General features: G+C 36.2%; 2 protein-coding genes and 1 pseudogene across 8 annotated transcripts; 2 read left to right on the plus strand and 1 right to left on the minus strand.

Annotated features, from left to right (window-relative positions):
* Positions 1-4,804: 4,804 nt before the first annotated feature.
* LOC311629348 (TIP41-like protein) lies at positions 4,805-6,999 on the plus strand (annotated as a pseudogene). Its single transcript has 2 exons — positions 4,805-4,825; positions 6,496-6,999. The product of its transcript is annotated as a TIP41-like protein (transcript).
* Positions 7,000-75,112: 68,113 nt separating this feature from the next.
* NDUFA4 (NDUFA4 mitochondrial complex associated) lies at positions 75,113-81,604 on the minus strand. Its single transcript, XM_084897592.1, has 4 exons — positions 81,371-81,604; positions 80,329-80,417; positions 79,551-79,611; positions 75,113-75,332 (listed from the first exon to the last, which is right to left on the minus strand). The coding sequence occupies exons 1-4, from the start codon at positions 81,410-81,412 to the stop codon at positions 75,276-75,278; spliced, it is 249 nt and encodes an 82-aa protein (XP_084753718.1). The 5' UTR covers positions 81,413-81,604; the 3' UTR covers positions 75,113-75,275.
* Positions 81,605-96,282: 14,678 nt separating this feature from the next.
* PHF14 (PHD finger protein 14) lies at positions 96,283-242,075 on the plus strand. Of its 6 annotated transcripts, none has more exons than XM_084897095.1 (18): positions 96,284-96,795; positions 97,287-97,397; positions 106,921-107,714; positions 114,932-115,076; positions 123,409-123,568; positions 126,881-126,992; positions 127,488-127,625; positions 130,031-130,177; positions 130,834-131,104; positions 131,403-131,509; positions 132,582-132,677; positions 135,416-135,519; positions 138,169-138,300; positions 140,575-140,743; positions 159,438-159,488; positions 159,613-159,734; positions 188,620-188,737; positions 241,525-242,075. In XM_084897095.1, coding segments are annotated over exons 1-18 (2,802 nt in total). In that variant the 5' UTR covers positions 96,284-96,794; the 3' UTR covers positions 241,549-242,075. The 6 variants fall into 6 exon arrangements, with proteins under 6 accessions (XP_084753223.1, XP_084753224.1, XP_084753221.1 ...); XM_084897094.1 differs by lacking the exon at positions 241,525-242,075 and adding an exon at positions 225,666-225,871; XM_084897096.1 differs by lacking the exon at positions 241,525-242,075 and adding an exon at positions 207,330-207,356.
* Positions 242,076-243,793: the final 1,718 nt, after the last annotated feature.

Here is a 243,793-nt window from a genome sequence, read left to right on the forward strand (position 1 = left end):
ATCACTATCCCTGAGTTAATAACTTTAGAATATTCTGATTCTCAATAAAATATTAATATTCTTATATACAAAGATATAAAACACATAATGCCCCACTTACCCTACGTCCTTTTTCCCTTGAAGTAAAAACTACCCTAACATCTGTGCTAACCTTCCTATGAATATTGTAATACTTTTACCACAAATGTACATGTGGTATTTTAAAATATTTTGCATATATTTTTTTATTTTTTTCATAATCCTCACCCAAGATATTTTTCCACTGATTTTTAGAGAGAGTGGAAGGAAGAAAGACACACAGAGAGAAACATCAATGTGAGAAAGAGACATGGATTGGTTGCCTCCTGCACGCAGAGGCAGTGATTGAGCCTGTATTAGTTTGCTAAGGCTACCATATCAAAGTACCACAAAATGAGTGGCTTAAACAATAGAAATTTGTTTTCTCACCATTTTGGAAGCCAGACAGCCAAAATCTATGTTGGCCAACTTAGTTTCTTCTGAGGTCTCTCCTTGGCTTATAGATGGTCATCTCCCTTGTGTCTTTGCCTGGTTTTCCTTATGTGTATGTCTATTTCCTAATTTCCCCTTCTTATAAGGACACCAGTCATATTGCATTAGAGCACACCCTAATGACCTCATTTTAACTTAATTACCTCTTTAAGTTAAAGATGGCCTCCAGACACAGTCACCTTCTAAGGTTCAGAAGATTAAGACTTCAAATTGTGAATTTTGAGAAAACACAAGTCAGTCCATAATACCATCATTGTCAAGTTTTTAAAAAGAAATACCATAAATTTTTGCTTTCCCTTTTCAAGCTCCTTTTCAGTCCTTATTCATTTGCTCACATACGTATTTCACAATTTATACATAGTGTTGTATTCTGCATTTCCCTCCTAAATATTTCATTGGAAAGGGCTGCTACCAGATTTTCATCTGTGTTCACATCTAACATTTTCAGTTCAATTTGGTGAATTGAAATTGTATATATACATATAAATATCAGTTATCAATATTCCAATTTAGATTTTTTCAAATATTACTCTAAAAAATGAAGAAGAAATAGTAGCGACTCATATCTTGTAGACACTCAATAAATATTATTTAAAAGAGTGAGTGCATGGCCAAAACCGGTTTGGCTCAGTGGATAGAGCGTCATCATTGATGTTTCTATCTCTCTGTCCCTCTCACTTCCTCTCTGAAATCAATAAAATATACATATTTTTAAAAAGTATCTTCTCCAAAGTCACAGAGCTAATAAATGCATAGCCAGAATTTGAATATAAAAATTTTAACTCCAAAGTCCATACTCGTCACTACATATCACCTCTCAGTGTCAGCACCCTGTGGTGTGATTTCTATAACCTTCTCCATGCCAAAAGAATACTATACAAAGATAGCCACCCATGTGTTTGGTCAGTGTTTGTTTCCTAAAAGTGAGACAATTATACCCTCTCCCTTACACTGTCTTGCTCTTCTCACTTGAAAATCTTCCCAAGTTCATATGCAAAGACCTAATCTACACTTTTCAATAAAACACAATATTTTTGACTCTCTACCTTCTCAGTAGGTGTTTGCAACCAGTCAGAAAAAAATGATTTAGCCATTAAGATGTTTTTTTCGCTTGCTCTTTTGGTCTCTACGGAATAGCTTACATTCTACTTCCGAAGATCTTTTTAGATGTTTGAAATACTATGATACGTAAAGGATTTTTTTTTTTTATCCTTGTGGATTTGAAGTTGTTTTGTAATTGCCATCACCATTATTATTATTTTAGCACTGCTATCTTGAAATAATACTTTGTTTAAGGTAAAGTTATATGAACATTAATTAAAATACCTATACTACTGGAATTCTGGTGTATTTAACTCACCTATAATCATCCTATAACATCTTGTCAATGCCAACTTTATTTAAGTAAAGCTTTTCCAGAAATAAGGATAAGTACCTTTACTCCATAGTATGGTTCATTAGCAATGTGGAGAAGAGTGGAATAATAGACATTGCTGTCATTCCTCAACATCTAGTCCTGCTTTCAGTTGGAGATTAAATTGCCTGATGTCCTCACTTTAATAATTGCTGAGGCTGACTTTTATGAGGTTATCATGAAGAATGCTTCAAGTTCTCAAGGGAATGTCATTTAAAAGACAGAAAGTTAGAAGCTGATATGCCCAAGTAATTGCTGATAATTAATTAAAATGAGTTTCAATTAGTGAGTTCTTTAACATTCCACCCTTTCTTTAAAAATGTTAATAAAGTAATCAATAGGCATTATTTGGGGAATTATATATTATACATATACAAGTAATGATCAACACTATATGCTTCTTGGTCTATGATTAGCTTTAAAAAAATATCAAAGTGTCTACTTCATGCAGAGGAGATGCTGTACTTCTATCGCCCTAATGGTGTGAAAATGTAATGATGTTTTCCTACAAAGGAAAACCTCTTTTCTTTGATGTTGGAGCTTGGCTTCCATTACCACAGCCTTGGCAAGCTGAGAAGAAAACACACATTACCCACACTTTCAAAGATGCTGCTGACAAGCATATAAATAATTGCAGGATTTAAAATGATGCCTCTTCTTTTATTTTCATGCTGATAACTCTTTACTAAAACAATATAAGCAGTACTGCCTAAAAATAATAGATGTAATGTCCTATTACTATCACGAGGTATCTACCAGAATAAAGTAGAAATCATAAAGATAGTCTAATGAACCCCTGTACTCTGTCATCTTTGTGTTTACTTCACTCTAAAATATTTAATTTGACATAAACATCTTATGCTTGTGGCATAAATATAAAACTCCCATTATTCCGAGAATCACAAATTAAGCAGAGTCTAAATTATTACAGGCTAAAAGCACAAGATATTCTAATAGATGTACTTTTTTAGTACAATTCAAATTTATTCCAAATTAAAAAGTAGTCTGTGAAAATCACTCCTAAACATGGAGAGGGGGGGAAGGAGGGAGTGATGGAGGGAAGAAAGAAGGGAGGGAGGAGGGATGTCATTGCTTGACAAAATAGAGGATAGCTCATTTGTAAGGTTTTTGTGAGGATTAAATTAGATAACACATTGCAAAGTACCTAGTTCAGTAAAGTATTATAAGTTTTTTCAGCTTCAGAGTTAATAAAATATAAAAAAGTATAAATCTTATGGTTTGTAGTATTTTATGGAAAAGGTGGGAGAAATAAAAGGAGGACAGAGAAAGAGGAGAGAAATAAAATCCAGGAAAGAGATAAACAGCTAAATGTGGGAGAAGAGGATTGGGTTGGGTCACTGGGGATCCACTTTAGTGAAAGCCATTTGAGCTTCTTTGATGAGGAATGTTTGCGCCCCAGGGAGGTCTTAGTGTTGTAACAGAGCTACCTGTCTGGACCTTCCTGAAGTGACAAAAATATATTTCTTTTGTCAAAGAAGCTGAATAAGTTTCCACAGGAGCTTGACCACTGATACAATCAGTGTGCCTTTCTATCAGGATTCTGAGCATCCTAAGTGAATTATTAAGTGAATTCTGGCTATAGAAGTCCACATGGCATGAATTCTGATTGGGGTAGCGGGCAGGAATAGAGAAATGTCATCCACTCTCTCAGACAGATATCATATATTAGATCCTTAGGAGATGGATATGTTGGCTTGATTCTGGGAGTTTGAGCTGGAATGTTCTTCTCTCCTATAGACAAACCTTTTCTCTCATAACAACATAAATTCCCTAAGGCTTCTCAAAATAAAGCCAATCCATTAACTGGAGTAGCTATCATCTAAATCAGGCATGCCCATTACTTCATGGTCCAAATCTATTCCTATTGTATTTACCAAGAAATCTGATACATTGCTAACACATATGACTATAAGGAATAAAGTTCTTGCATGCACCAAAGAGCCATAATTTCAACAGCACACAGAATGAAATGGCCTACCATTTTTCAAACTGATATCATCCCTGACCTCTAAAATAACCAAAAGTTCACACTGGCTAGCCTACACATGTCTAGCCTTTCTTTTTTTTTTTAATATATTTTATTGATTTTGTACAGAGAGGAAGGGAGAGAGAGAGTTAGAAACATCGATGAGAGAGAGTCATCGATCAGCTGCCTCTTGCACACCCCCTACTGGGGATATGCCCACAACCAAGGTACATGCCCTTGACCGGAATCGAACCCAGGTCCCTTCAGTCCCCAAGCCGACGCTCTATCCATTGAGCCAAACCGGTTTCGGCTAGCCTTTCTTTATGGATATCCCTGATGGCCAGTTAATTGGCAAGTTTTCCTAAGTAATAAACACCAAGTGAAGCATACAAAAATATGGGCTTCTGGATATCTGGACATATGGCAAAGCAGTAGGAGAATTTTAGCACATGTTGCCTTCATAATGTAGTCTACTTTGAGAGTCAGCTGTAGTATTCACACAATTTGTCCACAAAAGCAAGGTGTTACTCTAATGCTGCAAAACACATACTCCACAAAATATATAGTCCACTGCTGCTTCCATTATCTAATACACGTGAAAAAATGCGTGAAGTGTGGAGTAGGTTGTTGAGGCCTGGGACTCAGAAAGGTCCTAGAATCCAGTGGCTTTCTATCAACAAACTAACTAGAGTAAGAAGAAAAGATAGAGGCATATAATAGAATGAAAGGCCACTATCCATAAAGAAGAATATTATGAAATGGGGGAAGAAAATACTAGAATACTGGCTTGTGCCAACAGAGAATAGCTACTTCCAAAAGGTTAACAAGGGAATGCATTTGGCAGAGTTCTATGATCCCAGAAAAGCTTCGCAGCCTGGATTTCAAAGTAGGGCATGATTGCAGATGCCTACTGGGTAGGGTTTTCTAAGCTTATTATCTGCATATCATCTATTTGCAATGTTTTTACACTTAATAGTGGATACATAATATAGTAGATATGTGATATGTATAGAATCTGTTCTATTAAATAAATTTACTAATGAACTCTGTGGTGAGTAAATCTGCCTTGGATTTTAGGTATTTCCTAAAGTCCTCAGAAGGGAGGAAATAAGTTACACAATTGTATTCCATGAAATGAAATGAGGCAAAATTCTCAAAAATTAGCAAAGAAGTACTGTTACACAATAAAATATAAATAAAGCAACAGAGAAGTATCCTAATTCATTATTGTGATTATAAATTACTGATAAATGTTTAGAAATCTACATTCACCAAATTAAGGACAGATGCTTACAGGTTCAGTTTACAGTTGAGGCAAATTTGGTTACAATGTTCATATTCACTCCTAAATATGTAGGGTAATAATACATAATTTGAGTGTTAGCTATTGCAAATATTTCAGGACAAGGATTGGCTAGGTTCTTTGACTAAATTAGCCAATTATTTTCATATAAAGCTTAGATTCTGAAATTATACAACTGTTTGAACCAAAGTTACCAATAAACTTCACAATCCCCGCAAAGGCATGAAATTATAAGAAAAGAATATTCAGAGAACAAAAAAAAATGGCTCTTGGAGGTTAAAAATAGAAAACAGAACTCCAAAACTCCATAGAATAAGCCACTCAGAAAAAGGAACAAAAAGACAAAGATAGAAATATAACAAAATAAAGAAACAACCCCTATGAATCTGTGGTAATAGGAATTTCAGAGATGTTACCAAAAATGAAAGACAGAAATCATCAACAAAATAACTTGAGAAAATCCCCAGAACAAGTATTTATACTGAAAACGGCCACTAAGGCAGCGAGGCAGGGGAACCAGTGTCCACCGCTGCTACTGCTGCAACCGGTTCCTGCAGCCCACACAGGCCCTGCCTGACCCACAGGATCCACAGCTTCCAGAGCAGCCACCGGACTTCTCCTCAGGCCCTGGAAGCTGACAGTGGCTAAGACCCACATCATGAAGTCAGCGGACATGCAGAAGTTTGCTGGTGAATTGCATATGTCATCCGTCCCCAAAATGATGTTTGAAGACATTTTTAAGAATCCAGCATGGTTCTGACCTTGGGATTGAGTTCAATGCTACAGATGCATAAACAGCTACCAAGAATGCTTTAAGTGGCCTGTGTGTAAGAGTGGCAGGAAAGCAGGTCAGAGGGTAGACACTCCAAAAATGTTATTGAACCACTAGACACCTGGTGCATGAAAATTCTTGCACTAAGGAAGGGGGAGGGGGGGTCCCTCAGCCCGGCCTCCCACAGTCCAGGAGCCCTCAGGGATGTCCAACTGACATCTTAGGCCTGCTGCAGCTGCCACCATCACCACCGGTGGCCTACCTCTGCGGGAGGCCACGGGCGGACCGATCAGGGGATGGCACCAGCCAGCAAGCAGCCAGCCCTTCCTCCCCCTCATCGCCTCTCCACCACCACTGGTCATCACTGCCCCCCGATCTCTGTCCCCTCTCTCTGCCCACTGGCACACACCTTAGCTGGCCTGGTGTTGCCAGCTGCCATCCCTACCCACCCCCGCCAACCAGTCATTCTGCCATTTGGTTGATTTGCATAGTATGCTTTTATTATGTAGGATTATGTAGGATATGATTACACCTATACAATAGATTATAAGGGAGAATTACCTGGAGAATCACTTAAGTTAAAGGTTGTACCTGCAACAGGTCATAAGATGCAGAGAAATGGAAAGCCAGAGAACAGATTACGATTTTTGAAATTCTGTTTGAGGATGAACTTCATGATCATGGAGTTTCAAGCCTAAGTGTGAAAATTAGAGTAATGCCTTCTGGTGTTTTCCTGCTGTTGGCCATTTTTCTTGAGAATTTATGGAATGCTTATCAGAATGAATGACAGGAGACTTTATTACAAGGCCAACAAGACCTTTTTGTTATGAGAATATACAACACAAGAGAGCAAAATTGCTAATTTAATGCATGTTTCACTTTCCCCCTTTTTTTTTTCACCTTCCCTCTTCATGGAACCTAATAAAATATCACAGTATTTATTGATCAAGAAGACAGTATGAGAAAAGCTAATACTTCCAGGAAGAATTGATCATAACCCTGCAGTCTCATAAAAAAATTCACCTCAGGTATCGAATTGAAGTACCATAAACTCACCATGAAATCTGATAGAGTCCTTGGCTATGTGGATAGGGGTATTTTTTATTGTGAGAATTAATTGCCTTGTCTATGTACAGATTTCTGGTAGCCATGAGGGGCCCAGAATAATGGGTAGAAAGGACAGTGTCTAAGAAAGAGCATGGAGCATTTAGAAATTTTACAACACTGGAAACAGAGATTATCCCTTGAGCTGACAGGGACACTATATATACACATATATGTGTGTGTGTGTGTGTGTGTGTGTGTGTGTGTGTGTGAATACAGTGGTGGGCAAAAGTAGGTTAACAGTCATAATAGAAATAAATAATAAGACAAGAACAAACTTTCACATACTCACAAATGTAAACCTACTTTTGCCTACCCTCCTGTACATATACACTTGTGCGTGCACGGACAAACACACACACACACACACACACACACACACACACACACACTCTAAACCAGAACACTATTCCCTCCCAAATAAATCACTACTCAACTGTTAAGGTAGAAAAAATATACTTCTGATCTGAAAAAGTTCCTACCATACTACTTTTAAGTAAGGCACTAGCAGAAACACTCCACCAAAAAGAAAAAGTAGCTGAGACAGGTTTGGCTCAGTGGATAGAGCCTCGGCCTGGGGACTGAAGGGTCCCGGGTTTGATTCTGGTCAAGGGCATGTACCTTGGTTGTGGGCACATCCCCAGTAGGGGGTGTGCAGGAGGTAGCTGATAAATGATTCTCTCTCATTGATGTTTCAAACTCTCTATCCCTCTCTCTTCCTCTCTGTAAAAAGTCAATAAAATATATTTAAAAAAAAAAAAAAAGTATCTCCAGAAAGCAGGGTATCCAAACAAGAGAGGCAAATGAAATCCACATTCATAAAAGGAGATCCAAGAATGATATTGTACATCAGGTCTCAATACTATGGCATCCAGACACAGCACAAAAGATTCCAAGTAAGAAGTCTCTAATAAGTTTCAATATACTGAAAGAAGATTTACACATTTGGAAAAGAATTTAGGGTAGAATTAGTGATACATACAAAGAAAAATAAGCATATGGAAAACCAAAGCAATTATTAGTTCCAGGAAAACATAAAATTGTGTAAACTATAATAGAAAAGTAAGGTTATACGATATGGCTTACCTGTATGTACTGGTAAATACCAATTACTTATCATTGGTCTGAACAAAATATAAAGCTACACTGAAAAGATGCTTGTATATGATGAGGTCAGTGGTGGTTCTGTGAGAATGAGTTGAATCTACATCTTCTAAAGTTACTCATTACTTAGAAAAATTACAGTAAACTTTAAAATATTTTAAAACTTGAAACTACTTCTAAGAGCAAGAAACAAAGGAAGGTAATGTAGGAAGAAATTGCTGTCATTTATAACAAGCTAAATTTGACTTTTATATAGTTTTACATATAACACTTATATCAACAACAAAAATTCTGGAAGCAAGTCTACAATTTACAGCCAAGCAAGAAATATAATGGAAAAATCATAGAAAAATCCTGAGATAATCTGCCCAGGCGTTTCAACCAACAATTAAACTCAGGATCCATAAACTGAACTTTTCTGGGAACTATATGTTAGATTATTTAGATATTAAAGTACATTTTTTCTTATAGTGTAGCCATCTTTTGACTACATAAATTTGGAAATGACTTGAAAAAATGACTAAAATTAGATGGGGAAAAAAACTATCTTCACATTATAGAATAGGTATCACTTTGATATGTTTTGTGAAATAATACCTTGAAATACATGCTATTTTACTTAACTTTGTTTACCAAAAGAGGGGTAAGAATAATAATTGATAAATTATAGTTTGCTTCAATACAAAAGCCCTGATATTTGTTATTCTAATAAATCTCAGCAGAAAATGAACATACACTCGCTCTGAGAGCCTATTTTGTAAATAGGCTGGTCTGATATTATGATATGCAGACATAGAATGTTTTTTTCCCCTTGCATAACATATTAGTTGGCTTTTTTCATTCCTTTTATGTGAGATTTGACCTAAATTTGCTTTCTTATTTGTATAAAACTCTTTTGATATCTAACTTGAAAGAAAGAAGATAATGATATAGTAAAGTAGAATTCCTTTCCACAATAAACAAACTAGAGACTAGCATCTTTTGATTATGTTTTATTATGTGCACAGAAATAAAATATAATTATTTAGTCTGTATATTGACTCAAATAGAAAATATACGCTACTATTCCTTACATAAGTAGTATGAAATGCTTTGAAAAAAGAAAAGAAATATAACTAATTGGCCAGGATTTAATAGTAATTCCTCTAAGGCAACAAAGAGGAGATAATGATCCCTACACGCATAGCTTTAGAATGCTTAAAATTTAAACCATTGAGGGTACCATTCCTGCCTCACTTGAAAAGTGTTCTTAAAACATTTCCTTTTCATTTGCTAAGATATGATACTAGTTATATGTCCTTCAAATTGGATTCATTAAAATCCATTTGCTCAAAGGTGATTCAATATAAAGAATCTATTAATATACTATACCACATTAATAGGCTGAAAGAGAGAAAATATGTCTATTTCAATAGATGTCAATTGAAACTACTTGAAAAACTTCACCATTCACAAGAGAAGGTCCATCTTTTATATTATTTAGATTTTCTATGGAAGTATCATTCAATGAAAGAAAAGAAAAGAAATAAATGTATATTGAAAAGAAAATAATTTGAAGATAATTTTTATACCTAAAAAAACCAAAAAATCAATATAAATCTATAATAAATAATAATAAATTCAATAAAGTCTGCTGACTAAACCAATTCTAAAACTTAATCATTTTACTATGTATAATCAATGATCATCTAGAAAATATAATGGAAGAAAAAAATCTCATTTACAATAGCAAAAAGATAAAATATTTAAAATAAACTTTTTTAAAATGTGAAAAACTTATATGAAGAAAATATTATAAGTGTACTGAACTGTTAAAGCATTTTATTCTTGGGTAGTAATATTCAAAATAGAAAATACTGAATATACACTAACAGAATTATTATTGAAACTTTACAAAAAGTATTAAAGTTTACCTAGAAAAATAATATGAACATATCCAGGGGGGAAAAAAAAACACATTGAATAACAAGATCAATAAGGAATAATTAATGCAATGAGATTTTAAAATATATAATGAAGCTATAATAATTAAATTGTTTTGGCACTAGAGAAATATTTTAAACAAATAAATTAATCAAAATCGATATCAGAAGTAATATGAATAATACTAGAGGCCTGGTGCATGAAATTCATGCATGGGGGCCAGGGGTTCCTCAGCTCAGCCTGCATCCTCTTGCAATCTGGGACTGTTGGCTCCTAACCTCTCACCTGCCTGCCTGATCACCCTAACCACTCGCCTGCATCCCTGATTGTCCCTAACTGCTTGCCTGCCTGCCTGATCTCCCCTAACTGCCTCTGCCTCAGCCCCCATGCCCAGGACCCAGGCTCCCCTCCCTTTGGCCAGCCACAGTCATCTGGGACCAGGCGGCTTCACTCGGGCTGGCCAAAGGCACCTGGGACTCAATACAATCCCCAGCAAAATTCCAAGGACAATTGGGATGCTGGAGGCATCCCACTCCCTGATTCCAAACTACTAGTATATTACAAAGCTACAGTTATTAAAACAGTATAGTATTGCCATAAAAACAGTCACAGAGATCAGTGAAACAGAATCGAGAGCCCAGAAATAAGCTCATGTATATATGGTCAATTTATTTATAACAAAGAAAGCAAAAATACATAATGAGGAAAGAACAGTCTCTTTAATAAATAGTGTAGAGAAAACTAAACAGTCACATGCAGATTTCCTAAGGAGAAAGTTGCTTACAGATGTCCCATCTCCTACTTCAACTCATCACATCATTCCAATACAACTTTTAAAATAAATAAAAGAAAAAAATTAATACTGTTCTTACTTTCTAGATTTTATAACTCATCAAAAAAAGTTTAACAAAAAGTAAAAAAGTTTCACCATAGATGAAAACATTACAGCCAATTTTATTTCTACATAGTAAAAATTTTCAGGAAAAAAAATTATTTTCAGCTCCACTAACCCCACATCATTTTAGAATTTTTCTAAAAATATTTCCATTCATCTAGCTCTAAGAGTTCCTATTAATTCAACCTTACAAAGGAAAGGCAAAGGAAATATCCAAATAAGAATGAAATTTACTTAATTTCTGTTATTCTCAGGTTCAGTTTTCCATTTCCTCTACCTAATTTTAACAGAAACGTCTACTTTCTGAAAATTTTCAAGTTATTAAAAAAAAAAAAAAAAAAAAAGGAAAAAAGCCAATAAATAAAGAGCATTTTAAATAACTACTGTGGGGGACTGATACGGCAGGGAGAAACATTTGAAAACAGGAAAAATGGAAATGCTCCCCACGTCAGCACCATTGGCAAAAGTCAAGGATCTGCAGTTTCCTTTGATAAAAAGTTGCTGTACCGAGATTCTGTGAGATTCCGTGACCCGCAAAGACCAGCAGGGAGCCAAGTCCAATGCAATTAACAAGAGAGCCTCTTCCATGTTAACATGGGCTCTATCCCACACACGCCGAGAGCATGGCAGACAGGAGTGCCAATTTTGCCAAGCCTGGCGGGAGAGGGGGGGGTGGGGGGGGGCGGGAGTGTGATGTCACTGCTTTGGCTGACCCTGATTGGTTGGGTGAGGTCTAGGGTCCAGTTACACAAAATGAAGGATAACTCCGCCCTGCCCCACAGTGGAATCAGGGTTCTAGTCAGAAGTTCGCCTCGCCCTGCCCTGCCCTGCTCTCTCAAGTACAAATTCAGTGTTTTACTTCATACTTGAAAAAGCAAAATAAAATCATGCATCTGTCTACAGCATCAACATTAAGCTTCAATGTTCTTTGATGCTGGCTCTCTTAATTATGCCTTAGGTTGCATTTCCCTTCACTTTCTAGGCCCAGGCCTCCCAGGGACTAAAGGCTTATCCTAGTATTTGCACACATCAACAGTGCTAACTCCTACCCAAATAAAGACTTAGAGGGATTCAATAGTCATTTTTTAAGACTGGCTCTTTGGGAGCTCTAATTCTGGAAAGCTGAGTTGTAAATAACATTTAAGATAGTATTAATAAACATGTATTTCACTGATTACTAATGCGACCATGGCACTTGTCCAAAGTCGATGCTCTCCTGGTGTAAATGGAGCCCTTCTTCTCTCTCGATAATGTTCCCACTGACTCAGTCTACCTTGGCTGTCTTCCTTAAATACTCCCAACCCAACCGTAATTGTTATTGCTACTTCCTTTTTGTCCTGTCTCATCATTTCATAATCAACTCAGAAAAGATTCACCAAATATGACTTGACTTATCCTCAAAGAGCCAAATGCATTTTTTTGCATGCTAGTCTTTTCATGTGTCATAACAATAGTTCAATTCATAAAAAATTAAATTTAAGAAATCACTTCTGGGTTGCCAAAAATATTATTAGAGGGAAATATATAAAAATGAGTGAGACAAAATCTTCTCCTTGTAGAGTTGAGTGTAGGTTAAACAAAATCAAAAAGAATAATTATAAAACAAAATTTAAAATATAATAATTGTGTTATTTATAATAGGGACCAAAGAGAATGTAGCTATGAATTTTGATGTGGAGAGAAAGAGGATGCTATGGGTGATACAGCTGAAAGGAAGATTGGACCCTGCCCTTCAATGTGTTGCATACATGCAAGAGGGATTATCAGATTCAAGTTATCAGATCCCACTTCTATTTTTCAAAGATTGTTCTAAAGCAGACAGGAGAAATGAGGAATAGACTAGATGAAGACATTCTAGAGTCAAATGCTGTTTAGGTCAGGGGAGAAATGGGGCTGTGATGACGTTAATGGGCCTGCAGTTTTGATGTGATAACATCACATTAAACCCAGTATAGGCAGAATGGGTTGTTATTCTATTTAAGAGTTTTAAAAAGGAATAACAGCCCGGATGGTGTGGATCGGCAGTTGAGCATGGACCTATGAACCAGGTCACTGTTCCGCATGCCAGGGTTGCAGGCTCAGTCTCCAGTGGGGAACCTGCAGGAAGCAGCCAAATGATGACTCTCTATCAGCATTGATGTTTCTCTCTCCCTCTCCTTCCTCTCTGAAATCAATAAAAACATTAAAAAAAAAAAATAGCAACAATGGCTCTCGTTGGCTGTAAAGTTTGGGGATTTTTTTTTTTATTATTTATTTTTCTTTTTTGAGCTAGCTAAAATTCCACCAATTAGAGATTTTATGTGTATTAAAAAGTTTAAAATATAAACACTCCTGGTATGATTGAAGGTTATTGGTATTTCATAATTAAATATGAACTAGCTCAAACAGATTGTCTTCCCATTAATATACGAGGGGAAAATGGGAAATTTCTGAGAGGAAAGAAATTATAAAATGATAAAGAAAGAACCAAGTCTAGCATGAATAAGCTGGATGGCATCCTAAAGTAGTGTTTTAGGGCTACAAAAGAGCAGTTTGAGGAAACTGAGAACCAGAGTTGTAGGGATAGGGTCATTCTAAGCAAAGAACAATTTATGCAAATCATTCCATTAATGTGCAATGTAAACTGATTCTATTTTATGAATAAGAATATCAAGAGCAATTTTGAAGGAAAAGATAACCTTTAAAACAAAGTTTGCAGCCTCAGAAAAATACTATGGGAAAATGGGAAGAGTTGTATCTTCATGTTTTTAGAAGAAATGCTGACATATTTTTGTATAAATAGATTGCAGAGTGATCTTTTTCATTGTTGCTCTTTAAGCAATATGTAGATGGCAGAATTACCTTTACTCCACATTGGACAACATCCTGGAATCTCTATTGAACATAAATAGTGATGAGTCTAGGGAAATGGTCAAAATTCACAATCTCCCAAGAATGGCTCAGTCCAAATTTACAAAAGCAATTTTAAAACATTTCTAATGTCCATCTCTGAGTACCACTCATTTTTAAACTTTTTAGTTTTAAGAATAAAGAAACCAATACAGATAATCCCCTAAAATATTTTGTGAAACCATGATGAGCTGTAATTAGCAGCTATTTGAATAGTATTAGCAATCTCTTTGGCACTAAAGAATCATTACCATGATTTCAGGGCCTTACAGTCAGCAAAATCTCAATACTACTTACATTTATGGAGTTTTTCTTCCTATTTTCCCCCTTCATCTAAATTCTTACAGAGGAGCTAAAGACTTACAGAGAAAAATTTTTTAAAAAAATTATAAATTGTAAATTTAGGGGGAATTAGATGTATCCTATTGAATATTTATTTCCCCTTCTATATAATGTCTTTAAGTAAAACTTGACTCTTTTCCATTGGTACTGTGGTATTAACTAACTGGAAGTTTAAACATTGGAAGGATGATTATAAAAATAATTTCTGGCTTAAACTTCTAAGACTGAAAAGATAAAAAATCTGTGTGTCATGTGTTAACCAATGGGCCATATCCTCGATGCTCTGGATATAAAGTCAATGGGTCCTTATGACAAAAGCTAGTTTCCCGACACTGGTCTCTGCTCCTCCCCATCTACCAAAAATTAGTCTGTCCTTCAAAGTCATGATCAGTACTTTTCCTTCTATTAATCCTTCTCTGAGATCTCTAGCCTCTTCCAAGTTTGTCTATGTCAAGTAATTTTCTTAATCAATATTTATAAAGTAATCTGACTGTACATAATTTTAGATGTTTATGGGGTGTTTCCTTAATTGAATTATAAGCACAATGCCAAACAAGTACTAGATATTTAGCAAATGTTTATTTCTTTGATTTGTTCTCTACCTATTATTGTTTCTTCCTTATCAAGCCTAGTGTAATCCAAATCTGCTGGGCCATTTAGCTATATTGATGATTTTCAAACTGTGCTTCAAAAGAACCCCTCAGAAGTTGAAAGGGGGGAAAAAAGAGGCCAGCTTATTGGGAAACTCTCCCTGGCTTTGGGAAAATATATATGGTGTATAGAGTAATGAAAGTGAACCAAACCAATTAGCAAAGATGCATAGAATTCTACAAATAAATCATTGGAAATAGTTAACAATAATCTTTAATTACCTTTAAACTTGAAGATTTCACTTAAGTAAAATATCAATAGTACTTGTTAACTGATGATACACTTTTCTCCAGTCTAGAAATCTCTGACTATACTCTTCTATAACCATCACTTTAGAGTGTTTTTTTTTTCCTTTTTTTAAATTTTATTGATTTTAGAAAAGGAGGAAGGAAGAGGGAGAAAGAGACAGAGACAGAATTATCAGTGAGAGAGAAACATCAATCAGCTGCCTCCTGCACACCACGTACTGGGGATTGAGCCGGCAAACCAAGCATGTTCCCTGACCTGGTATCCAACTGGCGACCACTTGGCACATGGGTCAACTCACAACTACTGAGCAACACCAACTGAGCCAGAGTTGTTGTTTTTTCTTTTATGAAATCCATAGACTTGCCTAATAAAGGAAATTAAAATCTGGCTTTGATATCATTTAGTAATTAAATCTCAGTCTGTTTAAATTAAAATAAACAAATCAGAGATTACGACCTATAGAATTCTTAAGTTCTTATCTAGTAATTGTAATTATTTAAAATTACTATTCCTTTAGGTCTAACAATTATCATCGACTCTCTTATGCCTTTTCTTGATAAAGAAATTTTGTTAGACAGCTTCTGATTATAGGTAGTATTACTGCTGAAAATTGTAACTGTAGCTATTCTGTTCCATATAGAGCTTAAAACAGTGTCTTATATATAACGTTCAATAAAGGTGGGTTGTTGAATAGATACAAATTTTAATAAATTAAGATCAGGAAATGATTTTCACTAATGTTAATAGCTCCCAACTACAGATTAGTCATATCCAAATTGCCTCTTTTTAAGTACTCTCTCATTATAGACTCCATCACATCTCAGACACCCATACTAGTACTTCTTCAAGGAAGGAAGAATAATATGCTGTAAAACAGCAAGATTTCACAGTCACGCTGAGTGCACATCTGGACTCTAAAACGTGGACTCCAGCAAAGTATCTAATGTCTCTAATTCATAGGCATAGTCTCCTTACTTGCCTTTCAGGGTTGCTGTTCATATTAAATAGATAATATATGGAAATTCACGTTCCAGAGCTCAGCACATAAGGCATCAAAGAGTGTTCCATTCCCCCCCCCCCCCCTTCAATGCAATATACTTTTCTGTATATCCAGCTTCGCTGGGGTCTGGTACCTATAAAACGATTGCTCTAGAATTTCAGCCCAAAGGACTCTGCTTCTAAAATGCTCTACTCCTTCACCCCAGCCAACAGCCAGGTACCATGCCCTGGACACAAACCCCAACCAGCATTAGCTCTCCTTCAATACACCATCAAAGGAATTTAAAACTCTTTAAGTTACAAAAATCAGAGAATTCCAATCTCTCTGTTTCTTTTATTTACTCAAAACTCCTCAAGGAAAAGCCAAGCATGACAGCACCAGGCTTTAAGTTCTTTGTATTTAATCGAGGTATGCACTTCCAGGAGTAATAGAAATTTTGATCTAATTAACACTCATAACTCTCTAAAACAGACTTTAGAGTTAGTGGCTGGAATTCCCTTCTTTAAGGTTTATTACCTACAAATCAGAGTAATTTGAAAGCTGAGTACCCATAACTATTTCATTGAACATTTCTTCAAAATCCTAAGTAACTTAATTTCAACTAAAGTATTAATTAGCAATTTATACTTTCTCAATGTCATAAGTGACCTTTACTCAGAGGTTGTTAAGGTAATTTTGTGATGTAACCAAATTAAATTTCAACCTTAGATACAGGCAATTATTTTAAATCAGATATTTTAATAGTGGCTAAATAGACACTTGCATTACTTACATTATAACTTACTAGAGGCCTGGTGCACAAAAATTTGTGCACTTGAGAGGGGTTAGGTCCCTCAGCCCTACCTGTGCCTCTCGTAGTCCAGGACCCCTTGGGGGATGTCCACATGCTAACTTAGGCCTGCTCCCCAAGGGATTGGGCCTAAACTGGCAGTCAGACATCCCTTGGGCAGCCTGGGAGCCCTTGGGGAATGTCCCTCTAATGGGTCTAAGCTGTTAATCAGACATCTTTGGCACTGTGGTGGAGGCGGCAGAGGCTCCTGCCACCACTGCTGCACTGGTCATCCATGAACTGGCTGAACGATGCTCCCCCTGTGGAAGCACACTCACAACCAGGGGCAGTTCCTGCATTGAGCGTCTGCCCGGGGGTGGTCAGTGTACTTCATAGTGACCTTTCATTCTGCCATTTGGGTCAGTTTGCATATTATCCTTTTATTATATAGGATTTCCCCCAGAGAGTTTATAACTATTGTTTCTCGTTTAGCTATCATGCCTAAAGTTTTCAATAAAGCCAAGACAATTGTATGTTCATCCTCTAGCACAGAGTGTGGAGATATCGGCTGCTCCTACGACATAACATTTAATTTGTTTTGAAAATAGTTTCTATTTGCCGAAACCGGTTTGGCTCAGTGGTAGAGCGTCGGTCTGGGGACTGAAAGGTCCCAGGTTCGATTCCGGTCAAGGGCATGTACCTTGGTTGCGGGCATATCCCCAGTAGGGGGTGTGCAAGAGGCAGCTGGTCGATGTTTCTCTCTCATCAAAGTTTCTAGCTCTCTATCTCTCTCCCTTCCTCTCTGTAAAAAATCAATAAAAAATAATAAAATTATAAAAAAAAAAAAAAAGAAAATAGTTTCTATTTGACCCAATGAAATCCTCCAGACAGCTGTCTTTGTTCTCTGTCTTTGCCTGCCTCCCTTCCCTTTGCCTTAGCTGCTTTTATTCTCCAACTCATACTCCATTACTAATGTATACACTGATCCCTTAATTTCATTCACTTCACTACTGAGACTATTCAAAAAAGATTTTCTCTAGCTCTGTGACTGGTGATTTTGACTAAATTACTTTGTTTTTCTAAAAAGGAAACACAGGAATAATTTTTACCAAACTTGAACTCCCTTGTGATTACATTGTAGTTTATAGAATCTCATGCTAGATGCTTTACAGAAAGAAGTTAAACCACTAAAAATTGTATAATATTATTTATTGATGTAGGTGTGTGGTTTTTCCTCAAAAAGTGTGTAATATTTTTAACATTTCAATGAAAATATTTCCAGATTCTCCTTCAAGCATCTAACCCAGAAAACAATGAAAGTCCTTCCGATTCAATAAAACTAGGATGACTTCACATTCCATTTTTACTTAGCTAGATTTATAATTATTTTTAAAAACCATGACTCCAAAATAACTGCATAAACAGAGTGCAAAAATTTTTTTCTTGCTGCTTAATATGTCTCAGTCCCTTAAGGATGTGAAGTTGATAGTAGCTTCAAATGCTATCTCACACAGTTGGATTTTATTCTACTTATTCACTTGAAAAATATTTATTGAACATGTACTATGTTATGGACACTGTATAAGATTGAACAATACACTGGCAAAGAATCAGATATATTTTTCCCACATCAATATTTCTCTTCATCTTTCCCTCTCTCTTCTATTCTCTCTAAACATCAATGGAAAAACATTCTTAGGTAAGAATTAAAAAAATAATACACATTAAACCAAATTACATTACAAAACCAACTGCTGTCAATTGCATTGTCTCACGCATGTTAAAAGTTCCTTGAGGTTTCTAAGAAACCAGTAACCTTACTTTTCATTTCCTTTTCACAAACTAGTTTACCCTTTCAGTCTTTCTAAGTTCATACAATGAATAGCCTACCTTCTTCGACTGAATTCTGAAAAACTTTTTACCATTTCTTTTCCTTGCTTGTGTAGGACTTTGCCTTATTTTATTTTAATTTCTTATCCTTAGTAAAGCATGACCAAACAGAGGACAAAATAAGGGCAATGAAACAATCGTGGGATGCCTTTTATTTCACAGCTCTGCTCATCTGCTGCACAAATAGCACAGCCCATGGTTAATCACTGCGCACGCCTGTTCCCAGGGCACTCGTGGAGCTTCCCATATGGTCTGTTCAAAATGAGGACTCAGACATATATCAAATACAAATTATCCAAAGAAATGTGATCACACAGTGGAACCGAGTCATAAGAGAAAAATACCTGTTCTACAAAAACAGAAACCTACTTAATAAACACTCCACATTTCTGGTTCCCAAGGCAAAGCAGTCATGTGCACACTCTATAAATCTTCATCCTAGCATTAACTCAGATAATCTCTCAGACATACTCAACCAGAAGAAGCCTTTGTTTCACTCATTCAATCAAGAGGAAAAAAATCCCATTGATTATTTCCCTTTTCTTCTTCCTTCATGTTGTAGACTTTTCGGATCTCGCTGCCTACTCTGGGTGGGCTTAATTCCTCTATGAAAAAATCTTTAAATGTCCCCCCACCAAAAAAAATGTCATGTTTCAGCTCCATTCTGCCCTTTCCTACTGGCTTAGGCAATTTTCAGCCTTAGGTAGGGTAATCATATAATTATGGTTTAAACTGGGCCATTTTTGAAAGTAAAAAGATACACAAAGCAGGAAGGACAGTGCAACAGCCAACAAAACAGTTTTCTCTCTGGGAAAACTGAGATAGAGTGACCTTGACTTAGGGTTTGCTTTTTGGTCAACAGAAAGCTTTTCCCAAAATTTTAAAGGTTAGTCCAAAGAGTCACTTACATACTAACCAGAAACTATTTGACTGTAGGTTGATCCTATTCCCCATGCATCTCACATTCCTAAGGGCAGGCAACTGGAAAAGGCAATGAAAATCATCAGTTTTCATGAGAGACTTCTAGTAACAAGAAAGCATAGAGAATAAAGGAATAAGGGAGAGCTTTTTGGTGCAACTATGTGCCAGATATATCTAAGGGAAGCAACAGATTAATTGCATCTTCTTGATTAATTGCATCTTCTTAACAACTCCATAACTTAAGTATTAAACCATTCCCATTTTAAGAAATAGGCAGTCCATATATTGATAGTGAGCATGTCAATTACTATAACATTTTTGGAAATTAATCTGACAATATCTATTGAAAACTTTAAAGTGCCTTTAGATTCAGCAAATCTCCTTATGGATGTATCTTCTATAAAAGGGAAGCACCTGTATATAATGATGTATGTATAAAGAAGTTTATTACAGTATTTTTTTAGTAGCAAATAATGACCCAATTAGAAATCACGTCAATAAAAGTATATTATAGAATAATGTGTATAGTGTGATCTTGTTTGGGGTAACAAGAGATGCTTTCTTATTTTTATCAATTTAGTCCTGGTTTTCCTAATTTCATAAGCTATCTAAAATATAGTCTAGCTGGCTGGTGTTGCTCAGTGGTTGAGCATTGACCCATGAATCAGGAGGTCATGGTTCAATTCTCTTTCATCATTGATGTTTTTATATCTCTCTCTGAAATCAATAAAAATATTTTTTAAAGTAAAAAATATATATATTCTACAACAGACTTTAATAACTCAATAACTGTGCAAAGGGTTAATAAACACAGTTTCCTTAGAGCTTCAAAATCACTGTGAGCTCTAGAGGAGTGATGCTTCTTAACTGAATGGTGACAATTAAGACATGATTTTTAAAGGAAGACATATGTTTATTTCTTCTGTTAAAGTCTAGATTTAATATTTGGCATGTTTCAATCAAATAATTAACATGGATTTACAAACTTCATTCTCTTTCCACAGTTATCAAAGTTATATTGGGAGACTCCAGAGAAAGTCAGGTTGAGAACTCAGCAAAATATAGAGCAGAGGTTGCTTGAGTCAAAGATCTTAGAGTCAAAGTCACACAAAAGGTGGGAGAGGTAGACAGTCAGGAAGAAGCCATGAGCTCTTAATCCAAGAATAAAATAAAAAATGTGGCCAGATTTCAGGCAAACAGGAGCTAGGAATTGGAAAATCTTGCACCAAGACTATGTGACCCGTCCCTCAGCAGCCCCATGGTCTCCTGTCTGTACTTGTCTCTGGGATTGTGCCTGTACCATCCACTTCTCTATTAGCAGCCCCCTCAGAAAACACAACTTGTGGAGAGCCTCTGATGGCTGCCAGCTTCAACTCTTTGTCATTGTCCTCAGCTCTAATAAACTCCACTGATTAATAACAGCTGCTTAGTTCAAATTTTTATAGAAAGATTCAGGCTAGCTATCCCAGCTAGTTTGTTTTATTTTTTTTTAATATTTTTTTATTGATTTGAGAGAGAGAGAGGAAGGGACAAGATAGATTGCAACATCACTTATTGGCTGCCTCCTGCACATCCCTATTATATCAGATCTTATATAATAAAATCCTAATATACAAATTGACCGAACAGCAGAATGACTGGTCGCTATGATGTGCACAGACCACTAGATGGCAGATGCTCAACTGGAGCTTCCCCCTGGCAGTCAGGGCACTCCCACAGAAGGAGCACTGCTCAGTTAGAAGCTGGACTCACGGCTGGCAAGCACAGCGGCGGTGGCAGGCGCCTCTCCCTCTCTGCAGCAGGCGTACATCCCCCAAAGGGTCCAAGACTGCAAGAAGCCAGGCTGAGAGTAACCCCCACACACACACCCATGCACAAATTTCATGCACCACGCCTCTAGTAGTTTAATAGAAGCCTTTACTAGTGCAGTGTGTCAATCCCTGGTCAGCCTATGGAATAGATGTCTGAGAACTGATGGCTCTCTCCTGGTTTCACATGGACCATACACACTCAGTGGGCATGATGGATACTGAAAGACCTAACATTTATGTCTGACACCTTTCAAAGGTTTGAGAGTCACTCACTTGAAATTTATACAACTTTTTCTCACAGGAAAAAAATCAAAAGCAAGCCGAGACCGGTTTGGCTCAATGGATAGAGCATTGGCTTGGGAACTGAGGGGTCCCGGGTTCGATTCCGGTCAAGGGCATGTACATTGGTTGCGGGCATGTCCCCAGTGAGGGGTGTGCAAGAGGCAGCTGATCGATGACTCTCTCATCGATGTTTCTAACTCTCTATCTCTCTTCCTTCCTCTCTGTACAAAATCAATAAAATATATTTTTTTAAAAAATCAAAAGCAAGATAAATAATCTTTTAAAAAAATCAATTGTCTACTACAATTAAGAACAGGGATGAGAACTTTTTATTCACTTTCTAATTTCATTTCATTGATACACTAATTGTCAAAGCAAGTTCTAGTTCATGAAGTGGTTTATACATTGTAGTTAGCTGCCAAAAATAATTATCAATATATTATTATAATATGTGTTAAATAGCATCCAAAATAGGAAAAATGATAACCATCATCCAAAATGGTTTCTCCAGAAAACATATGTATATTTCATATTTCAGCTTGAAATATATAGGCTTTTAAAAGCACATTTTCCCCAGTTTGGGCAAGAATTACACCCCCTTCCTCTCCAGGCTGTCTGTCTGGCAGTCAGGCACATCACCTCCAGACCACAAGTAATGTAGTGCCCATGGCCGGAGAGAGAGTCTCTAGGTGAGACACAGATATGAGAAGCAGGCAATTGGCAATGGTGACTACACTATTTCAAGTTGTTGTTGTTGTTGTTGTTGTTAAAAAGCACTATAAGGAAAAGCGCAAGGCAGTAAGAAAAAGAGTCAAAGTGAAGTTTGCCTTTTTTCCCTAAAAGTTTCTGCTTCCTTTTCCTACTTATTGCTACTTCTAATGTTAGTATTAAGAAATTGTAAGGTGAGCTGAAACTGGTTTGGCTCAGTGAATTGAGCATCAGCCTGCAGACTGAAGGGTCCTGGGTTCGATTCCGGTCAAGGGCATGTACCTTGGTTGCGGGCACATCCCCAGTAGAGGGCGTGCAAGAGGCAGCTGATCAATTACTCGTTGATGTTTCTAACTCTCTATCTCTCTCCCTTCTTCTCTGTAAAAAATCAATAAAATATATATTTTAAAATTGTAAGGTGAAGTGAGAGACTTTGCCACAGCTTTGAAATGCTCAACCTATGAATGAGGGAAAAGAAAAAGGGGTGAGAGAATGAGGGAATTCTGCTGACCCTCTCTAGGGAACCTATTTGTAATTGCAAGGACATTCATAAGTCAGGCATATGCAAGTCAGGGGCTGTGTGTAATTGGGTCGTATAATATGACATTCATCCCTGACTTTTTTCCCCTCACCTAGTCTCCTGGTTTTATATCCTCCTTTGATGTAAGATAATATGGTTGTACATGAGTGACTGGAGTTAAAAAATAGACACATAAAATTCTCTCAAGCTAGATACTCAGCATCCTAAATTGTGAGGCACTCTTTAGCCAGAGACAATTTCACAGAGAAGAGAAATGTGGCACTGTATTACACAAATGGAAAACAGCCTTTATTCCCTTATTAAATTTTCAAGAAGTTGCATGGAGATTTAACCACAAAGCCCACATTATTTAGGGGATTTAATTATTGTTTGTTTCTTTCTTTCATTTTCTATCTCCAAATAAAGCATATTTCATTACATGGTGAGCAGAAAGGGGAAAAAATCAGCTTTTTACAAAAGCAAAACCATAGTCCTTATTATCTACACAAATTAAGAAAAGCCGTGCTGCTCCAGGATCGGGAAGAAAAGAGGAAAAATGGTTCTAGTGATGCCTTCTTGGTTTCTCTTTAGTAGCAGATCTTTCTAAATTTTGGAATTTGGGTCGACCAAGGTCTAGCCTCACAGAGGAAGAATAAGCCTTAGTATAGTATCAACCAGGGGCCCAAAATCAACCAGGGAGAACCCAAAAAGCACAGGTTTCTGGATTCCAATTCAGACACTGTGGAAGCCAACTCCCCAAAAAATGTTAACTTGAATAAGGTCTTCCTCTGAATCTCTGATAGCCTACAGGCACATGTCATATATATTTTTCAAACCATTACCTTTGAGTTTTTTAAATATATTTTTATTATTGATTTCAAAGAGAGAGAGGGAGAGATAGAAACACTGATGAGAGAGAAACATGGATTGGCTGCCTCCTGCACTGGAAATCCAGCTTGCAACAAGGCCAATGTGCTCCCACCAGAATCAAACTGGCAACCTCCTAGTCAATGGGACAACACTCAACCAGCTGAGCCACACCACAGGGCCAGAGCCTGTTTTAGTGTGATACTTCTTTTATCTTCAAGCAAAATTCATTACCTTGTAGCTTAACATGCAGATTTCCAGACTGAACTTCAGATCAACTGGATCGGATTCTCCGTGGGGTGTAATCCAGGACTCCTCCCCTTGAATTAGCACCCTTGCTTACTCTTATACCTCCTAACTTTTGAGAATTACTGCCTTAAGTTTTTTCCAGTAAGCATTCATCCCTTGTCTATTTTTTTTCCATTCCATAGTTAATTTCTTTATTAATACACAATTTTCTCTTCATATTTTTACTAAATTCGAAGTAAAGAAAAAAAAATTTTCAATATGTTTTCACATGACTGAGGTTTTCCTAAGTATCAGGAAACCTTGAGACATGTTATACTTGTAAGCAATGACTCTTGGCCATTTTCCAAGTGATACTCCTTCCTTCATGTGAGGAAATGGGCTATACAGATGGTCATCAGTGGGTAGACCTTTGGCTTGCAAGATCTTGATGTGAGCCCTTAGGATAATGTATATAAGTCACAACACACTGAATACTGCTGCTCAGTATCCCCAGTTAGGAAACTGCAGCTCTTGCCATCGCTGTCGATTATAAATGAGGGAGTGTTGGACTAAGTGATGTCCGTGGAGTGTAAGCGTGGGTGAATTTCACCTTGCTCATCCTATTAAGAAAACTGTGGGAGCCATTGAAGACAATTCTCTTCTTATCAACTGTTCATAATGTCAAAAGAAGCCTCACCCACAAAGAGCTGAAAAACCAGTACAGGAAATACTTGATTCTCACTTAGTATTTTCTTAAGTAGAATATACAAGGACTTTTTGAAAATAATTTTTACCTGACCTAGGTCACTTCGAATCCTAAATCTGTCATTCAGGGCATTATAAAAAGAAACAATCCACTTTTTAAGTGCCAGCAGGTTCTTGGTTAGTTAGATTTGACAGTGCAGATCTGTTTTTTATGTGGACTTTAAATCCACAGGAATGTTATTTATATGTTGACACTATGATTCTTTTAGTGCTCTTTTTCACTTTAACTGTAATGCTTAATACTAACAGTTTGTGGCCAGTACCACAATCTGCGCTTGGTCTTGTTTTGGCAAAGAGAAAATAGCTTCTCCATCTCCTACTCCCAATTACAAAGTCTATTTGATTTCTCTAGTGGCTACCTGTACATGTGGATGCCCATATACACAGTTGTCTTTCGGCTATTTGAACCATGTGTTTACCATACGCTAGTTGTTGGCTTCACAGAAATCAGTGAAGAGATTTCATGTTTCATTCTGACCCCCAGTCCAAATTTTCCAATGATATTTCATTCTGCTTTATTTCCTACTTTTGCATTCCAATCACCAATAGTCATCAGCATGTCTTAATTTCTTCTTCGAAATTTTGCATAAAACTTTCAATTGGATCTTCTCCTGCTTCTGGAGTTGGAGCATAGAGTTGAATGATGGTTATGATAATAGGTTTTCCTAGAAGTCTGAGTGACATTACTCAGTCAGACCTTGCAGCGTAGCTTCCAACTGCCTGTGGTCCGTTTGGCCTCAGGATGAAAGCCACTCAGTTTTGTCTAAGTTTGTCATGTTCAGAGTAGAATACTCTGCAATTGCCTGACTGAAAATCTCCCATTCTTGTCCATTTCAGTTCACTAATACCAAGCACTGCAATTATATATTCCCTTATTTCCTGGTTAATTTTTCCAAATTTTAAGTCTCAGAAACTTCACACCCTTTTAAATTTAGTGAATGCCTTAAGTAACTGATTTACTATCTGAAAAGGGATTTACTATCGGGAAAAGGGAGGGAGGAAGAGACTGAACATAAACTGCACCTATGGATGAGGACAATGGGGGATGGGGAGGGGGCGGAGGGTGGAGTGGGAACCTGGTGGAGGGGGGAAGAAATGAGGAACCTTTGTAATAATATGAACAATAAAGATTGATTAAAAATAAATAAATAAATAAATAAATAAATAAATAAATAAATAAATAAATAAATAAATAAATAAATTTATATAGTGAATGCCTTGATGGTAATGTTACGTTTTCCCTACCCGGATTACCAGGGCTCATCAAATACTTGTGCATATACTTTATAGCACGAATCTGTTCCTGGGAGGCAGTTACCTTACCAGGGTCTACATTTCAAAGTAGATTGGTTTTCTAATGTTAAATAACAAATTTAGTGGCTTAAAATAACATGCATTTATTAGCTCACAGTCTGGGATTTCTACTTAGGATCTCTCAAAGTTTAATTCAGGCTGTTGGCAGAATCCAGTTCCAAAAGTGGTGGGAAGAAGGTTCCATTTCACTGTCTGCCAGCCGAAGTCTCTCTCAGCTTCTAGAAGCTGGCATCGTTCCTTCTCGGGTGACCCCTCCCTATGCAAGCAAACCAGCTGTCATATTCCCCTCCTACCCCGTTATGCTCCAAATCTCTCTGACTTCCTCTTCAAATCATTAGCTGGAGAAAGCACTCTGCTTTTAAGTGTTCATGTGTCAGATCAGAACCACCTATATGATTTCCACCTTAAGGTCAACTGTGACATTTAGCATAACATGATCATGGGAGTAATGTCACTTTGTATTCACGTGTTCCATAGAGTGATACATCTGTGGTAAGCCATCCAAACATTCTGCCTACCCCACTCAGCCTCTCTTATATTCTGGTGTGTTGACTCATTATCACCAATAGATTATCAGCAAAAATGGTGTGTGTTTCCTCCAGGTTGGGATTGTAAAAATCAGATGTTTCTTTTCTAGTATGTCTCTCACCATCTGCCTGATAAATGCTAAGGACTTTGAGGCCTTAATGGATAGTTGAGCCACAAATAAAAGGGTCATAAGTCCCTGAATCACCAAGTAGAATAAAGCTGCTCACAGACAAAGAAGATTCACAGTGAACTCTTAATAAAAAATAAATATATTTTTATTGAATCAAGTGACTAAAAATTTGGCATTGATTTGCTACAGCAAATGTTATCTTACCAGATATTTTGTTTCTTGTATTTCTAAATACAGAGTAAGCAAAATTAACTCAAAATATGCATTTTCTGATTAGAACTAGACAACTCTCAGTTTGAAATCCAATTCCAATTCCTTCAAGTAATAGTTCAATGCTTTACAAAAGCTGTTTCACCTCTTTGACTGTTATCAAGTATTAACGAACTTCTGGTGCCTGACTAATTAGAATAGGAGGACTAAGATTTCACTTCTCTTTTTAGCAAATATCATACTTTATATTAATAGTTACCACCTATTAAATTTAATTAATCATGTTCTTTATGTACATATTCTTTGGCATTAGAAATGCTGGCCCAAACAATTGAAAAAAGGACTTTAGACTCCGTATAAGCACTTCAGTCATGCTGCAAGAGATTATGCTCCTGTTTGGTGCCTTAAAACATATATTCTACGTACCTACAGGTACTATTTATCTTCTTCAATAAGCAAAAACAGATGTTTCATTAAATTGCTGAAATAAATAAAAATATACACTAGCAAATCGCAAAAAAATGGGAATTACCTCTTCAGTAGTGCCCCTAAAATGGATAATATTCAGTCCTTGGACTGGGAAACCAGCCAATACTCTAAAAATGACAATTTTAAAATAAAATTTTCATCTCATGTATAGGAAGCGTTTTCCCCCCTTCGGCAAATCAACTTTTAGTCTGTAAAACACGATGCTCGCTCATAATGTCATGCATCTTACCCACAATAATTCTTTCTTATTAACTGCATGGGTACAATTTATTTTCCTCTCAGGCTATGAAGGTGCATGCAAGTGCGGTGACTCTGGCTGCAGCTGATAAGCCAGCCCACAGCAGCAGCACTGCTGGCCTGATGAGATTTGTAAGAAGACAATATTCCATTGGCTCAGAAAACTATGCTGTATATCAAACCCATCAAAAATAATATCTACAAACAATGCCTTGATGCATTTGCCAACTCTCACAGAAACCTCTCTGCTGTGCTTCTGAAAACATAGTTTGATTTTTTTTCTGTTGCAATGAAGAAATACAGACATTTTTTTTTAAAGAAAATTCTTGTTTTTGTTTATATTGTTTTCACTGAGTATGGTAGTCTAAAAGAATATTTTTAAATGTTTGCTTTCAAACAGACATTGCTATAATTCAAGAAAAGGATGGATTACCCCTCCTGAGGGTTAGGGTCATTTATTTCATAGAACAGTTAAAAAAAAAAAAAAAAAGAAAAAAGAAAAAAAGAAAGAAATCAAGGAATGGTCAGAAGAGAAGCATGTCACAGTCTCACAAACTAAAATCCCATTATAAGTTTTCCAATGAAATTCTTACCATTGAGGATGGCAAGCACCCTCAAAAAAGGTGCTGCTTCTTCTGCTTAGAATAATTATTTATTATTTATACTATTTTAGCATCACATAATTATTTGTCCCAAAGGTACATATAATATTTTAATCTAGTATATTTTTTATGTCTTTGTTTTCCACAAAAATAATGCTACTATGAAAAATATCTTAACAACAAACCACTGTGAGGCATTTATTGTAAATAGTGGGTGCACTAGATTTATTCACTTTATGTATGTTTTACACAAATTAAAAGGAAAATAAGTTACAAAGATGGCGTCATATTCAGAAAATGCTTTACAGTTTACAACGTAATGACATATACTTCCCACAATGCTATATATGAAAATGGCTAGAACTAGAATTAGCTTTGAATGCAAATTGACTCTCATTTTTTAATTTAAAAAATATTATTGATTTTAGAGAGGATTAGAAAGGTAGAGAGAGAAACATAATAATGAGAGAAAGTCATGACCTCCTGGTTCATAGGCTGACACTCAACCATTGAGCCACACTAGCCAGGCAACTATCATTTTTTGAGAGTTTATTGTATACTCTATGCTATGTAAAAATCCCTGCTACACATCAAACCTATCCAAAAAACTCTAAACATGCTTTAATGAATTTTCCAACTTATACAACAACATGCACACACTGTCTTATTTTTTCAATTAAAAAAATAATAAGCTGAGACTCAGGGGTAACTTAGCTGAAAGCAAAAGTATGAAGACAACTATTTGCGTTGAGCACCATTTCTGGATGGGCTGCACTCACACAATCACATGATCTCAGTTAATCTTACCAACTGCTCCATGAGCCTAGTATTACTATATCTTCTCTTTTTTCCTCTAATGAATTTTAATTTTAAATTTTGTTTCCTAAGTAGTCATGAGGCAGAGTGGTTAGGAGAGATTGGGCAGGCAGGCAGGCAGGCAGGCAGGTAAGTTGTTAGAAGCCAGTGGTTCTAGATTGCAAGAGGGGTGTCTGACTGCCCCAGGGTGGGATTGGGCATAACTGGTAGTCAGACATCCCTCAAGGGGTCCCAGATTGCAAGAGGGTGCAGGCTGGGCTGAGGGACACACACCCTCCACCCAGTGTATGAATTTTGTGCACGAGGCCTCTAGTAAACAATAATAGGGTTCTAAGAATCAGAAGATTGTGTTGCAAGTTCCATCCTTCAGAATGAAGATGAGATACTTCTGTGAGAACTAAAAAAAAAGTATGATTTATATGAATTTTGTTTTAAATATATATATTTTTTATTTTAGAGAGGAAAGGAGAGGGAAAGAGAGATTAAAAAAAAAATCAATGATGAGACAGAATCATAGACTGCCTTTTGCATGCCCCACACTGGGATCGAGCCCGCAACATGGCCATGTTCCCTGACCAGGAATTGAACCATAAGTTCCAGGTTCATAGGTCAACACTCAACCACTGAACCACACTGGCAGGTGATTTATGTAGATTCTTAAACTGTGTGTAACTTGCTACAAATTAACTTGTTTTGTGTTATTAAAATATGTCTATTGATATTTACATAAAAGAAAAATAATCCACAAACTATAACTACATTTAGTTTGGCTCAGTGGATACAGTGTGGGCCTGTGAACCAAAGGGTCCTGGATTCAAATCTGGTCAAGGGCATGTGCCTCTGTTGCAGGCTCCTCCTCGGGAGGAGCAAACACATTGATTGGTTGCCTCCTGAAGGAGCCCAGGTCCTGGTTGGAACTCATGCAGGAGGCAATCAATCAGTGTGTTTCTCTCACATCAATGTTTCTCTCTGTCTTTCCCTCTCTCTTCCACTCTCTCTAAAAATCAGTGGGAAAGTATCCTAAGGTGGGGATTAAAAATATAATAATAAAAGATTAAACTAAAGATTAAACCCAAGTAGTCACACAGGCAGTAAGTGGCGGAGCCATGTCTGCTTGATACCCAAGTCCGAGATCTTTCCATCTCCATATGCTGCCTCTGCCATACAAGGCAAAGGAAAATCAGAAATGCTTGCAAATCATTAGCCACCTCTTAATTGTAAATTTGTTTCAAAAACTTAAAAACCCAACAGCAAAACAGCAAAAAAAATTTGTGTGTAAACAAGGCTTCTTATTTCACTACATTGTGCGCCAGACCATATTGCCAGTAAAACAATGTGTTATAGGCTCATTTATATTCAAAGCAAGAAAACTCTTTGGGAAAAAAATTACTTTAAGCTGCACTTTTAATTCCCTAAATGGAAGCTTTCTTTTTTTTTTTTGCTTTAATTTTCAAAGTAGGCCTAGATGTAAGCATCATTTTGCCAATACATCTACACAGAAAGGATGCTCCTTAGGTACAAAAAGAGGATATGCTATATTCTTCATTGCTTCCTATGCTAATTTTGGCCTTTCACATAAAAGGCTTTCCTGAACAGTGGTGCCAAATGTGTGGATAATTCTGTGTGATATAACCTCTAGGCCATGTAAAACCAAGCCAAAGTTACCAAAATAATTTCATTCAAGAGAATTTGGATCTAGTCCTTCATAAATGAAGAAAACCTAAGAAAAATGAACATATTCTTTTAAGTAAGGAAAAAATGCCCAACAAAAAGTAGCCAATGTCTAATTTTATAACATCCGTGAAAGTAAGGTTTGCACTGTGAGCTTCAATACCACAAAAAGCTTTCTAACTATGGGTACGATGGGATAGAATTAATCTATATTGTGTCCTGGGCCCTCCTTTCTCCTTTTGCCTTAGCCTGTATGTTTTGGTGACCATCTGTCAGCTCAATGCAAATAATCCACAGATCTACATTTGAATGTTTTAGATATCTTAACCAGTTCATCCTAGCAGCACTTCAAAGGCAGAACTATTGTCTAAAGTGAGTTATTATTTTCCTTTCTAAACCTATTTCTATTCTTCTTCCCATTTTTTGTTGTTGTTGCTTATTGCACCACAAATAAGCCAGGCTCACACCTTTGGATTATTGTGACTGTTTTGTTTTTTACTGTTTACTCACCATAAACAAACGTTCTGCTGCAGCAAATACTGTAGAGCAGCGTTTTTCAACCGCTGTTCCGCGGCACACTAGTGTGCCGCGAGATGTTGCCTGGTGTGCCGTAGGTGCAGACAAGACAAGAATTTTATAATTTTTCACTATTTTGTTTACTTAATATTTCATAATAAAGTAGTTATAAAATACTTTCTTTGTGTTTATTTGATTCCTATTCAAGAGAATTACTTTATATATAGTCAATATAGGCACAGAGTTAAATTTTTTAACATTTTCTAATGGTGGTGTGCCTCGTGATTTTTTTCATGAAACAAGTGTGCCTTTGCCCAAAAAAGGTTGAAAAACACTGCTGTAGAGTGCCTGGGAAGGTACATGGGCATTTCTTTAAATTGTCAGCTGAATTCAGGGCTACTAGCAAAGCCACACCCTGGAAACACATTCTGCCAAAAGGCAGAAGTGTTATCAGCTTGACCTTCATTTCAGCCCAGGTGCCAGAGGGTAGGTTTTATTATGTAAATCCAGCCAAGCACCAGGAATGAATAGGAAAACTTCCTGGTATTTGAGAGTATAAAATAAACATGCTGCATCTGGATCACTCTCCATTAGAAGAGGGCAGTGGTCCCACCCTGTCCCAGCTTTTTCTTTCTATCTCTGTGTCTTATCTCTTTCTTTCATTTTTCTCAATCCCCAGCCGCCCCTACTCAGGAAATGGACCTCTCTCTAGTCTCACTGGATGTGGAAAAGAGAGAAATATTTACAAAAATACTAAGAATCTGAATATTTTAATACCTCCACAGCTGCCATCTGGTCTAAACTACTGTCTCTTTCACTTGAGTCATTAAAATGATCTCGTAAATAGGCCCTATTGCTTCCTTACTTCCTCCCATATTGGTTAGAATTAGATATTGGAATACATGACAGAACACCTAAAATAACAGGACCTTAAACAAGACAGGAGCTTATTTTTCTCACACATGTATAGTCTAGGCAGAGATAGTTCAAGGCTAGTATGCTGTTCTATGATATCAGTGACCAAGGCCCTTTCTGTCTTGTTGCTTCGCAGTGAAGAAGATTCCCTTCATTATCTTAGATGCTAATGAGAGGGCAGGGCGGGGCAAGGATGAGCTCCCAACTCCGCCCCGCAGGGCGGAGTTATCCCTAGCCCTCAAAACCCCTGGACTGGGAGAAATTCGCTCTCTTCCGCCATTCTGCCGGCATGAGTTGGGGGGCCCATGCTAGCATGGAGAAGGCTCTTTTGTTTATTGCATCGGACTCGGCTCCCTGGTGGTCCTTGGGGATCATGAAGTCTGGGCGTAACATAGCTCACTAACTCAAGCTTCAGCCATAAAGTTCATATCCGATTCAACATAAAGAAAGAAAGGTTAAAAGAAGGAAGGTTCCTTCTTAAAAATCAGTGTCTGAAAACTGCACTTAAATTTCCAGTTTCCATTCCTAGGATGAAACTTGGTTTCATTGCCATCTATTACTGCAAGGAAGGCTGGAAAATGAAGTTTTATCCCTATAGTAGGTTGTCTGCAAGGTGAATTCTCATTGCCACCACATTAGCAAATATTTTTAAAAAATGAGAATATCAAAGGATCATAAGTCTTAGTAGATACAAATTATGTATGAAGATCATATTTTAGAAGGGGCAAGCTGGATACATAAGAGACAGAAAGCCTGAAATTAATATTTAAAAAGGAAAGCTGTCATTGGTAGTAACAAAGACACGAGTGCAACCATGAAGATAAATAGCTGAAGTAGGAGGGAGACAAGATCATAAGAGAATGAAAACTGAAGAACATAAAGGCACTAAAGAGATATTCTGCTTGGGATGCTGAGCCTAACCAAAATTGTGAATAGAGTAATCTAGAGAGAAGACAGCAATCCATATATTGACATCTTCAGTGAATTAAGAAAAGTAACTTGGAGCTTCCAGATGACTATGCAAGGGGGGAAGGAGGGGATTTGTTTGACCCGATGGCATGAATTTTAAAGCTATGGCTATTGAGAAAAATTTGAAAGCAACAATAAGGAGAATACTATTTCCCAGCCCAGGGGATCAAAAAGTATGGAAAGAAAGTAGTCACTCATCTAGATGGACAGGGGCAATATATTATCTTTAGTATTTGACTTCAGCTATGGAAAAAGAAAAAAGAAAAGAGGCAGAGAAGATGCTGAGGTTTAACGTTGAGGTGCATTTGTTTGTGACAAATACATTCTAGGAGATAGAAAAGTTGAGTTTTAAAAATGGGGTAAAAAAGGGGGATGAGATCCACCTTAGGGGGATGAGATTCACAGAAGCACATGGGAATGAGAATCTAAGTATGAGTTCACGTGGGTTTTGGGCTTCTTGTGATAAGTAATGTAAACAGGATGCAAGAATTGATGCAGTTGCTACTGTACATGAATATATGTATCTATATATATAAAGCCTAAGCAACCGTTAAGACCAAATGACTAGAACAACCAGAATGACCAGTTGGCAGATTTCAGTAGTGAAGCCCTCCTCTAAACAGTCTAATGAGATTAGAGCACCAAAAGCTACATATTTAGACTGTATTCTTTAAGCCTAATTAAATCATCTTTTTAAATCTTGTTTGACTTTTTATATAAATATTGTTACAGGAAACTACATAAAATCCACTTTTACATGTGTTATAAAACTTTAAGTATAAAAAGTTAAAGATTATTACAGCAAACACTAAAAAAAGACAATGATAGGTGGCTGAAATAAATAATAAAAAGGTATACCTAAATCGGATCAAATAAAAATTGCAAGCATTCTACTTAAAAAGCAGAAATTGTCAGAGTGAATAACAAAAGCAATACCTAATTATATGTTTTCTATAAGAGATGTACTTTAAATGTAAAGATACTAGATTAAAAATAGATCTGCAATGATATACCAGGTAAACAGCAAGCATAAGAAGACTGAAGTTGCTATAGTATTATCAGATAAAGTAGACCTTAAGACAGAGAATATTACCAGAGATAATGACAGATGATTCATAATGATAGAAAAAAGTAATTTAATTAATTAAGTTTCTACTTAAGACCCTTGCCTTTGAAGGAAGCCCATTCCCAGCCATAGTCTGATTGAGGCACAATGAAATTGAGAGGAATCAGGTTTATCTAAATTACAAAGCTGTTATATTTTCTTTAATTCTTCCCTTCCTTTCATGCACCTGTCCATTAGCCCTAATCAAACACTATTTAATGCATCATGCCTTATTACTCATTTTACTTAATTAATACTACATTTTGTAGCAGACTGGGAATCTAATCTCAGGAATCAGCTCTCCCCTGGGGACCCCATCAGTTAATCTATAACCTTTCACTACACTGTTAGACCCATTTTATACCTGACCACTTTATGGGACAACTAATATAAGAAGTTTTGCAAGTTCTTTGTACAACTCCTAATATTCTAGAATTATCTTGAATATTCTAGTTGGAATACCAGGATTCCCTAAATCTACTCTTCTATATTTTCCCTAAATCTATCCTTCTATATTTTCACAGAAAAGAAATATTGTATATCTCTATATTGCATAGACATAGACTTAATAAGAGGAACAGCATACCTAAATATGTCTATACAAATGATATCACATCAAGATCCCAGAGGGAGTTGCACACTAAATGCGGGATTCCTTTTCTTGGAGAGTGAGAAATGCTTTTATAAATGTGTTTCTCAGATTTTTTTTTTTTTTTTTCAGCTACAAATCGCTAGCTACAAATCTATTTACTGTTTTGTAAATAGATTCACCTTAAAAGAAAAATATGGCAAGTTGCTTTCTGCTGTATCCAACAAAAATGCTGCTAAAAGAGAACGATATGCCCTGGGAGGAAGGAAAAAAATGCATCACTAAATTCTTATTATGAGTCATAACAAATTGTAACAAACTATTTTGAAAAGGAGAAAAACATCAAAGAGAGGTTATCAGAATAGAATACTGTCAGATGTTATATCTAGATTAGAAGATATCCACAGAAGATAGATAATTTTCTTTTCTGTTTGTTACAATTTAAAAGAAGTGAATTTTGCAGTATTATAGACCTCAAATGAAAACTTATCTTTGCCGCATCACTAGTTTCAAGTCAATGTTATTTTTAGACCACCCTGTGTGTCTATATGTATATATATATATATATATATACAAATATATGTATTTATATGTACATGCACATGTATATCTATAAATATAAAAGCCAAAGTGACTATTAAGACCAAATGACTGGAACAACCAGAATGACCAGTTGACCAGTTACTATGACATGCACTGACCATCAGGGGCAAATGCTCAATGCAGGAGCTGTCCCCTGGTGGTCAGTGCATTCCCACAGCCAACCTCCCACAATCCCTCCCCCTGGCTGGTCCCTCCCCGGCCAGCTGGCCCTAATCCACCCCAATGGGGGCTGGCCAGCCAAACTCCCTCAGTCCCTCCCCTGGCTGGCCAACCTCCTGCAGTGCCCTCCCCAAAATCCTTCTGATTGCTGGCCAGGCCTAAGGACCCCACCTGTGTACGAATTCATACGCCAGGCCTCATATATAAACACTCACATGCATGCATTTCTCCCCTTAAAAGCATAAATGTACACAATTAATCTGTGTACATTCTCCATTATACATTTTCTACTTTCTCTGTCGCACAGTTTTCCACAAGGGACAGTGAAAATAAAACATGAAATTTTCAAGAGCTGTTTTCTGCTAAAGCTTTGTTGGATTTCTTTTACATTCATATCAGTCTCAATGTTTCTAGCTTTATTTCAGGGAATCAAAAGTTTAAAACAATAACCCATCCTGTTTTGCACACAAAAAGATAATGAGAATTGCCTGGCCTGTGTGACTCAGTAGTTGTCTCGGCCTATGAACCAGGTCATGGTTCCATTCCCAATCTGGGCACATCCCCAGGTTGTGGGCTTGATTCCCAGTGGGAGGCATGCAGGAAGCAACCATTAATGATTCTCTCTCATCATTGATGTTTCTACCTCTCTCCCTATCCCTTCCTCTCTGAAAGCAATAAAAATGTATTTTTAAAAAAGACAATTAGATTTAAGTGAAAGTGTCTATAAAAATAAGAAAAAAGACTTTCCCTTTACAATTATGCACTTCATTGTCAAATCTATTATTTAAAACAAAGATAGCCCAAGCCAGTTAGGCTCAGGGGATAGAGTGTTGGCCTGTGGGCTGAAAGGTCCCAGGTTCATTTGCACCAGGCCTCATGTGTGTGTGTGTGTGTGTGTGTGTGTGTCTATGCACACACACACATACACACACACACACACGCATGCATTTCTCCCCTTAAAAGCATAAACGTACACAATTTATCTGTGTACATTCTCCATCATACTGTGGGCTGGATCTCCAGTAGGTGGCATGTAGAAGGAAGCCCATCAATGATTCTATCTCATCATTAATGTTTATCTCTCTCTCTCTCTCTCTCTCTTTCTCCCTCTCTCCCTCCCTCCCTTTCTCTCTGAAATCAATAAAAATATATTAATCTTAAAAATAAAAAAATAAAAAAGCACACACAACCGGTTTGGCTCAGTAGATACAGCATCAGCCTGCAGACTGAAGGGTTCCAGGTTAGATTCCGGTCAAGGACATGTATCTTGGTTGTGGGCACATCCCCAGTAAGGAGCGTGCAAGAGGCAGCTGATCGATGTTTCTCTCTCATCGATGTTTCTAACTCTCTATCTCTCTCCCTTCCTCTCTGAAAAAAAAGAAATTAAAAAAAAAAAAAAAAAAAAAAAAACAACCTGTGGTAAGGTGGACGATGCAGATTTGGCTATTCAAAACACATTCATTAATGGTCACCTTCTCCAACAATTTAACTAGTCCTGCAGCAATCCACATGGATCAGGGTTAAATTAATGAATCAAGAAGGTTCCAATCTATTTACTTAATCAATATAGCCAAAAGAAGTATGAATTAAAAAAAATTTAAAAGGACCAAAATAATAGTCTCTGTTTTACTTCTTTTTGTTTCTTTAATTTCTAAGAAGAAACTTAGCTTGCTTAACAAAAAAAAAAAAAAACAGTTGTGAGTCACAATTCCTTCATGTTCCTCAAAGGAAAGCAATCTACTAAAAACCAAGATACAGTCTAAATGGGTTATTATGCTGCTTCTTTGTTTTTTGTTTTTGTTTTTGTTTTTTTGTTTTTTTAACCTTTTTATTTTTTTTAATTAAGGTATTATATGTGTACATATCTTTCCACTGTATGCTGCTTCTTTGTAACCAAAGACATCCACTGTAACTCATCACCACATCCAGAGTAAAACAGGTCCCTCCAACAGGAAAGAGAAGAATGTTCTTAAGGAACCAAATAGAAACTATTAATGTTAGAAGTTCAAATATAAGTGTACTGACTTGCTAGTTTTATGTTTAAACCACAAAAAGTGCATTTTCTTGCAGTACCTACACACGTGATCCTTAAAACACACACACACACACACACACACACACACACACAGGTGCACTCTTTAAGCATTTCACTTGCTCAGAGTGAGCAAGGATACATTTCTATTCCCACACACTGAGGAGAGTTTCAGGAAGTAGACTCTCAGCAGGTGTTCTCTCCAGCTTACTTCTTTTCCCCCATTCATTCTAAAATATAAAAAATGGTTCAACAACTATTTCTTGAATATCTATACATGTCCGGCATTGGAAAAGGCATTAGAGCTCCTAGATCAATGTTTTCTGGGTGCCTTCTCTTTCCTGTGCTCATGAAGGGTGGATAGTCAGCATTCCCCCCTTCTCTTTGCCATGTAAAATTATGTAAATATGAGCAGCATGTCCATTTCAGCTATCACCCTGTGCACTCCTGAATCCCATCTCAGTGCATAATACTCCCAATATTATAAATATAAATATATTATAAAATAGATAAAACTCAAACTCAAAATTGGAATCTTTTAATCAAATTCTCCTCAGAGCCGCAGCAATCCCTGCTGGCTCTATTCCCCTCACCACCCTAACTGACGCACTCAAAATCTCCTACCCGGTACTCTCTACTCAGCAAAACAAGAGCCCAACAGCACACAAAGCCTCAGTGGTTAGCCCGACTCTAAGAAAGTGGTATTTCCCTTCCCCTAAAAAAACGTCAATTATCTATACTTGTATATCTGTATCATATATATCTATAGCTGTACCACATTTCTTTTAACGCAGGCCACTGAATTAATGGCTCATGCGGTCTTTCAGCCTGTCATTTACTTGAGTAAATGTAGACATGGTCAGAATCCTTAATTTAGAAAGAAAATCTCTTCTTGAAAGCATAGAGTGTGTCCAAGCAACATACAGTCTTGGTTCTGCTTTCCTGTTCAGCCTTAAACCATTCCAAAGCAGTAGTCCAAATCGAGGCACCAAAGTCAAAATTGTTTAGCACCATTACCCAAACACACTGGGACTGCAAACAGACAAGTCCATGGGTGTCTGTGGAGCCTCTGGTCCACATAAGCCAGGGGTCTTCAAACTTTTTAAAGTGGGGGCCAGATCACGGTCCCTCAGAGAGCTGGAGGGCTGGACTATATGAACTACTAATTCCTACTGTAACACCTCGGCTGCGCTCACTGCCCAAAAAACCTGGCGGGCCGGATCAGACTCCTCTGCGGGCCGCATGTGGCCTGTGGGCCGTGGTTTGAAGACCCCTGACATAAGCCCTCCTAAATCCACCCATCCTTCCTCCAACAACTCTTTCCTCAGTCCAAAACCCAATCGGACTTTCCCAGCTGCAGGTTCAGGGCTCTCTCTGAAGGACCCTGTTCTTAGGTGCAGGATTCGGAGAAATAGAAGCTGAACAAGTAAGTGAAGTGGGGCATACTGCTTACTTGTCTACAGAAGCAATTTCACCTCATTTTTTTTTAATATATTAAGTTGATAAACAGCAGATAAGTCCTCAGTAAGTATTCATTACTGTTACAGTTGTTGTTGCAAAAATTATTTCTATTTGTTCCTCTGTCAACCCTGGGGAAAGATAGCCAAATCAAGTTACTCTTAAAAAAAAAAAAAAAAAAAAAAAAAAAAAAAAAAAAAAACAGACACTTGCACTACAAACAAACTGGAGGGAAGAGGGACTATCCTTGCCAAGGACAAGTTTTAATTGATGACGGCTGCAGCACTAATGAGGCTGCCTCCCATTGATATGGCTCCTGCTCCCAAGTACCCCTCTGAGGGGCAGCCACGGAGACACAGAAACAACCCACTCTGTTGCCAGAGCCTCCGTGTGGCAACATCAATAATCATAGCAGCACTGATCCTCCTCCTTAAACCTGTGTTGTCAGCTCAGACCGTGCCTAGGAAATCAGACTGTCCAGGAAAATACCAGTAAAAAAAAAAAAAAGGAGAGAGAGAGAGAGAGAGAGAGAGAGAGAGAGAGAGAGAGAGAGAGAGAAAGAGTGTATGTGTGTGTGTGTAATATGTTATTACTAGAAAGACTAGGGACATGTAAAACTTTTTTTTTCTAATATTCAATGTAAATTTAGCGGTTTAAATAAAAGCATTTCTGTGTAGTGTTCATGTTCATGAAAGCAAGATATTTTAAAGGCAGATACTCATTTGGAAAAAATATATGAATAACTAAAAGTTTTGAACTTGAGTAGAATAAAATTAAGGCAACAGCACAGCCCAACAGCACACAATTCACCCCCAGGAAAACTCAAATATCCAGATACCGGAAATGATCTTTTCTTGTTACTTTACTATCTAGTTGGTTTTTTGAAACTCCCCATTTTAGTAAGAGCATTTGAGATCTTGCTCAGTTTGGCTCAAATAAACTTTTCTAAGAAATAAAACAATAAAAAAAATTATTTAGAGAATAATAGCTGTAATAGGTGAATTGCCTCACTTATTAGTCACATCTTTCTTGACAGGTACAATTGCAAATGAGGAAGTTGAGAGATAGAAAAGAGAAGCAATTTTTCAAAGTAACATAACTAGCATGTGATTGAACTAAGATTCAATCTATGCAGTCTAGTTTCTAAACTTGCTCTTATAGCCACTAACTTTGCTGCGTTCTTTTAATTTATATAATCAAAATAGAATTTACCAGATGAGTTCATATCTAATTAAAGTAGAAAGTCCAACACTTAGAGACTAACTTTTTTCTATCTTTTTCATATTTTTAAATTAAATCTAGACAATGTACGTTTCAATATCACATAATTTTATTGCATTTTTATATCATAGTTCTCTAGGCAAAATAAAAATTAGATAAGATAATGCTTTCTAAAACTCATAAATTTAGCCCAATAATCTCATTTTATAAATAATTTTTTGAAAACTTTATTTTTTTATCTTTATTGATTAAGGTATCACATATGTGTCCTTATTCTCCCATTGCCCCTTCCGTGCCCCCCCCCCCCTTCTTATGCCCTCACCACTCTGGCATCTGTGTCCATTGGTTAGGCTTATATGCATGCATACAAGTCCTTTGGTTGATTTCTCCTCCTTGGGTTAATCTCAGCCTTCCCTGCCTTCCCTCTGAGGTTTGACATTCTGTTCGATGCTTCACTGTCTCTAGATCTGTTTTTGTTCATCAATTTATGTTGTTCATTATATTCCACAAATGAATGAGATCATGTGATATTTATCTTTCTCCAACTGGCTTATTTTGCTTAGCATAATGCTCTCCAGGTCCATCCATGCTGTTGTAAATGGTAGGAGTTCCTTACTTTTTACAGTGGTGCAGTATTCCATTGTGTATGTACCACAGTTTTTTAATCCACTCATCTGCTGATGGACACAGGCTGTTTCCAAATCTTAGCTATTGTAAATTGTGCTGCTATGAACATAGGGGTGCATATATCCTTTCTGATTGGTGTTTCTAGTTTCTTGGGATATGTTCCTAGAAGTGAGATCACTGGGTCAAATGGGAGTTCCATTTTTAGTTTTTGAGGAAACTCCATACTGTTCTCCACAGTGGCTGCACGAGTCTGCATTCCCACCAGCAGTGCATGAGGGTTCCTTTTTCTCTGCATTCTCCCCATCACTTGTCATTTGTTGATTTGTTGATGATAGCCATTCTGACAAGTGTGAGATGGAACCTCATTGTTGTTTTGATTTGCATCTCTCAGATGATTAGTGACTGTAAATATGTTTTCATATATGTCTTGGCCTTCTGTGTGTCCTCTTTCAAAAAGAATCTATTTAGGACCATTGCTCATTTTTTGATTGGGTTGTTCATCTTCCTTTTGCTAAGTTATATGCATTCCCTATAAATGTTAGAGATTAAACTCTTATCAGAGATAACATTGGCAAATATGTTATCCCATACAGTGGGGCTTTCTTGTTGTTTTGTTGATGGTTTCTTTTGCTATGCAGAAGCTTTTTATTTTGATATAGTCCATTTGTTTATTTTCTCTTTAGTTTCCATTGCCCTAAAAGCTATATCGATGAATATTTTGCTCTGGCATATGTCTGAGATTTTGCTGCCTGTGGATTCTTCTAAGATTTTTATGGTTTCTCATCTTACTTTTAAGTCCTTTATCCATTTTGAGTTTATTTTTGTGTATGGTGTTAAGTTGGTGGCCTAATCTACCTCTGCTCTTCAAAAACACAAAATAATAGATGTAGAGAATCACAAATTCCACTTACTGGTAGTTCTCATACCACTTAAAAAAAACAACTTTTCACCACCTCAGTAAAAAGGGCATAAAATTCTCAACAAATTACAATCAAGAAGATGTTTACAGGATAGGTTAAACATTGTATACATCTTTGGTTAACTGTGTCAGCAAATTTTTCATTGCCTAGTGGGCAAATTCCTTGGCCAAGGGTAAAGATAAAGAATATGCTAAAGCATGAAATATAATAGGAAGAGAGCTCAATGAGAAATGTAAAGCAAACTAGTCAAAGTGATACCCAAATTTCAAGGACTAGAGAATCTCCTGTTTAGAACAATCAGATGTATATTTCTGCCTAAGTTTTTATTGCCTGAAATCTAAGACTCTTCCAGGTTTTACTTAATGCAACATTTCTTGATGCCCTACTATGTGTAAAGTGATACATGTGATTGGACGTTGAATAATGCTGAACTATGGTCCCTAATCTTTAACTGATTATAGTCAACCAAATTATATACACTTATAAACAACTCTTAGCTCCAATATGTCTTCCTCAAAGGTGGAAGTTTCCCAACTAACTTTAACGATCTCATGCATCAAGAATTTCTTCACCGTGGTGCTCTATTTCTAGTATCCTTTGACAACAGAAAAAATTACTGTAATTAATTTATTGTATCTTTCTGTACATTGCAACTTATTTTAGATATAATGCAGTGCCCTATGTGACATGAACAATATTAGTTTACTAGTATATACTGAAGCATGTAAAGTAAAAGCAAGTCATCCAGACCTAATTCTAAGGTCTTGGCTCAGCCAAAACTCTGAGACCTGTGTACAAGTGTAAATGATAGACTCATGCCCTCAGGAAATTAGAGTATTTCAAACTGCTAAATCCATCTAGCAGTTGCAATATCACCCATTGCTTATCTATTGCATTACCTGATTTCATGAGATTAATTTAAACAGTTTAGCTTTAACATAGATTTAATGGAAAACTGAATAATAAATATCTTTAAACCACTAATGTTGAAAATACTAGAAGAATAAAAATTACTTTTACTAATTAAGGAACATATTGAATGTCTACTGCATACCTTGCTGGTATGAGACACCCTGACTCCTTTTTCTTTAATTAGACAACATTTGAAACCCTTTACTTAAGAATTCCCATACAGTTAAAATATATCAAAAATAATTGTGAATTATAATAATATTTGCTTAATAAAAGTTTTATTAAGCAAATAATATTTGCTTAATAAAAGCACTTTACAAAGAATAGTTTCACCTGCCTTTTCTCTTATTTAATAAAAAATCTGCTACATTCAGTGGATTACAGCAAAGGGGAGACACCAAGTTCTTTTTTAAACGTAAGAAAATATGGTGTCTGTTACCTTTGCCTTTTGTAAGTTGCCTGCTATCCTGTATTTGGCAAGACAAATAGAATTACATACTGTGAGTGACTCACAACAGAACTTCACTATCAATCATTTGTCTGGCTCTGCACAAATTCTGTAGGGCATTCAGGACATTTTGCTGCCTATGAATATTTTAGACAAGAAGGATCCCTGAAAGCTTCCTGATGGATTAATATAAGAAAGGAGGACATTTTCATGCTTTATAGCTATTTGTTAAAGTAATATGCCATTACTACACTCCAATGAAAAGATGCCTCTTTAAACAAAAGAAACAGCTCTATGGAAGAGTTCTGGCTCCCTTTATCATAAACTGATTTCAGGGTAATGAGATATAATATATAAATATTGCATGTACTCCTCTGCAGGAAATGAAGTGGTGTACTGGTGTCAACACCTCTACATCTAACAATAATTGTGGGGAAAAGAAAAGACGAAAGAAAATGTATAAAAGCCATTGAAGAAAATAAGTTTGGTCATGTACCTCTTTAGTATTGCCAATAAAATAAAAACTATTTATTACCTTCTCTATCATTGTAGTGTGGGATTCACACCCATGAATAAACAGCAGGTACCATTCTCAATAGCACTTCACAACTTCTCAAATACTCTTATACTTTATTTTAAAGGTAACAGAAAATCTGGAAACCACAAGAAAATAAAACAACAACAAAAAAAGTGTTGCTTGTGGCTCAACACTATTAACATTTTAAAGTTTCCTTTCAGTTTTTAAATATATTTTATATGTATTATTCTGTGTCTTAACTTGTCCACTAATTTTTCAACATTTCCCCATGTTATTATAAAGTTATCATAAATGTTTTAATGGCTACATATCATCTCCTTAAGAATACATAAGAAAGTTGATTTAACATTTGTCTATGTCAGATATGTAGAAGGCACCCAATATTTACTCTTATAAATATCACTGTTGCTCATTTTTTACTACTTAAACTTCTTTTGTCTAAATTAAGCAATATCTCTTCCAAGCAATATCTGTACCATAGAGATGGTAATGCACCCAACTCCCCAATCATGTAACAGTTTGTTTTTTTTTTAACAGCTTTTATATTACTAAGGATAGTATATAGAAAGTATATGTCTAGAGAATACATTAATTATTACCAATTATAATGTGCTTTACAATTTATTAACATTCTCATAACTACCTTGAGATGTGTAATTATCTCACTTTTTCAAATTAATAAATTGTAGACAAAGGAGTTTAATTGCCCTACTCAAGTGCAAAGTAATTAGTAAGCCACAGGGCTAATATTTTACTCCAGGCTTTTCCAACTTCAGTGGCTACTCTCTTCTCAACATATTTGCTGGGAAGGAAGCTGGGAGGATGAACTCTGTAGTTGTTACAAGCATGAGCACTCAAGTCCAACAACCTTGGCCCAGAACCCACTTCTGTCATTTATTCTCTATGTGATCTTGTATAAATTACTTATCTCCTCTGTGCCTTAGGTTTTCAATCCTTTAAACTCTGATAGTTATAAAAATATCAAAGCTAGCAAATATTTAAGAATTAAGTGAGAAAATTCAGTTTATTAAGCACATAATTAAAACCTGCATTAGTTTCTTACCTGTTAGATTAAGCTTCCCATACCCTTAATTAGGAAATAATGAACAACATAAACAGACCCAGAGAAAGAGAACCAGCAATCAGACTCTTAAACCTCAGAGGGAAAGTAAGGGAGGATGGGGGTAAGGGGAAGAGATCAACCAAAGTACTTGTGTGCATGCATATGGGCCTAGCCAGTGGCCATGGACAACGGGGGTTTGGGGAGGGGGCATAATTAGGGAGGGGTTTGGGATGGGAATGGGAGAATAAGGACAATTATATAAGACCATAATCAATCAATCAATCAATAAATAAATAAATAGAATTTAATTTGACACATCACCCATATTTCCACACTTTCAAATAAACAACATACACTTTACCTCCATTAATTAAAAATAAACATGAGAGAAAGCAAGATGGCAGCATAGATAAACAATTGAAATTGCTGCCTCACACAACCACTTCAAACCTACAACTAAAAGACAAAACGGACATCATCCAGAAACACAGGAAGGCTGGCTGAGTGGAAATTCTACAACTACCCTGTTTCCCCGAAAATAAGACAGTGTCTTATATTAATTTTTTCTCCCAAAGTTGCGCTAGGTCTTATTTTCAGGGGATGTCTTATCTTTCCATGTGCTAGGTCTTATTTTCGGAGGGTGTCTTATTTTTGGGGAACCACGGTAGAAGGAAAGTGAAAAGCACATAGAGACTCAGAGGAGCTGCGGAAGTAAAGTGCAGAAGTATGGAGGCACATGCGCTCTGAAAAGGGCTAGTAACTGAATTCACAGTTGTCTTTTTCAGTTGGGAGGGAGACACAAGCTCCCGACTACTCTGAACTCCAGTTCTGAGCAAGACTCTGTGGACCAAGACACATACGGGGAGAAACTGGACTGTCTGACTTCGGACTGAACTCAAGGGTGGCTTTCTCTTAGAGGTGCTTGCAGTGATTACTGCACGACACTGAGACCCAGCGGCCTCTTAGGTGTCTTCTCTGCACTGTTGATTCCTTGAGACCCTGCCCTACCCAAGTTGAGCACAGAGGTTTTGCATATTTATGTCTTGGCCCTTTGCAATCTAAAATTACCTAACAAACTGCAGCTGGGTCAGAGAGCCCCAGAACATCCAAAAGAAGGCCCAAGGCTAAGGTGACCTGATTTTTGGAAAGAATCTTTCCAATGTTTTCAATCTTTCAAAAAATCGGGACTTTCTAAAAACGTCGCGGGACGTGGGAAAAATTGTTAGAAATCAGGACTGTCCCCCCAATACCTGGACGATCTGGTCACCTTACCCAAGGCCCCAACGCAGCTTGCATTGCTTCACAGCTGGGCCTCATTTGGGCACCTTCAAACCCTAAACAAAAGAAAGGAATCTGCAGATCTCTCTGTAGCTCCTGCTGGGTGGCCTCAGGCAGAGGCTAAATTAGCACCTCCATGGAGATACAAGAGCCAGTGTACCCAGGGGTCAGAGTGAGACCATCCAGGTTACAACTCTTCAGATCCATAAGGGACACACTCAAGGGGCAGACTCAGTGAGCACCAAAGCCCCACTGAATCAAATCTTGCCTCATAAGAGTGTCTCCAGCATATAAAGTCTCCCATTGTAGACACAGCTGATCCTCACAGCCAATTGGCCTGAAGGTCAATTCCTCCCAGTGATACCAACAACAATAAAGGCTTAACTACAACAAGATTGTACACACAGCCCACAAAGGGGTGCACCAAGAGTGTCCACCTCAGGTACAGTGGTGCCTCGTATAACGAACGCCTCGCACAGCGAACTTTGGACAGGTTTTTCATGAAACCATCGGCCAAAAAGCAGAAAATGGATGAAGATGTGCAAGATTCGGTAGACTCTACTTAGTCTGTCTTAAAATTAAAAAAATGTGTGTTTTTTTAAAAAAAAAATTATGTTTTTAGATGTATCTAAATAAAAATATGTCATCTTAGCATATTTTTTTTATGTCATCTTAGCATATTTTATGCTACAGAACGAATTATTTTTTTTAACGTATTGTTATGGGAAAACGATTTTCACATAACGAACTTTTCGCATAACAAGCTTGCTCCTGGAACGAATTAAGTTCATTGTGTGAGGCACCACTGTAATTAGGGAGACTGAGCCAGTGGGCCCTATAGAATACCTAGAATACAAAGCCACTCAATCAACACAGGGAAGCAGCCAAAATGCGGAGACAAAGAAACAGGTCACACAGAGCCGGGCAAGTAAAAAAACTTTTTTTTTAAAGTATATGTGTAGGCTATATTTGGACCATAAGACGCAGGGACTTTTCCCCCCCACTTCTGGGGGAAAAAAGTGCGTCTTATGGTCCGAAAAATACGGTAATTGGAGTTAGCAACTGCTGCCTCAAAATAAAACTTTGAGTGATATAATATATATCCTAGCCTGCAAAAGTCCACAGTCTATAAAGAGATATTAAATGATAACACAATATAAAGGCATAACCATGGTATATCTAATTAACAATCAGCATCTTCACTGGGAAGTCTCAAAAGTGCTTTAAACTTAGAATGTCCAAAACTAGAACTCCAACTGGGCCTCCTGTCGTTTTTCTGTCATTGGTTGGTACCACTCTTCTAGTTGTTCATCACAGGAACCAGTAAGAAGGACATCTTGCAACCACCCTCTTCCTTATTCCCAGTTTCCAGTATATCACCAGTCTTATCAATCTTGCCTCCCAAATATCTCTCTAATCATTCACTTCTCTGCAGTATCACCCCCAATTTTATTAATTTATATTTTATATATCCTATATTTAAAACAAAGACTGGCCGAAACCGGTTTGGCTCAATGGATAGAGCGTCGGCTTGGGGACTGAGGAGTCCCGGGTTCGATTCCGGTCTAGGGCATGTACCTTGGTTGCGGGCATATCCCCAGTAGGGGGTGTGCAAGAGGCAGCTGATCGATGACTCTCATCGATGTTTCTAACTCTCTATCTCTCTCCCTTCCTCTCTGTACAAAATCAATAAAATATATTTTTTTAAAAATAAATAAATAAATAAATAAAATAAAATAAAACAAAGACTGGCTTACTATGTACTAACATTGATACCATAATAACTCATAAATTACCATTATATTCCAGGAAAATATAATCAAACAATAATCACTGAAATCTTTTACTATTTAATGTGTGCTGGTAACAAAAAATTCAGTGACAAAAAAAAAAAAATCATCATATTTCATATATCAGGACAACTTCCAACATATAAAATTTCAACTACCAGGTGTAAATGTAAAATGATTCCCTATTTTCTAAAATTCCTATTGATCCATTGTATAATATATCATGCTTCATGCTGTTTTGCATTATGTAAAATAAACAATGAATACAGACCCTGGGTTTTAATGCCTGAGGTGTGAAATTAGTTCTCTGCCAAGTGCGTTTTTGATGGTTAGAGATTTAAAACATTCCAAAGTGTGTCAGTCTAAGACAACATTTCTTCAGTTCACTTAAAAGAAATGGAAAAGTAATCTAGATAAATTAAAAGAAGAGAATGAGACTGTGTTATAGCGTGTGCTGAATTGTGATTTGTACACAGTCTTTGGTATGCATTAGATTTTATGCATACTACTATTTCGGGCAATAATAGGTCAGAGATTCAGTTTCCCTAATTTTTCCCCTGAGACTCTTTTACATTGCAGTTATCACAAATCCTCCATTAGTACAAGATCATCTTGTTTACAAAAGTATAATCTCAAAAAACATTTGCATATCTAATGTAATTAAGTACTTGTTCACATGATAATGTGTTCTACCTAATCGTCTCTTTGAAATTTTCATATCTGCACAATGAATAAAAATACATTGTCTGGTTAATAAAAACCTTGGAGGACTTTTGAACTAAGATGGTAGAATAAAACAGCTGCACAAAATTTCCTTTCCCATTATCCACGTCAATGAAATAAAAATAAAACCCAGGAAAAAATCAGCAATAACAACTAAGTAATCCAATGCCGGGAAGCTCAAGAAGTGGCAACCAAGAGAGGTGGAAGAGAGCAGAGTGGGAGGTATTTTCTCATGAGGCACTCAATCTCTCACTTAGCCCTCTTCCTCAAAAGCCAAATAGTGCCAAAACCAGTTTGGCTCAGTGGATAGAGCATCTGCCTGTGTATTGAAGGGTCCCAGGTACAAGGGCACATGTCTGGGTTGTGGGCTCCATCCCTATTAGGAGGTGTGCAGGAGGCAGCCAATCAATGATTTGCTCTCATCATTGATGTTTCTATCTCTCTCCCTCTGCCTTCCTCTCTGAAATAAAAAAAAATAAAAAAGTGAGGTTTTTTTTAAAGCAAGTAAACAAGTGTTAGCAAGGATGTGGAAAATTGGAACCCTTGCTCAGTTAGTGGAAATGCACTAAAGGTGCAGCCACTATGAAAAATAATATGAATTATTCAATTCAAAAAACGGAAAATAGAACTACTATATGATCCATCAATGCCACTTCTGGGTAATTATTCAAAAGAATTGAAATGAAGATCTTGAAAAGTTTTAGCCAAAATGTGGAAACAACTTAAATATTTGTTGACAGGTGAATGAATAAAGAAATTGTGCCACACGCATGCGTGCGTGCACACACACACACACACACACACACACACACACTGGACTAAATATTTTTCAGCCTGAAAAACATTTATGCAATATGTGACAACATGAATGAACCTTCAGGACCCTATGCAAAGGGCAAAAAGCCAATCACCGAAGGGCAAATATTGCCTGAGTTTACTTCACAAGGTATCTAAAATAGTCAAATTCATGGAATCAAAGAGTAGAATGGTGGTTGGCAGAGGCTAGGAAACCTGCTCAAGTGCTATTCAATTCACTGTAGATGCTGACAACTTCCTTATGATGGGATGATGCATATTAGAAGAATAAAAAATTCTCTATAAGGGAAGTATATACATAAACAATTTCTCTTTGAGTTGAAAGAGGAATGCATACTAAGAAATAAATATTTAAATAAAATAGTTGGTTAATTATGCCCTGTTAATTCCTATTTTGACTTTAAAAATGGGAATAGCATAAACTGACATTCTGATATTTTTCATTAATTTGAAACTGAGAAGAATAGAAGGGAAAAGCAAATATCCTTCATGTTTCCTCCACTTTGGACTTGGAACCTGATTTTATAGACAGTACTCTAGGGTTCAGGCCCAGAAGAATTATGAGGAAAAGAGAGCAGTTGCCCAGGGCAGATCTCTGTCATGGACTCCTCAATAGATAAGGGCCAAGTCACAAAGGGAACAGCTTTGTCCTCAGCCTAAATATTCTCTTAAAGAGAGCAGAACTTTTTTTTTTTTCTTAATGAATTCATGAAACAGAGGCATAGTGAGTCATTTGAGTAAAGGTGGGGCTATTCTCCAAAAATGGGGATATGTCAGCAAGGCCATTAAGAAAATTACTACAAAGAAATATAGCTGGAGTAATTGATCTGGACCACTAAAAGCATCAAGTTGAACATATTTTGTAATCCTATTAGTCAGTCAAAGATAAACACAGCACTTTAATCAAGGGTAATTGATTTATAGCTGTAAGTCCAAGTGTTAATACCATAACAAAATACCAGTTGTACCACAAAAGTTCCCCTAAATATTTAGAACATTTTTAAAGCCATTCTGTAAATTAAATGAAATTATTTTCATGTTTATTCATAAATGCATGTCAAAGTACTTGTGTGTATGGTATATACCATAGAGAGGCTGAAAAATAATGTATGGATATTTATAAAGATAATATATGCATGATTTAGAAAAAAAATAGTCTGAAATTTTTATTTATAAAAATGCACAGACAGTCTGAAAAATTGTTTCCTCATTGTCAACATAACAGAATTCCTTACTTTATGCTTTATAATTATGCTTATTTCAAATTTTTACAAATAGAAAACTTTACTGTAAAACAACTTAGTTTTCCTTTGTTTTTTAATTGAAGGTAAACAATAAAAAAAATCCATAAAAAAAAATAAATTTTAATGAGTTATTTTATGTACACAACATATTTACATCTGTATATCTCCTGGGTAAGTTTTAGAAGCCATTCACCATCCTATAGTGCATGTAACACAATGAAGATAAAACATGGGTTACAGGTGTTATTGTAATGTCACTTTCTCTTTTATGTTTCCCGTTGTCTGTCTTTCTTTCTCATAATACCTTTCTAGCAATTATTAGCTGCTAATTATAAATTTCAAAAACTCCCAATCATCCAAATAGACATGTAGACACTGATTTGTATTAAAATAGAATTTGTGCACTTTAGGCTTTAATAATATAAATGCATAAACATGATTGCTAGTCTATTAATGTTTAAATTGTGTAGATTAATATGCTCTTGCTGTTACAACTCATGGGTGTTTTGAAAGCTAACCAAATTGAATACACCATTCCTGCCAATGCAAGGATATTTTTATTACTGATGCTAAACCAGACTTCTCTCTAAATATAAATAACGCAATAATTTGAAAGAGTTAAACTTCTTTGAAAAATGCAATAATTCATACTACACAAATGACTTTCTAAATCTTTTTCTAAGCAATGTTCAACTGTTTCTAAGATAGTGGAAATCAAGATATAAAAAAATGAACCTGCAAAACGGAACAACCTCACTCAAATTTGTGGATTACATCTCCTTCCTGATCTGTACCAACAGATTATTTTTAAAGAGCTCATCATTCATAGGGAAAAAAAGCATGCATTGAGATGAAATTGTGTATAAGAAAACCATCTTCATAAAATGAGAGAAGCATTGGCTTGCTAAAGAATGACACAGAATCTATCAGTAAAATAAAATACCTGTCTCAGAGAACAAAGATAAAAGCTGAATGCCTTCATAATGAAAAAAAAAAAGATGAAAACCTTGCAAACTCATGAGTCCTGGAGACAAAAGAAAGGTCATTGGCAGATACATCAGCTGTGGTGTAGGGAGGTACCCATACTGAACACTGAGGTCCATGGAGTCAACATTGTTCTGAATGGTTTCAGTCCAAATGGCACCTGCTCCAGAGATCTTTCCTGGCCACCCTCTCAACTCATTCACCCCACCCAGCAGCAGCATCCTCTATCCTTACATCCTGTTAATTTCCTTCCATACACTTAGAACTTTATCATTTCCCCCACATGTCCAGGAGAGAAGATTTCGCTTCAAATTTGTTTATCGCTATATTCCCTGTATCTACTATAACGCCTAGCACGAAGTAGCCATGCAAAAAAAAAAAAAAAAAAATGGTTACTAAATCAATTTACAAATGTCCTACTGCCACAGAGGCAATGCCTAGGCCTGACTGGCCCTAAAAAGTTAAGGTTGAATTCCCTAAGGACAGATTCTTGATCTTTCACCTCAGTCCACAGTGCTCGTCTCAACTGACTGCACAGTATCACTGAACTCAACATTGAGGAAAACGTTAACAGATTTTTAACAGACTCACAAAATTAAAGTCAATCGTTCTCCAAAAAGAAAAAGCTGGCCTCAAATTACAAGGAGAATCTACGATTCTGTGAGACAGGTTTTCTGTGTCATGGATATGCTAACGATATTATATTGTTATGGAAAGAAACATTTCTTTACTGAAGAACTTCAGCATTTTATACTTAGTGCAAAAACAAAAAGAAAATGGGCTGCCATTTGTACTTCAAATACAGGTGTAATATTTTTAAACTATTAATAATTACCTAAGCCCTAATTAAATGTGATTAATTTATCCAAAAAAAAATCTGAAGAGAGACATGAATTAATGTACTGTCTCATTAAACTGTTTTATGCCTTTAGTAGTCAAAATTCCAACAATCCTACTTGAAATACTATGTCTTAATATATTAATCTCCAGTGGTCGGCAAACTCATTAGTCAACAGAGCCAAATATCAACAGTACAACGATTGAAATTTCTTATGAGAGCCACATTTTTTAAACAACTTCTTCAAAATAGTCTTGCCCAGGCCAAGATATTTTGCAGAAAAGCCACACTCAAGAGGCCAAAGAGCCACATGTGGCTCACGAGCCGCAGTTTGCTGACCACAGGTCTAGACCATAAGTAGTAATAATTATTATAAAATAAGAACATACTATCCACTAGTCATATAAATGTATACACATATATTATGTCATTAGAGTCTCATAATTTCATGAGATGACTGTTTAGAGCCCTGTTTGACATTTAAGAAACTAGACTCTGATGAGTTAAGAAAAAAAAAAGAAAGAAAGAAAACTTTGTCTAATGCCAAGTGGCTTATAAATGGTACCTTGCAGTTAAGCATGACTCTATGGAACACACCACAATGAAATGCTTTGATCAGCCAAGCAATAGTCTAATGTCAGAAAAAAATATATATAGCCAGAAAAAATAAGGAAGAAAAATCATCAGTCATTTTTAGATACTGGACATATAGGTTCCACAAAGCAAAAAACATAATTCCTCCACACCCTGTGCCTCTGATAGCTTTGTTAAACTCAGCCAGAAACCTATCCCATGCCTCTTTTCTTAGAAAAAAAAAAAATCTTTTCTAAGTTACAGACATCCTATCTTAAAATGTGGCATTAAAAAATGTGAAAGGAGATTGTGATTTTATTATTACCAATAAAACTCCAAATCCCACAGGTGCACTGTGGACTGCCCTGTTGTTGGAAGGTTGGCTGCACAGCCTATTAAGGCTATTACATCCCACAGATAACCAGTATTCTGAAGGCAGATCCTAGAAAGTGGGAACAACAATTCATACAACATTTAATTTATTTTCTTTGTCCTGCTTGGATTGAATGAAGGGTTTTTGTTGGTTTCTTTTTTCTTTTCTTTTTTTCTTTTTTTCTTTTTTTTTTTGTGTGTGTGTGTGTGTGCCAGTTTCATTGCTCTTTTAAACACATCAGCAAATAGACGCTTCATATCCTGCAACCATTATACATTCATCGAAGCAGCTTTTTCTTGAGTCCAACAAAATGGTCTTTTTTTTTTTTTTTTATTGTTTACGATCTTACTTGTCTTGAATGAACATTGACTTTGTGTCCTTCCTAACAGATGACCATGAAGCCTGACACAGGTTGCTTAGCAACTGCCTTAAAGCCAGAAGTAGAAATAACTCTTTGATATACTCACTATGTGTATTTCTCCTGATTTATTTCATTTGTGTTTAACATGGTAGATCAAACAGACTCATTAGAATTCTACGGAACACCCCCAAGGGTAGCAGAGTTCCTGGTACACTTTAAACTAAAGTACCCAGAGATCAAAACATCTTACAAGTCATCACAGAATGGCACTGCAGAGCAAAAGAACAATAAAACACACTGTGCCCATTACCGGGGCCGAGGTGCATACATTCTCATCAGTGCTAGCACCATGATATTCTTTGAGACTTGAAAAGAATTCTCAAGACTGTGATTGTAACTCTCACTTTTTTGCAAAATGATAAAGGACTCTGTAGTTCCCATTATGTTCTTTGCCAAAACGTCTTTGATATTCTGAAGGACAACCCATTGTTCTAAAGCATGACGTAGTGCAATTCATCATGCAGCGAGAACAATACTAATCACCCCTCTGGTTTGCATCAGCCATCCCTCTTCGGCCCTCATTCTATCTGATCCGATCTAAACTCATTTATAGTATCCGTGACTTGTTTACACAGCAAGAAGTCGACCAAATGTGCAGCGTACTGTCATCCCTCGGAACAATAATCCATGCACAAGGGCCCTAGATCTAAAATGCAAAAATTAAGAACTGAAAAGGTGGGTTCAAGTCGAATATGTTGGCCCCACGGCTCCTACCTTTGCAAGCTGCTCATCACTGGGGCATGCACTTCGGCCTGGACGCCAACAGCATGGCTACAGCTCCCGGTGCGCCTTCCTCTCTCTGGGGCCAAACCCGAAGCCGCTGGGGCCTCCCCTGGCCCCTCGTCCTCAGCCTCGAGGCTGCCTTGGCCCGTGGTCCTTCTGGGCACCGTGCTCCTGCGGCTCTGCCAGGCCCGGAAGGAGCCGTGCGCGCCTGTCCCCGCGCCCTCGGTGCCCGCACACCGAACACCGAACACCAAACACCAAACACCTGGGGCCTCCAGACCCCGCGCAGGAACCAGGACCTGCCCCACTCACCGGCCCCCGCATCGCCACCCGCGTGGGGCTGTGTGCAGAGTTCGCGCCCCGGCGGCCCTCCAGCGCCTGCTGGGCCCTAGCTCAGCCGCCGGCCCCAAGCTTTACCCCGAACCAAACTCTACACCAGTGTTTCCCAAACTTCTCTCATGATGAGAATCACCTGGTGGAGTTGTTAAAACACAGATTCCTGAATCCCAACTAAGAAGTGCTAAACTAGAATTTTTGAGAACACATAGGTAAAATTGCATACCTAACTTAGTGCTCTGTATATAAAATCTGTCTTAGAGCACTAGTTAAGTATACAATTTTACCTATATGTTCCCAAAAATCCTAGTTTAGCACTTCTTAGTTGGGATTCAGGAATCTGTGTTTTAACAACTCCACCAGGTGATTCTCATCATGAGAGAAGTTTGGGAAACACTGCTCTACACGGACGCACGTGCGCGCAGCTCACGCACAAGCTCAAGTACTCGCACGTGGAGGGCAAGGAGGGCCCACTGGCCCGGGAGGTCCACTCTCAGAGCCAGACGGTGCTGCTCTCAGGGGCCCCCACAGGCAGCTCCTGGGGGTGAGGCCAGGCCGGCAGGCAGGCTGAGTGCAGAGGGCTGCGGGGCGCCTTTGTGAGGCACACACGCACATGACACATGCCTACACACACACACACACACACACACACACACACACACACACTGACATCGCACAGTCACACTTACACACCTGCGTCTGTAGCACACGGCGCGTGCACAGCTGGGTGCTTGATAAGGCCAGCCCTTGGCCTGTGAGGAGGGTTTCCCGGGGGCCCCATTCACCACCCAACCTGTCTGTCCCCTCTTTCCACTCACACACCCCCCACACACACACACACACACACACACACCCATTAGCAAATCCTAAACTCCCCACCTCTGCCCTGCCTGCCCACCTGTCTCCCTGCTCTGCAGGCCGGTTGGCTGTCCAGGAGTCCACCAGTGGTACCTGGGCCGGGCGTCGGGCATAGCAGGCCCAGGCCCTGTGCCGAGAGGTTGGAGCCCAGCTGGGAGTGATTCTGGTCATACCTGGCCTCCCTGCAGGAGAGAAGGAGGTCTGATATTTATATTTAAGAAATTACGATAATAACAATAATGATGAAAGGAGGGCTGGGCCTCTCCTGGAGCCTAGGACCCACCAGGCTTGTGGCCATGCTGGGCGTCCACCTGGGGACGGGGCACCCCTCGCCTCACTGCCTGATGTGGCCCCAGACCTCTGTAATCTTAAATAGGGTTTGAGCTGAAGCTTCAAAAAAAGGATATTTATCCTTTTTCTCTAAAAATATTAATATTTTGATTCAAATATGTAATTAGTATTAGAATGTAATGAATATTAAAACTTAAAATATCAGTAAAAATTAGAACTTTTATGAAGGAAATTGGATTTTTATAAGCCTTCTGTTTTTAGCACAAGTTTAAAAATTTCAGTGTCCTGGAAAGCTTTTCATTACCAAAGTAAATAACAAGTGAAAAATCTTTTCAAATTATAAAAAGTCAATTTAGAAACTATAAGGTTTTAAAAATAGAAATATTGAGGCAAAAATTTCTCCCAGTCACAAGAAAATATTTAAAGGGCTATTTCATTTTAGACAATGAAATCACCCAAATATTTATGTAGACTAAATAAATATAGCTTGATTAATTTAACAGTTATATAGCAGAATATTCTGCAGGAGTTTTGGGGTGTTTTTTTTTTTTTTCTTTTGTTAATGATGTAGATCTCTACTAATTGATGTGAAGCCATTCCCAAAATGAACAGCAAAGTGAATTAAGTGGGGGTAGAACATTGTGCTATTATATGTTACATTTGTGTTCAAAAGGGTAAGTGTATGTTAGTGCAATTATGTATATGTATATTATCATATGCATATGATATACTATATGTATAATATAATATCTCCAGGATATATACATAATCTATACATATAAAGCCCTAAGCCACTGGACTACCAGACAACCAGAGGACCAGCTGGTAGCTGTGATGCGCACTGACCACCAGGGGGCAGATGATCGACACAGGAGCTGCCCCTTGGTGGTCAGTGTGCTCCCACAGCAGCACAGTCGCTCAGCTGACCAACAGGAGCCAGATGCCAGGCTCACAGCTGGTGAGCGCAGCTGCTGCAACACAGCCTCCCCTGCTTGCCCCTCCGCCCTCCCACAAGCTAGCAGGTAAGGCCGAGTTGAGGCCTCACAGAGGTACACTGATCCCCACAGGCCAGGCCAAAGGACCTCACCAGTGCATGAATCTGTGCACCAGGCCTCTAGTAATAACATAATATCTCTAGAAGAATATACAAGAGACTGGTAACAATTTTTGCCTTTGGGAACTAGAAACATGAATAAGAGAAAAATTTATTTTGCACTATTCATTCAGGGAAAACGTTATTCCTCTTTTTGTTATGGTCATGTGAGATGTCAAAGACAAAAAGGTGTACAATTTATTTTATTTATTGACATAGAAACAGTACATAATACATAATGCCTACTAGATCCCAAGAAATGCAGAGGTTTATCAAGAAAAAACAGATTCACAATAATAAAGCAAGGAGCCGAGGGGAAAAAAATAGATTATGTCCTTTCCATTCCAATCTCCTACTCACTAACCCAAATGCCAGCAAGCAGAATTAATGAGATTTCAGAATATTAAAGAATAGTACTTCCCTATGAATTGTTATTTCTCTTGCAACTGAAACTTGGCTTTTTAGAACTCTAAGAAAGGAGGGCTTAATAAGGAATTATTCTAAATCAATGCAAAAGATCAAAATTTATTTTCAGTGAGCTAATTATCACATGTGGTTTGACCAGGAACTGAACTGTGACCTCCTGGCTCATAGGTAGACACTCAACCACTGAGCCGTGCTAGCCAGCCTTAACATTTATTCTTGAAGGATTCTATAAAGAAAACAACATAAAAAAAACATTACCTTGGAACTTATTTTCCAGGAAATATACAGAACTTAGTTCCTTGAATCTGTGACCTGAGGTGCCACCTAAAGTTAGATTTGTTCAGTTAAATGTCATCTAAGAAAAAACAAAAGAAGAATCAACCCAAATTCCTAGGTTAATTCTTTGGATAAGTATTAACTTTATTCATTATCATAAGCTGTAATGGTTTCTAACTCTCTATCCCTCTCCTTTCTTCTCCGTAAAAATAAAATAAAATAAAATAAAATAAAATAAAATAAAATAAAATATTTTTAAAATCTATTTTTAAAAAAGCTATAATAGAATTAATGTATGTGTACATAGTGAGACTCCACTAAACACTAGGATTTTTTTTTATTTGGTAGAAATTTATCAACTCAAGATGGTGTTTCTGCTGAACTCATGCTGAAGAGAATAGCAGTTGTATGTGTTTCTCATTAATTTTAAATAAAAAATTCAATTATAACTTTTTTAATCCTCTTCTGAGGATATGTTTTAGAGAGAGTGGAAGGGATAGGGAGAGACAGAAAAAGAGGCACATTAATTGGTTGCCTCCTGTACATACCCTGACTGGGGCCAGGGATTGAGCCTGCAACCAAGGTACATCCCCTGACCGGGAATCAAACCTGAGCTTTATCCACTGATAGAGGTAGGACTAAATCTAATTATAATTTAAGGAATACTTTTGTTGGGGAAAATTAGACAAACTAATTCAAAATATTGAATCACTAGAGAAAAAATAAAAGAGCTCTTGGCAGTATACCAAACAATGTTGATGATACATTTCCACTTTAAAAATCAGTTTAGCGCTGAAACCGGTTTGGCTCAGTGGTAGAGCGTCGGTCTGTGGACTGAAAGGTCCTGGGTTCGATTCCGGTCAAGGGCATGTACGTTGGTTGCGGGCACATCCCCAGTGGGAGGTGTGCAGGAGGCAGCTGGTCGATGATTCTCTCTCATCGATGTTTCTAACTCTCTATCCCTCTCTCTTCCTCTCTGTAAAAAATCAATAAAATATATTAAAAAATAATAATAATAAAAAAATAAAAATCAGTTTAGCTATGCATCATTTTTAATATTTTTAAATTTTTGTATAAAATTAGATGAAAAGCAGATCAGATTTTATTTCTAAGCTGCTTTAAAGTTGCTTGATGATTTTTTTTTAAAGATGCTCTAGTTGATAAGTGTGTAGGAATGAGAGCATTTTTTTTAATATATTTTATTGATTTTTTTACAGAGAAGAGGAGAAAGGGATAAAGAGCTAGAAACATCAATGAGAGAGAAACATGGACCAGCTGCCTCTTGCACACCCTCTACCAGGAATGTGCCCGCAGCCAATGTACTTGCCCTTGACCAGAATCGAACCTGGGACCTGTCAGTCCGCAGACCGATGCTCTACCACTGGGCCAAACCGGTTTCGGCTGCTTGATGATTTTAAACATCTACATTTTACTTTCTCCTTAGTCTACTCACAAGAGAGTAGGTTTTTAAAAATGCTTGTATTCTAATAACTATAAACACCCTCCTTAGATTTATCTACTTACTAAATTTCAAATTATTTGAAAGGTATAAAATTCAAATAAGAGTAACTCCTAATTTAGAACAGATTTAAAAGAAATTTGAGCCTTAGCCAATTTGACTCAGTGGATAGAGTTTTGGCCTGTGGACTAAAGGGTCCTGGGTTCATTTCCATTCCAATGCACTTACCTGGGCTGCAGGCTACTCCCCTGCCCAGACCTTTGTCAGGGCTCATGCTAGAGGCAACAAATCTGTGTTTCTCTCATTTTGATGTTTCTCTCTGTCTTTCCCTCTCTTTTCCATTCTCTCTAAAAATTAATGGAAAAATATCCTGGGGTGGAGGATTAAAAAAAAAAAATTGGGGGAAAAAAAGTTTGTAATCATACAGTGATAGGGAAAAGGAGATGATAAACATTTTTATAATGTGTTTACCATTATCTAATAATGCTTTAGAATTCAAAACTACAAGCTAATTTTAAAAATCTAAAATATTCCAAAGATCCTTTAAAATTTTCCTAACCCTATGACCCCAAGTATCAACATCTGAAGAGTGAACTTCTTTCTTTTTTTTTAATATATATGTTATTGACTTTTTTACAGAGAGGAAGGGAGAGGGAGATAGAGCCAGAAACACCGATGAGAGAGAAACATCAATCAGCTGCCTCCAGCACAGCCCCCACTGGGGATGTGCCCGCAACCAAGACACATGCCCTTGACCGGAATCAAACCTGGCCGATGGCCGATGCTCTATCCACTGAGCCAAACCGGTCAGGGCTGTGTGTGCATTCTTTTACAATTTCTTTAAAGATTTCACAAACATACATACCAGTTTACTTAAAACAGATCAGTGATTCCTGGGAAACCTTGCTACTTCTTTTTTTTTTTTTTTTTTACATGAATGTGCAGTATGAAACATCCAATAGTCTAGCTTCTGTTCCTCTCAATACAAACAAGAAATGGTAGGATTAGAACACTCTCTGGCTAGCAAATTATGCAATTCATTAAGACCAAGGAAAGGAAAGACTGATGCTAGGCTGTTCTCTCTATCTACAAAGTATAACTGGGTGACGGTTTTGATTAAACTAATCACTAATTACTGCAGCCCTAGTATTGCAGATATTTTAGGTATCTTAGAATTCATCCAGCCCAAACCCTGCCTCCACAACTTATGCATGAGAAATCAGAAGCCCAACAAACGAAAGTGATCTGCTCACCAGTTAGTGTCTACATTTAAATCTAGCTCTCAAGGTACCTGCAGAATGTTTTTTCTTCCTCCATAAGTTAGAAACAGTCTTACTAACATGTTACCTTTTCCTATAGGTTCTTATGCCCCAACATCTATTCATGTGTTGCCCTCATATGTGGCCTTTTCCAATGGACCGTCTGCTCAGATGAAGTTGGAGCCACGTTGTCATGGCCCTCTGAAATCCTTCGCTCACATACAGACATCTTGCTTCCCTGATACCTACACTTCAAACTTTACCACAACTTTAATTCTACCTTCTCCTTCAAATGGATAACCTGGTAACCCATGGTTTTTGGCTGAAACTTGGCAATTCTTCCTAGTCTTCATTTGTTTGTTTCAATCCTCCAAAAGGTAAGTGCCTGTTGAGTACGTAAGCCTTTTAGCACTCTTGTAACTTCTTTATTTTGTTGGCCTCTCGAGTTACTTAAACAGACCTGTGTTACAGACTTCTGAACCTAATCTTCTGCTCAGTCCTGAACAGATGGCTCCTCAGGCCTGGGAAGAACCTCTTCAGCCTGTTCAAGCTATTGCTTTTCTTGCCAGCTCCTGGCTTCTGCTGCCCTCTGGCAGCCATTAGTAGCATGGCAGAATTTGAAACAATAAAGTTATGGTTTTACTGAATTTAAATTGCTCCATGTGTTGTTTCAGCAGCAAATAAGTAAAAAAATAAAAACAAAAAAAGACATATAATTGGTGCCACTGTTCTATGATGTCCCGCACCTAGGCCTGAATAAGAACCCAGGCTATAACAGGGCTAATGACAATGTCTGCACATGCAGTAGATTCTTTCACACCTCGATTTATTTGCCCACATCTGATGCCTTTCAAGAATCCAATTCTTTAATCCGTTCACCTGCTCAATCAACATCCTGACACAAAAGAGCTTCAAAGGAAGAAGTGACAAAAAAAAAACCTTAAAGTTCAAGAGTAAGGTATAACTTAAATAAATTTTGGGAACTCTTACAATGGTATGTTTGTGAATATAAAAAATTATTTTTATAAAAACCCAAAACCATGGAATTTCTCAAATATGTTAACAAATAATAGGTTAAATGCAATAGCAAAACATTAAAAAATAGTTATACTAAGATCCCAATAATAGAGAAAGAAAAGAAGAGTGGTCTGAAATGCTAGTTGGTTTTTGTATTATCCAATATGCCTGTGTAACATTTTATAACCATAAAAGCTACATCATGAGTGCTAAGCTGAAGATCACTCATGCCTGGATGTAAGGCTGAATAAACCTCTGAAAATAACTGTGGCCTGCGCAGGCTGCCAGAGAGGTGATAGTGGATAGTATTAGTTACCTCTTTTTTGAGTCTAGATTTTAAAACTGGGGGTGGGGTGGGGAAGGATGGAGCTACTAGATTTGAATGGACAATTTTTTAAAACCCTTTTCTATCAAACTTACCAAAGTTTTCAACATTGCTAGGGAAAATTTAAGTCAAAACATCTTGTTAAATCATCTACTGAGATTTTTAAATGTACTCCGGAAAAAAAAAAATCATATGAAATTTCCATTTGAAAGAATAGAATTAATCTAAAATTGTATTTTCTTTATTAGTCATATAGTTCCCCAAAATGTTGTTAAATTAATTTGAGAATATTATGGGAGGCAGCAGGAATATAATAGCATAAGAATATGAGTCATATAGTCAGAAACACAGGGACTCCCTCCAGCTTCACCAATATGCAATAAACCTAAATGAAGGAAAATATACAAACTTGTGGCTTTTTCCTTCTAAGTTTCATTCTGGTAAAGTTATACAACTTGAATCTCATTTTCTGTAACTCACATTAACATATCCTTGAAAATGATATCATAGTGTGAGATAAATATAAATATATTTTCATATAAATATAAAAATGACTTTGCATTGTTAATATTTATGGGAAGCTCAAATTGTATTTCAGGTTGAAATTGATTTGTATAATATGACATTTCATTTTCATTTGCACACATTTTGTCTCTCACTGATTAAATAATTTCCCAAATCAGCTTGAATTTCTCATATCTGTTTATAGCTGAAGGTAACAACCAAATTGTTTTGGGACTAATTTACATAATAAGTATAGTTGAATTTTCATCCTATATAAAGTATCAGATACAAACATAGTTTGTATAGCCTAATAAAAGCCTAAAGAATTTAATAAAGTAAATTAATGACATGATCTATATACATCTATATTAAAATCTCATTGGAATGTTAAAATAATAAAAAAACATAAATGTTACATGAGCCGCTCTTTTCTCCTTTCCAATTAACATAGTTTTATAACAGATCCCTAGTCTCATATTGAATATGGTTTTATAAAGTTAGTCCCAATGTCTGCTAATTAACTTAACTAACTATAAAGTTAGGTAGCAGATATTTGCCCACATTCTCAAAAAAAAAAAAAAAAACTGGAAAAAAAAACAAATAAATAAAATAAAACAAAAATGTTAAGTAGCAAAATACTTCCAATTCTCAGATCTAGTCTTGAGACTCAATCCTTCCTTGAAGAGAATTTTGTTTTCCAACAAAATATTTCTTGGTGCCAGTATACAAAAAATAAAAGGGGGGGGGGGGGAAGAGTTGAATGATCCTCTCGTCTAAATAAATTTTGCGTTTTTGAGTTTTTATATGGCAAAAGGTTGTCTTGTAGGCATAAATCAATGTGAAGAGAGATGGTTAGCTTTGAGGAAATTTTGTTCCACCAGCAGTAAGATGTGAAGAATCCTAGCTCTTGTCAGTCAGCTCTGTGATAACAACAGTTCTCCCTCCAGGTTCACTGTCACACTCCCTTTGATACTGTTGGATTACTAGATTCCTGGGCTTAGTGTCTCCTTATAGGTCCTATGCTCACTATCACCTTTGGTTAATTTCGATCTAGAGACAAGTAATATGATTATAAACTGGTAAATTTTCTATTTAATCTGGTATATTAAGCTGCAATTTAATTATGTCACAGCTGCTTATAATTAATCTGATTAGCTTGTGCCTGGAGATCTTCATCTGCACTCCCTGTCTCCATTTCCTCATTTTCCTCTCATTCCTCAACCTGCTCCATAGAGATTGCTCTTGTTTCAGTCTACAAGTTGCCAAATTGGGTGGCTATTTTCGGTCCTTTACTTATTGAACTTTCCAACAGCAATAGCTCATTAACCACCACCACCACCACTTCTTGGAACAGCCTCCTCACATCATGTCCATTCTACTACATTATGTCTCTCTGAGCCGCATCTTCTCAGTCTTCTTTCTTGTTCTGCCTCCTCAACAAAATCTCTAAATGTTGAAGTGCCGCCAGATCTATCTAAACCTTCTTCTGTATTTTCACCTCCTCCCTATATGTACTTTTTTTAAAAAAAAAATCTTTATTGCTCAGATTATTACAGATGTCCCTCTTTTCCCCCCCATCGCTCCCCTCCACCTGATTCTCACCCCACCCCAGGCCCTCGCCATCCCACTATCCTGGTCCATAGGTACTGTTTACATGCATATAAAATCTTCGTTCAATCTCTTCCTGAACATCACACATGCCCTTCCCCCTGAGAATTGTCAGTCAGCTCCATTTCCATGACCCTGATTCTGTTATATTCACCAGTTCATTCTGTTCATCAGATTTTTTATTCATTTGATTTTTAGATTCACTTGTTGATAGATATGTATTTGTTGTCACTTTGTTGTTCATAATTTATATTTACCTTTTTGTTCTTCTTCTTCTTAAAGAATACCCTTCAGTATTTCATATAATGCTGATTTAGTTGTGATGAACTCCTTTAGCTTTCTCTTATCTGTGAAGCTCTTTATCTGACCTTCAATTTTAAATGATAGCTTTGGTGGGTAGAGTAATGTTGGTTGTAGGTTCTTGCTATTCATCACTTTGAATATTTCTTGCTACTCCCTTCTGGCCTGAATAGTTTCTGTTGAGAAATCAGCTAACAGTCATATGGATACTCCCTTGTAGGTAACTAACTGCCTTTCTCTTGCTGCTTTTAAGATTCTCTCTTTGTCTTTTGCTCTTGGCATTTTAATTATGATGTGTCTTGGTGTGGTCCTCTTTTGATAACATCCAACCAGAAGAGCAAAAAGAAAAAAGAATCCAAAAATATGAAGTTAGTGTAAGGAGCCTCTAGGACAACTTCACACATACCAACATCCAAATTATGAGGGTGCCAGAAGAAGAGAGAGAGCAAGATATTGAAAACCTATTTGAAGACATGACATAAAACTTCCCCTACCTGGTGAAAAAAATAGACTTACAAGTCCAGGAAGTGCAGAGAACCTCAAACAAGAGGAATCCCTATATGTCCTTAACCACCACTCTACCTTTAACTACCATCAATACGCTGATAACCAGAAATATATATCTCCAGCCCAACCTTTTCTCCAGGTATCCAGACTCACACCTGTCCAAGTGCTTTTTTATACAAACACTTGGATGTCCAACAAGTATATCAGACTATCCAACCAGAAATCTTTATTTTCCCACAGATCTTATTTCTTTACAAGTTTTCCATAGGTCAGTAAAGGGTACATACACTCAAGTTGCTCAAGTAAAAAACTATAGAGTTCTTCCTTAATCCTTCTCTCTTTCCCCCTTGCATCCATCATCAAGTCCTATTGCTGCTACTTCCATGTTATATCTAAAATCCATTCTCTTCTCTCCAACTCCATTGCCACTAACTAATCCAAGATTCATTGTGTCTCACCAAAATTGTTAGAAGTGGTCCCAACTAGGCTCCTTGTCTTTGCTCTTGTCTCTTCATACATTCTCCATAGAGCAATCAGATTGTTCTTTGTAAAAATAAATAAACAAACAAACAAACAAACAAACACACACAGATATTATAACTTAATGAATAAAAATATTTATATTACCAGAATAAAGTAAAGGTCAGGGTACATATATAGTGGTGGATGTGACTCCCAGTTGGAGCATGTATTGGAAGCAACCAATCAATATTTCTTTCTTACATCAACGTTTCTCTCTCTCTCCCTTTGTTTTTTATTTTATTTTTTTTTTATTTTATTTTATTTATTTTTTTTAAATAAATTTTTATTGTTCATATTATTACAAGTGTTCCTTTCCCCCCCCACCCCACCCTCTACCCTTTCCCCAACCCCCATTGTCCTCATCCATAGGTGCACAGTTTATGTTCAGTCTCTTCCCACATTCCCCTGTCCCCTTTTCCCCAAGAATCATTAGTTCACTCCCCTTCCATACCTCTGATTCTATTATATTCAACAGTTACTATTGTTCATCAGATTTTTTTTTTTAATTTCCTTGGTTTTTAGATTCACTTGTTGATAGTTACGTATTTGTTGTTCATAATTTTTATCTTTATTTACTTTCTCTTCTGAAAGAACCCCCTTCAGCAATTCATATAATTCTGGTTTGGTGGTGATGAACTCCTTTAGTTTTTTTTATTAGTGAAGCTCTTTATCTGACCTTCGATTCTGAGTGATAGCTTTGCTGGGTAGAGTATTTTTGGCTGTAGGTTCTTGCTATTCATCACCTTGAATATTTCTTGCCATTCCCGTCTGGCCTGCATGGTTTCTGTTGAGAAATCAGCTGACAATCGTATAGGAGCTCCTTTATAGGTAACCACCTGCTTAGCTCTAGCTGCTTTTAATATTCTCTCTTTGTCCTTTGCTCTTGGAATCTTTATTATGATTTGTCTTGGTGTGGTCTTCTTTGGATTCCTCTTATTTGGAGTTCTGTGTGCTTCCTGGACTTGTAAGTCCAATTCTTTCCCCAGGTGGGGGAAGTTTTCTGTCACTATTTCTTTCAGTATGTTTTCGATATCTTGCTCTCTCTCATCTTCTGGGACCCCCATGATTCTGATGTTGTATCGTTTGAAGTTGTCCCAGAGGTTTCTTACATTATCTTCAATTTTCTGGATTCTCTTGCCTTCTAGCTTCTGCAGAGGAATGTCTTCTGGCTCTTTATATTCCAAATCTTTGACTTGATTCTTGCGATCTTCTATTCTGTTTTTAGGACTCTGTATAATATTTTTTATTTCAGACAATGTATTCTTTATTTCTTGTTGATCCCTTTTCATATCCTCATAGGTCTCATTTATTTTATCGGCCTTTTCTAGGATTCTCTTGAAAAACCTTATAAGTGTGGTTTTGAACTCTATATCCAGTCGCTTTTTGTCCTCCATTTCTTTCGTTTGTGATCTATTTGGTTTAGGCATTTTCGCAGGCAGCTTTTCTGATGGGGCGGAGTTTCAGGGTGGAGCCTACAGCCTTGGCTTCCGTCAGCCCCGCCCTATGCAACTCCTGAGACTCAGGGTCCTTCAGTACTTGTTGCAAGCGCCTCTGAGAGAAAGGTGCCCTCGAGTTTCGCCTGCTACCAAACAATGTAGGCTCTCCCGCAATGGGCCGGAAACTGGGGTTCAGTTCAGTTGGAAGTGGAGCTGGAGACGGAGTTCAGAGCAGTCTGGAGCCCCTGTCTCCTTCCCGCCAGGGCAGTCCTACGGCACAGCCGGCCGGCCCTTCTCTGCGCGCACGCAGTGTGCTCGCCGCTGGGACCTCCTCTCGCCACTTCCCCCGGGTTCCGCCTTTCAGCTCAGCTCCCCATGGATGAGCCTGGGTCCCCGGGGCCTGGCGTAGAACGGGGGTTCAGAGCAGTTGGGGGCCCAGCACAGTTGGAGTTTTATCTCCTTTCCGCTAGGGAACGCCCGCCAGGCACTCGGCCTCCCTCCTCTCCGGCTCCGTCCTCTCCGCGCGCGCCGCGTGTCTCCGTACCTTGGGCTTTTACAGCTCCTCCGCGCTTCCTTCTGGTTTTCTCCTTGCTTCTCGTTGTAGAATTTCCAGTCAGTCGACTTTCCTGTAGTTCTGGGTAATGTCCATTTTATATTTTAGTTGTATTTTATTGAAATTGTTGCGCGCGGCTGCGGCTAGGTGCCTACCCGAGCAGCCATCTTGGATCTCTCAACATCTACCTCTCTCTCCCTTTGTATCAATGTAAACATAACCTCAGGTGAGGATTAAAAAAAAAAAAAAATACCATAGACTGGGTGGCTTAATCAACAGAAGTTTATTTTCTCACAGTTCTGGAGGCTGGATGTTTGAGATTAATGTGCCTGTGTAGCTGTTTCTGGTGAGAACACTTTTCCTAACTTGTAAGCTTCTTTCTATGTTATCAAATGACAGAGAGAGAGAGAGAGAGAGAGAGAGAGGGAGAGAGAAAGAGAAAGAAACTCTCATATCTCACTTTAGGAGCACACTAATGCTTCAAACAACTGAGCCACACAGTCAGGGCAGTCTATGCCATTTTGTTATGGGAGCTCAAACTGACTAAGATATGAGGATTTATCTACTTTAATAATTAATATTTCCCTATAAATATACCATAGACTGGGTGGTATATTTATAGGGAATTATTTTTAAATGGTCTTTAGTTGAAGTTTCTGATTTCAATGTCTCCTCTCTCTTATACAGTTATACCAGATTGATATTTCAAAAGCAAACCTCTGATTATGTCTATCATAAATACTCCTCTTCAACTACCATATAAAATTTAATCTTATCTTTTCTTTCTTTCTTGGTCTGTCCTCAAGACACATTTTCAGCCTTATCTCTTACTACCAGCTTACATACACTATGCTATAAACCTTATACCTTATATCCCTATTTATCACTACTCAAATATATTTCTTCTTTTCCTCCCTCACATAACATATACCAAGAGCAAGTATAAGCCATTAAACAGAAGGGAACTTAAAAACTTGCATTTAAGTTTTATCCTTTATCCCCAGGCACCTGTCCACAGTATAAATCACCAGGAGGTAATGAAACCTGTAGTAGGGAGGAAGGATTTTGTAGTTCCTTCTCCGTGGGGCCTGGCATTTTAGCACAGTGGTTAAAATCGTGTGCTCTGGAGTTACCCTGCCAGCTTTTCAAATCCCATTTCAGCAATTTGTGTTCTGTGTAACCAGAGGTAATCTACTTAACCTCAATACTCCAGATTCTTCATCTGTTAAAATAACCCAAAGGCAAAGAAAAGAGCTACCGTAGCTAGCTACAGTTAAAGCAAGGTTAAGCCACTCCCACTGGCTTTACAGGTTTGTAAAGACAGATCATTTTGTAAATGGCTTTAGGACTCAAAATTACTGGCACTTTTCATGAGCTGCCCTGAGAAACATAGTTGCAAGTAGAATCTTGTCCTGACAACAGACATGGTATTATTGCAAAGAAAATGAACTTTCGAGCCATGTAGATTTGAATTCAAATACCTGCTCTAATAAGATAGTAGTGTGGTTTTGGATCACTTATTCAACCAGCCTCTTTGCACTTTGTTTTTCCTATATGGAAATGAGTTAAATAATAGCAGCCCAATAGCATTAATTCTATATATATTTAAAACAACAACAACAACAACAGCAACAACAACAACAACAAACAACCTAATATGCTAAGTGTCTGGTTGTCCAGTTGGCAGTTCAATCAATCAAAGTGTAATATGCTATGATATGCTAAGACTGCTCAACCACTCACTATGACATGCACTGACTACCAGGGGAGCAGATGCTCCAACTGGTAGGTTAGCTTGGGATTTGGCCAATTGGGACTGAGCAATATGGGCCAAACACACCCTGGAGCCCACCCATTGTCCCTCCCGACTGCTCAACTTCTTGTGTCCCTCCCCGGCCCCAATTATGCACTGGTGGGGTCCCTCAGCCTGTGCCCTCTTGTAATCTGGAACCCCTTGGGGGATGTCGGACAGCCGGTTTAGGCTGATGGCAGAACAGCTGGTCGCTATGATGTGCACTGACCACCAGCAGATGCTCAATGTAGGAGCTGTCCCCTAGAGGTCAGTGAGCTCCCACAGGGGAAGCACCACTTGGCCATAAGCCAGGCTCATGACCAGTGAGTGCAGTTGTGGTGATGTGCCTAAGCTGCCAGTTGGACATCCCCCAAGGGCTCCTGGACTGGGAAAGGATGCAGGCCAGGATGAGGGAATCCCTTCCCCAGAGTGCAAGAATTTCGTGCACCGGGCCTCTACTGAGAGGATAAAAAGTGATATAACCCATATAAATAGCCTTGTACATTGAAACAAGAGCTCCCTTCTCTCCCTTTCATATCCATTACAGAAGCACAAGCAAAATTAATCCTCTTAATTCCTGAAACATTATTTTTTTTTATCCCTAGCAGACCGAGTATTTAATGTATTTCCATGTTCTTTGCTTTCCAAGCATTTCTTTCCTAACATCATGTGTGTACTCTTAAGAAGCAATATAAATTAGCTCAAATGTCTTTCCGTTTTCTTTCTGGTGAACTAATTCTCACTGCATCCTAATAAATAAATAACACTGTATTTCTTGCAACTATTTATGATCTTTGATCAAGTTTATATATTGATAGCCAAAAAATACTATGCTCATTTTCTTCTACTGAAAACAATATTTATTTGAACCCCCATATTATATTTATTTGAAAGTTAAATTCAAAACTAGAATTAAAATGATTTTTGTAACAATACTGACCAAGTAATATGATCTAATATTCTTATTTGTTTATGGACCTAAAAATTAATAATAGGCATCTAGTTGTTATTTCTCCATGGAGTAATTTATTCTCATTAATTATTAGGCCTGTATTTTTTGTCTGCAGTAAGGAAACTTGAAGAGGGCACTGTCCTAGGAGGTTTGGCTCAGTGAATAGAGCATCAGCCCATGGACTGAACACTGCTAGATTCGATGCTGGTTAAAGGCACGTACCTCAGCCTCAGGCTGGATGCCCAGCTAGTAGAGGCACATGCGGAAGGCAATCAATCAATGTGTCTCTCTCACATCGATGTTTCTCTCTCTGTGTCTCTATCTCTCCCTTCCACTCTTTCTAAAAATCAATAGTAAAAATATCTCCAGATGAGAATTAACAAAACAAAAAAAGAAGAGGGCATCTCATGCTCATAGTCATTTTGCTTCAATATGAAAAGTAAGTTTATAAATTTACTCATGACTGTTAAGCACTGTAGGATAATAAAAAAGTGGGGGTATATCACCATACTATAATGATAAACTACAAATGCCTATATACATTATTTTTCTAGAGTAATTCAAATTAATAGTTTCAATCCAGAAATGTCATATAAGCTGTCAACATGGTAAACAATTGCCACTAATTAGGATTTTTCAACAGTTATTTTAACACTGTTTTATATATGATCTCTTCAGTGTTTATAAAAAAACATTTCACTGAATTTTATTTTCATTTTAATAACCTGTAAGCATTTGCATTTTTTATTCTAAACATTTATTCAAAACTCAGCTACCATCTATAAATTAAATTATACTGAGAAAGTGTCTATAAATCAAAATCCTCTGCAATCACATTATGTTCTAAGTATTGAATCAATGAATACTTGTGGGCCTATTAATTGTAGACACTTTCAGGCCCTAGAGATATATAATAATGAGCAAACCAGACATAGGTAGGCCCTGTTCTCATAGATACACAGAAAACTTCAGTGCTGTCCTCAATACATGTGAAATGAGGAAGTAGATTTATGCATAAAGCTTTTGTAGCCATCATAAATATTAAAGCTACTAGAGGCCCAATGCACTAAATTTGTGTAAGAGTAGGCCTTCCTTCCCCTGGCTGCCAGCACCAGCTTTTCTCTGGCACCCAGGACCCGGGCTTCCCTCACAGCCCCAGCTTCATCGGGTCTAATTAGCATATTAAGCTTTTATTATTATAGATGGCAATGCGTTATTAGAGTTCCAAGGGAGAAAAGAATTGCCGGTTGTCTGTAATTCACATTCTAAACAATTTTTAACCTTCTCTTCTACTATGATTTTATTTTTTACTCAACCCTGTGCCACTCAGTCCCCAACTGACAACCACTGAACTTTTCACTGTCTCCATAATTTTGCCTTTTCCAGAATGTCAGATAGTCAGAACCATATGGTATGAAGCCTTTTCAAATTGGATTCTTCCACTTAGTAATATGTCTTCAAGGTTCCTCCAAGTCTTTTCATGGCTTGATAGTGCTGAATAGTATTCAATTGTCTGGATGAACCACCATTTATTTGTCCATTCACCTACTGAAAGACATCTTGCTGGCTTCCAGTTTTGAAAATTAAGAATAAAGCTGCAATAAGCAGCCATGTAAAGTTTTGTGGGGGGCACAAGTTTTCAGCACCTCTGTGTAAATACCACGAAGCACAATTGCTTGATTCTATGTAAGAGTATGTTTAGTTTTATAAGAAATCCATTATGCTGTTTTTCAACAGCGTGCAACTTTTGGGGGGGCTCTCTAGTCTGTTCCATTAATCTATTTATTTGCTAATATTTTGCCAGTACCACACTGTCTTGATTACTGTAGCTTATAGTAAGTACTGAAGATGGATAGTGTTAGTGTTCCAACTTTGTTCTTCTCTTTCAATATTGTGTTGGCTTTTCTGGGTCTTTTTCCATCTCCATATAAATTTTAGAATCAGTTTGTCGATATTCACAGAATGATTCATCAAGATTTTGATGGATGGTAGTAAGTACTAAGGTGAAAAAACAAAGAAGGGAAAGCAGATAAAAAGTAATGAGGGTGAAGTAGGATGTGCACTTTTGGACGTGGAAGGCACCATCGGAGCAAAGACTGGAAAAATACTTATGAGAGAATGAGCCGTGCCAACAATACTCGGGGAAGAGAAGTCCAAGCCAGGCAAGGGCAAAGCCGTGAGACATGCATACGCTCCTGTTTGTGAAAGATTAAGGAAATCCAGTCAGTTGAGGTGTGTGACCAAGTAGAGGACAGTACAAAGTGGAGTCAGAACGTTTATTGATTCAAAGGGGGAAATGTTGGTGCTCTCCCTCCTGGAACACAACACCTTTCCTGTTCTCCTCCTCTTCCCTGTAGGCGGGTTACCTTTACCCTCTCTCTCCTAAGCTCCAAGGGCCTCTTCTTTTGCCTCTGTAATTTGTTTTCTAAACCTGTTTCTTCTAGGGATCACTTCAATCTCTGTGGCTTTCTAAATAAAACTTTCTCACCCTGGCTGGTTTGGTTCAGTGGATAGAGCGTTGGCCTATGGACTGAAGGGTCCCAATTGGCTTCTGGTCAAGGGCACATGCCAGGGTTGCAGTTCAATCCCCAGTGTGGGGCGGGCAAGAGGCAGCAGACAGCAGATCAATGATTATCTTTCATCATTGATGTTTCTCTCTCTCTCTCTCTCTCTCTCTCTCTCTCTCTCTCTCTCTCTCTCTCTCTTTTTCCCTACTCTCCGAAATCAATAAAAATTAAAATAAAAAAATAAAAACTTTATCTTATAGTTTGAAAAATAAAATGTAATGGAGAAATGTTGGTGGGTTTTAAGGAAAGAAATGTCATATTGGGACTTATGTATTAAAGATCATTTTGGCTACTGTATTGATAGCATATTGTATACAGGGACATCAGCTAACAGATTGTTTTAATAATCCTGGTTAATAGCTTAAGACCAAGGTGAATGATAGAGAAATTGTGTGTTAAAAACTGAGATTCTAGATATATTTTGGACATAGAGAAAACATGAACTGATTTAATAAGCAAGGTTGAGAAACTATGTTCTAGGGGCTGAAATTGTGCAAGAGACATAGGAGCTTAAATTAACTGAAATGTACTCTACACTGTAGATTCAAGACAACCTAGGTTCATATATCCACATTTGAATGAGAAGCAATTTAATTCACCCACATCCTAATTTTCTTAACTTTAAAAATAAGTGTATTTGAGATAATCCATGTTAATTCAAACATTTAGTTAGTTCCTGACATATACAATGTGCTTTCACTAACAAAATATCCTATATAATAAAGATGTAATATGAAAATGGTCGTTACTCCAATCGCATAAGACCAGATCACAGATCAGCAAGAAGGTGGGGCAGCAAGCTACAAGCTGGCAGCAGAGAGCTACAGGAGGCAGAGGAGCAAACTAAGGGGGGAAAGGTAAAAGGGAGGGGTTGGGGGGAGCTACAGGAGGGTGGGACAGTGGGCGGAGTTACTGGAAGGTGGCCGTGAGCAACAGGTGTACAGATTAGTGCGCAGGGCTACTAGTTTATATAGTAAAATCCAAAGATGTTCTATGATATAATGACTCACAAACACACACCTATTTGAAAATTTCATATATAAAATATGGTTAATTCTTGAATAGCCACCATTGAAATGTCCTGCTCATTGGATAATTTCAGACTTGGCTAAAAGGTCTAAGCCACATAACAGGTAATGTCAATATACATAGTAACATTTTCTTCAACTGAATTCCGATCCGCCCAATTTGAAAAAGTTTAACTCTTGTACATTTTCCCCACCTGAAAATTACTACTAATACACTTCCTGGCTTTTGAAAACCTTCCAAGAGTCAACAGAAATTCCCAGGATCTGTTCTTGGCCACTAGCTCCATGGTTAGCAGTGATAGTCTCAGATACAACTAAAATCCCGTTAGACTACAGTGACTGATAACCTTGAAAATCTTCAGCAGAGAATGCTATGGTAAACATTAACAATTGCACAGCTTTGCCGGGACCGGTTTGGCTCAATGGATAGAGCGTCAGCTTGGGGACTGAAGGGTCCCGGGTTCGATTCCGGTCAAGGGCATGTACCTTGGTTGCAGGCATATCCACAGTAGGGGGTGTGCAAGAGGCAGCTGATCGATGACTCTCTCATCGATGTTTCTAACTCTCTATCTCTCTCCCTTCCTCTCTGTATAAAATCAATAAATATATATATATATATATATATATATATAAAAAACAAAAAAAACACAATTGCACAGCTTAGATATCAGCTGGTACAGATGTTCAGAAGTTTCCACTTTGCCAAAGAAATGTAAATATTTTTCTTGATCTGCCTTAGTATAACTTCCAGTTGCAGTTATTATGCTCTAGTGAAGTTATGGCCTATACACAAAATAAAAATGTTTTATTGAGCAACTTAAAGTCTTATTTTCAAATTATACACATACTAGAGGCTCAAGGCACAAAATTCATAAAAGGGGCTTGCCCTGGCCCTTGCAGCCCCGGCTTCGTCCAATCATCTGGACAGTCCTTCTGTTTAATCTAATTAGCATATTAGCTCTTTATTATATAGGATATACAAACTCAAGAAATCCCTTCAATTCTAATATTTATTTCCCATACCCTAGTAATAAAATTCAGAGAACATTTTCAGCATTAAATAGTGAGACAGCCCTAGCCAGTTGCTCAGTGGTTAGCATTGGCCCATGAACTGGAGGATACCTTGGTTGTGGGCTCGATCCCCTGCCCTAATCAGGATGTGTGTAGAAGGCAACCAATTGATGTTTCTCTCTCTCTCCAATCTCTCTAAAAATCAATGGAAAAAAATATCGTTGGGTGAGGATTAACAATAAAATAGTGAGACTTATCAAGTTTCAAATATTTATTGATCAGTGTAAACCCCAACACAATACACCAACATGATTTTGTGCATTTGGAGGGGGAAATATTTCCTGATTAAGTGGAAAATTGTGCGGATGGCTCTGGAAGACCTTCATTTTAAGCAGCTTTATAGTGAAACATTTCATTTAGAAGTCTGGACCTTCTTTCTTCAGTTTGCTGTAATCTACATTCACTGCGTAGAACTTGAAAAAGAAAAAAGATATTTTACATAATCTATCAAATACACAGAGATGGTACAGAAGTTTTAGAATTATTCTTATTCAGCTTTCTGTAGTAAAGATAACATACATGATTTTTTTCTTAAGAATGTTTTTAAATTTAACTTTATTGTTCAAAGTATTACAGATCTCCTCCCCCCAACTGACCACTCTACCCCGTTCCCTGCTCCCATCCCATCCCCTCCTCAGGCCTTTAATAATGTGAAAGTCATTCAAAGACACCAAAACTCCAGTTCTTTAATAACGATTTTGTAAGGTCAAAATATTCAGTCTACCACAGAAGAGCAGTATTAGTATAATCTGTTATTCAGACGCCATAAGAAATTGTTCTTAGGAGATAAGAATTCCTTATGATACATACTTCCAATTCTTAAATTTTTACTTCCTTATCCATGAAGTATACAGATGAATCTCCAACAGAAGGATACTAAGCATCATCATCCCTACTTTGGTTAGCAAAGTAGGTTTGTAAGTTAAGGTAGGAGAGAGTCATAGCAACCAAGATAAACTAGTCATATGGTAATGTTTTGTTGTATGGTTTACATAACTTTTTCAACAGAAATTGATTTGCCTTGATGGCTTTTTTTTCTATTAGTTTCCTAACCCAGATGCATCAATATCAAACAGACCCCTGACCACCTCTGGTATAAAAACTTTTAAATAGGTCTGTGTTTTTTCTTTTAAATAATACTGTATTTAAATAATATTGTATACTTGAAAATTTTATATTCAATTAATTTTAGAAATCTTACTATGACTGCTTAAAAAAAACCTGCTTCTCAGTAACTTCTCTTTTTAATGGTTCTAGTTGTCAACTGCTCCACACTGAGTAAACATTAGAATTTGTAATAAGCCAAAATTAGGCTATAACCTTGAGTTTACTCATTCTTGTGCCAAAAACACTGAAGAGTTGTGCTATAATTACTTGAAGACTACATAAATCCCAGGAAAACCAAAATTACAAAATTACTAACATATTCTTCAGGGATTTTAAGCAAGAAGCTCATGAATCTGTATCCGTTATTCCTTCAAGCTCTTTGCTTTGTTTCTCCAAACATATCCTAACTTTTTTTAATCTAACTGAAATATTCTTATTTGACTTCTTTAAATAAAAAAATCCCATGTAGTAAAGCTTTTTCTTGAGATACATAAAAGTATGAATGAGCCCTAACAAGTTTTCTTTATTTTGACATATTCTCTTATAAAGCAATTTAACTGAAATAATGAGTTAAACAAAGATGTGCTATCCCTAACAAAATATTACAGAATATTTATAAAAGGAACTGCAGGATATATATTAAGCAGGATCAAGCTCCCATACCCATGCAGAGTGGAAAGTTGATGGTAGTGTTGCCAATTTCCTCAAAACTAAGCAGGCTTTTATTTGATTCCATATGCCAGTATCAAAATTTTGTTGAAGTAAGTCTTCAAGTCTGCTTATTTTTCTGTTTCCATGTCGCCATTCTTTTTCTCAATTTAATGGTGGCTACCTTGAAGGTCTTTGAAACAGTTGGGAAGGCACAATGTAGTCTGATCTCGGTTTTGGCTGTTTTATTCAACTGAAGCGTTGCTGGGCCTTTGATGCTTAAATCCCATTTTAGTACCCTCTCTGGTTTGTATTGTTAGCTTTTGCTAGATTGTAAAGTGGAACAAATAACTGGTGGTTTGTAACAATATGGTTTATTTTAAATCCTCACATTTCATCACTTACAAACTGACTGCCCCAATGTTCTTCTCATTTAAATCCTAGTAATCTTAGCTGTCAACTGTGGTTTCATGATAAATGGAAAATAACAATGGGAGCAACCACACACTGGTTCAGAAGTGGCAGATATCACACTGCCCCTCACTTACGATTTGCCAAAGCAAGTCATGTTGCCAACCCTAATGTAGGTGCACCAGAAAAACAAATTCTCTTAGGTGAAGGGCAGTGAATAACAAATAATCTAGTCTACCTCACTGTTTGGGTTTAGAAACAGTAGTAGGCTTTGTTCATTCTCAGCTCACCAGTTTCTGGACTGGTTCCCTTTTATTTATTCTTGCAAATCATTCTATTCTTCTACATGCTCATCTCTTGGCAAATATACTTAGCAATTGTGGACCACTAATATCCTGTTTTCCAAAATTTCTTTCTATTGCTGCTCTTCAGGTATGTGGTCCACCTTCCAAGTACAGCAGGTGACACTTTACCAAATATTTTGCCATTATATGACTCATCTTTCAAGTTTCTAGTATCAGTGTCACAGCTACTCACAGCCCATCTATGCTACACACATTAGCTTTCTGTTGTAGCAACATTCCACTTCCAAACTTACATGGCCTCATAGTGGCATGTGTTATCGTGTCCCAGAACGTTGGCAACTGGCTTCATTATCAGAATCACCTGGGGAGCTTCATGAACTACACATACCCAGAGACTCCAATATATTCTTTGGTGGAAGGATCAATACCTGAGTTTTTTTGTTTTCTTTTTTAAATTTTATTGAGTGTGACACAATTTCCTCTAGAATGGACTTGATTTAAACAATTTGTAAGAGAGAAAAATAAAACATGATGCCTGTTTATCATTTTATTGAGGCAAAATGTAACACACAGATCAGAAGGCTCACTTCAGCTCCATGGATGCAATTCTTATTTGTTCCTTGAAGGGAAATCTTTTTAAGAGATTTGGAAGCCAAATTACAATCTGAAGGCTGAGTACAAAACTTAGAATCAGCAAAGGGTGATAATTAGCGTAAAGGTTGCTGCTATCAGTAATGACAGTGTCACCTCCATAGGGAGGTTTATCTCCTAAGGGGTTTTAGACACACACTGGTCAAGAGTACCTCTTCTTAAAAATGCTTAAGTAAACTGCTATTTCTCTTTTGATGAAGCAGTCTGATATAGCAGAAAGTGCATGGTAAGTTATATACTTTAAATAGGTAAATTGTATGGTATTAAAATTATACCCTAATAAAGCTATTGGGCTTTCCGTTTTGTTATTTTGACATTGCAAGGATTTGTTTTTATATACAAAAATTTTACACATAAGGAAGATTATGTTTGGGGAAACAATAAATAGTCTAAGATTTGCAAGGACATATGGACCCTGAGGGCATTATACTGAGATAAGTCAGAGAAAAACAAATACTATATGATATCATTTATATGTGAGACCTAAAAAACTGAACATATAAAAACAGAGTAGAATGGTGGTCTCTAAAAGGTGGAAGATCTAAAAGATGTTTAAGAGTATAAACTTGAAACTAGTAGTAAGTTCTGGAGACCTAAGGTTCAAAATAGTGATTACAGTCAACTACATTATAAGTTTCAAAGTTGCTAGGAAACTAGATCTTAATTGTTCTCAACGCAAAAGAAAAAATGATAATTTCATGATGTCATAAAAGAGTTAACGCTACTGTAGTAATCATATTGCAATATATCAATGCATCAAGTTAACACGTACAAACTTACACGATATTATGTCAATTATATCTCAAAAAACTAAGTAAATGGTCTCAGTCCATGAAATCATTCTTTAGACCACTCTTCAGAAAAAATGTTAAGTTTATCTAGAAGGTTCATGGTAAAATTTCAGTTTCAACTGACTTCCAAAAATTCCTACTAATCTTCACATGAAATATTTCAACCACACCAACAAGGAAGAAAAGCTAATGAAAATTTCCACTAGATTAGTGCTACTCAAAGTGTGGTTCATGGATTAGCAGTGTCAGCATCAACAGAAACCTTGTTAGAAATGAATATTCTCCTTCACCACAACAGAGCAGCTGAATCAGAATCTCTGGAGGGGTAGGGGGGAATAGGAGAGGTGGAGCTAAAGAATCTGTTTTCACAAATTCTCCAGAGGGTACCTATGTACACTGAAACTTGAGAAAAACTACACTAGACGAAGATATGAAAATGGTGAACAAGAGCTATACTATCTCTTCTTTCTTCATCAAATCAGTAGAATTGAGACATTATTTTAATTTCACATCCAGAGTCCAGTCTGTGAATAAAATCCTTAGCAAAAAATACTTATTAGAAAAACATGCCATTTTAATTTCACAGAACAATCTAGCAGCTCTTCAAAGTTCTTTATAATTAAATTTTGTTGCACATCCAATGTCAAAAACAACTACTCCATGAGAAAATTTACTAAAACACACTTTCCAGGAATTCTGAAACAATTTTGTAGCTTACCTTGTATTGCTCATTGGGAGCCACTTTGTTCCAGGGTTCTGGGTTATTCTTTCTGTCCCAACTAAAAAATAAGACATTATAATCGTTACAGCATTAAAAACTACTTAAAATGTTTTCCTACTTCTTTAAAATCTAATGTTTTGAATAGATCTCATTTATTATTAGGTGGAGTATGGTGTTGTTTTCATTGCAAAGTTGAAATAGTGATTGGATCTGTGATAAACAATTCCACATTATCAATTAGATATAAGGTAACACAGAGCCTCTTGGGACAGTTGTCCTTCTCCCTATCCCTGGCACATGAAACTTTATACTTGGATGTTCCCTATTTCATCAATGAAGTGTTATATAGCAAAATGCATAAAATAGCAATTAACCCATCTTTTTTTCCTTGCCTGTTGTTTTCCAACTTCAACAAACCAACCAAAAAACAAAAACAAACACCATGTTATTGTGGGAAAGTAGGCAAAAAAGCATTTACATGTACCAGCAACTCTGATGAAGCATCTTACAGAAACAATTATCTCAATCTTTACATTACAAAACAGGTATTAGCAATTCTCCTCTACGAATGAGAAAATGAGACTCAGAGAAATTTAGATGATCTCATGAAGCAAAAAAATTACAACTGCGGAACTGGGATCTGAACTTACTGTATGGCTACAAAACTCAGTTTCTTTCTATTACTTCAGGCTGCCTCCCCAGAAAGACTGTGGCTCCTAAACCAGATGAATAAACCACCCAAGTTCCAAACTTTTTTAAGTTTTTAAGTTCTTACCAGACATCTGGATTGAACAATGCCAGCCGTGTGACATACAGCGCTGCGCCAGTACCCCCAGCTCCGATAAATACGAAGAGGGGGATCAACTAGAATCAAACACAAAAGAGACAAGAATTAACAGTCATCTTCAAATACCTGGACACGGATAATGGAAAGGCTACCGTTGATTCTACATGTCCATTCCCAGATTTCAAATGGCTACTTTTCAATTCTGTCTTCAAAAATATGGGGTCTACGTCACCTCTTTATACATCATCATTCCTAATAAATTTCCCCGCTTGAAAAACAAGCTCTTGACAGGTTACTTAAGCTTGCCTCGATATATACGTTATGAAAGACTCACTAAACAGCCGGAATGAGCAAGCAGCAACACACCCATACAAACATTAGTTTTTAAGGCATAGCCTCTGAAAACATACTGCTACCAACTGGATTTAGGGTCACGATGAAAAGACAGCGTAGTAACTGAGTTTTTAAATCACAGTACGTTAATGTGCGGGGGGATGGGGCGGGGAATGAGATGCAAAATAACTGAACTGCAATTAAACTCTGTCGTCACCCAACTCCCCCAAACGTCAAGGCGCCCAGACAAACTGAGGATTCCAAGATCCCAGGCCCACAAGGCCTGGTGGCGGCGCAATGTAGTGTGTACAAGCTCCTTCACAGAATGCACAAAACAGCGGGTGACAACCTGAGCTTCACTGGCCTCTAATGCACACCGCACACTCCATCCCTTTCGGTCCCTGCCACCTGCCAGAGGGCGGGGCCGCCAGCTCATTCCAGCACTCACTCCTTTACCTTCCTCCAAGGTATCCGTCACCTTCAGCCGGCCAGCACCCCCCAAAAAAACAACCCACAATGCAAAGCGTGGAAGGTCAGAGACCAAGGGCCCGGAGTGACCAGCAGGACAGGGCAAAGGGAGGCCAGGTCCAGCCTCCGGGAGCGAAGGGGGCCATCGGGGCAGAAGCTGCCAGGGACGGAGCAGCCGCAGCCGCAGCCCCACACAGGGCAGGCCACGAGGAAGGGGTCGCGAACTTACGCTGGGATGCTTCTTGGCCTGGTTGAGGATCTGGCGGAGCATGGTGGCGGCGGAGGGCTCGGAAGCAGGGAGAACACAAACGCGCAGCGCCGGCAGCCGGGACTCAGTGCACCTAGGAGGAGCGGACGCCCAAAGTCACCCAGGACCTCCTACCTGAAGGACCCCTGGCTCGGAGGGCACCCTGCGGCAGGAGGCCCGGATGCGGCTGTCCAGAACAGTGCCTGACTCCCCCCCGCAGCGCTCCTCGCGGCTGCCGTAAACGGAACAGACCTTCAGCGTCCGCTCAAAGGGAAGCATTCTTATCCCTGTGCCAGGTATGTTCCCGAAGAGTGATTGCTTTCCGTAAAAAACTGGAACACTTGTATCGACTAGACAGGCACTTTCTCAGGAAGCCGCTCGTGAAGAGAAGGTGGAGGCCCGGGACGGACCGGCGCGCGCCCAGGCCGCGGGGTCCTCTCGCGCGCGGCGCCCGCCGTCGGGTCCGCGCGCCGAAGCTCTGGGGACGCGCGTGCCGGGCGCGCGCCGGGAGGCCGCGGCGGCCGCCGAGGGAGCGACGCGGCGCCTGTAGCCGCTGAGCGCCGGGCGCCTGCAGGGCAGGTCGCGTCTCTTGCGGCTGAGGTCACGGACTGCGGTTTAAAGACACTGCAGCTGCTTCCTGTCAATTTCGGGCAGAGGTTAAACGCTGGGAAGGCCGTGAAGATCGTCCTGTCAGTGGGAGCTCTCAACCCGCAGGTCCCGGACGGACCTCAATGAATGGTCAACACCACGGGGACCTTTGACACTGCCCTCTCCCTGGGCCCAACATCATATTCTTAAATGTGTTTTCAGTGATCGTGCCCTACACATCCTTTCCTACCATCCCAGTGCAATTTCGTTTATCTCTCTATTTTATTTGTTTTAAATATATTTTATTGATTTTTTTACAGAGAGGAAGGGAGAGAGCAAGAGAGCTAGAAACCTCGATGAGAGAGAAACATCGATCAGCTGCCTCTTGCACACCCCCTACCGGGTATGTGCCCGCAACCAAGTTACATGCCCTTGACCGGAATCGAACCTGGGACCTTTCAGTCCGCAGACGGACGCTCTACTGCTGAGTCAAACTGGTTTCGGCCCTCTCTTTATTTTTTTTAACCCAAAAGCCTTCCTTGGGTCAGATTTTAGGGATGCTAGGGATCCATCTGAAGTAAACCATGAAGGAAACGATCGCACAAGTAATTGGGTGTGGAAAGAATAGGAAAATGTTCCTCCGAAAAGGTAACGTTAGACCTGAAGGAGAAGTAGATGTTAAATCGACTGGAAACAAGGATGCAGGTGGACAGAACAGAGATCCTAGACCAGTGGTCGGCAAACTCATTAGTACACAGAGCCAACTATCAACAGTACGACGATTGAAATTTCTTTTTTGAGAACCAATTTTTTTAATCGTAAACTTCTTCTAACGCCACTTCTTCAAAATAGACTCGCCCAGGCCGTGGTAGTTTGTGGAAGAGCCACACTCCAGGGGCCAAAGAGCCGCACGTGGCTCCCTAGTCACAGTTTGCCGACCACATTCCTAGGTTGTTAAGGGTCTGAAGCTAGAGAGGACTTTTGAGTAGCTGAGGGTAGTGGTAGCGGGAAGGTCCAAAAATGTTGGAAAGCCCATTACAATCCATGTTCCTGATGAACTTCTAGTTTTCAGTGAAATGGCAGGCCCCCTAGGGGGTATGTTAGCAGCATGTGTAGAGCTACTAGCAATAGTTGAGAAAAGATATGGATTCCAAATAATTGTCAGTTTGCAAGCTGTACTGACAGAGCACCTGGTGCTTTGTAGACTTGCCTACCGTGGTTGAAGGGTGGATTCTCATCTCTAGCTGCTTAAGATAAAAGTGAAAAGGTGTTTGGCCAAAAAGGTCAATTCCAACCTCAAGGTCATGATTCACTCAAGAATGTAGCCATCACACCTTTGTGGAAACAGGTCAGTAAGTTAAGGTGTCTCAGTAAATTCTCTCAACGGAACAATGTGAAAGTCATAGATAAAGGTGTAGCTCTCTCACCAAAGCCTGATGGGATCAAAGTGACTGGAATTAAATCTAGAGGAAGAAAGAGGTACTAGAATCTCCAAAAAGAATTGTATGGCCTTTGATGGATGGAGTTTCCTGGAATCGAAAGAGAAGTGGTGTTTCTGCTAAAGGAACATCAGCCTTGGAATAAAGAGCCTCTGACTGTTATGGATGTGTAAAGACACGTGGACTCCTCAATCTCCTGGAGATGAGAAGCAGGTTGAGAGATGTGCTTATCTCCCATGAAAGTGCTATTCTGTAATTTCCTCTTTAGTGGATCTAAGACAAGACTTCCCAGAGAGGGAGACAGGAGCCACAGGGAAGAGTGGATTAGAACAAATCCCCAGATGGCAGAATTGGGGCCTAAGCAAAGAATGTTCTCCATCTCCAGTCAGCAGCAACTTCTGCCTTGCAAGATTTCAGGACCAGTGTATGCCTCTCCGTATTTCTCTTTGTGAACAGGATCACTCATTGTATGGTTTTCCAATCTCTGTTCCACCATTGCATGTTGCATGTTCTGAGGGCAATTAACTTGACTTTGTTACTTCATAGCTCTCCAGATCAAGAGAAGGCATACCCAAAACAAACACGGAGACTACAGCATGGCTCAGAGATCATAGGACTTGAGCTGGCAATAATGATAAACAATACTTTTTGGTTATCTCTCTTCATGAGGAGGGGGATGATATTTTGACACAGGAAGAGAAAAGATTGGAATGATTGCAATCAGGAAGAGCAGACTGTGGTAGATTGTCTTTTTGTTTATAAATATTTAACATCCTAATCGAGAGATTATATTTGTACCTCATTTATATCAAGCTTAGCCAGATGACTTGATTTGGGCAATAAGGGTATAAAAGTGAAAATATTGATAATATAGAAAGAAAGAAAACTTTGGAGCACATGAAGAACTTAATGAAGACTAGGATCTTTGCAGAATGATCAGGCCAGAAAAGAGGAAAATTTGCACTTCATAAAGATGAAATACCCTGAATAAAGCAGAAGAAATGAAAGTACATAGTGTAAGTACATAATGTGTAGAAAGAACTGAGATGAGGTTAATGTAATAAGAGATTATGTTGAATAGGAAGGTGTTATAAGAAATTAACTGAAGAAGATTTATCCAGTTTTTAAAGAATTTTATTTTTAATGCATTTATTGGTGTGACAGTGGGATTTTTTCTTAAAAATGTTTTATTGAATTTGATTTTAAAGAATTTTAGATTTAGAACTATTCTTTAAGCAGTGAGGACTCATAAAAAGTTTTGTACCCAAGCATGGGCTAATTCTATCTAAGAAAGAGGGGATATGCAAATTGACCATCACGCCATCACAAAGATGGTGCGCCCATAGCCACAAACTGGCAGTGCCCAGTTACTTCAGCCCCACAAGAGTCCTACAGTCCTTTCACAGGAAATGGGTTGCCTCAAAAGTTGGTTAAGCTTCTTAGGACAAAAAGCATTCAAAATCTTTGAAAAAGGAATTTCAATATTTATAAAAGCTTGGACAAGACAATTCAAGGTTATTTCCACTACAGTCTTCTATGACTTTGTGATATTAACATTCTGAATTCACATGGTATCAGCTGTATTGTATGTAAGCAGATATTTAAATGAATGGTCATTATTATTAAAACAGCTCATAAAACCACACTGTTTTTATGTCAGGGACATTTTGTGTTATTTTCCTAATGGCTGGAGTTAATTCCCCTAAAACCTGGCAGTCAGACAACCCCTGAGGGGTCCCAGATTGAAGAGGATGCAGCCCAGGCAAAGGGACACCCTCCCCCCATGCATGAATTTTGTCCACCGGGCCTCTAGTATCTTAATAAATGAATTGGAACTGCTTTTTTATCAGCCCACTCTGAGACTTGTGCTCTCTGGAGTTCTTATACTTTTGCTTGATTTAATTTTGTGGACAATTTTAAAATCCAAAAGAAAGTATAAATATTGTATTAGTTGTCCAAATTAAATATTAGTTGTACAGTGAATAGCTCTAAAAAAAAAAATCTATACAGCCGGGACCGGTTTAGCTCAATGGATAGAGCGTCGGCTTGGGGACTGAAGGGTCCCGGGTTCGATTCCGGTCAAGGGCATGTACCTTGGTTGCGGGCATATCCCCAGTAGGGGGTGTGCAAGAGGCAGCTGATCGATGACTCTCTCTCATCGATGTTTCTAACTCTCTATCTCTCTCCCTTCCTCTCTGTATAAAATCAATAAAATATATTTAAAAAAAAAAAAAATAATAAAAAAAAAAATAAAATAAAAAAAATCTATACAGTATATCAATAGGACTCCTCCTCCCCCCCTAAACAATGAGTTCTCTTACATAGTTTCTCTGAATATTAAAGCCTAGAAATTTTTGGAAGGTATAGTGATTATGTGCTGTTATTAATGTGTGACAGTAAAGAGGAATAATTTGATAAGTGAGCCATGGAGTACAATTATATTAATGCAAATTAAAGGCAGAATCTTTATTTTTTTTTTTTTTTACTTTATTGCATTTAGGCATTTAATTATTTTCCTAGTAGGTAAATTGATAACTGGAGTTGTTTTTCTGATAATACAAATACAAATTATACCTTCACTTGTTAATAAAGATTCTGCAGCTATCCTTAATCTAAAAACAAATATGTTCTCCCATTAGTATCATAGTTACTTAGCATAAACTGTATTTAATTACAAAATTTCTATTAGAAAAGTGAAAACATATTTGGTCTGTGAAAGTTTACTCCCACGATTACAAATCTCAAATTCTCATCATTTTAAATACCTGAAGCACTTTATGTGCAAAATTCAATGAATACTAAAAAATAAAGAAACTCTAGCAATTTAAAATAAGTGATACTTCTTGTCACTAGAATCTTAGATTTAAATAACATTTTAGAATAATTCTATTTGAAGTTTTTAGAATATTATACCATACTATAGGCCCAGTGCACAAATTTGTACACCTTGAGAGGAACTATGAACCACGAGACTGTGGTGGGCACAGAGGTGGGTCTCGGCCCATCTTTTGCTCCCCAGTCTGGCCGCTCCTGCCATAGCCCTGGAACCCTGTTTGCCAGCAGTCCTGCTCCTGCCACTGCCACTTCCACATGTTGACAGTGCCAGCCATGCTCGCACCCGCTGACAGTGTGGAGTGATTGGGGCTGGCCCCATCTGTGGGTGTGAGTGGCAGCTGCTGCCCCCATCACCTCTCAGATCAGGGGGGGGGGTGGAGAAACCCTCAGGGGAGATCTGGGCTGGCAGCTGCCACTGGCATCCGCTGATGGTGCCAAGCGATCAGGACCATCACTGGACGCTGACAGCGGTGCAAGAGGGTTCAGTGCTGGGAGTAGGTGTGAGTGCCTGGTGGGACCATGGCACGTGGAAGCAAAGAATTTTCAGTAACCACCAGAGGCTTGCCCCAATGACAGCAACCAATGTCCCGCCTTGGTCTGGTGCCCCCACTCACCTGCTTCACCACCCCGCCACGCCTGATGCCTGCCATGTTCCATGCTCTGCCACCAGCTGTCAACACCTGCCATGTTCTGTGCGTGCCCCCTGGTGGTCAGTGCACACCATAGTGACCTGTTGTTCAGTTGTTCATTTCTTCAGTTGTTTCCCTGTTTAGTCTATTTGCATATTAGGGTTTTGTATATAGAGATGAGAGGCCTGGCATGCAAAATTTGTGCCCAAGAGAGTGGGGTCCCTCAGCCCAGCCTGCATGCTCTCCAATCTGGGACCCCTTAGGGGATGTCCAACTAGCAGACATCCCTCTTGCAATCCAGGACTGCTGGCTCCTAACTGCTTGCCTGCCTGCTGGCCTGATCACCACTAACCACCCTCCCCTGCTGGCCTGATTGTCCCTAACCACCTCTGCCTTGGCTCCTGCCACCGTGGCTTTGTCTGGAAGGATGTCCGGAAGATGTTTGGTCTAAGTAGCATATTACCCCTTTATTAGTATAGATACCTAAGTTGTCAGTTTATAGCTTTTTTAGAACTAAGCTCTACTATATTACTCGTTTATATTGCCATTTATTATCTCTCTGAAATTTCTATCTTTTCTGTAAATCCATCCATTCAGTCAATTTGTTTGTTTATTAATGTATTCATTTATTAAATATGTATTAAGTGCCTACTATGTATTGTTCAGCATACTGAATGCTTAGGATAAGAAGAATGACACACTAGTGTCTTTCTTCAACACCTGGTAGGCTAAAGGGCCTGGGGGATAATTACAAAGCTTTGTTGTAAGTACTAAATAGAATTTTTATATAGCTTAGGTTACCTACTGGGTTTATAGTGTCCATACCAAGATCAAGAACATGAATTTATTTTTGGAATTTTAAGTCTAGGATACTTATGAAATATCCCATTAGAAATATGCTGAGTACTGGCAGAAAATACCACTAAAGGGTTAAGTTTGGTCTGGGGGTACTGTTTAAAAAGAAAAGCCATATTGGTGAGCTTGTCTAGAAAGAATGTTTAAACAGGAAAGTGTAAAGGGAAAAGAGAATCAATGTTAAAACCTAGAAAACATGAATAAAATGAGGACCAGGCTAGTCAGGAGGAGACAGAACAGAAAAGTTATAATAAGTCAGAAATGTGGGAAGATATATCAGTCAGGGTTTATATAATAAAGGATTTATTATAAGGAATTGACCTTCTGCAATTGCAGAACAGTGTTTTTTATTGCAGTCCTGATGTCAGCAGGGGAGGCAGAAGGGAAGTGGGAACATGAAGTGTAGAAGCAAAGACACATTAGAACTTATGAGAATAGGTGAAACCCATGAGGTAAGAAAGACCCCACTGGATCTTCTGTTACCTCCAAACTCTCAAATTCAATGATGTAGGTGTCCTGCAGAAGACATGAGAGCCGTTTTTCACAGAATTATAAATGGAATATAGTTCAGAAATAAAGAAACTAAAGGAGTAGTTTGGCAAGAACAGGAATATAAAGGGGCACCCCAAGGAATCTCATGCATTCATATTCCTCCTTACCCTCATTGAGTTTTAATGTCCCAATTTTCCCATTGTAATCAAAATCAATCAATCATGCATGTTACTAGGGTAACCCCTCTTATATGCCTGTTGATAGATTGACATGAGGAGTCCAAGTGACCAGCCAGCAGACTCAGCTTCAAGTGTGATGGAATCATTGCCCTATCTCGTGATAGAAGCATTCTTCCCTGGAAAGAGACTTCTAGACCAGCAAAGACACAGTCACAGAGATGGTAAGTTAAAATTTCATTAGCAGATCACTAGGGGAAATAGTAAGAAGAACCACTCCTTTCACTACTGTCCTTCAGGGTCAATCCAGAGTGAGACTATGGTAATACAGTTGTCTTCTTTAGCATATTGACAGCTTATCATACAGAGCCATCTGTAAACCAGGTTCAAACATTTCTTCCTCAGTTAACTTGTCATAGGGAATGCTTCATATAACTATAGGTGCAGGTTGAGAGGGACGGAAGCCTAGAATAATGGCATCTGTGACACTTGCTCATGTATAATAGCTTACCTATGCCTTCAGGACCTGCTCAAACCCACCTAGTTTCCATTTGTTTTTGGACTGCTGCTGTGCATATTCAATATTATGACTTTGTCAGATGTGACCCAGTTCATGATACATAACTCAGGTAGCATGGTAATCTGCTTCAAGCACTAACAGACCTGCTAGATTATATATCACAGTTGAAGACTGGTTATAGGGCCTTGCCCCAAACTGTCATCTTCTCATTTTGTTCAGTAAATAGGTCAGAGTAGCACAAGCAGATGTGGTTAATGTTGTGTATCAAATTCAGAGGCCCACATAGTATTCCACATATTCATGATAAGGTTTATCTTGACACTAGGGGCTTCGTGCATGAATTCATGCACTTTGAAAGGAACTGTGAGCTGCGAAGCTGTGGGCACAGGGGAGGGTCTCAGTCCATCCTCTGCACCCCTGCCAGCCCCTCCCTCTGCAGCCCTGCTAGGTGCCAGCAGCAGGTGCAAGCGGGGCTGGCACTGTTAGCAGGTGTGAGCGGCAGCTGCTGCCTTGATCGCCCCTCAGGAGCAGGGGAGGTGGAGAAGCCCTCAGGGGTGATCTGGGCTGGCAGCCACCTCTTTTACCTGCTGACAGCGGGTGCAAGTGACAGGTGGGACCATGGCACCTGGGAGCAAAGAATTTTCAGTAACCACCAGAGGCTTGCCCCACTGACAGCGACCAGTGCCCCACCTTGGTCTGGCGCCCCCGCTCATGTTCTGTGCTCTGCTGCCTGCTGCTGATGCCTGCTATGTTCCACACACCCCCCCTGGTGGTCAGCACACATCATAGTGACCGGTTATTTGGTTATTCCACTATTTGTTCTATTTGCATATTAGGGTTTTGTATACATAGATGTCCCAGATCACTGGAATCCTATAAATATCACTGAGGTCACAGAAACATGATTTTTTTTTTTTTTTTTTTTTTTTAATAAGAGATTATCAGCAACAACCTTTTTGACCCACCTATATGGCAGGGCAAACTATTGTTTATTAAACATCTGCTTTTCTTTCTTTCTTTCTTTCTTTCTTTCTTTCTTTTTTTTAAAATATATTTTATTGATTTTTTTACAGAGAGGAAGGGAGAGAGATAAAGAGCTAGAAACGTCGATGAGAGAGAAACATCGACCAGCTGCCTCTTGCACACCCCCTACTGGGAATGTGCCCCCAACCAATGTATTGTACATGCCCCTGACCGGAATCGAACCTGGGACCTTTCAGTCCGCAGACCGACGCTCTACCACTGAGCCAAACCGGTTTCCAGAAACATGATTTTTTAAAATTAGATTTAGGTCCTACCATCTGGCCTACAATTATCTTATCAATATGTTAAGAGTACTGATTACTTCTTTCCTACTAGGTCCAATCAACATGACACCATCAATGTAACAGATCATCATGATTTTCTGTGGAATTTAAGAGATGATTGAGGACCCTGCAGGAAGGCTCCAGAGTTAATGTACCCAGGTATGACAGTCAAAGTATGTTCCTAGTCAACAGAAAGCAAACTACTTTGGATGGTCTTTCATAACAGCTGTAGATACAAAAGCATTCATCAAGATCAAGATCAAGGTGCCCTCAGTTTGGTTCCTGCTGAGAACCTTCTTTTTGCATTGCAGATGAAAGCCTTGTCACTGTCCTCACATGGTTTTCTCTCTTCCACTTATAAGGACACTAATCCAATAATATGTGCTCCACCCTCGTGATCTCATCTAAATCTAATTACCTCTAAAAGGCTCCATACCCAAATACTATCACATTGGGGGTTAGAGCATAATGTATGAATTTTTGCAGAATAAAAACATTCAATTCATAACATCTATGGAGGTTTCAAGGTATAGATAATTCTGATGCTATTAATTTGTCCCATAACATTAAAAAAGGAGTCTTCCAAATTCACATTAAAATCCAAGTATTAACCTCATAATAAAACTTGACATGAATAGTCCACTTATGTTTTCTTTAATCCCAGGCTAATGAGAGCAGTTTATCAAATAAATGTCAGATCCCTCAAACTGTGGAGCTCTAGTAAAATATTGATTTAAAATTACTTGATTTTAAAACTGTTCATAGACTTTCACTCCAAGATTGGCATTCTAGATTACTTAGATAATGCAGACTGTTTTTCTGTTTCAAGACGTTGAAGAGTATAGTGGGCGGAACAGTGTCCCCTGAAACTTCATGAACACCTAGAACCTCAGAATTTGAATTTATTTGGAAGTAGGGTCTTTGCAGAGTTAATTGGTTAAGATAATGTCATACTGGATTAGGGTGGGCTCTAAATCCAATGACTGGTATCCTTATAAGAAGAGGAGTGGACACACAGACAAACACACAGGAAGAAGGTCATGTAAAGGACCCAGAGATTGGAATTAAGCTGCCAAAACCCCAGGAACACCAGGAGTCACTAGGAACTGGAAGAGGCAGGGAACAATTCTCCATAGAGCCTTTGGAGGAAGTGTGCCCTGTTGATACATTTCTGACCTCCAGAACTGTGAGGAAAATAAATTCCTATTGTTTTAAGCCACCGAATTTTTAAAGTAGTTTTTGTGGCAGTCCTTGAAATATAATACAGATTTTGGTACAAGAAGTGAGGTACTGCTGTAATAAATACTTAAATATGGGGCCATGTCTTTGGAATTGGGCAATGGTTAGAGGTTGGAAGAATTCTGAAGCACAAGTTAGAAAAAGAGCCAAAATGTTGATCAAGGGTAAATGAGTAAATAAATTGTGGTACATTCAAGCATGTGTTTCCATAATACAAATGAACTACAGCCACACACAGTGACAAAGATGATCCTCACAAGAAAAGATTAATCAAAGAAACCAGAAACAAACAAAAAATAAAACCCATATTAGTACTGTATGAATCCCATTTATATAAAATTTTAAAATAGTGTTATACCCAGGATAATGGCCATCTTTATGGTCCACCAAGGGAGTATTAATTGAGGGGGCTTAAGAGAGGCTTGTTGGGTCTTGGTATAGATAGTATTTATAAGGGTGTTTGCTTCTGGATGATCCTTTGATCCAAACATTTACTTATTTTTCACTTTTCTCCATTTGCCCATATATTTTTTTTAAACGAAGTTATCTAGATTTAGAACAATGTTAGGGAGTTTACTTATGATTTGTCATTAAAGATCTGATGGGTTAAAAAGAATATAAGGTATAATTTATGCATTTTTGTTTATTTGAAAGCTTTTCCACCTTTTGAGTTGATGACATGAAACCTCCTGTCTCTAACCAACCTTATGTGTCTGTCTGACATAAGATATTGTAAACATGATGATGTTGTGTCACTGCTGCTGTCTTTGCCCATCTGCTTTGCTTCTTTGGGACTTGCCCTTTGTGAAGCTCAGCCCCTAAGACTGCCATTCATATGCACTGAAACATGATGAAATGCCTTGGCTTGTCTAAGATATCTGTCAAATAAACAGCTACTGTGGCAAACATTGAGGTACTCACCTGTCATTTTTGTTTTTTCTTCATGCAGAACAAATATTGATCACATTTTACAGTACAATGTTAATTTAAAAATAAGCTATATTACAATATGGATGAACCATGAAACCACTACGCTAGCAAAAAGAAGCCATACACATAAGACAACACATTTTTTATTCTATTTATATGAAACTAGGTGCATGAAATTCATGGATTTGTGGGGGGGAGGGAGGGGAGAAGGTGTCCCTCAGCCTATCCTGCACCCTCTCCAATCTGGGACCCCTTGAAGGATGTCTGACTAAACGAGCAGTCGAATATACCTCTCACAATCCAGGACTGCTGGCTTCCAACTGCTTGCCTGCCTCCTTACCTAAAAACTCCCCTGCCAACCTGATTGCCCCTAACTGATCTGCCCAGCTGGTCTGTTCACCCCTAACTGTCTTCCCCTGCAGGCCTGGTCACTCCCAAGTGCCCTTCTCTGCAGGCCTGGTTGCCCCTAACTGCCCTTCCCTACAAACCTGCCCCTCCCCAACCGCCCTCCCCTGATGGCCATCTTGTGACAGCCATCTTATGTCCACATGGGGGCAGCCTTCTTTGACCACATGAGGGTGGCCATCTGTGTGTTGGAGCAATGGTCAATTTGCATATTACCTCTTTATTATGTAGGATGTCTAAAATAGACAAATTCACAGACACAGCAAGTAGATTAGTGATTGTCAAAGGCCAGGAATAGGGGAAATGAGGAGTTACTGCTAATGGGTATGGTGTTTCTTTCTGGGGTGATATAAATGTTCTAAAATTAAATAGTTGTGATAAAAAATACGAATATGCTAAAAACCACTAAATTTTACAACATGGAAGGGTGAGTTGTTTTTTTTTTTTAAATTTATTTTATTGATTTTTCACAGAGAGGAAGAGAGAGGGAAAGAGAGTCAGAAACATCGATGAGAGAGAATCATCGATCAGCTGCCTCTTGCACACCCCCCACTGGGAATGTGTCTGCAACCAAGGTACATGCCCTTGACTGGAATCGAACCTGGGACCTTTCAGTCCGAAGGCCGACGCTCTATCCACTGAGCCAAACTGGTCCTGGCTGGAAGGGTGAGTTTTAAGTTATGTAAATTAAATATCAATAAAGCTGTTATAAAAACTCAGCCCTGAGCTAAGTAACTGTTTTTTTAAAAGTTACCCTTATGTCTAAAGAGATGACTGACTGGCTAGGGCACAAAGATAAGATGAAAATATATTTTCATGATATTCGTTTGTGTAATATATAGCTATGAAAAACTTAATTGATTAAATTTTTTAAAGTATAATTCTTTTGTAATACATATGAAAAGTTTTTACTTATGTAATACTAGAGTAGATCCTTACTGCCTAAATCCTTGAAGAAAATTCTGTAGTCAGTATATTTTATTTAACTTGAAAATGGTGATTACCAGTAAGCCCATTATTTAAAAAAAAAAAAAAAAAATATATATATATATATATAATAAAAGCATAATATGCTAATTAGACTGAATAGCTGAAGGTCTTTCCAAACATCCTTCTGGATAAAGCTCGGCAGTGGGGGCCAAGGCAGAGGCAGTTATGGACAATGAGGCAGATAAGCAGAGTGGTTAGGGGTGATCAGACAGGCAGACGAGCAGTTGGGGGTTATGAGGCAGGCAGGCAGAGGTGGTTAGAGGCAATGAGGCAGGCAGGCAAGCAGTTAGAGAAGATGAGGCAAGCAAGCAAGTGGTTAGGGGCAATCAGGCAGGTAGGCAGGTGGTTAGGAGCCAGTGGTCCCAGATTGCAGAGGGCACAGGCTGAGCTGAAGACCACCCTCTTCTGTGCACAGATTTCATGCACCTGGCTTCTAGTTTAATAATGTTTTTAATAATGTTTGGTTGGCTGAATTTCCCAACCATCTGAAGTTGCAGTTAGGAATTCTTATTTGAACCTGATTCTTATTCCTTTGTAGATACCCTGTCTTTTCTCTATGGGAACATTTGAGATTGTCATGAAGTTCATAAATTTCAGCACAACCTTTTCTTACTTCATCAATAGTGTTTTCTCTTGAAAATTTTAATTACAGTGAGATCAAATGAGTGATGGACTTTCTGCAAAAGATATCTTTAGGGATCATAAAAGACAGCTGTTTGGCTAACTACTGGCTCTAGCCCTGCTCAGTATTTCTTATTTCCAGCTTAATATCTGTCAAACACTTGACAAAGGCTTGCTTTTAATAGGCACCTCATTCCAGGTGATTACATGTGACTATATAAGTAATTGTTTTACCATTGTATGCCTTCAACTACCAATATCTTATTTTCCACTGATAATGAAATTATTACTCTTTGACCAACACCAAATCAAATAATAAATCTTAAATTCCTATCATTAAGGTTTTATTTTATGAACACATTTCTGTACCAAATACTGTATCAGAAAATATTTAATAGAGGAAATAGAAACTACTCTGGATAGTTTATACTGAAAATAAATTTTGGTGCATACAAGAGTGTCTGAAAGGTTGGGGGAGTGAAAGCCAAGGATATAATGAGACTTTGAGTTTTCAGAGGAACTGAACTGCCTGCCTGCATAGTGTTCCTGCCATGTGAGCCAGCCCTGATGAAGGAGTTCCTGAAATAGTTTTTCAATCTATAGGACTGAGGCTCCACATCCAACTCAGCTGTACATCTATATCCCCCATCAGATTCTTCACTGACCAATCAGAGAAGCTTCATCTTGACCAACCAGGACAATGCTTTTTGGGCCAAACTGTGAAGATTTGGCACCCTCATTTGCAAAAGTCCCAGGAGTGGGAACTTCTGTCTATATGTCAGCAGCTCTCCTCTCACTGAGAAAGTACAATTTCCCTTTCCACTGGAGACTGAAGGCAGTGCTTCCCTGGCTGAGCTCAAACACCAAAGATGTCACGAAGATGTCTCACTGGAGCAGAGAGGAGCAAACCAGGAGCAGAGCTGTCTTGCCAGAGATGGGCCTGGCACTAGGGGCTGCCTCCCAGCTGTGCTGCGCTGTGCTGCGCTGTGCTGCTTGGTAATTGAGCTGTACACTATCCGGCAGTTTCACAGCTGTGCTGTATCACATTTGAGCTGTTTGCACTAAATAAAATGTCTTTCTTCACTGCACCCCAAACTGGGGATTCCTGTTGGGAATGAATTGGCACCAATGACCATCCTTTGACAGAAGACTGCTTTGTCTGGTTGCACATACTGTCCTCATGTTTTTATACTAGTAGTGAATTTACTAGTATTAAAATTTCACTTTAATAAATTCTCTAACTGGATGTAAGGCACTATTTTACATTCATTGGACATACATCATAAGTTAATGCATAATATACTTGTGAGAGGGACTATTTCCCCTAGGTCTATTACCTCTTTTTCTTGGCAGAATTAAATACTCTGTATATTTTATCTAATGAGAAAATGTCTGTCCGAAGCACAATCGTTCTCACAATAGTCAATATAATTAAATGAATGCTTTCCCCTCTGTTAGAGTTGTAATTATCAAAGCAGCAAACAAGGCCCAATGCTATTCTCACATCACCCGCTTCCAGGAAATAAAATTTCCCCATGTACCAAGATATCTTAAGGGATGCAAATCTATGGAAGAAGCAGTGGAAGAGATGGTATTTTTTTTTATTTATTTTTTTTTTTTAGAGTAACTTAAGTTAGCAAACGTCCCTTTGTGGAAACCGTATAAATCCTTTTAAAAAAAAATTGGCCCCTACAGATTTGGACTGAAGGTGGAGCCTCGGGGATTTTGGGCGGGGCCACTCCGGATCTGGGTGGCACTCCCGCAGGGCGCTCGGCCTCTCTGGACTCGGTTCGGCTCCGCTCGGCTCCGCTCGGCTCCGCTCGGGGAGGAAGAGCGGGCCGGGATTGGCGCAGGCGCTCTCGGCTCCCGCTGCATTAAGGACCTGCTCTGCCTCGCGCTTCTACTTCCTTGTCTTCCGAGCTGTATCCGGGTCGTTGCTTTCCCTATTGTCTCAGGCAGTCGGGTCTCGGATTGTGCAAATTCTGGGTCTTTTGTTGCTTCTGGTGCAGGCTAATAAAGTTTTTCTTTCTTTCCTTTTTTTTTTTTTCCTCTAACGGTTTTAACGAGGGAGCTCGCTCCGCAGGGCTGCCAGGTTGGCGGCGCTGCCCGGACCGGAGGGCGCCCGCGCCCGGGGAGCGAGCGCCTGGGAAGCCCGAGCTCCTGGGGCCGGTTCTGCGAGGACGGAGGGGCGGGCCAGGGGGTGGGGTGCGGGCAGGGACCGCGGGGCTGCGCCGGGGACGCCCCATCCGCCCGGCGGCACCGCCGATTTTTAAATAGCATCTTCCGACTGGTTCCCGCGGTCTCCGCGCCCGACCTCGGCGCTGCCTGGGCTCTCGCAGCCTCTCGCTAGGTCTCCCAACGACCGCCTCACGGATTCCTTAGTAAGTGTCGGAGGCCTCCGCGGGGAGCGAGGTCCCTGTCAGCCCGTGTAGGTCGGAGTCCGAGCCGGTGGGACCGCAGGGCGGGGGTGGGGTGGAAGCCTCCCCATCGCGATCCGCGGGAACGATCGTGAGACTTCTTCTATTTCCCGGGCCTTGTGTGTTCTTTCTGTGGACCGTCACGGTGTCCAAATGAGGGATTGGGACCCACTCGCAGAAACATCCCAAGCTGTGCAAGAGGGTCAGCTTCAGTGCCTCCTGCCAGCCTGGGTTCGCCTTCGCCGACCGGTGGCTGGAGCTGCCCACTTTACATCCCGGCCCTCCCCAGCCCGCGTTCCCACCCCAACCTGCCCCGACACCTTCTGCCCAGAACGGAGTCCAATAAAGATCCCGAGCAGGTCTTCTGCACCTTCCCTCAGCACCACCGCTCTCCCCTGTGCTTCGTGTGGTTTTTGAATGACGCTGTAATTTTTTCTTTCTTTCTTTCTTAACAGTGGATCGCAGCTCCAAGAGGAGGCAGGTGAAGCCTTTGGCAGCTTCTCTGCTAGAAGCTCTCGATTATGATAGTTCAGATGACAGTGATTTTAAAGTTGGAGATGCTTCAGGTAAATGTTTCTCCCCTTTCCCAGCTTTCTGAAGTTGGTTTATTTTCAGCTTCTTCTTCCTCTTCTTCTTCTTCTTCTTCTTCTTCTTCTTCTTCTTCTTCTTCTTCTTCTTCTTCTTCTTCTTCTTTCTTCATAATTGGTTTTGATGACAATGCCAATTTAAAGTTAAAGCACATAAACTTCATTTATGTTGTACATTTGATTTCCCACATTTCTCTTAAGATCCTATCACGAGGTCCTATCATTGTGTCCCTTTCTGTTGATACTTAGATAATGAACCTGCCAAAGGATTCTTTTACAAAGATGCAAAAACATTTTCTCTATTCTTTACTTGAAAATATATTTATGCTTATTTTATGGATATAGGGGGAAAATGAGAGATATTACGAGGTAGAGTCATATCTTTTTTTTTTTTTACAACTGAGTTTTTTTTTTTTAAATATATATTTTATTGATTTTTTACAGAGAGGAGGAGAGAGGGATAGAGAGCTAGAAACATCAACAAGCTGCCTCTTGCACACCCCCTTCCGGGGATGTGCCAGCAACCAATGTACATGCCCTTGACCGGAATTGAACCTGGGACCTTTCAGTCTGCAGGCAGCCGCTCTATCCACTGAGCCAAACCGGTTTCGGCAAGAGTCATGTCTTAAGAGTAATGTAAGTCATGAACTGTTCATGAGTAGGGTTCTTCTCTTTTCAAAACATTTGGCGCACCCTCTGAGGGGAGTTTTACTAAAGCTGACCAGAGGGGGGGAAAAAATTGTGTTTCATAGTAGCCACTGGACCTTGTGGTTTAGGCCTTTCAAAAATCTGAGATATAAAGCATGCATGCTTGCTCTATGGTTTGTGATTTTTAGAAAACAAACTTTTTAAAAATGTCATATATTCACATTGCACAAAATTGGAAACCATAGAAAGAAGAGTATGGTTTACTTTGTTTCTTCAGTTCATTGTAGCTCATGTAAAGATACATATAAAATTTTAATTGTAGGAATCTGAGAAATGGATAAATTATGTTTCAATATGTGAAAAATACCAAGACAATACCAAACATTACTTATTATTCTGCCCCCTTTGAGTGGAAATTTAAAGAAAGTGAGAAGTGAAAGCCCTTATGGTTTCATCCTTTTTAACAGGTTTTAAAAATACTTTGAAGATTTATTTATTGATTTGAGAAAGGGTGGGAGAGAGACATCAATTTGTTGTTCCACCTATTTATGCATCTGTTGGTTGCTTCTTGTATGTGCCCTGACCAGAGATGGAACCTGAAAACAACTGAACTAACCTGCCAGGGCGCATTCCTCTAACAGATTTTAAGTATTCTTCCATAGAATTTCCTATGCTTACTCTTTCTACTTTCTGTTGTTTTGTTTTTTTTTCCTGCTAAGGATGATAAGGAAAGGATGAAGTTAGGTTATGTTATTAGTATTACTTTTAATAGCATCAACAATCAGAATTCACTTGTGATTTACTGAGAACTTTCCTTTCCATAATCTCATTTAATGTTTAAAGTAATTTAGGAGAGGAGATATTTTCTGATGATAGGGGACCTGAATTTAAAGAACTTGCATGAGGTCACTCAGGCCATAATGGATTCTCATCCATGTCTTTTGATTCCAAAATTGACAGTCTTTTTCTCTGCTTAGATATTAAACAGAGATAGGATATAATCTTAAACCAAAACTACTTGGATGTTGTGGTGACTAATTCAGGTCACTCCCAGTAATCAAAAGTTGTTAAATTTATCTTGATTTTTGTTTTGTTTGTTGTATGACCTTCTCAGCTCTTTTACCTTCCAGTTGATTCACTGATGCTTGGTATTTCCAAAGAAAGGAAAGAAAAGGAAGGGCAAGGGGGTAAAATCCAAATCTACTTTGGTTCTCTTGGTGAAACCTTGGCAGATAGGATATTCTTGACTAGAATGTTATTTTGATTTGTTATAGTTCAGATTGTAAACTGATAAAAAGAGTTGGGTCTCAGAGATTATTACTTATTTGAATACCATTATGGGAAAAACTCCAAAGCTTAATTTCTTTAAATATTCCATAATTATTTTTTGGCAATAAATTCTGATTTTGGAATTTTTTTCTTTTTGCTTATTAAGTTGTAGTCATTCAAGGTATCACTTCTCTTTTATAACATTTAAAACAATTTATTTTTATTTTATTTTTTTAATACATTTTATTGATTTTTTACAGAGAGGAAGAGAGAGGGATAGAGAGTTAGAAACATTGATGAGAGAGGATCATCAATCAGCTGCCTCTTGCACACCCCCTACTAGGGATATGCCCACAACCAAGGTACATGCCCTTGACCGGAATCGAACCTGGGACCTTTGAGTCTGCAAGCCAACACTCTATCCACTGAGCCAAACCGGTTTCGGCTATAACATTTAAAACAATTTAATGGCACAAACTACTTTCTCAAAATATTTTATGGTATCACGCTAAGTAGAGATTCCTGATCTTGTTAAATTTTAAACAGAGTTAATGGGAATTATCTGTTTGTAGTAAGTGGAAGGATGAGTTTTATTAGCTGGTAATTAAAAAAAATTCTAAGAGCACTAAAAACCTGTATACTTTCTGTTCCCTCTTGTCATAATACCCTGTTTCCCTGAAAATAAGACAGTGTCTTATATTAATTTTTGCTCCCAAAGATGCGCTAGGTCTTATTTTCAGGGGATGTCTTATTTTTCCATGAAGAAGACTATGGTACACATTTATTGTTAAATGAAAATAAAGGAAATTTATTACCTGTATACGGTACGGTAGTACGGTAGTTGTCAACACAAACCAGACAAACTGAATCCTACAGTATCAAGAATTTACTCATTTATTCAATGACAATCATGTCATCATCTTCTGTAACATCATCATAACAATCCAATTCCTGAATTTCCTGGTGAATTTCTTGTGACTCCATTTCTTTCAGAATCAGTGGACTAAATTTCTCATGTTTAGCAATAGCACTGTCTTTAAATGAGTACTTCTTGTCAAGGTAGCCTGCTCTCAGTGCATTTGCAATGCAACTGTCAGTGATTTTCTCCCATGAATTCTTCACCCAAGTCACAACTTCTTGCAGTTTAGGTTTCACAATGTTTCCACGTTGATTTCTCTCCATTCTATTTTCAATGTAATAATTAATTTCCATGCGCAAATTGTCTTTGAATGGCTTGTTTATTGCAATATCAAGAGTCTGGAGATAGGCCTTCATTCCTGCGGAAATCATTATCTGATCTATTTTTCTTTTGTGAAGAAATGTCTTCATGTCTTTATGTGGTGAGTGCTGGCTGCATCCCAGACTAGCAGACCTCTTTGGCTTCCTCGCATAACAAGGGGCAGCATTAAATCGACCCACTTCCTTATAACTGCTTGTGTGGCCCAGGCTTTTTCAGTTTCAAGAATAAAAACGCCCAAAGCACGTTCAATCTTTTCCTTCTTGCCCTTAGAAATGATTAAAGGTGGGATTTTAGTGCCATCCAGGCGAATTGCCAAAATACAGAAAACACGTGCACTTTCGTAAGCAGTAGAGGGAATGTACACTAAGGAGGCACCCCACTGTTCAATTGCTGTTTGAGATGATTGGCCCATAATCACTGCAGTTTCATCCATAGCAATCATGTTGGAAAGATTGTATTTAGAGAAGTAAGAGCCTAGGGGGGGCCTTATTTTCGGGGGGATGCCTTATATTTCACTCAGAAGGAAACCTGTAAGTAGGTCTTATTTTTGGAGGATGTTTTATTTTCGGGGAAACACGGTACCTACTTTTTTGACCTCTGGGGAGATTAAATTGTGACCCAAAGTCAACATTTATCTGTGTAGTTCTTGATGTTATTGTGAATGAGAGTTAATAGAAAATGATTTTCTTTAAAATAGTTCATAGTCAGTAGAAATTGAATGATTTTTTCTGCTCTTGGATTATGTGCATTGGTGTCTCGTGGCTGAGATGTGGGCTTATTCTAGATTACCAGTGATTCCTATTTGCATCTTTTCTCTTCTCTGTCTGAGGTAGTTGAACTCTTACAGGAACTAAGACATTAAACTTACCACTGCTTTTTAAACATTGTGACGTTGTGGAATCCCAACCTTACCTATGAATAGATTAAACTGAAAGTGGAGAAACAAAAACTATCTCTTTCAAAACAATTTCTAGACATGACTCCTGACTTTCTTAGAACTTAATGTTAAAATGCTTAGATAGATTGGCTTCAATTTTTATCTGATTCTCCGCATCAGTTTCTTCTGATCTTCGTTTTGAAATCTGAATTCTGACTACAAAACTTCATATTTCTGTTTGGCTTTAAGAATAAATATAGAAAATTCTATAGACAAAGGTTATTATATTTAAGACTCCTGCAGATAAACATAATTTTATTCATGTGTTTCTCAGATGATAAAATCTAAAAAGATAAAAAAAATTATTAAATTTGTTAAAAAATTATCTGACAGTGATTATTAACAATAATTATAAGCCTCTTCCATTCAAAATAATGAACTGAATATAGATTACCTTTTATCCTAAAGGTGAAAATAGAGCTAAATTTTTCACTTGTTTTTTTTTTTTTTAAATTATTTTATTTCTTTCTCTATTTTTTAAAATATATTTTTTATTGATTTTAGAGTGGAAGGGAGAGAAAGAGAGTGATAGAAACATCAATGATGAGAGAATCATTGATCAGCTGCCTCCTGCACACCCCTTACTGGGGATCAAGCCAGAAACCCAGGCATATGCCCTTGGCTGGAAACAAACCTGGGACCCTTCAGTCTGCTCTATCCACTGAGCCAAACTGGCTAGGACTCTTATCTATTTTTTAATCTTTATTGCCGAGTGTATTACAAATGCACTCCCTTTTCTCCCCCTTCTCCCTACCACCTGGCCCTCCCCGCCCCCCAGGCTTTTACCCTTTCCATGTGTTCATGGGTAGTAAATATACACATATAAATTCTTTGGTTAATCTCTCCCCTCCACCCCTCACCTAAATTTTTCACTTTTGATTGAGAGCCAATAAATAAATTTTAAAATTAGTAAATCCTAAAATGGGATGTAAGTGTATTATAATTATGGTGATACCACCAGAAAAACCATATGTAGAAATGTTAGGTGAAGCTATATAAAATGACTAGTTTTATAGGAATAAAACTGTCAAATATGATCAATTTCATGTTTTGGCCTAGTTAAAGTGGTCATATTTGACACTTGGACCTAAGATTAGGGCTAGGATAGATTCAATGAGTAATCTGCTATATAAATGAAATATTTTTGAAGAAAAGTATATGTATTACCTTTGTTAAATAAGATAATAAACCAATGCCATGTCCCTAACCTTCTGGCCAAAGTAAGAAGGTTAACTTTATATTCTGTCATAGCTTAAGTTAGGTGAAATTGAGAGTAATTCAGCTGCAAGAGTTAGGCTGGGGCTTTGGTTTAGTAATAGCTTGTGCTTAATTTGACGTTAGCTTTAAGTGGATCAAAATACGTTCATTGATCATCTACAGTTTTGTTTCAAAGCACTTTTCTGGATGTTATGGTGAATTTTACTAAGCAATAGTGATAATATTAGAATAATTAGATAAAATGATGAATAGATGATACAAATCGTGCTTGATTACTTATGCAGTTTAAGTCTCTCCAAGGATACAGGACTACTTTAGAGGGAATGATCTAGGAGAAGGCATTGAGATAAGGATTAAATTAGAAACTGAAATCTAGATGGAGAAACATTAAGTGTTAAAAGCATAGAGGTTGGAAAATGTTGATTAATCCTGGATCGTGACTGAATAAAAGAATAGAAGAGATGAGCCTGGGAAAGTAGAATGAGGTAACATTGACGCCTTATATGCTAGACCAGGGTTTCTTAAACTCAGCACTATGGACATCTTATGTTGAATAATTCTTAGTTGTGGAGGCCTGTCCTGTGTATTATGGTATGCATCCCTGTCTTCTGCTTAAATGCTAGTAGCATCTTTCCTACCTACCACCCCCTTCCCCTGAACCTTCCATGGCCACCATTCTCTCTAGACACCGCCAGGGACCAAATTGTCACAGCTAGAAATAGAGGGTGAGTTGTGTTGACTGATTGGCTTTTAAAAAAATGCTTTACAGGATTTATCAAAATGGTCACAAGATGATAACAATAACCAGTAGACTGGTGATCTGTTGTCTGATGTGTATATTTATAATACTAATCACTGTTGGACTGCATCAATGAACAGAATAAATACTTAGATTTGATGCACAAAGATGATTCTTTATATTGTAAAGCTAACATAAAATTCTGATTTAAATCATACTGTTTCATTTTTGGTTTTATTGTTTGATATTTATCTTGGGGAAAACTTAAGCATTGAAAATTGTGAAGGGATTCTTGAAGAATTTTTAAAAAAAAATTCTGTAACTGCAAAAAATATGTCTATAAGTTGAAATAGCAATTAATTGGAGAGATTTTGATAGAGTGTGTTTGAGAAAGGTTACTCTTTGTTTAACTGAGTAGGGAGTATGGATTTCAATTTTAAAACTTTTTTCTAGTGTAAAATTTTTATTATAGAGTTAGAATTATCTGGTTCGTATGCCTAAGATTAGCTGTATTTGAAGTATTTGGATTATTTCTCTAGTCTGTTTTTTTTTCTTTGAAGAGTGTAAGAGTGATAGATTTGGAATATAGCACAGAGTCTTTATTTGAATTCATAGTAACATGAAATATTTCTTTGCAGACTAAAAAAATAGAAGCAGCCAAGAACTCTGATTTTGTCATTCTCATTATCGCCAAGCTATACTGTAACTAAATATTTTTTATCTCCATCCCTCAAGTGCATATGTACCAAAAAGAAGTGATGACTAATCAGATGAAGATGTTATTTTTCAGAGATCAAAGAAAAATAAAATTTGATATATTCTTGATGGCTGCAGTTGGAGTATGGCTAATATGTTATATTCGGAGAATGATGGGTTGGGTAAGCTATTAGGATTTGTATTTGTGGAAAAAACTCACATTTAAATGTAAAGCATTTAAGTTTTTCAAAATTGCTTTCTATTCAGGTATGATTATGGAATAAAATCAGAACCAAAGTATCACTTTCCCTCTACTTTGAAAAACAATTAATTGATTGGTATTGGCAACAACAACCAAATCAAAATTGTAAACATTCTTTATGTTTTGTAAAATTTACTAATATCAAAGTTAAATTCCTCTCATTTTGATCAGATACCCACTTTGTGCCTCAGATAATCTTACATTTGAATCTATTGTTATTTTATTTATTTATTAAAATATTTTTATTTATTTCAGAGAGGATGGGAGAGAGAGAGATAGAAACATCAATGATCAGAGAGAATCATTCAGTGATCAGCTGCCTCCTTCATGCTGCACACTGGGGATTGAGCCCACAATCTGAGCATGTGCCTGACCAGGAGTCAAACTGTGACCTGGTTCACAGGTCGATGCTCAACCACTGAGCCACACCGGTTGGGATCTATTGTTATTTTTCATTGGTAAAAATAACTAAGGAATGCTTTCTAAGTATTTCTAAAATGGCTTCTAGAAGATTAACCCAAGGGAAAGTACCTTTTGTCCACCTGCCAGCTCTCTTAATTATTGGCTTGCTTGCAAGATGTTCCAATTTTCTTTAGTCAGCCTGCATAGAGATTCTTTTTTGCCAGAGGTTTTTTTTGTTTGTTTTGTTTTGTTTTTGTTTTGTAAGTTGGGTTTAATTGTGAGTGATCTAAAAAAAGTATATTTCCTTAATGATTTGTAGAGCTACTGGACTGAAAGAAGTCCCCTTTTTGTGAGTGAAAATTGGGTCCACACACTTTTTTGAAATCTGAGGAGCTCACAAATCCAGAGGTGTTTCCTAAGTTTGACACAAACTGTTTGATGGTAAAACCTGATTGGTACTGGCAGTTTATTTGTAGTATATATATTTATCAAAATCATAACTATTCATACATTTTATTGCAAAATTATGTGTTTGACTATAGGGCAGGTGCTAGTGTGATATATTGTGCATGTACTGCGCTACCCCTTCTAAAATCTAAAAAACAAAGTCTAACTTCTGAAACATCTGTCTCCAAAAATCTCAGACAAGGGATTGTTAACCTACATGATTTTATGTCCCATGCAAGAATTTTTAGGATGAGAGTGTTTTTCCACAACAGTCCTGACTAAGCTGTGAGTACTTGCAGGATAACCTAAGGACTGACAATGATTTTATAAAGTCAGTCAACATCTGCTAAATGTTAGTCTTTTTAAAAAAATGTGATTTAATTAGCATGATTTAAATTTTATCAACTATTTGTAAAGCATTTTGAGCTATTGTAGATACTAGATACTTATTATAGACAACTTCTTTACATCTAATGCCCGATTAATTATAGAGGCTGAGGCTGGTTGAGTTAGCAGAAATTAAAATGATGTAGAAACATAAAGCTTTTTCATAATGTATTATTACCCTTTTCTTGGTTATAGGTGCAAAATATTCATCACCCTACAGGTGTTACTGTTGCTGGCTATGATCTAACTATGACTGCTTTGTTTCCCACTTTCTTTTTTTCCCCCCCTGAGTCCCTTTCTATAGATATTTTAGAGTTTTATTTCATCAGGCATAAAAACGATTAGAAGGTTGGCTTAAGAGTGCCTGGACTGTGCTAAGCAGGAACAGAAGAAACTTGCTAGAAGCCTTATAGTTCTTTGTGAACTATTTGATGTCCTTTGCCTATCTTTTTAGTGACTACTGTGGTTGCTCATTTCCAAAATGACTTAGTTTTTAAAAAATTTATTAATTTATTCATTCTAAGAGATATAGCAGTTACTGCCTAGAATTTTTGAAAGTTTAGGTGATTCTTTTATTGATATCCTAATAAGCAGGAAAATTGATAACCTCTCTTGCAACTTCCATTTTCTGTGCCATTGCTATTGTCTTTTCTCATCTACTGTATGTACTTGGTGCTCCTAAACTTGATGACTGTAGTAGGAATGTGGTACAAGTTGACTACCATAAATATCTATGCTTAATTTTGCTGGGTAAAGCATGAAACAATGAAACAAAGTTTTTTTGGGCCAGGATTTTCTTGTTCTGAATGTGACTCAATGTTTATAAGTCCATATAGTTTATGAAAGGAGGATTTAAGGGGAGAAGACTATGATGCATATTCTATTATCATTAAAGTTAAAACCACATGCCCAATTTATAAAGAATGACATTTACTTTTAGAAAAAATTGCCTTTAGGGTGCCAAATAAAGCATGTGCTATATGACAAAACAGTGCTCCTCTTTTTAAAGCATATTTTAATTTAGAGTTACATATATTCATCTTCATTAATGCTATATTGAACTAAAACCATTACACCAACTTCATTGATTTATTATTTAATCAGGTTAGTAATGTCTACCATCATTTGACTTAAATTTGTTTATATTGTTTTACAAGTTACTCACAGATTTTGGTGGTTTCATTTGTGTCAGCGTTGTGTGTGTGTGTGTGTATGTATATACATATGTGTGGTTTTTTTTTCTCATATTTTCAACAGATTCTGAAGGGAGTGGTAATGGAAGTGAAGACCCCTCAAAGGACAGTGGAGAAGGTTCCTGTAGTGATTCTGAAGAAAATATTTTAGAGGAAGAACTAAATGAAGATATTAAAGTAAAAGAAGAACCACTTAAAAATTCTGCAGAGGAGGAAATACTGCCATCAGAAAAACAATTAATTAAAATAGAAAAGAAGGAAGAAGAAAATGGAGAAAGACCTAAAAAGAAAAAGGACAAAGAGAAGGAAAAAGAAAAGGAAAAAGAGAAGGAGAAAGAAAAAGAGAAGGAGAGAGAGAGGGAGAAAGAAAAAGCAACAGTATCTGATAATGTGGCTGCTTCTGCTGCTGCCACATCACCAACCACAAGTCCTCCTGCTGTTAACGCATCTCCTTCAGTCCCTACTACAACTACTATGGAGGAACAAGTGAGTGAGCCAAAAAAGTGGAACCTTCGTCGAAATCGACCGCTTTTGGATTTTGTATCCATGGAAGAATTGAATGACATGGATGACTATGACAGTGAAGATGACAATGATTGGCGACCTACTGCAGTAAAGAGAAAGGGAAGATCTGCATCTCAGAAAGAAGGAAGTGATGGAGATAATGAGGATGATGAAGATGAGGGGAGTGGGAGTGATGAGGATGACAATGATGAAGGCAATGAAGAAGATCATAGCAGCCCTGCCAGTGAAGTGGTTTGCAAGAAGAAGAAGAGTAAAGTTCTTAGCAGAAACAGTGCTGATGATGAGGAACTGACCAATGATAGCCTGACACTATCTCAAAGCAAGAGTAATGAGGTAGATCAACCCAATTTTTATGGTATCTGTCTGTTTGGGGAGAGGGAATTCTCTAAACTAGTATATTCCTTATATTAAGTGGCTTCCTTGAAATCCTATTTATAGACAGTTGTAGGAGTGAATGAACTCCCTATATATAGCATTTTTTTTCATTTGGCCAACCAATCTTTATTGAGTAACTGCTCTGTGTCACCATTCTCAAGGAGCTTACAATCATCGTCCTCAAGAGCTCACAGTCTCTCTATGTAGAGGAATATTTTTATATCCATAGACTTGGGAAGTGGGAGGGATTTTCTTTCAGCTTTCTATCCTCTCACCCCATTGTTCATAGGACTACTAAATTGTGCTAGTTGGATTATGAGAAAAGTCACCTTTCTTTAAACTTAGTTATATTCAGATCTACATAAAAGTTTAGGCTTTTAGAATACTTCAGCAGGGCAACACAGCTTAACGATTGCCTCAGACTTTTAGAGATTCATTTTCAAGATTAATTCCTTTACCAGTTGTAGCACCATCATTTGAATGGTCACCAAATCTTTGTTTTAGATGTATGGAAGTAAAACTAAACTATATGTTTATATGATATGTATTTAGAGAATAAATTCTCTCTACAAAGAAATGAAAACAAACGTTTTTATCATAAAACTACAGTAATGATTCAGTTCTACCACTTGAAGTTCAACTGAAAGTTAGGTTTATATCCATTGGGCCCAAGATGCAACATTCAAGACTCTTCAGTCAAATACATTTGTGTCTTTTTGTCTGTGTGTTTATGTACATGTTTTTCTTCAAAAGAAAGATTGAGTTGTCTTTTCACATGTAGATGTATTTGTTGCATCACATGTAGAACTAGAATAGTTAAGTCTGTCATTTTGTTAGTGTGTTTATAGTCTTGAAAATTCACTTCATTCACTTTATCAAGCACTTATTTTTTGTTGTTTTTTCATACCATTGACAGGTTAAACTGGTAGAATATTTTTCCTTTTATGCTTTATTTGTTTTTTTACATTTCTTTTGCTTACAAATTTTACATACCAGTGATTTTCCATCCTAACTTAAGTATCATTTATAATTTTGGTGATTTTATTAACCAAATAATATAGAGTAGTTGATAAGGGCTATGTGTCAGTAGAGGTGAAACAAAGTTTATATTTTAGATTATAAACATTTTTTAACTTCCAGTGTGACCACTTTCATAGGAAGATGTTGCTTACTTCAAGTGCTATCTTAATTCTTAAGTAAAGAAAAATTGTCATTTGCAGTATAATACTGTATAATCTTGTAGCACAGGCAATTCCATATTTTCAATGCCAATTTATGGGGATAGATGTATGGAAAATCCAATTATTTATATTTGTTTTTTAGGTACGTATCCAGTTTATTTTATATCACTTAGTATTCCATCTGTATTTACTGAATAAGTTTGCTTTTGGCAGCATCACTTCATTTTTATTGGCCTGACATTCACAAAAGTAGGCTGGCTGATGATAGAGGCAGTGTGGAGATACCATATGTTTAGAAATTTGCTACATTATCAATTTGTTAATAATCTGTAATAAATAATATATTGCTTAAGAGGTTGTAGGCTATTTTTAGGATGCACTTAAAGGCCACATGCACTGTTTTTTTTCTTATCCAGAAAACTTGAGTAAATAATTTACATATTTAGATTAATAGTTCCAAAGAAATAAGATTCCAGAACATTTCTTGGAAAAGTGCCTTGTTTTTCTGAAGTAAATAAATTAATTCCTCTTCTATTGTTTTATGTTAATTTTCCCTTTGCTCTACCCTATGCAGAAATGTAGAACTTATAAAAAGTTAATTTCTCCTCAATAATATTCTATCTGAAAACTTGATAACTGTTTTTCCCAAGACTATTACTCAAATTAGATATTAAATTTTAATAAAAATGAATCAATTGAGATTATTATTTTATCCTATGCTTCTAAATTTCCTATTTATATGATTTTGCTTTTGTAAAAAGGTGACTAAAGGTAATCCTTGTTGCCTTATGGCCAATGTTTGTATCTTCCTGGCTATTTTAGGTAGTTAGTTATATCTTGCCAAGTAGGCATTAGTTAATCTATACAAGTAAAAGGGTAATATGTAAATTGGTCACGACACCCTCACAGTAACAACTGAGCAGCAGGCTGCTTGGGGCGACAAGGCTGGCAGGGGAAGGAGTGTGAGGGGCGACCAGGCCAGCAGAGGGGGGCTGTTGACTAGGCCAGCGGGGAAGAGGGCAGTTAGGGGTGATGATCAGGCTGGCAGTCAGAGGCGGTTAGGAGTGATCAGGAAGGCAGTCAGGTGAGCAGTTGGGAGTCAGCAGTTCTGGATTGTGAGAGGGATGTCTGACTGCCAGATCCCAAGGATTGGGCTGAAATAGGCAGTGGGACATCCCCAAAGTGGTCACAGATTGGAAAGGATACAGACTGGGCTGAGGGGGAAACTGGGCCTCTAGTAAGTATATATTTGGTTATAGTTGATGTTTTATTTTTCTCTGCTTTTACTTTAAGTTTTCAAATACTACTTGGTAGTAGAGATAGCTAAAATGTTTAGAAATGCCTAACAGAATTATATTTCATTTATAAACATGTAGAATTTTTTTCTTGGATTTGTCAAGTGCTTTGTAGGGAAAGATGCTGTATGTCATGGAAATGATACCCAGGAACTTTAATAATTTTGACATTTCTTTGAGCAGGGAACTTTTATAACTATTGGCTGTTAATGGCCTGAACGTATCTACAATATATAAGTTAGGGGAGCGGTTCTCAAACATTTTGAAGTACTCTAGAGCAGTGGGTTTCAAACATTTTGGTCTTAGGACCACTTTACACTCTTAAAAAATTTAATTGAGGATACCAGTTTTTATTTATGTAGTTATATGTAGATGTTAACAGAAGAACATAAGTTGTCAGATCAATAATGCCATCCCCTATCATGTAGCTTGTGAAAAAATTTTACCTTGCACCCATGATAGAGAGTGAAAAAGGCACATAACCTTGGTATTATCATGAAAATAGCCTTTACCTAGTGGACCTCCCTAAAGGAGAGTCCATAGACCACATTTTGAGAACCACTGTTGTAGAATTGGGCATTTTCTGCAAAGGGGCACTTGCCTTTGTTACTGGTATTATGGCATTTTGGAATTTGGTGCTATTTGAACAATCCCGGCAGAATATGGTTTTGTCTTTTCAAATGTTATCTTGAAGCTTTGAGATTTACTAAGGTTATCTTGCCTTTTAGTTTTCTAAAGTTTACTTTTGGGGGAGGGCTGTGTAGTCTTTTCAGAGCCTGGTTTCCATTTTTAGGACTTTTAAGACTAGAGCTTTGGGTAAATATGTGACAGAAAATTATATTAATAGAAATTTTCAGATGGAAGTTATTCTTTTTGTTTTTTGTTTTAAAATAAAGACTCATGTTAAATGGATGTTAGTGTCTTGCCATGTGAGGAAATGGCAATTATTATCTGATTTGCTAATTAAAATGTAAAAGTTTTGCTGCAATTTATAAATAGCCACTATGTTTAGGGCTCTTTAGTTATTAATCAATTGCCTTTGTACACATTTCAAAATAAAACAAATTTCTCCAAGGCCTAAAAATTCAATTTATAACACTGTACAAAAGTACTTCAGATTCTTAAGAATTTAACCTTCTTTAAAAACACAGAGGAAGAACTACTGGTCAAACTTTTTGGTATACTACCGTGTTTCCCCGAAAATAAGACATCCTCCGAAAATAAGACCTAGCGCATGGAAAGATAAGACATCCTCTGAAAATAAGACCTAGCGCAACTTTGGGAGAAAAAATTAATATAAGACACTGTCTTATTTTTGGGGAAACGGTATTTTTTTTTTCTTTTTCAAGGCAATAGATTCCTTAAATTCTGTTTTACATGTAGTGTGCTGGAATTTCCATCTATTAAAAATACATATAACTTAGAATTTACCATTTTTATATATTGTTAATAATCATCTATGTGGAATATACACATAAATGAACACTAAACATATTTTAGACCATTGGGAAATATTAACATTTTTTGGAATAAATTTTAAATCTCAAGGGGAAAATGAAATGATTTACTGTAATGTCCCATTTATTCTTAAAGTTACCATTAGAATCCTTTAAATTATTCTATAATATTAAAGTTATACTCTAGGTGATATTCTTGTGGTACTCAAAACAACCTTCCCAATTTCTATTTTAATGTAAAAATTGTATTTTCAAATGATATATTTTGTGGTGAAAACTCTAGCTTAATTATTTTGTCCCAAAACTTAAAAAATGATATACATCTTTATTTTAGAAATATGCCGATAAAAATTGATATTAAATTGGCTTTAATATTCTGATTATAAGTGTGCTTAAATCCATGTTTTATATATTAAGGACAACTTGGAGCATAATTTTTATGAGACTGTTACTCAGATTTTTCCATTGAAGTATTGCCTGCCATCGACCATTGGATTTGGTAGTATTATCTTAGGGTGCTAATTCCCCCTATTTTTCTCTCATTTTTTCATTACATTGCTAGTAAGACTTTCTATGGATGGAGAACAGAGAGCCAGAGATACCAATTAACTTTGTTATATCTGGCCTAAACGATAATATATATAGAGAGAAATTGGTGCAGAGATATAAATTAGCCAGTTACTATTTTCCTAAGCAAAATAGAAAAATAGGAAGGTAATGGAATTAGAACTACCTGTTGATAATTTTTCTTATCCATAGAAATTTACTTGTTTCCCACAAGGATACATCTTTTTCAAGGCCTGATTAGTTATAATTCCATGAGAGAAATATTGTCACAGCCCATAAACTTGAGTATCCTTTCAGTTATCAAACTGGTTGTTAGGTCTTTTCTTAATCTGTGATTTTTAAAACCTAGTCCGTTCAACCAATCAAAGCATAATATGCTAATAATATGCTAAGGCTGCTCAGCCGCTCGCTATGATGTGCACTGAACACCCTGGGGCAGACAGTCGATTGGTCGACCAGTCACTATGATGTACATTGACCACCAGGGGGCAGATGCTTCAACCGGTAGGTTAGCTTGCTGCTGGGGTCCAGCCAATTGGGACTGAGTGAGATAGGCTGGACACGCCCTGGAGCCCTCCCACAGTCCCTCCCCGCTGGCCAAGCTCCTGTATCCCTTCCTGGTCCCCATTGTACACCGGCAGGGTCCCTCAGCTTTGCCTGTGCCCTCTTGCAATCCAGGCTGAGGGACCACCCCACCCCACTGAGTGCATGAATTTTGTGCACAGGGCCTCTAGTATATATAGAAGCTTATAACTTTTCCCCTGTGTAATAAAAGGTCATCTCAATGTTTCTCTTTTGACCCACCTACAAGAAATACAGGGGAAAGAAGAATGGGAATGAATGAACATTTATTGAGTACCTAGTATGTCTTGGGAACATTTTAACATACATTATGTTATTAATTCTCACAACACCCTCATGAGGTAGGTATTATTTTTATCATCCTATTTTACAGGTGAGAAAACTGCAGCTTCAGGTTCAACAGCTATTGAATAAGAGATGAAAGTGAAACCAAACAACATTTGACTCTAAGTCAAATGCTGTTATATTTGAATTATGGCTAATGGGATGGAATCTGGGCATATTTTTATTTTGCTCACTGTACCAAAGCACCGTAAAACATGTTTTCTTTTTCGGAAGGTTTTGGCTGTACTTGCTTGCCATGTCCAAAGCCCCTAAGCCACTTTGGTTTTATAACAAAAATAATAAAAATATAAACTTGTAAAGTACTAGAATTCTCAGATAAGGCATACCTTTTTTGGCACTATTTTCTTGATGTGTTTACATATCTATTGCAAGTTTACATGTATTACACAAATATATTGAAAGATTATTATAAATTGTGACATTCAAGTGTCATTCAAATGTTAAAATTCCTATTGAAATGATACCTAGATGTTACCTTTCAATATTAGTTTAAAAGAATATAAAAATATTAATGAATGTAGAATATGGAAATATGGATTTTATTTCTTAATATGGTTAGGTTCTTACGTGAAAATATATAGATTCAAATGCCACCTTTTATTATGTAACACTTAAGCCCAATCTGTGAAATATGACAAGAATTATTATCTTGTTAACTTATCCTTTAAAGTTTAAATCCATAATGTAGAAGGTTTAAATTAAAAGAAACAAACCATTTCTTAAAATTTTATCGTTTTGTATTTATTAATATCTGTCTCCTTTTACATTACAATTATCTAGGTATCTTTCTTACCAGTTTACACTAAATATTTCTTGACATAAAACTAATATGAGTGCTCTGCCTCTTCTAGCAATTAGTCAACCTGAATCTTTTTTTTAGATGGTTTTCTGTACTTGTAAATGCAGATATACCTAGGTAGGTACTCATGTATCTGTCATCCAGTAGTTGGATGAGCTTGGAGCTTCTGAATTCCCCTTATACACATAAGGATTATATACAGGATATTCCCCTGTAACTATGCCATCACATACATAGTTGCTTAGATGTTATCTTGAATTGGTTTATTCCTGTTTGATATATGTGTGTCTTGTCTTCCCTAGCTAGGATTATAAGTTTCCAAAGAGTAAGAGCTTAATGTGGTATACTTTTTAAAAATATATATTTTTATTTATTTATTTATTTATTTATTTATTTATTTATTTATTACAGAGAGGAAGGGAGAGGAGAAGGATACAGAGTTAGAAATATAGATCAGCTGCCTCCTACACAACCCCTACTGGGGATGTGCCCACAACCAAGGTACATGCCCTTGACCGGAATCAAACCTGGGACCCTTCAGTCTGCAGGCCAAACTGAGCCAAACCGGTTTTGGCTGTTGTATACTTTTTAAACCAATGTTTAGGATGAATAAATACTTATGGGTTAATTTTTCCTTCTAGTTTAAGGGATTAGACTATAATTCAGAATGGAAAAGCAATTGTAGATTTTGTTAGTTGCATGCTTGTTTTTTCATTTCCTAAGAAGAAAGTATATGGGACTTGAAGAGAAGTGAAAAAATAGAGGGTACTTATAGGGTTCTTTGTCAAAGAGGTGTACTTCTCAAATGTAGCATACCTTGAAATTACTAAAAGAATGGAGAATGCAGCATAATTATGGAAATGCATAAAATAATTTAAGTGAGGATTCCATTTATTAAAATTATCTTTTAATTTAAATATGTGATTTTCTGATATATTTTAATAATTAGGACTCGCTGATTCTTGAGAAGAGTCAAAACTGGAGTTCTCAAAAAATGGACCATATTATGATCTGCTGTGTTTGTCTTGGAGATAATAGCGAAGATGCTGATGAAATAATCCAGTGCGACAATTGTGGCATTACAGTTCATGAAGGTAATTTTGCTTTGTTTTTTTTCTCTCTCTTTTTTTTTTTTAGAAATGGCTGATTGACACTGCATTTAAAAAAGTATAATTAGCTCTTTGACATTTGTACTATTTTAAAGATTTTTCTGTATTTCATGATGATTCAATTGTTGTAAGACATACTTAAAGTATGATGGTATTATTTTTCAGGTTATGTTAACTTTAAACATTTTTAAAAATATTTATTACTGGAGTGAAACTGGTTAATAAGATTATGTAAGCTTCAAGTGTATAATACTATAATACATCATATATATGTTATATTATGTGCTCATCACACAAAGCTTAGTCTTTCTATCATCACATATTGGACCTTCTTTACCCCCTTCAATTTCTCACCACTCTAAATGTATTTTTAAATAATTAAAACAGAAATGTTACAGTATTTCTTTGATGGTCAGTGTTATATTTTTTCTTCATGGCATTTTTTATTTCTAGTTTTTAAATAAAATTCAGAAAAAGTCTAATAAGTTAGTCTAGTAGAATGCATTGCAGTGTTTAAAAAGTTACATTCTAAGTCTAGCAATTAATATGCTTTCTTCTTTCATAGTTATTTTTAACTTTAAATTTGAAAGGAAAATAAAGTATTTTTCCTGATTATAATTTTTGAAACTTCTTTGTTATATATATATTTTTACTTAACATTTTTATTTTAATGTAATTTCTGACTCAGAAAAGTTGTAATACAAAGAATTCCCATAGTTATTTCACTCAGATTTTATAGATGTAATATTTTACTATACTTGTTTTATCTTCTCTCTCATATAACATTTTTTTCTAATATCAAAGGGAGTAAACTATAGCCATATTTTTTATTTCTTAAGAAAAAGGGCATTCTCTTCTTACATAAGCACATAAGTATCAGTCAGCAAATTTGCCCTGATAGAATACTATTATCTAATCTAAGGACTGTATTTACATTTTAGCAATCATCCCGATAATGTCAGCTCTAGCAAAACAACTGGATTCAGTTGTTTTGACTATTTAGGCACCTTTAATCTAGAACATATCCTGCGTTTTTGTGTTCCATGCCATTGGCATTTTTGAAGAATACAGGTCAATTCTTTTTTAGAATATCTTTTATTATGGGTTTTTAACATTTATTTTATGTTTTCTCATGATTAGTTTCAGCTTATGTGCTTCTGGCAGGATTCTCAGGGTATCATATACTGTTTTTTTGTCTAGTGGCTGGTGATGTTACTTTACTTAGTTGAGAAGTTGTCTTCTAGGTCCCTCTGTGGTAAAATTATTATTTTTTCCTGCCAGTTAAAAATTATTACTTTTTTCTATCAGGGCCATGGTTTCCATGAAACAGTATTTCTCCGGCCTTGCCCTTAGCTGTCTTTCTGGTATTACAGCTGTCACAGCCCTCCTCCCAGATAGTCCTGGGAGTCTGCTGGGCCTGTGGGGCCTGCTGGGCCTGTGGGGCCTGTGGGGCCTGTGCTGTTAACCCATCCTCTTGCCTTTATATGAAGCTGCCCTTTCTTGCTGCTAAGGCTCACTGTTAGAATATTTTCTCTTTCTGTTATTTATTCTCCCCCCCCCCTCCCTCAGTAATGTTTGTTAAGTACCTATCATGTACTAGGCTTTCTTAGGTTTTGCACATGGAAAATAAACAGGATATAAAAATTGTTGACTTCATGGAGCTTAAAGTTTGGTGAGAGAGACAAACAATGAAAGAAATAAAATAATGACTAAATCTATATTAGGTGGTGATCTGGAGGACAATAAAGCAAGACAAGGAGTGTTTGGAATGCTATGGGTGCAGGAGGCTGAGTAGACACGTAGAAGGTGGGAATCAAGGGGACAGTTTAGAGGGACCATTTCAGTGATCCCGGAGAGGAACAGGTTTTCAGGTAGATAGTACAACTATGGTTTTTAAACTGTCTTGGTATAGGTAAGATGTTGGGACTAGAGATATAAATTTGGGACTCATCAGCTGCAGATGTTCTTTAAAGCTATGAGACTGGCTGTGCTTTCTAGGGTGTAGAGAAGTGGTCCTAGCACCTCAGTGGTTGGGGAACACAGGGCTGCCTAATAAGGTAGAAGAACCATCCCTGTGAAATCTGAAACTGACCCCTTCAGCTGGAGGACAGGAAGCCGCTGAAGAAACAGGCAGATCACCGCAGATTGTAAGCTGGCGGGTTTACTAAATCAAGGAAAATAGGAGGCTTGTCATGGGGAGCCCCAAGACTGGTAGTTTTCTGTACCTGCTGTCCAGAACCTTAAAAGTTTACATAAAAGCCTTAGCTGGGGTCAGTCACATGCCAAGTCCAGATCATCTCATCAGCACATTTTTACCTGTGTCCTTGGGCAGCTTCTAGGGCAAGGAAACACACATTCCAAATACAGGGGAGGGAGTGGGAAGCCCCCACTTGCCCAGGTCCTGTTCCTGAGTCAAACCTGTGAAAACCCTCCCCAACTGGCCTTTGCATGTTAATTTGTTACTTGCTTTACACTTCCGTTTTCATTTTTGAATAGGTTATACTTGTCTTTTCCTCATTGTTTATTAGAATTCTTTTTTTAAGTGTTAATCCTTTGCCTGCTGTATGTTACAATTATTTTCCATCTTTGCAAATATTTTTTTCCACTCTGTCCTGTATTTTTTCACTTTTCACTTGTGGTATTTTTCACTGTTTAGAATGTTCTTTTTTATCCAGTCACATTTGTAGATCTTTCTCCACTAGCTTTTAAGTCCTTAAATGAATTTTCTTTTTTTCTTTTTTTTTTTTTTTTTTAAAGAAGATCAATTTTTTTATTTTATTTTATTTTAATATATTTTATTGATTTTGTACAGAAAGGAAGGGAGAGAGATAGAGAGCTAGAAACATCGATGAGAGGGAGTCATCGATCAGTTGCCTCTTGCACACCCCCTACTGAGGATATGCCCGCAACCAAGGTACATGCCCTTGACCGGAATCGAACCCGGGTCCCTTCAGTCCCCAAGCCAACGCTCTATCCATTGAGCTAAACCGGTCCCGGCCCTTAAATGAATTTTCATCTAAAATTAATTAATCCAGAGAAAGGGAAATTTTCTAAAGCACAATAAGAAGCTAGTGTTGCTAAGGTTTGTTTGCTTTTTAAAAATTCAAGTGCTTAAATGACAGATTTTCATATTGTAATTCATCCATGCAACTCTCCCTTAAACATCCCATGGTTAAAAATGAACACTTGAATGAATGCTTTATTTCAGAGAGAAACAAATTATCCATCCTATATAATAAAAGCCCAATATGCAAATCAATCAAGTGGCAGAACAATCGATCACTATGATTTGGGTATAGTGATGATTGGGAGAGGGGAATGTCATTAAACTATCTCTCTCATATGGACACTACACAAAATATAAAACTCTACATTTTAAATTAAAATAACTGTAAACCTAAAAATATAAACTAAAATATACATTTTATATTATAGGTAGTCCTGTAAAACGCTTCTCACAGATAATGGTATATTCAAAATAAATAAAATCCTAAAGCTTTGCTAACCTTTATTCTCTTTATTCCATACTCCTGGCAAAATTTTTGTGGTGGAACTGGTCCATACTTAACTCACTTTGGCTCACTTGGAAGAGATTCATTGTGGGTGTTATGGAATCTTATTTGGAACCCAAAGGCTTCAATTGTGTTTTTTGCCTCTTGGAAATCCATAATTTTTCTATATTTCCAGGAGTATGGAATAAAGAGAATAAAGGATAGCAAAGCTTTAGGATTTTATTTATTTTGAATATACCATTATCTGTGAGAAGGGTTTTACAGCACTACCTTATTATATAAAATGTATATTTTAGTTTATGTTTTTAGGTTTACAGTTGTTTTAATTTAAAATGTTAACCCAACTGGTCATGATTTTCTTTTGCTTCTTCCATGTATTTTCCTAACCCTGTTAATATGAATCAGATTAGATAAAAATAAACCCTACAGCCAATGGATAAGAAGGGAAAACACTCCCTTACAGTGCTCACTACTCCATCTGTAGTAACTTTTCATCTGTTATACAAGTGCGCACTGAGCACCAGGGGACAGACAGTCAGTGCAAGAGTTGCTCCCCAAGAAGGAGGCGACTGGGAGTGACCATCAGGGGTTGGGGTGGGGTTGGCCGGTGAGCAGTGCCAGGCCACCAGCCAAGACAGGTGCTAGTGTGGGGGCACTGATTGCCCCACCCACCGGTTGCCCTGCAGGGGGAGGCGACCGATGATGGGGGCAGGGCCGGCCAGTGAGTGATGCCCGGCTGCCAGCCATGGGGGGGTGCCAGCAGGGGCCCCCCCCAATCGCCTTACCCACAGATAACCCCACAGATCTGCCCTGATCACCAGCCAGGTCTAGGGACTCTACCCTATCTAAGAACAGTCTCTTAGATTTAAAAATTAAAACCCGGCAAGGCTACTCTTAACACTGAAAAAACAGGATGATGCAGCGATGACATGCACGGACTCTGGCATGCACATTTTGTGGTCAGCCCTGATTCTGACACTTATAAGTATATGACAAAGCCAATTACTTAACTTCTCTCTGCTTCAGTTTTTCCACCCATAACGGGAAAATGGTACTACTGCCTAAGAAGGATCATGTTATGAACTACGCTTTATAATCGGGGCAAAAAACGTAGTTGCCCATACAACAGCAAGATGCCTTTCACCCGTATGAAAAATATGGTCACTGGTGCTTGCAGCGTAGTGGATTGTGAGATGGATGTCTGACTGCTTGTTTAGGCCCAATACCCAGGAATGAGGCCTAAACTGGCAGTTGGACATCGCCGAGGGTACAGGATGGGCTGAGGGACCCCCCTCCCATGCAAAAATTTTGTGCACTATAATATACTAGAGGCCCATGCATGAAGTTCTGAAATTCATGCCTGGCAGGGGGGGCTGGGGAGGGGTAATGGTGGGGAATGAGTGTCCCTCAGCCTGGCTGGTGCCCTCTGGCAGTCCAGGACCTTTAGCTCCGTCTGTCTGCTTGCTCCTTACTGCTTGGCTCACTGCTCCTTACCACCCACCTGCTCACTCCTAACTGCCTGCCTGCTTGCTCCTTACCACCTGCCTCCTCGCTCCTTACCACTTGGCTCGCAACTCCTTAGCACTATCACCGCTGTGCTCGCCAGCTGTGAGCCCGGCTTCTGGCTGAGCGGTGCTCCCCTGTGGGAGCGCACTGATCACCAGGGGGCAGCTCCTGTGTTGAGCATTTGCCCCCTGGTGGTCAATGTGCATCATAGTGACTGGTCATTCTGGTCGTTCTGCCATAATGGTTGCTTAGGCTTTTTTATATATAGATGAGCATTAAATAAATGTGGGAAATAGAGAACAGAGAGAAGAAAAAAACATTTCTAATAGTCTTAATATCCAGACAACTATAGTTAGTGTTTTGATGTATTTCCTTTCTCTTACCCCCCCCCACTTCTTTTCCTCCTTCTCCTTCTTTTTAAAAACACTCCTAATTAACCATAATTAAGAGGGACTTTTTAAGTTGAAGTTTTTGCTAAAAGATAGTACTCCAAATGTTGCTTTTAAATGTATGATTGTCTAATTAGTTTTCAGAGGACTCACTTCATCTAAATGTAGATAAATCTCTTTTCTTTTTGAAATAGAAGAGTTCCAAACTGTCAGTGTAAACACCTTTGTGACATGATCTTGTAACTGACTTGTAATACTAGGGTACCCCTGACTGTGTTGTCAGTCATCATGATACACTGATTACACCATGTCTGGAGAAAAATGTCAGGTCTGTGTCAGTGGATGACAGAGCATTAGGTAGTGCACTTACCAGCAATTACTCTTCAGTTCAGTAGCTGTGCATTAAATCACATCAGGTCTGCTGAGAGATATTTTCCTCCCTTTTGTTTAGTTTTCATTCTGCTGTTAGCTTAGCCCTAGACCATTTTTATTTCTTAGTGTGTGCAGAGTGTTTGCGGGGTAGGAAAGTTGGTTATTTTATGCTTTAGGATATACTACTTTTTTTTTTTTATGCTAAGCCCTGTTTTTCTTTCATAAAGAAAAATTTAATGTATTTTACAACCCTAATGAATTGCATTACATAATAATACAAGAATTTTTAAACTGTATTAAAAATGATTCTAAATAATTCCTCCCATAGAAGTTAGGATCTATTTCTGACAAGTATCATGTATTAGTTCCTTTTTCATAAATAACAATATACAATGTCCCCAAAAATGTATACACACACTTTGAACAAAGGCAATGCTTATTAAAATGCACTTCATTTTCAAAATTGAGCTATCAGCTGTTAAAGTGTCTATACATGCTTTGGGGCATCCTGTATTACTGACTTTAAAATCTTTCAGTGGATTTTCTAATCAGATGTTTAGTGATAGGGTGTTAAATAACTAAGAATTGTTTTAAGTTTTTAAATGGAAATTTTGTGTTTCTATATGTTTTCTCTCTCTATGCTGAGGAATAATTAGGATAGATATAATTAAATATATATTGCAGATGAGGTGATCCAGTCTCAGAGATGCAGTTTTCCCAGTTATATAACCAGAAGGTAGAAGACTGCAGATATTTTGGTCCCTTGTGACACATTGAGTGGGGAAAATTTCCACTTATTTGGACTGTTTATTTGCTTCCATAATTCAAAACAATAGAAACCACAGTTTATGTAATTTTTCCTAAATTATGATTTGTGTAGATTGTGTGTGTTACTTAGATGTTGATCCTAATTAGATAGCCATAGAAATATGTATTCTATGTTTTTGTGTTAAAACACGATTGATCCATCTGAAATGTATTTTATGTCTATAATTTTTTTTATGTTTACCTATATAAAACAAACTTTTTCCATGATCATACTGGAGATGCACTTTTTGCATATTCTTAGAATTAGATAGGTAAAAGAGAATGAACATTTTTTTTAATGTCAGTTTAAACTCTATTTTGTATGGAAGAAAGAACAAATATTTAAAAATATATTTAGTTACTAATTAACATGTGTTAGAGCATATGTTAAGACCTGTAACTTTGGTCTAGAGCTGAGTAATCTCAACAGGTATGGCAAAGAAATATGGGAAAGTGGCATGTGAAAGTCAAGGGAAAAACTCTGTAAAGGTGATTACACAGTGTGGGTTATTTTTCAGGGGCAGTGAAGATGAAGAAATACTGATCCACTTGCTGATAGTTTTTTGAGCTTACAAGATACCAATCTTCTAACTTACAATTAGAAATTTTCTAGGAAAGGCTCTCAGAATTCATTCTGGAGGTTGTTCCTAGGAGGTTAAATCTCTGTGCAAATGTTTGCTGTGTGTGAGGTATATTCTTCAAAAACAGAATTGAAATTTTGCTTTATTCCAAAAAAGAGAACTGCTGTGATTTTGGTGAATAAAAAGAATAAAATGGATAGTCCCTTCAGAGCTTTATTATTTTGCTAACGAAAGGCCTGGTACATGAATTCCCGCACAAGTGGGGTCCCTTAACCTAGCCGGATATCAGGGCCATTGGGGGCCTGTTGGCCGGGTCGGGTCTGCAAGCGGGCTCCATGTGTACCCGGCCCATCTCACCCAGTTTAGATCCACTAGACCCAGCAGCAAGCTAACCTACTGGTCAGAGTGTCTGCTCCCTCGTGGTCAGTGTGCATCATAGCAACTGTTGAGCGGTCCACAGAATGGTTGACCGATTGTTTGGACATTTAGTATATTATGCTTTTATATATAGAGATATATATAGATTGGTAATTGCCTTTTTTTGTGTGAATACAGATGAAAGAATTGGCTTCATAGAGAACATTATTTTGTAAAGAAAATAGATTCTCCCTTTGGATTATTGCACAACCCTTTGAGAAAGCAAATTGGCTATTTTTATTTTGTCTTATGATTTTTCTTTATATACAATATTTTGCTTACTGTTGCCTTTACTGAAAACGTGTATTTTATTAATGACAATCAATAATAACTGCTTCCGAGAAGGAAATTGTATTTCCTTTTAATTTTATGATTTTTCATTTTAAAAATTTATATCTCAACAGAAGTGATGAGGATGATGATTACCAATTACAATTTAATGATGTTAAAGAAGTTAATGAATTTTTATTACTTTGCTTATTTTGAATACTGGTGTCTAGTCTCTTTAAAATCTTTTTTTGGCATTTTATGACTTTTTTATTGCATATACTATGGTAGGTGAAAAAGTATTTTTTTAAAATGATTTCATCTTTGCATTTTGACATAAATGTCATTATTATGTAAACTATTTTTCAGAATGTTCTTTATTTCCCTTCCTCTTTTTCTTTTGTGAATTTATAAATATAAATTTAAAAAGTAAATTATTAATCATCTTTTATTTTTATTTTTTTAGGTTGCTATGGAGTTGATGGAGAGAGTGACTCTATTATGAGTTCAGCTTCTGAAAACTCCACTGAACCTTGGTTTTGCGATGCCTGTAAATGTGGTGTTTCCCCTAGCTGTGAACTGTGTCCTAATCAGGATGGAATTTTCAAGGAGACAGATGCTGGAAGGTTGATGTCATAATTATCTTGGATCAATATGTATGCTTTGTAATGTGGCAGCTTCTAACTATTCTTTTACTCTGGTTTTCTAAGTTACATACACCCTTTCATTTGATCACTTTTTTGTAGCTTGTTGGCAAAGAGTAAATGAACAATAGACTAAGGGTCAGTGGGGAGATGGGGGAAGACCAAGTTTTGGATATCTACATTTGCCTTTATACCCTTTATTCTATTTAATGTTAATATTAACTTTATGATGAGACAAGTTATAGTTTCTGACTTAGTACCTAAGGCTCGGATCATTTAAATAATTTTAATTTTCTCAAAACCACGAGCTGGTGAATATTCAAGTTTGAACTCATGTCTTCTTTATTCCAAGAATATATCACAAAACCCATATAGGGATTTAAAAGAATTTTAATTTAAAGAATTGTTCAGCTATGATAAATACTATTGGATATAAAAGAACTCTTAAAAATTAGGAGGATAACTCCTTCTCCCAGGCTGGGGTTCAGACCTTGGGGAAAGAGAAGGTGTAGTTGCGGCTTACTGGATGACAGAGTGCTCTGTTCCTGGTAGATACTTAGTAGTTGATTAGTGAATGAATAGATGAAGGACTGAAAAGAACATATTAAAAGTGGATTTCCTGTGTTGTAAAGGCACTACAAGTTCAAGGCATTTAAGAATCAAATTTGATTGATTAATATAGTTTCTATTCTAAAAGAAAGCATCTTTCTACTTAGTTTAATGTATTAAACTAAGTGAATTTAAAAGAATCTAGTGACCATTTCTATACTAGAATGACAATCCTGACTCTTTGTTTTTTGGTGGTTTTACGTGGTGCTTGTTTTCTGCTCCTTTCCCCAATCGACATCTGCCAGCATAGCTCCAAGAAAAATGGATGGTAAAGTAACACAGAAGATTATTCCTTTTTGATTTCTCTACTTACCTTAATTACAAAGTTCTAAAGTATGTGCAGCTAAACAAGTGAACAAATAATTATTCACAGCAGGTATTAATAAGGACCAACATTGCCTCAGCTCGTTGATATGCATTTTAATGAAGACTCATGTTAGTGTCCTCTCATGAGTGGTTGGGGAAAATGATACACTTGTGTGCCAATCATACTGAAATGGCAGCTTGTATCTGTAGTACTTGTGTGACTTGTACTAAGACATTTTAAGAAGGTCAGTCTGAAGCAAGCAGCCAGCTGTTAGGTTTATCAAAAGATAAACTCCTGTAGAGTACAGCAGCATTTAACACATCAGTGGAGCATGAAAGAACTGTGCAAATTAAATTGAGAAAGCTGCTTGTCGAAGATGTGTATCTTTATATTGAACTCCACAGGATGCATTTGGGAGGTTGGATTAAAATACTGTATCAAGAAAAATCTCCAAACTTTGGATTTTTTCCCACTAAAAAAGATAATTTTTAAAGATTCGTAGCTACTTTCCCCAAACCTCTATAAAATGATTCTTAGTCTTATTTCTTTAACACTCATAGTGCATCACAAAACAGAACCATGTAGCAATCATAGCCTCTTATGCTGTGATAAAGCGGAATTTATTGTTAATATATTCACAAGGGTAAGAGAGATTTGCCATCTCATTTTTACTCTCTTTCTTACAGAAGTGATATAAATCTTTTTAAATTTGAAAATCCATTGATCCATCTTTTGTTAATCATAAGCAAACAGAAATGGAGCGTCATTTAATTTAAAAAGTTCAGAGCAATTCAACCAGTGTCACTCAGTGATTGAGCTTCTACCTATGAACCAGGAGGTCACAGTTCGATTCCCGGTCAGGGCACATGCCTGGGCTGTGGGCTCAATCCCTAGTAGGGGTGTGCAGGGAGAAGGCGATCAATAATTGCCTCTCATCATTGATGTTTCTATTTCTCCCTCTCTTCTTTGAAATAAAAAAAAGTATATATTTTTTAAAAAGGCTCAGAGCAGTTAAAAAACACACAACAGAATTAGAATCAACTTGTGTTTATTTGTTATTTTTAGTGTATTAAAACTTTGAGCATTCTTAATTTAGTGTTGCAGCATCATTCAGACTTAAAAAAATTTGTATGTGGGGGGATATAAATTTTAATACATAGGTTGTATGGTGAAGAGATGAATGAGAGAGATACTACTTCCTTATCTTTTTTTTTTTTTTTTTTTTTTTTAAAAGGCGATTGTTACATGATCTTAGAGCAGTTAATGCTACTATGCATACCATGGGAGCTTTACAACCTGGACTTCCAGCACCTTCACAAATCCCTTTATTTATTTATTTATTTATCTATCTATTTATTTATTTTTAATATATTTTATTGATTTTTTACAGAGAGGAGGAGAGAGGGATAGAGAGCTAGAAACGTCGATGAGAGAGAAACATCGACCAGCTGCCTCCTGCACACCCCACATTGGGGATGTGCCTGCAACCAATGCACATGCCCTTGACTGGAATCGAACCCGGGACCTCTCAGTCTGCAGACCAATGCTCTACCACTGAGCCAAACCGGTTTCGGCACGACTTCCTTATCTTTTTTTTTTTTTTTTTTTTTTAATATATTTTATTGATTTTTTTATAGAGAGGAGGAGCGAGGAATAGAGAGCTAGAAACATCGATGAGAGAGAAACATCTACCAGCTGCCTCTTGAGGGATGTTCCCGCAACCAATGTACACGCCCTTGACCGGAATCGAACCCGGACCCTTCAGTCCGCAGACCGACGGTCTACCACTGGGCCAGAGACTTCCTTATCTTATTGTAACTGCTCTGTACAGTTTACTGGGAAGAGAGTCAAGATGCATATCAAAAATTGTTTTAAAATATGTCCTCAGAGGATTTTCCAACAGCCTTCAGAAAAAAATAACAAGAATAATTTTACCTAATTATTGCATAGGAACTTCACAGTTCTTCAATTAGTACCCTTAATTCTCAAAGTACTTACAATAATGAATGTGAATACTTTTTCACACATATGAAAATGATGTTTTGTTTCATTTGAGTAATGGTTTTGTGCAGATATTTAAAACTAACAGGTAAGTGGTAAATATAGTGAATTTTAAGTGCAAGGCAATCATAGTTGTTAACTCTCAGCTTTGGCTGAGCGGCTGGACAAGTCGTGCTTGTTGTAGTCACTCTTTCTGTAACTAAATATCATTCTATACATGTTCCATATTCTTCAGATGTATGTCTGAGATTTTGAAATCTGACCATAGAATTCTTTCAGTAGTTATTCGAAATGGTATATATATTTTATGTCTACTTTCCACGTGGACATTTTATAAAAAGGGTTTGATAGAAAAATCTTATGTTTTCTCCTTATAGATGGGTTCACATTGTTTGTGCCCTTTATGTTCCTGGAGTAGCATTTGGAGATATTGACAAATTACGACCAGTAACACTAACTGAAATGAATTATTCCAAATATGGTGCCAAGGTGAGACAATGTTTTTGATGGTCTAAAATAGAAAGTTTTTTCTTACTAGTTTACACGGCTTTTTACTTGCATTGTTGACTATGGAGATGCTTGTTAGTAATCATACTGTTTGTATAGCAGTTAAATCTAAATCATTTATTATTTATAGTAAAGTTTTCTCATATCTAAAATGGAAATACTATAGTACCTCATTCACATATTAATATGTGCAATGTGCTTAGAATAATGATATTCTATGTGCAAAGTGCTTAGAATAATGCCTACCACATAGTAAGCCCTCAAATAATATTATCATCATTATTATGTTGGTGGAATTATGGTTTATTTGAATCACATAGAGACTTTTTTTTTTTCCATATATACCCTTGGCTTGCCTACTGTTGTTTATATTAATATAGTATTGATTCACTACTTGTATTTTGTGGATGCTTTTAAGAGAATGCTATCTCCTAGAAATATTTGTTTTCTGAGCTATTTCCTGTTATCCCATTGTAGGAGTGTAGCTTCTGTGAAGACCCTCGTTTTGCTAGAACTGGAGTTTGCATTAGCTGTGATGCAGGTATGTGCAGGGCCTATTTCCACGTGACTTGCGCCCAGAAGGAAGGCCTGCTTTCGGAGGCAGCAGCAGAAGAGGTAGGTTTATTTAAACCTATAGTTGATGAATACTTTCATGAAGCTTCTCACGACTGCTATATCCTACATCAGGTATCATCAGAAATTTAACTTAAAAGTTTATTTGCCTAGATCACTGGTCTAAAACTTAAAGAGTTAACAATATACCAGTATATGAGTTTTTTCCAGTTTTACAGCAAGTCAGATGCTTGGAAGACTTGTTAAAATTTTGGTAGTGAGATCTAATAGATGAAGTGAAACATAATCCAAAGTGTTTTAAAGCATTAAAATGTCAGCATATCCTACATAATAAAAGGCTAATATGTAAATGACAAGATGGTGGAATGACCGGTCACTATGATGTGCGTTTACATCAGGGAGCAGACACTCAACACAGGAGCTGCCCCTGGTTGTCAGTGTGCTTCCACAGGGGGAGCACTGCTCAGCCAGAAGCTGGGCTCATGGCTGGAGAGCACACAGCAGTGGTGGGAGCCTCTCCCACCTTTGTGGCAATGCTAAGGATGTAGACTGACAGCTTACTAAGCCTTCAGTCAGACATCCTTCCAGGGCTCCCAGACTACTTGAGGGTACAGGCCATGATGAGGGACCTCCCCCCACCAACTGCATGAATTTCGTGCACCGGGCCTCTAGTTTTATATGAGAGTCTGAAATTGTATTTGGGTAATACTCTTGCTCTGTTACTCTCTAAATAAAACCACTACCTTGTCTTTAGAATCTACATTTCTATCTCTTTACAGTTATTTTTAATTCTATAATTTTCCTTCTAAGTTTATTGTCTTTAGATTAAGCAATCAGTTGTTTTAAAAGCATGTTTTGGTATATACTATTTTTATTCTTAATTCTCTCACAAGCAACAGTGGCGATATCCAGAGATAATATAACATAATATGATCAGCATAGTTTATCCCCATTTTGACTGGGTTCCACTCCATTGGAAGGAGGAACAAGGAGAGTAAGAGTAGGCAGTTTTCTTTGAAGGGCATGGAAATTTCACACCTCATTGGCTGGATCTTATCACATGGTTATATCTATCTGCAAGGAGGCTGGAGCAGAGCATTTCCAACCAGATAGCCATGGATGCAGTAAAAACTCAGAGGGTTGTAGTACTAACTGAAGAAAAGGGGAGAATAGGTAGTAGAAGGCAGTGGTTTTTATAGTCGTTAATATTTGCTTTATATATCTGTTTCATTCTCTTTGCTTAGAGAATATTCAGTCATCCGAGCTTTAAAATTAGGGTTTATTGCCTCTCAATCCAAAATAAACTGATTAAAACAGAACAAAAATTATTTGGACTACTTACTCATTTTCAGATATCTTTTAGAACAGAAAAGACTGATCTTTTTCCTAAGTCAGGCTTGGTCCTAATGCTTAACTCACCCATACAAACATGAATCCACCTGATAATTCAATTTCAACCTTCCCTACTTTAAAAACAATAGAATAATACTTTAGGCCATGTGGCTAAGGTTCAATATAATCTTTATTTCCACATAGCATTTTCTGTCACCAGGATTTAAAGCATGTTATGAAAAAGGGGTGTGTGTGTGTGTGTGTGTGTGTGTGTGTTTGAATGCACTCTTGTAGCTACATTTTTGTATTTTATTTATGTAGCCATTTGAAGTAGTTATTATTAAGTCCATTTTACTAATGAATTGTTTAGCAACTTGTTTGAAGCTGCAAAACCAGTAAATGATAGAGCTAAAATTTGTATGTAGGGCTTTATATTTCTAATTCTGTGACCATATTCACAGCATTATAGTATGACATCTGTGGATACCACCCTACAGAATGACATTGTATGTTTTTTTTCTATGTTAACGACACCTTACATTCTTTTAAAATTATTATTTCTCTTTCTATTCTTACTTGTGTGTGTGTGTTTTTTTTTTGTTTTGTTTTTAGTATTATCATTTTTCTTTGGGTTGTAAAACCCCATCTCACTAATAGGCCTTTTTAATATAACTTAGATAAAAACTTTATGGGTAGCTTATCTTTATTTCTCCTCCTTACAACTTCTTAATATATTGTTGTTTTATCATCTTAACCTATATATGCATAACTTTGATATTTAGTGATAATTTCTACTTAAGGTTATTAAAATTCTATTTATTTTAAACAGAACTTTTAATATTTAATTTATGGATTAAATATACAACATAAGAGTTGACTTAAGTATTTTTAAAATCCATAAGGCACTTTTAAGAAAAAAATTATTAATTTGACATTGACATGCAGAATTAAGTTTCTAAAGAAGTAGTTTTTATCTCTATGTGTATAAATTACTTTTATAATTTATTTTAGAAATAATACTGTTGGAGAGATTTTAAAAATTAGATCTTGTGTTGGGTTTCCTATAACCTTCTGAAGTAAAAATGTTTATTTCTTTCCCTGTTTTTTTGATATAGGATATAGCAGATCCATTTTTTGCTTATTGCAAGCAACATGCAGATAGGTTAGATAGAAAGTGGAAGAGAAAAAACTACTTGGCTCTACAATCCTACTGTAAAATGTCTTTACAAGAAAGAGAGAAGCAGCTATCACCAGAAGCACAGGTATGGAATTTACGCCAAACTCACGTTTATTTGAGGTTATATATTTCAGATCTCACGTGTGTTTGCCAATGTCATATGAAATATAGTGATGAAATTTGGTTAGTTACTTAGGAAATGGGTTGTCATTAAGTTAAATGGCGAGTAAAGTTTGTGGCTAAATACATTGCTTCTCATCTAGTCAACAGAGCAACCATTTATAAAGCATGTTTCCAAATACACTGAGAACCATGGCTTAGAAGGAATTATTCTATCCATGCAATATGTCAACCACACCTTTTTCAGTCTCTTCTGATGTTTATGCAAAGTATTTGATCAGTTTGCCCATCATTTAAAATGTATTTCTGTGTAAATTAGATAAATTTATGGACACTACTGCAGTTATTAAGAAGAGAAAACTTCAGCTTAATGAAATTAATTTATGACAACTCTGATCATAGAGTAGGACAGTTATTACAAGGGGTGACATAATTTATTGTAACCCAAGAATTATACAGCATATCTTAAGGACCAGTATACCTCAAAGACCATGGATAGTTATTACTTGCTTTGACATAGGGAATTCAAGTATCTTTACTTTCTCTAAGCATGGAAGTAAAAATTTTAAAGAGTACATTCCATTTTAATATCTCTTAAAATTTGTATGCATATTTTTATAGGCAAGGATCAATGCCCGGCTTCAGCAGTATCGTGCCAAAGCAGAACTAGCTCGATCCACCAGACCCCAGGCCTGGGTTCCAAGGGAAAAATTGCCCAGACCACTTACTAGCAGTGCTTCAGCCATTCGGAAACTGATGCGGAAAGCAGAATTAATGGGGATCAGCACAGATATCTTCCCAGTGGACAATTCAGATACTAGTTCTAGTGTGGATGGAAGGAGAAAGCATAAGCAACCTGCTCTCACTGCTGATTTTGTGAATTATTATTTTGGTCAGTATAGACACGGATGCATGCACATTTTCAATGAGAACAATTTGCTAATGAAAATATTTGATATGCCGTAAATTTTTAATTTATCAGTCATGATGCATGTATCAAGCATGTTTATTTTCCTAAACATGGGTTGTTATAAAATGCTGGGTTCATATCTTTGTGAATAGAGTTAAAAGTGTTTTAAACAATGTAGGTTTATCCATGTGACATTTCTATGGCTAGCTTCTTCCTTTGTGTATTTTGCATATCAGCTTTTATTTTCTATTAAGTAAAATTTGATATTTAATTTAAATAGAGAGAAATATGCGCATGATTCAAATTCAGGAAAACATGGCTGAACAAAAGAATATAAAGGATAAATTAGAGAATGAACAAGAAAAGCTTCATGTGGAATATAATAAGGTAAGTTGGCTGCAGGACAATGATATAATAGATCTTATTGATGATTTTTTGGTGATTTTTACAGCATTACTACTTATCTTTCATTTTGAAGTTCTTCTTGAGTTTTTAGGCCCTTCCCTACAACTCCCATCCCTCATTATCTTCTCTAACACTTATTGGGCACTTGCTATGCTATGTGCCAGTCACAATTTTGAGAACTTAACTTGTATTCATTCATTTAATTCTTACGCAACTGTATAATGTGGATTATGCTCATTTTCAGAGAAGGAAACTCCTAAGCAGGTGAAGTAATTTGCATAGGCTCATGTAGGCCTTCAAGTCATAAAGTGGTGTCTCAGACCAAGCAGTCTGATTCCATTCTTTATTCCTAATCCCTGAACTGTGGAACTTCTCTTAAGTCTGTAGAAAACTTGGAAACTTACTATTAAATTACTATTTTTATCTTGAATTGTAAATGTTATTTTTGATTAAAAAACAAAACTTCTCGGTTAAAATTTGCATTCTACCTCCTCATTCTAATGACGAGGGAGCTCAAAAAGAAAGGTCATATAAAAGCATCATATAAAATGTTAGGTAGTAAGTAACATTAACATTTGGTTTGACTTATTGTTAGATAACATTTTAAGTGATAAAAAATGAGTAAGAAGAAATATCCCATAATTAGCCACATAATAGTGAAAGAATACTGGATTAGATTCAGGAGTCCTGGGGGTTCTTGCTATTTCTATGATCATTTCCAAGTCAACAAAACACTGTTTCTTAGTTTTCTCATTGGGATAGAGTAGAAATGCTTTTTGATAGTCACAAGAATTAATTAGCAAAATGTGTGTGAAATTATATAGTAAACTACAGAAATATATAAATGTAGGTATCATTGTCATTAGGAAAAATGCTTACATTTTGTTGAGTCTTCCCAACTAATTAGATACATCTCTCAGTGATATGTGACTTGAATGTATTAAAACTATATGGAATATGAATATAAATATTTTTATATCGACAAATAATTTACATTGTTGCATATTTTACTATCCATTTTAATGGTTTGTTAATTTGAATTATTGCATTGTAGCTATGTGAATCTTTAGAAGAACTACAAAACCTGAATGGGAAACTTCGAAGTGAAGGACAAGGAATATGGGCCTTACTGGGCAGAATCACAGGGCAGGTTAGTTTCTTTCCATTTGCTATCTTCTATTCTCATTCTCCATTTTATTTTCAAAAATCAGATCTCTGATATAGCTGCTACTTTGCTAACTGAAGAATTCTATTTAATTAGAGCCAACTAATCCTCTTGGATAATGATTTTTTGCCTGAAATATATATAGAGCATTAAAATCTGCCTCCATAGAATCTGTAGCTTAATTTTGGTTGTTTTAACAGCTGTTTTATTTGCAAAATTTTTTTCATTTGTTCTTACTGAGTGACTTGTGATTATGATGAAGATTTGAAGCATGAGTTAACTCCTACCACATTCCTCACCCCCACCCTCAATTTAGCAGTTTTAAATTCTTTGTCATATTTTCTTCTGACTTATTCTTATATTTAGTTATTTTGTGTTTTTAATATATATATATATATATATATATATATATATATATATATATATTTTTTTTTTAGAGAGAGAGAGAGAGGAAGGGAGAGAGAGAGAGAGAGAGAGAGAGAAAGAAACATAGATGTGAGAATTTTTTAAATGTAAAATTTAAAAGGCTAATGGAGAGATGAGATTCATTTTCATATTGATTTGCTTTTGTAAGAAATGATTTGTGAAACTTTATAGTTTTTCCCTTCAGCAGGTATTAAAGTTACTTTACCCTTGACCATTTTTAGCCTGTGCTTTTGTTGAAAAGAAGAAGCATTGCCAAATGGTTTTCTTTGAATGTTCTTTTTTTTTTTTAAGTACGTGTATATAATTCATATATTTAGAATTCATTCAAGTATTTTCAGATATATTTTTTAAGGATGATGGAGACTCACTGTGGTCCTTTCATTTTGAAAGTAGTTTTGTTTGTGAACAATGATTTTCAAAGAAAAGATATTTTTCATTATACTCATTTCACAGGTTTACAAAGACTCAAATTCATCGTACAGTGTGTGTAGACATATTTCAGGAAGCAATACACACTGATATGTATTGTGACATGCTAGTTTTGAGGAAAGCATTTGTGAATAGGATATATGTGGCTTATCTATATTGTATATAAGACTAAGCGACTGCTATGACCAAATGACCAGAACAATAGGAAAAGCCAGTTGATCAGTCGCTATGACATACACTAATCACCAAGGGGCATATGCTCAAAACAGGAGCTGCCTCCTGGTGGTCAGTATGCTCCCACAGCGAACCTCCCACTGCTGGCCAACCTCCATGGTCCCTCTCCCTGACCAGCCTGCCAACCTCCTTTGGCCCTTCCCCCACCCCTCCCACTGGCCGGCAGACTCCAATCAGCTCAGCCCCAATCAGGATTGGGTGAGATAGCCCTGTTTGGCTCTGATTGCCAGACAGGCCTAGGGACCCTACTTGTGCACAATTTTGTGCACTTGGCCTCTAGTAATGAATAATACAGTTTAAAAGCTGAGAATGAATACTTGCTTATGCAGAACTTACCTTTGTTTCTATCGATAGGTTGTTGATGGATTTTTAGAAGATTATGGTGTTTTATATATATACTAGAGGCCTGGTGCATGAAAATCGTACACTTAGGGGCGTCCCTCAGCTCTTCCTGCATCCTCTCGCAGTCTGGAAGCCCTTCGGGGATGTCCAACTGACGGATATCCTTAGTGCTGCCACGGAGGTGGGAGAGGCTCCTATCACCACTAATGTGTTTGCCAGGCGTGAGCCCAGCTTCTAGCTGAGTGGCGCTTCTCCTGTGGGAGCACACTGACCACCATGGGGCTGCTCCTGTGTTGAGCGTCTGCTCCCTGGTGGTCAGTGTGTGTCATAGTGACCGGTCATTCTGCTGTTCGGTTGATTTGCATATTAGCCTTTTATTATATAGGAAATTTATTGATTGAGAGAGAGAGAGAGAGAGAGAGAAACATTGATTTTTGTTGTTCCACTTATTCATGCATGCATTTCTTGTATGTGTCCTGACTGGGGATAGAACCCATAATCTTGGTGTATCGGGATGGGATGACGCTCTAACCAACTGAGCTACCTGGCCAGAGCTGGTGTTTTGTATTTTATATTTTATATTTAGAGAACTTAATGTTGAGTACAAGTTAGTTTATTTGCCAAGCTAGCATTATCTTTTGGCTTGATTTGCAAGTTAGTCTCGTAAGAATCTGCTATAAAAGGGCATTTCCATTTATTAAATGACTTTTAACAGAAGCTCTGATTTTCTTGTGCAAATATAAAATGCACAGCAGAGGTAGAATTCATTTGTACTGCTTGCATGACACTTTTTTTCCAGTTGGTTGAACAGATGCCGGCCCACTGGGCCACTGAGAAATGACTTTGATAGATGATTGCTGTCTGAAAAGCCAGCATACTACAGATTAGTAGAAACCCAAAGAGATTCTCATTCGCTTTGTGGAGAGTTTGGTCCAATAAGATAATTTTTCTAATTAACCTAGGGAGCACCAGTGTAGTTGGGATATTGAGGAAAATAAATGGCTTCAATATTCTTTTCGTCAATGTATGGTGTGTAGTGTTTTTTTTTTTAATGTTCTTAAATGCTTGTCCTTGTCTTTCACTTTTTAAAGCTAAAGTAGTTTAATTTTCATGATGTTTTAGTGTTCCCCTGAAAATGATGGAAGTAGGTGTGAAACAAAAACTCATTTTAATTCTTTTTCCTGTGTAATAGCTGGTAAAACATTTCCCCTCACAGTCCTAGCACTTTCAGTTGACTTGAGTGGCATAGAGGGAAAAATGTTGAAATAAACTGTATTTGTTCAAACCAATAGAAGTTGAACATACCGGCAATTTTGAGGACACCCAAGGAGCGAAAACCAAGTAAAAAAGAAGGAGGTGCACAAAAGACATCTATTCTTCCTACAGTACTTTATAGGCAAGTAATGAAATTATGGCAGATTAATATTGTGTGTTTTCAAGCTAATACTTTTTAGTGACAAAATACTTCAATGTATTTGAGAATGAATTATGTCCACACCAGAATTTAAGTTAAATGCATTTAAAATTATTTTTATTAATACCTTAATAAAAAGTGTTTTCAAGTGTAATGATAGAAGAGATTTTTATTCCTCGTTTAATAAGATAAATGAAATGACTCTTTGTATCTTTTAAATAACTGAGGATATATGTGCATAAGCTTTATGGAAATGAACGGTCTTCTTTGGGGAATAGGAAAGTGACTTTAAATAATGTAGATGATTATTTTTATAAATAATTACACAGTACATTAGATAAATAGGCATTTTTATTTTACTTGAATAAGTTTTAGAGTTCTGCATGTGTTTTTAGGTTCTGATGGTTATCATATATATGTGTGCATATCTATATCTATATCTATATCGATATATATATATATATCTTGAATTATTGCCTTTGTACAGTGGTAGGTAATGAAGATAGGTTTTAAATTGAACCTGTCTACATTTTTTTCTCTCTATGCTAAGCTTTAATAATTCTGATAATTTTGTTTCCAGATGTATTTTTGTTCTTTTTTTTTTTTTGGCTTAATATTTTACATTGTCACCATTATAGTAATTTTACATAGTCAAGACTTCTTACCATACCTTAATAGGTTACAGTATTTTCCCCTTCCTTCCTTACTCCCTCTTTCTCTCCTTCCCTTCCTTCCTTTCATTTCCCCCTTTTTATTGGGGTGACACTGGTTAAGAAAATTACCTAGGTGCACAATTCCACAACATGTCATCTGTACACTGTGTTTGTGTTCCCCACCTCAAATGATCTTTTTTATTGTTAATCCTCAATCAAGGATACTTTTTCAGAGCAGTGGAGGGAGGGGAAGAGAGAAAGAGAGAGAAACATTGATATGAGAGAGACACATGGATTGGTTGCCTCCTGCACATGCCTTGACCGGTGTCTGGGATTGAACCTGCAACCCAGGTATATGCTCTTGACTGAAAATATTTACCCTCAACCCTTTGGGGCTCTATACTCTTATCCACTGAGCTACACTGGCCAGAGCTCAAAGGATATTTTTTAATAAAGTATTTTTATTGATTTCGGAAAGGAAGGGAGAGGGAGAGAGTTAGAAACATCAAGGTTGAGAGAGAATCATTGATTGGCTGGCCACTGCACACTCTCTACTGGGAATGGAGCCCACAACCCAGGCATGTACCCTGATCAGGAATGTAACTGTGACCTCCTGGTTCACAGGTTGATTAATGCTCAACCACTGAGCAACACAGGCTGGGATTTTTTTTTTTGTAACTGATTAAATGAGAAAAGTTTAGAAGATGTTAGATTCATTTGTGTGTATATATACATTGTGTATACAAATGTAAATATTCATGTAACCTGCATATATGCTTATGTAATACATAACATGACTACAGTCTTTTCCTTTTATAGAAGTAGTAGCTACAGTCACAGTATCAATCTTTATAATTATTTTCCATTCCTGTTTGAAGGCTCCCTCCATAGGTAATAGCAAATAACTTCCTTGAAATGTGGAAAAAGCCCCATTAGTGTCTTAGTGTACTGTGTGAAGACTAACACGTTCTCAATTCAACTTTTTTCCAAACAAAACTAGTTCATTTAGAAGTATTCTTCTAAGTTTTATCTCTACAGTTAATTTTTACTTTTGACTATATTGTAGGTGATTTTTTTTTCTTTTTTCTTTTTTTTCCACTCAGAATAATTTTGAGACCAAATACTGGTGGTGGTGGTGGTGGTAGTGGTGGTGTTGGTTGTTGTTGTTGTGTGTGTATGACTTTTTTTTTCCTAGGATCATTTTAAAAATTCAAGAATCATTGCTGTTTCTGCACATGGATAGCTCTTTTAGATTCTCTTCCCTTAGTCTTTACATTCCCAGTATTAATAAATATACTCTAGATTTTCAGGACATGGTGCATGTGCTCTCAGTAGTTGCCTTTTTGCACAAGAAAAGTTAGATTCCTTAAAAACTATCAAAAATCCAAAATAACAGTAACACCAATAGTAAAACTCCCCATTCTCTGCAGTAAATGTATATAGTATATTTTTAAGATGCAAAGTCTGATTTTGAAAAGAGATATGTATATATAAACCTTATTTACATGTTGGAGGCTCTTTGAAAGATTTATAATTAATAGTAGGAAAGAAACTGAATTTTGTTTGTAACGTTACTTTTTTTGTAGTTTTAGAGAGGTAGAAAATTTAAATTTTTATTTAATAATGTATATTTTTACAGGAAAATATAGCTAATGTTAAATGGGTTTTAAGTGATAAAATTAAGATAAAGATGTTGAGAATAAATATTACCTATATTTCCTTCTCCAAAAGGTTTGTCTCTAGCACTATTTAAATTTATACTAGATTCATGTTATTTTTCTATATCCTCAAAAGTATTTAGAGTTAATAATTACTTATTGACATTACAAAAAATTTTATTTTGAAAAAATATTTGACTTCAACAAAAATACAAAAAAAAATCAGTACAAAATTTTGAAATTTTAAAAAATTACTATCAATTAACCGTTCTACTATGATAATTATTATTCTAATACTTCATTTGCTGCCTTATTCAAAGTTGTGGAATTTGTAAGAAGAACCATGATCAGCATCTTCTTTTGCTATGTGATACCTGTAAACTCCATTACCATCTTGGATGTCTGGACCCTCCTCTTACAAGGATGCCAAGAAAGACCAAAAACAGTTATTGGTGAGTACAACGGAGAGGATTGAGATGTTGGAATTGGGTTGGCTTCATTTCAACAGTGTAAGATGACGTGTTATATTGCTTCATAATAAAGTGTGTGGCACATTTTAAAGTTGATACTTTCATAAGTATTTTATTCAATTCTATTGAGGTATATCGACAAAAATGGAATATATAATTTAAGGTGTACAACTCAATGATTTGAATGTAAAATAATCATCACAACCAAGTTAATTAATATAGTCATAACCTCACATTGTTACTGTTTTCTGTTTTTTAGATAAAAATGCTTCTGATATACATGTTTGTAATAGTATTATATGAATAACACAGTAATAGATTGTTTTTTTTTTTAGAAATAAATTTTAAGTTAATGGAGGCTGTTTTGGTATTTTAGTGGATTCTTAAAGCCTGAATTCTATCTAGTGTGTTTATAATTCTCTTTTACTTTATTATAAGAATTTCTCAAATGCTTTATTTGTTTTGCAATGCAATTAATTTATCAAAAGTTTGCCTCCATATTCATGCTTTTATTTGTAATTTACTATTTTATTTCTAAATTAGTGTTACTGAAGGCTTTACATCTGGTAGTTGTCATTTGTGCTAGTTATATACAAAACTATTCTTTGCAAATATAGAAACATTTGACAAGTTTCTTAATTATTTTTTTTTCTTTAACCTGGGCATATTGAATCATTACAGATATATGATAAAAGTTTATGATACCTATGTTGAGTTCTATTCTTTTCTTAATTTTAGTCCAAGGGAGAGACAGATGTTCAGATTTAAACAGGTTGATTCTATATAGGAAGAATATGGGACAAAAAAATTTTGGAATGGACATGATATTTTTTTTTAATACAAATTACCTTTCTAGTTTTAGAATGAACTAAATGAACCCCAAATTTTTAAATGGTAGTCTATACAAAAAGTCGTGTGTGTTTCTCAAACATATTAAACATGTTTTTTTTTTTATCTCACTGTTGTATCTCATGAAGCTACCCCTGTTCATTGTATTAGGAATCTTACATTTTTTCTCACCACTATACAGGATTGATTTTCATAATGATCTTTTGTCAGTTTGTCATGAGACACTCATACTTGTCTGCTCTTCTTGAATATAGTGGACTATATTTCTTTTGATATTTATGTGCTTTTGAAACCAGAATTTAAGAAGATACTGCTATATCTTATCGGAATGCCAGCAGTATTAATAAGTATCCTAAATGAAGGTGGAGGGATAAAAGATGCCAATCTTTTAAGTTCCGAAAGTCACATCAGACTGAGGGGGAGTATCTTGTAATAATAGAGGGAGGTCACCCACCTTTTTGTCCATGCTCCTATGATCAAAAGTACAGAGCACAGAACCCAGTATTTGAAGTCAGGGTTTATTTTGCCCACCTTGGATTTTAACTACTGTGTGCAAGCTAGTGCAGGAATATGTGCACAACTGCCTGTCATGTGACTTGGGATGGGCATTGGGCTAGCTGCTGTTTGGTAAGAGCTGAAGTTGACTGAAGTTAACAGTGGTTTGCCTGCACAAGCCTTTCCCTGAAAGTTGCAAGTCTTCTATAGACTCCAGAGTTCCAAAGTAGTTACATCAGATAGATTTGGCTAGTGCAGTTATATTCCAGTTAGAGAAACAGATTCCTGTTGCATGCTACTCTGCCATCTTCTCCCCATCCCCATGTTTTTAAAAAATGATTCATTAAATTATTTTCATGAGTAAGTTTATATTTCCTCTTCCATAAATGGTAAAAAAAAAAAAGACCCATTCATCTTTTCAACACTTTTTAGAAATGATATTTACAGTTTTTTAGTTGGTGTACTATCATGGCTTATCATTAAGAATAAAGGATATGATTGCTATAATGGAAGTAGAGACAGGATTAATAAAAGACTGATTTTCAGGTATCACAGTACATGTCACTTAAGACAGTAATGATTTCCAAAGGGAAATATTTTTTATTAATGTTGAATTTTCTTATGTTATTTACTTCACTTAAACATGCAGCATTATTACATATGTACACTTATAGGGGTACATGGAATTACCTTTAAAAATTATATATATACTGTTGCCATTCTTATTGGTAGGTATATACCTTTCTGTATGTATAGCCACTGTATATCCTGTAGTCACAGATACTAATGTATATTTTATATATTCTTCACAATGTATGTTTTTATGTATTCTGAATTTTATATTTATAGAAACCAATGCTAACACTAGGAGGTAAAAATAAATGTATGAACTTATATTTTTCCTTTATATAGGCAGTGCTCAGAATGTGACCAGGCTGGGAGCAGTGACATGGAAGCAGAGATGGCCATGGAAACTTTACCAGATGGGACTAAACGATCAAGGAGGCAGATTAAAGAACCAGTGAAATTTGTTCCACAGGATATGACTCCAGAACCCAAGAAGATTCCAATAAGAAACACGGTAATTTATTCCCTAATTATTGTAATCATCACAAATTCTGAGGCCAAAACTGAAAAGGTGAAAAAGACAAAGGATGAATATATATGTAGGAGGCAAAAAAAGAAATATGTATATTGCTATTGGTCATTCTTAGGACCATATTGTTTTACATTATGAAATATACCATACATACCTGAGAATTTATAGTTTATATATCCTACCTAAAGCATAATAATTAACACCTATTATTAATATAATGAACATACCAACTACCAACTAATGTGTGATTTTTTTTTTTTTGAAAGAATAGGTAATTATTTATTTTATCTTCTGTAGATTTGGCAATCTACAGAAGAAAAGATAAAATAAATAATTTTGCTGTTTGTATTTTTTTTTCTTTTATAAACAGCAAAAAGTATTTAAGTATTTTTGTAAATGTCTCCTGCAGCATGGTCACAAGGAGTTAGAGTATATCCTGGGATGTGGCTTTGTTTAACTAAAGGATATTTGCCCCTTCAGTTTTGCAAGATAATTCCAACGTTTCCCAAACCAGTTTACACTCATACCAGCCATATATAATGTTACTGTTGCTCTCAAACTTGGTTTGTCCACTGCGTTAGTGCTCTTCAATGTTATATATATAAAATAGCATATCATCACTTTATTTTGTATTTCCATCAATGCTAATGCACATCTATTTATATATAATATGTGTTATAAGTATACATATTTATATAATTCGGCTGCTTCCCTGCGTTTGTTTCTATGGTTAGGGAGAACACTATGTTTCCTGGAATTGGTAGAGTGGCCTTGTGCAGTAGGTGACCTGTGGGCTGTGCTCATAATCTTGTAGTTGAGCCTGGATTGCTATTGTCTTCTTGGGGAGGAGTTGACCTGATAACCAGCTGCGACTACAGTGGGAAAGTTGCTGTGCAGGAGGCCAGGCCCAGTCTGAGGCAAGACAGGCTGGTGCTAGTGCAGGGTCTTGGGTCTTTTATTGATAGGTTTGGGACATGCTGTCACCAGCTGTTTGAGAGATTTCAGCAGAGTCTGAAGCCTGAGCCAGGACAGGCCATTATATGGAAAAACTGCCACAAATACCTTGGTGGGCTGCAAATTGGATGGAGTGGGGTCTCAGGGAATCTCCAGTTGTGAATAAATAGTATGTTCCAGAGTGTTATGGCTGCCAGTCAACCCTGGGAGAGGGGAGTTTCTAGCTCAGGAACAATGACCCTTCCAAGCACCTCTGTCTGGGAGAAAGCTGTCCCTGAGTTCCTGCCCTGGTGCAAGACAATCCAGTTACCCCCAGTATGTCTGGGTCCCCTGAGCTGGAGCTTGGAAAAAGCTGGTCCGTGTAAATTCGTGCACTGGCCCTTTAAGAGGGACACCTGGGATTCCAGCAGCCTCTGTGTCACTGAGCCAAAACACTGAGCTGGTTTTTAAGGCCAGAAGTTATGGGGACTTCTCTTCCCAGCTCTGAGTTGGGGGTGTGGTGTGGGTCTGGGACCCCTTGTTCCTCATAGGCAGCCTCCACAGGGACGATCTCCTTCCAGATTAAAAAAAAAAAAAACACATTTGGGTGATGGACCAGTGCATTCTGCACCTCCCTGCCTCCTGCCAGTCTCAATGTGCTTTCTTCTACTTCTCTGGTTGTAGGGCTTCCATTCAGCCAGTGTGTAGGTAGTTCTGAACGATGGTTGTTTTCTATTTTAATTGTAATTTTGATGTAATTATGGGAGGCGGACAGTATAAGCATTTATCTATGTCATCATCTTGGTTCCTTGTTCTAGTCCCTTTTAAAAAATAAGTTCATATTTAACTATTACAACCTCTATTTTACTCAAAATCATACTAAGGATAGAAAGCCTGTAATCTTATAGAGAGTAAGCAAATAGGAATAGAATCCAGATAGCCCGATTAAGAACGCATGTCTTTACTGAGGTCTGTAGAACATTGAGGTGAGGTACAAATAGAGTTGTAAAATATTTGGTTATTATGTAGCATAGTTGGGAATGTGGTGTTATAATCTGACAGCAGAATGTTCATGTGTATTTCCACAGTATAGTGTCATAGGAATTCAGGCACATATCAAACTTATTGTCTCGTATATCTGAGTTCATTCACATTAAATATAGATTCAACACTCTTTTTCTTTGTACTCTTAATTGCATATGAGGAGTTTTCCTTTTCAAGCTTGCTCAAGAGCATCAGCATCACTCCTGTCAATCTTAGTGCAATAGTGTTGAAGTTAATAAAATGCATGAAGGTATTCTACCTTGAGGAAACTGACATTAAAAAAAAATCAAACAAAAGAAAACATTTAGAAGCAGCAAATCAGTAAGTACACTGACAGCATGCATATGAATGAGCCACAAGTATGTGTGTGTGTGTGTGTGTGTGTATATATATATATATATATATATATATATATATATATATTTTTTTTTTTTTTTTTTTTTTTCCCTGTTGTTCTATGTTGGTTTTCTTTGCTTTCTTGAAATTGTGAATACTATGAAACCTGCTTGGCGGCGGGTGGGGGGGAGGGGGGGGGGTGTGGTGGTGGTGGTGGTGGTGGAAGGTATACGGGAGGGGGAGAGTGTGAGCACTATTGTATTGAGTGAAATTGAAAAAGTTCATGGTTTTCTGTCCTATTTTTTTTCTTTCCTAAGTAGTCACTCCAATTTATCTAAAACATTTAGCTTATTGAATTTCAGCCTTTTGATTAAGCAATGAATATCTTTTTGATTTGATCATGTGCTTTGATCATTGTTAAGAGAGATGAGCCCAAAGAGTCAGTCTTTGTGCTCCAATGCCTCCTTTGTGTCAAACAAGGCTGCTACCAAAAGAATGGCATCCACTTTTGCCTGCTGACAGGCAGTTTCCATTTATCATGGCCAGAGAGTACAATGGGCAACTTCAGTAAGCCTTACTATATTTTTATTATTCGGATACAGAGGAAAGTCAATTTTCATTTCATTTTACTCTGGTTTCCTTAGTAAGGATTTATAGAAACCAGAATGAATACAGTGTATTTTGAGACATCCAATTTCCTAAGATGTAGGTGCTCTTCAAAGTGAGAAGTCCCAGAATTACATTTTTCTCTAAGATTTTTTTCTACTTGAAGGTGATAAAAAGATTAGCCAGAAAAAGTTACTTGAAAAAAAATTATAGCACTAAAGATTAGATGTTTAAAAATAATGGGTCAAAAGACCTATTTCTAAGGGTAAAAATGAAAACACTATACTTTCAGAAAATATCTTTCTTTTTTTTGGTTAATCCTCATCTGAGGATATTTTTTCCTTAGATTTTTTGAGAGCTTTGTAAGGAGGTAGTGAAGGGGAGAGAGAGAAATAAAAAACATTGATGCAAAAAAGACATATCGGTTGGTTGATTCCTGCACATGCCCTGACCAGAATCTGGGATTGAACCTGCAACCCAGATGTGTGCCTTGACCCCTCAGTGCCTGGATCTGTACTCCAACCACTGAGCAACATCAGCCAGGGCAGAAAATACTCTTTTTATACAAACATGGAGATAATATTTGATCATATTTTATTTTTATTTTTTTAATAAATCTTTATTGTTCAGATTATTACAGATGTTCCTCTTTTTTCCTCTCTTAGCTCCCCTCTACCTGATTCCTCTCCCTCCTCCCCCATGCTCTTACCCCCTGCCACTGTCCTCATCCAAAGGTGTAAGATTTTTGTCCAAACTCTTCCAGCACCCTTCATGTCCCTTTCTCCCCAAGAATTGTCAGTCCACTCCCTTTCCAGGCCCCTGATTCTATTATATTCACCAGTTTATTCTGTTCATCAGATTTTTTTATTCACTTGATTTTTATTTATTTTTATTTATTTATTTTTTTTTTTTAAATAAGTTTTTATTTTTCATATTATTACAAATGTTCCTTCCCCCCCCCCCCCACCATTGCTCTCCTCCACCAGGTTCCCACCCCACCCTCTGCCCTTTCCCCTCTCCCCATTGTCCTCATCCATAGGTGCACAGTTTATGTTCAGTCTCTTCCCACGCCCCCCTCTCCCCTTTTCCCCAAGAATCGTCAGTTCACTCCCCTTCCATACCTCTGATTCTATTATATTCAACAGTTAATATTGTTCATCAGATTTTTTTAATTTCCTTGGTTTTTAGATTCACTTGTTGATAATTACGTATTTGTTGTTCATAATTTTTATCTTTGTTTACTTTCTCTTCTGAAAGAACCCCCTTCAGCAATTCATATAATTCTGGTTTGGTGGTGATGAACTCCTTTAGCTTTTTTTTTATTAGTGAAGCTCTTTATCTGGCCTTCGATTCTGAGTGATAGCTTCGCCGGGTAGCTTATTTTTGGCTGTAGGTTCTTGCTATTCATCACCTTGTATATTTCTTGCCATTCCCTTCTGGCCTGCATGGTTTCTGTTGAGAAGTCAGCTGACAATCGTATAGGTGCTCCTTTATAAGTTACTACCTTCTTTGCTCTTGCTTCTTTTAATATTCTCTCTTTATCTTTTGCTCTTGGAATTTTAATAATGATGTGTCTCGGTGTGGTCCTCTTTGGATTCCTTTTGTTTGGAGTTCTGTGCACTTCCTGGACTTGTAAGTCAAATTCTGTCACCAGGTGGGGGAAGTTTTCTGTCACTATTTCTTTCAGTATGTTTTCGATATCTTGCTCTCTCTCATCTTCTGGAACCCCCATAATTCTGATGTTGGTTCGCTTGAAGTTGTCCCAGAGGTTTCTTACATTATCTTCAATTTTCTGGATTCTCTTGCCTTCTAGCTTCTGTGGAGGAGTGTCTTCTGGCTCTTTATGTTCCAAATCTTTGACTTGATTCTTGCGATCTTCCCTTCTGTTTTTAGGACTCTGTAGAATATTTTTTATTTCAGACAATGTATTCTTTATTTCTTGTTGTTCCCTTATCATTTCTTGATGGTCTCTTTTCATATCCTCATAGGCCTTATCCATCTTTTCTAGGAAATTCTTGAAAAACCTTATAAGCGTAGATTTGAACTCTATATCCAGACGCTTTTTGTCCTCCATTTCTTTCGTTTGTGATCTATTTTGTTGTCGCATTTCGCAGTTACAGATGGGACGGGATTTCAGGGTGGAGCCTGCAGCTTTGGCTTCCGTCAGCCCCGCCCTATGCGGGTCCTTCAGTGCTCGCTGCCGGCGCCTCTGAGAGAAAGGTGCCCTCGATTTTCGCCTGCTGCCAAACAGTCTATGCTCTCCCACAATGAGCCCGGTATTGGGGTTCAGTTCAGTTGGAAGTGGAGTTGGAGGTGGCGTTCACAGCAGTCTGGAGCCCCAGTCTCCTTCCCGTCAGGGCAATCCCGCGGCACAGCCGACCGTCCCTTCTCTGGGGGCAGTGTGCGCGCCTCCGGGACCTCCTTTCTCCGCTACCCCGGGGTTCCAACTTACAGCTCAACTCCCTATGGCTGAGCCTGAGTCCCCGGGGTCTGGCCCAGAACGGGGGTTCAGAGCAGTCAGGGGCCCAGCACAGTCGGAGTTTTATCTCCTTTCCGCTAGGGAACGCCCGCCAGGCACTTGGCCTCCCTCCTCTCCGGCTCCGTCCTCTTCTCGCGCGCCGCGTGTCTCCGTACCTTGGGCTTTTACAGCTCCTCCGTGCTTCCTTCTGGTTTTCTCCTTGCTTCTTGTTGTAGGATTTCCAGTCAGTCGACTTCCCTGAAGTTCTGGGTAATGTCCATTTTATATTTTAGTTGTATTTTATTAAAATTGTTGTGTGCGGCTGCGGCTAGTTGCCTACCCGAGCAGCCATCTTGGATTCTCTATTCACTTGATTTTTAAATTCACTTACTGATAGATATGTATTTGTTGATAATAATTTTTATCTTTACCTTTTTCTTCTTCTTTCTCTTCTTAAAGAATACCTTTCAGCCTTTCACATAATACTGGTTTGGCGGTGATGAACTCCTTTAGCTTTTTCTTGTCTGTGAAGCTCTTTATCTGACCTTCAGTTCTGAATAATAGCTTTGCTGGGTAGAATAATCTTGGTTGTAGGTTCTTGCTATTCATCACTTTGAATATTTCTTGCCACTCCCTTCTGGCCTGCATAGTTTCTGTTGAGAAATCAGCTGACAGTTGTATGGGTACTCCCTTGTAGGTAACTAACTGTTTTTCTCTTGCTGCTTTTAATATTCTCTCTTTGTCTTTTGCCCTTGGCATTTTAATTATGATGTGTCTTGGTGTGGTCCTCTTTGGATTCCTTTTGTTTGGGGTTCTCTGCACTTCCTGGACTTGTCTTTTCACCAGGTAGGGGGATTTTTCTGTCATTATTTCTTCAAATAGGTTTTCAATATCTTGCTCTCTCTCTTCTTCTGGCATCCCCATAATTCAGATGTTGGTATGCTTGAAGTTGTCCCAGAGGCTCCTTACATTATCTTCATATTTTTTGGATTCTTTTTTCTTTTTGTTTTTCTAGTTGGGTGTTTTTTGCTTCCTTATATTTTAAATCTTGGGTTTGATTCTTGAGGTCCTCTAGTCTACTGTTGGATTTCTATATATTATTCTTTATTTCAGACAGTGTATGCTTAATTTCTGACTGGTCCTTTTCCATTTTTTTTTTTTTTTTTTTTCATTCTCATTAAGATCCTTGAAGGTCTCATTAAGTTCCTCGGAGGTCTCACTAAGTTTCTTGGCAGTTTCTAGAAGATTCTCGAGTAATCTTATAACCAGTAGTTGCTTTTCTCCATTTCTTTCAATTGGTATATTTGTCTCTGCATTTTGGCTGCTTCCCTGTGTTGAAGGAGTGGCTTTGTGTTGTAGGTGACCTATAGGGCCCAGTGGCTCAGCCTCCCCAATCACCTGAGGTGGATACTCTTGGTGCACCCCTTTGTGCACAGTCTTGTTATAGTTAAGCCTTGATTGTCATTGGTACGCTGGAATTGACCTCCAAGCCATTTGGCTGTGAGGATCAGTTGTGTCTATCATGGAAGAACAGCTGTGCTGGGTACACCCTAATGGGGCAGGACTTGCTTCAGTGGGGCTGTGGTGCTCACTGAGTCTGCCTCTTGAGTGTGCCGCTTATGGATGTTAAGAGTTGAAATCTGGTGTCATCTCACACTGACCACTAGGTACACTGGCTCCTGGATCTTCAAGGAGATGCAAGTCAGTTACTCTCTGAGGCCACTAAGCAGGAACTATAGTGAAATCTGCAAAATTTTCCTCTTTGTTTGGGGTTTGGAAGTTTTGGAGTTGTCTGACTCAGCTGCAAATTTGTTAGGTTAAACTGCGAAAGGGAAGGCCATTCATATGCAAAAGATGCTGCACACAGCTCTGGTAGGTTTGTAAATTGGGCTGTGCAGGGTTTTAGGGAATCACTAGGGTGTGGCAATCAGTGATGGCTGCCACTCAGCCTTCTCCACTTCTCTGCATTTCCATGTCCCCAGGTCCCACGCCCCAGCGCAGTAAACAATGATTCCTGTGTGCATCTCTGTGAGAAAACCATCCTCATTTTCTGACCCAATGCCAGACAGTCCAGTTTCTCCCCATAGGAGTCTGGGTACCCAGAGTCTCGCCAGAAACGAGTTCAGAGCAGTTTGGAGCTTGTGTCTCCCTCCCACTTGAAAAAGTCAGCCACATCCTCAGTTGCCAGCCCTCTCTGCGCGCATCCATACCTCTGCTTTTCTGGGGCTCTGCATGCCCTACACAGTCTCAATGTGCTTTTTTCTTTCCTTCTAGTTGTAGAACTTCCACTCAGCCAGCTTTCCCATGGTTCTTGGTGATAGTCATTTTGTCTTTTAGTTGTAGTTTTGATGTGGTTTTGAGAGGCAGCATGTACAGGTGTACACCTTATGCCACCATCTTGGTGGTTATTTTAATCTCTGATTATATTTTAATATTATATTTAATTATTTGGCAATAATAATTAATTGCCAATTTTTGGCAGTTTATTATTCCAAATGTTAGAATTATTTTTAAAGTTTTTACTATAAAAGTACTTTTTAGTTTTAAAAATTTTAAAACAAAATTAAATCTCATTTGAATTTCCTATGAGCATTCCCCTCTCCCAATCCAAATTCACATGTTTCAAATCTACCTTTAATGCAAGGGTACATATTAGTATTTTGAACTTTAATGATCTGATATTTTTGTTGGTATATTTATCAAAAAAATAAGAAAGAAATAATCAATGAACCATATGGAAAAGTAGAGCAGGAATAATTAAAGAAACAGAAATATTCAAATATTAATAAGTAAAAGAGGAATGATCTGGTTTCAGAAACTTTTTCACATATTGTTTCCTGCTCTGGAGACATGACTCTGTATCATCTACTTAGATTGGCTCAAAAGTACCCCATTTCCAGTATTTCAGTACCAATTATTCTCTATTTTTATTAATGGATATAAATAGGAGGACTGAGTCTAAAGATGGATAAGAATGAAAAGCATATTTTATTTAGTATTAATCCATTGGTCATAAGTACCCCATGAAGTAGTTACTAATATCAATTCCTTATTGCTGAGAAACTGAGACTTTAAATAAATGTCTAAAAACATGCAGCTTCTTAGTCATAAGCAAACTTAGTTTTAACTACTTATTGTGCTGCCTTTCTAGATAAAATGACTAGCTCTTCTCCTGGGCCAGAATCAGAGGCTCCTCACACTTCCAGCAGCGTAGTGACTAAGGGTTTGGTCAGGAAAATGAAAAGTCATGTGGAGAATTAGGGGCTAATGTGGATGTTAAGAAAGCTATCACTATAGTTGGGGGAACTCTGCTGAACATCAGAGAAATCATTGATGAAATATTTATCCTGAAGCATTGAGCGAGTGGTGGGAGCTGGCATTAGGTCAGAGAACTTGACAGTGAAGATCTCAGCCTGAAGAGCCCTGGCGAGCTGATGGAAAATGAATCTGTGGGGAAGTCTGCAAAGCTGGCCAGGACTGTGATGTGGAAGTTAATGGAAAGGTCCACAGGCTGCAGCATCTGAGAAAGCCAACCATCAGAGAGCCCCATGACCTACTGAGAAAAGTGACCTTCACTTTCTTTATCTGTTTCAAATCTGAGGTTACTAACATGGGACTACACAAGAAAGGGAGTCCCGGGAAATGGGATTTCCAGGCTCAGAGTAAGTAAGATGGCTGTGGTCGTGGTGGAGATGTGTGTCAGACTGACCACAGGCAATCTGGCCTAGTACCCAACTTCTGTTTTCAGCAGTCGCTAATGTAGTGCTTACTTGTCATCACATGGGTAAGTACCCTCATCAGTGACATTTCCAGACTCCTTTCCTCCGCCCCTTCTCTTTCCTCTTTGAGGACTGCAATATTGTCTTTTTCATCCATATTGTCCTAGCTCTGAGCATTGTGCAAGGCAAGCAGTGAGTTCTTGATAAAGTGGTTAAATGAATCACTGACAGCATGAATGCAGACAGTGAATTGAAGAGTGATGAAATAGCAAGAGGATGTTACCTGAGTGTAAGCCAAAGGAAGTGAACCTGGGCTTTTTACAGGCCCAGCTGTATTTAAAATGGAGAGAGGGTTCCAGCTGAGCCTTCACAATGTTTGCCATTCATTTATGACTGAATCACAGGATTTCTCTCCCTCATTTTTCTTCTTAAAAAAGTTAATTAAAAGGGAGTAACGTGAATGAGGTAAAAAAATCTTTAAAAATAAAGGTTCTTGTGATAGATGGTACGTCAGCTTCTGTTACCCCAGTGACTTTCTTTCTCTCTTCCTCTTTATTTATAGAAGCTACATAAATGAGTTTAGGATTTTTCTCATTAGAGACTTTGGCAGAGAGAGTCCCTTTTATTTTGACTGCATTAAGCAATGCCTTTACAATTCCTTTAACTTATACTTTCGGTTGCCAGTGTTTATTTAAAAAAATTGGCTTTGGTATAATTTATTTTTAGCGGTTGAGCTGATACTTTGAATCTACATCAGTTGATATAGTAATATCACTTTATAAAATAATAAATTTCATATGTCTAATTATACATCCTGGAGAAAAGTAGTAGTTTTCTTTAGTAGTTTTAACTTCTGCATTGATAGCCATTGATAACAATTGGGGATGATTTTTTAAAACGTTTTTCATTTATTATAGAAACGAAAATGTTTAGTCTTTGGGACTAGAATCTCATTTATCATAATACGATTCAACTTCTTTTGTACTGGAAGAATTGCTTTTCTACTCCCGCATGAGAGCTTTTATAGGACAGTGAATTAATTTATATACCTAGCCCACCTTCAAATATAAAATCACCATACTTCAACAATTATCAACCAGTGTGCCACAAGAATTTTTAAAACATACAGTACCTAACTATTTAGTCAGGGACACTGACCTCTTTTCCTTTAGATTGTAAAATAAAAAAATAAAAACAGCCAATACAACAATAGCCATGCAGTGTGAATGAGTCACAATTATATTTATTTCTTTTGTCAGATTGGCAAAAAGTATATTTTTCGGTGTGCCACAGAATTTTGGTAACTAGTTTATGTGTACCATGAGATGGAAAAAGTTGAAAATCACTGCCATACTTCATATATTACTTCGATTAAGAAAAACTTTTTCACCGAAACCAGTTTGGCTCAGTAGTAGAACGTCGGTCTGCGGGTTCGATTCCGGTCAAGGACATGTACCTTGGTTGTGGGCACATTCCCGGTGGGGTATGTGCAAGAGGCAGCTGATCGATGTTTCTCTCTCATCGACGTTTCTAGCTCTCTATCTCTCTCCCTTCCTCTCTGTAAAATAATCAATAAAAAATATATTTAAAAAAAAAAGAGACAAAAAAAAAGAAAAACTTTTTCTTGAAATTATTAAAATGTTATGTGGTTCTCATCTTTCAACTATGAATTTTCATTCTAGTACTTCCATTCCACTAGTTTCAAGTGGTGTATTTTTCCTTCCCCCTTTCCAGGTTGCTTCTTTGGCATTCAGCCAAAACAACTGTAACCTCATTGATCTTGTAGGTAGCTGTTTATCTGAATTGTGAAGCATTCACTGTCTAGTATCACATAGTTCATTTTATGATTTTATAATATTCTAGTTTTAATACTTAATTGTTTTATATTTCACATCTTTGGAGATCCCAGCAGTTTTACAGTTATTTCATGTACTTTGCTTTTGCAAATTTTCAGCTTTATCTCACAGTAGTTAGAGGGTAGATGCATGCAGCATAATTCTTCTTCTTCTAATGCATGCAGCATAATTCTTAGCTTTATTATTTGATCGTTAGTGTATTTTGTCCTCTTGGTTAAATCTTCAGAGTCCAGTAAAGGGAAGACAGTACTTGAAGGTGAACTTTTGTTTATAATAGATAGAAACATAGATTTATATTATGTTTTCTTCACAATTGTCAAAATTGTAGGCAATTACCTTTTGTCTGGGTGCTTTGGTCATATTTATTTCTGAATTGAATAATAGTTCTTTATGTTAAGTAGTAAAAATTGGATGCTTGAGAATACAGATCATTATATAGACTCTGTAATCTTTGCTTGTGACTGCTTGTCCTACTCTTGGAACATGATCAAGTTAATTTTTTTCAATATATTTCTGCTAAGGAACTATAATAATGTAAGGCATGATACAACAGATGATGTATAGAATACCAAAATGAAGACATGCTCTACACCTTCTAGAAAATAGAAAGTTGATAGGAAGTTGACTGTAAATATAATGTAAATTAGAAAGTACAGTGTCCATATGAGAGATATAGTTAAATTCTTTAATGGGTAACATGATAGTACTGAAATTGAAGCAAAAAGAAGATTGAGTTGAAACACAAATACTACTAGTTGAAGGTTATCATTGCCCAAAGCCTGGGTATTAGTAAGCTGAAATTTTTAAAGTTATAACAAGCCAGACACCTATAAAAGCATTGGAAACTTGAGCATAAAATTTAGTGTAAAAATTCTGAATCTGTAGCTATCTTTCTTACACTGTTTTTATGATAGGCATTTTGATGGCATCAGCCTCTCACATTACTACCATGGCAAAAATTTGAAGATGTTAATGGGATTAAATCTTAATAATTTAGCCTTGGTTTGTGTGGCTCACTTGGCTGGGTATCCTCCCCTACACCAAAGGGTTGCTGGTTAAATTCCCAGTTAGGGCACAGGCCTAGGTTTTAGGCTCGATCCCCAGTAGGGAGCATGCAGGAGGCAGCCCATCTTTATTACATGAATGCTAGGATAAATTCAGACAGTAAAACTGGGCCCAACAATTAGAACTATCTTATAGTGGAACATGCTGCCTGTTCCTTGAAATAGTTAAAACAATATGACTATAAGGGATATTTTTTGAAGGGTTTTCTGCATTGGGAAGAGAAGATTGGATGAAATAATTTTTAAAATTTTAATTTTAAGGTGTACGTGAAATAACCTTGGTAGAAATCAAGATTCCTTTGAGCTCAGGATGTTGTGGGTTCTTCTTCACATTTCTAGTCCAATAGCCATCTTTGTTCTCATAGTTACCCAGCAACCTGTTTACTCTGGTACCTCCTGCTATCACTTAAAATTCTACTATCTTATATGATCCTCTGTATAGTCATTTTAATAATGCTTTTGCTACCATCCTTGATTCTTTTGTATTCTTGCTCATCCAAACTCATTCTTTTTTCATTCCTACTTGAGGACACTGAAATGTGTTCCTTTGAGATGTATTTTATTAGGCATATTTTCTATATCCATCTTTAAGATGAATGTTGAGTTTTATGTTTGATAAAAATGTAAAGGGTATTAAAATTTGATTCTTAAATTTTAGAACAATTTTTATTGTAGTTGTGATTTTGAAAGATCTGAGCAGTATGATTTTATTTCACCTTAGTTATGTTTATGATATTTATAAGTAATTATACATGTAATTATTTGTTTGGTATCTGTTAGACTCATAGATCTGAAACTCCATGGACAGGAGCTGTCCTGTTTACCACTTTGTATGCATGAACTACCACAAGGTTTGCTTCACAGCAGATACTTAGTATTTCACAAATAAATTCTTCCATCTTCCACGTTGGCTATGCGTTTGAAGCCACTGTACTATGGAAGACTTTTTTTCTAGCCCTTTATTGTTAGGAGGAAATTGGTCCCTTTCTTGTATGTTAATCATATTTCATTGGTAAAACTAGAGAATTACTGAAAACGCAGTCTGGGATACTTCCTTCCGATTAAGTACCCATTATTTAGACATTTTCTCTGTATTTTTTATTTGGAAGCTTTTCACTTGCTTTTAGGCAAGTAAATTACTTTTGAAGAAAATACGAATTAGCTTACACATGTCCCCTTTGAAGTTACTTTAAAATTGATGTTTGTACTTTTGGGCATATTTTCTAACAACTTTAATGTAACTTGAAAGCTTTCAGGTTTCTTTTCATTTTCTTTGCATTCTGTGTCATGTGGTAACTTTTCATCTTTTATACAAGTGCCAAAGGACTTATTGGGACCTATCTTTCCATAGTCTTTTACACACATGCATCATCTTCTGCTATCTTTGAAGTTGTCAGATCTTTCTTCCTGTCTCATATATTTTGTCTCTTGTTTCATATGTGTCCTTTTTTGGAAAATAAATACAATAAAAAGTCAAAAAACTTTTTAGCAGTTTTGACTGAAACCATGTTGTTTTCCAAGACATACCCTTTCTTATAGATCCTTATTTTGGAGATAGACTTGAACACTTGGTTAATTTATTTTCCATCTTACTTAACAGTATAAGTCAATAGCCTGTTCCAAATAGCAGTCTTCACTTGAGAATCTAAAATCGTAGAGTCTACTCTTACTACATTTGTTGCTAAATTAGTTTTAAAGATTCACAGTGGCATCTTATTTAATAAGGTTAGAGCTTAAGTCCTAAGAATTTGAAAATCTGGAATATGTTTATTATATATTTTTTAAATTTAATTTTTACTTAATTATACATACAATTTTTATGGATTCATCCCTACTGAAATGACTAAAGGTTACTATGTCTTATGTCCTTTTCTTAATTTACTTATTATTTTATACTGTTTTAATTAAATTATTATAGTTCTATGAGGAAAGTTTTATTTGGAGGCTTTACATATCAGTTATTATTGAGTCTATTGTGAGACTCAAAGTGACTATTGAGTCACTAAACAGATTATATATAACCTCTGTCTTTCATTCTTAGAAGAAACCCTGGCAAAATTTTTGTGGTGGAACTGGTCCATACTTAACTCACTTTGGCTCACTTGGAAGAGATTCATTGTGGGTGTTTTGGAATCTTATTTGGAACCCAAAGGCTTCAATTGTGTTTTTTGCCTCTTGGAAATCCATAATTTTTCTTTATCTCCAGGAGTATGGAATAAAGAGAATAAAGGATAGCAAAGCTTTAGGATTTTATTTATTTTGAATATACCATTATCTGTGAGAAGGGTTTTACAGGACTACCTATTATATAAAATGTATATTTTAGTTTATATTTTTAGGTTTACAGTTGTTTTAATTTAAAATGTAAACCCAACTGGTCATGATTTTCTTTTGCTTCTTTCATGTATTTTCCTAACCCTGTTAATATAAATCAGATTAGATAAAAATAAACCCTACAGCCAATGGATAAGAAGGGAAAACACTCCCTTACAGTGCTCACTACTCCATCTGTTGGATGCGAGCAGCCAACAGAGACAGATGGTACTTTGTTCAATCTGATTTATATATGTAACTAACATTTTTCTATTGCTTATTTCATGAGTTTTATACAATGTGTGATTGTTTTCAATATATTGTTCTATAATTGGAAAACATACTTATTTTTAAGAATATATATGTAAACTTTATATATATGTGTATATACATATACACACACACATATATAATTTATATAGAAGCATTTTGAACAGCTGCTAGATAGCTACTGGCATTTAGTCCTTAGTATAAATATGAAGATATTTGGCTTTATCTAGTTTTTCAAGGTTTGAGTTACTTGTCCTAATTAACATTGAATTTGAAATTTTGCTCAAGAATAAGCATATATATATATATATATATATATATGAATAAGCATATATATATATATATATATATATAAATTAAGATAGTGAGTCATTCCTTCTATTTTATCTGGCTGCATCATAATTTATTTATTAAAATATATTTTTATTGATTTCAGAGAGAGGGAGATGGAGAGGGAGAGATGGAAACATCAATGATGATAGAGAATCATTGATCTGCTGCCTCCTGTATGCCCACACTGGGGATTGAGCCTGTAACCTGGGCATGTGCCCTGACTGGGAATTGAACCATGACCTCCTCCTGGTTCATAGATCGACGCTCAACCAGTGAGTCATACTGGCCAGGCTCATGGCTTACCTATTAATTGTTGTTTGTGTAAATGTTGATTTGTCATAAAAAAGGTAAATATTGTATTTAACTACAGAGAAAACTGAACATATGAATGTGTAAAACTCATCCTATGATATTAAAGATAAAGATATGGAGGTACTGTCTTCTAGCTTTAAAATTAGTTCATTTGTCAAATGAATCATTTTAACCTTGTGAAAATCATCATGCATAAAACAATTGCATATTAAAATAACCTCAGTTCTAAAGAACTAATTTAAATTTGTTACATATCTTCTAGTCCAAATGAAGTTATTGAAACATTTAATTGTTTGTTCTTGATGAATAAGCTACTAAAATATTTTATTATTTTCTAATACCATTTCATTCTCTTTGTGGATGTTTTTATCACCTCTTGTTTTCAAGTAAATGTACCACACACAGTTAAAGAGCCAGGTGATCTAAGCAGCTCAGGTTGAATTGTTCTTTAGGCAAATAAAGTTCTTAAAATATAACAAACCAAAAAAATAGTAATGTGTCAAGATTTGGAGTGATTTTCAAACTTTCCATTTGCTTTTAATAGCTTAATAATTTGCAAAAGGAACCACAATTTGGAATTGAACCTTCAGTTGATCATTTGGAACTTCTAGATAATGTGTCTGTATTAAGTTCTAAAGCACATAATTGTTAAACAAAATTCTATTTACACCCCATTACTTTATTTTGTTTATAAAATAGTATCAGCCCCAATGTATATCATAAAATTTCCACCTGGTTTTGAATACTTCCATATATCTAAGATGCGGCAAGCTCTTTGATAATTGAAATTTGTTGGATGAGCCAAACACGTTTTTGTTTTTCTTTCCTTTTACTTTTTTGCATAATTTCTCCCACTTTTTCACTGCCCTAACATTTTCTAATTCATTCAGGAGCACTATGTGTAAGATATGTTCTGTTGTGATCATAGGCAATTATGAGTTGTCATGAGTATTTCATTGAAACTAGAAAGAAACCAATAGCTCTTGGCATTTTCTTAGAGGAGTTGGTATTGTCAAGAGTTGTGTTTGGAATAAATTACCTTATATATTTGTGTGTGAATATTAGTTATGTGATAAATGATGAAGCTTGCTATAATTTACTTTGGTAATGGATCATGGTAGTCACTATACTGTGTAGGATAGCAAATATGGTAGAATACAGTGTTAATTTGAGATATGAAGGTCTTCTCTTCATTGGGTACAATTCTCTAACTTATTTGTTTCAAAAGGTAAGAATTCATTTAGGCATTATGATGTTACAGCTTAAGTATTCAAGTGAGAGTTAGATATTTCTTTTCTCATGATTTTTTGCTTATCTCTATTTGGGATTAAATTTATTAATTTGGATTTGGCATGCAAAAAAAAATTACTGAATTGGGAGTTGAGACACCTGGGTTGGAAGTTTAGCTCTGTTAATTATCAGCTGTGTGATCATTAAGTCACTTCCCTAGACTGCTTTTTCAAAGCTCTAAGACAATTTCATTTCATATTCTTACAATAATATTTTTCTGACTAGAAATTGTTTCTCTTACGGCTAGTTATTTAAAATTACTACAGGAATACAGCAGTGATTATTATTTAGTAATAAATGCACTTAATGTAAAATAACTGTTTTAGATACTTATAAATACACTTACTCATTTTTAAAATAGCGTTTAATTAAATATAATATATGCATATTTATATAAGAAGGAAGTTATAAATATAGAGAAGTGTAACTATGCCATCACTTGTTATGATTATTTATTGGCATTATGGTGCCTTTTGACACTAATTGTAGTGTATGAAAAACTTCCAATTGATGGAGTCATTCCAGATGCTTGAAGATTAAAAGTATTAATTATAAATTGTAAATAATTGTATGTCTTCTAAAGAATTGAAAACATGAACTTGGAGTTTTCACCTATATATTTCAAAAATCATTTCACTGATTAGATGATTCAAAAACTAAATGATTCACTTGCTGTTTCAATACCTAAAAGTTGGGTTGAATGAAGAGAAGAAATATGGCAGTGTGTGAAGGCGTGTTGAGCATTCTGGCATTCTAAAATGTTTATAGAACTAAAATGAGTAATTTGAATATTTTCCCTTTGATTTTGGTTATTCTGGTCACCTTAATTGAAATAACTTATATGAAAAAATTATGCAAATTTGGAAAATAGCTTATTAGAGAAGGAAGCAATAATTTATCCTTTTTAAAAATTGATTTCAGCCGGGACCGGTTTCGCTCAGCGGATAGAGCATCGTCCTGTGGACTGAAGGTCCCGGGTTCAATTCCGGGAAAGGGCATGCACCTTGGTTGCGGGCACATCCCCAGTGGGGGGTGTGCAAGAGTCAGCTGATCGATGATTCTCTCTCATCGATGTTTCTAACTCTCTATCCCTCTCTCTTCCTCTCTGTGAAAAATCAATAAAAAAAAATTGATTTCAGAGAGGGATGGAGGGAGGGAGGGAGGGAGGGAGGGAGGGAGGGAGGGAGGGAGGGAGGGAGAGAGAGAGAGAGAGAGAGAGAGAGAGAGAGAGAGAGAGAGAGAGAGAGACATTAGTCAACAGAGTGGCAAACCGAGGCTCGCATGCCACATTTTGCTGACCACTGCCCTAGCCCTGTGGTCCGCAAACTGCGGCTCTCAAGCCACATACGGTTCTTTGACCCCTTGAGTGTGGCTCTTCCACAAAATACCATGGCCTGGGTAGTCTATTTTGAAGAAGTGGTATTAGAATAAGTTTAAGTTTAAAAAATTTGGTTCTCAAAATAAATTTCAATTGTTTTACTGTTGACAATTGGCTCTGTTGTCTAAAGAGTTTGCCGACCACTGCCCTAGCCGGTTTGGCTCAGTGAATAGAGTGTCAGCCTACGGACTGAAGAGTCCCAGGTTCGATTCCCAACAAGGGCACATGCCTGGGTTGTGGGCTCAGTACCTAGTATGGGATGTGCAGGAGGCAGCCAATCAATGATACTTGGTCATCATTGATGTTCTGTGTCTCTCTCTCTCCCTTCCTCTCTGAAATCAATAGAGAAATATATATATTTTAAAAATTGATTATGTATGTTGCATAAACATGCATGCATACCCACATACATGGTCATACAGTCGATGTAGTATGAGTCTAGGTTTAGCATTTCAGCTGTAAAAGTCGTCTAAGTTATGAAAATTTAAATTTTCTGCATAAATCATAATTCTATATGAATTATTTAAAAAATATTCAGACTAATTTTGGATAACTTCCTCTCAGATACCTGTCTTATTTAAGTGTTTAATTTTTCATGTTTTTTTCCCTGAGACATAAATAGTACAATAGAGCTATACAGCATTATTTAGAAATACTAATTTTCTAAGTACTTAACCTAAGCAGTAACATTTAACAGAGAAAAATGTTTTTATCATTAATTAAACATTAGATATTTTTATGGATTTCTTTTTTTTTTTCTTTAGAGAACCAGAGGACGGAAACGAAGCTTCATACCTGATGAAGAAAAACATGAGGTTGGATTAAGTTAAGCATTTTTTATATAGTCTAAACTTTGAAAAACTTTTTTGCTAAAAATTATTTGTTTTCCTCATAGCCTGATTTTGTTTTATGTTTTGTATTATTCTCCTGGGATGGCAGGAAAGAGTTCCTAGAGAGAGAAGACAGAGGCAGTCTGTGTTACAGAAGAAGCCCAAGGCTGAAGATTTAAGAACTGAATGTGCAACTTGCAAGGGAACTGGAGACAATGAAAATCTTGTCAGGTAAGTTGGATTCTGAGTCTTTGTCTTTAGGGGTTAAAGACTGCATTTTCATCATTTTCTCATCATAGATATAATGGGGGGAAAAGCACAGTGCAGGACCTTTTATAAAACCTTTTATTAAACCTGCCACACATTGGATATTCTCTGGAGTTAGATGTAATTAGGAGCGATAATCTGAATTTTGAATACAAGAGAAGTTGACAATACTCTGCTTATAAAGGCCACAGAAACATTTTGTACTAAGATTGTTTTATCTCATTCAATACTGAAATTACTAAGTTCTCTTAGCATGTTATAGAACTTAAAGTTTATTAGCAATAGCAAGAAGGTAGAGATACTTTTCATTGATAAGATCTCTATCAGTAGTTCTTTACTGTTTATGAAAACAAATGTGTTGAATGCTTCTCTCTTGTGAAATAAAGAAAGGTGAAAAGATGGCCGAGATAGATTTTACTTTGTTTTTTGTTTTGTTTTGTTGTTTGTTTTGTTTTGTTACCTTTTTTTTTTAGTAGACATAATGCTAATTAGGAATCTCAGCTGATATTGCTATTCCTGATGGTCCAGACACTCCTAAATTTAGCCATTTGCCTCTTTTTCTGAGATGAAGAAATTGCTCAAAGCCTTGGGTGAGATGGAGGAATAGGTGGGTGAACTAAGGAAACCTCATTTAAAAGAGTTATCACCTTTTCAGAGGACAGTGACATCTTTTAGTATGTCAAGGGAACCCTTTTTGATTTCTTGAAAAATCTATTAAATTATATGAGGGCCCAGACATTAAAAGTTTCAAAAGCAGTAAATTGATAAAACATGTATTAGTACTATTAGATGATTTTAAATATTTGCTTCCAAAATGATATCATTTATTTGTCATTAAAATTATAATTTCTATTTGTTTTAATTCCTCATAAAAAGGCGAGAAGGTTTGAATTTATGAGTTTTTTATACTATCATTGAAGAAGATAAGGGGAGAATTAAGATTATAGTGAAAAAATACAAAGTGCTTCAACAAACTCAAGAAAGTATGTAACATGTGGCCAGTGTTTCTTGAATGTCATGGGAATTCTCCTTGAGGTTAAACTCATTTAAATTTAGGGAAAAGTAGTTCTAATGATAGAAGATACCCATGAATAATTCTGACCACAATGCAATTTTCTAATTTATTAAAAAATAATTCCAAGCAAAGCATAACATAATGGAGTGCATGAAACAATGAAACAACAAAAGTGAATAAACAAAAGGGGAAAACAAACCCTATAAAAACAATCTTATATAGTAGACAAAATTCACTATAGGGGAAATTTCCTTGGGGTTGAGGATGGCATTGTTGTGAATGATCAATTTGAAACAATCATTTAAAACATAGAGAGCTGATTATCTCCTTTTTAATTAATTGAACCTATAGGAAATATCTATTTTCATACTTATTTATTTTTAACTAATAGGTTCAGGCCTTTTTACTAAAAAACCTATCTATTTTTACCAGCTTTTTATTTATTTATTTGATCATGTATTTGAAAAAAATAATCCAGGAAATAAATACAACTTTTATTTTAAAAACTACTTTTACACATATTTAGTTGTATTAAGAAGATAGGCACCATTTTTCTTGTATTTTTGATAATATTTTTGAATAATATTAGTCTTTCATCTCACTTTTTTAATTAGTTTCCGTTATAAAGTTTTCGTTCCTAATTGCATTATTATAGCATGCCAGTGTCTGGAATTTTGTGAAAGACTTCTTAGAAAGTAAAGATATTTTTGTTACTAAGGAAATGACTGGTATCCAAGCCTTCTTCCATGGTTTTACCTTATTAAGAAGATAACATCACAGATTTTCTTCAAAGGATTTAAAGAGATAATGAAGAGGATTTAAAAAGTTTTATAAATATTATATATTAATGTATTTGAGAACAAAATAAACTGGATATAAAGCAATGCCATAAAATGTTTTATGGTTATAATGTGGTTGCTCCATAAAATGAAAATTAAAAAATACACATTGAGTTTAAGCACTATTTGCTCTTGAGTTCAAGAAGAATTACAATTCATGTAAAATTTAATATGTTTAAAAAGGTAATTTATGAGCTAATATCTGCCATTTCCCTTAACATCTCTTTTGTTTTGTAACTGGCACCATCATTGTTTACAAATTCCCTAAAAAGTACACATATTTATGATTAAGTTGCATCTTAATATTACATTTTTTTGTAACATTTAATTTTAAAACTTTATTTTCTCTAAGGATATATTTCAGCGCTTGGTTAGGATTACATTATACTTATTATATGTATGTCTATTAGGTTCTCATAAAATTAAACTTCTTGTGTCATAATTTAATTAATAATCTCTTATTGAATACACCACATTTATTTCTCAAGTTTCTTTGAACAAGCAAATATGATTCACTAGAACCTGCTGTTTAGCAGCTATGATTTTGAAACCACACTTCTCTATGTAATTCAGGCTATATAAAAATTCCTTCTTAATTATTTCCTTGCTTTTTTGGTTCTTTGTATATATGTATATGTCAATTTATATGTATAATTTTTTACTATTACTGGGAAATTGCATTTAGTTTATCAGTCAGTTGTAATAGTAGGTTCCAACTGTTATTTTTTGTTTTGCCTCTTTAGCTTTCCTCAGGTCTTCTTATAGCAAGTAATTTAGCAATTTCTGTGTTTCAATTTTCCCTTTATTGTACATGGTAAAAATCACATTCTGCTCCATTAGGGACTGTTAATAATTAATGAGTGATAGTAAATTCTTTCCATATTAAATAGTGCAGCAGTGATATAATTTAGTAATACAAAGGATACACATATATGTGTATTCTGATATAAAGGTTCCATTTGGTAAATATGTTCCAGTAATAATAAATGCTTAAATGTTTTACCTTTCAAAGAATGTGTATGTTCTGTTTTTGTAAATAATTCTAGAATATGTGGGACAAAACAATTGAATTTGTTGAAACTCCTTCTTCTGAAGTGATTAGATTGAACTATTTCCATTAGACATGGAAATTAAATTACCTGATTCCACTGGTTGGACATCCCTCTCACAATACAGGACTGCTGACTCCCAACTGCTAACCTGCCTCTGCCTAATTGCCCCTAACCACTTCTGCCTGCCAGCCTGATCACCCCCTAACTACTCCCTTGCTGGCCCAATTGCCCTTAACTGTTCGACCCTGCTGGCCTGGTCACCCCTAACTGCCCTTTCTGCTTGCCTAATCACACACAACTGCCCTCCCCTGCAGGCCTGGTCTCCCCCAACTGCCATCCCCTGTAGGTCTGGGTTCCCCCACCAACTGCCTTTCCTTGCTGGCCTGATCTCCAACAACTGACCTCCTCTGCTGGCTTTGTCACCCCAAACTGCCCTCCTCTGCTGACCCGGTCACACCTAACTGTTCTCGCTGTGGCCTGATTACCCACAACTGTCCTCCCCTGCAAACCTTCCCCCCAAACTGCCCTCCCCTGCAGGCCTTGTACTCCACCACTGCCTTCCCCTCCAGGTCTGGTCTCCCCCAACAGTCCTTCTTGCCTGGTCTGTCCAAGTGCCCTCCCTTACAGGCCTGGGTTTCCCCCCAACTGCCCCTTCCTTCCTGGACTGGTCTCCCTCAACTGCCCTTCTCTGCTGGCCTGGTCACCCCTAACTATCCACAACTGCCCTCCCCTGCAGGCCATCTTGTGGCAGCCATCTTGTATCCACATGGGGGCATCCATCTTTGACCACATGGGGGAAGCCATCTTGTGTCTTGGAGTAATGGTCAATTTGCATATTACTCTTTTATTGGATAGGATGGTGTATGTCTAACCTTGCTTTTCTTTTTTGAAAGTATAACCACCTTATCCTTGTATAGCTCTATGTTGTTCAATTCACTGAACAAGAGTCCCATCCTGGTGGTTAGTGACTCACACACTTTATAGAAAGTTGCATTAAGGAATCACTGGCAAGATATTAAATCTTCCTAATTTTTATGTTAGATTTAATTTTGTAAAAAGGCAAAGATAAAGTAGCATATCAGATGGCTCAGAAGATCCAAGGACTTCCTATCTCTCTTAGTCTTTATAAATTTTAACTTCTATATTGAGATATGTGATTCATCTGAAATTAGTTTTTGTTTATAGGTTCAGGTGGAGTTAAGGAAGCTTTGTTTATTATCCCATGTGGCTTTCCAGTTTTCTAGCACCCTTTGATAAAAATACTTGTCTTTCCCCAATAAGTTGCTTTGGTGCCATTGCTTAAAAATAAATTTATTTTTTAAATGTGGGTCTATTTCTAGACTTTGTATTCTCTTCCATTAAGCTAATGTATCAATTACCTTGATTGTTAGTGGCTAGAGTAAGCTTTTTTGTTATACTAGATCATTTGTATTTCCATATTAGTGTCAAAAACAGCTTGTCTATTTTCATTATAAAAGAAAGTATGACATCAGAAGAAAAAAAGCACAGGCAGCAACAACAAAAATAGATAAATTGGAATCATTTTTGTGTAGCAAAGGGTACAATAAAGCGAAAAGGTAACCCACAAAATAGGAGAAAATATTTGCAAATCTTATATCTGATAAAGGGATTATCAAGAGTATATAAAGAACTAAAACTCAATATCAACAACAAAAAAAAACCTGATTAAAAATTAGCAAAGGACTTGAATAGACATTTCTCCAAAGAAGATATGAAATAACCAATAAGCACATAAAAAGATGTTCAACATCAATGATCATTAGGGAAATTCAATGAAGTACCACCTCAAACCATTAGAATGGTTATTAGAACATAAAAATGAAAATAAACAAGGAAACCCAAAAAAATAACAAGTGTTGGTGAAGATGCAAATAAATTGGAACCTTTTTGCACTGTGGTAGGAATGTGAAATGTTGTATTCACTATGGAAAACACTATGGCGGGCCCTCAAAAAATTAAAAATAGATTTGCCATATGATCTAGCAATTCCACTTTTGGGTACATACTCAAAAGAATTGAAAGCAGAGACTCAAAGAGATATTGTATATCCTTGTACACAGCAGCATTATTGGCAATAGCCAAAAGGTAGAAGCATCCCATTCTCCATTGGTGGGTGAATAAACAAAATGTGATAAATACATACCATGAAATATTGTCCAGCCCTAAAAAGGAAGACAATTCTGATACATGCTATGACATGAAAGAACCTTGAAGGCTTTATGTTGAGTGAAATAAGCCAGTCATAAAAGAACAAATACTGTATGATTCCCTTTGAATATGAGGGAATTGGAATAGTCAAACTCATAGAGACAAAGTAGAGTGGTGGCTGCCAAGGACAGAGTGACTGAGTAGTTCATGTTTAATGGGTACAGAGTTTTGGTTGGAGAAAATGAAAAAGTTTCAGAGATGGATGGAGGTGATAGTTATACAACTGTGAATTTACTTAATGCCTGCGAACTGTCCACTTAATGGTTAAAGTGGTAAATTTTATATGTATCTAACCATAATTTTGAAAAAAGCCTACTTGGGTTATGGTTAGCTTTGTTTTGAATACATGGGTGAATTTGGAGAGCATTAACATCTTAACAATTTTGCCTTCTAATAAACTAAACAGGTATATTTTTACATTTATTCATATATTCAGATACCTTTTCTTTTCCTCATCAGTGTTTTTGTAATTTTCATTATAGAAATCTTGCAAGTCTATTATTAAATGTATTCCAAAGTATTTAATATTTTTTGATGCTATAGTATAGGAAAACTTGAAATAATTTTTTTTTTAAATCCTCACTCAAGGATTTTTTTTTCATTTATTTTTAGACAGAATGGAAGAGAGAGGGAAAGACAGAGAGAAATATATATATATCTATTTTTTAATATATTTTATTGATTTTGTACAGAGAGGAAGGGAGAGAGAGAGTTAGAAACATCGATGAGAGAGAGTCATCGATCAGCTGCCTCTTGCACACCCCCTACTGGGGATATGCCTGCAACCAATGTACATGCCCTTGACCGGAATCGAACCCGGTTCCCTTCAGTCCCCAAGCCGACTCTCTATCCATTGAGCCAAACCAGTTTCGGTCAGAGAGAAATATTGATGTGAGAGAAACACATTGATTGGTTGTCTCCTGCACGAGCCCCTACCAGAGCTTGGGCCTGGGAGGACACTGTAACTAAGGTATGTGCCCTTGACCAGAATCGAACCAGGGACCCTTTGGTCCTCAGGCTGATGCTCTATCTACTGAGTCAAATTGGCTAGGGCTAAATACAAATTTTAACCGCTTATGCAAGTGTTGAGAGGTGCCAGGTATTGAGGGGTCACTTAAGATCACAAACCAAACTGAAAGTTACAGTTAAAATTACTTATTACAATATCATAAGCAAGAGGCGAAATAGGAATGGTTGCTGGCTCCTCCAAATGTTCCATTTCCCCCACTAAACAGAACTTGGTAAGGTCAAATGGATCACTGCAGACATTGGGTGAGGTATGGGGCATTGATGTCTCTGCCGACAGAGCCCTGAACAAAAGAATCTTTCTGTTTTATGGACCCAGGGGGTAGATGGGGTAGAACTGAGTCAGTTGATAATAGTATCTTTAAGATCCCTACCTCAACAAGGGGATCTTGGGGAAGGTGCAGGAGTAGTGTTTTAGTCCAGCTCTTCCTCCCCCCCACAAAAGGAGGCCTTACAATCCTGGAATAAATCCTTCCTGATCATGAGGTATAGACTCTTTTATATATTTTTGGAGTTTATTCGCTAATATTTTGATAAGGGCTTTGTGTCTCTATTCATAAGTCTTGCTTTGTTAATTTAAGATTGATATTATTTCTTCATTGTTGTTGACTTCCCCAATGAAAACATGTGGACCAGAGTTTTCTTTTTTAAGTACATTTAACTTTAGTATACATTTCTGGGAGTTAAACCTAAAAATACATAAACTCAGAATTATATAATCTTAAGGTGGTCTTTTTCAATATTAAAGTGTGTGTGTGTGCTAGTTAACTGGTATTTTGCTCTTGCATTTTATGATTAAGGATAGAGAAGTTATCAAACCTCATTTTTCTCCTTATTTTACTTTATTCAGTCATTTTCTCCAGGTGGTATGTGTCATTAGTGTAACTAATTTCCTACTGAATATTGTTGTATTTGGAGAGATTGTTGATAAGGAAAATGTAATAATTTTCTTGCTTGTTAAGAGACAATCTTCCTCTTTCCACCTCTCTTCTTTCTCTCTCTCTCTCTCTCTTCCTCTGGTAGTACATTTAATATTTATCTTAATAGGCTCAAAAAGTAAGCCTCCTTTGAAAACTTAAGTAACTAACCAGGAAAATGATGGGGAGGGCATAGGACTGAAATTGAAAGGCTGGAATTTTAAACAAGAAGCTGTATCACCATTAGGTATGTAGGTAACTTTTCTGCGAACCAGTTATTTCATTCATAACACAAGCAATGTATGAAGTTGATTTGAAGATCCCTTTAATGTTCATATTCTATGACTTTATAATACTACTAGAAGCCTGGTGCATGGATTTGTGCACCAGTGGAGTCCCTTGGCCTGGCTCCGACATCCCCCAACAGGTCCCAGATTGCAAGAAGGCACAGGCCAGACAGAAGGACCCCACTGGTGCATGAATATGTGCACTGGCCTCTAGTACGCATATAAGATCTTTGGTTAATCTCTTTCCGAACTTCCCCTCCCTGCTTCCCTCTGAGATTCATTAGTCTGTTCCATGTGTCCATGCCTGTGGTTTCCATTCTTGCATTGAGCATCTGCCCTCTGGTGGTCAATGGATGTCATAGCTACTGGCCAGTCAGCTGGTCGCTTAGGCTTTTACATACAATATATAGATGGGATTGAAAAAGAGAAATTTGGAAATGAAAAATGGTATCGAGGTATAAAGAATTCTGCATAATTTATTGCACAAATCTTCCACCAACAATGCTGTTAATTGTATTAGTCCATAATATTTTTTTCTAATTTCAATTTCAGTTATATATTTTATAAAATCATAGCCTATCACAAATATGTGAGTTAATTATTAGACATTCATTTTTCATTTTTTACTAATTGAGATGTAGGTCTGTAAGGGATGGTTTATAGAAATTTACTTTGAAAAGTTTTTGTTTGCTTCTTAATTTTATAAAATATTTACTGAGCTTTTATTTATTTATTTTTTCAAACATACTTTATTGATTTTTTAAAGAGAGGAAGAGAGAAGGATAGAGAGTCAGAAGAATTAAAATAAAAATAAACCATATATCATATATTCAAAAAAATTGAATAAATGAAAAATGCTATACATACTCAGCTATCATGTCATCTACAAATATATTTCAGCCTATTTAAAAGATCAGTAACCCTGACCAGTTTGGCTCAGTGGATAGGGCAACTGAGCTTTTAAATAGGCTAAAATATATTTGTAGATGACATGATAGCTGAGTATGTATAGCATTTCTCATTTATTCAATTGTTTTGGATATATGATATATGGTTTCTTTTCATTTTAATTCTTAATAATTTTTTTTTAATTTTTAATTCATTGTAATCCTTTTTGTGAAAATATTTCAAGGATTAATTACATTTATCCTAAACTGAAATGAATTAAGATTATCAGTTTCTGAATTAGCTTTTTCTATTACCCTTTTTCAACAGGATTTAAAGCTAAATATAATGTACTTATACATAAAGCATGCTCCCACTTAAAAGGACTTTCCTCTAATTCTGTTTCACTTTCTAGACTGATCTCATATGTTATTAAGAAAATACAATATAAAGAATTGGTTTGACATTGTGAGATGACTTGGTAGCTGACTTTTACCATCACACATAAACAGTGCACTTATTCTCAATCACAGTATCACTTTCAGCCAGATAACCACTAAAATCACTGCACTGTGGTTTTCTGAAAATGCCATAATCCTTCAAGTGCCACATTAAACTGAGAGAAAACCATCAGTAGTGTCCGCACAGTTATGTAGAAGAATGAGCCATGAACCAAGTGAAAAGATGTTCTGGAAGAACAGTAACCTTTCCCTTGATGTGTGCATTTCCCATTACGTTTTTGACACAAAATGTTGCAAAATGATTTAATGTTGGCATTTTGTTTTGCTGACTCCTTTTTTTCATTAAAAAGAAGCCAAAGTTAGGATAGGAATGTAGGGGAAGAGTGACCAAATACTGAATTCTATTGTATGAATCTGTTTTCAAATTAAATAAATAAAATATGTTTAGGAACATGGCTTTTCCCTGTTTACATTGTATGTTAACTGATAAACAGATCTCTTAGTTCTATTTATATCTTCACAATGATGTTATTTTTCTTTAAAGTTAATTTTTTCTCCATTCTCTTTTTTTCTTCCTAGTTACCCCCTGGTTATAAATGGCATGCTAATAAATAAATAAATTTTTGTTTAGTAATTACATAGACCTCACCTACTACATGTAACTCAGTAGTGTCCTACTTTTTTACTGTCACTTTGTATGTGTAGCTGATTATTCAAGAAAATAAAGTAGGAATAAACTCAGAGGTCTAAAAGATTGACGTCTGTTAACTTTGACAGGGTACATGTCTGTGGGGAAATCAAGTCATCATGTTGTCCCACATAAAACTAGTACAAAGCCATGTACTAGCAATATTGACTGTAAACCTATGTTAAAGATAAAACTGTCCTTAATACTATATTATTTTTAAAATATATTTTTATTGATTTCAGAGAGAAAGGGAGAGGTAGAGAGAGATAGAAACATCAGTGATGAAAGAGAATCATTGATTGGCTGCCTCCTGCATGCCCCACACTGGAGATTGAGCTCGTAACCTAGGCATATGCCCTCACCATGAATTGAACCGTGACCTCCTGGTTCATAGGTTGATGCTCAACCACTGAACCATGCCAGCTGGGCTCTTTGTTTGTTTGTTTGTTTGTTTGATTTCTATTCAAAGTGAGTTTGCTAGGACAGAGTATATGTGTATTTTACACTTAATAGATAATGTTCTTTCATTTCCCAACAGACCCAAATATGTGACGATGTCATAGCACAGATTTTGACAATTCTGGTGGATAGAAATTGGCATTTTGATTATATTTTGTGACTACCTATGAGGTGGAACATTTATACATATATTGATTAGCCATCTGGATTTTCTCATCCATGTGTTGTCCTTACAAGTCCTCTGCTTCTTTGAGGGTTTTTGCTTTCTAAAAAATGAGTTTTTTTTTTTTTTATTCTATGACATTTTATTTAGTCTGGTCACTTCAGGGTAATTGATGATCAATTCTTAAGCTTTAATCTTCACAGTCATATCTTTTTAAATTCTGCACCCAGCATACTAGTAGTATTATATCTCATATATAAAACTATTCATTTTATACATTTCCTAGATTATCTTGGTCTGATGTTTGGCTCTCTTAATAAATTCCTGAAAACAATTTTTGGTAACAATGTATAATTTATTGATACAGATAAAATTGCTGTCTGTAGGCAAGTTTTTCAGTGTCATTAAGCCTGTATTTTGTTTTGTTTTTTTATACTGGCAAATAACAATAATTCAATATATAATATAGAAATATATATGTGTGTGTGTATATATGTGTATATATATGTATATGTATATATATATATATATATATATATATATATATATATATATATATATAATGACATTTCTTACTTTCTACTTCATTGCTTGACCTATAATACTTTTAAGATAAGATTAGACTTGGAATTAGATTATAAGTCCTCCTCTTGATTGTTCATTTTATTTTAAATTTTATTTATTGATGAGAGAGAGAGAATGTGTTGTTCCACTTATTTATGCATTCATTGTTTGCTTCTTGTATGTGCCCTAACCAGAGATCAAACCACAACCTTGACATATCCAGACTTTGCTCTAACCAAGTGAGCTTCCTGGCTAGGGCCAATTGCTATTTTTATCAATATAATTTTTATTTACTCTAACTTTATTTGTTAGTGGAATTGGAATTAGAAAATAGAACACAAATAAGTGACATGCCTTATTATGTATTTCAAAAGATTTATTTACTGTTAAATCTGGATTTTTCTCATTATAACCTTGCATGTTAGAAAGGTTCTTGTGATCTTTATTTCCTTGCATGTATTATTATTATCTGAAAACTAAATGATCAATTCCAGGATTTATCATTTCTCTCTAAAACAATACCTTTTCTTTTTTACCCATGTTGGTTATTATGATATTTAATTCTATCTTAAGGGTATGCTGTTATCTAACAAAAGTTTGTTTTATTATACCCTTAAGTTCTTTGGTGAAAGAGAGAAAGAAATTTAAACAAATATTAAAAAGTGTATAACACAGTTCCTTCAGCCTTTCTTTCACAGGTCCTATATTGTTTAATACATTATGGTTTTCCTTTAAATTGCAGATGAATATTCTAAAAAAATTAACCTTGAAAGAAGTATTATGAGTGAAAAGTGACAAGTTAGAGGTTGAATATTACTTCATGACTATGCATTAAGAATGTAACTGTATGATTTGACTTTAGTGTAAAATTATCCATATATATAAAATAGTATAAATTGTCATAATATATTCATGTCATTTTTAAGTACATGAAGCCAAGAACTCTGTGTTTTAGTTCACAAAGAGCAACCACTTGAGCACTGTGTGAACTGATAGATTGAACTACGGAAAAAGTAACTCTTTAAGTATGCTCCCTCTAAATAATCTCAAGTGGAGGAGGAGTTCTTCCTTGAATGAAACTGTTAGGTACTCCCTGTAATTGCTGAGTAAATCAGATGGACACAGACAGCTGCACAAGGCAGATAGGCCTACCAGAGACTAAATCAATGGGATTCAGTCCCATCCAAGTGAATTACATCAGTCAGTAACTGACTGAAACTTCCAGGTGCAAATTTCTCTTGTCAGGTTATTTATTTGTGTCAATTATTAAAGAATTGAAAAATTGCCTGATTATATCAAGGACCTTCTGTAACATGGCCTATATGTAGATCTTTTTTACAGTCCTCCACTCTACCAGCTGAGCTATCGAAGGGAGCACTGTAGATCTTTTTTAAAAGAGAAGTTGAATTTCAGGTAGAGCATTCAGCACTATGACCAAAGGTTCTTTATTCTTTTGAAGCTTTCATTTGTAAAGAAATCATAGAATCCATTTTCCCTATTTTTTCTTTTCCTTTTAAAAATCTTTTTTGTTGAGAGTATTATAGATGCTCCCCCTTGCCCCCTCCATACTCTCCTCCACCCAGTTCCTGCCCCATCCTAGGTTTTTATCACCCTACTGACTGTGTCCATAGGTAATTACTTCTCCAGAAAATAAGTTTCTGTTCTTAAGGCTTTCAACTGATTGGATAAATCCCACAAACATACTCATACCCTTCCCGTCCCCCCTTCCCTCCTCCCTCTGCGATTCCTCAGTCTTTTCCATGCTTCCATGCCTCTTATTCTGTTTTTTTCACCAGTTTATTTTGTTCATTAGATTTCTTGTTCATTTATTTTGATTTTTAGGTTCAATTGTTGATATGTATTGTTGTCATTTTTATTGTTCATATTTTTATTTCTTTTCCTCCTCCTCCTCCTCCTCTTCCTCCATCTCCTCATCTTTTCCTTTTTCTTCCTCATCTTCTGTCTTCTCCTTTCTTCTTCAATAATACCCTTCAATATTTCATATAATCCTGGTTAGGTGGTATGAGCTCCCTTATATTTTTTATTTATTTATTGTGAAACTCTTTATCTGACCATCAATTCTAAATGAGAGCTTTGCTGGGTAATCTTGCTTGAAGGTCCTTAATATCCAGCACTTTGAGTATTTTTTTGCCACTCCCTTGTGGCTTGCAAATTTTCTGTTGAGAAATCAGCTGACAGTTGTATGGGCTCTCCCTTGCAGGTAACTAAATGCTTTTCTCTTGATGCTTTTAAGATTCTCTCTTTTTCTTTAACCCTTGGCATTTTAATTATGTGTCTTGGTGTGGTCCTTTTTGGGTTCCTCTTATTTGGGACTAGGTGCCTACTGGTCTTGAAAGTCTATTTCTTTCACCAGGTAGGGGAAATTTTCTGTCATTATTTCTTTAAATAGGTATTCAATATTTTGCTCTCTCGCTCAGCTCCTTATGGACCCCTCATGATGTGAATATTGGTAAGCTTGAAGTTGTTCCAGAGACTCCTTACACTTTCTTCATATTTTTGGATTCTTTTTGCTCTTCTGATTGAATGTTTTTTGTTTCCTCATATTCCAAATAGTTGACTTGATTCTCAGAATCCTCTACTGCACTATTAAATCACTGTAAATTATTCTTTATTTCAATTAGTTCATGCTTAATTTCTGACTGGTCCTTTTTTATGTCTTTGACATTCTCACTAGGATCCTTGAGAGTCTCATGAAGATCCTTATGTAACCTTATACTTATGGTTTTGAACTCAGTATCCAGTTTGATTGCTTCAATTTCTTTCATTTGTGACCTGTTTCTTTGTCTCCGCATTTTGGCTGCTTCCCTGAGTTGATAGAGTGACTTTGTTTGCTAGGTGTCCTATGGGGCCCAGTGGCTCAGCCTCCCCAGTTTCCTGAGATGGACATTCTTGGTGCACCCCTTTGTTGGCTGTGTGCACAGTCTTATTGTAGTTAAGCCTTGGCTGTTGTTGGTATCACTGGGAGGAATTGACCTTCAGGCCAATTGGCTATGAGGATCTGCTATGTCTATTATGGGAAACTTCTGTGCTGGAGACACCCTTATGAGACAAGACTTGCTTCAGTGGGGCTTTGGTGCTCACTGATTCTGCCCCCTGAGTGTGTCCCTTATGGATCTGAGGAGTTGTAATCTGGATGGTCCCACTCTGACCTCTGGGTACCTTGGCTCTTGGATCTCCAAGGAGTTGCAAATTTAGCCTCTGCCTGACGCCATCCAGCAGGAGCTATGGAGATATCTGCAGATTCCCCTTCTTTGTTTGGGTTTTAGAGGTGCCCAGATGAGGCCCAGCTGTGAAGCAATGAAAGCTGCTATGGGGCCTTGGGTCTTCTTTTGGATGTTCTGGGTCTCACTGGCTCAGCTACAGTTTGTTAGGTAAGTTTAGAATTCAAGGACCAGGCCATTCATATGTAAAAGCCTCTGCTCTCAGCTTGGATGGGTTGGAGTCTCAGGGTAGAGCAAACAGCAATGGCTCCGTGGGGTGGGATCTCAGAGTGGAGCAAAAAGCAATGGCTTCCCGTCACCCCTGCCCTTAGAGGTCCCTGGGTCTCAGTGTCCCTAGGTATCGCTGCAAGCACCTCTGAGAGAAAGCCGCCCTCGAGTTTAGCCCGTTGCCAGACAGTCCAGTTTCTCCCCGTATGAGTCTGGGTCCCCAGAGTCTTGCCCAGAACTGGAGTTCAGAGCAGTCGGGAGCTTGTGTCTCCCTCCCAATTGAGAAAGCCAGCCACTTACTCAGTTGCCAGCCCACTCCGCACGCGAGCCTCTGTACCTCTGCATTTCTGCAGCTCCTGTGAGTCTCAGCGTGCTTTTCTCTTTCCTTCTAGTTATAGAATTTCCACTCAGTCAGCCTTCAGCCTTCCTGTGGTTCTGGATGATGTCCGTTTTGTCTTTTAGTTATAGTTTTGAAATTGTTGTGCAAGGCAGCTGTTCAGGTGTTTACCTTTGTTGCCATCTTGGTTTCTTCAAGGAAGGAGTATATTGTGAATCTTTGTACACCTGCTCAGTTTTTCTATAAATCTACAACTGTTCTAAAAAAAATAAATAACATTTATTTTTACAAAAATAAAATCAGGTAAGTGAAAACATATAATTAAAATTTTTATTTGTTATAAAATTATACTTACCCAAAATTTCTAAATTATAAAAAAGTTTAAATCCGTATAATTTTATAGCATTTTCATATATATTTTATTCATGTAATTTTAATGATCTTGTTGAAAATTTCCAAAACATATGGCCATTCTGTATTATTTGAAAACTAAAAATGTCATAATAATTTGGGAACAATTTTCCATCATAACTTTTCTTGATATCCATTTCCACTCTGTCCCATTCCTGTGGCTTCCTTGAGGTCTTTCTCAATTTTTGTTTCACTATTCTCTACCACACTGCTTCATTATTTCGTCTTGTCTTCTTTCTGTTTTTCTCACTTCTGCTTAGCCCTCTTTGGACCTTGGCGTTTGCCTTGGCAATCCTTATTTCTATTGCTAATGTATAACCACATTCTGTAGACCTAATATGTTTTAATTCCTCAGCCTCTGGGTCTTTCTCTTGCCTGATAAAAATTATCAAAATTGGAATTCCAGTCATTGTGGAAAGCCCTCTGGTATTTTCCCCAATATTTAGAGAAGGGCACATGTTCTCTACTTCTTCATTCTCCACTATTTTGAGAATTTACTGAGCAATTTAGGATAACAGAGAAGTCTTATAGCACAGAACAGTTAAAATCTAAAATCAAATGCTTTGCATAACTGTTCTTATAAATTACTTGGCCATATCTATCACCAATAATGTGACCTTTTGCCATAGATCTGGCTTTATGAAAACTGTGGTCACTTATTTAAATTAATGCCTTTAGACTTAAATTGATGCTGTAATGTACATCAATAAGAGAAGAGAGTCTAAATTAGAAAATAAATTGAGTCTTGTGATGGAAACTACTTAAACGCTATTTTTAAATAATGCTTTTCTATTAGTAACAATTGGGGAAGAGATGTTTAATTTTCAAAATATTTGTATTTATATAATGAAAATAGCCAAACTGCCACTTAATTTTTCTTATTAAAATGGTATTCTGATTAAATCTGGTTTAAAAAGGAAATGTTTACTTAATGTAATTTTTCTCTTATGATTAGTTGATTTGATAATTTTGTTAGATGTATGGAATGGTTAGCCTGTCTCACAAATTTAGTATTTAATAAGCGACATTCTTTGACTTTCAAAATCTATTGAAACATTAAATCTTTAATTAACTTTGCATGACTCATAACTTTATTTTTTTTGGAAGCTCAAATTTATTTCTACTTAAAAAATGCTCAAAAAACCTTAAAAAGGCCCAAAAACCTAGAGGTGTCCAGATTTCATTGAAGACCATCCTGAGGTGGTATCCATTGGTTTCTGTTTTGTGAGGCATCAATTTGATCCTTGCTAATGAAATACCCTGTTAATTCTCATTGGATCGTGGCCTGTGTGACTCCCAGTATCTGTCATAAATGGCCATCAGGTTATGAACTATGAGAAATGTAATACCAGAAATAATCACGAAATGCCTGCAGATTCTACTTGAATATCCTTTTTGCATTATTCTTCGCAACCAGGGCCAGTGATTATTAATTTGAGAAGCTGAGATTATGATGCATGTCACTTGCAAAGACTGGTATTGAATGCAGCTCTTTCAGAACAGAACCCAACAAACAGCCTTCAAGATAAAACGCCCTCCTTACTATTTTTCATTTTATGTGTTAACATTTCAATTTTTAAAATAAAAAAAATTAATTATTGACAAGTACTTTAAAGGAAACAGAAGCCTGAACATAGTATACATTAATTACATAGTGAAGTGTGGTATTTCTGGAGTATACAATTTTAGAGTAGTAAACATCATAATTTCAAGCACATATAGCAATGAAATATTTTTTATTTCACTCATTTATTTTTAGTAAAATTTGCTTTTGTAATTTAAAAATTATTTTTAGTTGCAGTGTGTTACTATTGCTAATTTTTAAAGAAGAGATTACTTATTATATATTCAGTTGATTGGAAAGATTGGCACAGTAGCCCCAATTCTGTTACTGGCTAGATCAGTGGTTGGCAAACTCATTAGTTAACAGAGCGGCAAACCATGGCTCATGAGCTACATGTGGCTCATGAGCCGCAGTTTGCTGATCACTGGGCTAGATGAATGACCTTGAATTAAGTTACTTCTAAAGTTATATTCTCATTTGTGAAATTCGGTCTCAACCTTATTTTTTCTAAAATTTTGTAACTTTTATAACTCAAAGAGATACCTAAACAAACACTATACAGTCCTGAAAATGTTCTCCAACTCTGTTATTCCATTATTCACCTGAGACTTGAACCATCTGCCCAGTATCCCTATTAAGCAACAAGGAAGGAGCTTCTGCCGGGGATAGAAGTAGGTAACACATTCCATCTTGAAGCCGTTCTGACAATCGGCAGTTTTTCTCTCCAAGAGAGCTGACAGTTCTCTCAATAATTTCAGGGCGTGGTGTAATACAAAACAAGCATAATCCAGCTTCTAGCATTAGAAACCAATTGCAGTAAGTCCTCAGTAATGCCATGGATAGTTTCTGCAACTTTAAATGAAAGCAAAACCAATTTTACCATGGATTAATTGATATAAATAAGATTTAAGTTCCCACACAGCCTAACAACATTATAATGAAACTATTTTGAACGAAATGTTTTTAGACGATCTGCCATGTATTCTTTTTCTTCTTTTTGTAAAATCAAAACATCCTTTTTTAGCTGTTCCTCCTGTAACAAGGTTTTGATTTTATTATTTTTGTATAGTTTTGGACATGTGAAATAAAATTAAAGATGAACAGAAATTGAAAATAAAATTGGATAAACATTTTGGAGTTGATAGATTTTTGATATCTAAGTAATAATGTATAATCTTATGTTTTTAATTATACTTAAACCTAGACATATTATTTTAAAGGCCTGATTAACTGAGAATTAAAATAAAACTAATGTATCTCCCATATTCTATTCTCTGCTAAGTGTATTACCTCATTCAGTTTTTACAGTAGTCCTGTGAAGTTTCACATCTCCATTTTGGAGATTAGGTACTAAGCATCATGAAATAGAAATTATTCCAATTATATATTGAAATTATACTATATAAATTATGTATTAGAATATAGTTTTTTCCCCTTCTATTGAATACTACTGTAGTGTTTGATAAATCTATTGTTCTTCATATTGGTTGCTAAGATTTATAGTGTGCTTACTATGGGTCAATGTGCTGGTGCCTTTTATATTTTATCTCAAATAATCTTCACAGCCACCCCATAAGATAGGTATTGATTTAAAACTTACTTGATGGGAGAGGAAAATTAGAAAAATTACTTGTCCTTTATAACACAACTAAAAATGGCAGAATTGGTCTGAATGTAGGCAGTCTTAACTGAGTAGTACCTCATGCTCTTGAAGGCATACTGCCTCACCAACTGTACTGCTTTAGCATATTTGACATTGTTGGGGGGAAAGAAGTAGATGCTTCTTACTAGCAGGCAGTTCCAATTATATAAGGTACAGACTACATGTGCATACATCAAAGAAGTCCTTTGAAATTAATTTCTTTTTTTCTGCATTAATTTGTAAGTAAGCATAGTAGGTTCATAGGGAATGAAGACAAAGCTAAAATTTGATCTCTGAAGTACAAGCCCGCAAGTCTTTTTTTCCTAAGATGGCAACAGCCCAGACAAGTCTCATTGCTTACTCTGGCTTTAAGGAGATTTGGAATATTAAGTGAAATTTTAGGATGGAAGAATACTAGTGATAGCTTTTTAATTTTTTTTTTCAAAGTTAAACATCAACTTATATTTAATTGGTGGTTAAAGCAGATTTCCTGTTACCCAATGCATGTATATTCATATTCCTATCAAAATTTAAGTACACATATATCTTTTATGTTGTCTGCTAGTCTTCATCATTTGTGCCTATAATTAAGAATTCATTGCACTTCTATAGTAAATGATGTAGTTATTTCCTCTTGCATTGTACTGACCTGATAGTGCTTAACCTATAGACAAAGCAATGCTCAGAATATATGATTCAGGATGTGCCTGAAGCTCTCACTGAAAAACTGGAGCATTGAAAAAAGTTAGCACATGTAACTATTCAACAAGGGAATTAAACTTTTCCTATCTATTTCCCTGTTATTCAGCAAGTGGATTCAACTCTATTTCTCAGATGTTGATAAGGACATTTCTCTGAACTCTCCCATTATATTCTTTTTTCCTTGTACTCTTTTGTTGGCTTTGGCGGTTTCTCAGTTCAGCATGGTAGCTCTTCTCAGTAGTGCTGTGTCTGTCTGTGACTGTGCCACTTTTCACTTTCTTTTTCTCAATGGAACTTGGAAGCATTAAACACATCTCTCTCACAGTTAAATATTGAAATGACCTTTTTCTATGATGTGTAACTACTTGCCAATTTCCCCTCATCTACACTAATATAAATATCTGAATAAAATGATAAATTTGTATGTTTACCATAGTAAGAAAAATATTCTAATCATTGAGCACTTAAAATTTCTCCTCTGAAAATAAAGGAACAAAGGTAGCAAACGGATATATGTTAATAGGGAAAAATCAGTACAAGAAACATTAGAGAAAGTCTTGAGAAATAAATGCAATTGTATGAGTTTTGAAAATCTGGCTAAAATTGGTGCATTTATGATCAACAACCAGTATTTATAGTATGGTGTATATTCTATTGTTTTTGTTGCACAGTTCTCTAAAACAGCTAGTTAGGGTTATGATTTTCACAATTATAACCAAACATTTCTGGTATAATATTTTTTTTTTTAATAGAAGTCAGTGTTGGCACAGGGAATAACAATCACTTAAAAATTTCCTCCTTGAGACTCTAGAGTTGGGTAGAATCAATCCTGTACATATTGGTTAGGTGTGCTTGTTTTCAGAACAGTTACATGCTTTCTCAAGGATTGTTAAAATGCCATATTTGATGGGGAAAAAAATAGCACACTGCTATTTTTTCAAGACATTTATTAAGCAAATACATGTTTTCTTATGTAAATACAAACCATTCATCAGATTTATTTTTGGTTTGTCTTAGTAAGATAGACTTATTCTGACAACTAAAAGTAATAATAAAGAGGAGGCAACTCAATGTTTCAAGTGAAAAATTAGTTCCATTTTAACTAGTAAGAACCCTACAGAGATCTTGGCATTTAGGTTTAGGGTATGTGTTTCTTTGGACTAGATTATATGTTATTTGAATCTACTGTGGTGTTGTTAGTATGTTTCATAAGGCATAGTGCAGAGTGCTATGATCTTTAAATGTTAATGTTCTTTTCTTATCACTTTACTGTGTAGATACCCTTCATGAGACCCAACTCTGCCACAGCTCATCCTCGGAGGCAATCCTGGAAACCTCTTTAATAAGTGTGATTTTAAAAATGTGGATAACACTCTCAATAGAGTACATAAAGTAAAGGAGAACAGCTATCTTGTCCTTCCCATAAGCTTATCACTGCAGAAAGTTACCTTTGCTTGTCAGGTTTGGATAGAATGTAATTGATTGGTTTGTTACCTGGACTGACAAGGCACTTAATTTGCCTGTGTGGAATTTTTTTTCTATTTCTTCTTCTTCTTCTCTCTTTTTTTTTTTTTTTTTTTTTGCACTAATCAGAAATATTTGATATGTGCATTGTAGAAAAATACTAGATACTGTCTTGTCAGAATTATCCTATTAAGTAATGTTTTTCCTCTTGCTTCTTTGGCAAATGATGATATACAGTATTTGGACTTACTGAAGAGCTATGGAAACCTATGGGACTTAATTGCAATGTGCTATTACTATTGTTGAACACTACCAGTAACTAACAAAAAAGACAATGCATTCCATTAGTCTGCTATTTTGCTTCATCCAACTCAATACATAATTCATATATGAAATGCTACGTTGAGAAACAACTATAGACTCTTACATTAATTATTTCTATTGATAATATTCAGGAGTGAAAGACTTGTAAAGCATATGTATTCTAGTTTTGACTCATTGTGTGAAAGTATTGATATTATTAAGATGAAATTTTTACAACTTCAAATTTGAAGCTCCTAAGTAAGAATATGTATGTGTTGATTTCTAGATATTTTAAAATAATGCCCAAATTTATTCAGTCCTTATTGACATAATACAAACTTTCTGTATTCAGTATAATTTTATTTTTTCAACCTTAAGGATGAGGTTAAGAAATAAGGAGAGATACAAAGCTTATTGACTATAGAAGTTACCAGCTGAAAGATCTTCATCAACATCTTTATCTTTCCGGAGGTTTACAGAATTAAATTTTGATCTTCAAGCTTTAATGATCGAGGTTTAAGGCAACTACAGAAATTTGTTGAATATTTCATCACTCCACCTTGAACTGATTTAGAAGAGACACTTGGTTGAAAATGAAATGCACATATACATGTATATTGTCAACTTGCTTCTTGGAATTTCTTGATCTATAAATGTGGTTTTGGACATCTTTTCAGGTATAGTGGCAAGTGAAAATAGTTTAAACTTTAGGAATAGGGTAGGCAATGTGATAGATAATCAAAAGTAAGTGTAAATATAAAGTTAATAATCTATAGTTACAGTAAGCAACCATATTATTGGATAAGATGTTTACTAATAGTAATATGTGTATAAATATATATATAAATAGAGATTAAGGATTATCAAAAGATAATTTGGAGGAAAAGTATTACTAACCTATAGCAAACAGTAAGCTTTTGTTTTAAGAATAAGAAAGGACTTATTAATTATTACTACATAAGTTTATTAATGCTGATAATTAGTAGTATTGCCTGGGCTCTAGCTGATTTTAAGAAAAATTACACATTGCCATTTTCTTAAGGGAATGTGCTACTGTGTTATATCCTGGGCCTTCTTTGATATATGGTGAGAAATTTCTAGTGATAATTTTAGATTTCCTTAGAAATCATTAAGCCTTGTGGGTTTGGTATAACCATTAATCAGAATCTCTTCCTCCTTGGTTCTAATCAGAATACTACATTATGATTCTCTGTCTTGCAGCCTTCAGTGGTAGATAGGCTAGTCCTAAGAATATTTATCACCTAGCACAAATATAAACTACATAACTAATAATTATTGGTCCTAGAAAAAGTTATTTGGAATAAGAGAATTTCTAAAGGGAATAGAAAACACTTTCTCCAGATAATCTCCTAAATGCTTTCATATTTTCACAGTATACAATTAATTTTCCCCATGATGGTCCAGTTGCTATTCAAAGGAAATATTAATATGTGCTTAATAAAATATAGACCAATTCACAGACAATGTGAGAGAAAACTGCACAATAGGTAAATGATGGCTGTTATGCAACAGGGAAAGAAAAAACACTAAAATATCAGGAAGGAAATTAAATGACTGAAATACAAGAATGACATGGTAGGATATAGTAGTGGTTCTTAGCCTTTACAGTGCACCAGGATTTCTGCCATATTTCCCTCCTTCTCCTCCTTCTCCCTGCTTTATTCCCTCCTCATGGCTCCCAGCAGTTTCTGATTCAGTGGGTTTGCAGTGAGGCCTCAAAATGAGCATTCCTATCAAGTTCCCAGGTGATGCTGCTGCTGTTGGCCAGGGACACCCCTTTGAGAACCATTTGTATATATTTTTGAAAGAATCATTGTGTTTAACATTGGTTGATTGTTTTAATATCCTTAAAAAGGCCCTTACATTTTCAAAAATATTGTTTCCATATACAGTGGTCTGCAAACTGAGGCTTGTGAGCCACGGTTTGCCCTCTGTGGTCTAATGAGTTTGCCAACCACTGCCAATAATTAGTTTCATCTATAACACATACAATATAATTTCTTCATTTTCATAAACTCAGTTAAATGTTTATTTTATTTTATACCTATTTTGAGGGAAGCAATATTTTAGATTCAGAAATGAATAAAAAAAACATGTATCTTCATCCATAATCCACTAATTCCTTTTGAAAAAAGATTTGAAATTAGGGTTATATTTGAACATGAAAACAAAATTTAGCCTTAAACTTTATCCATCTTAAATTTAGAAATGATATTTCTGTATCATTAAATATCGTTGTTAATTATATGTTTCTTGAATTTTTATCTAATTTTACATTTATGATATTAAAAGCTGATTACTGACCATAAAAATTAGAATATTCGCACCAATTATCATATTTTCATGGTTTTATATTCAACTACTTCATGAGACCACTCTTTTTTTCTTTTTCTTTTAACCTTTTATTGTTAAGACTATTACAGATGTCCCCTTTGCCACCCCCCCATCCCTTATTAATCACTTAATATTCTTTATTTGGCAAGTTACCCCTGTTTTGCTTAATTCACAGTATGGCATATTTTATGAATATTTCACCAAAATCTATTCAAGGAATTTAGAAGGACTCTCTGCAGCAGAATGAAGTATTAACATTGTTAATTTTATTTTCTAAAATAGTTTTTGATGGTTGTACAAGAGATTCAGCTTTAGTGCTGTATGGCATATGAAGGCAGAAATCTTTTTCTGTAATCCGAGTCAGCACTTTGTTAAGTTTTACATATACTAAGGATTGTGCATAAAAACATTTCTGAGATGGACATGCTTTGCAAATACATTCTTAATAAGAATGTAGACCTCTTTCTCCCAGCACTCCCCCTAAGACTTTCTGCAGGTCTGCTGATAAGATTCACTGCTGTTCAGTCACATAAGATATAATGAAATGGGATGTTCACGCTGGGCTTTGTAAATAAAATGAGATTGACCCCCAGCCATTATCTCACTTATCTGATTTACATTGTAAAATGAAGATCTACACTATTGATTAGGGCATAATTAGTTAATTATGAACAGGTAAATACAAAGTTATGTGGGGCTTGAGCACAGCAGGTTGTACTGCTGAAACATTTCCAGGGGCATGAGCAGATGGAGATCAGTTTATTAAAGAACAAAGCAGACGTGTTTCAGGTATGGAAATGTTGAATCATTCTCTCATGCTGTGAAGAGGTACTTGACCTTACTGTGTATTTTTATATAAATTCTTTGATTTCATGTTTTATTTTTTTTTGTTTCACTTTTAATCTTGTAATGTGTTGTGCAGATGTAGCTAATTGGAGCGATCTTGTTATTTAAGTGATCATTAAATATGAATTAGAGGGATTTCAGTAATTATCTATATATTTTTCCAATAATATACTTTCATGTATAAAGAATAGTTCTGTTTTTCTTACCATTCTTTCATTCATTACTGGCTGTGATAAAAGTCCATAGTGGCATTAATGAAAAAAATGTGTAAGGCCTTCACATTAGTCATATATTTGTGAAATATGCTATGAAGACATTTTCTAGTTATTTTGTTTAGAAAATGCTTATATAAGTGGTTTGCACTAAGATTGTAAAATAAAAGGAAAAAATGTCTTTATTGATATTAAATGTTACTCTAATATTGTAGAATGCAGAATTTTGTGCATGTTTGTATTATGTTAAAGGTGATTTAACTCATGGACCATAGACTTGCATCTTCTCCATCTTTTAAAATGAGTAATTGCAGTAATTGGTTAATATTCAATGAAAGAATCTTTCCCTCCTGGTTGACAGATCTGTGTAGGTGTTTAAGCTGCTAGTGAGATTTTATTTAAGTAATGTTAGTATTCAAGACCAATTCTTTTTATCTTTCTTGTATAGAATTTTTACATGAAAATGATGGAAAAGTAAAAAATCCAATCTATGAATTATCTTAGTATTTAGGGTGTTGTTTTTTAAGTGAACAGATGTAATATAATAGTATCTATGTTTAGAGTATTTTATTTTACTCCATATAGACCTGGAAGGGATCTAAATAAAATGTTTCATGACATAAAACAATAGCTTGATTATGGATCAACTTGAGCATAAAAAAAAACACATACATTCCTTTTCAAATCACATGTTGGGGATATTGCTTCTTCCTGACATTTATTTTAGCATCTGATACAAATTATATGCATAGGAAATGCACTTAATTGTTTCTATTAGTTTAAAAAGTAGTTATTTAGTGTACTCTCCCAGTGAAATTTCAGCGGGATATTAGGGGAGTTAATGAAACCTTTTGGAACATTGCTTTTTAGCCTGTTTCTTGGACACAGGAGGAAATAAATCAGTTGACTCTCTTTGAATTGCATGTATATTCTCAGCAATCAGATAAACATGATCGATTGCTTGTTATATGGATCATAGGACATATGAATATAAATCATTTTCTTCCTCTTCTTTGTCTAGGGTGCTATACTTAACCATGTGCTAAGTAAGTATTTTAAATACATATAGAAATATGTTTATTTGCTCACTGCATTTTGTTAAATCAGTGTGTAAAAGGCCATATATATAGCTGCTTTATTATCTGGATCCATTATTAATCTGCTGCCAAGGAAATTGTATTTAATAAGAATTTAATTAAACAATCAGTTTTTCTTTTATAAATGGGATTCATTTAATCTCATTTAAAATTGTAATTTTAGAGTGCCCTATAGTGTTAATGTGTACATTATTTATTAGATGTTTAAAGGTTACTTCTTTAAGCATCTAGTTTGCATTTTATTAAAAACTTCATAGTATTTCTTTACTGTCTCGTTTTATATTCTCTTTGAATATTTTAAGACATTTCCTTCCTATTTAACATATGTGCTATTGGTATAATAGTCTGTTTTTATTACATAGACATTTGCATTATTTAATAAAGTATATTATTATATTACTATGCTTTTGTGGGTCGATGACTGCTTTTGCAAAAGATTTTAAAAACATTTTATTCATTATTTATTTAGATAAATATATACTATATATGTGCTGTAATTATGTATTTCCAAGAATATGTAAGAAGTAAAGGTAAAGACCAGCAATAATGATTTCACCACTAACTACTTCAACTCTACTTTGTTTTTAGGTAGCATAATGATTGCAGGCTCTTATGAGTTTCTAAATATTGAATTTTTAAAATGATATAAATTTGTAACATAGCCAGAAATTGTTTTGACAGAATTTGCTATAATTTACAAAATGGTGTGTGTGTGCATCAAATAAGAAACCCACTATTTTCACCATTTACATTGTTCTTTGATTCCTAGGATTCTTAATGATATCTCTTACATTGGTCTGTGGTATAATCTTGAAAATTCTGCTCAAGTTCCCTGTGTCATTCAGTATATTTTTGTTAGCAGTACATAAAGATTTCTTCAATTCAATATTCTAGCGTAGAAAAAAAAAACAGATTTTTTTTCTCATGGAAATAATTGTAGTCATTTCTAGAAAAAGCTTACATTTGAATATTTACTTATTAACAGAGATAAGGATTTTAATATTGAGTTATTTTTTTCTCTCTCCTGGATTTTGGCAGTTCCTAAGTGTATTAAATACTCCTTTTTTAAATTTAGTCTTGGAGTTGCAATTTTTTTATTTACTGGTGAGTGAGCTATAACCTGAGATAAGTATTACCCCTAATTTAGACAAGCAAATTCTTCCTCACCTCGGGGCCCCATCACAAATACATCAGAGCTCCACATGTAGACTAAGTCATTCTAAAATGTGTCACTATTGAAAGTATTAGTAAGGATTAGGTCATTTCCAAATGGCATATATTTCAACATTGTATTCTAACAAATCTAGCATATAAACCTTACTTTATCCTTTTGTATTTATTCTTGAGCTGAAAGATAACTTGATTTTACTATTAATTGAAATCATCTACAAATTGGAACTATATCAATGTAACAAACTTGTTCTTAGTTTATTAGCTGGAAATTCATAGCTATACCAACAAGAATCACCTGCTTACATGAAGGTAAAAAATAATAAATTAAGATTCACTTTTATATTCCTCATGGTGTTTGACTTGAATTATACAATGAAAAATCTTAATTTATAAGTTATTATGACAGAGTTATGAAGTAAATATGCAGTAATTATGTTGTAATTTGATATGAGCTAGGAAGACATTAACACCTAACTCTTCACCTATCAAGAGCCCAGATTATTGGCATTCTGAACTGTAAGGAACACTGCCCAAAAACCTAAAGTTAAGCAAAAAATATAGTTACTGAAAATTGTGTCCATATACTTAGCTCAATAGAAATTCTCATTTTTGTTGTCTTTTTACTGAATTTATCTTAATGAGGTTAGTGGTCTGGTTTCTAAATCCATAATAAATTACTGTTGAGGAAATGTCACTTAGACAAATACACTGACAATATCAGAAAACAGTGGCTGAAACTTTTCAATCAAGTGAGGACTCTGAAAACATAAAAAATGTTGAATACAAGAATTAAGACAGAACTGGCAGATTGATGGTACTCACTGCAAACACAAAAGGCTGGCACACTGGTAGACACATAGTAACATCTGTTACCCATACTCATGACCCTGAGATGACAAAGAGCGTGCAAATTATCTTTAATGTATTTTCTTGAAGTAAAGAATGTGATTCTTTTCAAATTTCCCTTTGAAAGATGATTGAAATACTAGTTTGCTTGAAGGAATATGGCCTCAACTATTTGGAAATTTCTCCATTCTCATAAACTCAGAAATGTTTATAATCTAAAGGTTCTCATAACCATCTATATGTTTAACTGAATTTTTCACTATTGAAAGTTAAATTAAGGAGAAGGAACATCAAATTGTGTGGGTTTGTCATTTAGTCTGTATTACATTTGATGTTAGCTAGTATTATCTATTATTTCTTAATGTCAGAACACAGATATTTAAAAATTTTAACTGCTTTCAAATATGATTTTGGATGGTTTATAATACTGGCAGAGTAACTAAAGTACCGTTATTTTTATTTGATTTTATTTTTTTCCATAGCTAGAATTACCACAGTAAACTCTCCCCCCTACTTCACCTCAAATGCATTTCTTGAGTCTAATAAGGAGAATATTGTAGAGGAAGAAATGCATAAGCTTTATGACATATAATTGTGTTTTAAGCTTCTTTATACCTAAATAATTTAGCTAAGTTGCTAACTTTTCTGAAAACACTTGATTCCTTAAATGAAATTGGGTTTTGTAACATTATATGAAATATTTAGTATAAATGTATATTTATAATCCTATTGTGATAAAAAAAAGTTTTTGTGTGTTGTGTGCTTCCCCCTTTTTTCTAAGAAAGGTTATTAACTAGTGTTAGCATATATTCAAGTAATGTGGGTCCTATAATTTCCCCCTTGGTTTCTTAGTTGTGGATATCTCAACTTTTAAAGTTTTAAATCAGTAAGAGAAACAATGTATGAAAAGAATCTGACAGATTGGAGAAAAAAATTTTTTTTTGCTTTTTGTTTGTTTTTTACTTTAAAAGAGAACACAAAGAAAAGGAGGAATATAAGTCTTTCTATAAGATGTATACATCTTTGTTATTTGTTGTTCAATTTTGGTCATGTTATTCCAACTGATAAAAAATTATTTTTATAAGACACTGAAATAATACAGATCTTTCTTCATTGTCAGCAGGATGAGATTGTCTGAAACGAAGAATAGGTATGATAGTTTTTTTAGACTTTGTACATCATAGGTGGCAAAGACACTATAAAACATTTATTAATAAGATTTAAAATGTACTAGGAGGCCCTTTGAAAACCAAATACACTGAGAAAAAAATGACAGGTAAATTTTGAGAAAATTACATCTAGTTCTTAGAATGATTTTTATTTGCTATAGATTGTGATAGCTTTCTATAAAATTTGGAAAGTTATAATCTACATTAACTTGGAGAAAGAGTGATGAGATATAAATTGTATAGAATGATTACAAATTGGTGTATGTAGCCTTAGAATTCCTGAGAGTTCAAAAAATTTTAGAATAATCACAATGTAATGAATTGAATTAATAATCTTGAATTATATGTATCATATCATATTTTTAAGCTACCTAATGGAAAAATGATTAATCCTTGAAGTTCAAAATCAAAATTGTGTTAGTTTTAAACACATATATTCATTCATATGACCTTAACATTTCTATTACAAAGTGTTCTGAATGATATTTTTTTTTTATCATTTGTTATATTTTGTTTTTCCTACCATTATTTTAGATTTAGATTGTTTTTGTCATAAACATTAATTTAATAATCTTGTGGGCTAAAGGTAGAATTAGCAATGATAAAATTCAAATGGGAAATTGTTTGCTATTTGTCTTTGAAAAAGATGCTTTCTAAAATATTTAGATATACCTTAAATCTGTTTACCCTGCAGATGTGATGAATGCAGACTGTGCTACCATTTTGGCTGTTTGGATCCTCCTTTGAAAAAGTCTCCTAAACAAACAGGCTATGGATGGATATGTCAGGAGTGTGATTCTTCATCTTCTAAGGTAAGGGAGAAAGCCTATAAGGAAAAGTATTGTTTCTCTTCATTTTGATAGCTTTTCTATATCTACCATCAGCTTCCTAACTTTAAAGAGAATTGGGGTATGAAGGGTTAACATTTTAAACTAATGCAATTTAAGATATATATATATATATATATATATAGCCTCAGTAATTTTATTGCCCTTAAGGAATAAATAGCTCTACTAAATTATATCAATTTCCTCTATAAAATATTTAATCTGTTTTGTATGTTCTCTATATTACTGTAACATATCAAATAGTGCTATGGTAGCCAAAAAAGTCACCCTCTGCTAATTTACCACACCTGGGGAGTAGGGACTAGCAGGGAAATTCTGACTTGAGTCATCTGTATAAATGTTAACGAAAAGAATAATCAGTAAAATCCAATTTTATTTTGTAGATGACTCAATTTAACATAAATAAGTATTTTGTGAATGTTTATATGATCTGTATTTTTTAAACTAGTTTTTATATTCTAAAATTCATTTCTGATATTTATTTTAGCTAAGTAGGAAGGATCACATTTCCAATAAGGTCATTTAATAGTTTATTTCATGAAATAAACTATTAAAGTTATGTCTTTTGCATATCATTATTATACCCTTAAATGGTGGTAATCTATAGTTTAAGATTATTGTGTTTCTTTAAAGTGTGTGATTAGCTAGACTTATAATGCTTTGGTTCATTTGACAGAAATATTGAATATACTTGAATTAAGACATTCTGTGGGTTAATCAAATTGTTCTTCCTTTACTGTCTATTGTAATGTAGCCATCAAACCATCCTTTTTTAAAATACCACTTAAATGTATTTATCTGTCCTAGAGTAAGTTAAAATTTATACTGGATTTCTATTTAATCAGGGAACCAAAAGTATTCTTTCTATCATTAGTTAGAATGATTTGCTCCAGCTTACCACAGAGGCCATCTGTAAATGTTTATTTATTAAAACTAGTTTTACAGAAAAAAATATTTAAAGGTTTTATAAAGTAACATATGTATTAAAAGATTATATATTTGTACAATAATTATTAACATAGAAAATAGTATGCATTTTATTTAATAAGTAAAATATTTTGCACATGGTTTTAAACTATACAATATCAAGAATTATTTTCCATTAATTTTATTAAGACCCAGATTTAAGAGGGAGCATATTTAACAGCAAAAGGTTTTATTGCATAATTTTTAAATGCTTTCCAGAAGTTGAATTTAAATGAACAAATAAATAGTGGCATACTATATATTTTAAATAATTTTCTTATGGAACTCTTTGTAGTCTAAGATAATTATTTAAATGTGGTTTTTTTTTTTTTTTGTTTAGGGTTTCCTCCTAACCTTAACAAGCAAATTATGAAAGCAATTTTTGAAAAATAATTTATTGCCTTTTATAAATATGTCTTTTTGCATACATCCTTTTGAAAGGCTCTATACTACCATAAATATGTAGCTTTATATTAAACACAAAGAGTGGCTTTGTAAATATGGTAATGAATATTGAAAATGCAAGGGGACATATTTCACATAGTTTTGGAATGCACCATACATTTTGTATAATAAATGCAGTAAGTGCCAATAGCCATTGAAAAGAGTAAGATATTTTTTATTTTTGTTTCTTCCTCTCTACTAGAAATTAAGTAGGTCTTGAACTCTGAATGGAAATCCATTAGGATGGCACACTGTTAGAAAACTTGCATTGTATTTGCTAAACTGTTTGACAAGTGATTGAAAAGCTATTTAAATATTTTTCATATATTAAGACCATAGTCCTAATACAGCTACTTGAGTAATCTTTCAGAAAATGTATTTGTCACACCCCTGCTTTACATCTTAGTGTGCTTTCATCCTCCTATATATCAAAAATATATCCTCCCCAAATCAGGAAATTAATGTTGATACATCATTACCATTTAATTCTCAGATCCGATTCAGGTTTTGCCATTTGTCCAGTAATGTCCTTTATAGCAAAAGGATCCAGTACAGAATCACTTGCGGCATTTAGTTTCTTAAGTCTCTAATCTTTGTCAGTTTTTGTTTTTTATTATCTTGCCACTTTTGAAGATTACAGAGCAATTATGTATCTTTGATAAGAATAATACTGATGTGATGCAGTATACTTTCTATCAGGTGACACATGATTTTGATTTGAGCCATAGCTGGTGGTGTTAACTTTAATCACTTGAATCAAGGAGTTATCTGGAAGTCTTTTCCACTCTCTTCTACTTATTCATCAAATTTTCATTTTCTGCCCGCCTCCCCTGGCTTTATTTTCATTCCTAGAGGCCCGGCGCATGAAATTCGTGCACAAGGGGGTGGGTATCCCTCAGACCAGCCTGCACCATCTCCAATCTGGGATGTCTGACTGCCCGTTTAGGCCCGACCCCGGTAGGATTAGGCCTAAATGGGCAGTCGGACATCGCTCTCACAATCCAGGACTGCTGGCTCCCAATTGCTTGCCTGCCTGCCTTCCTGATTGCTCAGGTAACCGGGGCCCGCCAAGGCTTGCCATGCCAGCAGTGGAAGCAGCAGACATGTGATGGGGCATCTCCTTCCCCTGATCGCCAGGTCACCTCCTGCCTCTGAGGGCTCCCAGACTGTGAGAGGAGGCAGGCCGGGCTGAGGGACCCCCCCTCCAGTGCATGAATTTTCATGCACAGGGCCTCTAGTACTTAATATAGATCTCAACAACTTCTGTGGCTGAAACACCCGAAACAAAGTCAACTTATTTTGACATGGTTAATGAGCATGTATAATTATTTATTTTAAAAGTGATTCATCCAAGTCATCTATATTCACAAGTGCCACTGAGGATTTAAATTTATATCCTATATTTTACAGTGACTTTGCCAGTTATGATTTTTACCTTTTCATCCTTGTTTAAGCTCTGTTTTGTGGAAAACCATAAAGTAAACATGACAGGTCATTATCTGACGAGTACAAGATGAGCTGTCTTAGCATAGAGACCTGCATGTAGTTTGCCTGTATTTGATCTTTCTAGTATGCTACTCTTTATAAGTCATAAATATGCTTAGAAATCTCATCCAAATTCCTATGGAAGATTTTCTGGAACTACAAATGCCAGATGAAACAAGTGGCACTTTTTGATAATCATTGTATTAAAAAATCCCTGAGTAAGGGAAGTATGATATTTTTTTCACTTCTGTTTTATTTTCCAAATTTTCTGCATTGAACAGCTAGAATCCTATAACTGATATACTTATGTTGAAATGACATACATATTTATTTTCAAGTAAAATAGTCATTGAGAATTTTGCCTCTTTAAGAATGGAACAGAACAATCTCCAAGGAGTATTTGCTATAATACATTAAGCAAGCACATTTAATTCAGCCTAGAAGTATTATAAATTGAATGTCTGAATTTTATGTATTATGAAGATTTGTGAAAAATATAAAATTAAAATGAGTTATCCTTTAAGGTCCTTTGAAATTTGAAGCACATAACTGATTCATGGAGAAGGACTTTGTAATATTTTAACTATTCATTTGGCCTCTTGGATTTTTTCTGACATTAGGTTAAATTTTAAGTCTTTGAATTTAGCACAGTTGACAGAGAAGTCATTTTCAGGTAAAATTTATACCACTTAACCATCTTAATTCAGTAGTCTTCTCGCACTTGTGTAACAAGCAGTGCACTTCATTCAGAGCACTTACTTTCAGCTTTACTGTACACTTAAAACAGTGCACTTCATTCAGTTTTACTGAGTGTTGACTGGCCTTTTCACTGATACAGGCGTGTAAAAATCTGGAGAAAGGCTGTGTGCAGTGCCCTTCATTACAATCCCATAGAACAAATCTGTTGTGGTTTGTAGACTTACTCAAAGCCTGAGAATTAAAACTCTGGGGTGGTTCTCCTTGATGATGGCTATAATTAAAAATTTAAACTTTAGATTTCCTCTTTTCTACTGTGTGTGATAAAACCCACAAACTCCAAATGATGTTCTACCTTATCTATCCTAGACTAAGTTCAAACTATGGCCCGTTACTACGGCATTTTCCCTAGCAGGCAAAATTGTACTAGTATGTCTGTTAAGCTTTTAGTTCCTAAAGGAGTATCATACTTTGAGACTAGCAACATGATTTGTGAATTCAGTGAAAAGTAACAGCCATTCACAATTCCATTGTGCTTTTTTTTAGAGTATGTTGTTACACTGAACTGAACTTATTATTTACTTGTCATAATAGCCTGCTCACAGAGGTTGCTTATATCATTTGTCCCAGACATGTTTCTGAAACCTATCCCTAGGTAATATTTTTATCACGTAACAATTTTCAGCAAAACAAAGGTTGTTTATGGTTATTCTTTATAAAAGAATTAGAATTTATGCCGATGTGTTTAGTTCTATAACTTAAGGAAGTTTTCATGGGGCTTGTGTAATATATATTAAGCATATTGGTTTACTTCAATAAATTATGGTCAAGTATTGTTTAAGAACCTTTTAAAATATGTGATTTATTTCCTTTGTAAAATTTATCAGTGTTTCTGACATATATTTTTATATATTCAGCATCATATTCATAGAGAAAGAAAATGATTTGGAACCTTTAAAACTAGACAAATGTTTTCTATATTAATAACATGCAAAATTAAAAAACTAAATTAAGTTACACTTACTACAAACTGGAAAAAACAAGCCATTTTCTAATTTGGATGGCATGTGGGCTTGATGAGTTTCCATAGCATGCTGTGGATTGCCATATGTGATGAGAAACTAAATCACAACTAAATAATTAATCAAAGTACACTAGTGTGTCATACATAGAGATGTCTTTCAGAAATTACCAACTTAATATTATTCCGTAGTTTAAAAAAATTTTTTTTTTTTTATTATTTTGGAGAAAAAAATGGCCCCTACTAAGAATACGGACTTAAACTGAAAAGTATTTTATTACCTCTTTTCGAAAATGAGACCCAGTATTTGAAATATTAAAATGGGGTTTTATAATATACCATTGTAAAAATTCAGAGATAATGTAGACTATATTAATTATGTAAACCGTTATTCTAGTATTTGTATATAAAGTGTGAGAGACATTGTTCATTGCAAAATGATGATCCTAGTTGACATAAGCTTTCTCATAGCTGTGAAAGTAACCCTAGAATAAGAAAGACTCAAATTCTAGTTTCAAAAAAGAGTGAGATTTCATGTATGCTAGATGTAGATAGAGTTAGTTTATTCCTTCTAATTTATTAAACATTTAGTTTATAGTTCATCATTTTGTAGAATTACTTATTTTAAAAATTAACCTACATATCATGACTTAAATTTGTTTTATTATTATTTTGGAGAAACAAAAGAATATGGACTTTTTGCCTACAACAAAAAATAGATTTCTTCAAATCTAAACTAGAAAATTCAAAGAATGCACTCTGATAGTTCATAGAATTGAGTTCTGAAGTTAAATACACTTAAGCATTCTAATCTTGATGTTTTGATAGAATCCTTTCCAAGATTGATAAGAAATTATAGGCTAGGCTTTGGGGAAATAGTGAAAGTGTGTTATACCATGTTACTAACATTTTGATATTTATTTTTTGAAATTTCTGAAATTCGGATTTGTATCTATAAGCAGTTTATATCTTTAAGTGATAATATTTTTTCCATAAAAATTTGCCATTAAATGTATGAAATTTCTTATATTTTGAGACATTGTTGAATAAGAAAATAGAATCATTTCAAATACTCAGAAAGTCAAAGAATGCAATATGATATGGAGAGAATAGCATTATTTCAAAAGAAATAAACTGGGTTCATAGAGTAACTATAATGCTGTGACCTTCAGCAAGCTTCACTTCAGTGAGCTTCAGTCTGATCATTTGTGGAAAGTTTAATGGCAATACTTACTAAATGGCATACTTTTAAAAATAAGCAAGCATTTTAATCAAAGAGAGAAAAGTTCAAAATTGGTGATAATGTTTCTCTCTCCACTCCCACCCCTTCCTTTCACTCTCTCTAAAAATAAATGGAAAAAAATATTCTTAGGTGAGGATTAACAACAACAAAATCTTCCTCATTACTTTTACTTTATCTCTTTTGCATCTCCTTTTGGTAGTTGACACTGTTTATAACTTCCCACTTTTTATAAACTTTCTTGCCTTTAGTGAACCTGTTCTCTCCTGGTTTTCTTTTGTCTTTCTGATAGGCTTCTCTTGCTTATTTTCACAGATGTCTTTTCACAGATGTGACAATATTCATACCCAAAGCTCAGTACCATAGCAGTTTTGCAACAGGAAATTTGGGATTTACATTTAATGATCCATCTACTTTCTCTGAGTTAATGTTCATCAAAAGAAAGACTTTTTGCCTTTTTAAATAATCTGTGACATAATGTAGGGATAAATTTATGCATAAGCTCTGGTTGACCATTTCCATTATCTAATTAGTCTCGCCTGTACTACAAAGTTTAGTATTTACTTTAACAGGAGAATACATACCAACTGATCTTCAAATGAAAAGTTATCCTGGAGATATGATTAAATGTGCTACAACTAAGGTGTCATATTGTAAGTTTTGTTTAACTTTTAAGCTAGAAAGTAATAATTCAAAACAGTAATTTTAATAAAACAGAATTAATAATATATAAAATTTGGTTTAAAAAAATAAGTGCTTCTCACTCTTTTTCTCTTTACTTCTTTTCTCTGAGTCTACCTCTCCGGAGAAACTTAGAGTCAGAAAAATAAGTTACTTTGTTTATATGTTTTTAAATTATTTATAAATGTAATACATGGTCATTGTAGAATAATTGAAAAATTCAAAAAAATTAAAAATATTTAAAATTACCTGTAATAATAGCACCTAAAAGTATGACATTTCTGCTCATGTTTTGGTATAGTTTACTACAAGCTACTTTTTAAGAATTGCATTCATATTAATCAAAGGAAACCATCAACAAAACGAAAATACAGTCTACTGACTGGGAGAAGATATTGAGCAATGATAGATGTGATAATGTGTTAATATCCAAAATTTTATGAAGAACTCATGCAACTTAACACACAAGATTTGATTTAAAAATGGACAGAGGACCCGAAAAGACATTTCTCCCAATAGGACATTCAGCTGGCCAATAGATGTATGAAAAGATGCTCAGCATCACTAATTATCAGGGAAATGCAAATTAAAACCACAATAAGATGTCACCTCACACCTGTCAGAATGACTATCATCAATAAATCAACAAACAACAAATGTTGGGGATGACGTGAAGAAAAAGGAACCTTTAAAACTAGACATGATTTGGTGGCAATGCTGCTGGTGGGAATGCAGATTGCTGCAGCTACTGTGGAAAACAGTATGGCGTTTCCTCAAAAAATTAAAAATAGAACTCCCCCATTTGACCCAGCATTTCTACTTATGGGTATTATTAAAGAAATCCAAAACACTAATTCAAAAAGAATATTCACTCCTATGTTCATTGCAGCATTTATAATAGCCAAGATATGGAAGCAAACGAAGTACCCAAAGACAGACAAATGGATAAAGAAGAGGTAGTGCATATATACAACGGGATATTACTCAGCCATAGAATGAGTGAAATCTTGCCATTTGTGACAACATGGGTGACCTAGAGGGAATTATGATAAGTGAAATTGAAATAAATGAGACTAAAATAAGTAACATATGTTTTTCTAGACAACCAGTGGAATCTAAAAAACAAAATAAATGAACAAACAAAACAGAAACAAAATCATAGATAAAGAGAACTCACTATGTTGTATATCTGAAACTATTAAAAGACTGCATGTCAACTGGAATTGAAAACATTTTTCAAATTTAAAAATTATAATCATATACATTCTGTTTTAATGGCCTTTTTCATCTAATTTTATATATAAGAATTTTTCATGTTAAATATTCTTTTTCAACCAGATTTTTAAGTATTATGCAGTATTTCTTTGGGCACATGTACTTTTTTTTTTTTTTTTTTTTACAATATATTTTATTGATTTTTTTACAGAGAGGAAGAGAGAGGGATAGAGAGTTAGAAACATCGATGAAAGAGAATCATTAATCAGTTGCCTCTTGCACTTCCTCAACTGGGGATGTGCCCGCAACCAAGGTACATGCCCTTGACCGGAATCGAACCTGGGACCTTTCAGTCCACAGGCCAATGCTCTATCCACTGAGCCAAACCGATTTTGGCAGACACATATACTCTTATTGTAATTGCTGGATCAAAAAACAAAAAGAACACTTTTAAAATAAGGAAGTGCCATAGTAGTAACAGCAACAATGAACATTTATTGAGTACTCCTATGTGCTAGCACTATCTAAGCACTTAAATATATCATCCCTTTTAATCCTCACGATAGACCTTAAATCTTTTATCTCCTTCTTGACGGTTAAAAAAAAAGTTTAAAGAACTTAAGGATTCCACAGCTAATAAGTGATGCAACAGTGATTCAAACCCATGCCTGCCTGGTTTTAGAATCTGTTTTAGAAAATTGTTTTGTTTTTTTAAAAAAAAAATATTTTATTGATTTTGTACAGAGAGGAAGGGAGAGAGATAGAGAGTTAGAAACATCGATGAGAGTCATCGATCAGCTGCCTCTTGCACACCCCCTCCTGGGGATATGCCCCCAACCAAGGTACATGCCCCTGACCGGAATCGAACCCAGGACCTTTCTGTCCCCAAGCCGACGCTCTATCCATTGAGCCAAACCGGTTTCGGCTAGAAAATTGTTTTTATACATATATTCAAATAAGTATTTCTATTTATTTGTTGTAAGAGATTCTCAAATTAGGTTTTGTCCTGAAGCCATTTTAGATTTTCATAATGTAAAAATTCAGATAATTTTTCTATTAGAAGTAAACACTAAGAAAAGGAAACAAAATACCTTTTGTTAAAAGATATCTCTTTTGGGCTTTCTAATGAATAGGAGAATAAAAACTGGGGGGTTATTCTTAAAACAAACAGATTGATTAAAGATGGTCCTACTGTAAGGAGTAGAAGATAGATGATAACTCTTCAAGGCTTTTTCTTCATAAAATTCAGTGAAATAAGTATCTGTGTTAAGAGAGCTGCCACTTGACAATATAGATGAGTTATGTAGAGCCAACCTTATGTTATCTATTATACTTGGAGGGAGGGTGAGGGAAAGGGATCTAAAAGTGAATTTCATATTAGGCACCAAGAGCTGTATTTTAGCTGAGTCAAATATTTCTTCTTAATGATTGTCATGAGTTGTGAAGTTTGAAAACCTTTTTTTGTAAAAAAGAAACTCAAACCAACCACATTCAATCTCTTTGCAAAGATAGATTAAGAATATTTTGATTTGTGAGGTGTCAGCCACTTTATGTACAAACTAGAAGATTTTGTACATTTTTTCAATATCAGCATTATTTTGCAGTAGAAAGTCCCTTTATTTAAAACAATAGCTTGTTTGTCAGTGGATCAGATACTAATTATAATGCATTTTATATTGGTTTTGGGTTCTTTTGTGTGAAATTACTTCTCCTATAAAAAGTTAAAAAATAGTTACCTCCTCCTTTATAGATAAGAATTCATGTATTTAACTGTTTTTACTCTATTTCCACCCATGACCTAGCTCAACCATGTAGATTCTTTTGTGGTTTCAGACTTCTACAAGTCGTTCTAGCCTTAATATATTGTTCCCTTTCTTTCCTTTGAATTATATTCATATGCTAAATTTAAACTCTGGTCACCTAAGATGTAATCTATTTTATGTTTTCTCTGAAGGTTTCTTAAAGGTTTATGTTGTAGTGTTAGACCTTCATTGAAGTTAAGTTGGTTTTTTGTTAAATGTACCTTCAATAATGCCTACAAATGATTATCTGCTTCACTGGTTTGAAAACTGTTTAAAGTATGCTTATAGAGGTTAAAATTTTTAAGAATCACTTTGAAAAGTTCAGACTGCATCAGAGCATTTTTATTAGTTCACTTTTGTGTTCCTGGGGGACTGGATTATTTCCTGAACTTTTCAAGACAAATAGTATTCTGTTTCTCCTAAAATCAGGTATCTAAATTTAGATTACCAGGTGCTTGTGAATCAGTTTCCAAATCACAGATATATAAGTAGCTTAAAGCAAGTCATAAAGATAAGGTAATCAGGCATTGTTTTCTTATTTTAATACAGCAGTTTAACATATAAAAACATCAGAATGTAATAACTCAACATTTATTCCATTACCCAGTTATTAGTTTACTTATCACTAATTTCCCCCCACTTCAAGTTATTTAAGATGGTGAATGAAGTAGATATTTTTAGAATGAATTCTTTTCTCTTTCAAAAGCAGGTAACTTGCTATATAATTTAGACAGTTTTCTGCCTTTTCCTTGTGACATTTAATGACAGTGTGGAAGTTTTAAAGTGTTTATAGCATAAAGCCTATATATAGTAAGTCTAGCCTTGTCTTCCACTTCTTTGTGCACCTGAGTCTACTACTCATATGTCCAAATTTTGGGGTGAACTTTGTCTTTATGATTGTTCCTGAATCCCCAATTTTCTACTCTTTCTCATTTTTCCCTGAATTAATGGAAGCAGCATTTGAAGACATGGCAGTCTACAAATCCTGCAATCTGAAACTGACACCTTTAACAAAAAACCATTCAAATTAATTTTAAATAAAGGGTACAAAAGGAGACAATAGAAGTGGTCTTATCTATTCTCTGTATGAAATGCTTTAATGACTATCCAGATTCCTATTTTTATAAGACTAATCTTTAGTTTTTATTCAAATATAAATATTTTTTCCTGAATTCAAGATGCAAATAAAAAGCAACTTAATACTTTCAGTTCACTGCCTTTAAACAAGCCCTGTTGGATATTTTCTCCAATAAGGCTGGGGCATATTTCATTTTTCTTTTTTAGTCTCCTTGAGGTATTACTAGTCTTTTAAATATATAACCTAGCCCAGTTTAATGTCAGGGCATCCTCAGGTCTACCTCAGGATGAGAAATCTAGATTTTGGAAGGGCCCCCTACTTCTTTTGCAAGGTGCTGTCTGTCATTACTAGGGTTTTCCTACCTGCAGTTCCCTTGATGTGAGAGACGCCTTTTCCTGTGGGTTACTTACAACTTTTCAGAACTTAAGTTCTTCCCTCATTTTGATTGGTATCACCTCATTCCCATCAGCTGTCCTTTTTGGTTGGGTACCTTTCTAGACAACCAGAGTCTTGCTGTCTACCACCAGGTGTCATTTGTCCTAAGTAAGCACATGGGAACCCTGACCTTGCAAGCTCAGACGAGCAGTCATTCCTCACAGCACTGCAGCTTTTCTCTGTGTTGCTCTGTCACTATAGCCAGGCAGACTTGCATCGCCACCCAGTCTCTGCGCCCTTCAACCTCCCTCCAGGGCACACACTCTCTGAGTTCTTTTCAGAAAACCCCCCTCATTTAGGGACTTCCTTTAACGTACCTCTTCTAAAGAAATCCCTCCTCTCCAGTCCCTGCTCTCCTCATTCATCAGGTTTCTTCCCCTTTGAGTTACCAGACCAATTTTTGGTTTGAAATGCTTCAGAGGAACTATTTCCTGAAGTACTTTTTTTTTTTTTTTAATATATTTTTTACAGAGAGGAAGGGAAAGAGATAGAGAGCTAGGAACGTCGATGAGAGAGAGACATCGACCAGCCGCCTCTTGCACACCCCCTACTAGGGATGCGCCCGCAACCGATGTACATGCCCTTGACCGGAATCGAACCTGGGACCCTTCAGTCCGCAGGCCGACACTCTACCACTGAGCCAAACCGGCTGCGGCTATTTCCTGAAGTATTTTATCAGTGCATAACTTTTAAAAAAAGAAACTTTAGAACACTTATGAGAGGGTGAGGGAGAAAATTTCACTCACCCTTAGAGTCCTTTAAAGTGAGTATGTCAAATACCCTCTCGCAGTGACTCAACTCATGATCTCTCTCTCTTTTATTTATTTATTTTTTATTTATTTTTTTATTAGGACATCCACTTTTTCAAATACTTTCTACCAGTTCCTCAGCTCTTCTCGAGACCTCCAGGATATCTTCCTCCTCCTGACTTAAGCCTTTCCTTCCTTTTTAAACTACGATTTGGCATTTCAGTGTACACTTTTACAAAACATTAGAGTCCTTTATTATAATTTCTCAACTTTCTCTGGATTCACTGTATTGACTCATCAAAACTGTTTTTTTCTGGTTAGAAATACGTAACTGGAGAAAACCATGAATTTGGGTTCACTACAAATGTATGCCTCCTACGTTAAACCGGGCCTCATTGCCATCATGTGAGCTCCTTATCAGATTTCTTATAGCAGCTATTTCAAATCTCTGTCACATATCTCAAGTCTCAGCTTTATTTCCAGCACTCCCATTTATCAAGAGGACTCTGTCTTTTACTTCACTGAGGAAAAAGGGTCCATATCCTCATCTTATCTCCTCTCAACTTGAGAAATAGCCTTTGTACTTTCCGTATCTCAATCTCTTATTCCCTGTCTCAGAAGAAGGGGGGGGGAAAGTCTTTAGTGAACCAGTTCTTTAATACTTTTGTTCTTTATTCCAAAAAAATCTTTCTCTTCAGAATCCGTTTCATTCTCATTAAGCCATGTTAGAAGTTTTTTACAAGTCTATCTTTTTGAAAGATGACTTTTCACATATCTTTTCAGATTAGAAAACTCAAGGAAGGAACTCTCCATTGTCCATGCCATAGGACAGGTATCAGGGCTTTATCCCTCAATTCAAAGGCCATCTATATAGCCCTAAGCTGCTCACACACACACCCCACCCTTCCCTCTCCACTTCCTCCCTCTTCCTTCTCACAAATATCATCAGGCTTGTTTTTGTTATTGTTTTTAAATTAAATATCCAGCTTAAGTCCTGGTTTTCTCCACAGTACTTAGGAATAAATTTCTCTTGCATTTGTTTGCTAGATTGTTCATTTGGCATTTGGTAGATGCTTCTTTGTATTCAGTTATTCATCTTTTTATGTCTAGATTCTTTTTACCAGATAGATTATAAACTCTCATTTCTCTCATACTTTCTTGAAAACAGGGAACCAGAATATTATATATAATTTTTTCAAGGTAGAGTTAAAATTGCTCTTGGTAGTTCACTGCTAGCTGTTTCCTGTTAGTTGTTATTGAAATAATTTTTTAAACCTTTATTTTACTGAATGACAGTAGAAAGATATAAGTTATAGGTTTTGACCTAGATGCCCAAGGCTGTTTGTTGAAATAACAAGTGATGTCTGAAACATAAATGTCTGCCAGCCATGACCCAAATATTCAGGAAAGACTAAGAGACATGAGAAAATACCTCTTGAGCAAATTTAAAATATTCTTTCTTAGAAGATTTTCTGTCTAGTACACTCAGCATTTCTGTTAACATTTAAGAGTATCTGTTGATTGTAGCAGATTTCTTTGAAATAGAGATATAGTTTTAAATTAAAAAGAAACTGCGTTCTCCAGAATGAAGAATACTGAGGTTGTCAAAGTGTGTAGAACTAATCCCAAAGAAAATATCTGTTTTGTATTTTTTTCATACATAAAATTTGAGAAGAAACAGTAATTCTTTTACTTATGTAGGTGTTTTCTTTTTCTTGATGGGCCTACTAATATGTCTGTAGTGGGAACTTCATTTTATTGAGTAAAAATCTATATAGTAGTCAAAGTTATGGCACATTTTCCAGTAGATGCTCGAGTATACTTAGATAATCAGGAATAATCTGGTCATTAAAAAACATATTCTGGAAGGACAGATAAGACATGTATACATATAATTTTAATACAAGGTTTAAAGTGTTAAATGTCATTAGAAGATGCAGATAAGCTACTGTGGTAATTGAGAGACTAGGAACATTGTTTTCAAGAATCAAAAGGAGATTGTGAATAATATATCATTGGAATGGGATTACAAAAACTAGATCGGGTTTGATAGGAATGTAAATCATGATAGGTTACCAGGGGTATACAGCACAAACAAATGAAATACCAAATTTTTGGTGGATTAACACTTGTTGATTTCCATGCAAGTAACATGTCACTACAGGTTAGAAGAGCAAGTCTGCACATTTGATTACTTGGGAACCCAAGCTAATGACAGTTTTATTTCAATATAGATACAAGGCATTGTAGGAGGAAACATGGCAACTTACAGAATGACTTTTAAAACCATACATGGAAGTTAACACACGCCACTGCAGCTTACATTCTACAAAGTACATAGTTAAACCTAACTTTAAGAAGCCAGGGAAGTATAATGCTACCATACTTCATAAGCCTTTCTGGTACTTAAAACATCATAGGGGAATCCTTGAAGAAAAAAAGAGTACAATAAGTGCTGGAGAGGATGGGGAGAAAAAGGAACCCTCCTGCACTACTGGTGGGAATGCAGACTGGTGCAGACACTGTGGAAAACAGTATGGAGTTTCCTCAAAAATTTAAAAATGGAACTCTCATTTGACCCAGTAATCCCACTTCTAGGACTATATCCCAAGAAAACAGAAACACCAATCAGAAAGGATATATGCACCCCTATGTTCATAGCAGCACAATTTACAATAGCTAAGATTTGGAAGCAGATGAGTGGAAACTGTGGTACATTTATACAATGGAATACTACATTGCTATTTGCAACAGTATGGATGGAACTGGAGAGCATTATGCTAAGCGAAATAAGTCAGTCAGAGGAAGATAATTATCACATGATCTCATTCATATGTGAGATATAATGATCAACATAAACCGATGAACAAAAATAGATCCGGAGACAAGGAGCAGGAGAGGAGAGGGGTTTAGAGATCAATCAAAGGACTTGTATGCATGCATATTAGCATAACCAATGGACATGGACACTGGGGCAGTGGGGGCTTGCCCTCAGGGGTGGGAGTGGACGGGGGGGGGTCCATCGAGGAAAAAAGAGACATATGTATTACTTTAAACAATAATAAAAAAAAAGAGTATGTGTATAATTTGGTATGGGGGAAACTGCCTAATAGCTTGAAAAGCACTAAATTCTGATAATTGCTAATCATGTGTCTTAAACTTTATTTTGATTTTTAATAAACTTTTTTTTAGTTTTTTTTTTTTTTTAGTTTTAGGTTTATAGTAAAAGTGAGTAGAAAGTAGAGTTCTCATATATTCCCATTCCTGCATCCATCCTCACGAATTTTTCCATTAACATCTTGCATTGGTGTGGTACATTTGTTAGACTTGATGAACCAATTTTGATACATTATTATTAACTGAAGTCCATAATGTACATTAGGATTCATTCTTTGTGATATACAGTACTTTGTGAGTTTTTAAAAAATTGTGATGTCGTGTATCCACCATTGCAGTATCATTCAGGATAGTTAAAGTCCTTAAAGTCCACTGTGCTCTACCTATTTACCCCTCTGTCCCTTCCCCCAGGCTCCTAGCAACCACAGATCTTATGCTGTTTCTACAGTTTTGCCTTTCCCAGAATGTCATATAGTTGGAATCATACAATATGTATGAATGCCACAGTTGATTTATCCATTCATCTACTGAAGTTGAGAGAGAAAGAATACGTGAATAATTAGTTTGTTGTGTGTACAACAATTTTGGTAGCTTCCAAGTTCTGGCAATTATAAATTAAGTAGCTATAAAAAGATGCATGCACAGGTTTTTATGTGGACATAAATGAGTTTTCAACTTATTTAGGAAAAAGCAAATAAGCATGATTACTGGATCATATGATAAGTGTATGTTTAGTTTTATAAGAAGCTGCCACTTTCTCCCTGTCACCTAGATCTTCTATTGTTATCTTCTAGGAGTTTTATAGTTTTGCATTTTATATTTAGGTCTGTGATCTATTTTAAGTTAATTTTTGTGAAAAGTGTAAGGTCTCTGCATAGATTTTTATGTGATGTTCAAGTGTTTCAGAGTTTTAAATTTGTTAGTATTCAAATGTCAATTGCTTTCTTGTAATCCAGCAATAAATGATTGAAATAGGCTACAAAACCACAATATCATTTTAATTAGCACTTTTTATAAATCTAATAAAATATGTATAAGATCTATATAAGGAAAATTATAAAATTCTAATTAAAGAAGTCAAAACCAGATGGAGAAATATTCTATGTTCAAAGATAGGAAGACTCAATCCTGTCACGGCTTGAACTGTAGATTCAGTGCAATTCCAATCAGAATCTTAGCAAATTATTTTGTGGATATTGACAAACTGATCTAAAGTTTATATGGAAAGTCCAAATTCCCAAAATAGCCAACACAATCTTGAAGGAGAAGAACAGAGTTGGAAAACTAAAACTTATCTGACTATAAGACTTACTGTAAAGTTCTAGTAATCAAGACAGTGTGGTATTGGCTAAAGAACAGGCATAAAGCCCTAGCCAGTTTGGCTCAGTGGATAGAGCATCGACCTGTGGACTAAAGTGTTCCAGATTCAATTCCACACAAGGGCACATGCCCAGGTTACGGGCTTGACCTGCACCCTCCCAGTAGGGGACGTGCAGGAGGCACCCAATAAATAAGTCTCTCTCAAATCAATAAAACGGATTTGAAATAAAAAATCCTATATAATAAAAGCCTAATATGCAAATTGTCCCCTTGGGCTGCTGTTCAATCAGGAGACCTGGAGTTTGACTGCTCGCTATGATGGGTGCTGACCACCAGGGTGCCGCGAGGTGAGCCATACTGCAGCTGCCAGGGCACCATGGGCCAGTCGGGCTCCCTGTGGGTTTCCACAGGAGCTGGTGTGCGCAGTCAGCTTTCATGCAGTGCCACTGGGTGGCCCAGCAGCCCATGCTGCACCATAGCCCAAGGCGTCCAGCCGGGCTCACCACATCTTCACGTGGGGACTTGGGCAACATGACTCAAGTGGAGGGGGGTGCGTGGTGACCTGGGGGTCCAGGTGCTGCCCAGGGCCCAGAGGTCAGCTGGGACCTGCCCTTCCATGCCAGATGCTCACCTTTCGATTGCCAGCCAGGCCTAAGGACCACACCCCTGCATGAATTTCGTGCACCAGGCCTCTATTTTAAATATAAATATAAAAAAAATTATATATATATATATATATATATATATATATATATATATATGGAATATTTCTCCATCTGGTTTTGACTTCACTGGAAGAACAGAATAGAGAGCTCAGGAGCAGAATAGGAATACACACACACACACACACACACACACACACACAATTAACTTTTGACAAAAGAATAAAGCCAATTCATTGGGAGTTTACCAGTAGATTGAGACTGTATTATAATGAATTATAAATATTATGTTATGAATCTAACTACTGAAATTTGTTTGGCTCCCTTAAAATGAAAAAACAAAACACACACACACACACACACACACACACACACAAGATTAGTTAAGGATTAGAAGAAGAGGAGATATCATTTAGACCAGTGATTTGCAAAGTTTTTCAACCAGATTTATTCTATATATTTTGTTACATATAACTTAAAATATTTCATGGAATAAAATCGTGCTTAAAATTTGTTTTTTTCTTTTTAGATTAAAAAATGCTGACTAATCTTCACTAAGTTGATTTCACTATCAGGTTAAACAATTTAAGAAATTTTGATATAGTCGAAGTGCTTTATTTTATAGAAAGGAAAGTGATACCCAGAGAAGTAAGCTTAGGATTACACAGTTTATTAATGACCAGGATAGTGCTAATCAGTGCTCTTTCTAGAGTTATTTATTATTCTATCATTGAGCACTTTGGAAATATTGTATATTAACATTAAATCTGTTCAGTGATTAAAAACAAGTTTAGATGTATAAAATCATTTTTCATAAACATGTAGAAAGATACACAGGAATTATTAGGTAGAGCAACATATATTCCTCTAAGCAAAATTTGTCAAAAGATTGAAAGCATTTCTGCGTTCTTTGTGTGTTCGATGAGTACTTGCACATAAACATGCAGAGTTCCTTGTCTACTGGCATGGGGACCCAGCTCTTCCTTCACTTGACTTACCCTTCTAAGGCCTCTAAACTTGACTTTATGCCTTCTCTCATCAATGTTCCTCATTGCTACTTCTGCTACAAAAAGTGTTTTCTAAAAAATCAGTCTCTCAGATGTACTCAATGTCCCTCTACTCTTAGTCAAATATTCTACAGACTCAGAATCCAATTGACTAGTTAGCTGTATAAACTTGGGGGTGTCTTGTTCTCCTTGTGCCTCATTTCCTCAGTAATAAATACCTCCTTATTTGCTTTTATGTATTTATTTTTATTTTGCTATTTTATCTGTGTTTTAGAGTCAGTTTACAATGATGCTAAGCCTAACTAGTACTTAATTCACTTTTCTACTTAATTGCATGGCCACAGGAAACAGAAATGAAGTGGTTTTCACAAAGATAAAAATGAAACATATATTTATGTATATTATTTCCAAAATACTGAGTATAGCATATCCATTGTGTTGTTATTCTTTCCCATATTTGAGGACTACTTAAAATTATTTTAATAGAATGTCGGCTTTATAACTTTTTAAAACACTCTGGAAATGTGTGTTTTTTTTCCCCATTGAAACTCCATCTTTGTGAAGGAGTAACAATTTCCTGCTTTGGTAATGTTAAATGTACTTTAGCTCTCAATTCATTGCTGTGGTTATGTTTCCAGAGCCTGCTGTAAGAGATAAACCCATTGCAAATGAAGACAGCATTCATTTTCTTCCACCTCAGGCCACACAGAATTGATTGAGGTAATAAAATGACAGCACCTTGTAATATACTGAAGGCTCTTTAATTCGAAAACCAGTTCTAACCTGATTCACAGCTTGTTTAAAGCTAATTTATAGCTTGCATAATTTACAGCTGGCCGACCAAGGTAAAGGATGATATATGAAAACTGGTAAAGAATTAACTTATGATACATTCAGACCTGTCTTGTTAAAGTCAACTGGCATTAAAAAGCAGGTGGTGGGGAATGGTAGGAAAAATAATTGGTAAGCTTTTGGTGCACTTAAGTAACATTGTTAACAACAGTTTAAAATTTCCAACATCTTATTTCAAGCCTCTCGAAAAATCAGTTCTGTTTGCATTTCTTATATTTTAAAGCCCTTCATTTTCCATCACATATTAAGGTAGTGTGAGGCTGGGTGCAGTTAGCAGCTGCTGTGACTTCCACAGTGCCAAATATATTGTCTGCCATGGTGGCAATGCTGCTGCTAAATAGCTCTGTCAGCATTTTAATTACAAATAATCTTTCTCAGGATGCAAGTCGAAAAGAGTTTGAGTGCTTCAATTTTGCCTTGTTGGCTGGTTTTATCTCTTTATTCTAGCATATTAATTCATTTTTGATCCACAAATAATGCAACTACCATAGTAAAGTATTCTGTACTATGAAAGAAGTCAGGTTTTCAAAATTTCATGTCAGCATTCACAAGCAAAACATGGATTACATTTTCTTTTTTTATGTTTAAATCTTTGCATGGCTATTCCCCTCATAACAATTATTCAGCAAATGTGGTTATAAAGTTGCTATATTAATAGCTTTTAATTTTTTATTTTAAATTATATTTAGTCATTCATAATCTATGTCAAATAAAAAATTGAGCTTTAGTTTTATTCTTTTTATATATAAAGTACAAGTATACACAAGCAGGTAAACAGATATACAGTATATATGTGGCATTAAAATTTCATGGGGAATTTAGGAAAAAAGTTCTAAAAAGACTCTTGGGGGGGATGTTTATAAAAAAGTTGAGAAACATTGGAATAAACGACTTTTATCCTGCTTTTTCTCATAATATTACATAGCATTAAAAATTACTTTTAAGCAAAGCCTGTGGGCATACTATTAAAATTAAGAAGTAGATTCCCTTGTATTACCAACATCAGTCATAATAATTTCATTTGTGATTTCATTTCTGGTGATAATCCAGAAATGCTAGCATTCTATAAATATCCACAAAGTACTGGATCACTTTGTGATTGATGGAGACAGAGAATTTATTTTTACAGCTTGAAGACTTCTGTGTTTTATATTCAGCTCTCATTTTCATTTAGTTTACTGTTTGTAAAATCTAAACTCCTTGACTTGAATAATATGAAATCTTATTTAAAATATTTTTCTCCTTTTTAAGTGAATTTGGAGACCATGTGACAAGTGATTCTGGAACCCAAGTAATCAGCCCAAACACAAATATGTGGTTGTTATACATTTCTTGCTTTTATAGTTTGAAGAAGGTATTGTTTTTTGGGACAAATATTTTACTTTTTTGCATGTTTAAAAAAATAAAAGCAAAGGCTGTGGAGTTATTCTTACTAGAAAAATCTCAGCGAGCAGAGATATCTATAAAAAAGTATGGGTTGTTTTTCATATTAATATTTATATAGGTAATCAAAATTTTGTTTTACAGCAGATAATTTTTTAGATATGTTCTTTCAGTGCTACTGGAATTGATAATAGGAAGCAGTTTATTTTGAATAATTTAAAGTAAACTTTGTCCTTAGAACAGAACTGATTTATAAATTTATAGACTTATTAATAAGACATATTTTAAAAAATAAATAATTTAAATTTTTCCCCTAGCAGCCCATTTGGCTCAGTGGATAGAGCATCAGCCTGCAGACCAAAGGGTCCCGGGTTCCAGTCAAGGTCATATACCTTGGTGGCAGGCTCCTCTCTGGCCCCGGCCCTAGTCAGAGGGCTCAAGCAGGAGGCAACCAATGTGTTTCTCTCACATCAGTATTTCTCTCTGTTTTTTCTTCTCTCTTCTATTCTCTCTAAAAATCAATGGAAAAATATCTTCTGGTGAGGATTAACAAAAACAAACAAAAAATAAATAAATAAAGGTGATTGAATCTTTAAAAGTTAATAATTTATATTTTCTATTAAAATTAGACATCTATATTAAACCTTTTAGAGCCACTATTTATTTCAATGTATTGTCACTTGTTCTGATATTTGGAAAGTATTTAATACATGACTCGGTGTCATGCACATTACATAGGAACATTAATTTTACAAACAGTTCTCAATTTGAATAACTTTACATATTGACCTAGAAAAATAGCTTAATCAAGTTTGACTAATTAGTTAACTAACTGTCACACTCCGATGAGAGGAAATTAAAGACAAATAGAAATCATCAGCCTTTGGATAGAAATCAAATTGAAAGGATTTAAAAAAGTTGTATTATATTTAAATGAAGAATATCTATTTTTCACTAACCTTATAGGCAATATTAAAAGTTAAGACAAATATCTGGAGTGTGCCAAGCATTTACAATAACTTTGTCTCTGAAAGAAATAAATTACAAAAACGAAATGTATATAGGTAATTTTGGTACCTTTCAAAGGTATAGGAGGTACACAAAAAGCATAGTAAATATTTCTAGAATTAATGAGAGTTGAGTAAAATATTCCACAGGATATACATAATGTTACTATTGCTAATAATGTACTAATATATCTTTTTGATTAGCAAGTCCGCATAATAATAGCAGGGTAGTGGAGATGACCTGGCATATCAGGCCATTTATTTGGAACAGTAACTTTAAAAGATCTCTGATTGGGACTCACAATTCCCTACACACTCCTACATACCATCCTACAGCCATCCTTATATATGCCCCTCTTCACATTCTTATACATGACTCCATACATACCTCAATATAGCAACCATCTCATATGTAAAGAAACTAGAAGATCAAGCTAAGATGCTCAAATGATAGGATTGAAAGAGGTTCATGTAATATAAAATTGAAATTTCTATACTTTGTGTTAAAATGAAGGGCTTCCTGCCAATAGAATGGCAGTAGGTTGCAGGTTTTGGCATTATCTTAAATTGTTCCCTACTACTTGCTGACAATGAGAAATGTTTAGTTTCTGAGAAATATCTTTTGATACACTGTCAGCCTTGTCACGTAAATGTCAAGAAGCCATTATTGTTTCCTGTTATACTTATTATCTGTAAGGTAACCTCTTTTTTAAAATGTCTATTTATATAAAATTGAAATTAAGTGAAATATACCTGAGAAGCATGAGGTTTGTAGTCAGATCTGGATTTGAATACCTACTCTTACACTTGGTAGCCATGCCACTCTGGGCAAATTCCTTAACCCTTCCCAGTTTTAGTTTCCTCATTCTATATAGGCATGTTCTGGAATTCAGAGCATAGCATATGCAGAAACCACTAAATCTTCCATTAATGGCAACAGATGCTGTCATTACTAGTATTATAGTTATTAATAGTGCTGTTAATATCACATTTATTCTGACTTATGAATAAAGTCAAGCTATTTCATTGAATGTATGTCCGATATTTCATAATCAAAAGAATAAGAAATGCCTAGAAATTTATAGTAGCTCTCTTTATATCATTGTTACCGGCAAAAAAGATTTCTTGAGAACAGTTGTATCATGTATGAATTTGATTACAGACACTTTCCCCCTCACTTTTAACCTATTGTGTCTGTATTAATATGAAATTAAAGCATACTACAATTTCACAATTTTTTCAACAGAAGATTACATGAATACTGTATTTTCTGAGTACCTTTTAAATCATGCCCTAGGTGTTGCTAATTATTGCTAATAATAGAAGCCAATAGAAGGCATTATGTGCTTGGACTTACCTGAAAACAAGTGATATCTCCCTTAAAAAATCAGTTTGTTATAATTATAAAGTTAACACAGAGAGAGACATTTTTCTCCCAAGATTATTTGAGGAAAATACCAGTTTCACCTTAAATTTTATTCTCAATAGTGTACTTATTCATTTGGAGTAGTTGGAATCAAAATTCACATAATATAGAAGTGACTTTATAAATCAACTGGTTAAATGTTCTTAGACCTCAATCCTCTCAAGATTATCTGAGGTTAGGATAACTGGTGATTGTGGGAAAGAAGGGAGTAAGTGGAGGTAGAAGAGGGTTTAGGGGGGGATAAGTGGTGATGGAAATAATAAAGTAAAATACCAAAATAAATAAAGTTTTAAAAGAGAAAGAAACGTAGAATTTCAGAAGATTTGTGAAGAAATTGTCAAAGACCCATTATAAGTACCAGGGCCCAGATAAGGATTTTGAATTTCTGTATACAAGCCCATTGATCTTTCCCCAGTGCTCATTTATCTCCAGTGCTCATTTATCTACATTACTGGTTAAATCCCTTTTAACCTCAGATTCCCCTTATGTTGTATAATTTCTATGATTATACAACATAGAAATGCTGGCTTATTGTTGGACATATGTAGGTAAATATTTCCTTAATTTAATAGAAAATAAGTTATTTAAAAATTTTCTTTGCATTGCATTATATAATAGTCTGTTTCATCAAGAGCATAATTTTTAAAATATATTTCCCATAAGGAGGTTTAATCTATAAACAGATTTTTGTAATTACCAACTTCATTTTGCATCAGTGGTGTATGTGAATCTCCTGTATGTTTGTGCTTGATTTTTAAAAACTATTCCTTGTTTAAAGTATTACATGCCTCCTTTTTTCCCATTGACCTCTCCCCAGCTGTTCCCACACCCTAGCATATGCCCTCACCCCCCGCCCCCACTGTCTGTGTCCATGGGTTATGCTTACATACATGCATAGAAGTCCTTTGGTTGATCTCTACCTCTCCTCCCCTGTGTGCTTGATTTTTTTTAAACCTAGTTTCAAATAGTTTGTTTCTAGCATCTGTAACTTATATTCACGTTAGTAGTGATATTTCTGTTTCTACTTGATATTTGCTTTTTATCATGCAGTCTCCTGTAAAAGTACTTCTTTTAATGAAATAAAAAAATGAAATAAAATGAAATTTAAAAAAATACTAGCATATTTTCTTCATTTTGAGAATTGTTTGCCTACAAAATTTTAGGTAGCCACCTTTTGAGTATTTAATATCACAAATAGCAAAATAAAATGAATAAATTGCTTAAGCAGATTTACTGATTATTAGTTTTACATTAGACTTTCTTGGACAAGTTTTTAAAACAAATAGTTTTGAGTTTTCTCAAAAGTGTACTATAGACAACAATGTTAAATTTATTATCCATGCAAATCAATGAATCCCAAACACATATAATTATAGCTTTAAATTTTTCTTATGAACCTAAGGAATCCTCAAATTTAAATACTTGATGCCCTTTTGTGTTTTTACAGTTGTACTCATGGCAATTATTCATTACTGCATACTGGTTCGTTTTTATCTAAATCTTGTGTCTGTTTATATAGAATAAATATTTATGTTTTCTCTTTTTTCTGAGGAAGATTCAGATAAAATAGGTTTGAAATACCACCTATAATTTATGGCTTGAAAAGAAAGGCCTTATCCTGGTATTGTATGGAAGAGAAAACTACCTAAATCATTTCAGCAGCAAGCTTATAATTAAGATAACATCAGCATTTTCCTTCTTAAAGAAAAAGATATGTGTTTTCCATATATTAAAGTAAGGGAGCATTATTTTATTTAAAATGTTATGATAAGTTTAACCTATCAGGATCTCAAACTAGGCTTAATGAAAATTCTGTTATTTTTGATAGAGAAAAAATGATAAAAATGTTTTTAATCACATTTTCACTGTATATGCAAGATCATAAATAAAATTCCTAAAATAAAAAAGTACTTGTTAATAGACCATAGTTTCTCAATATATATGCAAGATCATAAAAAACTTCTAAAATATAAAAAATACTTGTTAATAGATCATAGTTTTCTATTTTAATTCTCAAAAAAATTATCCCATATAAATATAGTGATAAACTAATGACATACTGGCTATTTTTTTTTTAAATACATCTTTCATTTTTTTTTTTTAATTGATTTTGTACAGAGAGGAAGGGAGAGAGATAGAGAGTCAGAAACATCGATGAGAGAGAGTCATCGATCAGCTGCCTCTTGCACACTCCCTACTGGGGATATGCCCGCAACCAAGGTACATGCCCTTGACCGGAATCGAACCCGGGACCTTTCAGTCCCCAAGCCAACGCTCTATCCATTGAGCCAAACCGGTCCCGGCCATAATGGCTAATTGATAAAACGTTTCAATTTGGAAAAAAATCTAGATTTTAATTTTCTTCTCACACATAAAATGTGGCCTGTGACTTAGTATTGCTTGTATTTTTTTTTTTTTTTACAAAGTTTAATATTTGCATAGAATAGAAACAAGCTAACAATATACCATTTGATCTGTATTACTTAAAAATTAGGGATAAAAGGGGTTTTAGTTATGTTAGAAATGTGTGACATGCATTGGGAATCCAGATTTACATTTCTTGACTTTGACTAGATATTTCCTTTCCCAACAATGAAAAATAAAACTTTATGGAACTATGATCTAATACTAAAATATGCTTTAAACAATTTTTGAAGATTATATGCGATATTAATTTACAAATAAGGTATATAAATTTCATTTTAGTGTAAATGTTTTTTATAAATAACCATGCAGTATTAATTTATTTTAATTATTACTTTTTTTCATGTTGGTACTTATCTATTGTATATTCAGTAAGAATTAAACAGCATGTTAATTTAAGAGCTGTATTTAAAAATCTATTAATTATTTTGTTTTCCTTATGCAAATAATACATGTTTTTTATAGATCATTTGAAAAAAGCAAAAAAATAAAGAAAACAAAAGTCATAACCTCCCTCCTAGAGATTACCACTGTTAGCTTTCCTTCTTGCCTTCATTTAACAAATATTTACTGAGCATCTTATAAGGATAAGGCCTAATAACAGTTTCTGGGTGTATAAGGTGTTCATGGCAGGATATAACTGCTGCCCTCATGATGCTTATAGTCTATCAGAGAAACACATGAGATAAAAGCTATGAAAGAAGAACCCAAGGTATTGTTAAAACCAGAAGCAGGGAGCTAACCTGGTTTGATGAGTCCTAGCAAATATTCTTGATATTTTGTGAATGTGGTAAAAGTCTTCCCTAGATTACTGTACTATTATAGACATATGTACTTCCTTGCTTTCTCTTTCCCTTTCTTATATTTTTAAAATTCCATTGGCTATTTCAGTGAGAATCTAGGAGGAAAAAACAATTATTGTGTTCATGTAGCCTCCATATCTGAAAAATTCACATTATTTTAAAAGCCTCTATTGTACCATTATCACTGTTATAAACCTAAATAGACTGAAAATGAACAAATCTCCAAAATGTCTATTAGGCAATTACTTCCTTATAGGCATGAAAGAATTTAGCCTTTCCAAGTTATTTTTATGATAATATAAACTTGCTGATTCACTTGTTATATTTTATGGAAGTACTTTATCTTACCTGGTTTTAACACTACTCTTGTCCTAAAGCAATTACCATAGTTTCATAGCAATTTTGTTACAATTTTATATTAATAGTAAGGGCTCGATGCACGAAGATTCGTGCAAGAATGGGCCTTCCTTCCCCTGGCTGCTGGCCCTGCCTTCGCTCTGGCCGGTGCCGCCTTCCCGCCTTTCCACCTTCTCCGAAGCCCAGAGCTACTGGGTGGTGCAGAACACCCTGCCCCCAGCTGCTGGGTGCCTGCATATACATAGTAACCCGCTATCTTTGTTGGGTTAACTTGCACACTCACTCCTATTGGCTGGTGGGAGTCGCGAAAGTAGAGTCAATTTGCATCTTTCTCTTTTATTAGTGTAGATGCTTAATTTAATTAAACTATTTAAAGACCTATTTTTCTAATAAGAAATCATGTGCTTTGTTTTTATCATTGTGACCTATACTAATGAATATGAAAAGGAGTGTGTATTGTAGATATATGTAATAGTACCATAATCATATTTCATTAAAACAGTAAGCTGACAATGTCATAGGATACTAAGCCATGAATTTGAACTCTCAACATTCCCAAGAGCCCTCAGTGTCCTTTATGGACTTTATGAATCTTCTTCTTAAAATAGAGGCTATTTTTTTTCTTTCTGGGAAAGCAAGCTTTTGTGTTAGTAGCTGCCAAAGAATTGAGAAAGCCATGGACTTTATAATAAATCCTCCTCACAGGAGCTTATTTGAAGAGCAGTCATCCCAGGGTAATGGCAATATTTTATGTTGCTCAGAAAGTGGTTTTTGTAAGTTTCCCAATACTTCCTTTTGTCCTTAACTATTTCTGTATCCTCACGAGATTTAGGAAATATAAGGCAACAAATCCTGACAATTGTCAGGATACTTGAAAAATGAAAAGCAGTGTGTGTGTTTATCAAAATTTTCATAAGTAATCTTTGGGGAGCAGTATTATTGGATTTGAAACTGCTTTTGGAATATGGGTTTCTCTAGGTAACATTTTATTCACCTTTATTATTTCTAATACTTTGCCCAGTGTCTGACACACAATCATTATTCAATAAACTTTTGTAGGAGGAGCATAGGATGGATTCTAGCAATAGAGTTTACTTAAAAAGTTAAGATCATTTTTAAACAAATGTTTAATATTAGTCAAGGCCCTAATGTATTCTAGACTCTACTAAAATGAGATTATTTGATCAGTTCTGCAAGATAGAACTAGGACCACTTTGTGTAACTAAGTCATTAATGTGGTCAAACATTGAATTGTTTTGGAAAGGTATAAGAAGCTTTAAAATGTATTGATCATGAGTAATTCTAATTGTCCACATGTTATACTGGAAAGAGAATTCTTTGGAGTCCAGCATAGGAATGTATAAATGGCTTATATAGCTCTCTGATTATGTTTTATTCATGTAAATATTTTAAATGACACTATATGAAATATTTCTCTAATTTCCTATAGCCAAGATTATGGATTATTGAGAAATATTTTGTATTTATAGAATAACAAATTCATAGAAAATATTGGTTAAATGAATGCATTATCAGGGGAGCTTCATAAGTCATTTGGGACTTGCAAAATAAAGTAGCCTACTCTTTTGAATGATTTAAGGATATATTAATGCATGGTTTCAAGATAACAGTTTAAAGGAAACAGTTTAAAATATTTAATCATCGATCTTTAAAGCAAAATAGTCTCTAAGTGAAAATATGTACATTTAAGATGTGGAAATATGGCTATTTTTGACACTGATTATGAAATATCATTATTAGAGAATAGTGTGGTATTTTCTAAAATACTATTTTTAATTTTTTTGAAGCAAAGTCAACTTTTTTCATGCATGAAAAACTAATGTGCCATATGAGATGTGTTACTTAGACATCTAATGAGCAATTTATTTCCAATGAAACTATAAAGATTAATGGGTTCACTCTGGGAAAAATAGCATTCAGCTTGAAATAGGGATATTTGAGGCAACTTAATATGTTCACTTGGGAGTAAAGTTTTAAAAATTCACTTTACAAACATAAGCTTATTTCTGAATAAGTTCAGAATATTGGTTATTTTAATAAAATAATTATGAAGTATTTGTTTTAAATATTCATAATACGAACCTTTGAGCATGTAGAAGGGTATATTATTGTTATTCCATAGACCACTATATAGAATATTAATCGCCCCCAACTTCCCTTCTCTGCCAGCCTGGTCACCCCTAACTGCCCTCCCCTTCAGGCTTGATCACCCCCAACTGCCCTCCTTTGCAGACCTGGCCCCTCCCAACAGCCCTCCCCTGCTGGCCATCTTGTGGCAGCCATCTTTGACCACATGGGTGCAGTCATCTTGTGTGTTGGAGTGATGGTCAATTTGCATATTACTATTTTATTAGATAGGATAGAGGCCTGCTGCTTGGCTAGGGGCCAGCTGGTTTGCTCTGAAGGGTGTCCTGGATCAGGGTGGAGGTTCCCTTGTGATGTGGTGGCAGCCTGGGTGAGGGGCCTTTGGTGGTTTGCAGGCCAGCCATGCCCCCCGGCAGCCCAAGCAGAGGCCCTGGTATTTGCAATTTATTTATCTTCTATAATTAAAACTTTGTAGCCTTGACTGGAGACCAGGACAGGCCAGGAACTTGGCTTTCTCCATCACCAGGGAAACCCAAGCCTCCTGCTCACTCTGTGGCCACAGCCTTTTTTGTTGGGATTTATTTATCTTCTATAATTGAAACTTTGTAGCCTTAAGTAGAGCCCAGGCCCAGCCAGGGTGTGCAGGAAGCTTGGCTTCCTCCATTGCGAGGAAAACCCAAGTCTCCTGTTTGCTCCGTGGCTGCAGCCATCTTGGTTGGGTTAATTTGCATACAGGCTCCTGATGGCTGGTGGGCATGGCTTGTGGTGTAGTGGAGGTATGGTCAATTTGCATACTACTCTTTTATTAGATAGGATATGAGCAAGAACAATAATCAGTCCTAAACCTTAGTATAGCATTATTAAGTAGATGATAGAATTCATTTGGGTTTTACTGATTCTGACAAACATGTCATTTTTCTGGTCCAGGACCCCCTATTTCATTTTGTCATTGTGTCTCCTCCAGTTTCAGACAGTCCTGCCTTTCATGATCTTGACATTTTTGAAGAGTACTTTGCATTTATTTTGTAGAATATCTCTCAATTGGATTTGTCATTTTTTCATGATTAGATTGAGGTATGCATTACTGGGAAAGATACCAATTCCAGTGCCATGGTTATTGCTTATATTAATGAATAAATAAAATATGCTATATAAAAGGTATGCTTTTTCATGTTTATGGGAAGATTGTAAGCTTATAGAATTGGGTTTAGGCTCATTAAGAGTCTACCTCAACACACCATCCATCATTCACTTTACTTCCTTTCTCTTATCCTACCTGTTGTGCCAGACTCTCACCTTCCACTCTCACTGATCTTCATTTCCTTTACTATAGCTATACTCTCACTAAGTGGCTGGACAAATTTTTACAGTATTTCTTCTCAGGTCAAAGAGATTCCCTCTTGATCCAAATCATACTTGGGAAATCCAAAGTTTTATTTTTAATTGCCCTATTTCCATGCCACCAAAGCCACCACAAAGAAATAAAACACGACATGAGGAACTAAAGACTTCAAAAAGCCTTTATACCACTAGATCTGGTCCAGAATCATTAATGGGAGAGATAAGTGATTGGTCAACAAATGAAATAAAATTATTCATGTATTCTAATACATGAAATTGGAAATTCTTTATCTTACTTGCTGTTAAAATAAAGGATATAATTTTGTAACATTAAATATAGGGAAAGTTTTAGATTAGCTCTCTTTTGTTTGAATCATCAAGTAGAGAAAAAAAGATAGAAATGTATAAAATAGCTCCATTTTGTTTTAATGACATATGTATTTGAACTAGGTTTACCAAGAATGTTCATAGTTACTTTAATGTTACAATATAGCCCTACACTTTCTAATTAAATATGCAATTCCTGTCATAAGAAAAAAAACCCTCATATGTTTTTTTACAATAAATTTAATTAAGCATTTCTTGTAAGTTCATTTCAGTATCTATCATGGCCCACTAAAGTTGGAATTCAGTTGTAAAATGGTAGATTAATTGCTTTTTGTATTAAATGAAATAAGAATCTCAAATATGCAAAGTCAGGAAATTTAATTGTGTTCTTCAATTGCTTATTCAATGCATTGGAAAACTGAATGCAGAAGTATGGAAAAAAGGCCAAAGGTTGTTAAATGTAGCACATCACACACATTTTGCACTTTACTTAATGATCCAAGTATTTATTACTATGAAGTAAATGTACTATTTAAAGAATTATAGTGGAATTGCACACCGTTAAAACTCTAATTAATTTTAGTCTGAAGCATGGAGCGTGATTATTTTGCCTAAAACATTTTCATTATCGTATTTTTCCAGTTATTAAGATAAATTTTTCCTCATTATGCAGCACTAGCATATTTTCTCTATTAAAAGCACAATCTTAAATATTGTTGTGAATTATATCTGGTATGTGTTTTAAATGAACAAAAGAAAGTTAACCACAGGTTGGAACAATAACTACAGATTGTGTATCTACATATTTTTCACCAAAATATACATATGCTAACAATTTTAAAAGGTTTATTATTAAAGCATAAAGATGATTATGACTAGTCATTTTAATCCAACTACAATAACTTCTTTAATTCATCAATGGAATATTTAAAATCTAAAGAAAATAGAAATACTTGTAGTGTTTAGCTGCGTCTTTTCACTTCACTTTACTGTTGTATTCCTGTGTGATTTTGTCTGCTGTGAATAACAAATTCAGTAAAATAAAAAAAGCTGACATTATTCTCCTTGAAAACATAGACCCCCCCCCCCAATAGGTTTACTTATTTCCGAAAACAGTTCAAATGGACAAATTATAAAGGAACTTATTAAAAGAAAGCTTATGTTTTCTGATTGAGATAGTAATCCATGCTCAGAGTAGAAAAATAAGAAAGTACATGAAAGCCAGATAAGAAAATAAAAATGAATAACAATCTCTATGAACATTTGAAGTACTCAAGAACGGAATTTTAAGTAGAACCATTAAGTAGCCATTTTTATTTTTTAATCTTTTTATTTCAAAATAATTTTAGACTTACAGAAAAGTTGCCAAATCAATACAAATAATTTTCTTTTGCCCTTCATCCAACCAAAAGGTTAATGTTAATATGAATCATTGTTTAACTGGTGTATGACAGGTTTCTCCACTCTAAATGTACTTAAAGCCATTTTTAAAGGTATGAAGAAACAATGGAAAAAGTTATCCCTTTGTATAATTCTATCCTTAATAGAAATAATTTAAAACTTGGTAGTCTACAGGATAAATATAGTCATCAGGACTGTCATGCTTTTGTTTTTTATTAATCCTCACCCTAGGATCTTTTCCCATTGATTTTTTTTTTTTTTTTTTTTTTTGAATGGAGTGGGAGAAACACAGAGAGAGGAACATTGATTGGTTGTCTCCCTCATGCTGGCACCCTATCCAGGACCTAGGTTTGAGTCTGCAACCAAGGTGTGTGCCCTTGACCAGAATTGGACCTGGGACTCTTCAGTCCTTGGGCCGAGGCTCTATCCACTGAGCCAACCTTGGTAAGGCTGTAATTTGATTCTGAATATTACCTGAGCTGTAGAAATTCCAGCTGCTAAATAATTGGGATTTGTCTGGAGTTGGTTACCTCCTTAAGAGAAAGGAAAAGCTGGATGGATAGGTTTTATTAATTGGCCTGAGAAATAAGTCAAATTTATAAATAAGGAAAAATAGAGGGCAATTTTCTTGCAAATTGATGGTGCAAATGAAAGCTGAATGACATTTAAACAAAACCTTGAAAGTTTTATTCAGTGGTAAGAGGGATTTAGTGTAAACATGGCAGTGTTTGTATTTATTTCTCTGTTAGAATAACTATTTTAGTCTCATATCATCAGAAGCATTAGGCCAAGCATGTCAAACTCGAGGTCCAAGGGCCTCATGCAGCCCCACAGGAATATTTTTGTGGCCCAGCCAATATAATGGTATGTAAGAAACATTTTAATAAAAATTTTGTAACTTAATTTTTACAATATCCTGTTATACATAATTATTAACAACAAACTACAATGTTCAATAATGCCTGATTACTATAATTGTGTTGCATTAATTTCCCTTACACGCCTTACACACAGGTGCACAATTTCTCTCCACTAATACCAGCAGTGAATATTTTAACAGGCAATTGCCACATCATTAGTCTTGTACTAATTTTGCTTGGTGTGCACCATAGGAAATATTTCGCTGTCATAGAACAAGAAAAATAGGTTTATTTGCATTACCCTTATTAATTTTCACAGTTATTCAGTGTCTGTTAAGTGAATGGTCAAGAGAAAATATTAATTTTTATTAAAATGTTCTATTATGTTAACGATTATTTCAGCCCTTTGTATTCAGCATATGCTTCTATGAAAATTGAAGCTTTTGGGGTTTTTTGTGGCCCACATAATCTTAAACCTTGTTTATTTGGCCCATGTTAGCCTTTGAGTTTGACATGCTTGCATTAGACTATAATTACATGGTCCATACCTGCCTAGAAATTAGTGTTCTCACTACAACAATGCCAATGTTGTGAAAAGAGCGAGATGGCTAAGGGATCACATTTAGTCATTTGACTTTATGAATGTTATTGTCATATGAGTGGGTATTCTTGAAATTCCACACATAAGTAGCAGATCTGCAAGGATGTTATAATCAACACTTTTTTGGGGAGTATGAATTAACAAGCTTAAACATTAAGAGGTAAATCTGTCTACTTTCCAGCAGCCCCAAAGGATCCATTTTCTTGCTGACTGCTTCAGAACACTTCATGAAACACATGTCAAACCTGTCAGGGCTGTCACCAAGAAAATGATCCGTGTGGCAAGGGTCTTTCCCTGGGAAACAAACAGATGTCTTTCCTCAACAAAGAGTGACATAACCCTGCCATCTATTAGAGAAATGTTTGCCTGCCTTTAATATCCAGGAGTGAAGAAAATCTTTGGTAAAATGGTTTCCTTTCTTTGCACTATCATTCATTATTCAGTCGTTTTCAGTGGCACTTGATTTGCTGCCTGCGCTATTTTAATGTTTTTGTTTTGTTTTTTTAATCCCTGAATTACAACTTTCTTAACAAAAATTGATCTGCAATGTTGGAAACACAAATAAACACTTTTTTAAAAAGTAGAAGAAGAAGCCAAAGCAACCTATAACACCCTTTCTGAAGCTTTATTGTCTCCATTTCATCTGTTACTGTTAATTTGGTCATTTTTTATGATGCAATTCTATAGTAGTTATGATGAATTATACTCCAGCAGTAAGGGTTAAATGCCTTTTCCACCCCTCCATAATTCTTTTTCCATCCAGGTCACAGCTCTCCTTGTACATAGGAAGACAGAGATTGTTACTTAGACAACTGTTTTAAAGGCAGAGAAAGGCAAGATGTTTTAAGACATGTCTTCAGCATAAAGGAGAGAGTGCAACAGATTTTGCACCTGTCCTGAACAAAGACAGTGCTAGAAGAGACATGCGTTGACAAACCATATTTTCTTATTCAGAGAAATTTAATAATAAAAAGACTGGCATTATATTAAGAAAGTTAGTTAAATAGGAAAAGTAAAGCATATAGCTACTTCCTAGCCCTCAGGGACATTATTAAGCCTTTACATTCCTATTTTGACTTAGAGCATCATTGAAGATTGCTAGGAAAACTGGATAGCCAAGCTTCTTAAACCAGTGAGTCTTTTTGGTGTGGGAAGTTAGTAGACTCCACATGATAATGGCTCCATTCGTGTACATAATAAAGGATATGAACTTGATCATAGCTATCTTGACTGATTTTGCTTCAAGCATTTTTGCTTATTGAGGCTTTTAGTACTGTTCTAAGCTAGCAGTGTGACTACTGGGTAAGAAAGAATATTACACTTCTCCAAATTATATATTAGTTTAGTCAGAACTTTCTTTTATTCAATTTTTACTACGCTGTTTCACAAGCTCAGAAAACATTTATTGGACTCCAATGATATATTAAACTAGTGTTTCGGTGCATGAAATTTGTGCATGGGGATGACGGGGCTTTCCTCAGCCCAGCCTGCACCCTTTCCTATTGGTGACCCCTTGGGCGATGTCCAACTGCTGGTTTAGTTCCAATCCCTGTGAGATTTGGCCTAAACTGGCGGTCAGACATCCCTCTCGCAATCTGGGACCACTGGCTCCTAACTGCTCACCTGCCTGCCTGCCTGATCACCCCTAACTGCCTCTGCCTGCCTGCCTGATTGCCCCTAACTGCGCGCTGCCCCCACTTGCCAGCCTGATCTCGCCCCCAACTGCCCTCCCTTGCCAGCTTAATCTTGCCCCCAACTGCTTTCCCCTGCTGGTCTGATTTCCCCCTCAACTACCTTCCCCTGCCGACCTGGTTGCCCCCAACTGCCCTCCCATGCTAGCCTGATCGCCCCTAACTGCCTTTATCTTGGCCCCCCGCCACCATGGATTTGTCCAGAAGATGGCTGGTCTACCCATTCTAATTAGCATATTACCCTATTATTATTATAGATAAATTATATAGGATAGGGTTGCTTAAATGGGGGGGGGGTACCTTTTTCATTAGGAGGAGATGCTCTTGACAGACAAAAATACATAATCCCTATATCTGGACTGATAGCCAGCCATATGCACTATACTGCCAAACCAATTAAAAAATTGAACTGCTTTCTTACACCTTACACCAAACAGCTGTTGCCCTTAAAACCCCTCCTCAGTCCCCACCTTAGGTTCTGCCTTCGAAGTTCACCCATCTTAGGTTCTGATTGGTCAGTTTTTATGCCAGTCAGTGTCAAAAGCTCCACCTTCTAGGCAGCCATTGGCTCCTCACAGTTCATATAGATTTGGTTCTGATTGGTCAGTTTCTATGCCTATCTCTGGGCCTGATCAGAAAAGCAGGGCTGATCAGAAGCCTTGTACTGCTGTGAGGCCCAGAGAGAAAGAAAGACAAGGGCTGATCAGCAACTGCCATGGATGCTGGGGATCAGACCCTGCTTCTCTCTCCAAGTCTGATCCACAGCCCCCTTAGCAGTCAGGACTGACTTCTTGTGTTCGGTCAGCCATTTGGTCATTTTGAACATTACAGACCCTGGCTCCTTATATATATATATATAGATGTGCCCTGTTTGACTATAAGAATATATGATAAAAAAGATAAAGCCCTGCCTTGAGGAATATATAGACAAATTCAATGCTAATTAACAAATAATTCTTGCCACTTTTACCTGTTGATTTAATACTTTCTGTTAGTGTCTCATCTGAAGAACGAAGTGGAAGTGTAGAGTTGTATTTACTTTTTATTATGATGTAATTAAAATGTAACTTCTAGAAATTTTTGTATAAAAGTGGAAACTACTGGTTCATTCAGAGGTTTTCAAGAGTCAACGGAACATAATATTTACAGTGGCATATCATGCTTAAAGAAATATATTAAAATCACATTGCCAAGATGATATTTGAAACACCATCCCTTACATAGCTATAATATTCGGTTTAGTTGATAATATTGATAATTGCTCTACTTTCCTGGTGTCGGCAAAGTTTGAATCACGAATGCTATTGAATTTATAGGTCAAATATGTAAAGGAAGCTCTCTCTAACTTAATGTTTTCAGGTAAAGTGTGGTTATTCATGGGAAACAAATATGTATACCATGATCTGCATTTGTTTATACGATCAGTTTACTCAACAATGATTTAACTGAATTGATATTTGTTTTACAAGATACAGGGTGATGTGTTTGGTGATATGGATATTATTACTGTTATGTAGAAATACTTAATAAATCTCTACTGCTTTAATTAACTCAGTCAAGTGTTAGGCAATGCTTTTTACTTCCTTTAAAAATGAAAGATCTTACTTGATAAATAAAAATAATATTAGAAAAGCAAGACTGCTTTGTGCTTGGGTATTGTTGAAGGAGCAGATATGATGAGATGGTTTCAAATTGTGAGATGAAATATTTTTCCAGACTCTCATTATTTATACTTTGGAGGTCACCGTTTAATAATGAACACCAGAAGCACTTTGTTCCTATGGAACCAGACATGATGTCACTTCATTTATTCGCCATGTTCCACAGGAACTTGCTCTGAGTTATGAGGCCACCACCTAGAATTGAAGCTGTAGACAGTTGTAAGCTTTCTCTAGCCTGTCATGCCCATGTTTCCTATTTTAGAGCTGACTGATCTTCAGATAACATATGGTGGTGCAAGTAATTGGAAAATTGGCAGACCTGTCAAGAAAGTATGCTAGATGACACAAAAATGCCATGCTTGGAGCACATAGTGTCTCCGAAGTTAAATTTATTGTTTTTCATCAAACGGTGAAGTAAAAATACCTGACTCACCCCCTTTAAAAGGACACTTTTTAGAGGCAGGTGTGATTTCAAAAGACATTTTTAGGTAGTTGATAAAATAAGTTACTTTAAAAAATACAGAAATTTTAAGACAATGTGTAGTATAAAATAGCACCCAATATAAATATTTAAATGTTACATAATTTTTGCATTTTGTTATAGCCTTTTCCCTAGGATTACTAGAATCATAATAGTTAATTCTTCAGAGAAATAGAGTTAAAATGTATTAAGTATAGCCGCTAAAAATGCCCTAAAGTTTATATTTTAATGTTTTCTAAAATTTATTTCACAGGAAGATGAAAATGAAGCTGAAAGAAAAAATATATCTCAGGAGCTCAGCATGGAACAGAAAAATCCAAAGAAATAAAGGATTTTCTGTAGTGTTTTGAAAAGTTTGCAACTTATGTAGTAGCAGATAAAATTTCTAATTGTAAAATGTTAATTGTAAAATCTTAATCTGCAAAATGTTCTGAATAAAGTTGTTGAAAATGAAATAGGAGCTTGCATTTGAAATTTGTATGTTTTTAGAGCAATTTAAACTTTTATATAAAAGTTAGGCCTTTAAAAATATATATTTTTAAAATTCTTAACTGAAATTTGAGAATAGAGACAATTTTTTTTTCTTATCTGTAACCTAAGTGTTAGTATATCTGAATGACCTGAAAGAAAACTGAGTCTTTTATCCCCTTACTAGTCTCTTCTTCAAGGACCTTAACAGAATTCCAGTTAAATTTATAAAGAAAAAACAGCATAGTTCAAAAGTGAACAAGTGCATGTGAAAACACTTAAAATCAACCAATGCCACAAGATGAAAGACCATTGTCTAATTCAACATATATCAATTTATATATGACCTAATATCCTAGGATTGCAGGTAAAAGCTAAAAAGAAATGATGTAACATTTTCTGTGGCAGAAGTAGGGCCATAATTTTTGATTCATAAAATACTAAGGACCTACTGTGTACTGGTCCCTATACACTTTTCCTGGACATTTCAAGAACAGTTCCTACCTGTTTAGCTTAGGGATTATGTAAAATTTCTTTAATTCTCATATTTCTCATTTCTCAGCAACCAGCCATTTTTCTTTCCCTGGTTCTAATTCCCAAGCTATCATTTTCCAACTATAGTAGAAGCAAAGAACCTACTTGCTATTTGCAGAGCCAAATGTTTTTGGTAGATGTCTTTGTTTGATTATTTAAGGCAGACTTGCTTAAAATAAGAGACAGAACTTTGGAAGGCTAATAAGAGAATGTCAGAAATACAACTTCCCTTGAGGATAGAATTCATGTGCTTACCCTGTGGCCATAGTTTTATCACATGTGTCTGACAAGCTCAGTGAAGGTGTCACAGTGGGACATGCTGGCAGCTATGATACAGTGGGCTGAAGGGGGAAAACTGCAACTAGGCAAGATAGAAAATTCATTGCTAAGTCCCAAATAATGCATCATATGTGGATATCAGGAAAACAGCTGTACCCCACAGACTAGACCCCCTCAAAGAATTTAGGAGCAAAGACAGAGACTAGGAAAAGTCTGGGAAGTCTGCAGAGGGCTTTCACAATTAGCAAATACAAATTAATTTGACTTTCCCCCTATTTTTTCCATTTAGTGTCACTTTTGAAAAGAAGCAATAATACATGATACATATCATAGTTTACATGTATAATAATATAGTTATTATTTGCAGGCACTATGCTATATGCTACTTGGTATGCATTATCCCACTAATCATCCCAATGAATATATAATATAGTTCCTACCGTGTTTCCCCGAAAATAAGACATCCTCCGAAAATAAGACCTAGCGCATGGAAAGATAAGAAATCCCCTGAAAATAAGACCTAGCGCAACTTCGGGAGAAAAAATTAATATAAGACACTGTCTTATTTGGGGGGAAACAGGGTATCACTCTTCCCATTTTATCAATGATTAATCTGAGGCTTAGACATGGGAAATAAGTTAACCAAGGTTACATACTTGTAATTTAATTGGCAGACCCAAGCAGCCTCACCCCCGAATATCACATTTTATCACTGTGAAATTCTCAATTCATACCTCTTTTCAATCTACTATTCTCCCCCTTTCTTCTTAGCACCTCATTCATTACCTACTCCTCCTCCTTTAGTTATTTCTTTCCCCCACCTTCTTAGTACACTTAACTCATTTTGAAGACCTGCTTGAGTGAAATAAGTGAAACAATTATAACTACTACTAGAGACCTGGTGCATGAAATTCATGCATGGGGGCGTGTGTCCCTCACCCCAGCCTGCACCCTCTCCAATCTGGGACTCCTTGAGGTATGTCCAACTGCCTGTTTAGGCCCAGTCCACCAGGATCGCACCTAAATGGGCAGACATCCCTCTCACAATTCAGGACTGCTGGCTCTCAACTGCTCACCTGCCTTCCTTCCTGATTGCCCCTAACCACTTATGCCTGCCAGCCTGATCACCCCCTAACCACTCCCCTGCCAGCCTGATTGATGCCTAACTGCCCTCCCCTACAGGCCTGGTCACACCTAACTACCCTCTCCTACAGGCCTGGTCACACCTAACTGCCCTCCCCTGTAGGCCTGGTCACCCTAACTGCTTTTCCCTTTGGCCTGGTCCCCCCACCCCCAACTGCTCTCTCCTGCAGGCCTGGGTTCCCCCTAACTGCCCTTCCTGCAGGCCCGGTTGCCCCCAACTTCCCTCCTTTGCAGGCCTGGTCCCTCCCAACTGCCCTCCTCTGCTGGCCATCTTGTGTGGGAGTGATGGTCAATTTGCATATTACTCTTTTATTAGATAGGATTCCACCTGCTCCAGAATATGAAAGCCCTGCTTTACCTTTTTATATTGAGTTATGATGGAACAACAGGTATGAAGGTATCTTACAGCTTTTCAATGATTTTTCAATAACTTTATGGCCATATTTTTCAGTGAAGTGCTTATTTAATTATTAGTATGCTGTCATCTCAGCTCTTAATTTTTTAAATTTCTAAAACAAGTTTTAGGTATGAGAGGCACAGTGACACTTAGCCATCTAGCAGGCATTTTAAATATTTAAATTTAAGTGGTATCTTTAACCATTCAAAAACCCTGTTTTCTTTCTAATTTTCTTTTCTAAATATATACCCCTTGGTTTAGGATAGTGAGTAGGACAGTAGAACCACTATCAATTTCCTTTAGGAAAAAATGCACCATGTGCATTTCTCAAAGTTTTAGGGTCCATACATCCATTCCATAAGTACATACATATAAATCTTGCTGTAATACTAACATTGCCCACATTATGTGAATGATTAAGCTAGTCACTTAATTTGAATGAAATTATGCATATAATTTATATTATGAATATAATGCATATTATTGATTATATTAATATTAACCTTATATTATAATAATGCATATAATAACTCTATAGACTATTACATATTATTTTAGCACAGGTTACCGTAACAAAATACCCCAGGCTAGTGGCTTAAGCAACAGATATTTCTTTTTTTTCACTGTCCAAATGCCTATTTTATAACAAATCTGAATCATGCTAAGGAATACTAGAGTGAAGTCCCAATGAAAAGGCTATGGCAATATGGATTATATGAATGTAGGGTCCTTAGAAAAGTTTATAATTAGAATATAATCCAAAGGTTGATTTCTAAAGAAGATAAACCACTGCACCTGTTTTATCTCTATATCTCCATTGCTTAGTTCATTTTCTGACCCATGCTAGGTATAGTACTACCAACAGAAGCCAGCTTATAACAATATACACTATCTAAAGAACCAAATTCCCTTCTAATTAATGATTCCTGTATAATTTCCACCTGCTCAATCAAACTGTACTGTCTTCATGTTAGTTACTGAGATATATTTCTTCACACCTTCAAAGAATTTAAAAGCAACACAACTTTTAGTCGGTATTTTTCTCTATTATTCTGATGAACAGCATTTAAAAAAAATATTCAGAATTCTCTTTCCTCAGGTCTATGGAACAAACAACAGAAATAGCAAGAGGTGTTATGTTGTTCTCTAATGGAATGTACTGGGCACTAAATGCCCAAATTCTTAAATTCACTCAGCAGAACTTTCTTAGGACTCACTGATATGGTATGCACTGTCTATCACTGGGGATTCAATAACAGACAAACTTCCTCTGCTGTCACTGTCCTGAAACTTTTAAAAATGCTTAATTTTTTAATAAGGGGCCTCACAGTTTTATTTTACAATTGGCCTATAGAATACAAAACAAGTGCTACTAACGTGTACTGCTTTTATATTTAAACTAAAGGCCCGGTGCACGAAATCCACACATGGGGGTGTGTAGCTGTAAGACCAGCCTGCACACTCTCCAACCTGGGACCCCTCAAGGGATGTCCTACTACCCATTTAGGCCTGATCCTTGCTTGCCTGTCTGCCTTCCTAATTGTCCCTAACCACTGCTGCCTGACAGCCCAATTACCCCTAACCCCTCCCCTGCCAGCCTGATTGCCCCTAACTGTCCTCCTCTGCTGGCCTGGTCACCTCTAACTGCCCTCCCCTGTAGGCTTGATCTCCCCCAACTGCCCTTTCTTGCAGCCATGTTCCCTCTCAACTGCCCTCCCCTGCTAGCCATCTTGTGACAGCCATCTTGTGTCCACATGGGGGCAGCCATCTTTGACCACATAGGAACAGCTATCTTGTGTGTTGGAGTGATAGTCAATTTGCATATTACTATTTTATTATATAGAATTGTTATTATTATTGGGATATGTTACATACAAAGAAACACCCATTTTAAATGTGCAGTTCAATAAATTTAGTATATATGTAGTCATCAGTTGAATCTAAATATAAAGCATTTCTATCACTTCTAAAAGTTTTCTTGTGAAATTTTGTAACCACTAACACATCCCTACTAAAGCCACTGATCTGCTTCCATTCTTATTAGTTTTGCCTGCTCTAAAATTTCATACAAATGGAATAATTTTTGTATATGTTGTTTTGAGCCTGGCTTACTTCATTCAGCATATTTTGAGTTTCATCCATGTTACAGCATAAATCAGTAGTGTGTTTCTTTTTATTGCTGAGTACTTTTTCATTGCATAAATATACCAGAATTGTATGTCTACTCACTTATTGCTGGACAATTGAACAGACATACAAAGGAAGATATACAAATGGCCAGTAAGTACATGTAAACATGCTCAACCTCATTTAGTTATAAGAAAAATGCAAATTAAAACCACAGTGAGTTACCACTGCAGATCCACTAAAAGGACTAAACTGTCCAATCCAGCAGCCACTAGTCAAAGGTGGCTATTTGGCACTTAAAATATGACTAGTCTTGATTGAGATGTAAATAAAATACATGTCAGACTTTGGTGACTTTGCATGAAAAATGGTAAGAGAGCTCATTAATTATTCTGATTACATGCTGAAATAATATTTGAATAGGTTTAGTTAAATAAAATGTATTAGTACAATACATTTAAACTATCTTCACTTTTTATTATGGTTCACAGAAAATTGGAAATTACATATATGGTTTTTATTTCTACTGGACATAATTATTCCTAGGCTATAGTATAAAGTGTGATAATAATTCATTAGCTGGGCCATGTCCAGACTATAAATCCATGAAAATTGGGAAATCATTAGTTGTATTGTTATCAGCTGCTAATTTTGTGGTAATGCCTATGCAGCAATAGAAAACTAATAGAGATGTCACATAAGAGGTTGAGGAGCGGTTGCTGCTGTGAACAAGTTAGGCATTCAGCCGCATTAACCAAATCAGTCTTCAGGAGTAAACACGGATGTTTTAAATCCATTCATAACCTTTCTCCCTGAAGAATGGCCACTTTGTTAATGAGCTTATTGAAAAGGCAATGATGTGGCCATGGCAGAAAGCTGACTAACAGCTAAATGGCTTTGTCATCTTGTCTACCTGATTATTACTTGAGTATAAAATGGTACGCCACTTTGCGAAAGAGTTTGCAAGTTTCATGTGAAATTAAACATACCCTTAATATATGACCCAGTAACTCCATTATAGATTTTTATACAAAAGAAATTGTAGCCAAAAATGAGAGGCATCTTTTTTTTTTTCTTTTTAAGTAAAAATCATATTACTTCATAGTGGTTATTCTTTTCAGAATACACTTGTCACGCTAAGTAGTGTGGTTCATAAAATGAGTATTTAATCTTTGATTTTCTCTCAGGGAAGTTGGATGTGTTGGGCAATAGCATTTGTAACAACAGTGTAAACATTAGAAATACTCAATGCAAAAGATGCTAATGACAGTTTTCAAAGAAATCAACATACAAAAAAATTCAACGTTCAAAAAATAGTGTGATATCTTATTGAAAACATTTAATGTAGTTAAAGCTTTTTAATGATTGCATGTTCTGTTTTAATGGTTTTTTAATGGTCTTTGCAGTTGAAAATACATTTAAACTCAATTAAAATTTTTTATATAATAACAATAGCTTTTGGACTATTTCTATCCATTTCCCTTTGGACTAAAAAGCTTGAGGGAGGAGAAAAGCAAGACATGTGTCCAGTTACTCCGACTTTAAAGGCTTATGAACTGCTTTGTGTTTCATTCCGCCACACACCAAATAGGACTTGCCCTCCCTGGGGTATAACAGTTCTTCTTTTGTAACTTTTTGGTCATCAGATAAAATTATGAAATTATGTGAGTCTAAGTCACTTTGCTTGTTTAGGTGGTTTTTTTCCATTAAGCTTAAACAGTAGCAGGCATTTGATATAGGTGTATTGTCCTATATCCACTATAATTTGTCTTGATTTTCCCAAATGTAGGAAACGGTTGCTCTTTAAATTGAATGTATACCCGCTTCCCACAAAAAAGGGAGAATGTTTTCTAAAACTGCACCGCTCCCATGGCTACGTAATGTTTATTCTGAAGTTCACTGAGAAAAAAAGAAACAAGATCAATTAACTGCTAATGACGTTGTCTCAATGCCGTGGGTCCCTGAGGCCTATACATATCTGTTGGTGTGGCGCTATCTCCATATGGGCACCTTACATTGCCTGATCTTGGGCTACACAGATTCACTCTGACTAGTGAAGGTTGATTAGAAACTTATTCCCTTTCATATTACCTCAAGAAAACAATTTTTACATAGCCATGAATGAACACATTTCATTTCCACCGTGTTCTGTCCTGAGCAATCATAGCAGGTAATAAATGTATCCAAACAGTGAATTCAATGTGAAGTCTATGGTTTTGTTATCTCCAGAGGAAGTTAAGTGCTAAAGACAGCAGCATGAGAACTATGGCATAATTCTGATTTGTTTCAGAAAAACTATTAATTTTCTTGTTACAAAGCCAAGTAAGAACAACCCTTTAAAATTATTGAACCATGAGAGCCATTTGCCTTAAGAGTTTTAAATTTGGAAACAGACTCATGAAATTTATAGCTTTAATGAGACATTCTTTTCCTGCAGTCAAGATGAGAGCTAGATCATTGGTTTCCCAGCGTGACACCTATGTGTTCTTATGAGCACTTGATATCATTAGGCTCATAATAACACACACATCATCACATTAATGTCTGAAAGGCTCACTTTTGTCTCTTAGTTTATGTCTTTCATTTACACCTACAGCATGCTAAATATCTCACTCTAGAAAATAAGATATACTCGACCTTCATTGATACTACCAGTGGAGTGAAAAAGTCACTATTTTTCATAGGCATGTTTCAAGCCACAAACAATCAATAGATATGGTTTCCAGAAAACAATAAACTGAATTATGTATGAACATGATATCCTTCCTTATTGATACATAAGGAGCAAGAAATGTGACTTTCCCTGATTCGTGTCAGTTTCAACCATTATCATGTTAATATTCAGTCTAATTCTAAAGGTGATACAAGATTACTGTTGCTGTTAAAGATAGATGAACTCTCTCAGGATATTCAGATTTCAGGGCATTGAGAAAGGCAGCTTTCTCAATACAGTATCAGAAAGAGGTAATGACCACTGCAGGAGTCTATCACTCTGTGCTCCAGGATGAAATAATGTGTGCAAGAGCTTGGGAGACGGACTCAAACCTATTTGCAAAATTCATTATTTTGGACCTTATTTTTTACATAAATGAAATTCTGCAATTAAGGAACCTAATACAACAAGCTCTGTCCTTAGCTTTGTGCAAGTGTTTGAAAGATTTGTCCATAAGTTTATGATCCCTCTACTATTTATCATCAACAGTAATATCAGACGCATGAGAGTGGGGAGAATCCCACGTACTCATAACTGAGATGCAACAAGAGTATTAAGAGTTTGTCATGCTTGCTCTATCTATGTATTTTCCCCTTAGCTCCCAAATGCTTTTTAACATCTATTTTTCTCCTTTCAACAATTCATTTCTGATTGGATATGTTTAATGCATGCATTTTTTTTCTATGACAGATGCACATTTTTTTTAATATGGTGTGACAGTCACAAGGTTAATCTGGATGGTATGGAAGATTGGACCATAGTATATTCTGCCTTGCGCATCTCAGGCCACATTTCCAATGAGATTCCAAAGATACTTGCTTTGATTTTTTTAACGGTGATGATGAAAGAAGCATAAATGATACAGAATCTCAATTCATGTTTGCATTTTGCATCTTAGGCAGAAAAATAGAACTAATCAGAGCTGCCAATTACAAAGGAGAACACGTTTCAAGAGTCTAGAGCACTGTTGAACCCAGACATCTTTCTGATTATACCCACAAGGGGACAAAAGTGGTGCATCCGGCAGCGCCTTCAAAAATATATCTCATTAGTAAAAATCAAATTAACAAATGGAACATCTGTTCAGGATCATGATTCTTTCCTGATTTTTTTAGACTGTATATTTTTGGCAAGTATTGATTCGGGGTTTGAAGTATACATTTGATTATGCCTAATTCTATAAGTCAGGAACCATCTTATGCAAAATGTTTTAGTAGGCTGTTTGTCTTCAGTGCCCAGTTTGTGAGTTCTTTATCTCCTCATCCCAGCCCAGGTCTGTCTTCCTTGAGGAACAACTTCTGCTCAAGACCTCTCCTCCGTACCTGCTATCTTTCTCAGACTCCTCTAAATTCTAGTTTTCCTTCTGCCTTTCCTCAAAGGCAGAATTTCTTTCCTGCGGGGTTTTCACATTCTCTTTTTAATTACATGGCGAGAGAGCAAGCTGATAAACATGGTGAATGAATTAGACACGAGTGTATTAGTTAGGCTCGGCTAGGCTATGCTATAGAAACGAACATCCCTGAAATCTCAGTGTCTTAAACCAACAAAATTGACTTCTGAAGCACATCACTGTCTCAGGTAGCTTTCTTGGCAGTTCTTGGAGAAAACTGCCTCATGAATTAATATGCTCACATTGCAATTTTGTCATTTGAGTGTTCACCCTGAGAAAGAGCTCAGGGGAGAGTGGATATGTGGTGAAAGAGTCAAAAGCAGACATAGAAAGTAGTCCTGATTCAGTGCTTGGTTAGAAGTTGATAAAGGGTGCTATAGATCACTGAGGGGAGCAGCTAAAGAAGCCCAGGGGAGTGAGAAGCACCCCATGAAAGTACTGGGGTATGGCTCTGAAGACATGGGGTTTTATCATAAGCACTGGGATAGTGTTTTGGAGAGATGAATAGACACAAGAGTTCTCAAAGGTTAAAGATGATTCAACATGCCTGGATCCAAGAGAATGCCAGACAGGAAGTGATCAGAGCTGCATCTGGAAAGACAGGAAGGCTTGGGGGTTTTGCTAAGGCACTTGGACTTATAGAACTGGTTATTTATTAAAGTCAAATAGGAAGAGAAAATAGTGGTAACGACTATACCACATTGTGAATGTAATTAATGCCACTGAATCACACAATTTAAAATGGCAAATTTCATGTTATGTACATTTTACCACAACTTAAAAATTGATCGTTTAATATAGCTTTGGACTGTATACTCTAAATGGATAAGTTATATGGTATGTGTGTTACATTTCAATAATGCTTTTAAAAAGATTTAAGCCTAAACAGATAATAAAATCACATGAGGAGCTTTTAAAAAAACGGACGCTTGAACCCCACCCAAGGGTCAATTAAATCAGAATTTCTGCAGGTGGGCTGAGCATCTGGTACTGCAGAAGTGCTCCAGGTGATTCTAATGTGTGGTCACGTGCAGAACCCCTGCTGTAGGCAATAAGGAGCCAGTGGAGAATTTTAATAAGGAGAATAACATGATCAGATTTGCAGCTTAGAAACCGGCTTATCTGCTCAGATCTTTCAGTAGCTCCAGGAGCATGCATATGGTAGACCCCCCTTAAGCATGGGAGATACATTCCAACACCCCTGTGGATGCCTGAAACCATGGGTAGGGGTATATGTATATACCACTTTTTCCTACGCAGACATTCCTGTAATAAATCTATTTAGGCCCAGTAAGAGATTAAAAATAATACCTAATAATAGAACAGAATAATTATAACAATATACTGGAATAAATGTTATGTGAATGGAGTCTCTTTCTCTCTCAAAATATCTTATTGCAGTGTATTCTCCCTTCTTGTGATGATGGATATGATAAAATGCCTTATTAAGTCAAAACTTTTACCTTTTCACTTAAGGGAAGCACTTTACAGCTTCTCTTTGGCATATCCGAATTGCCAGCATCACTACTCTTGGGCTCTGGGGCTGTTATTAAATAAAATAAGGGTGACTTGCTATTTAGAGCGGTGCACAATTTAAAACTTATGAATTGTTCATTTCTGGAGTTTCCCATCGAATATTTTCACAGTGACTGAAACTGTGGAAAGCAAAACTGCATGTAAGCGAGGGACCACTGTGGAGACTTTAGTTATAATTGCCTGAACCTGGAACCTCAAATGTCCCTCAGCTGGCAAACTGATAAATTCTGGTATGTTCAGACAACAGAATGCCAGTCAGCAATAAAAAGCTCGCCACCTTGACCCATTTTCATTCTCTGTATTTCTGCCGTCTTGGGTTCTGTTTGACAAAGCGGAATTTTACCCTGTTTCCTTTGGGGCTTGTCTGCTGCCCAGCTAAGCTTTCTTCTGAACATTAGCAATGGCATGCAAGCCAGAAACCTCATTGACTTTTCCTTCATTTTTAAAAGTTATGATTCACATGTAGTAAAATGCACACTTTTAACGTACGGTTCTGTCTGTTTTTTGACAAACCATACAGTCATGTAATTGCTACCACAAGTAAGATAAGCAATTCCATCATAACTTCCAAACTCACTTGCTTCCTTTTATAGCTAACTGTCAATATCTCACCCCCAACCTCTGGCAATTACTGTTTTCTGTCCCTAGAGTTTACCTTTTCAGAATATCATATGAATGGAATGATACAATACATAGCTTTTTGAGTGGGGCTTCTTTCACTGAAAACTGTTCATCCACAGGGTGTCATGTACCAGGACCTCAGCCCCTTTCATTGCTGAGGAGTGTTCACCATGTGGATGTACCATCGTGTGTTACCCAGTCACCTCTGAGACATTTCTGTGGTTTCTAGGTTTCGGTGATGATGAATACAGTTGCTATGTACACATCTTTGTGAGGAAATGACTTCCCTTTCTCTTGGGTAAATGCCATGGGATGGGGTTGCTGGGTCAAAGAACAAATTTAACTTCCTAAGATGCTACTAAGATGTTTGCCAAAGTGACTGCAACATTTTACATTCCCACAAGCAATGTGATGGCTTCAGTTGCTTCATAGCTTCACGTTTTCACTAGCACTTGGTTTTTTTTGTGTGTTTTGTTTTGTTCTGTTTTGTCTTTAACCAGTCAAGTGGGCATCTCATTGTGGTTTTAATTTGCAACTCCCCAATGACTAATGATGGTGAACACTTTTTTATGTGCCGATTTGCCATCTATGTATATAATCTTGGCTAAAGTACCCATTCAAATATTTAGCCCATTTTTTTCTATGAGGCTGTTTGCAAAGTTGTTTTTAATGTCCTCATCCCCTTTCTCGAGGACCGAGGCAGTCCATTGTGCCTCCATTACAATAATCACATTTTTTTCGACCAGTAAATAGCCTTCTGGGACCTGCTTTCTGGAACGGGTAGAATCCTCCTGTTAGTCCTATCCCAGCAGCCTCCCTCTACCTGTCTGAGGCCGTTCTCTCACAAAGCTGACATCTCCAAACTCCCCTCTTCTTAAGGAAGCTTGCGGCTTCTTTGCATTGTCACTCTCCCCCACCCCACCCCGCATCCCCCGAAGTGTCCTTCCCTTTTCATGTGGGAGGGAGGCTTTCCTCATATGTCTGGGGATCACTGACTGCTCACTCGTACTTAGAGGCGGGCACTAGGTCCACAGGGAAGCTTCTAGGCTTCAGCCTCCCAATGTCCACACCTGTCTCTTGTCTCTTTTCTGAGCGGCTGTGCGTTTCCTCCAGGCAGCACGCTGCAGCCTCACCCTGGGTATGTGTGTCTCAGGACAGGCCGTGTTCCAAGGATGAGGGAGCCAGGGCTCTAGTGGGGCTAGAGAGTCCCATGGGCCCTCAGGGAAACTCACTCAACCTCACGGTCAGAGGGAGCCTCCCCTCTGGCCTCAGGGAAGCTGCTGTCCCTCCGCCGGAGACTCTGGCTTACTTTCGGCAGGGAATGCGCTTCCGTTCTTTAGCCTGACTGGACAGGTTGGAGAAGTGCAGCCAGGTGTCTGTTCCCCAATTCAGGTTTTTTTTCCAGGTTCATTCATGCCTTTTCAGGTTCACTCCAGCCTCCCATCATGCCTGTGGTTCCAGTTTGTGAGTTTTTATGGGCTCTGAGGCATGTACTAGTCTGATTCTCATCCCCCTTTTCAGACACCTGGACCTCACCTTCCCTGCTTAGCTCTCTTCCCCTTGTTCCAAAATTTGACTTCATTTTTCTTCACTTTTCATTTGTCCCTGTGATTACAAATCCCTTTATCTCTTCACTGCAATTTGACTGGTTCTTAGAGAGGCAGCAGAGAGAAACAGGGCTGAGTCCACTATTTTTAAAGAAAAGTCAGTTCTAACTTTTAAATATGATTTTCACAGGGATGTTTTAAAATTTCTTAGTCAGATACAGTTAGTTTGTAAAGACTAAAAACCCACTCAAGCCTACTTATGTAAAAGGCAGCTTTGTGTGTGAGCACAGGGATGGCTCACAGAATCCAAGTGCCAGAAAGCCTTGAACAGGCTGGAATGGGGAACTAGAAAGTCTTCAAGAATGAGGGTAGCTAGTTGTCAGCATTCTTTTCTATAGTCTTCCATCTATTTTTCTTAACTAAGATGGGTTCCTCTCCAAATTTTTCTCTTCCTCTCTCTCTCTCTCTCTCTCTCTCTCTCTCTCTCTCTCTCTCTCTCTCTCTCTATCTCTATCTCTCTCTCTCTCCTCTCTCTTTCTGATTATTCATCAGCATAGCTTTTAAATTAAGCATAACAGGCCCCTGATCTAACTCTAGGAACTTCTAATGAATTCTAGAGCCTCACATGAGGTAACCTGGCCCAGTTCCTGAGTCAGCTGTTTCCCCACATCCAATCAGCTGAGAGAATGGTAGGCTACTCAGTGAAGGTCAGGCCATTGGCAGGAGACATTTCTCCCAGGCCAGGGTCACTGAGACTTACCAGCCACATGAAGATTAAATATGTAATGAACATGCCAGTGCTCTAGTACATGACATAAATCAAGTAACTTATTTTTCTCAAATAGTTTCAAATTCATGGAATATCTTCTCTAGCTCTTCCTTTAAAATGTCATTGAAACATTTTATTCCCAAGTAAGCTTAAAGTCAATATAATCTAGTAAGAATAGAAAAATAAAGCTAGTCATTTTTAGCCAAGGGGCTCAGGGAAGCCACACATAGTGATGGAAACTGAAAGCATGAAGAATATGACTTGTCTACACAGGCCCTGCATGAGAAAAGCAATTGATATGCAAGGGACTAGGCCAGAACCTATGACATGATGACCAACACTCACAACAAGACCTGAAGCTTTTTAATGTGATGAGAACAATGCTAAAGTGAAAAATCTTCAATGAAATAAAAACATAAAGTATGTGTCCCATATGAAAATAAATAGTTTATTGTAAAGTAGGTCTAAATATCAGGAGGGACAATGAAATATAAAAGAAGAGGCAAAAATATACATGGAATTTAATTTAATTTTAGAGGTATTGTGGCTTTGTACGCAATTAGCTGAGGGTAGGGAGTACATATTATTTCTAGGAATCATATTTTCAAGGATACTATTGTATATAATGGTATTACAATAACAAAAGTGATATAGTTTTGATGACTAATGATAATATAAAACTAGGGAAATAATTGTTGATTTAATATGCTCTTACAAAACCAAAATCAATTTTTTTTAAAGAGAAAATCTAGTGAAATATTATTTCTAAAACTTTGAGAACAAAAAAGTTAGACACAGGTTGGTCTTTAAATATCCTAAGCTCACACAGGGAAGATATATTTCTCTGGCTTGTAAAGGTTTTTATTTTCTGCAGTTCACTGAACAGACAACATGCCTCAGCTCTTGGTGCCCATAGTTTATATTATAAAACATAAAAGGAGCTCTGAGCGTCCCTTGAAAAACAAAACAAAACACCACCACCTACAAAACCCTCTTGTTTTGTAGTCATTCAACACCTGGTTAGTGTCTTTTCCTCCTGGTTTAGTGCATTGTGATCCACAATAACATGTACTCCTTGAGAAACTGGGCTGGAGGCACAGGCTTGGAGGAACAAAGAGGAACTGGCTCTACAGGGTCAGAGGAGAGACGTCTAGTAGACAGTGACCCACGTCTCACTGGGAACCACAAGAAGCAGGACCCAGCTCTTTGGTTGACCGTGGACCTGAGTAGAGGAGACCAGAGGGAACACACTCTCGGGCCTCACTGCTAGCTCTAACACAGCCTCAGCAGTAGTCACTAACAGAAGGGCTCCAATAAACACTCCAGAGCCATCTGTGCCTTTGCTTGGCAAACACAGTTCCTATAGAGCCCCAATTCCAGACCCTCTTTGGGTTCTGTCAGTTCTTCTAACTCAGGCTTGAGCTGGATGAATGGAATATTTGCCTGCTCTGGATTCTCTTTCCTCCTCAGGGGAAAAGAGTGAACTCCCATAGGGCTCGATTTGGGTAATGCACCATTACTACCCACTCCAGCTGGGTTTCTGTCTTTCAGCAAGGCTGAGACTATTCTTATTCCTTCCCAAAGTGCCTAGAGGTAACCACGCATTACCACCAAGAGAATTCATTTCCACCTCCTAACCATCCAGGCTAGTCTATGTTACAGAGCCAGACCTACAACCTGTGATTCTTTTCAATATCAAAGTCACCTTGTGCTTTAATTTTTATTAATTCATGTTAAAACAATTACTACCCATTGGGGACATGTCTATTATATAAACAAGGAGAAATACCCAAGCTACCTTACAAACACATAATCCACAAATGCTCATTGAAGCTCAGCATTGCTAAGGTAGATGTGTTAGAATGGAAAGCAAAATGATACCGAAACCTCTAGGTAATTGCGGGAGATAAACTCTTAAGGTTGCTCCTGTCAAAGAAAACAGAGTGGACATTTGACAAAAGTGGCGAGACAGATTTTATTCAGGCTACTGTAGTAGGGAAACTGGTATAAACCTAGTATAAACCTAGTTCAACTCCCTGAAGCAAAAAACGGGATACCCTTTCAATGCTGGGTGTACTAATGCAAAAGTGCTAATGGATGCTGTGAGGGGAATTGGTCAGTGTGATTAGGCCACCTGTGTCTGCTAACTGATGCTTATTGAAGTCAGGCTCCTGTCCTCCCACAGAGAATGGGAGACAAAGACCCTGTCTTTCATGGTGATCACATTTAAAGGAATGGCTCCCAAGTCCTTGAGGAAGACATTCCTAGGTTGTAGAAGATACATCTCAAAGGGACAGAGAAAGGATTTGCAATTGCAAGTTCCCTAATGTAAACGCTCAATGAAAAGAGAGATGAGGGCCTCAAGACAGATTTTAGCTAGAAGAGCTTTCTCAGGCAGCCATTTGAAGGGGTTGGAATTATCATTCTGGGGACACAGCCCTGAGTTTATAGAAGCCATGCTAGAATAGTAAAATCTCTTAGTGTGGTGGTGGATAAAGTCATTTGTATGAAGAGTTTGCAGTTTTACCTCTATGATTTCTAACTCTTGATTTCCATGCCTTTGTGTAATTCTTTCTCTTTGAGTGTAGGTGAGACCTATGACTTGCTTCTGATCAACTGGTTTCGATAAGGATGATGGAAAGAACATGACTACATTTACATAATTACGTTATATAAAATGGTAACATACATCTTGGGAAGACTCTCTGCTCACTTGTTGGTTTTGATGGAAGGAGACCCAAGTGGCAAAGAACAGCCAGCAAGAAAATGGGATCCCCAGTCCTACAACTACAAGGAAATGAATTCTGCCAACAACCTGATTGGAATGAACGATTTCCCAATCAAACCATCAGATGAGACCCATCCTCAGACACCTTGAATACAGCCTCTCAGAAAATGAAGCAAAGTATACCCAGACTCCTGACCCACAGAAACTGTGAGATAATGTGTGTTGGTTGAAGCTAAATTTGTGGTAATTTGCTACACAACAATAGATAGCTAACACAGTCAGTACTTCCAAAAGCATGTTTAATCGCACACTCTCATACCAGGCTCTATGAAAATGAAAGTTTTCACATCCAAATCAGTTTGGGGAATGTTGCATTCTATATCTTCTACTACCTTGGAGAGTCACAGTGTATTCTGAGAAGTAGAAAAAAGAATCTCTGTTAAATTAAAGTTACTTATAATTATTTTTTCATTATGAAGCTGAGTCCCACTTTAATTTTTTTTAAATGTTCTTTTAAAAAATATATATTTTATTGATTTTTTTACAGAGAGGAAGAAAGAGGGATAGTTAGAAACATCGATGAGAGAGAAACATTGATCAGCTGCCTCCTGCACACCCCCCACTGGGGATGCGCCCACAACCAAGGTACATGCCCTTGACTGGAATCGAACCTGGGACCCTTTAGTCTGCAGGCCAATGCTCTATCCACTGAGCCAAACAGGTTTCGGCCCCATTTTAATTTTTAAATTTCTAATGATATCTGATGAAACTAGTTTTCAAATTATCACACCACAAAGGAGTGGTTGTGAAGAACAATAGCCTTCATGCTGGGGGACACATCTCATTAAGCAAATCAATTTTCAGATTCTCACTTCCTAATATTCTTTGCCCAAAACTAATACTCTTGGACAGGAGTCTTTAAGTTTCTATTTACCACTTCATAAAAAAATAAATTTCTAGATGACACACAGAAGAACAACTTGAAATACTGATGCCCATCTTGAGACAGTGAATGACCAGAGACTGGATATCAAATCCTTCCACAGACCAAACTTTCCTTTCTTTACTTTCACATTGCAGAAGAGTTTATGGGATGCAGAAATGGCTGTGGCCATCTTTGGAAAATATTGTCTGCCACAAAAGGGCAAATAAATTTACAAATGAGTCTCTTCATAGGTAATTAAAGTAAAATGAACTAGTATGTTCAAGGGTAGGATGAGAACGTCCCATGGGATGAAGTGTAACCTACAGCCTGAACTGCTGTTGCTGAATCTTGTCTGAGCTTGGTGGCTGTTCATGAGGAAAGAAAGAAGCTTAAAGCGCTGGGGTTTGCACACACTCAGAATTCATCCCCACTGCCATGCCAGACACGCCTCACAACCACTGGAAAGGTAAGGGGCATGTAGTCCCCCTATTTTACAGATACAGGAAATTACACTTTAGTGATTTACAAAAGTAGTACTTGAACCTAGATTTGGTTCTCTAAGTCCAATGTGCTTTTCATACCACATCATCAAGTGGGCCTTCCCCACTACAGTGGGAAGGCAACTAGCCAATCCTTTTGTTTTTCTTCTTTAAGGTAACACTGTATAGTTCCTTTTATGGATATTTCGCCTCTGTAAAGGGATCTGGGGAGCACTGGGCTTCCAGGGTGATGTAGATGGATCTCAAGGCCCTCGAGCAGCCTGTTCAAGTTGCATTCTTAACCTCTAAGTACAAGGGCAGGCCTTTTTAAGTTCATGAGATGTCTATTGGAAGACTGATGAGATTCTGGTGATCAGAAAGTACTTTTGTAATAAATAATTATGTGGCTGAGGAATATTTACAGAAACTGAAAATTCAGTATCATATTATATAAATCATTATAGGAACTGAGATCCACAAAGGTGACCTTACTATGACTGTTTATTCATTCCTAAAGTGTGTTCAGTAATTACATAGGAGGACATGGATAGGTACCACAGTTGGCTAGAGCATCATTCAAATATGCCACAGTTCTGGGTTTGATCTCTGGTCAGGGCACATACAAGAAACAACCAATGAATGTATAAATAATGGAACGACAATTTGATTTTTTTTTTCTCTGTCTCTCTCATTCTTTCTTCTTTTCTCTCTAAAATCAATTTTTT

Source organism: Pipistrellus hanaki, assembly GCF_964339955.1.
Source record: "Pipistrellus hanaki genome assembly, chromosome: 10".
Taxonomy (NCBI): domain Eukaryota; kingdom Metazoa; phylum Chordata; class Mammalia; order Chiroptera; family Vespertilionidae; genus Pipistrellus; species Pipistrellus hanaki.

Coding starts and splice junctions, on each gene's coding strand:
- NDUFA4 (XM_084897592.1), bottom strand. CDS start 81,412: ATGCTCCGCCAGATCCTCAACCAGGCCAAGAAGCATCCCAGC. Junction 79,612..80,328: donor TTGTTCAATCCAGATGTCTG/GTAAGAACTTAA, acceptor CTTATTTTTTAG/TTGGGACAGAAAGAATAACC. Junction 75,333..79,550: donor CTCCCAATGAGCAATACAAG/GTAAGCTACAAA, acceptor TTCTTTTTCAAG/TTCTACGCAGTGAATGTAGA.
- PHF14 (XM_084897094.1), top strand. Junction 97,398..106,920: donor TAAAGTTGGAGATGCTTCAG/GTAAATGTTTCT, acceptor TATTTTCAACAG/ATTCTGAAGGGAGTGGTAAT. Junction 123,569..126,880: donor AAGGAGACAGATGCTGGAAG/GTTGATGTCATA, acceptor TTCTCCTTATAG/ATGGGTTCACATTGTTTGTG.